Source organism: Phaenicophaeus curvirostris, chromosome 8 (genome assembly GCF_032191515.1).
Source record: "Phaenicophaeus curvirostris isolate KB17595 chromosome 8, BPBGC_Pcur_1.0, whole genome shotgun sequence".
In the NCBI taxonomy this organism is placed as follows: Eukaryota; Metazoa; Chordata; class Aves; order Cuculiformes; family Cuculidae; genus Phaenicophaeus; species Phaenicophaeus curvirostris.
Window position 1 is genome coordinate 14,413,076 of NC_091399.1, and position 288,358 is coordinate 14,701,433.

General features: G+C 39.2%; 9 protein-coding genes across 16 annotated transcripts; 4 read left to right on the plus strand and 5 right to left on the minus strand.

Annotated features, from left to right (window-relative positions):
• Positions 1–740: 740 nt before the first annotated feature.
• KIF14 (kinesin family member 14) lies at positions 741–28,625 on the minus strand. Its single transcript, XM_069862033.1, has 29 exons — positions 27,432–28,625; positions 26,811–27,065; positions 25,301–25,391; positions 23,069–23,167; positions 21,441–21,493; positions 21,054–21,084; positions 20,589–20,696; positions 19,387–19,503; positions 18,926–19,044; positions 18,442–18,614; positions 17,905–18,052; positions 17,737–17,800; positions 17,355–17,539; positions 16,777–16,879; positions 16,391–16,551; positions 15,410–15,557; positions 14,537–14,689; positions 13,794–13,920; positions 13,097–13,190; positions 11,827–11,962; positions 8,975–9,075; positions 8,013–8,107; positions 7,052–7,279; positions 6,722–6,906; positions 5,984–6,142; positions 5,311–5,430; positions 2,685–2,759; positions 1,912–2,050; positions 741–1,773 (listed from the first exon to the last, which is right to left on the minus strand). The coding sequence occupies exons 1-29, from the start codon at positions 28,541–28,543 to the stop codon at positions 1,388–1,390; spliced, it is 4,965 nt and encodes a 1,654-aa protein (XP_069718134.1). The 5' UTR covers positions 28,544–28,625; the 3' UTR covers positions 741–1,387.
• A 3,964-nt stretch (positions 28,626–32,589) lies between these two features.
• DDX59 (DEAD-box helicase 59) lies at positions 32,590–40,793 on the minus strand. Its single transcript, XM_069862536.1, has 8 exons — positions 40,775–40,793; positions 38,915–39,729; positions 37,150–37,317; positions 36,506–36,595; positions 35,896–36,147; positions 34,872–35,024; positions 34,269–34,397; positions 32,590–32,925 (listed from the first exon to the last, which is right to left on the minus strand). Exons 2-8 carry the CDS (start codon positions 39,716–39,718, stop codon positions 32,662–32,664), a joined length of 1,860 nt encoding a protein of 619 aa, XP_069718637.1. The 5' UTR covers positions 39,719–39,729; positions 40,775–40,793; the 3' UTR covers positions 32,590–32,661.
• An 18,252-nt stretch (positions 40,794–59,045) lies between these two features.
• On the plus strand, positions 59,046–147,743 carry CAMSAP2 (calmodulin regulated spectrin associated protein family member 2). Of its 4 annotated transcripts, none has more exons than XM_069862492.1 (18): positions 59,046–59,324; positions 70,895–71,154; positions 104,044–104,205; positions 104,868–104,951; positions 111,130–111,162; positions 115,020–115,161; positions 118,110–118,249; positions 127,532–127,625; positions 128,714–128,807; positions 133,523–133,593; positions 134,083–134,152; positions 134,291–136,499; positions 137,595–137,731; positions 138,286–138,506; positions 139,520–139,619; positions 141,565–141,680; positions 143,243–143,361; positions 144,872–147,743. In XM_069862492.1, the coding sequence occupies exons 1-18, from the start codon at positions 59,186–59,188 to the stop codon at positions 145,175–145,177; spliced, it is 4,497 nt and encodes a 1,498-aa protein (XP_069718593.1). In that variant the 5' UTR covers positions 59,046–59,185; the 3' UTR covers positions 145,178–147,743. The 4 variants fall into 4 exon arrangements, with proteins under 4 accessions (XP_069718593.1, XP_069718594.1, XP_069718595.1 ...); XM_069862493.1 differs by having other exon boundaries at positions 139,547–139,619; XM_069862494.1 differs by lacking the exon at positions 111,130–111,162.
• A 7,066-nt stretch (positions 147,744–154,809) lies between these two features.
• Positions 154,810–180,725, plus strand: WDR47 (WD repeat domain 47). 2 transcript variants are annotated; one of them, XM_069862523.1, is made up of 15 exons: positions 154,810–154,912; positions 160,655–160,821; positions 161,872–161,955; positions 162,475–162,559; positions 164,136–164,938; positions 167,048–167,174; positions 169,959–170,137; positions 170,231–170,473; positions 171,148–171,223; positions 172,435–172,592; positions 175,923–176,092; positions 176,976–177,146; positions 177,524–177,655; positions 178,393–178,611; positions 179,311–180,725. In XM_069862523.1, the coding sequence occupies exons 2-15, from the start codon at positions 160,664–160,666 to the stop codon at positions 179,451–179,453; spliced, it is 2,748 nt and encodes a 915-aa protein (XP_069718624.1). In that variant the 5' UTR covers positions 154,810–154,912; positions 160,655–160,663; the 3' UTR covers positions 179,454–180,725. The 2 variants fall into 2 exon arrangements, with proteins under 2 accessions (XP_069718624.1, XP_069718625.1); XM_069862524.1 differs by having other exon boundaries at positions 167,051–167,174.
• A 585-nt stretch (positions 180,726–181,310) lies between these two features.
• On the plus strand, positions 181,311–198,706 carry CLCC1 (chloride channel CLIC like 1). Its single transcript, XM_069862560.1, has 12 exons — positions 181,311–181,399; positions 181,488–181,619; positions 183,937–184,032; positions 184,937–185,044; positions 186,527–186,748; positions 188,117–188,257; positions 189,300–189,393; positions 190,505–190,602; positions 190,686–190,832; positions 191,281–191,535; positions 192,049–192,289; positions 195,343–198,706. The coding sequence occupies exons 1-11, from the start codon at positions 181,388–181,390 to the stop codon at positions 192,268–192,270; spliced, it is 1,527 nt and encodes a 508-aa protein (XP_069718661.1). The 5' UTR covers positions 181,311–181,387; the 3' UTR covers positions 192,271–192,289; positions 195,343–198,706.
• Positions 193,828–211,157, minus strand: GPSM2 (G protein signaling modulator 2). 3 transcript variants are annotated; one of them, XM_069862556.1, is made up of 14 exons: positions 210,845–211,157; positions 204,498–204,719; positions 203,319–203,454; positions 202,689–202,831; positions 202,008–202,131; positions 201,748–201,863; positions 200,571–200,726; positions 199,658–199,766; positions 199,116–199,245; positions 198,461–198,528; positions 196,247–196,423; positions 195,325–195,487; positions 195,002–195,219; positions 193,828–194,393 (listed from the first exon to the last, which is right to left on the minus strand). In XM_069862556.1, the coding sequence occupies exons 1-14, from the start codon at positions 210,904–210,906 to the stop codon at positions 194,229–194,231; spliced, it is 1,989 nt and encodes a 662-aa protein (XP_069718657.1). In that variant the 5' UTR covers positions 210,907–211,157; the 3' UTR covers positions 193,828–194,228. The 3 variants fall into 3 exon arrangements, with proteins under 3 accessions (XP_069718657.1, XP_069718658.1, XP_069718659.1); XM_069862557.1 differs by lacking the exon at positions 210,845–211,157 and adding an exon at positions 206,283–207,623; XM_069862558.1 differs by lacking the exon at positions 196,247–196,423.
• A 14,661-nt stretch (positions 211,158–225,818) lies between these two features.
• Positions 225,819–236,239, plus strand: AKNAD1 (AKNA domain containing 1). The gene is made up of 14 exons (XM_069862565.1): positions 225,819–226,581; positions 227,233–227,292; positions 227,621–227,741; positions 227,857–228,008; positions 228,119–228,178; positions 228,659–228,792; positions 229,130–229,259; positions 230,287–230,390; positions 231,546–231,631; positions 233,056–233,178; positions 233,268–233,378; positions 234,302–234,383; positions 235,211–235,358; positions 235,981–236,239. Exons 1-14 carry the CDS (start codon positions 225,820–225,822, stop codon positions 236,098–236,100), a joined length of 2,193 nt encoding a protein of 730 aa, XP_069718666.1. The 5' UTR covers position 225,819; the 3' UTR covers positions 236,101–236,239.
• Positions 236,240–238,441: 2,202 nt separating this feature from the next.
• On the minus strand, positions 238,442–261,436 carry STXBP3 (syntaxin binding protein 3). 2 transcript variants are annotated; one of them, XM_069862567.1, is made up of 19 exons: positions 261,375–261,436; positions 258,097–258,146; positions 257,306–257,387; positions 255,064–255,140; positions 254,348–254,426; positions 252,958–253,058; positions 250,853–251,007; positions 250,256–250,346; positions 249,196–249,320; positions 247,683–247,787; positions 247,101–247,158; positions 246,848–246,913; positions 246,256–246,336; positions 245,513–245,651; positions 244,815–244,921; positions 244,284–244,382; positions 243,345–243,430; positions 241,641–241,789; positions 238,442–239,503 (listed from the first exon to the last, which is right to left on the minus strand). In XM_069862567.1, exons 1-19 carry the CDS (start codon positions 261,415–261,417, stop codon positions 239,412–239,414), a joined length of 1,785 nt encoding a protein of 594 aa, XP_069718668.1. In that variant the 5' UTR covers positions 261,418–261,436; the 3' UTR covers positions 238,442–239,411. The 2 variants fall into 2 exon arrangements, with proteins under 2 accessions (XP_069718668.1, XP_069718669.1); XM_069862568.1 differs by lacking the exons at positions 254,348–254,426; positions 255,064–255,140.
• Positions 261,437–272,163: 10,727 nt separating this feature from the next.
• On the minus strand, positions 272,164–282,426 carry PRPF38B (pre-mRNA processing factor 38B). The gene is made up of 6 exons (XM_069862561.1): positions 282,096–282,426; positions 277,852–277,920; positions 277,403–277,554; positions 277,258–277,318; positions 274,501–274,724; positions 272,164–274,235 (listed from the first exon to the last, which is right to left on the minus strand). Exons 1-6 carry the CDS (start codon positions 282,372–282,374, stop codon positions 273,383–273,385), a joined length of 1,638 nt encoding a protein of 545 aa, XP_069718662.1. The 5' UTR covers positions 282,375–282,426; the 3' UTR covers positions 272,164–273,382.
• Between the last annotated feature and the right edge of the window lie 5,932 nt (positions 282,427–288,358).

Sequence of the window (288,358 nt, forward strand, 5' to 3'; positions counted from 1 at the left end):
CGCATATGAGAAGGAAACTCTTAGCTGCAATAAAAACTACTGACTATTTTTGATGGTAGGTCTGCACTGCAAGGTTGTTTCATTTTGACAAAGTATTAAGGTATACCACTCTTAGGAAAAACTTATGTGGGTTATTAGTTCAGCATAATTACTTTTCCCCGTTTCCTCCACATCAGCAAAGCACAAAATTGCTGAATACAGCATCGTTAACCACTGTGTGAAAGTTTTCAAAGGAAAAGAATGATTGACTCTCTTTACTGTAGTCTTTTCACAGACATGTTCTTAAGACTGAAATTCTAAGATGTTGAGCATCTTCCATCAGAAGGAAAGACGATAGCTATGAATATCTGGCTTGGAAGTTTTAACACATAAGAAAAACTTTAAGTTTAGCTTATGAATTTCTTAGCGCTGTTCTGAGAAAGATGTGATAGGTCTAGGCCTCCTAGAACCCAGTATTAAAAAAATAAAAATTCAAATTAATTTTCATCCAATTTTCACTGGCTTCAGCCAGCAGACTATAGGCAAGAGGTTAAATGATGACTACAGTAAAAAGCACAAGGAAGTAGTTGATCCGCAAAGTTTTCTACAACCTCGTGGGATGGTGTACTTATTTAGGAACATCTATGTTTCTAAGCTGCTATGAATAGTACTGGAAGTGATTTGAGCAATCCAAATTACTCCGAATTGCTCACAATTCGTGAGCAATAGTCGACATGAATTTACTTCAGACCGAGTTGAAGAGCACCCTCACTTATGCTTCAAGCCTAGATTTTTCAATGGACTACAAAATCACTGAAAAAGCATTCCTCAAATAAGCTTGGAAAGTACTTTTACTATCTGTCATAGTTTTCCCCTACAGAAATAAACACAAAGTTTTTTCTTTGAATTTTTGTGAGTTTTTGGGGTCTGGCAGTCATCTTATCCAACTTTATGCAACATAAATGCATGTTACAAATGCCCCCCAAAGGAGTCTCCTCCTACTGTTGTACAAGAATCCCACGTTAAAGATTTAAGATGAAGAGATGCAAATGTCCCACCAAGTACTTACAGAGTTTCCTACTTAATCCCTAACAGCTTTTAGTTTCTCCATTCATATTACCCCCAATAGTTTCTTTAACTTACTGTATTAAATTATTTCTTATAGGCTTAGGTAATAATAGCTTTAATAAAAACAAAAGGCACTATATTTTAGGTACTAATAGCCCCTTAAGGAATTCCATCTTTTCTTGTGAAATTCAGGGTACTTATCCTCATGCAATCATGCCTTTTACTTTCATACTACTTACTAATAACATTAGCAATAAATTTTAGCGCTTTTTTTTTTTTGATATATTGCTTTCCCTTCATGTGAAGGGAGAGTTTCCCTGAATTTCTTGATAACAGCATTTCATACCCACTGTATCCTACCCGGTGAAAGCTCTTCACGAAATGGAGGTGAAGACTGGTGTTCATTTGTGTGTTTTGCAATCTCTTTCCTCTTCCAAGCAATTTCAACTGCACCTGTTTCAACCTGTACTCCTTGAGCCTCAGAAGTTTCATTATAAAGAGTTTGAGATTTCAGCGACCGTTGTCCTTGTTCAAGTTCAAAATTTATAATAAGGGAATCAACCAGAGAGTCCAGTTCATCCAGGTTCATAAAAGGCATGGGTACATTCTGCATAGGATTGTTCGCAAAAGTAGCAGACAATAAACTGAAATAGTTGTTAAAATATCCAGCTATGATACAAATCTTATCTGCAAAGCTTCTGAGAGGGCTTGTGTTCTTGTACGACCCTATGAAAAACAAAAGCAAGAAATACCAAATGCGGCGTTTTGCGAAGAGTGACAAGGTCATCCTCCCTTCCTCTTGCTTTACAGGTCTCCTGCAGTCCACAGGTTACTATCAAGACAGGTAATAACCCAGCTAAATACCTTGTAACGTAGAAGAAACGATTTGACAGACTTCAGCTAGGCACTGCTCCAATTCCAAATATTTTTCAGCAATGTTAGTGCTCTTCTTTATTTCCCAATACAGAGATTCTTCTTCTGGTAGCTGAGATCCAGTTTCTTTCTGTATTAATAAAGATCAGTTTAAGAAGAACCACATATATGACAGCATATTAACAATTAAACATGTCTATTATGCATTCAGTCACATAACACAGGCCGATGCTGCAACACAAAATGAAAGTGATGCCAAGTCACAAAACGTAAGATTGTTCCAAAAAAAAGTGCAGATTGTTGACAGGAGGCGAAACAAAGAACAAATCCAGAAAAGGTTTATCTCTTGGTAGATTAAATTATCTATCCTGGCTTTTAATTTAAAATACCAATAATTATGGCCAAGAACCATTGCAGCAAGTTATAACACAATTACTATGGCATTACTGAATATGAAGCTTTCACATTTAAAGAAAACAAAACAGGTTGTTAGGCGGGTCATGATGAGCACGAAGAAGATAAGAGAACAGGAACCTCCAGAAATTATTTAAGTAAAATTAATATAAAATATTAATAGTCTTGAGTGGAGATACAGTAGCCAGAGAAGTTAGCATTCCAATCACAAGACAGCACTTAGACAGGACATGTAATCATACACTTGTACATATACAGAAGGAAGTTTCAATTCCTCTTCTTTGTTAAACACATCCTTTAAATATAAAACCCAGGCTCAAAGCACTCATTTTGTGAAACATCTCTCTTACCTTTCTGCAGTAAGACATGTTATTTTCAAGGAATCTGGCTAATGCCAAAACATTATCCTTTATTCGATTTTGAATCTACAAAGAAACTTGTCATTAGAATGTACACTTGATTCAAGACAAAGTAAAAGGTATGTTACTATTTTATAAGGATAACAATGAACACTGTCATACTAATAAGAAAAATATTCAAAAGCAGAAGCAATGTTTCCTGCAACACAACACACAATATTTCAAATGGTAGCAAACACTTAACTGTATGTGCAAGGGATACATCATACATGGGATGAGCGAACGAGCCAATTTAAGCATTTGCTGAAGAAAGCTTGTCCTGTAATTTTTGTCTCAGTGTCTTTCTAGAGTAGCAGGTGAAAGCTCTTAGTTAATATTCTGTTTTTCTCCCCCCGACCTCACATCGGTTCCACCAGCAACAAGTACATACAAGAATCCTACAGATTCATGGGAATCTGCTGCAAGTGAACAGCATCATCTGGAAAGCAGACCATTCAGTTCTTTTTGGTGGAAACAGGAAACTTTTGGGACTTAAGCAAGCAGATAGGAACATAAAAGACTATAGACAGTTTCACGATTACTTGTAGGATTAGAAATGACAATACTGATAATAAGTGAGTAGGAAGAAATTCTTGCTTTCCTTGAGACAAGCAATTTATTTCTCCTCTCCAACCAATTTGAACCTTTTATCCAAAATATTACAGATTTTGAGTAGTAACAAATTCTTTGTAAATAAGTATTTTATATATCCCAACTCCTTATTGATATTTTCTTATTGGCCACAATTCTGCAAATTTCTCAACTTAGAAGAAAAAGAACAAAAATTAAAACACATGAGGCATAAGACATGACTGCTCAGACACAGCTGAACTGCCACCTTTGGCCTTGCATGCTGTCTGTACAAAACATGTTTAGTCAGAGGAAAAAAGGCAGAACAAGCCTTTATCTCTCAGCCCTGAAAGGAGGCACATACACTATATACACCTAGTACCTTGCTGAAGAACATTTCATTAGTTCCAAAGTATTTCCTTGTAATTCAGGCAGGCTTTTCTACCCAAATGGCTCGCCCACTAAGACAGTAGCATATTTCCAAGGAGTGCTCTAACTTGCCTATTGAAATTTTCACACAGTTACCAAAATATTTAAGTGCAGTGCTTATTCCTTATACTTTATTCTCTACTTTGCGTAACTCCCTAGAATACCATCTTCCTCACTATTTGCCACCTAACCAAAATATAAGCACAAAACAGGCTGTAGCTTAAAAAAAATTCTCTCCAGGCAAAATAAACCCCAACCCACTACTAAATGCAGCATGTAATGAGGTCTTCTCTGCTTTAAATGTCAAAATACACTAGAGCTGCACCAATAACAGTGTTTGTTTCATGAAAAAGCAACTCCTCCCCAGGAGATACTGAGTTCGGAATACTAAAAAAAAACAAAACCTGAATCTATTCTATTTGATAGAACATAACTGCTAAACTGCTATCTGTGGGATGGAGGAAACAAAAGTATGCACACATTTGTTTATTTTGAGGCAGTAGGAACTTATTGAATATATTCAATATATATTGAATATATTGAATGGTTGGACTCGATGATCCGGTGGGTCTCTTCCAACCTGGTTGTTCTATGATTCTATATTTTCTTAAAATTACAAGATTCGTAATTGAGGCGTTATTACGAGAGATAAAAGGTTCCTATTGATGTAATTCCCTTTCATATTACAATAAATTTAGAAGGTGACAAACAACTCAATAGTAGATAAATAATTTGCTTTAAATTTCCTATAAAGTGTTATTAAGAAGTTGCTCAAATTAAAATACCACTGCTGGTAATAAGCCTGGAAAGTGTTTGAAGGTCAGCCGCAATTTCAGTGAATGACACCAAATCAAGTAGGAAATTTCTAGTTTCTGTGTTATAAAATAGTTCCTTTAGTCAACTAGCTTCCCTCTAAAGTGCTAACTTTATTAAAATGCTTCAGCATACCCCAAGCATTAAGCACATAAGACTCACCTCTTATGAGATAACACTGAATTATTTTAATATTTAGATAGCATGCTGTTTGGGATGAGGACTGGAAGAATCATGTATACCAAAGTGAAGTCTTCAAACTTTCTAATAATCTTCCTGACAATAACAGCGAGTGTAGTAATAGCAGAAGTGATTACCATTATCAATATAAAATAATAATTTCCATGATCATGAAGTGATCACAAAAATATTTTTACACAAAATATTTTTTTTTTTTTTTTACAAATCAAAATAAATAGCATACAAAATACAAGGTCTGCTTGCTCCTTTGTGCCAGTTTTCATATTCTCCCTCTTTTTAATGGTTACACTATTAAATTTTACATAAAATGCCCTCCAATGCAGGGATGTTGTTCTAAATAAAATAGATTTGAATGTTCAGTCTACATGTGGGCAAAATGATAAATGCTGTAAAAATTTCTGCAAGGTTGTAATCAGTATTACCACTCGTCCATCTCAAACCTCTGTTGCTAATCATAACTCCATTCCTACTATAAGACTTCTGGACAGAATCACTGAAAAGTTACAGGAAATTAGAAAGTGTCTCTAAGATAGAGTTGTAATTTTTAATCTTACTTGCATCTCACCTCATTTTGTGGATATTGTTGTGCGAGTTCTTTCTGCACCATTCTTGCTTTTTCCTGTACAGTACCAACAAGCAACTCCAGCCCTGAGCCTACTCCGTCATAAATGGCAAGTACAAATTCCTTTTAAAATAAAGGTTCAAAACACAATGATTAAAGGAATTGATATGGCCTTGACTTAAATCAGATTTTCCATGATGGGCTAGAAACATAATTTTGTTTTGAGCAAGTCGTTCAGTGCTGGTCTATTCAGTCACATGTCATTTTTGGACCACAAAGGCTCAGAAATTTAAACTCCTTTTCCTAACTTTCCTCAGATTTCAGAAAATTCTGTGTGGTACTTAATCACAGATTACTGAAATAATTATTGCATTTCAGTGAAATAGGTAGACATACACAGTGCAGACACAATCCTAAAAGCACAATATTTCTTTCTCTTTGTAGGTGGAAGCTAGATTTGAAGGGTGAGGTTTGTTTCTTTTTTTAAGAAAAAAATTCAAGGGTCCATTTTCACCATAAAAATGAAGTATTAGATAAACTCTGAAAATACTTAATTCAGTAGATCAAATTGTTACATGTAACAATTCTTTTCTGACCCTAGTTACTGAAAACAAATGTGATGTCAACATTAAAGCTACTATTTCTGATCACTATTTCTAATAAACATTTTTTTCACCTGTAGAATAGTCGCAGGAATATTGTTCTCTTCAGAAAAGGAAATATCAGCTCTTGTGACAACTGCCAAGTGTCCTATGTATTTCATTGCTTGTTTTACTGTCTGGTTTACTTTGCTGCATGCTTCTGTTACCATTGAGGATATGTCTGAAGAACATCCCTGAGAAATAAAAGCATATAATTCACTGAAGCCAGAAAGCATCTGTGGCCAAAGGGCTCTCTTAACACAGGAGTTCGCAGCACAAAATAGCTTGAGGCATTTTCAGCTTTAGATATTCCTATTTCCAGTGGCTTATCTAGCCCACCTAGTAGACCATACCTTGCAAGCACAGAGAAGAACGGTATCATTATACCTACACGAGTAAAAAAACCTACCCTTCACAAGGCTGTAGCATAAACAAAAGTTATATTTACTGGCCGTTGTTTTATAAATGTATGAAGAGTAGCACTTCACAATCTAAACTTGTATTTGCTCTTGTCAGTACGGGTTTTATTTTCCCCTTTTATTTTTAAGAACCTATGCTATGAGCATAGAAAGATCTGCATTACTCTGAACTAGCATACAGAAGTACTGGTTTAGCCAGTAAAAATGCAGCCTTTGGTGTTCATCTTCCTCAGGTGCCTTCATTTGTCATTGCATATGTTGAACATTTAAATGTTTCTAACAAGTTTGTAGTAAACATTGTATTAAAGCATTAGAACGCCTCTACGCACAGATGAATTCTTTAATATACTGTACCTGCAACAGTAATTGTAAATAACTTCCCAAGTTCTTTACTTCCTGTTTTATTTCTTCATCAGCTTTTATAGATCCAGGGCACTTTTGGACATTGTTAAGCCAGAGCTTGGTTAGAACCACAAGCTGTTCAAAAGCAGAAATAATTCTGATGCTGTAGGACTGAGCAGCACGATCAAGAGAGAAAACTACAAGAAAAAGAGATGAGAAAGTTTCCTTTGCATGTGAAAGTAGGAATGCTAATTCTGATACACAAACATATAAATGTTTGTGCATCTGAAAAAGAAGTCATTAATAATGTTTACTTTAAACTGTTAGGAAAATGAGACTTACAGTTTTCTTGACATTCTTCACCTTGCTGTTCATAGGCTTTTGAAATGGCAGAAACTCCAGAGAAAATTATAAACAAATTGGTTAGGAGGCTATCTGCTATGCTCTTTCCTCCTTCATGATTCTGTTCCAGGAAATCTAAAGATGAACTTATAGATTCCTTGCAAATTCCAGGAAGAAACGATTCAGAAAAGCTTGGACTTGGGCATACACTGGACTTATTCTGTGAACCTATATGATGTAAAAGCAAAACATATGCAAGAAACTTTTTAGAGTGTGTCTTTGTAATGACTATTTTACACCACTTCTTGACCAATCCTCCCCTACTCAATATAGTAAGTCAGAAAAAACATTCATACTACTTTCTACATATTTCCTATATTCGATTAGTACAAACACAAATTCCATAGTTCAATTCTTTAATATGAATCCATCTTTTTCAACAATCAAACCTACAGAGAGACAGAAAATAACAAATCCAGCCAGACTAAAATAACTGAATGCATAAAAATATTTGAAAGACTGAAGCGCCTAGGATTTTAGAAAGAAAAGTTTATAAAACCTGACAAAACCTTGGGGCTTCCCAAGCCTCAGTACGTGAATGAATAGCAGTAACCCAAATAAAGTCTCCAAGTTATCAAACTAGGATTCAGCCCCTGGTAATTTGTTACATGAACTATTATCTTTCTCCAGTCAACTCACATAGTTAAGCTGAGTAATGTAAATTTCTTATTCAAGAGTCAGAAGTGCTGCTCAGGAAGTTTTTGCCCCAATAACCAAAAATTTAAAAAACCCTACTGCTATGACTTCGATATCATAAACTTAAAAACATAAACAGGATATTTTTCATTTTGTTTTCCAACACACACTGTCTTTTCAAAGACTCTTAGCAGTGCATGTTTTACACGTATGCTAGTTCAAAGTTTTCAGTGTGAAATGAAAGATGTTCTGCCATAGAAAGTACCTGACACACAGGAAGTCCGTATATTCTGAATTGGTTGTAATCTTATCTCAGACAAACATCCAGAAATTCTCTTGCTCTTCATGAAACTTCTGCTTCTAGAAAAGGATAAGAGAGGGAAAACATGACAAAAAAAATTAAAGAAATCTCTCCCTATACCCACTGAAACCTCAGTGAATATTAAAAGACATAAGGCAAAAAAAACCAAACCTCTGCTTTTAATTAATGGGTGACAAAACCTAAACTAGAGTGAAAGCAAGACAGTACATACGATAGGATAGATCTTTCTTACTTTCCTCAGGCACCTGCTACTATAGCAGGATCTTCATTCCACATTCCTATCTTTAAGCTACCAGTTTATTACCGGATTATTATCTAGAATTTGAGATTAAAAAAACCCACGTTTCTTTACTGCTTACTGGGACCACAGAAAGCAGAAACGTTAGATTTTTTTTTTTTGTCTTGCTTGCCGGACAGAATGAATCACTTTTGGAAAGCCAGGTAGGATGGCTTTTCTTCTTGGTAGAAGGCAGATGACCTGTAAAGTGCCCCACTGCCAGTTAGACAAGGTAACTTATCTGGTCTGGCTGTGGGTGCTTCGGTGTCAATGCGCAAGGCCAGCATTGGTAAGAAAGTTGTTTGAGAAGCCCTAGCCGGTCTCGTAGCTGTTAAAGAAACAGCTGGGAGATTCAACAGGAGCTACTCAACTTTCCCTGATGCTGTGTTTAAGATGAGTCTGCCACCCTTAGTCTTGGCTGACTTACACTGCAGTGGTGTTGTAGCCACCTCTGTGCCTGGCCATGCACTACTTTGATCTGGACCCAAAGAACTGACTTCCCAGTTTGACCTGGAACCTTGCCCTGATGGTCATGACAAGCAATCTCTGGACTGCAGGCTGACCCTGCTGTCCCTGGACTTAATTCTGACTCACTAAGTCCATGTTGCAGCTTACAAATTAGTATCACCTTCTTCTGGAAAGAGAAGAAACCGAGGCATCTGAAAGGTCAGGTTCCCACTCATCGGCAGGGTCATAAAATACATCAGCAGCTTTATCACTATCCTTACTCTGAAAAAATGAAGAGAAAACAGAGAAGGAGGAGGGTTAAAATAATTAAATTAAAGAAATAGTGTGATAATAAAGCATACAACATATGGATGAAGACAACATGTTCTGCTAACAGTAGGACGGTGGTTTTATAATGCAGAAAACTGACTGCCAGGCAACTTGGGCTGTAAGTGAGAACAAACAAGATGGACATTTAGTAAAGACACCAAGATACACAGCATGAGATACAGAACACCAAGTACAAAACTTCAAGAGCTCTCTCCACATGCCAGATTTATTAAAAACCTGTACATAAAATTTACAATTTTTACTTATTTTTATATCTGAAACGTGTAGCAGTTTTAGCAATAGTTTTCCACAGGAAATAGAATCCAGTCTCTGCTGTTGCCAAGATCTAAACAAGTTTTAGCCATAAGCATGGCAATGTTATTATGTCCCTGGAAATACTTGCATATTAGAGTTATGTAAAAAAAGGAATGTTTCCTCATTTTTTTCTGGCTTTTCTTTGATGCATTTTCCTTTTTTAATAAAATTTTGAAATATTTTTATTTCAGATATGTACTAATTCAAGGTCTGACACAAAAAAAAACCAGACTAACCCTATAGCTCAGGAACCAAGAGTGGGAGTGGAGAGACAAAGAGATGATTGAGGAACATGTTCTAACCTGGCACAGTGAGACAAGGCTCAATTCAATCATTTCACTTAGTACACGTGGATGAGAATTCAAATACAGATGTTTTCTTACCCTCAGTCAGAAAAGATTGGTGTGCAATAGCGAACAGCAAGTTAACATCAAGTTTCTTGTCAAACTGAAAAAATCCGCAACAGAAACTTTTCAATTATTGACTGAGGCTTACAGTGAATAGATCCTGAAGATCACATCAGTGCTCAAAAGAATCCATTTCCTGTCAGTAGGAGATGTGAATGCAAAAAAGGTGGAGATCCTCAACTGCCTTTCAGAAAATTATGTGTGGAATTGCTTTGAACACTGGCAGCATCATCTGCAGTTGTGTCAGCCCAGAAGCAACTATTCTGAAGGCAACTGTAGTTGATTTTCTTAATTTGTTAAATAAAAAGTTATAGACACAGTCTTTTTTTTTTTTGTGCCGAACCTCATATATGAGGAAGTTATTCTTTCAAATAAAACAAATTTTTATGAGATGCAATTATTTTCTAAGGTAGAAAAAATAGGAGCATTCTGAAATGTAAAGAGTCTTCGTATTTCTCCCTACCAGCACTTTCAGTGCTCCAACAGCTGAGAGTTCTTCCTCTGCAAACTAGTATGTTATGCATGCCAGAATGTGATTTGCATTCGGAAACAGCAAGTATCTAAATATTTATTTATATATTATTTGAAGCAATTTCTACCTTTTTCAATAATGCTCCAGGTTAAACATAATACGGATAGTGGAATGCAAAGAATTTATATGATCAAGAGAATCACATATTCAAGCACAGGACAAATTTAGACAAACTGTTCTCTTAATCTGAAACCTGGTATTAAATTTAATTTTTTCTTTTGTGTATTAATAAAAAAACTCCAAACTAATATAGCATAGTATACAAGATCATTACATGTCTACTGGATTGCTTTGGATTCTTCCTTTAGACTAACCAATTCTTTCTCATCTCCCAGAACTTTCCTTCCTTTACCGTTCATTATTTCTTCACAGTCTAAAACAGCCTTCAATTCATACCGCAGAAACTAAAACACAAATAAACTGTGATGGTCGGCCCTGGAGAACTGAAAATCCCTGAATATTCTACCACCACTGAAAAAAAACCAAAAAAACCCACAAATAATTTTAAGGGCCTCCAGACCCAACTGGTATTTTTAAGTCCTTAAGTCTCTCAAGCCAGAGAGAAATAAAAAAAAAAAAAACAACCAAAAAAAACCAAAACCTGTCTATTCACAAGGAGTCAATAAAGATAAACTTATTTCTTATGACAATTCTCTCTTTAGGAGATGAAAAAAATACCATCCGCCCAGAAAATAAGAGCTGACACTGTAATCTTGTCTGCATTCAGTAATTTGGAACCACTATCTACCTTTATGTAATTACAAAGATTTTAGCCCATGGCTGTGGCATTTTTGTGGATACAGAAGCAAGCGCAGGCACTGGTTCCACTTCTCCCTTTCTTCTATTTTGTGTTCTCCTCATCGATACAAAAGATAGTATGATACACTCCAAAATGCGGTACTGCACATTTAGAGAGGTGCAGTACCCAGTTTGTCTAATTAAAAGCAAGAGAATTCGAACAAAGGATTAATATGCATCTTAATTGTCAGTCTATTAAACAAAAAATTATGAATACTTTGAAAAGCACTCCCATTGAAGAATCTAAAGCACACACAGACAAAAGCAATCAGTAGCAAATTAACTTACCAGAACCAATGAAAAATAGATAAGCATAGTAATGAAAATTCAACTGATATCTTTAAGAAGTCACGTTTTCCTCTAGAACACAAACAATTGAACAGCCAGAACCACAAAATGGTTCTAGTTGTACTGCTTCACACACTGTACACAATATGACCTCAATAAAGTCATTGATTTCTACTGTCCTTTCTCTGTGTGATGGACAAATGTGTGTACATGTGTTTCATTAAAAAAAAAAATCACATTCTTGTTGTTTAAGATAACATAAACAAAAAGATTGCAAGACTGCCCACCTGTATGATTATCAAAATTTTATCTTTGACAAAATAGTACTGAATGTTAGTGGTTTTTTCTTCAGTTGTTACTGACCTCATAGAGTTCTTTCATTGCTGCTAGTTTGCTTTCAAATTTCTCTAGGCTCCAGAAAGTTGCTATTCCCAGTTTGATGTTACGAACCTGCACCTGAACAGAAGACACTGCTCCCGTTTTATCAATTTTGTCGTGCCTAAGAATTTGAGGATTTTATTTTTTAAAAAGAAAAATAAAGAAAAATCATTATTCATATTGCGGTACATGTAAATAGGATTATACAGAGCATAAGTTTCTCATTTCAAACACAGAAACTGCTTGAGAGAGTTATCTCACAAAGCATATATTAGCATAGCCCTTACGATTATTTTTACGTAAAGGAAAAAAGGAATTCCTGCATTCAGAAATAGCAGTAGATACTAGCATACAAACTCTTGGCTCTCAAGAAACTTGGGACCAAATATATGCTACAGAATTCTACTGTCAGAGTTCTTGTTGAAGGATGGAAAAAGACAACATCTGAAAAACACAGCAACACATACATCTGCTAGCTTACCTGCATTTACTGTCGCTTTTTTAAAAATGCTAGAGTTTCCTCTGCACTAAAATATATCTCCGCTCATACTAAGAACCCCTGAGTAATAAACAGGTCCAAACACCCTTCAGCTACTACTAGCAAGTAGCATGGCATAGCAACAGAGACGTGGAGTGAAAAAACTGGTCCCAAGCACTCAATTTCCAATCTATGAATGTCCTGAGGTTTTTACTATTAACTAATTCTGTTGTGGTCCTGTGAGCTGAATACCTCCCAGCAGCTAGCTCATATTCCTCAGTTTAGTTTGGTCCAAAAGGAAGGCAGTTAGTGTGCTTTAGGAGCACCTTAATGTGTGACTAAAGCACGGTATAGCCCACTGGGTCCAAAATTGTCTGTAGATATACCTTTAAAGTCTTGATCTAAAATTCAAATTTGAAATACAAATTAATACGGCTAAACTACACACTTAATTCTAGCTAGTTGGGAAAACTGATTTGTCACGTTCTATTTAACAAATCTGTGGGAAGAAAAGCAAACAGCTTACTGCACATCCAGACCACCCCCCAATTTTTCTATATATAGATATTTTATATCTATAGCATAGAATCATAGAACAGTTAGGGTTGGAAGGGACCTTAAAGATCATCTAGTTCCAATCCCCCTGCCATGGGCAGGGACATCTCACTAGATCAGCTTACTCAAGGCCCCATCCAACCTGGCCTTAAAGACCTCCAGGGTTTTATATATATATAAAAATTCAATATATACCCCCTTATAATTAACTCAGCTACTCACCTGTAGAAAACAGTGTTTTTCCCTAATTCATTACTAATGGTGTTTGCCTCTTTGATCATCACAGATAGCTTCAGAGAATTCCAGTTAAGTGGAACTAATAAAGAACATAGCACAAAATAAGTAAGTGGATCAAACAATGTGATGCAACAGTTTCAGGTGAAGAAAAAAAAAAAAAAGAAATCCACCCAAAAAACTTGAATGGAATTTAGCCAACAATAGTTTTGTGGATTCCCTGTACATTGAGGAAACAAAAAAGACCTTCCCAGCCAAGATAACCTGTTATAAAATGTCAGCTAAAGGTCATTTCAGAAAGAGGCATAGCACCAGACACTACGTATTAGACTAATTGCATAGAAAACTAAACAGAATTAATTATGTTACTATAGTCTCCCCAATGAGTTAATGTCGAAAAAGTTCATCTGGACTGGAGAAGAACTATGGAATCGGAATAGATACAGATTACACATATACCCAGCTAACCACACCGACCGTGATTGAAATAGAGCTTTTAGCACTGTCTGGTATATATAGCTTCTGAATGGAAACAATTGTAGCAGCCAATAGGCTCCCATTCAGAATCATCAGAGAAGTGTTAGAAGAGAGAAGCATCATCTTATGGATCCATATCCAATAAATCCAAACCCACTAAGCAAAATAGAAGTTAGCATTGCCCTTGCAACATCATGTATATACATACTAGTCATAGTTTTATTTCCACTTCCACGATTCTTCTGAAGGTTGTGTATTTCTTCAGCAATCTTCTGCTTCTCAGCTTCCAGAGCTTCAAGTATCTTCGCATGACGAATAGTATGATCTGCAAGAGCCTGGAGGAAGGATAAAAAAAAAGAAAAAAAAAGAAAATAATCCAAAACAATTAATGCAAATTTTTTTGTTGCTGTCATTATAGACTCTCAGAACAGAATGAAGTTTATATTGGACCTCTGCCATTTCCATACGAAACCCTTCATCTTCAAACTCTGACAGTTTTCTGGTTTTGCTTAGATATTGACAAACTTAAAAAAATACTGAAATTATAAAGAAACAACTTTTTAAAAAAATAAAGTCACATCTGTTGCAGCAGTCAAACATCTGAACACCAGCGAAAGAACAGTCGTTACTTACATTAATGCTTGGAATTATGATAGCTGGCTTAGGCAACAGTCACTAAGGTTTGATACGTGAACAAAACAGCCTATATTACATAAGAAATAAGGTCAGCATTAGTTTATCCCCAAATTTAATACAATATCATATTCAGATTGTAATATGATATGTTACTGCTCTGATCTTTGCATAAGGTCACACAGAAGAAAAAAATTCAGACACATTTTACTTACAACTATTTTAAAAATAAAAACCCAAAACAAAAAAATACACAAACCAAAAAAGCTGGAGTTTTGGTTTGGTTTGGGGTTTTGTTGGTATTTTTTTTTTAATTACCTGCTTGGTAGCCAAGGTCTCCATTTCTATACGCTTCTTATTGAAGTGCAGTTCTAGCTCTAGATCTTGTTTCACCTTCTCCAGCTCCTGTATTTTACTTGCAGCTTTTTGGTTATTCAGCTCTTGGATTTGCTTCTTACGAGATTCTTCTCTCTAATGTGGAAAGGACAGAGGAGCAGAGTTACTCCACTTCTACAGCATTCTTTATCACTTAGGCAGATATTAAGGTTTTTTTTTTCATTTCAGTAACTTTAAAACATGTGGCCCTGGTGGACTACTCAGCCCAGTGCCAGCAATGAAATTGTACATCCCTGTTCACAAACATCACATTATGTCTTCTGTAGCACATTTAAGAAATAAGATACTCTGTCATTATTATTACTTTTACTACTATTCTATGTAGACCTACATACGTTGTAAAAGTACTTAGAGGACTAACAACAAAGCAGCATACAAATTTGGAATTAAAAAAAAACACATTAACTAAAACACTGTAGTAACTTAAAAGTCTCAGAGGAAGTTATTATTTGTAGGGATTTTTCTTCACATAAAGTTACCCCCTCATCAAAATCACACTGGATTAACATTTAGTTCTTGCCTAATTCTATGAACCAAACCCCTAGAATAATTCTGAAGGGGATACCTACTTAATAACTTCTTGGGCTAGTAAGGCTGATTTCTTTTTAAAATGAATGAGGCCTAGGATTCCCCAAGACACTGTTCTAATATGCAAGACCAAAAAAAAAAAAAAAACCACCACAAAACAAACAAAAAACCAAAGAAAACCAGCACACAAACAAGTAGAAACCCCATATTACAGCATCCATCTTATTCCACTGATAGTTTTGATCTAACAATGCAATGGCAACTCACCACCTCTGCTTCTAGTGATTTTATCTTGCTTTCATAAGCTTCCTTTTGTGAAGTCAGTTCTTGTTGAACCATCTCTTTTGCAATCTGGACACTTTGCATCATTTCTTCTTTCACTTTGAGTCGTGCCTCTTCAATTTCTGATTCGAGCCTACAAGTTGAAGTATAATACATTTAGAATGCTGGCATTAATCTCTTACTGGCAGCACAGAGGTTATAATCTTATCATCTATCATGACAGGAGCCTCTAGTTTTAACAGTAAAAATATGAGGATATGTTGTGGGTTTTTTTAAATAACTTTTATACTTTACCTAGATGGTTCAGATTTCATAGGGAAATGCAGACACCAGTAAAGGCAGAAGATACGGCAGAATTTTAGAATCTATTCATTTTATTATGCACCTTTCACAAAATGAAGAATTGCAATATAAACTCACTAAATCCCATTAAGATGAAGAAAAGTAAATTTTACGTCATTGAGTCTTGCAGTTTAGTAACTCCCAAGAATGACTCAAGTACAAATAACTCTTTACTGTCTCAAATTCTCCCCCATCACAGGTTATGACCAAGGTTATAACTTCGGTTTCTTCTCATTTTCCTAAGGCATTTGTTTTTTGGGGTTTCAATCTCTCTACAACATCAAAAGCCAATTTCAAACTCATTATGTGCTCAGAAAGAAATATAACACAAGAGATACACTACTTTGAGAACCTCTCGAGCTCAGTGTTTCTTTAACAGTAGCCTACATTCATGGCAACCGGTCTAGACAGTGGTGATCATCTCTTAGAGGTAACATTCACTTCAGCTAAGTACAGGACTTCCATTTCCACTATAATTGGAGTCAACAATGCCTTTGCTGTTTTCCAACTTCCCTTTATTTAGGAAAAAATTCCTTTATTTCCTTAAGTTATTGATTTCTTAAACTTACTGCAAGGTCACATTAACAATAATTTATTTCTAGAACAAGAATATATAATACTTACTGTGTTCTCTGTGCAATAAGCAATTCATTCTTTGCAAATTCAAAATCTTTTGGACCATCATGCAAAAACGTAGTCCCACAAGATGGCCCTTTAACTTTCTGAACTTCTACTGGATGATTAAACCTGAAATAATGGTCTCCCCCAAGGATCACTCGATCACCCTGTTGGGAAAGGGAACAAAAAGAAGTGTGCTCTATAACTTTTAGGTTTATAAGTAAATGTACTGGGCTTAAAACATAACTTGTAGGGCTAGAAATCAAAGAGTAAGAGACAAATATTTACCATTACAGAGCCTTCTAAGAAAACCTGCAGTCTGAAGCTGAAATGTTAATAAAGCTAAGAAAGCCACACATGCACATATTACTCCTACCAGATCAATTACTTACATGGTGCAGAACTGTTGGCTCTAAAATGCATTTCCCATTTACGTATGTCTTTGCTTCTTTCAGTGGAATAATACTCACTTTGCCAACACTATTTTTTATAATACTGAAAACAAGAAACATTTGCAATATCAGTAACTCATATTAATTGCAAATTATATTTCTTGATAGACTAAAATTCATGATTTAGACAGGGTTGTGTCATTGTTTTCCCAGATACTGATTGCCTTCATACAATTTAGTTTAAACACACATAATTAATGAACATCAACCTATATTTTGGAAACGAATCCAGACACATCCCTGTATGCATCATTTAATCAGGTCTTTTTCCAGCATTTCTGCACAAATAGAAAATTTTGCTACATGAATGAAATAAAGAAATTAAACTACCCCAGTTAATGAATTTCTAGAGGGAACAGAATCAAAGAACAGTACAAAAATTACCCCATAGTAGTATTTTCCTGGTTAGAAGACCATATTTTGTTACTGGCGGAAGAAAGAGTGACTCCAAAAGAAAGGGAAAGATTAGAAGAAATGTTTCCTGATCTCAATTCAAGTACAAAAAGAACTCTACGTACCAATGGTCATCAGCAATTAGCACTCCAGAAAGCTGGATATCATGTTTCGAATTTGGCGTATGCCTTCCAACTGTAGTTTCTCCTTCTTTGATCATATACAAGAGGACCTCAGAAAGCTGAGGATCTTCATTGAGATTGACAAGGTTTGGTAAGTGGTTGTCCATTTTGAACGCAATTCCTGCTTTCTAGATAAAAGAGAGTTCGGCATAAAAAGCAATTTACTTTATACATTCAAATATCTCTAGTGAATTCTTCTAAGACATCACAGTAGTCTGTTAAAAGCATAGCATTACGGAAACTAGATCTTACAACTACTCTAATTCTTATATAAGGGTTGCTGTATTACCTCCTATAGACAGAGAAGTGAAGAAAGAAAACATACCTGCAATTCTTTTATATCTTCTAATTTCCTTTTTTCTGCTTGTTCAAATTTTTCTTTCCAAGCACTTAACATATTAAGGGGAAAATAACACAACATATAAGGAGAAAAATTACAGCATATAAATTTTACCATTTCTATTTCAAAGTAAGTCATTAAGAACTGCCCAACCTTTGCATTTCTGCCATGTCCCTCTCCTGTTGGTGCAGCTTTACCCTCAGAGATGTTATTTCCTGCAAATAACGTCTGTATTTTTCAGGATCAGTGTTCAGAGCATTCCTCTGAGCTGCCTTCAGTTTTTCAATTTCAGCTTTCAATTCTACAGTAGACAAACCAGACAAAAAGCACACATAAGAAAGTGAAGACAAAATAAGGGTTAGATATTTCATTACAATACCAGAAAATGTAACTTCATATTTAATTAAAAATGAAACACCTTTCCCCATTCCAGGTTCTCAAGTGCAGCTTAAGATACCATCTGAACTTCGGGGGGAAAAAAAAACAAAAAAAAACCCACATCAAACAAAAAAAAACCAAACAAACTCAAAAACCTCAGAAAAAAAATGGAAGATATCCTAGACTGTACTATCCTAGTTGACAAGCGGTCAGTCAACACAATAGATTAGCAGTAGTAACAACTCTTATAGAGTAATAAGTTAAAGCTACAGGCAAATAAAAACTGTAAAAGACAGAAGGTATCAGCCTCACCTTTGATGAGTTTGGCATTCATGTCTTCATTTACTTTAGCAATGTTGATAATTGAACAAGCTTGCTTTGCATAGCGAAGAGTGCTGAGTGTTTCTTCTGTACAGCTGGCAGATGGACTTACTGTAGCAATCATAGCAGTCTGCGAATTCCCACCAAGACTTTCCTTTAACAACCTTCATTTGACAGGACAGTAGAAGTCAATCCCCAGCTCCCACAATGCAAGAAAAACTTCTCAGTTTGAACAGATTAAATACAAAATACCTAAGGTCTTGCTACTTATTTGAAGGTGATTGTTAGCTGCTTAAATTACAAATCACTGTCCTGTTCATTCTTTACCTGATGCAACAGGCTAATTTTTTCCCTCCATAGGTCATTTGAAAGAAAGGGAGAGAAAGAAGGAAGGCAATGTCTCCTGAATAGAAGGCGAATCCTTAAGATGAGAAAGCCTTTACTTCTATATAACAAAACTCTGAAGTATACATACCAAGTAAGGACAGATTCCCGGTAAGGAATGAAAATTTTCTTTCCATTTTGAGATTGTCTAGAGAGTGCAGAAATAACCTTTCCAAGGGTTAGCAGTGATTTATTGATACTCACACCCTCCTACACAAAGCAAAAATAAAAATTACTAATATACAGTAGTATTTACTTTTATGATTTTACTGACTGTACTGTTGATTTATTATTATTGTTGTTGCTTATTCAATGTATGGCACAGGTATACAATATTAAATGCCATCACTGATTAAAAAACAACAATAAGAAGCAAGAATGTCATAGAAGACAATACTGATAAGCAATGGGCAATACTAATAAGCAAAAGGACTCTATATCCCTTTATAACTACAGCTCCTGCCCAAGAGTCCTAGTAGGTGAGGATGCTCTGGAGTTTAGGAGTATCCTTTGGAGTCTATCTTTTTCCACACATTTCCAATCTTTATTTACCTTCAGCCTTTCTCCAGTGGTCTGAGCTTTTGAGCAGCATTCACTACCAGCTAAATCAATTAGATTTATGTGACTGGTAAGCCTACGATCACATTGTTCTTCATCCACAAATTCCACCTGGAAAAAAAGGGAGATGTTTGCATTTGAACCAAAATGAAAAGCCCGAAATCAAGCAGAAATTTAACAAGCTGTTCACTTAAAATTGACACTTCTATTTACTTTTTGACAGGTACCTTCATGTACATCCCTTGAAGATAAATTAACTTAGTCTTTTAACTACAGTATTATTTGTTGGTGAATAACTCTATAAGCTACAAACACAACAGATTAGCTAACTATGGAGTTGGGTCTGAAGTTTGACTATTGCAGCTATCCAATAACCATGGAAATCGGTAAGCTGTTACTGACTTAGCTCAATGAAGATCAGCTAAGCAGTCAGTGGAAAAGTCTCACGAGTAGTTCTGGTAGAGAAAATAATCTAGTGGTGTGAACATTGAGAGGAAGAAGGAAGGAGAAAATCAGGAAATTGGGCCAAAAAGTTAAACCAGCCAAGAACAATCAAAAAAAAAAAAACACCCCAAACAAACAAGTTATTTGTGAATGGAGAAGATTGCCAGTCTGTAATCTTCTGAGGAGCTCTATCTGTTTCACTTATGTTTTTGTACTCATCTCACTAAGGCAAGTTTTCTTTTATGCGCATCCGTAAATAAGATGAGAAGTTTTAATCCCTGTATCGTGGAGGCACACGGAAGGGAAGGGCATTCTGAAGCAGGGAAACATTTAAGTGAACTGTGTTGAAACTGAAGAGAAACTGCTTCTCCTACTATTGTCCCAGCTCATCACCTGCAGGAACTCAGCACAGTTATCCTTCTCGCACAGCCTAACCTTCTTAGAAGCCAAAATGTGTCAGCAGCAGTGTGAAATTGGGTCTGGTCTCAATTTGGCTTATAGTTACATCTCAAAACTCATACTCAGAAGCTTGGAAATATTACTAGATATTTACATTGCTTCTATAAACATATGTAGCATAGAGTCATGAGAATCTACTCAAAGCATGTAAAAGAAAATAAGTTTGCTCTGTAGAAAGCCATGTTAAAATCCGCCGTGATTTACTCATCTTCAAGTATATCCTCACAACAACTTCCTAGGCAGCACAAAGAACAACTACCTGATTTGAACTGACATAAAACTCCCAGCAATACCTTGGTTTGTGTCATGACAAGGGTGAAGACAGAATGAGATCTAGAGCTCTTGTCATTCATTACTGTAGCAGCTGTTGCTCTCTGCTTATTTCCTAGCTCAAGCCAACTCTGTAAGAGATAAAAGTCAGTACACGAAACCAAAACCTACTTTGGGTAGTTAACTGAAGATTGAAAAGTTCACAAATAAAGTTTCTAACACAAACAATGACTGTATAAGGGAGGAATTAAAGCTTAAACATAAGAGATGACCATGTGAAGAGAGTGACACTTCCCTGTATGCATCTAATTAACTCCTTTATATAGGACTCATCTTCATTATCCTTTTACAAATCAGCTGAAAAACCATAGACTACTGGGTAGTCTGTAAAGCATTTTCTTCCCACCCATGGACTTTAGTTTTCAGTAGTGAAGAAAGGAGCAAGTAGAAATACTCGTGTTTCCTTTTAGTAACCAAATATCTCTTACCTGGATATCAGAATGAGAAGTAACAACATTCCTAAGGTGGGAAAAAAAGAGTTCAGGTTCAGACTGCTTTCTTTCTACAGTTTTCCCTGCTGCCCGAGTTCTGAAATGCCTTCCCAGTTACAGACAAAATACAATTATACCATTAAAGCTCCAGTTGTCTGGAGACTTCCACCTTCCACATACTTAATTCACTAAAGCAATACACTAAAGGAAATACGTCAAGTCAAGCTAGACATGCGTACACATTTTTATAAACTATGTGATACTAAGATCTTGCTTAATTTCCTGGGGAGCCCGCAAGCTTTCACAGAGCCTTGAAACAACAATTAGCACACTCTTCCAGGATTACATGATACATCCATTAAAATGAAACCAGTTAAGACTTACACAGTCAGGCCTTCCACGTATGGTCCTATCACTGGATGTTCTCTTACACGAAGCTGGTAAGAATTATTTTAAAAGAGAGATTATTAAGAGTGAATTAGTTAGATCTAGAACCTAGGAATATCTTAAAACTAAGAGAAAGTCTGTCTGCATCCCTAATATGACATTTATCATAAACAAAATTTAGCATGAATCATCAAAGATAATATTTTTAGGAAAATACCTACAACTGAATTTTTCCAGCTGCCCGACAAATCACAGCAGACTGCACCCAGCCATTGCTCACAGAACTAACTGCAAGTACCTGTATAGGATATTTACATAACACACAAACAAAATCTGGTCTGCAACAGAAATCTATTCTGTTTCCAAGTTAAATAGCTCAGCTTAGAATCATTGACAAAACTCACATGAAAGCACTCCTACTATAAACAAGGGTATAGTCTGTACTTCTGTATAACTAGACCACGTAAGTCCCAAGTTTAGGATAAAGGACTTATTTCAACAGCAAGTCAAACACTGTGCATCTTCTTTATCATGAACTAACATTCATGGCTTGCACACAAGTGGCCAGGACAGTGTTTAAGATGTCAATGTACAGAAAATACTTTTTTTAAATGAATCAAACACAATAGATTCCTTCCCTACAGCCTCTACTTAACACAAATTTCTTCAATTTATTGTTTCATATCTTCTAGCACACAAGCATTAAAAGCTAGCTAAACTAGTTCAACTAGTGAACTTTAACTAGTTCATCAGGCCACTGATTTTTTTTCCCCTCCACCCTCCAGCTTCTTGGGAAACAACTAACAGAAAAAAAGGCACCTCAGGACAGTCCCATAGCTGTAAGTGGTAAACAATCCAAGGCAAAGAACCTGAAAGGTATTATCTACCTTGGTGCTAAACTCTTATACAATAGCAGTTTTCTGTAGCTGGGCAATGTAAATACACAGAGTATTTCCCCATAAAGTGGGGAAAAATTCCCCCTTTGCAAATATTAACATTTTTTCATGAAGATACTATGGACTGCAATGAGATACAGAGCCCATGGCAAACAGACATCCCAGTAGAGAAACAATACAGATATTCTCAGAAAGGGAATGGACATTTCAGTAGCGCTAAGAACTGACGAGACCAATGGATCAAATACAGTTAGGCAAATACTTACCACCCACCCCCTAAACACCATTGGAAGCCTTCCAACTTAGTCATCCTTTTTAGAACTCCATCTAAATCACAAGATAATAACTCAAACTATGCCGCATAAAAGACTCTCAATAATTATCTGGAGATTTAGATAAGTAAGACTCTAAGAGACTTGTTATGAAGGGTGGCAAGAACATCATTTTGCAGAAAAAGAGATATATTAACAACAGTTTTGAAAGAGTCTGCTGAATCATTTTATTTCTATTTCAGCAAGATTTTTTTATTGCTTAGCATTTCTGAAGCACCAAGCATTTTGCTTGAACTCATATAGTGAGATTATTTTTTCCTTGAATCCCATTATTCACAGCAATCTGTGGTACCTAGATAACAAAACAATGATCACTTATCATCCATGCATTTGTGTTTACAGAACAGATGCTGCCACTTTGAGATTATGTGTACACTTGTTTCTGTGAGCAACTTACTGGTTGTTTCTTCTGTTCGCTTTCAGCTTTGAAGACAAGCAAATCATGAATTTTCTCATTATATACTTCAAAAAAGCTCATTTCAAGATGATACAAAACCTAATAAAATGAATAATAAGAGTTATTAAGAAATCAGCCACAAAACGATTTCACCATTCTTTGTTTCAAAAATCAACGTAGATTACCAGATCCCGCTGTTCAATGTTATAAGCATTTGTACTAAATGGACTTTCCAAGAGAAATTATATCCTAAGCTAGCGATCTGCTATTGCAAAGAGCACAATTTACTGCAATTCCATCCTTCCATCCACAGCCATTCCCTGATGACAGCTATCAAGCTTAAACAAAACAAAACAAAACACAAAAAAAAGAGGATTTCAGTGTTTGGGTTTTAGTACCCAAAAACCATAGTTTTGTTTGTATAGTACCTGCACTACTATCTTTTGCTTTGGGATTGGACTTCCATGGCATGATATATGTAACAAGGAAGTCATGGATTGATGTCGTCAATATACCAACATGGGAAAGAATGACCCAACGGAAAAATAAACCTTGGTCCTACCTACATCAAATTTTAAAAAAAACAAGCTTTCATGAAAATGAATCTCTTTCCTCTGAAGGCATTCAGGTCTTTTTTCTTTTCTTTTTCCATAAATAAAATGGAATTTTCTTTAAGAGACACCGAAGGGAGAAATACAAGATCCAAGACAATTCACAGCACCAAAATTACTTATTCACAACGCAAAAGCAAAAGAATAACCAAACATACCTAGTAACTCTGCATTTTTTAGAAGTTACTCTCTCTAGCAAAACTCAGTAATAAAAGACCTTGGATTTCTCAGTGTCTATCGAATCTACTATAGGATCAGAATATTACCTGTTCACTGGAATTAGGATTCAAAGTCAAGAATTCAAGCATTCAAAGCAATAAAGAAAATACACATAGTTAAAACTAAAAAGTTTGTCTGCATGAGCTTAACTGAACATTAAGGTCTACTGACCTGCAAGTCAGTTCTAACAGGCATGGACAAGCACACTGAGAAAAAAATACATAATCCAGCCTTTGTCACCAGCGTGTTTTGCATCAAATATTCCTTATCCAAGAAAGAGCATAAACATGCATTTTTAATCCTTTTCACAATTTTAAAAGACATTCAGAGTTTCCAGCCACAAATTATGATTTGTGTTATTGCTGTAGAAAGCTTTAGATGCACAATTGAAATCCCAGGTGCCGTACTGTAGGCAAGGTGGTTCCTCAGAAGTGATTCAGTACCAGAAATTCAGTGTTCAAAAAGCCTTAACAGCAGTCAGAAAAATAAATATAACCAGAGAATGCACACTAACCAACCCCCTGCCTACTTGCATTCTCAGTTCGGGTCTTTTCTTCTCAAGATATTAAAGCAGAAGTTTAAAAATGGGTTTTTCAGAGTTGATGTTAATTGTGACTCCAGTTACAGTTATCATTATTACACAAATTCACTGGGACAGAAACAGAATTGCAAACCTTCATTAAAATACTCTGGAAAGGATTACCACTTAGTTGGTTTTAAGTCCATTTACCCTAGGTACAGAATAGGAATTCACATTAAAATCCATATATCCCCACCCCCAGACCATCCCCACTCAGACCACTCCTTTACAGAGTTATGTATGAATAAAGATTTAGTCTCAAAACAGAAGCAGTTTTTTGTAAACCTTGTTTACAAAAAAAATTTGAAAGCCTTAAAAAAATCCAGGTGGAGATAGTAGATTTTTTTCTTTCAAAAAGAACACTGAGCTGAAATACTGGAAATGTAGTACTACTAAAGCATATTTGGCTTTGATATGTGACAATATTTAATGATAAATTCATATTTTTCGAGTTCTATTTTATATGCCTCCATTGAGAGCATGGAAAACACTAGGATTTCTTTTTACCTTTCCTTACGTAAATTTTATCTTGCAAAACATGCTATACAGAGACAGGATTCCTAGTTTACTGACACATCAAAAATATATTTCTTCTTTACATTACTGTCATTAAAGAAGCAAAACAATGTTGATTTTGACTCTTCAGGAAACCCTGTTCATCAGAACTACTAGCAGAAATAAGATTTGAATTGGCAAAAGAATACAGACGTCAATAAACCAACCAGCACCGAGTAATAAAATGAAAGAAGGAAGCAGGTATTAAAATACCCAATTGCATCAGTTGTCTCATAATTCAATGTAAACTCAATAGCATAAGCATACCGCCTGTTGTTTGTCCATTTGTGCTATTCGCGTGAAAAGATCTTCACAAAGTCTTGGAATTATTCCTCTGTCTTCATCAAATCCCATCATCCTGTATTTACAAAGAAACTGCTAGGTCAATTTGGTAACCCTCCACAACAAGTTTCATATTAATTGTATAGCTCCAAAGTTGAAATGGCATATGCTTCTAAGTTATACAAGTACTAAGCAACAGAAATAAACCTGATCTATGTCAGTGCAGAGAGCTGGACAAGATGATGTCCAGAGGTCTTTCCAATTCATCCATTGAGAAATGGGTTGAAAACCCAAGTAAAATGAAAACTCCGCAGCAACTAAGGAGTAAGTTGTGCTATAAACAGTAAACCTACAGACTTTTGATACCCTAACATGCATGCATGTTATATTCTCCACACCCTGCCAGTGCACTAACGCAAGTCCCTCTTCACCCCTGGCAGTTTTTGTGTCCAGTTCTGCCACTGCAGAACGCCACTAGCTCACCTACAGTCTAGAGACCCTCACAGCTGCACAACACCGTTGTCAGCACAAATATGCATGCTTGACCTGGACACGGCTATTACTGATACTCATTTCAGCCTCTCTTAAAATACAAAGGGGGGAAAGGTAAGTAGTTTCTTATCTGAAGGTGGAGGAAAAGTAAAAAAAAAAAAAACAAAAAAACCCAAATCCAGCAAACAACAAATGTACAAATAGAGTAACAGTCACAATACTGAGTGTATCTTTCTTCTAGGCTAAGGTAAATGAACATCATAAGCAAAAAACGAGTTTCCACTTAAAACGGAAAATCCTACCACTATCTAAGTTCTTTATCTATTATAAATTAAATAGAAACATCTCTAGTCGCCAACTATACATATAAAAGTCTATAGCACCTCATGGGAATTATATAGCTCACAGAATTGATTTTAATATGTGCATGCTTGGAAACAAAACTGTTAGCTAGACATTCTATTGAAAACTATACATAAGGTACATAAAGTTGGCTATAAACTCTCAAAATGTTATTTGTCCAAGATTATTTTGTGTAAAGATTAGATTTCAATAAGCAGTGCCACAAACATCCAGAATTGTTTATTTAAAGTTCTGAAACAGTCAGGATCATAATTAGAATTATTATCCCATAAAGGTCTTATCCAAAAAACATAATGTACTTCAGAACATGTCACTTCATGCACAAGATAAGCAGTGTTGAACAACACCGTTGGGAGAGTCTGAGAAGCTCTCAGTGTTAATAAGGGGTTTTCTTCACTAAAATCTCTGAAAAGAGCTTTTATTTTCTTCACTAGATATAGAAAGAGGTCAGTGTAAAATACATAAAAGTATTTTACAGCTAACTTTGCCTTATTATTTTATTTTTGTTTTAAAACACACAACAATTTTTTAACACAAATGAGTAACTGTGAAATCTATTCCATACAACCTCCTTTCAAAACTTTGCATTGCATAACAATCGGCTCCTACAGAATTCTAGCAACTATTATTAGGAACTTACGTGTATGATTTTCCAGAACCAGTCTGTCCATAGGCAAAAAGACAAGTGTTATAGCCCTCAAAAGCTCTTTCTAGGAGCGGCACTGCCAAAGTTTTATAAATCATTGCTTGGCTTGCAAAAGTAGGATGACATTTGTCGAAAGACCAGAAAGAGAAGTCATAACTGAAGCTGTAAACTTGCTTTGTGGCTGGATTTCGCACAGTTGTCTCTGAACCACTCATGGAAACCACAGGGACTGAATTATCATTTTTCTCTCTGAATGGAAGGGGAGGGGGGAATAAAAAAAATATATTTAGAATTTTTAGTCATTTCAATCAATTGCCTTATAGAAAATAAAGAGCTTAGTAATCATTGTTTAAAAAAAATATTTGATGAACACACAAGTATCCACGCTCAAAATATCTCAGCTAAAGAATATGTGAAAAATAGCCCCAAATCCCTTAAAATGGAATTCAACTTCTTGACAAAATCTGTATTTTGATGTTGCATGAAATGACGGCTAACTTCAAAGTACATATTCTTATGGGGTCAATGATTAAACAGTTCAAAAAATACAGAGCAGGAATTAGCATACACTATAGACGCTACTATTGGCATCAGAAATAAGCCCAGAGTACAAACCTGTTATTGAAAGGCCGTACGCGCACAGCTACAATCACTTTGCTGTTTTCCACTCTAAAGCAGTCTTTCTGAGTGCTATTGCTCTCAGCTAAAGTTGCTGTGTTCTCATTTGGTTTTGAGCTTCCAGTCACAGAAGGAGAGCTGGAGACGCTAATTTTCTTTTTGCCTAAAATTTGAAGATGAGGCATTTGCTTAGTTGAAGCAGACAGAGGTGGTTGATCCTGAGAAGTGCTGTTCTTTGGTGTATGCTTAAATCCTTCTCTTGAACCTTTTGCTGGTGTACTTGGCCTTTCCAGACTATTATGTTTTATAATCAAGTGTTGTAACCTTTGCTTTCCAGCTGTCTTATTTATATTGCCTTTTTCATTCAGTTGTTCACCTGATATCCTATTCGTATATTTTGAGGCAACTAATTGTTTTGAATTAGGAACTTCGTTTTTAAATTTTGTGTCAGCAGCATCTGTCCTATATTTTAAACGCGCACAGGTATCAGTTTCACGCAAACCATCAACAAAGCCAGAAGAATCTTTGCTGTTCAGGTTACACTGCAACTTTGCGCTTGACTGACCCTCAGCGAACTTAAAGCTTGGTTTAACATCACAGGTATCATTACTATTATTATTTGGAGGAAGTGCAATACTGTAATTTCTTTGTGCAGCAGAGTCATTATTCTCAATTCCAGGCACAGTATTCTGATTAATTCTACTCGTTTCTGTGGAGCCAGTCCTCTCACGCCTCTGCAGAGTAAAACTTTTCTTCGTTTGTGTATTTTCCATGCGCTGTGCTGTGTTTGTAGGCAATACTTCGCTACTGGACACTGATTTGTTGCTTGCTCTATTTCTCCTCTGGAGTGTTAATCTGCCTTCGGGTTTCAGTGGAGTTGATATGTCACCCGCTTTTTTACAGGCTGAAATCACATAGGTCGTATTTATTTCCTCAGGTTTATTCTGAGAACATGAAAGTAGACTATCCTTCTCTTCTCCTGACACCTGTGATTTCCATTGCTGCCCAGATGTTTTGCTGCTGGTAACAATATTCTGTGAAGTCTTTTGCAAAGCAGTAGCACATTGTGCCTCAGTGACGCTTCTTGCGGGAACCTTGTAAATAGGCATTTTGCCGCCCAGCAATTTAACATTAGGGTTGTAATAGAGTATTACACTTTTCCTAAAAGATTATTTGTAGTTACTTCTTCTTAAGAAACCTGCGGAAACAAAGCAAAAGTTTTCATGAAGCTCATGTCCAGTGTGAGTTTGAGTTAGGTTTCAGTATATCTCTACAGATATAGTAAATACATGTTCCAAAAATATTAATAACAATTAGTATCCTCTCTCAATTCCAGTACCTTAAAAAAAAAGTTATTATTTTATATTTGAATGACTACTTCCACCAATAATAAACTATTTGTCTCCACTTATTGAGCTCTATGATTTGTTTCAGAAAGTAAACCAAAAATCACAAAGCAGCACCAGTTGGTGCAAAGAACAATCTAACTGTTTAGCAAAGAACACCATAGATATTTCTTCCTAATCCACCACAAAAGAAAGGGAATTCAAGACTGTGCCTCCATTCACCCACAACTATTTGGGAAGCATAAATAAGACTCCAGCAGAACAGGAAAATTATTAAGTTTGAGTAGGAAATTTGTGACAACAGGTAGGGTATTTTTTTCAGGATTATTATACAGAATATAAAACTCATTGTCAGGATATGACAGTTAGTAAAGATGGCTGTTACAATACATTGTAGGTCACTATAGTACATACACATGCAGCAAAACTAAGAGACACCTGGCTGAGGGGACAGAAGGAAAACTGTAAAACATCTTCCACGCCCTTTCTACAGTTAAATATTTAGAAAGTTGCATATACCCAGCTGCATAGAAAAGCACAGTTTCACTGTTGGATATACATCACCATTACAGGGTCGTTACAGCCTTGACATTGCATCCCACTTCAGACTTGCCAGCTGCAACTATTTTGCTATGAAAAGTCAACAAGGAGTCACCTGCCTCGGAACCTTCAAATATTGCATTTATCATTAGCAAGAGCAGCAGCCGGTTCAGTGGGAGAAAGGAGAGCAAGGGATGTAGAAGCGGCCAAAAACCAGTGCTCCAGCAGGAGTCCCTTGTAATGCTGCATTTTTAAGTCACAGCTTTTGGGGAGCTCTCAGAATTGACACCTCTGCCTCCCCTCACGAGCTGCAAAATACACAACCTGTAAACAAAATGCGGTTGTAAGCCCTGAGTTGCTTCAGTGTTTTCTGCCAATCCCACCTTTCCCGTTCAGACCCCAGACACCGGAGCAGGAGCTGCCTTCCCTCCCGCCCAGCCTTTGCTGAGGAAATGCACAGAATCACAGAGTCGTTAGGTTGGAAAAGACCCCCAGGATCATCGAGTCCAACCACTCCCATCAACCACTAAACCATGTTCCTGAGCACCTCATCCACCTGCCTTTTAAACACCTCCAGGGAAGGCGACTCAACTTGAGGCCATTCCCTCTCGTCCTGTCCCCTGTCACTTGGGAGAAGAGCCCAGCTCCCTCCTCTCTACAACCTCCTTTCAGGGAGTTGTAGAGAGCAATGAGGTCTCCCCTCAGCCTCCCCTTCTCCAGGCTAAACAACCCCAGCTCTCTCAGCCGCTCCTCATAAGACCTGCTCTCCAGCCCCTTCAACAGCTTCGTTGCTCTTCTCTGGACTCGCTCCAGAGCCTCAACATCCTTCTTGTGGTGAGGGGCCCAGAACTGAACACAGGATTCGAGGAGCGGTCTCACCAGTGCCGAGTACAGAGGGAGAATAACAAGCCAAGATGCCACTGGCCTTCTCGGCCACCTGGGCCACTGCTGGCCCATGTTCAGCTGGCAAACCTCCCCGTTAAAACTGGGCACCAAACACCGGCAGGAGGGAGCCGCGGCCGGGCAGGGGGAGGCTCTCTCCCCAGAGCCTGGGGCAGAGCGCCGGCACACGGAGGGAGCCGGGGCTACCCTCGCCCAGCTCGCTGTGACAGGCTCCTTCGTCCCCCAGCAAGGAGCGGGGTTCGCCGAGAAGCGCGCTCGTCCCCCCGCAGCGCCCGAGCCGGCGCCTCTCCGGGCGGCAGCACCGGCGGCCGCGACCCCCCGGCCCCGCGACGCCCCCCGGCCCCTCACCCTGCGGCGCTGCCTCCGCGGCATCCACTGCGCGCGCCCCGCCGGTTCGAACGCGGCGCCGCGCGGGGATTGGCGGGAGAGAACGGGGCGAGGCGGGCGGGGCGGTGCTCGCTCGGGGCCGGGGGGCGGCTCCCTCCCGCTCGGGGCGGTTCCCTCTCTCTCACATGAGCCAGCAGGGACCTAGGTGGCCGAGAAGGCCAATGGCATCTTGGCTTGTATCAGAAACGGCGTGACCAGCAGGTCCAGGGAGGTTATTCTCCCTCTGTACTCGGCACTGGTGAGACCGCTCCTCGAATCCTGTGTTCAGTTCTGGGCCCCTCACCACAAGAAGGATGTTGAGGCTCTGGAGCGCCCGCCGAGGGAGGCGCGGACAGGACGGGGCAGAGCTGCCAGTTCGAGGTATTCTCGTTATCGGATTACGGTAAAGCATTAGCAACGGTGCGTTAAAAAATAGCAGAGATCATAGAATCATAGAATAACCAGGTTGGAAGAGACCCACCGGATCATCGAGTCCAACCATTCCTATCAAACACTAAACCATGCCCCTTAGCACCTCATCCACCCATGCCTTAAACTCCTCCAGGGAAGGTGAATCAACCACCTCCCTGGGCAGCCTGTTCCAGTGCCCAATGACCCTTTCTGTGAAGATTTTTTTCCTAATGTCCAGCCTAAGTCTCCCCTGGTGGAGCTTGAGGCCATTCCCTCTCGTCCTGTCCCCCGTCACTTGGGAGAAGTGGCCAGCACCCTCCTCTCTACAACGTCCTTTCAGGTAGTTGTAGAGAGCAATGAGGTCTCCCCTCAGCCTCCTCTTCTCCAGGCTAAACAACACCAGCTCTCTCAGACGTTCCTCGTAAGACCTGTTCTCCAGCCCCTTCACCAACTTTGTTGCTCTTCTCTGGACTCAATCCAGAGCCTCAACATCCTTCTTGTGGTGAGGGGCCCAATCGTATTTCGGGTTATCCGAATTGACAGCGGGAGTTTGTCTTTATGGATGCCTGTTCCTGGGCCTCTGTCCCGCAGCAGGTGAGACCCCCTCTGTTGTTTCTTTTTGGGGGGGAAAAATAATCAGCTACTAAGCTGTTAAAATCCGGTTTGCTGTCAAACAAAGTCAGTCTGCGATAGTGCTGCCCTCTGGCCCAAGAGCTGCTCACGCCGAACTGCCCGGGACACCTCGGGCTGCCGGGGCAATGACACCGATGTTCCAAGCCTCAGGCTGAAGGAAAACTGCAGATCGAAGTTTTGATCTCAGATTTTAGATAGCAGTCATACAACACTATCTCAACCAGGCTTGAGTCTCGTTTCCCGAAAGTAACAAAACCACCTCTGCTGTCAGAGCAGGGCAAGTTACTCTTCAGTGAGTAGTGACAAGGTATGATCAGTTATACATTGAAACATTATACCTGAAAACACAATTTCTTATTTATGTGGTTTATCCTATTTCATCGTAACAAAGTTGTTACTTGTAACAGAGTATTTCTGCTATCGTGAAGCACTCAAGCAGGACTTCAACCTGGTCCATAGGCAGTAAAGGAGAAACCAAGCTTTCAGTACCATTTACAAACAAAGCTTGCACCTATGTTCACAAGAAACCACCTGAGAGCATCCCCAGGAGTTGGAGAAATGTTTCCCCTAGAAGCTTTAATGTGAACTACCGGGAAGACATGGAGGCTTGTTCTCAGAGACCTATCTGCCACTGATTTTTTTAGGGGAAGGGAGGGTGTCTTTTGCAAAGACCTTACCTCCACGTAGGGACATAAAAATTACCAGAACAGTGTGTTTCGTAAGAAGTCTGAAATGATTATTCAAAAATATTAAAACAAAATAAAGAGTATCTTCTCAGTTTACGTTGCAAGGAAGACCAAACACTACTGGTTTTGAAAAAGGGTTACATAAAGTATTTTTACTAGACAATACTGTGACTCAAACACAGTCTGTGTAAAATGAAGATGAGAGAAAATAAGACTCCTTAAGAAACGGTGTATATAAACTTGTTTAAAAAAAAGGCACTATACAAGGTGTCACAATTCCATGTTTATTTTTAATTACACTTTCATTACAATTACATAAAATAACTAAAAAATAAATCTTTGTCACCTCTGAGAATTACTTTTGTCATGTTTTCTAATAATGTCCATAATGTTATCTCCTGTTACAAGCCCATTCTGCAGTTGTTTAAGTCTCTGTTGTTCCCTTCTCTTTTGGTCATGAAGATAGGGAGAATTAAGCAGCTGTGGGGGAAGAATGGTGCCCGTTGGTTTTACTCTCTTCACAACATCCCAAAAAAGCTTCTTGCTGTTGTTATTGATAAATGTAATTGCAGTTCCATTGTGACCCAACCTCCCTGCTCTTCCAACCTGAAAACACAAAAACTCACATTATTATCAATATTAAATGGAAATCCTTCATATAGCCTTAAAGTTTATTTTCCCTTATAAAACAGCAACTAACCTCAGCGACAAGGCCAAGTTTCCTTATCTCATCCTCTAAGCACAAAGTTGTAATAAACTTCCTGAATTAGGGTTATGCAGAGCTGAAGCTTTAGCTTGAACACATCCAAAATGACCACTTGCTTATGGGATGAACCACAAGTCCAACAATGATGCTATGATCTATGATACAGCCTATGGGCAATGGCTTGCAGAGAGTCTGATCCAAACAAAATGTTTTGAAGAATGAAAGAATCGTTATTATAGCAATGCCAAATAGATGTATCTTGTATCAAGCATGTATCTTGTATAAGCATAGCCACCAAAAAGCCCTTTACTTTCAATGTTCTGGTAACTTATTTGCCACTGCTACGCAAAGTGCTTGAAAAGTTGTTATAAATCAGTTTGCTCAGGACTATAAGTTGTCCTATGGATTTTCAAACATCTCTAAGGAGAAAGGTCCCACCCCTCTGGACAGCCTGTTCCACAGCCTGACTACTCTGGCTGTCAAGAACGGGCCAGAATTTCCCTTGCAGAAGTTAGTGACTGTAGGCTCTTGTCCCTTCACTGTGCTCCAGCCCAAACAGGCCCGGTTCCCTCTTCCTCTCTTCACCTGTCACTTGTGCCAAGCCTCTAGCTTTGTTTGGACTCTCTCTGGTTTGCTGGCTTGTCATGTAGTTGTGGTCTCAAAATTAGACACAGTTCCTAAGTGCCAGCAAGCAGGTAACAGTTCTCTTGCTCTGCTAGCCAGACGGGGGTTGGGGTGCACATACATATACACACCCACACATGCACAGCCCACACACCATCTCTTTTGAAACAAGAAATACTTCGCAAAAAACACTGAGAATGAATTGAGGGAATGAAAAGAAAGTTCACAACTGTTTTCTTGATGGTACGCCATGTGTATCTGCAGATAAGCTGCAGCTGAAAGGGGGTATTACTTCACACAGATAGAAAAAACCCACAGTAAACTTTGTTTTATATGGGCGTAAAATGATATGAGAGTACAAAACAGGAAGAATGCTGCACACACAACTGATAAAGAACACTGTTCTAGGTTTAACTTATATATGAGGTACAAGAACAGTGTTCTACACTTCAGTAGTTTACACAAGAAACTTGTGGAGAGATATTCAGCACTTTTCTTCCTTTCCTACAAAAACAATATTCTGAAGAGGAAAATAATCTGTTTACATTTAAATTTCCATCGGTGGATATCATATTTCAGTATGCTTGTCAAAGAACGTTTCAGCAATTTACTTATTTACCTGATGTACATATTCATCCATACTTGAAGGCATATCAAAATTTACTACCAGTTTAACGTTGACAAGGTCAAGCCCTCGTCCAAGGACTCCAGTACTTACTATGACTTCGTACTTGTCTTGAAGTAATCCCTGGCAAGGGGGGAATAAAGAACAATTAATTTTTTCCTCCTTATTTATATTCTGAACCTTTCCAAGCATATTCTAGGGTTAGTTATACAGCGTTAAGAACTCACCCACTGGCATTTCTCTGTTGCAGAACAGAGAATGCGCCCTCTGTATTGATTTAAGTAGGACTATAATTCACAAAGCTAATCAAAGGGAGAAAAAACCCGATTTTAATTAAAAAATTGTCAATTAAAATTAAATGCGTATTTAAATTCCCATCTGAAAGCAAATAATCCAGGAAATAGTCTCCTGTATTTATCTGCATTTAAAATGGCTTTACCATCTATGGTTTTGCTTGGCTCCATCTGTCTCTCCCCAGCAATACTCCAGGTTTTACTGCATAAAAGCAGTAAATTAGGACTTAACTCATTCAAATTAAGCCACCTTTAAAAAAAAGGGCCATTTTTAATCTATCAAAATCCCCATAATCTCACAAACCTGTAATATGTCTGTTCTTTCCACCTGAGATTTTTCAGAATGCATTGATGTGCATTGCAATCCTGTAATCTTATGAACAGCATCACTCAACAGATCTGCTCCCAACTTACAGTCCACAAAGACCAACACTGGAGGCTTGAAGAGTTTCTTATCCTGTAAAATTAAAGAGTTTATGTAAGAAGGCACTGCAATAGTTTGCTGCACATCGTTGGCAACTTGGATTCAAATTCTTCTGCTCGTTTTCTCTAATATTAACTACACTTTCAGATGAATAAATATTACTTAGATTCTAGATGAGAAGGAATAAGATACCAGCCACAAAACTATACCAATCTCTACATCATAAACCTATAATGATTTGTAGACTCTGAACCCAAGTTTATATCAACACATGCTTTTAAAAAAGTCAGCAGCTTTCTTTTATGTTTCTGTCAATGTTACATAGTAATTCTAATTTCTTCGCGTTCTGATGTTCAGTTAAAGATTCTTATTTACTTCTTAGATATCTTCAGACAAGACTCCAACATTCCACCCCATATTCCTCATAAAAGATAGATTATTATTGTTCATATAAAGAAAACTCAAGGTAGAACTAAAATTAGCTTTCTCACTAGTTTCTTTAATGACTTTTAAAGTGACAAACCACTCTCAGGCCACAAAGCATTTCTTGACAGTTCAAGAAAGTCCTGTTCCTCTACGACTCACATATAATCAGTACAAATCTTTGGGATGCCATACAAAAAAATTATCAAAATCAATAGTTTTTAACTTGGATCCCAGTACAGGATCTAGTTTGCTGCTACACAGAGGGAAGCGTGAGTGACAGAAGTGGAGCAATCCCTGAAATTGCCATTGAAGTTCCTACATGGCAGAACTGCTGCACCAGCAAGTGCAGTTATATGCTCAACCTCACCCCATCTCTTCACTACATACAAATCAGAATTAAAGAGGAGAACTTGGCAGAGATGTGTAAAGACATGAATAATTTTATAAGTTGTTCTTAAGAGAAACATATTACACTTACATTTAGTATTTCAAACAGCTTTTTCTTTTTAGATGGTTCTTCTACCCACAAGATAATTTGGCGAACGTTGGAACACGGCAGATTCTTTTCTCCAATTGTTATTCTTACAAAACTGTGCAGAAGCTGATTTGCTAAATGTTCAATGCCCACTGGAATTGTGGCTGAAACCAGTATGGTTTGATGATCATGAGACATACCTTCCAAAATATCCAACACTTGCTCCTGGAAACCCATTTTTAACATGGTATCCACCTGAGTGAAAAATATTAGATATGTCACAGATTTTTCCATAAACAGCAGAACCCTGAACTTGAATTTACAGAACCACAATGTGTATGACTGGCATGTAATAAATCAAATGTAGCAGTATTTTCAGTCAGAAGAAAAGCTAAGAGAGAAAATGAACAATTAATAGTTCACACTGGTTTAGCAGTATTACTCTGTCAACAGAACACTCATTGCTTGAATTGTGTTAATAAATGATTCTTCCCCTTAAGAAATATATTTTATAACGAACACTCTGTACATTTAATCAGTTGGACTGGGCACCCGCATTGGCTCTTCAAGGTTGTCTGTATAGGTAATAGATCTCTGATAACTAAAAACTTACTTCATCCACCACTACAATTTTTATGCCATGCAGCTGAACAGAACTTTGCTTTAAAATCTCCATCAGTCTTCCAGGTGTTGCTATTATAACCTAGCAAAAGACAAAAACAAACAAACAAATGAAAACAAAAATCATTAGAAATTCCATGAAAGTACTGATGTCTGTCCAGGAAAAACTGCAAAGTCACTGCACATGGGTGAGAAGGGCACTCATTACTGAAACCACTTACATTCAAATAAGTCTTAAAACCTTTATAGATAACTTAATAGATTATGAAGCCTCAAAAAGAAATGGACCTTCTAGAACTCTCATGAAGTGTCTAAATTCAAGCAATGTAAGCTGCATTAAAAATGAAATTTTTGCTGTAAACACCTTGCCTAATGAAATGGCACATTACATATTCTGAAAGTAGGAACATCACACATGAAACTTTTTCAAAACAAATAGTGTTTATATTTTTAAGCAGAAACCAAAACGTTAATAACTTACTGCAAAATTTTCAAGAGCTGACAATTATTTTATTAGCTTAGACTTTGGAAAAACACATCTTTGTGTGTCCCTATGTCAACAGTTACATTTTTCTTCTATGTGCATGTCATGAAAACATAAGTTTCCCCACGATCCTTTTGCATTGTAGTCCTTACCTTAACACTTTGCTTGAGACGGTGAAGCTGTGGTGGCAGCGGTAAACCTCCTACCAGGAGAACTGTTCTCATGTTTGGTAAACCAGCCATCAGTTCTTTCGCTTGTCTCTCTATCTGAATTGCTAACTCCCTTGTTGGTGCCAAAATAAGAGCAGATGGAGTTTCTGTCTAGAAAGAAGGAAGTGGGGAAATCTTGTTGAACATGGAATTGCTTCATTATTTAGAAAAAAAGCTTTCAAGATTGAATCTCCCAATACTTACATACAAAGCATTTAGCAAGCTACTGTGGATACAATTAAACTGCTACAAACCCTTTCCATTCGAAGGTAGAAAGGGATTATATACCTTTCACAATGCAGACAAGTGTATCCCTCATTTGCTCAACTTCTGAAAAGAAAAAAATCAATGCATGTGGAATTACCCTGTTAGGATAGCTTCCTGACAACCGAAAAAGGCCCAGAAAGCCAGTAGTCATTTGTAAAGATAGTTTTTCTTGGGTTTAGTTATTGCACTGAATCTGTAACAGCAACTCAGAATAAATTCCACTTGAACTCAAAATACAGGATGCTACTTGAATCTAGAGATCATAAAAAACAGTTTTTAGAAGTTTTGATATTACAGAACAGACTATGTCCCCTCTACCATCTTGCATACCACTAAGTAAAAACACTAAGTATTAGCCAGAAAAGATAACTAGTTATAGGAACTTGCACAGCAAAAACACGTCTCTGAAATTTAAAAACGAAATCAATAACCCATCTGACCCACTAATAGCCAGCCAGGTAGAGATGAATCACATGAATCACAGTCTCGATATCTTTTTTTGTTCCTTATATAAGGATCTTCAACCGAATTAACACCTGTCTGATACTTCTGCAACCCACAGAACACAAAATTACAGGTACTAATTCCTCTCAAATGAATAGTTTCAGAACTCCAGTTAACACATACTAACAAAGTAAAAAGAACATAAGATAAAAAGGGGAAGGGGAGGAAAGCCAGAATAATCATCCAGCTACAACACGCATTATTTCAGTAATACTGATCACCTCTTCAGACAATAAACAAAGCTCCTGTACTGATGCTATACTCACAAATTCACATAACTGGTCTGAGGTTAGTGTGTGTTTCTGGTCTTCAACCAGAATACTTTTAAGTGACCAACAGCACAAGGCTGCTCCCTTTGCACAGTGTTAAAATCTTGTGCCAAGAAAAGCTTTCTTAGTCATTTTCAATAGGATAACTTGCCTTTTTACCCAGGATAACTTGCTTTTTCCCTACACCATCCATGGGAAGACTGTATAACCACAGGATTTCATAAAGTACATAACCCCGAATTTCTGTCCAGTTGAACATAAGCCAATAGAAATTACTCTGAAATAATGCAAATGCAAAAATAAACTCTTCAAGGCAGCTGATGTATCAAGATACAGCAACAGCTACCTGCAGAGGGCTTGGAATTACTTTCACTCCATACTTTTAAGTAATTTAGGATGTTCACCTCAACTTAGTTCCCTTCCCTAACAAGGAAAAACTAATATAAGTAACAGAGTTGCCTTATGTCCTGACCAATGTCAAAAACCATTCAAAGTCATTGAAAATAATGAGCAACCTCTCCCCTGCAAGAACCGACGCTCCATCAATCTGATGTAAAATAAACCATCGAATGTCGATAAAACACGCTGCAATTACATTCTGAGTTACATGGGGAATCCATGCAACAAAGCAGAGAACCGTTTTCTCTAAACAGACAAAGTTTCATTACCTCTTTCAAAACCTTCATAATAACAGGGAGCAGGAAGGCTGCTGTTTTTCCAGAGCCTGTGTCTGCACTAGCCACGATATCTCTCCCTAACAATCCAACAGGGATCATTTGCATTTGGATGGGAGTTGGGACTTCATAACCACAATTCTTTAAATTATGGTTTAAAGTTTCAGGAAAACCACAGTGTTCAAACTCTACAATGGGTCTTGGAACTTGCTGGCCCTGGACAGCAATACCTAGCTGCAGTTTAAGGTTCTCAATCTGCTCATCTCGCAGACCTAAAATAAAGGAATGATCTTTATAGAAATACGGTGTATTAAGTGGGTGAGATTCTGCCGGAGATTCTGATTGTGTAAGTTGATTGGATTTTATCTTGTTTTCCTTTTCTTGAGATCGCAGAAGGTGTTTGGCTTTACATTCCAAGCTGCAAACATCTTCATCTGTTTTATCACAGATATACTCTCCATAGCGGCCACACACAACACATACAGGTTCTCCAGGTTCAGGCCAACGCTGAGATTTGCTGAAGGATTTTATGGGTTCTTCATCAGTATTTTGGTCATCCTTTCCCAAAATTGTATTAGCAACACCAAGATCCCCAGCTACAGGTTCTGTGAGTTCCTGTACAACTTCATTCGAATTGCATCTTGAAGGAATAGTTTCTGGTTTAACTGACTTAAAGTCTTGGAACTCAGTGGTCTCCTCTAGCAAAGGTCCGCCAGAAGATAATTTATTTTTCTTAGCTGTACAACTTTTGTCATCATCAGCAGTCCTCTTGACTTTAACCGATCTTGGTAAAAACATGCTTCAGTACACTAGAGAGAACATAAGTTACAGCTCAGAAAGGTGCATTTTACTGTTAAAATAAAAAAATTAAGTGTAGGAAATATATTTGCAAGCCTAGAAACCAACCGCCAATCCCTGAAAAGATCTAGAAACTGCCTTGTTCAAAAATTATCTTGGTCTCAACAGCGTTGACACAATGTAAAGAAGTATTTTAAATTAACAGTGGAAACATGGAACAATACAGATAGATCCACCTACAGTTAGTTTTCAGTGTTAGACATTTGGAGCCGAATTAAAACTTTAGTTTTCACTATCTGTCTAGAAATCTATCCATTTTGAGAGTCAGTTGTATTTAAATCCTTGGAGAGTTTCAAAGATCCGATGCAGAAGCTATAAAAAAACCCAAACAAAATAATCAGTTTTGAAGAGGATGTGAAATTCAGCCCAGGACCCACCCAAAACCACTCCTTTTGTTGTCCTGTTTGAAGTTCACCCCAATTTTAAAAGGCTGTAAGCTCTGACCACTGTTTGGAGTCCCTCCGCTTGCTCAGGGTGTCAGCCCAAGAGCAAACCTCCCTGTGGTCAATTTGCGAGTCTCTGCTATAACACAAGGAAGCCAAACCAAGTGTCCATAAACAACCTTAACTTTTATGTTCTGAAACTTCTAGCAGCTGAGTCCGAAAATCATAGAATCATAGAGTGGTTTGGGTTGGAAGGGACCGTAGAGATCGTCCAGTCCCACCCCTGCCCTGGGCAGGGACACCCCCCACAGCCCAGGCTGCCCCAGGCCCATCCAGCCTGGCCCTGAACACCTCCAGGGATGGGGCAGCCACAGCTTCCCTGGGCAGCCTGGGCCAGGGCCTCACCGCCCTCATGGTGAAGAAATTCCTCCTTATGTCTAGCCTAAATCTGCCCCTCTCCAGTTCACGCCCATTGCCCCTAGTCCTATCACTCCACGCCCTTACGAACAGCCCCTCTCCTGCTTTCCCGTAGCCCCTTCAGGTACTGGAAGGTCGCTATGTCAATGTCCTCACCCATCACTTATAATCAAGTGCACACAACGCGGAGACTCACTCCGACTGGCCGCGCCCACGGGGCTGCCCGCGTCCTCTCCCCGCGGCTCCCTGAGCCCGCAGCCCGCAGCCCGCAGCCCGAGCCGCTGCAGCAGGAACCGCACCGCCCGCCCCGAGCACAAAATGGCGGCGGGGCGGGGCCGGGGAACACGCGCTGTCGCTGCGCGCGATGGAGGCGGGAGCGATGGCAGAGAAACGCCCCGCTTCCCTCTAGTCGCGTGTGAGGTTAATAAAGGAGGGAGAGAGGAGGGAGCTGGTCTTCTCCCAAGTGACAGGATGAGAGGAAATGGCCTCAAGCTCCGTCAAGGGAGGTTCAGGCTGGACATAAGAAAAAAATTTCTCACGGAAAGGGTCATTGGGCACTGGCAGAGGCTGCCCAGGGAGGTGCTGGAGTCACCTTCCCTGGAGGGATTTAAAGGAGGCGTGGATGAGGTGCTGAGGGACATGGTTAGTGATTGATAGGAATGGTTGCACTCGATGATCCTGGGGGTCTTTTCCAGCCTAGTGATTCTGTGTAAGAAACACTCATTCACTGTTAAAGTATCGAAAAGGACAAAGTCTTCAAAGCAAGGCCAGTAATATTTTTATTTTACAATTCAGCGCTGAATAGGATGCCCTTCTAAAGAAGGCATCCCATCTTACAAAAGCAGTGGGTAGATGTACTGGTTTTAGACAAAGAACCATGTAAATCTTCCAAAAATGTTTATTTTTTTAGGTTCATAGAATCATAGAATAACCAGGTTGGAAGAGACCCACCGGGTCATCGAGTCCAACCATTCCTATCAAACACTAAACCATGCCCCTCAGCACCTCGTCCACCTGTGCCTTAAACACCTTCAGGGAAGGTGACTCAACCACCTCCCTGGGCAGCCTGTTCCAGTGCTTGATAACCCTTTCTGTGAAGAATTTTTTCCTAATGTCCAGCCTAAACCTCCCCTGGTGGAGCTTGAGGCCGTTCCCTCTTGTCCTGTTCCCTGTCACTTGGGAGAAGAGACCAGCTCCCTCCTTTCCACAACCTCCTTTCAGGTAGTTGTAGAGAGCAGTGAGGTCTCCCCTCAGCCTCCTCTTCTCCAGGCTAAACAACCCCAGCTCTCTCAGCCGTTCCTCATAAGACCTGTTCTCCAGCCCCTTCACCAACTTTGTTGCTCTTCTCTGGACTCAATCCAGAGCCTCAACATCCTTCTTGTGGTGAGGGGCCCAGAACTGAACACAGTACTCGAGGAGCGGTCTCACCAGTGCCGAGTACAGAGGGAGAATAACCTCCCTGGACCTGCTGGTCACGCCGTTTCTGATACAAGCCAAGATGCCATTGGCCTTCTTGGCCACCTGGGCACACCGCCGGCTCATATTCAGTCGGCTGTCAACCAACATCCCCAGGTCCTTCTCCTCCAGGCAGCTTTCCATCCAGACTTCTCCTGGTCTGTAGCTGCATAGGGTTGTTGTGCCCCAAGTGCACAAGTGCCCCAAGGACCCGGCATTTGGCCTTGTTAAACCTCATGCCATTGGACTCTGCCCAGCAGTCCAGCCTGTTCAGATCCCTTTGCAGAGCCTCCCGACCCTCCAGCAGATCGACACTTCCACCCAGCTTAGTGTCGTCCGCAAACTTGCTAAGGGTGCACTCGATGCCTTCATCCAGGTCATTGATAAAGACATTGAACAGGGCTGGACCCAGCACTGAGCCCTGGTTATCTAACCACATCTGGAGACTCCTTTCAGGTTCTCTCCTGACCTAAGACAACTACATCTCACAAGACCATTAAGCACATCAATAAATTCTCACAGCCCTAAGGCAGGTTATGTCTTGACCCAAGACAGCTACATCTTACAAGACAATTAAGCATATCAATAAATTCTTCTAACTCTAGGAGAGTATTTATTCTTTCAGGCTATTCATCCATGTCTGGAGACAGTCTGCATATTATTTCTTGATACAAGGCAGATTTCTATAACAAGATAATTATATAAACCAGATGCAGCAAAACTTACCAATTAATTCTCACACATGTAAAACAGCTCGGAAGGCATGAGGAGAGAGCAGTTCATGCAGTTCATACAGCACACACTGAGCTACTGCTAGTGTTTCCAATAATAAATAAGCACACCTGCTTTACACCACATCGCGGCGCATGAGAACACCAGTTTATTGCATTTCCCTGCAGAGCAGAAGAGACTCAGCCTGAACTCCAGCCAGGACTCTGCAAGAGCCTGGGTGTGAGCACAGTGCCAGCGCCACTGCCCAGGCAGAACTGCTGGTGGCAACAAGCCCTAGCGCTGGGCTGCACACCCACGGAGAGGGCTGACGGGTTTGGCTGCTTGGCCATTGTGAACTGGGTGCTCACTGCTACGCCCTTTCTTTCCAAGGACTTGTAACACCAGAAGGAGGCAAGTAGACCTGCCCCAGATATGCCCTTGCACCACCAGGACCCTGAGGTGGTGTCACTGTCTCCGCGCTATTTGCAGGAGGTTCTGGGTTTGAGCCTATATATACCCTAGTCATAAATACCTTAGATTGTAAATGATGTGGTGCATGGAAAAGATATCTTGCTGGGAGCGATCCAGGCTGATGTACTACTCCCAGCCACTCCAGATACTCCAAATCAGATTGTACTTACCTCCCCTCCTCCTCCACCATTGATCTCATTAGGCTGAAAGCATCCACTTTGATGGGGAGTTCCATTTTCTTTCTGGCTCATTGCTTTTGTTGGTGACCACCACCATTTCCTGCTCAAAGAGGGAATCCATAAATACTAGCAGCCCCTTTGGAAACAGATTAATGGCAGTGCAGAGGAACAGTCAGAGGAGCCAGTGGGAATGGGGTTAAAACACAGACACAAAGCTGGAGGCTTTGGAGACCTGGCTGTAGCATTCTTTAACATTCAAGTCCATTCACACTTGAAACGTGGTCTGCCTTAAAGTATGCTGGTTTTCTCGGCAGCAGATCACCACAGCAGCAAGACAAAGTTAGCGCCTTTGATTGGTGGGGGATTTTTAGTTAAATGGTACAATTGGAAGAGACTATTGAGCTGCTGGAAAGATTAAGTGGGCATTTCTAGACCTGAAAAACCATCAGGCACCTTTCACCCAAACTCCATGCATTCCTCACTCTCTCTGAAAATCCCCGCACCTTTCTCTGACTCAGCCTCTATCATTCCTCTTTGCCCTGCCTTTCTTTTCTTCATTTTCCCTCCTAGAGAGTTTCTAACATAGCCTAATTTCCTTCTCTTATTCCCATTTTTACAGGCTGTTTCCTGGAGTTCAAACCATCAGTTGCTAAATGAAGGCCAGTATTTCAACAATATGTAATATGATAAGAGATGCTTCATACTCAATAAAGTCCACATAGCAAACTGCAAACATCCTATATGTATCAGCTTTTTCTACTTTTTGCTCACAGTAGGTTATTGTGACAGGAATATCTAATGGAAACGTTTGCAGACAAGATGCTCTCAAATATCCTACACACGTTCCATCTTTGTATTCTTCCTTCTAAAAACTAGTTAGTTCAAGCACTGGTTGAATGAAGTTGGGTTTAAGATCTACTACAAAACCATGAACAATTCAATGAACAGTCATTTTTGTGTATTCTGGACAATTTATTTAGGGATGTCATCATGGAAAATCTTAAGGTTTCCAGATGGTGTTATTTAATTGGTAAAACACTGAGAATTTACAATTTTCTCATCTTCTCTACAAGCCATGTGTGCCAGTACAACAGCTGCCTAGGAAAGTATCATACTGTTATCAGAAACCCCTACTCAAGTATAGATACACAGCAAGAGATTACTTCAACATTATGCAAATTTCTGTTATAATAACAAAAATAGTACTTCTTGGTTAAAAGTCTCAATAAATAATGAAATCAATAAATCAAGCACAAATCATTAACACTAAGATACTTCACTTTATGGCCTATTTTAAATTATATGAAGAAGATTTTTCCATATTCACTCATGGTTTCTATATCAAATATACAGAAAGCAGCCCAGCACATTGGATGTCTGCCCTCAATTTAAGTAGAGGCACTTTTGTCCTGTAACATCTCAGCCATTCTTTAGAAGCATGAACCAACCCTTCCTATCACTTGCAAATAATAAATAATTCGGCAAAACATGATTGGATTAAAGCAAGAGACTGAAATCCCTCTACTCCCAGGCACAATGAATTCATAAGAAACAGGTATTCTCCATGCTGATTCAGAGACAGCATCGCAAGCATTTCAAAGAGCTGCTTGACTGTAGCATATGGCTTGGCTGCTACAGCGATACCTGCCACAGTAACCCCTGCTAATTACAACCTCTACTGGAACACAACCTGTAGTCACCTCTCCATGAATTTGGCAAGCAGGGTGTTCTCCACACAACAAACTGATTAACAGATAAACACATCCCAAAGGGTAAGTATCCAAAACATTTTAAGTTTCCTTTGTAGCCACAATATCCTCATGTAATGTTTGAATTTTCCACTTACAGTGAGCTCCCAGAATACGCTAAACTACTGAGAACGGACTCAAATAAACTAGATCCCAAACACTGCCTAGCGCATCACTCCCCTGAGTGGCAAGCATCCATACTAACAAATCTGAAAATTAAAACATGACTCAAAAGAATTTTTTTCTCATCAAGAGCAACAGTTTTGGTTTTTCTTCAGGCTGTTTATTATTTTAGATATCTTCGTATGTATCACTACTCTAAGGAACTAAGGAATCCCAGTGTCTTAATGTTTTCTCATGTTATAATAGATGAAGAGCATGAAGTTTATGAAAATGTCACTTAAACAATAAAAATTATTCCCTGCATTTTTGGGGTTTTTTTTAACAAAATGTGCCACAATATGTCTCACTGGAGTAAACAAAACATCCACTGCCTGGGTGAAAGGGAGGGGGAATGTCTTTCCATTTAGAAGACATGGAAGTTAAAATATGTTTACTTGAGCATTGGTGCCTGTCTCTGCCCCACATGATGCTATGAAACTAAATGTTTCCCTGTTTCTTTAACGTTTTGGGGTTTTGAAGCTTCTCAACAGATTTGTAGGTAGGTAGTCAACAGCAGCTCTAATCCAAAGTGTACTTAATGAACAGTTCTTTGATTAAAGAAATCAATGAGTCAATGACTCCACTGGTTTCTGAATTAGAGCTTATAAAGGAACCATGCAGGAAAAATACAAATAACCTAAAACCAAATACTGCTGGCTAACCATTAACTAGTCAATTCTGCTAATATTAATACAAAACGTTCTGATGTAGCACAGATATTGCACGCACTACACTTACTCTGAGACCTAGTTTTTCTAATTTTGTTTAATCCAAACAGGCAACTGTTTTATTTTTTGAAAGTAAATAATAATTAGTGAAAGAAGTCCGAGACTAAGATTTGCACGCTTCCTGGGAATTCTCTTTGTTTGAAGAGCAACATTCTAAGGGAACTTCGGTCAATATTAGACTCCACAGAAGCCTGTGGTAAAATTGGATTTTAAAAAAAAAAAAAAATCTAATACTGAGTTCTTAAAGATATGACTGAGGTGTTTGTATTTAAAAAAAAAAATAACAGTCCAGCCCTGAAACTCTGGCATGAAATGCCACCAGTCTATAAGGAAATAACTGTACAGGGCAAATCACACAAAAATTATGAACAGAATTAGTGTATGTGATTACATGCTCAAATACTCTGTATAATATTTACTTTGAGAGTCAATAGACTATCTGATTTAGTATCACCAGAGCCTTAGCACAGCTGTAAAAACTAGCGTTAATAAAATTGCCAGCTTCTTTGTTCACAAGCTACAGAGTAGCTTTTTTCTAATTAAAATGAATAATTTTAGGATATAAGATATTTAAATCAACTCACAAATCTTTCTTAGAGATCTAAGACTTAAGGATTTGATCAAAAGATTGCAAAGACAACTGGAAATTTCCAGGGACTTAAGTAAGCAGTAAAGCAGAAGCCAGATTCTGAGAGAATTCAGTGGAAGTAGAAATTGAAATATAACTTAGCAGTGGAAAATTAAGAATTAAAAGTTCTCTCCTTTCCTGTTAAATCTATTTTGCTTTGTGAGACAGCATAAAACATTGTATTTGAAAACTTCTAATCAGTTTGCCATTAGATTTGTGTTCCAATTAATAAGGTCATTTGGAGGCAAATGAGATTGGCATCTATTCTAAAAACAAGATAACACTCCCTCAACATGCACTTACTGAAATTAAACCCCTTCTTTCCCTCCCTCTGGGGTCCCAGACAAAAGGATGGGAGTGAAGGAAAGCAAATTCACAAGAGACTACAGAAAACATTAAGTGCCAGCTTGCCAGATGACCTGTGTTTGACGTGCATTACCACCTGCCCCCTCAATAAATCGCCCTTCCAATCAGATCACTTCTGAAGAGATTAAGACCTTTCTAATTAATTAGAAAGTATAATAAATGTAACAGTTTATGCTCTGGTACGCTGCATTTGCATTACAAGGAGACAGGTGGAAGAAGCACAGTTATAATCCATTAGCATAGCAGACTGAAGGAAAAATTTACATCGGAAACCTTTTGAGTAAATGGACAACAAATTTCTCTTTCTGCTTCCAAAGCTCCTATCAGCACTGCTAGTTTTAAAAGCAGAAACCGCTCCACAAAGAACAGTCTGGAAAACATGAGAGCTGCTAGAAACCAGACTTTTTACCAGTTGTCTAGTCAAAATCTGTGCCAATACTAGTCATTTGGTTTAAGCACTGTACTTCCTTACATTACATTTGGTCCCTATTCCGACTCTGCATGAAGTCTTAAATTGGCCAAGCTGAATCCCTCACATAAAAATTATTAAAGGACATTGAAAGGCTATAACTGCATTACGAAAAAACAACTCGCTGCTGCCAGAGTAAGAGCCACATTCAGGATGTGCTCACTACAGAGTGACTGCCAGCTCAGACTGTTGCCTTTGGAAGCCATTGGCAGATGTTACAAAACAGAAGATCCTTCCAGCTCCTGTTCTGTCTGCTAGTGTTAGATGTGGTGGCTACGCAGCTCCAGGACTCAGGTCTCAATAGGTTCCTTTATGTCAGTCTTCACCACTGCTCTAAGGGACTGTTACTGTTGGGCTCAAGCCTACCTATTTTTAAATTTCTCAAATGTCACCCTGTGTACAGTGTTCAAGGCAGGATTAATAGCTGAATAAAAAAATACACCTTGTGGATATTATTTTCCACTGATTCATACTGCAGGTCTCCAATATTAATTTTGCAGGCTTGAGTGTACTTAGCATTAATTTCACTAGCAGGGATCTTTGTCACATGCTGAAAAAGACATTGTACATGACTGCTAAGCAAAACAGAGGATAAAAGAATTGTGACTTGTTTACCAAATGTTACACCTTCAGCTAAAATCTCTTCCAAAAGGACTGTAATGGAATACAAATGCTTGGTGATCAAGTGGGTCATTTGTCCATGACTTTAACAGTAGAGTACACCAGATGGCTTTAATTTCACAGCATCATAGAATAGTTTGGGTTGGAAGGGACCTTAAAGCCCACCTAGTTCCATGGGCAGGGACATCTCACTAGGTCACGTTACCCAAGGCCCCATCCAACCTGTCCTTGAACACTTCCAGGGATGGGGCAGCCACGGCTTCCTTCGGCAACCTGTGCCAGGGCCTCACCACCCTCATGGTGGAGAAATTCTTCCTGATGCCTAATCTAAATCTGCCCTTCTCCAGTTTATACCCGTTCCCCCTAGTCCTGTCACCACAAGCCTTTATGAATAGTCCCTCTCCAGCTTTCTTGCAGGCCCGTTTCAGGCAATGGAAGGTCACTGTAAGATATCCCAGAGCCTTCTCTTCTCCAGGCTGAACAACCCCAACTCTTTCAGCCTGTTCTCATAGGGAAGGTGCTCCAGCCCTCGGATCATCCTTGTAGCCCTCCTCTGGACCCGTTCAAACAGCTCTACATCCTTCTTACATTGAGGATTCCAGAACAGGACCCAGTACTCCAGATGAGGTCTCACAAGAGAGGAACAGAGGGGCAGAATCACTTCCCTCAACCTGCTGGCTACACTTCTTTTGATGCAGCCCAGGATACAGTTGGCTTTCTGGGCTGCGAGCACACGTTGCTGGCTCATATCAAGTTTCTCATTGACCAGCAACTACATCACTCAGCCTGGTGTCATCTGCAAACTTGCTGAGGGTGCACTCAATCTCGCTGTCAATATCATTCACAAAGATATTAAACAGTACCCGACCCAATACAGATCCCTGAGGGACATAACTTGTCACAGATCTCCATCTGGACTTCAAGCCATTGACCACTACTCTCTGAACATGACTATCCAATCAGTTTCCTATCCACCGTACTGCCCATCCATCAAATACATATCTCTCCAATTTACAGAGAAGGATGTTGTGGGGGACCATGTCAAAGGCTTTACAGAAGTCTAGAGAGATCACATCCTTCAGTTTACCTGTATCCACTGCTGCGGTTATCCCATCATAGAAAGACACTAAGTTGGTCATACAGGATTTGCCACTGGTGAAGCCGTGCTGGCTGCCATTAATCACCTCCATGTCCTCCATGTGCTTTAGCAGAGCTTCTAGGAGGATCTGTTCTAGGATCTTCCCAGGCATGGAGGTGAGGCTGACAGGTTGGTAGTTCTCAGGGTTGACTTTTCTACCTTTTTTAAAAATGGGCACAATGATAGCCTTCTTCCAGTCACCAGGGACTTCTCCTGATTGCCATGACTTTTCAAATATCATGGAGAGTGGCTTGGCAACCACATCTGCGAATTCCCTCAGGATTCTGAGATGCATCTCATCAGGTCCCATAGACTTACACCTCAGGTGGTCACGAGCATGATCCTCCTCTATAGTGGGAGCGGGTTTATCCGCCTAGTCACCATCTTGCTGTCCCCATGATCCAGGAGGGGTGAGGAGAGCAGTTATCAACGAAGACTGAGGCAAAAAAGTTGCTAAGTACCTCAGCCTTCTCCTCATCTGTTGATACATGATCACCATTTCCAACCATCAGTGGGGGTACGTTCTCTTTAACCTTCCTCTTTTGATTGATGTAGCTGTAGAAGCCCTTTTTGTTAGTCTTTATTTCCCTTGCCAAGATCAGCTCCAGCTGCACCTTGGCCTTCCTGACTTCATCCCTACACAACCAGGCAATGTCCCTATACACATACCAGGTTCCTTGTCCCTGCTTGCACTGCCTGTGCAGTTCCCTCTTCTTTAGTTTAACCAGCAGGTCTCAACTTGGCCACGCTGGTCTCTTCCCTTCCCTGCCTGATTTTCTACATACAGGGACTGAGTGCTCTTGCGCTTTATGGAAAGCATCTGTGAATATTTTCCATCTCTGTTCTGTTCCCTTGTCTTGGAGGACCATGTCCCAGGGGACCCTACTGAGTAACTCCCTGAAGAGGTGGAAGTCTGCTTTCCTGAAATTTAGTGTCCTGACTATACTCCTCACCTGCCTCATATCCCTCTGGACCTTGAACTCCACCAGTGCATGATCACTGCAGCCCAGGCTGCCTCCAATCCTAATATCACTGATGAGTTCTCTTGTCTTGGTGACCATAAGGTCCAGTATTGCATCCTCTTGAGCTTTTGCTTTTGTGAATCATCTGCAGTATTTATCAATGAGTTGTTACAAACACCAAGCAGACAAACCTCAATTTCTCATGACACAGTGGCACTAAGTTGTCCATCTGTAGTTTATTCAGGACCACAGACCAATGAAGTTAATCCAACAGATTTGTCCTTCTGAAATTCAGTTAGTTTCCTAAGCTTTGTTTGCTGTAAGAATAGGCAGATGATGCATTAGCTCAGCTTGGTAAAGCACAATAGATATGAAAAAAGCAAGCAAGCCCAAGAAATGCAACATATCCCTCACTACTACCCTTGAATGAAGGCTCCCTATGCTTTTTATTAGAAAGATTCAAAGATGCTAGTAACCTTACAGCTGGTGAGACTGTAATAACAGAGGGTAACATGGCAGAAATAATGAATGCCTCCTTGTTAAGCACTTGTGTTCATGCTGTTCTAAGACAGATCTGCCAAGAACTTCCCATGCAAACCTTATTTTTCTGGGATTTGTAACTTGGCTGCAAAAAAAGTCCGGCATGATTCAAAAGAACTGAGGTTACAAGTTTTAAAATATATTACAAAATTTTAGAATAAATTAAATTTACACTAAATGAGGTAAACTTGCACTTCATATATATATTTAGATGTTTTATTGAAAAAACCTCCAGTTAGCAAGTTTGCACCCTAGATCACTGTATGTTTTCTAACTCGCTGGCATTAAATACGTCTGAAGTATTGCAGTATGAAAGAAGACCTTCGTGCTCAATGGCCAAGACTCCACCGATTCGTATTTTCTTTTTAAGACTGTATGAAATGCATATGAAGTACTCATGGGATTCCATCTGCTAAACAATTCAGTGGATTATATCTGTGCTAATTCTTAATACAACTCGGCTGATTCGACTAAAAGGCCAGGTTGCGAAAAAATTGGCTAAGTTTAACACATCATTCCTACAAAACATAAGCCTAGCATTTCCATGATAAATTACGTGGGCATGTTTATGTTTTGTTTTGTTTATAACCAAACGATTCAAAGCTTTGAGCTATGAAAGCTGAAGCAGTGCTTCAGTCTTATACCCAAGAGGAAGAAACCTCCTAGGAATTCAAAACTGAAAGTGACAAACAAAATACACCAATACATTGTAACACTGTTCTGAATGTATCTGGTGAGATCATTTCAAAGGAAAGACTGGAAGAAAAAGGGCCAGAAAATATCATGAGACACAGTAGCTTAGAAACATTTCTCCTCATTTTCTTGAGTAACTTGGATTTTCCCTCAGGAGAATTTGCCTAGAGCACATTATCCCCTAGTATATCTCCACTTACCTTACAGTTCGATGCAAATTAAAACTAAGTAATCCTATGAAACAACAGTTCCTCTGACATTATTTGTAATTCAGCCAAATATTCTGGGTATTGTATAACCAGCAGGGCCTGAGACTCTCACGTACCCAGTTGCCCTGTGCATAGCAAACACTCAGCTGAACCAGCTGAACCTATATCTACAGACTTCTATTACTGTACATTCTTCAGTCAGGCAACAGCTTCTTTTCTGTTAAGAACAAATTGAAAAGGAGGAAAAAACTTGACACAGACTGAGACTTGGCAGATCAGAGGGAAAGTTATAGGTAGAGCAAGTCCCTGTTCTTTTCCATCATCTCCAGGGGTTACTTCTGTTGTTTCATATAAGGAGTCCCTTGATTCAACACAGTGCTTATTACCATACTCTTCCCAGGCCAATTCCCACCCTTTTAGTAAATTAACATCCTTAAGGACTGTACTGTGGTTGTTAAAACAAACCCGGGGTTATGAAGTACTGTGAAGTACTGTGAACTTTGCCTGTCTCAGACTGCAGTGGCCATCTCAACTAGGGCTCAAACATTTCCTTGACAGCAAGTTTCAGCCTGCTTACCCCCATCCTTCATCTGTATTCAACTACGCTGGCTAACACAACAAGAGTACTCTACTTCTGACACCCATGATTATGATGGATATTTCTATTCTTTGTGTCAACAACTGGAACCATGACTGCTTCCTGCCCAGGTGAGATGTCAGCGATATCACCTTATGCTTGAACAGATCCGTGCATAGTATATGGCAAGAATACCACAGGAGGACAGAATAATCAGAGAGATGTATAAACTTTTCATAGGTAACTTCTCTCTTGAGAATTTCTAGAAGAAAGATATTCAGGATACTTCTTAAAAAAAAAAAAACAACAAAAACCCAACAAAAACCCAAAACAAACATTCTGCATGACACTCTTAATCCAGAAGCAAAATTACACATACATTTAAATTTAATCCTGTCTGTAGACACAGTGACTTCAAATGGAATCTACACAAAGGATTAACCTAAAGCTTAAAATCTCCTTGTTGGAGTCAAGTTTTTATTGCTAAATACATATATGCATACATTTAGTTTAAGGCAACTATTAAAATAATTGTTGCTCTTTCCATGTTTCTAATATATATTGAAATATAGCAGTATTAAAATCAAATTGTTCTACAGGAGGCTTAAGCATCCTAAGCATTTCTGTATATTGAAAAAGTTTTCAAATGAACTGTAAGGCATACATCTTGTAAAGCTACTCAGAAAATATAATGAACAAATTATGTTATGCCAAAAGAGAATTAAAAGTATCAGAGTTCTGTGCGCTTAGGTTGTGATGACCTGGCCATGCATTCATAATCAAAATCTCCAACAACATCAAGGGTCACTATGTGTGAGTGGTTACAATAAAAATCTTTGATACATGCTTTCCACAGCCACCTTCTAAACACTGTACCAGCTATTTACACCTACTGCCTCAAGTAATTATCAAAAACTCCTCAATAACATGCAATTTCTCAGTAAGTTAAGAGAAAATAGAGGAACTATCTAAAAAAAAAAGTGAAAAAAATGGATTATGATGTTTCAAAGATAATATACAGGGGAAAAAAAAAAGCTTCATTAGGCAGTCTCCTATGCTGTTCCCTTGCTTTCCTCTCCTCGTCCACCTTCACCACCCACCCCTTCCAAAAAGTAATTCAGCTGTGATTAAATGACAGCAAAATTTTACTGTTCTAACAGCACTCCCTGCTCTTTATTGCTGATCTCACTCAGACAGACGTGGGCTTCAGTGGAAAATGAAAGCGGGGCCAAAAGATGGGAAACTGAAGTCTATTCATGCTCCACTAATAAATCGTGTGTATGCGCAAAACAAAAGACCTTTTATGAACATTCAGAACTTTTTTCACACGTAGAAGCAGAAAGAAAAAAAAAACAGCCAGTCATTTCAATGAAGTATAGTTCAACAGGAAAAAGTGCACAATCTGGTACTCACTCTCAGTCAGACTCAGTAAAAAAAAAGTCTTGCTAAAAGTCTTGATTTAAACTTCTTATGTTTGCATGCACAATTTAAGACTAGAGCCATTTTCCTCTGAACTGGAAAGCAAATAAAGCACCTAACAGCTACCACAATGGTAATAACATTGCGTCTTATTTTTGTATAAAGTGCTTTTTTGAATGTGTATTTTCCACCGTACATTTATTTGACAGTGCAGCTAAGTTAGGTCTAGTATTTGAAGGTTATATTCATAAAATCACTCTTAGGATTTTCCTTAGAACATGTCTGGCAGTAGGTGACCATAAAAGAAATAGCAGAAAGATTTCATATAGTGAAAGAGAGTAGGATTTATTCCATATATTTAAAAAGTTATAATAAAAAATAGCAGTCACAGCAGGATATTTGCTCTCTTCACACACAATCTGACAACAGTGGAACATCAAGCAGAAAGCACTGGAATTAGGGAGAATTACACAGCACACCAGGGAAGAAAAGTCATCTAAAAATACCCTAGTGTGAGTGCAGTTGCAGGACATGGGCAGAAGACAAAAGTAGCCTGTGTGAAAACCATATTAAAAAATTAAAAATCCATTTTAAAAACTCAGAAAAGATGACACCAAAGTATCCAGAGGAAAAAAAAAACAAAACCAAACCAATCAGCCATGAGTGCTGAGGGAGCCAATAGGTTTTGCCTCTCACAGACCACAGGAAAGCACCAGATCTGTTGCTTGGTTGGCACCCCAGTGGAACTGGTTGGGGAAGATGTAGATTTTTTTTTTTCTCCCTCCCTTCACAGAGCTATGTTAGATCAAAGCCAAGCTCAAGAAATGGAACCAGCAGCATCCCAGTATGAAGAGAAGTGACTGTTAGGTACCACACTTGATTTTTATTGGGCTGCTTTTTGATTGTGTAGATTTCAGTAGTAAATGAGCTAATGTAGGTACTGTTCTACCTTTTTCCTTTTTGAATTTTTAACAATTTCAGAAAATCACAGCCAATCCAAGTAAAAGTCACACAAAGCCTTATATTCCCTTTGACTCATACCTCTACTGGAATCTATAAAGTTCGTAAACTGTTTTCTTCCCTTTTAAATGCCTCAGCACTTTTGGATTGCAAATTAACAGAAGAATTTGAAAGACAATAATTATGTAACTGTTCTGGTACCTTTGTATCATCCTGAAACGGGAACAAAGTATCCCCCTCCAAAATCACGCTCTGAGAAACCTCCTAGCTTGCAGAAATTACATACACGTATTTCAGTAATAATGCCAAAGAACTTTAATAAGTCAAACAATTACTTCATAAAACCAAAGCATAATTTCTTAACTCTTACAGTTTTACTTTTCTTACAGTTACCAAGTTTATTTAATATAATATTGTAAGTTTAAGAAGCTGGAGTATCAGTAATTCCATTTCACAATTCATCCCTAGGCTACTGCAACCTCACAGAATCACTTATAAATTATCTGTTCAGCCTCACATACCCAACACAAAACCTGCTGAAGTCAACAAGCACATTCCTTAAGGATCACATTGGAGCACGTCTGGTTCCTGGAATGTATGTTGGCAGTCTGACAGCACCACATCAGGCTGTACATGCTGCCTCTTTGCCAGAGGTTACAGGCCACAGGGTACACCCCTCCTCTCAGCCACTACTATTTCTATTACGATTAATATCCTCTAAGTCAAGGGAAACAGATGGGATCACCTTAAACAGGCAAATTTGATAGCAGTAACTGAAAACAATTTCGCCATAGTTTTATTCCTAGCCTTTTTCTAATATGGCAGAATAGTTGCTGTGAACTGCTGTCTTTGTGGATTTGCCCTAAGACAACCAGCTAATCTGAAATGGGAATGGTTTTACTGCCCTTTGTAGGTACCCTGGTAAGCCGTCTGTTCACTAGGACTGAGCCTGGCTATAGACAGTGCCAGAGCAAAATAAGTAATGCTATAACTAATTTAAAACATTTCACTTTACCTTTACAATCAGGTACTGTAAAGGAATAAATTACACATGAAATCTTACTCAGGTTTGAACATTCTCTGTAATCTAGCACTAGCCTAAATCTAGTCTAAGGGCACCTACTTTACACACAGCCTCTTCAAAAGCCAAGTGATTTCATAGCTTCATGGTTATATTTATTCCTGTTGCCTGACACTGACTGCAAGTCTGGTACAGCCACTGTGTAGTGACACACAACAGTGAAGAATCAGGCCTATGATGAAATTACAGGATAAAACTAGTCAAAAGAGTTTCTAATTTGGAGTAGAAGGAGGGAGGGGAAGAGGGCAAGAAAATTAAAAAACATGTATCTGTGATATGGTTGTTTTAATCCTTAATACTTTGTCTTTCTGTTTGAATGAACTTTGAAGTATAAAGTGCTTTGCAGCACAAAGACTGTACAGAAGAGACTATGACTACTTAAAATATTTTAAAATGGATAAACAGGAGCAGAAGGGAATGATTCCTCATTTTTCTTTTTTTTCTGTTTATCTACTCAGAACAATTAGAGCAAATTTCAATAACATCCCATGTTGACTGTTGATATCTTTGACAGAGCAATAAACAAGATTATGTTTTGGCATGTCTGCAAAAGTAGAAGAACTGGCACAGGAATTCCAGCAACTGATGGCAATGTCTTATTTTTCACTTACGCATATTAAATTTTATATTAATGCATTCACTTCTAAGAGCTCTGAGCAAATTAAAAAACACTTTGATTGCAGTTACCACAACACAGCTTTTCTTACATTCTGTTCTGTGACTCTGAACAGGTTTCATGAGCACAAAGCCTGCACCCACAAAAATTCATGCATTTTAAATTAGACTGGTAGCAATATTTATATCAGTACCTACCTATAATTGTATCTACTGCCATTTTTGAGATGCATTCTCTAAAACAATATTCACCATTTTGGTTTTTTTTTCAAGGAAGAAGGAACTCACAATTGCAAGAATTTTGGAAGATCAGACCACATTTTTTGTTTGCTTCAGTTCAGTGTCACCACAGTACACACATACATGGGAAGTTTTGCAAGTACATAAAAAGATGGTAAATACAGGGGTACATTAGGTATAACCGGTAACTCCTTATTTGGATTATGCCACATTTCTATAAGAAAGGTGTTTCTGAAAGTTTTATAATATTTCATAGGGATTACTTTGAAATCTTTTGACCCCTCTCAAAGTAGATGCTATATCCACCATACCTAAAAAATGGCTTTATAGTTTTCCTAACATGCTTTCCTGTACATTGATCTAAATTTTTGGTATTTTCTTAGTCATAAAAGAAACAAATCAGTTAGGATTGGTATCACATGTATTTTTTTCTAGCTCTAATCATTTGAGCTTTTAAAGCTTAAGGTGTTTGTTGTTAAATATATTGGAAGAATTAATATAACTTATTTCCAAAGACTACATAAAAAATAATTCAGGAAAAATGTGCAAATACAGGTTTTACTTTAACTGTTGAAAACTAAGCCTATATTCTTCTTGAATTAAGACTATTTTCCCATGTCACACCTGTATGATAATCTGGTATTATTCCTTTTTCTGCTGTAGAGGATCTGGGAATTTCAGTCATAAGTGCGCTAAAGTAAGGATTTTTAAACTTTCCTTCTCCCCTCCCTTCTGCTGAATATTGCCAACAGCAGCTCCTAGTTTGTAGCTAGCTATGAGCTGCTTACGCGTGGTATACCTGACAGTTTGGGAATCCCATCCCAGAGAGCATACGGGGAGGCAGTCAGCAACACTCTCTTCAAGTGTTCACAACCCTTTCATTTATTCGTCACTAGTAAATATAGAGTCACGCTAGTAAAACTATAAAGCACACAATGGCCTCATAATCATGACACTTGCATCATTGCGCACATGAAGTACTGGAAACATGTAAAAATGGAAAAAACTCCGTCCAGATCAATTCACAGTCCACGTTACACACAAAGAAATAACACTCAGGATAAAACGTTAAACCGTGCAGTGCCAGCTAATAATTACTGTAAGTCAGGAGCGATCCTTTAGCGACCCAACAAAACTTAGACGGACAAAATAAAAAAAAAAATAACTACAAACATAAACTACTCCTTTTTTTTAATCAGCTTTCCGAAGCGGCTCCCCGCAGAGCTGCCGGAGCACCCAGGCTACGTTTCATCGCTCCAATAACGATTCGTTACCGAAAAGCACCCCCGCCGGGGCTGCCGAGCGCCGGTGCGAGGCCGGGGCAGGGGCAGAGCCCCCCCAGCAGCAGCCAGTGCCGGCCCCGCTCCACAGCGCTGCCTGAGCGCCAGCCCCGCACCACCCAGTCCAGGCTGTGAGCAACGCTTCTTCCCGCACAGAATCCCAGAACAACCGGAGCTGGAAGGGACCCACAAGGACCAGCGAGCCCAGTTCGTTCCCTGCATAGGACAACCCCATAGTTACACCGGGCGGCTGAGGGAGGGGTCCAAACGCTGCTGGAACGCGGCCGGGCTCGGCGCCGCGGCTGCGGCCCCGGGAGCCGTCCCAGCGCTCCGCCGCCCTCTGGCTGGAGAACCTCCCAGCACCCAACCGCCCCGGCACGTCTTCCCGCCCCTCCCGGGACGCCGTCACCGGCCACCAGCGCCCGCTCCTCCTCCTCCCCTCGTGAGGAACCACAGGACGGTTTGGGCTGGAAAGGACCGTGAAGCCCATCCAGTTCCGACCCCCTGCGAGGGGCCCGTCCCGCAGGCCAGGCCGCCCCGGGCCTTGAAGCGGAGGCCGCGGCGCGGTCCCTCCCCGCCTCCCGCCGGCCCAGCGCCCGCGGTCACTCCTCGCACCCCCCGCTCTGCCCCCGCACCCCCCGCGGCCCGGGAGGCTCCGCAGCGGCTCGGGCCCCTCTCCGCGCGGCCGGGCCCCGGCGCGGCACTGTCACGGCTCGGCGCGGTACAGACACGCGACGCGAAGCAGGAGGAGCGGGAGGAGCGGCCTCGGCGGCAGCCGCCCCTTACCGGCGAGAGACGCCGCGCTCCCGCTGGGGCGGGACGGGGCTGCCCGGGCGGGACCCGCCTCGGGCGCCGGGACCGCCCGCGGGGAGCCGCGGCCACGTGACCGCCCCGCCCTCCCCGCCCCGCGCCCCGCCCCTCCCGGCGCGCGGCCCAACCCGCGCGCGCCCCGCCGCGCCCCGCCCCGCCCCTCCCGGCGCGCGCCCCGCCCGGTCCGGGAGGCGGCGGCGCGTGCGCAGCCGCGCTTCGCCCGTCCGGTGCGGCAGGCGCGGGCGGGAGCCGCAGCGGCTGCGGGGGCCGCGCGCGCGCCTGGCTCGGGGGCGGCGGGGCCGCTCAGCGCCTCGGGGCCGGCGCCGCGGCCGGTTGACGTCTCGGCCGGGCCCGGCCGCCGGGTGTCCTCCGGGGCGGCGGCGCGGGGGAGCCGAGACACAAAGGGCGAGAAGGAGGAGGAGGAGGCCGGGCCGCATTCCTGCGCGGAGGAGCGGCGCTGGCCCGGGCGGACAGCTGGGCTCGGCGCTGCCCGCAGCTGCCGCCGGCACCGGGGCCATGTGAGCGCCCGGCGGCCCCGCGGCAGGATGGGGGACGGCGCGGGCGGCCGGGAGATGCGGAGGACGTTCATTGTTCCTGCCATCAAACCCTTCGACCATTACGATTTCTCCCGAGCGAAAATCGCCTGTAATCTCGCCTGGCTGGTGGCCAAAGCCTTCGGGACAGGTAGGTGGCGTCGCTCCCCGCTTTGATCCCGGTTCCTGCTCGGCGGCTCCGCTCCCTCCCCCCGCGGGCTCGCTCCTCGGTACCGGGGGGGCTCTGCCTTTTCTCTCGTCGCCCCCGCTCTCCCTGCGGCGGCGCCGCTCCCCGGTAGCGCTCGTGTGTCGAGCCGATGCGGCTTTGCTGGAGGAGCCCGGCTCTGCGGTTTATGGCCCGGGTCTCGCTTCCAGAGTGCGGAAAAACCGCAGCCCGGAGCCGTTCGAGGGGCGAAGCAGCCGGGAGAATTTCGGGGGAAAAGAGCGTTTCGTGCCGGGGTGCCGTGAGCCTGAGCCGTGAGCGTGCAGGGAATTGGCTGTAGTGCCCCGAAAGGCGTAGCTGCTCTGCCTAGGGAAAGCCGGGCCTTGAGGAATACCAGACCTATTATTCTGTGCCTGAAATATCGTTGGGCCTTGAGGGAATCCAGGCTTGCAGAGGTCTTCTGAGGGGAGCGTTCGGGAAATTTACCCAGCTGAGTTTTTTTTTTTAATCTAGCTGTGGTACGTTAATGGCTTAATTTTCTGCGGATTCCAAGGAAGGAGTTTGTTTGAAAGGCTAATTAGATGTTAGCAGTCAATATTTTTCTCCCGGTCCTTTGTTGAAAGCAGGAAAAGGTTCCTCCTTTTGTAATTCTACAACTTTTACGTTGAGCCAGATTATGTTATGTGTTTGAGTAGGGTTAAAGGTGTATCTTTATGATGCCCTTGGGAGGGGGTGATATTTGACTTGGTGCTTCCAGAAAGCTGCTTTCAAAGTGATTGAACCTAGTGGAACTTCAGTAAAGTCAATGGCTACTGAAATAAAGTACACGTACATTGCTTTAGAAAGAAAAAAGATCAAAATACCATTTCCCTTTGAAGAACTGTCAATAAACTCTCCTTACTTTTGTGGGATATGGGCAAGTATATACTATTTTTAGATACAGCTTTATTAGTGATACAGGCAGAAGAGGTAAAATAGTAGGAGTGAAAATTCTCGGAGGTATTTGCTGCCACGATTTCAGACATTGTTATCTTTTTAGGTAACTTGGTTCTATAGGTTCTACTCATGGGATTCTGGTTGTGCAGTGCTTCTGCAATTGTATAACCCAGCAATATAACCTGAAAACTTTTTTCAACTGGAGTTTGACAGGTTCTCAGCCTGTGGTTGAAATGGCCAAGTTGCTGTTGGATGTGTAAAGCGACTTGCGGGGTACTTTTCTGCTACTTCTCTATAGAAAGTGTCATTCCTTTGCTTTTTTTCTTCATTTCTGTGGTTGTACTGAAGTGCACAGATGAAACATGATTAGAGGAGATAACAGCTCCGTTTGCCCTCTAAATACTGCCATAATGTAATGTGGGAAGAGAGGTAAACGTATACAATTGCAGTGTTTCTGTTCTTGCAGTTCTTCCACTGGATTAATATCCCTGGTAGCCTCAAAGACGAGTTTGTGGCTGAAGTAGGAAAAAGCAGTATACAGGACTTGCATGTCTGCAATAGAAACGCTTCCTTTATACTTGGAGCAAAACAGAAGAACTGACCTTCAACTATTCCAACAAGGAAGGAAGTTTGGGTTTGTTAAATTATTTGGTTTAGTGCTTAAGAGGAGATCACAGACTCAATCATGTCTGCTACCTAGTGCTGTGTGCATTTGTACAAAGGATGAATTAGTGTTTTTATGGATCCCACATTTTATTTCTTGGTTTTATCCCTGAAGTGTTGGAATTCCTTAGGTGGGCAGGGGAAGTGAAGGATTTTTCCCCACTCTCTTTGGAGTTAGTTAATGCCATTTGTTTTGGTTAATGAAAAAATTGTAACTTGGCACAATCTTGTATCCACTGAAGAAATTTAAATCTTTATCAAATGGGTGTGTCTTTCTGTGGATGTATTTCACTTTCTTAAAACCCTGTTTTAATATAATCAGTATTATGAGTACAGCTTGGGTAGGTGTTGTGAGGAGAATTCTCTTGAAAAAAGACTTTGAAATAGGTAGTGTTCCCCAGCATCCAGCAGTGGCTTTTGGTGTTTGTTATCTGTATCTAAAAACTGAGAGACAAATTGCATATTGCTGTTGCCCTCAGTGAAACTCCAAGGACAGAATCTTGCCCACAACACAGACAAGTCGGAGTAAGTTATCTTATTAATAAATGTCTTATGAGAGTAGAAGACTGAATAGTCATGTTGAAGGCATCTCATATGCAGAACTCTTTAAGAAATGCTAATTGAGGACAGTGTTCTTGTTGAAATGTTGGGGAGCGTAGGGTTTTGTGTCTTGATGTTTTGCTGCAAGAAAACGTATCGCTGTTAGGACAGGTCAGGTTAGATGTTCTGTAGTAACCAGGTGGTTTAAGACACACAACTTACAGTAACAGGAGAACAAAATTAACACAAAGTGTGAAGTATGAAAGTGGGAGTGTTTGAGCTTGGAAATAAAATCTGTGAACACTAAATTTTCGGCATTAACTCCCAATGCTGGGAGTTAACCCCTTCAGTAAAGAAAAACTGCTTGCCGAAGAAGTGATTGAACTGTGTTGATATTATATGTTTTGACTTAAAAGTATATCAGGACCTACTTCATAGGAATAATTCAAAGGTCTTGATGTTGTGTTTCTCTGTCATTTTTATTTCTAAAACAACAGAAGTGGATTTCATTATTTTGAAGCGTGAAGTTTTTATGTACTCACTCCATTACAGTCATAGAAATTGTAGCTGGAAAATTTGTTATGCATCCGCCATCCTAAAGCCAGGCTGAGCTAAATATACATTGTTCTCGACAGATGTTTGTCCAGCCTGTTTTTTTGAAAATCTGTAATTATAGAGATCCCACGGTATGTCTGCTAGTCAATTTGAATCCTTATTTATCTCTAGACGTTAGAACAGCATAATCATCTTGATGTCTTTTGCTACGCTGTAAACCAATTACTCGTCCTGTTCGCAGTGGATGTGAGAATGGGGGTTGCCTTACCCCTTTATAAGACCTTCCACATAAAAGCAGTGTCTCCTCTCTGTTCGGTTGTTTAGACAAGCCAGGATTTTTTTTTTTCAACTTAATTTTTGTAAGTCAAGCTTTTTATGACACTGTTTTGGGTTTTTGTCCTCCCCTGTACTTTTTCTGTGGTCAGCTTTGAATGGATTCTGTACTTAAATCTAGATCTAATGGTCCAGCTAAAACTTTAGCAGTACAGGGTAGATTTGAAAAATTACTTCATCTTTCCAACCTGTAATACTCTAATTTATTCAGTAGAATATGATGTTTGTCATTTTTGCATCAGCCTAGAATTGTTGACTCATTCAGCCTGTGATTCACTGTAGCTCCATATCTTTCTCTGCAGAACTGCTGCCTACTCAGTTGTTCCCACCTTCTTTCTAATTGTGCAGTTGTGGGTTACTGCTTTGCAGCTCTACTTATATAACCGCATCCTATTTTCAAACCACTTCTTCCACTTATCAGAGTAATCTTGAATTAGAATTTTGTCCTCGAAAATGCTTTCTATCTTTTTGTAGCTTGGAATCACCTCTCTGGGACCTTAGCTAGTATGAATGAAAATACTAGTTCTTGAACCATAAAGTAAGTATGTATTCTTCCCAATTGATAATGGGTGTCTGAGAGGTCTTTGAAAATTGTTTTTCAGATAGCTTTGTATCCAGTTTTTAGTTACTAGGTTAAGCCTGACTGTTGTGTACAATTCTCAGAAAATTATGGGAACAATTTTAAAAGTCAGGTGAAATCTTTTGCTCTTCTGCTGTCCGTACAACCTATTATCCTGCTGCAGTAATAAATTTCAGTGGTTTAATGTGAGGGATTTTTGACAGGAGAAAACGAAATGAAAGCTACACAAATATGAGTGCTTTATTGTGTTTTCTACAGTCAAAATAGTAGTCCATCCACCTTTTAACATTAAATTTATCCTTTATAGATGTCTGAAGCAATAGATCAAATTGCATCATCTGCAACTAAGCATTAACCAAGAGACATAAAATAGCTTTCTCCTGATGAATAATATTGTCAGAATTCATATGCAGATACTTACTACTGTTTGTAGATGTTGCCAGTAGAGCCATGAAGGGAGGAAATTAACATTGTGTATCTGACAGAAACAAGTTTTAACTCAATACTCTCATCTGTTATGTTGGGTGTTGCAGGCCAGAATGTCTTTTAATCTCTTCCTAACAGACCCAACTTAATTACTTTTAGTCAGTATGTCAGCTAGCAAAAACTTGCACAAGAGTTTTGAGAATAACAGCAAATGTTTGAGATTCTGGTAAGAATTTTTTCTGTTTTTAATAGATTCTTCTCCATCACTTCTCTAAAATAGTTGCTGATGATACTTAATTCAGTCTGTTTGGACTAGTCATCAACTGAGATGGTCTGCTTTGAAGTTGATGGTATCACTCAGTTCTGTGGAACACATTTAAAACCTGGTGTGACTGTATATCACTTTCATTTAAGTAAACAAAATTGTCTAAACTTATTGTTCTTTTATGTTTGGCAGAGTCATCTGAGGTTGTTGACTCTGCAGTACAAAAGTGCAGGAAGGTAAATTAGTTAAGTTGTCAGGATTCTTACTATGCGATAGCCCTCAGGTGGGTAGTTGGTAACCTTTCCGTGATGCCATGTCATGAAACCTGTTCTGAGACTATTTGTCATTACAACTGAAGTGCCTGTCTGCCGGTATGTAGTGGATTTGACAAAGAGACTGTAGCCAAATGCTCACCTGTGTCAGGTGAGGAGGTGAAATGTATTCCTTCTACTTGTACTTGGTTTCTCTAATGTTTCTTGACTATTATTGCAGTTACTACTGCAGATGTATTGTAATTACCTCCCTCTCGCCCACATTGATTTAGGGTAATCTGTTGGGTTACCTTAGTGACTCCACGTTTAAAGGTGGCTGTCATTGGAACTTCGGTATTTATATGCTGTTAATCAGGAACTCGCCACCTTTTCAACATGAGATGTTATGTAGTTTCATGTGTATAACTAGCTGGTGGATATTAACGACCAAACTGGGATACAATTCCCCTTCTGGCATTAATAACTTTTAACTACTTGCTTTTGTAAACCCAGGGCTCTGAATGAATGTTTTTACTGATCATTCTGGAAAATGGAGCTGAGAGTGAAAACCTTCAAGACTTTTCAAGAAAAATAGTGAGTTTTCTCCCCCTGTCAGACAGTACATTATTACTGGATCAGGTGGTCCTAATAAACCTTTTTGCTACAGAGTTGAAGTGCAGCATTTGAAATTCTTTTGCCTAATGTAAGGATTTTATAGTTCTAGCTGTTTTCTGTGTTTTGGTTTTTTTTTTTCAGTTGGAAGCAGTTTTAAGCTGAGAGAATGTGTAAGCCAGAGAGCAAAGCGGATGTGTCTGTTGTGCTCATGTCTATTTAGTTGTGGCTGGCAATAAGTTGTTTTTTTTTGTTTAATAGTCGTGTTCAAGAAGAAAGTGTTAATCTCTATAGATATGAAACAATCTTTTGCCCTGTTCTACAGGCTATTTAAATCTTGACTGTGACAGTCATTAGGGTGCTAGCTGAGTAAAATGGGATTATAACTATAGTACTATCTTTATATTTCTCATATCTTACCTTTCCCACAAATTAAGTTCTGAATGCTTTTATGCTAATAAGAAATGATTTGCCAGGGTTAATTCTGTGTCATTCTTTTGCTTATCAAAACCTGAATCAATACACAGGCTTTAGTAAAATAGATGTCAAACTTCCCCATTGTAATAGAAAATGTCCCTCCCAGACAAATTCTGTGTGCTTTGTGAGTTGCGCTTCCTGGTGCCTTATTGAAGACATAATATTGGGTGGGATAGACAATTAGCATGACCCAGTAGAGCGTTTCTTATGTCATTCTTGGTGTACAAAAAATAACTGAGATCTGGGTGGGCTATGAAGGTCAAGCCTGTGCATATCTCTTTCCTTGGATTTTTTTTTTGAGGGGTGGATTTTTGTTTTGTTTGTTTTTAACAAACAATCCCTTATAAGTGCAGAATTGCTGTTAAATCGGTGGATCTTGGTCTGCTTTTATGACATGTAGAGGCAGGGTTTGTTTATACGTAGTACTTCTGTGATGGTAAATCCAAGAATCTCTCAAGTTCAGTTCAGTTAGATGGTAAAAGATAAGAATTGTGATACTGAAATTGCCTGCCTTTAATTTATAGAGGTTGACCTCTTAGGTACTTGCCCCTAGGCAGGAGTACGCCTACTGCCTGCTAGCCAAGAACAGTGTAAGTGGCAGACTGATTCCACAAACCAAAAGTTAAAATTCTTTTTTAATACAACTGTCTCATTTCATTTTCTGCTTCCTGATTAAAAGGTCTGCTATATGGTTTTCCTTTTTTCAGTAGCATCAGTTTGATCCGTGGATTACTAACTTTCTGTAAATCTTAGAACTGGAGTACTTGGCAGAGCTGCTAAAGGTGTCTCCAAAATAAAATGCAAATTGAAATGTCTCCATCTTTTACTGAGGCAGCTACAGAAATTCATCAAAAGCAAAATAATATAGATCACGCTTCTCTGACCTGTTCTTCAGACTCTTGACTTCTATGCAAGTTCCACTCTTTTCACCCAAATGGCAAACGTGGCACCAGAATCCTTGTTGGCAAGTGGGAGGCTGAACGAGGTAACTTAATTGCTGTTACCTTCCTGTAAAGGCACAGCTTTGGTGTCCCACAGAAAGCTGTTGAGTAATCGAGTCCATGGCGATTTGGCATGAAATAATCTACTGATTTGCACTAGGCAGTGGTTAAAGGTATTAGTCAGAATTTTCATGAGATAATTCTGCATTAAATCTCAGTCTTCTAAAAATTGTTTTGTTGTTCTTAATGTTTCAGTTGACTGTTGTCAGTAACCTGTAGAGACAGAAGTTTTCTAGCTTTAATGTAGCCTTGTGGCTCCCAAGAATTGTGTATATTTTAATTAGAAAGCCCATGGTAAAATATTTTAACTTGTTTATATTATCCTCAGGAATGAAAAAAAAAAAGGGCAGGGGGGCGACGACACTTTGGTGATAAAGACTTCTAAGCTTTTGGACTTAGTTAAAGCAAACATTAGATCTGGATTTGTTCACAGTTATACATGTGAAAACCTTAATAGTTGTGTAACTCAAAGGTTTGTATTCATCTGTGTAGAAATCTGGAAACTTTACAAAAAAAGGGTTTGTTTTTAAAGAAAGTACAGACTTTTCACATTAGGGCAAGTAATTTTTTCCAAAGGAGGAATTCACCTGAGCAGAGGGTTTTACTTATAAAACAGCTTTTAAAGGTAAATGCCAGGGTGGTACCCATAGATTATTTTTAGATGATTCATTCCTGTTAAAATGGTCTGTTGGAATAAGTCCCTTCATTTTTATTCTATTTCTTCTCTAAAAAGAGCATCTGTAGGACTTTTGAGTCCATTTTAATTTATGGAAAAACTAGCTGAAGATCTGTTGAATACTGTTTTAAAGGTAGCCTGATTCTTAAATTCACGTTATTGTTTTGGACATAAGTCGTATTTCTTTTTCTTTTCCATGTGTGTTGAACTTGTACATTAGCATCATTTGTTCTCTTCACAGTTCAATATTTACAAAAAATCCAAATGTCAAACTTTTTTTTTTGAAACCTATTCCAGGTAAAGATTTCCAAAATTGAAGCCTGTGGGCTCATTGACAACTTTACGGGGTTAGTCAATTAACTTCGTTATTATTCATTATAATAATAATAATTCATTATTATGGACATTATAATTAACTTCCTGCTCTAAGAAGAGCTGGCCTCAAAGTTAGAAGAGGTAGGTTTCTTGGGGCCTTGTCCACTTAAGTTCTGAAAGTCCCTGCAGAGGATGGTTTTGCATCCAGGTTCCCAGGTAGCCTGTGCTCTCCTGCTCTCTGTGAAGAGTGTTTTTACTTATATCCAGTTGAAATTTCCTTTGCGGCAGCTCATGGCTGCTGCCTTTTGTCACTTCAGTGCACAGTCCATGTTTCTGAAATGTCTGTTGAGTGTTGGAAGAGAGTGGTTAGTTACATCCTCCCTCTGCCTCTCCACCGTTCCCTTGGTGTCATCGGTATTTCTTGTGCTCAGCTCCCTGAACTCAGTGTCCCCAGTGTATTCTCTCTCACATTGTTGCTGTACTTTACCAGAAATTTCAAGGTCCAGTGGTACTCTGGGTGTATGTGCAACAAGGTATTTATTTAATACTTTTTGTTTACTTGGATTTACTCTTAAAAGACTCCTTTTCAGCTGAGCAAAGGAAGGGGACTGGTAAAATGCACATATTGGGAATTAGTGTTAAGATTCTTCTCTGCTTAACAGAACCATTTAACAATCTCCAATCCTGCCAGAATTGTTAGTAAAGGCTTTTGGCTCTGATGGTTGTTCTGGTAATCTGCTGAGAACTGGATGTAGCCTTGAAATTCCCCTCTGCAGGTCTGCAGAGGTGAAGCATGTCAATTCTGGAAGGGCTATTACCTGGGGATCAGTAACAGGAAGAGTTTCCTCTGAGTCTCACTGCTGCACTTTTTTTTTTTTTTTTTTTCTTAAAACCATAACAAAAATGAGAACACAGCTTGAGTCTACTATCAAGATCTATTCTGATATCAAACAGTTTGATACATGTTAAAAATGGGGAAAAGTGCATGTGTTTCTGCTTGTGGGAAGGGAACTCTGATGGGAATTTTTGTGAAGACTTCTGATCTTATTGCAGCAGGGAGTACTTATTTGTATGCTTTCACATGTTTTGGTTTTATTAATTCAGAATGCATCTGTAGTAACAGTTTCTCATCCTAATGCCTTGTTGATGTATTCTATTTCTCTAATAAATTTCTTTTCTGTTTTTATTTTTATGAGCACCAGTAAGTTCATGTTCCAGATTTATGTGAACACCAATGAAACAAAAGAAATAGCTTATAAATTATTTTGTCTTTTGCTGTTTTTTTCAGAAGCATAAATGTCCTTTATAAATAATTTTGTTTGCCTTTGATAGTTATCTTGTTGTTGTTTTTTGGGTTTTTTTTAGTGTATTGAGGTTTTTTATTATTAAATCCCAGTAGAGGATATAGTTGTTTCATGATAGATGCATTTATTGTGTCTTACCTTGTCACTCTGGGGTCTATGTCAGTGATACAGAAGATCAGAAATTACTCCGTAACAGGCTATGGGTTTGTTATTTCCAGTCTTTAGATTTCTCTTGTGGCTCAAATTTTCAGATTTGAAATCTGTCATTCTTCAGTGAGTAGGAAACGCAGAGTTTGTGGCTTCTGTTTGTGCACAGCTAACAGCTCCTGTCTCAAGGCATTTTCTCGTATGGGAATAAGGCTTTTCTTATGTCTTCTACAAAATTACAGTTAGCTTTATGTCTTTTTCCCTCTTGCCCCCTGCCTCACCTAACTCCCCATGTGAATAAAAAAAAGGATGTTGTTGGGGTTTTCTGTTTATTTGGGGGTTGGTTTAGATTTTTTCTTGTTTTGGTTTCTTCTTTTCAAAAAAGGCAAAATCTGCGTGTATGTTTAGTCATTACAAAAAATGTTTTCTAGTGCTCTCTGAAATAGCATGAAGATGCCTTAAAGGTTGGCGTTTGAAATTATAGAGCATGAAGTCATGAGGAGGACTGAGGTATACTCTTCCTGATGCTAGAGATGAATAATGAGGGACTTGGAAATAATGATCTTAATATTTTAATAGACAGTGTATGGACAACCAGGGAAAAGAAAGAAAGACGGGTAGAATTGAGATAGGTGGAAGTAATACCTAGGGAAGCAGGTACATAGCAGCTCATGGAGTTAATTAATTAGAACTGCTTTTTATAGTTCTGGATGACCATAGGTCATACACAGTCAGTGAGTAAGGCTGGGAAATGGCAAGGGAAGATTGCAGTATCGTTGCATGACGTGGGTAGATTTTTTTGTTAGCAGTTTTGTTAGGGTAAAAAAAAGTTATTAGGCTTTTATTTTAAAGGGCAAACTAGTTTTGCTGACAGTATATGTTTATATATATATTAAAGCAAAGCTGTCAGCTTTCTGGCCAAATTTAGGCTTCTGGTTTAAGAAAATGATAAACTATACCTCTCTTCTCCTTGATATTCTGAATTGGCAAATAAGAAACAATGCCTTATGCTTTATTACCATCCTTGTGACATATAAGAAAGTATGTATTAATATTTCTTTTCCCTTTTCGCACTCTATAATGCGTATCTCCTCTCACAGCTAGAAGGCAGCTAGCTCTTCTTCCAAAGCCCATAATGGAAGCACGTGAACTGCAATAGAATATGTATGAGGAAGAAGATAGCCTGTCATTATCTTGTGATGGCATATTCTGTTTTTCTCTCTGTCCTGCTCCACCTGTATTGGGCTGTTTGCTCCACCCTCTGCTTCAAACCTTGTCTGTTCAGTCACTTATCCAGCTGAAGGCAGAGGGGATAGGAACCTAGAGTTGCACCACCATTTTCCTGCGTGCTTTTTTCTTTGTAGTGATTAAATAAGCTTTACCATTTGTGCACAGGAAAAGAATCACATGCTCTTTATCCAATAAATGCCGTTGCCTTAACTAATTCTACCACAACTGGGGAGTGATGTTGCTACGTGGGGAAAATGGAGCACCTTGCCATGCATGTATCTAGAAATATGAGGTTTGATAGCATGTCTAAGTTATTTTCCACTTCACTAGTGACTTAATTTCGTGTGATCTAGTATCATTTGATCTGTAGCTATTACTTTTGTGGTAGACAATTAGAAATGTAATCTGCCTGTATTGTGTTGTGTAAAGCATTTGGAAAAAATGTTAGGTTGTCTTGGAATGCTAATTTTGGGGTTCAAATCTCAGCATAAACTTGACAGAATCTTGCATAGATTTCTGTGGGTGCTAGGCCAGTTCACTGAAAAAGGAGGAAAGCCACAATTTTAAGGGAAGTCAGTAACATAAATAGGCAAAATAAGCATTCAAAATTTCATCAGAAGGAAACATACTATTTCCACCACCAGCCCCTTTTCCCATTCTGTTAATTCCAGTAAAACATCTATGTATGTATGATTAATTGCTGGAATGCCATCATTCTTTGATGCACGGCCTTTGAAATAGGTAGTGTAGTCATCAAATTTCTCTTGCATATGTGAAACCTAGACAGCTGCTGAGTGGAAATGTCTCATCTTAAATTATTCTGTGATAAAATATAATGTTCCAATTCCATTTTAATATTGTAATAGAGACAATGTTTTAAATGGGTGTTGTTCTGTCTTTATGTATCTGATGTAATAATGTTATGCCAAAAGAAATGAAAATGTTGGGGCATGTATTTGGAGAAGCCAAGAAGTTTTAAAGTAATAGTGCTATAAACTGCAGGTTGGCCGTCTGGTTCGGCCTTTTCAGTGTGGAACTCTCTGAGTTTTCCTTATGTTTCAATTTATAGTTCAAATGTTATGTTTGTATGCACTTTTCCCCAGCGGTTTTTATCGTGATGACTGGTAAAGACTCTGGCCTTCCCTTGAACATGCTTTCTTTAACATAATTTTGTGTTCGTACATATTAAAAATCCCTGAACTGTGTCCTTTCTGATACTAATGTTTGGGGTTTTTTTGTCCTTGTAGAAAATGTTCCTGAAGAACTACGAGAACCGTTTTACACAGACCAGTATGACCAAGAGCACATTAAACCACCTGTTGTTAACTTGCTGCTGTCTGCAGAACTCTACTGTCGTGCTGGGAGCCTTATTCTCAAGAGTGATGCTGCAAAACCACTTCTAGGTCATGATGCTGTTATACAAGCCCTGGCACAAAAAGGCCTTTATGTCACTGACCAAGAAAAGCTGGTGACTGAACGAGACCTTCACAAAAAACCAATTCAAATGGTGAGTGTTTAAAGCTTGTATGTTGTTTGTTCTGTGTACTCCCAATAGCTGCATAACTATCTTTTAATATGCATTGTTATGCTGACGTATTTTTCTCAAGAGTTCAGTGTGATTCATTACTGAGAGACTAATTATTGGTTTTGTTTGCTTTGTCCGTCTCCTCATACCTATCGACGCAGGTGTATTTCCTCTGTACTAATGCTTCAAAGCACCTACCATTCTACTTAGTTCAGGTGTTACATTTTTCAATATAGCAGTGACAATATGGTCACTTTGATTTCAGTTTTCCAGCACTGACTGTCGGTGAATATTTCCATGTTGGAAAAGTGGTTTGGAAACAGGGTTTTTTTCCCCCCCCTCCTTATAGAAATCATTGGTTACAAGCTTAAAGAAAGGGTTTTGATGACGTAGGCAATTCAACCTAATGACATTGACTAGTGACCAGTTACATATTGAGTCACTGTAAACCAAACAACAATGGTGTATTCTTTCATAGAGTATTTTAATACTATGTCTTTGCTTTGTGCTGCTGTTAGCCAAAACATTAATTCCAGATGAGTGATTCTATTACTAAGCTCCAAAGTTGTGGGTTTTCTTCCTTGATTGGAGCTGGGTTAAAAAATAGAAGAAAAAAAAAAAATATATGGCCTATCTTTTGCTCTAGCTGGCTTGTAAAATAATGGTATGGTACAATAAGATTCAACTATATTTAAAGTGAAGTATTTAAAGTTATTTTCACTTTTTTATTATTAAATATTTTATATAGAAAATAAGTAAACAAAGTATGAGACTACAAAGGTTCACAATTTCCCGATTTTAATATAGAACTTAATCTTGGTCATTCAAAATCAGAAGCAAATTTTAATGTGATACCAGTGAAACTAATGTTCCTACTATGCTTGGAGGTTTTTATGGCAGAATCTGGTCTTCTCACATTAGATTACGTTGTATGTGTCTTATAGACGAAAGACTTCTAAATTTGCTGTCATTCATTATCAGAATCTAGACTTCGCGGTCTACTTTTCCCAGGGCCTTCTGTGTTTCAATCTACCCTCTGGAGTTGGCCAACTGTTCTTTTTTGAGTCCTTTGATACTTTCATGGTCAGTGACCTGTAGCCTTTCCTAGAATGGAGGTGAAAATTAATACAGCTATGTTTTTATTGTCAGCTTATTGGTGACTTGTGTTTACTGACATGTAAGAAGACTAACAGGTTTTTGGCAGAATGATTAGAGAGTCTCTCTTATTTGATCAGTTGGCATCAACTGATAATCTGCAGAGGCTTTGCAGGTGTGACATCAAAGTTACTTATTAGTGGTTAATGATGTATTCCATACAGCATTGCCAAGAGGTATTAGGCCTCTTAGTTCACACTAATGTTTTTTGGAAGTGGCAGTAGTCAGTTATTGTGATCTAAAGACTAAATTTTTAGCTCCACTTTGGTATTGTTTGAAAATTCTGTCCTACTCATGGAATGTTTAAGATCTGAAGATAAAAATATTTCAGCAATGGTAATAAAACTAGTGAAGGCATTTTTTCGTTATGATTAAGCTGTGATCAGTGAATGCAGATAACTTGAAATTTTGCCAACGTCTCTTTTGGATCTTTGTATCCTATTTTAAAAGGAATGCTCAGCAGAGAACAAGTGATGTTTTGGTAAAAGGAGCTGCGGGCAGCAAATAAAAGACATACTGAAGTGATAAAAAATTTGCTGGCCACTTGTAACAGTCAGGGGTGGTTTAGCAATATACATTTCTAATGTTCACAGAAGTCAAAGCATTTAAGAGGCTAAGAAACAAATTTTGTAACGGTTCGTGTTTTCCCAGGACTTAACTCTGTTCACATCTCTTCAGGAAGATAAGGTTACAGACTTGCATTTATGAGCCTACGGCTTTCCTATTTGATTTTTTCCATTTGCTCCCTTTCTAGAGCAGTTGTAAGAGACATCTCTCTTCACAGCTGTCAGTTGAGAAAATGTGTCAGTATTCTCTAGTTTGGTTTGCTTATCTTAAATTTGGTAATTAACATTGCTTAAAAATTATTTTAATAGCAATTTTATGTTTCCCCTCTGCTTGAGTGGGTGTTTGTCTGCCTTTCCTGTGTTGTTTCGGTCTAGTCCTACAAGTGGTTAGTCAAGTGTCAGTGTCATGAGTTGGCATCCCTAGGCTTGTACTCTGCCCAGCTCATTTGTCCCCACTCCAGTACAGAATGAGTGTCCTCATGCAGCCGAATTATGTCACAAGCAGTTGAGTTGTGACTATGAGACGGAACAGCGGAGTGAGAATGCAGCTGGCGTGGGTAGAAGGGCAGCCATGTCTAAAACAACTGCTACCACAGAAATGGCTGTGAAGCCTGTAGTCTTGATATTAATATTCTGAGCCTGAGAGTTTTAATTTGTCATGCCATGCTCATATCCCTATGCAAGTTCCTAACAGCAACACTACATTTTAATTGGAAAGTCTCAAGCTTTTTCCATATTATATGATTAACAAAGTTGGCAGAGAGTTTCAAATTTGGCTGTTGCAGTATTGACAGAGTCTTAATTAAATTATCCCCTTGATGTCTTCCAATACCTTTTCCTAGTGTTCTGTATGTCACAGTTTCTACAAGTCCTACAAAGTTAGAAGTATATCCTGTTTTAGAGCGTGGAATGATTTTTCTTCTTCAGTTATGTAGAACAGAAGGGTTGTATATGTAATTAACTCATACCTTCCTGTGGTAGACCAGATGGTGTTAAACCTATGTTCAATCTAATTTTTGGGTAATTTAATAGAAAATAGTATGGTAGTTCTTCTTTTTGCCAGCCCAGCTTCCCCATAAATAGGAGGAAGATATTGGTGGTTTTTAGTGGACATTTGTTGTTATCTAGTCAGATGTACTGTGTTTCTTTGGCTGAAAATGTGTGAAACTATGGAAAGATATGGAGTGTTTTAATTTTACTTGTACTTTATAATGCATTTAGCTATTATCAACAGGCTTGGTATTCCTTATGCTGTACGTCTGTAGCAATGGTGGCTGTGGTGATTAATTGTTGATTTACTTCATGTGTGATTGCTTAATAAACAGACATGTCAAATTTTGGCCATTTCTTAAATAGGTATAATTGAACCTTTTCCTTGGAAGCACCTTCTATATTAAGGTGCTTGAAAAGTCTAGGAAATGAATGTGTTTGTTTATGTGCTGGGGTCAGGATAGATGTAGTTTCCTCGTTAGTTGTGACTGATGTGTCTGCATTAGTATCTAATTTGCAGAGCTGCAAATTTTTGCTCGTGCCTGTATATCTGTACATGCATACATACATGTGGAATCTCAGTGGAATGGGATTAGGAAAGAGGCTCTTAGGAGTTTAACACACACAGTAACAGGAGCAAAGGCTTCTGTAAAGCCTCCCCTGTGAAGGAGTAGGGAACTCCATGTGGAGTCTGGTTTGGTTTAGACTTTCTTATGTATGGTTTGTTCATGTGTCTTACATTTGTTTTTCTGGTAATGTTGAAAGCTAGGTTATTTGGTAGGCTTGTTCTGATTTAAAAACTTATAATCAAAACTGTCTGTTCCTGAGAGATGGCATCTTGTAACAATACTGTAGAACTATTTGGTGGTACCTCTATTTCTGTTCTCTATGTATTGCAAGCTATTAAAACTTAAATCTATTCTTATTTTCATTAAGTCTTTTTATTTGGTAGGATGATCCTATTGCCTTTGGTTTTTTGTAGAGGAGCAAAAGAACCAAATACTATGTTATTACTCTCCAGTTTGACATTCATCTTGGCTCTGCTGCATTAGGATTTAAACAGCACAGAAATAGTCTCAACTTGGACTTGAAACAGTGTTCACCAAGAAACAGAGTGTATTTCTCCTGAAAATTATGAATATGGTCATGAATACAAAAAGAATTAATTACCTGATACTTAACACATTTATGAAAGCTAAGTTGCAAAAATATAAGCAAAGCTACTCATGTCAGATTGCAAGTTCCAATTGCATTTAAAAAACAATCTGTCTTAAGCAGGCACCATGTGTGAGATTTTGACAAGCTGCAGAAATCCGAAATAGCTTCAAGAATTCAGCATTGTTCTGATAATTCTGGAGTAATTTTGTTTTAATGCTTCCAGGTTTTGTATGTATAGATCATTGTTCAAGTCAAGATTAACTTTTATATTTCCATGTTGATTTATGTCTTTTAAATTTTACATTTATTTCATGAGCCAAGCTGACTTAAACTTCCGAATGTCAGGTGCACAAGTAGAAGGCAATTTGGATTTTCTCATATTCTTTCTCATACACGTTTTATGTCTTTATGCTTAAAAAGCTTATTTATCTGTTCTTACAAGGCAATCCGAAAGAGACTTCTAGACAAGTTTCTGCATTATTCCAATAATTTTATATCAATTGAATCGTGTATTTGACAAGCCTGGTCCTTTTACGAGAATCCTGATATTTAATCAGACTGGACATTCATATGCTGGTGATCTCTTTCTGTTTTCCTCAAGTGGAGGTAAGAATAAACAGATTCAGTAAGGAGTTAAGAAACACTTTCCCTCTGTAAAGTCCCTGCAGTGCACTTCTGCCATTTGGGGAAAGGAATAAAGAATCAACAACTTTGTTCTCTGTTGCCTGATACTCTGCAGGGAAACCAAAGTTGCATAATTACCCAGAGTGGGGACATCTGTACTGCCCACTCTCAGTCTTGATGTAGAAGGGCCAAGACCAACTGAATTTCAAACTTGAGGGGTAATAATGTAAAATCTTAAGTACCTGTTTAAAACCACTGAGGGGGCGTGTGCAGATACAGTAATCATAGAATCACCAGGTTGGAAAAGACCCACTCAATCATCGATGTTACAGACTGTTACCAGATTTGTGCTAAAAATCTATTTCTCTGCCCTTATTGTTGTGTATTGTTAGAACATTTTCTTCTGACTTGCAAAAAAAAGTTACTATCTTGCAAGGTTTCTGAAAAAAAAAAAATAAAAAAAAGAGGCAGTTTCATATTCAGTTCTTAAATAAAATTTATCTACTAGAAAAAGATTGATTAGAATCTGGTATGTAAATACTATCTCGAGGAAAATACACCATACTTTCAAATATTTCTTTGTGTCGTCTTCTCAACATGGAAAAATATAAAAATGTTACTAAGCGTAATGCAGTTAAAGTGTGACTTCTGCGTCAATTTGAAAAACACTGTAGCAGAAAAATGTCAACAGCTGAGCAGCTACCTTAAACATAAACCCAGGTATAATTATTTTTGAAAAGTAGTATCATTAATCAAGAAATGCTCAAATCCTGCTTATACTTCCACCATTGTCAAGGCAAGATACGAAGCAAATAGGAGGCTCCAGCAAAGCCCCAGCAATAAGTCCACGATAGCTGGTAGGATTGAAAATAGTTACCTCACTAATTCTGAGATGGAATTTATGTTCATGGGTTTTTAAAATGAAAAGCAGTATGCTTTCATACAATTTTTTTTATCCATTTAGCTGCAAATTACCTTCTCCCTTGAAGTCTGCTGCAAGGAAGTCTGGCAGTAATTCTTTGTAGCAGTTTGTGAGTCTGGGCTATAACTGCAGTGTAATTGGGTGTGCCTCTGTGAGCTCTCTAGCAGTGATCAGGAGCACACTTTTGAGGCAAATCTCCATATTTCTCCCAGTTACTGATCTGGTTTGTGTTGTTGAGTCATCTTGGGAGCACAAACTCAGGTTTTTCAGCATCTCTCATTTCAGACCTACAGTTGCCCACCTGTCAGGGAGGACTCATTTTGTTGGACCAAAGTAGAGCTGATAGAAGTGAATCCCCTGAGAAGGGCGAAGGGGCAGTCCCTGGGACCTTTGCACCAGTTTTGCTTTTCTGTTGGACAGTACTCAGTGCTGAGTTAGTCCCAGCCAGCGGGGCTTAGGGGAAAGAAGAAGGGTTGTCAATACTGGTTTTGTACCCATAGCCAGAATCTACATCTCTTGTCTGGATAAGACAGCAGACAGTGAGTGGTTAACTCATCCTGCAATCCAGATTTTTGGTCTCTCTGACAGACTGTGTTCATTCGAAATGACAGTCCCTCTCATCAGAGCAGTATTTATCCTTGAAGAAGGACTCGAGCAACTCACCCAGTTAGCTTGCAGCTACATGCTACAGCCTCTGCATTTTCATGCTGGAGAATTCCTTTAACTCTGTGGCAACAAAAAGCGTGCTAAACACTTCATAGAACAAAGGAATAAGTCGTGGCTTCTGCTCTGAAGAGATTTTTTTCTGATTTTAGGCATGATGTAACAGGTTTCCATTCCTGAGCTATTGTGAATTACTTGTGAGATGTGGACAAGTAGCAGGAATTTGCAGTTACTTGACTTGAGCCCATAGATACCATAATTTGTTAGTTAAAGCACCAGGTACTGATATCAACTGACTTGTGATATTTGAGCATCTTACATAGTAGTATATTTCACAGAAGATTAAAATAATAAGCAGATATAGTGGTGAAAGAGAACCTGAGTTCAGTCTAACGTGCCTCAGAAACAGTCAGCTGTTCCATAGTTTTTGCTTGATTTCTGCTGTGGACATTACATTTCAGACTTGTCTTTTCACACGCATTCTTTGTAAGGTTCTCATTTGCTTGCGAACAATGGCCCGGTATTTTTGCTGGCCCTGTTGTGTCAGGTATGCCATCACTTCAGTCCACGTCGCATAAGCATCTGTTTGACATACTGAAGTGCTGTGGATACCGAGCTCCCTCGAGAGCACAAGGTGCAAGTTTGCACTTTGGTCACGGTAACTGCTGTAACTCTTCATAAAGTTTATTCTGCTCTTACCATTTTAACTTACAACTTAGCATCCTGTTAGCTTTTTTTTTTTCATGCAGCTTATGATGACTCATATCCTAGGGATTTTGTTTTCCCTGTTGCTTGTTTTTAATTATGTTTGTCTTGTATGTAGAAAATGCTTTTTACTGCGTCATGTAAATAGCAGCAGTGACTTGGGATGTTGTTCTACAGCATGTTTGTCTAGAATTTAGCATGTGCAAAGGAAATGCAGGTTATTGATGTGAGCCATACCAGGGTCTGTTTTATTTCTGTGATTTTCTGGGACCGAAGACTGTATTTAATTTAGACCTGCTCCCGAACTCTGACTGTTTGCTGCTAATGTCATTCTTTTGCACAGTGCATGATTAGGTTGGCTGCAGTCAAATTGAGTCACATCTTATTTCTCCAAGACAGTCGAAGGAAACTGCAGATGAAATAAGATTGCATCATTAAATTGTTCTGTGCTAACTTTTATTCATATGTATCTTATCTTACAAATAGCTGAAAAGAAAAATTGCAGTGAAGGATCATTATTAGAAAGGTACCTTGTGAGAGCAAATAGATGTTTATTCTTAAACTATCATTTTTGAAATCTATTTAACAAGGACTGTCTGCAAATAAAGGTAGGCATTAACTCCCAAAGATAATGTAGGTATCTATATAAGAAACTTATGGGAGACTTAGATAATCACAAAGTCCTCTGCAACACCCTCAAGGTTTTTATGGAATGCTGCCTGCTTAGCTTTTGCACCAAGTGTTGCAACTAATGTGGAAGGTGGAGCTGCTGACACCAAAGTTACGTTGGTAAAGAATGCAAAGTAGGAGTTCTTTCATGGTCCTTTACAGCAACTCCAGTGCTAAAAAACATGATCCTGCCCACTTGCTTTCATGTTTGCAACTCTGTCCACGGAAGATAACTGAAAGCTTTCTCTATTTCTCCTGCTTTTGATTTTTATGACTGTTTTTTTTTAGTTCTTGCATCCTTAATTTCAGTACAAAAAAATCTGTATGGGGTTTTGGCCTTATTCAGGGTTCCAGCAACATAGCTGGCATTTCAGATTCGTATCACTAAGAATCCTTGCATGGAAAAGAACAAAATCTGGTTGTTCTTAAAAACTCTTGTAAGACTGATTTCAGTTGTGCAGAGCTACTGAGTAGCCTGTGCCGCTTGTATTGTGATTAAAGTACTTTCGCAGAACCACTGTGAAATCCCTGATCCATAGAGAACTGGCCTTACATTGCTTTTGCCAGATGAATGTAGCAGTTAACAAATAGTGGCACATTTGCATGGCAATAAACGTGAGATAAATTGTGACAGTCATATTTAATATTTTACTAAAATGAGGAGAGAATATTGCAGTACATTCTCCACTCAAGATGCATAATACACTAAATAAACCAAACTGCTGTAATTAGGATGATGAGAGGAAATAAAATGAACACATACTTTGAGAAGGTATCCTCCTAAAGTCAAGTCGCATGCCTTTAATGGGAAAATAAAGCAACACGTCATTCTGTCTTCCTCGTTTCTGTGCTAATTACGGAAACAGGGAGTGCTGTGAGGGCTGAGAAGTTTTGAACCGAAGAACTTCTGATTGTATTCTTAGTGTTCCTTATGCTGCTGTTAACAAGTGAAAAACAGGCCAAAGAGACTAACAAGGAAAAACAGTTAAAAGGAGCTTTAGATTATGGAAGAAAGTTGGGATGAATTAAAGTCTGTGAAGAGCGCCAGATACCATGTAGAAGATCGTTTCTTGTTTAGAAAGGAATTATTTTCCTCGAAAAATATACTAGTTTGTTAAACACAATTTAAGAACGCTTTCTTCCTGTTTCAACAGCAGTTAAGTCGCGTGGTTCAGCTTTTGGCTGTTGGTGTGCTGCTGTGAACTTTCTTTGTATCCCTTTAAATATGTGGAGACTTTATTTAAATGAATGTTTAGAAATGGTCTTACTTCTACTAGGATAAATATATTTTCGAGTATAGTAACTAAGCTTTTCAGAAAAAGAAGAATCTATGAATTATTTTACAGACTACCTAGAAGGTATTTCTTCATCGCTTAGTTTATTTAGATTATACTAAGAGGAGTCTTTCTTTATGCCCTTTTGCTGGATAGGGGCAAGCTAGAAATCCTGCATGGTTGTAGCAGGCAGTTACTTGGTTAAGAGTACTGCTTTCTTCCTATTATGGAAAATAGTGAGCTGCTTTTAGCAGGAGGTGTGGATCTGTCATGTAAACATAAGGAGAGCTTCACTACCAGCTCTGTGTAGTCCATACACACAGCAACAAGGGGACAAAACCACACTGCCTGTTGAAGAAATACAGTTTGTACTCCCCATAATGCAGCAGCGGCTCCAGTGTAGCACTGAGGAACGCTGCTAACTGGCATTTGTTAATCTGCACACACAAACCTGGCAATCTGCCTGCACTTACCAGAGAGAGCACACTCTGTCATCACGGTAGATGTATCGTAATATTAAAATTTCTATTCTTACCAACTTTGTGGAATGTAACAACTTTACTTTCTTAAGTTTAATGCTGTAGCATCTCCATGGTGTGTGTAGTCTATTTGTTTGACGCTTTGGGAAATGCAGTGAATAGCAGTGAATTGCAGCCATTTATGTAAACTGGTAGGTTTTCTGTGAATTATTAGGCTTATATAATCTAGTAGGAAATGTTACTACCTTGCAGAAATATATCTCCAAATAGCCAAAGCAAAATCCAGTAGAACTGTTCCTATGTAATAAAACAATTTAGCACTTATATTAAAACATTATCTGGTAACTTGCTAAACTGTTTTAAATTGACTGTGATAGTGCTTTTAACAAACCAACTGTCTACTATAAATGTGGGAGACTTTCAGCTTTCATCCATTACTATACATTTCTTTGCCTTCCCAAACCATGAATCTACAGCCAGGGGATAAATACTGAAGTCTACATCAGAAAGAGGTCCTACAACTTAAAAATTTTTAGAAGATTGGGAAAAGCTATCTTTGCTACAGTTTAGATAAGCATCTAGCAGACCGGTCAGTTGTCAAGACTGATGACATCTCTCAAAAGGTGAAATGGCAAGAGCTCTTTCTAAGGTTTAAGTTGGTTGCTTGGAACACAGTTTAGAAAGCCTAGCAGTCAGTATTTTTTAATTAAGTACATACTATGTGAGGTGTGTATTGAATTTTTTTTGACTGTTTGGCTTGATAAAGGAGGAGGAGGTTAAAATTTATTAGCTTTAAAAGAAAAATTGCAAGACAGTCAGTGAATGTGTATATATTTTGTAAGCATCTAATGGTGCATCAGATTGATTTTCCATCATGTAATTATTAGATCTATATAGTATGTAATATGAAATCCCTTTATATAGAGACACTTACGTTTCCTAAATATGAAATTGAGCTATCTGATACATTGTTAAGGGATACTAATGTATTTTTAAGTAAATTGCATGGTGGCATTTAGGCAGCAGACCTGCTGCAGTAGGCCAGTTAAGTGCTGTCAAAACCAGCTAGAAAGTGTGATCTGTATTATCAACAGAGGTTTGTTTGAGGGGTTTAATTACGGAAGTTGTACCAATCTTACCCTCTTTTTACTGACACTGGCCTGCTGACCTACCCTTTATAAATTAATTTATAGGGCTTAGGGGTAGCGGGAATGTGTTTTGCCATATCAGCAGTAGGAAGAACTCTACCATCAGAATTCTGCTTTTTCTTAAGCTTCTTTCTTAAATCTTCTCTGCAGTATCGGCTCCTTATTTTGTGCTGTGCCTGCTATGGATGTGAAAAATGGTTTATTCCCTTCCTCTTTGTAGCAGCGTGTTGTGTGGCAGGTATTCTCTCTCTCACACTTTGTTTCCCAAACCTTCTCCTCATTCCTTGCATCTTCCATTTGATGCCAATCTTTCTTGTGCTGCAAACTGGACCCATGATTCTAGCTTGAGGCATTGTCAAGGCTTGTAGGGCATATAAGGGGCACCGGTGCAGTTTTTGTGCTCTAGAGCCCCCAGCTGAGACACGCCTGGCTGTCAGCTGCCTTTTCTGCGCCAGTGTGACATTTGCTGTATGCTCATGTTCAGGTGGTTACATTCTCTAACTTCAGGTCGTGTCCACTCATCGGCGATTTACTTAGATGTTCTTCACCCTAATGCAAAAGGTTAACACAGACTTTTTTTCTGACTGTTTTCTCCATCATGTTATTTTGAAACTGAATCTACCACATATTAGTGACACGTGCTTTGGAAGATACCTTGTGGTTGATTTCTCTTCTTAAGGGCATCCTCTGAGGGTATAAATATGTGCAAAAGCTTTCTGGTCTACTACATAGAAAGAATTCTGTAAGTCCCAGTGGTATGTTTCTGTGGCATTGTTGTGTAAAGGCAGCCAGCTTTTCGAAGGAACTCAATTAACTTTTAAGTGTTAGGTTAGGTTAGGTAAAAAAAAAAAAGAAAAGGTTAGAGAGAAATGCAGGACTGTGTGAGGTTGCATCCTAATACCGAAAAGGGAACCAATGGGATAAAAAGGAAAATTGTTGAGGGAAAGAAAAATCAGTACAGTTTTGAACATGTTTTTACTGCTTCTGTTTCTTCTTTCTCTTACCCCTCTTCTTAACTCCCCTGTGTCAGGATATTTAGAAGTTCCTTGTAAAGACATGTTTGTGTATGTGAGGTTGAAAAAAAAGATAATTATGTGACTGCCCACAGAAAGACTGTAAGTTCATGTGACTCAGCGTATTGTCAGGGGAGCCTTGTTAAGTTCTGTGTTGCTGAATTCTTTGCGGTAAAATATATCTAATAGGTAGGTACTTGCAAAGAATGAGATTATTCCAAGTCTTGCCTTTGATTTACTTTCAGCAACAGGAAGAAATACACAGAACTTAACTTACACACTTGGCAAGTAAAATACTATGGTACTGGTGGAGCTTATGAGGAAACGTGTGGACGCTAGCAAAGAAATGCTGGAGAGAAGAAAATCCTGATGCTAAAAGTTTCCAAATAATTTACTTACTGAACTTGATCTCAATAGGAGTACAGGAACTAGACAGTAATGGCATCAGTCGGATTCCTCCAGTGTCTTCTCAGGGACTCCAGTACTGCCCCAGCTACCCTCCAGTACTTTTTTTTAATTGTTAGTTAGCATCATGAATTCTCTTTTCTCTGAGTCAGCACACGCATATGCTGAAAAATTCTTATTTTTCCAGGTCAGCGCTTTAGGGGGAAAAACAATCCTGCTAAAGTACTGTGTGCTTCCAACAACAAAAAATAATACCCATATACCTCTAGGCATTGAGGGATAATTTGTCTGAACACAGGGAAACCGAGAACTTATGTAACAGGCTACATGTGGCTTGGTATAATTGGCTTTTACTGATTATCAGGGCGGGAGAAGGGTAATACAGCCTTGCTTGTTTGAACAAGATATGATGTCTTAATGACTGAAACATAATTATGCTCTTATACATATGTCTGTAGTGTCAATTATTTTAGGTTCCTTTTCTCAAACAACTTTAAACCTTTATTAGAAACGATAATATCTTTCTCATTACTACAGCTTGCATTTTTTCAGCTAAGATGGGACCTCCTGTTTCCTTGCGGCTTATTTTGATTCTCTTACCCTTCCAAATTTAGAGGAAGAACTGATTGCTCTGCTGCTCTGATTTAGCTTCTTCCTTAGCTACCTTTCCCACACATTTTGCATTCTCTTCAAGCCTGATCAGTGATGAGTGATGAATTCCAGGCCATTGGTAAAAACAGTAAGAGACAGTGAGCTCATAGCTCATCCCTGTGGTGTTTCTTGTAAAATGCCCCTATTTATTGCTGATTCTCTGCTCAGAGTTCCATTTCCAGCTTGCTTCACTGGATTATAAATAAGTTTAATGTATCCAGCATTAAAAATTCTATTTAATCAGAATGTAAAAGTATCAAGTTAGATGTCTTGCACTCATAATGACAGCCTTACGCTTTTCGGGTACATTTATAAGTGAATTTTAGAAGTAACTTGTGTTCTATAAGTTCTTGTTTTAATTAGCTTTTTTTTTTTTAATAAATCAAGCTGCTTGTTACATGAGAAAACAAGAAGGATGTGTGGCCTTAAAATTATTGATAGTCTGACTAAGGAAACAAGAAAAGTCTGTTGTTTCATTTTTTCTGGTCATTTGGAATGTCCCCAGTGTTCTTAGTGTGACAGAAAAAATAGCTCAACATATATGGAGAGAACCTCTTTAGATACTTTTGTAAGTTTTAAAAGTCAATTTTTTTCCTTTCCTTATTTGCTTTGGACTCTGAGATGAAGATGTAGGTTGTGTAAAAAATTGGCAGATTTGCAGATAATCCAAAGACACTAAATAATTAATATACTTTTTAGAAGACTGAATTAGAATTCGCTTGAAGAAAGTGAAAGATATTCGTATCACCTAGGTGGTCGCTGTGTATACTCTGTAGGCCATTATTTCATATCCTTAAACACACCAAGTGTCCTCAGTCATGGAAGAAGTGAGCTACTCGCCAGCATCCTAAGCCTGAAACCTTGGGCAGCAGCACAAAACACCTGCTGGCATTTAGAAAGGTACTCTGTTCAGTGGGGTGGTAACTACATCTTTCCTGCCAGTTACACCACTTTTTCCTGAATGAAGCTCTTGATTCATAGTTATGTTTAGATAATATTTGTCTTAGCTACCATCTCGATGAATAAACTAGAGTTAAAATCTTGCAAGATGGTTTTCATTTTTTTTTTTTAAGATATATTATTTTTTGACCATATTATACCTTTCTTATCCAAACTGTAGTCTTCTAGATTTTTTTTTAAGCTAGTTATTTTATCTGGAAAAACATGCTTCTACCAGTTTAACCACAGACTAGATTTGCCTTTAAGTATTCCTTAAGGCATCCCCTGCTGATTCTTGTCCTGTGTATTGCTTCCGTACCTTTTGCAACCCTTCCTTGAAAAGAATTTAAAATATTTTCTGAATTTGCAAGTTTAATCCTAGTCAAATGATATTTTGGTTTTGTCTTTTGTTCCACTTGTGGATGGCCTGTATCTGTCTTCTGCTGGTTATTTATTTTACAAATTCTTTCTTGTACAAGTTCTTACAGGCATATTGGAGAAAGCTGCTGGAGTAGAGGAGAGCGAGCCAAATTTACTCCTTTGCCAAAGGAAAGGCTGAAGTGCAGACCTAACAGCTATGGACTCTCAGCTTCCTTCCTGAGCCAGCACATATTGAGAATAGTTCAAGAAGGCCCTCAAAATGTAGGTCTCAGGAAAAACAGAAGAGATTAGAGGGTTTGGGAGGGGAATTGGATCTTTTAGGAGGCTTAAAGTGATGGTTGGGTGGGAGGGGAGGTGAAGTTACTCCAAAGAACACAGTGTCATTCAATCTACAAGGCTGTGTGTACAGCAACTTCTTTACACTTTGCTCTGTTTCATGACTAAAAGATAACCAGAGCCAAGTGCCTGGGGATGCTTCTTTAAGGCACTTCCATTGTGTTATCCAAAGGGCATCATCAGTCTGTGACAACCAAAATAAAGCAGAGACCTCCAGATCTGTGTGTAGGCGTGGTGTGATAAAGCCTATTGCTAGGAGTATCTTTTTTCAGAAGAAGGATATTTTTTTTTCTCCTACAGCACAACTCCCACCTCTCCTCCTCTGCTTCTTTCAGAGGCATCAGTGTACATGTTGCTTTACAGATCAAAATAATACATAGCTAATCAGTTGGCAATTAGATGTGCCATTATCTCTTACCTTATTGTCATAATTTCTGGGAGCAAAATAATGGATTGTGATTAAAACAGGAAAATACTGCACTAAAATAATATGGATAATAATAACTGACATTTTAAAATTTCATTACTTAACGTTAGTCTGTTTTATGTTAAACCAGTAACTGATGCCAGTTACTAGCATTACATTAAGTTCAAATGGAATTTAATGATAAAATGCTTAAGTGAAGGTTAACTTTGAGAAGTAGCAAGGTGAAACTGTGGTGCACAGCTTGGGGCAACGCCTTCCTTTGACAAGTGTTGGGTTGCTGTGTGCTCTATGAGGGGGAGAAAACATTTTCTTCATTCTTAATTTTTAATCTGCAAAGTACAGGACCTACAGCACAAGGATTTGGCTGTAAAATATCTTCAGGTTTTTTTTTCATTGCCTGTCCTGCAGCATTGTAACTAAAACAGCAACAGATGAGGGTCACAGTTTGCTGTTCTCTAAGCCCTTTTCATTAGGATAGCAGGCTCATATGCAGGAAAGATTGAGTGGAAGTCTTCTATTTACAGAATAACTGACGCTTCCAAATAAGAATATTTGTTGGGAGTGTCAGAGGCTTGCAGAGAATTTAATCTTGAAGTATTGCTTAAGTATGAGAAAAAAAATTCAAGTAGGGAGTGATTTTTTTTTCACGACACTGTCTGAAACCTGCAAATGTCATGAATGTTGCCTCAGGGTCTACATTTTCCCTAAGCAAAAATAATATTGCGTAAAGAACATTAAGATATTTGAACTACTAGAAAATATAAATAAAAGTGAGTCCCATATTTTATCTGTATTTGACCTGAAATTGATATTATCTGACTTCTCAAATAGGAACAACTCATTTAAAAATAATAACAGAATTGTACTTTGGCATTTTAATGTGACAAGTATTTTAACAATTGGGCGAAGTTCTACAACGCACAGAGACTTCAAAACTGCCACTCAGTTTTCAGTTGAAAAGGCTGAACATTTTAATGTATTTTAGATGGTATTTACTAAAACAACTTACCAAGTTGTTTCTTTTTATGAGCTTCTCCAGTTTCATTCCACTGGAATTGACAGTTAAATTTTGGTTCTTGTTTATAGCATGTTTACAAACACTGACTCCATGCAAATCACTGTTTTCTACAGCGCTTTTAGCAGAAGGTGTTTCAAAGAGCTTCACCTGCAGTTCTAAGATGTTGAGACTGTTCTTCGATTATAACACCTATCCCACAGCGTCACTTATTTTCTCTTCTTTTCATACCAAACTGATGTTTTTCTTTGAAAGAACTGTTTTACCCTTAGGTGAATTTTGGTTTTTTAATCTAAAATCTATTTAAATTTAATAAAATATTTAGATAATATAAAGAAATACTGTCCAGTCAACTTGGTCTGCCGCTTCTATCTCAGTCTTTAGCTGTGGGCTGTGCGATTCAGGATGGATTTCTTTTCAATGTTGTGATAAAGCTGAGTGTGTGATAGACGCTACGAGGTATGAATTAGTGATTTGCCAAATACTTTAAGTAGGTTTCTCTTAAATTTAGAAATTTCAGAAGGTTAGTTTTATAATAGCACTGGAATGACTGTTCCATAGTGTAATGGGGGAGAAGGAGAAAAGTGACTTTAACTTTTACCTGGAATTTACATCACAATCTAATTGTACAAACAAGTTCTTTGCTTTGTATCCTTCTGTGTCACATGTAAAAATCTCACCATTTCCCTATCCATAGAAAGTTATCTAACTCACTGGAGCCATCAAGAGATACGCACTTTGAAAGGAAGTTTATTTTGTTTATTTTGTTTGTTTATTTTAAACACCAGTTTTTGGTATTAATTGTTTAACTTCTTAACTTCAAGTCCAGTATTCAGTCTCTAAGGTTAACTTTTAAACTTGCTGCTGTGGAAACGCATGTCCCAGTAGACTCTGTTACATATTTACAGAGACTGTTTTTTTGATTTATTTTTTTTTTTATGTATTTCACATGCCTTTTAGGGGATGCAGTTGGCCACATTTGCATAAGCAGTTTGAACCTAATTGTATATTGAAATATAAATGATATTTTGAGGTGAAATTTGAAAGGTTGGTGGGTCTGCTGTTTCTTCCTGGGTTAGATGGCTGTAAATTTCAATACGCAGTAGGTGATGTTTAAGGTAAGGATGCTTTCTACTCCAGTGAAATGTTAATTAAATTAATTAAAAACAGAATAAAATCTGGAGACTGAGGTAACAAGACTATAAAATTGGATGTTTATTTTATTTATTCGTTATTATTTATTTATTTTTGTGAAAGAATTGTTTGTCTATCTCATCAAGCAGCATGTTTAACCATAATTACATAGCAGTGTATTTGCAAATATTAATACATTCACTGCTATATCTTGGCAGTACATTCATTATCAGTAGTTAGGAGAGAGCTTAAAATGTTTCATCCAATGACTCGGGGAAATATCAAGGTATGACAGCACGCTTTCATGTTGGATCAGGTTAACAGTGGAATTAAAAGGTCCCAAGTTTATGAATAGCTGAACAAGACTCGTTAGGCAAATGTCTGGAAAAATAAATAAATGTTGTTTGTAGTCATTCATTGCTCTCTAAAAATAATCTATTTAAAACCAAACAATTTTTTTAATACAGGCACCAGTATCTGTAAAAACTAAATTTTCAATATTGTTTCTATATCTTGTTGTGCACTGAAGTACTCAGATTAGCGTCAATGCCAGATACTGGAAAGCCTGGAAAAAACTGAGTGACATTTTAACTGGTATTCTGGGTACTCTGGTAAAAGTGTGTTGTTAGTCTTTAAATATGACACCCTGTCTTATTCACATCCCAAAGGAATAATGCTGTTTGACTGATTCATTTGTATCGCTTAAGGCCTGCTGTAATGTTATTTGCTACGTGCATTCAAAACGACTGACATCTTATTCTTATAGATGTATTTGTGTGTGTGTAAATGTGTATATATAAACAAATAGGAAAGAGTGCTATTGGGCCAAATGTACAAACAGGGGAACAAGATGGTAAGGATGTAGAGAGCCTTAAGTTTTAGTTCATTTAGCATTAGGTAGCTCTTCTTTAAGACTGACTTCTGTTGACCTTTTACTATGGCATTGAAATGAAGTGTTACTGCTTCTGACAGACATGACCATCTGATGACCAGCATCCAGAAATTAAAGATCACAAAATAACCAAACATAGGAGTGAAGCTGTAAGCATTCAGCTGGCTACCAGGGAACTTCTGAGAAAATCATGAAATGTATAATTTTTTTTCCCTGCCCTTCCATCATAATCTTAAAACAGCAATAAAGCCAAGTTCTGGAATCCTGTTGTATTAGATGGAATTAGATGAGCATGCGCATGAGTCATCATCAGAACTTGTAGATAAACAGTGTGGATCTGTACTGTCTGATTTAATGGAGTGACTGATAGAGTAGCAGGCTGCCATATGCCGTGTACGTGATTTAATAGATGAGAGAAGCATTTGCAGATTTATATACTACATACTCTTTATGGTGAGGCTTAAAGAATCCTGGATTTCATATCTGCTTGTTCAGATTAGTATGTTATAGTGACTTCATTCTTGCCTTTCTAGGGACAAAGCCAATTTTTTTTCAGTTCACCTCCTCATCCTCTGCTAGGACCTTTTTTTTAACTGTTGTTCATCACCCAAAGAGTTAAGATAAAGACCACGTTCGAAATAACTTTTGTAGTCTGTCATTGATATACCTAGAACTGCCAACAGAATTTTTAGGTTATATAGAGGGGAATCCCAGTATAGTAAGTTAGAGATTAATTAAAAATCAGTTGTAAAGGTCATATTAATGAATGACAGAAGTCTTCTGGACAGCATCCAAGTAAGAAGTTTGAAGAATCCCTGTTATCATGCCTTTTCTTTATTTGGAACCATTGCATAGTTACTGTCAGAGCTGCCTGGTACATTGGTGTGGTCCAGATGGCAGCGAGCCAGGCTTTTCTGTACTGGATGTGGGAAATGGATATCTGAACAGCAAACTCTGTCCAAAGTGCTTCCTGCTGTGATTGTAATGTCCTGGAATACAGTCTAATTTGCTGCTCTCGTGCCTGAGCAAAGGATGGAGCTGGAAGCACGTTTCCTGTTCTGTGACTGCACATCCTGGGATGGTACAAGGAGGTTGCAGGCTGTAATGCACAGAGAAGAAAGGAGTGAGAGGTGGTGATGTTCTCTTGTCTGTGGTAGCTGGTCTGAAACTCTCTGTGCTTCTTCATTGGAAGTGAAAAACTGAGTTTGTCTTGTCTGTTTTTTTTCCCATGTGAGTAACTTGTGCTGAACAGGTACTTTCTCATCTGTAAAAGGCACTGTTGAAGTAGTGATTTGTATTTGATATTTCATTTCCAAGTACCTAAACTATAGCAGTTTTCACACCATGTGCTTTCTGATGGTCAGTATTTATTTTGTACCGAAGTGCAAAGAGGATGAACGAGAAGAGCGCCAGACACAGTAGAAAGCGTGTGTACTAATATGAATGTTCTTATCAGCTTATCATAATTGTTATCTTTGTCATTTTTCTTCGCAGAAAGAAAAAAAGAAAATTTCAAATTGTCTTTATGAAGTGAAACTTACTTTAAGTAAAGTGATAATTACAGGTGCATGAGTGATAGATCTCCATCAACAATTGTAAACTTGTAAAATAGTTCTTCAGTCATCTGAGATCCCTCATTTCTGTGCATCTACTTTTCGTCTGTTGTAGTATAATAAAAAATGCTTTAATATACCCGTGTAAGCTGCATTTTATACACTAGGTGTGCATTGCTTACTGAAAGGTACAGTATCACAGGGCCCTCTGTGCAGGGAGAAACCACATGTGAATTCTCTTAAAGGCTTGGCATTCACCTAGCCTGTGTTGTTTCTTTGGGCTCTGTGGTGGCTTTTTGCCGTGCTTGGTATGTGTACATAGTTATCAAACATATAACTTGGAAAAGACTTGTTCTCATAGTGCTTTAAGGAATATGTTTCAATGACTGTGTTGTGTTTGAGGATGAACACTGTGTGCTGTATGTCAATGTTAGGAATGATTTGAAAAATAATTATATGTATGTTCAATTTTAATGCAGGTTAATTTTATTAAAATCTGGTGTTTAAATGTTTTGGCAGGTTGCGGTTATGCCTGGATGTAAAGACTGGAAAGATGATAGCAGAAGTAGTTTCAAAAATGCCTTCGTAACAGTAGATACTGCTATGAATGATAAGGAAAAATCTTGTGCCAGAGAGGTAGCTCACTTTGTAGTCACTTTTCTTATAACGTAGAACTGATACTACTGAAAAATGTTGGAAAGTGGAAATTACCTAGAAGAATGGCAGTAAAGAAGCAATTATAATGAGTAACCTTTCTAATCTGGAGCAGTGAAGAGATGAGATGAAATAAATACGTCAAAAAGTGTCCTGTGGAGTAATGTCATCTGTTTTCTTGTTCTGCTTGGAATCGACATTTAGTAGAAATAGTGAAAAAAAAAATACAGCAACAAAACCCTCTAATTTTAACATTTTCTTGTAACATTTCCTGTAATCTTGATCACCATGAAAATGCAGCAAATGACAAATGCACCAAAAGACTGATTAGCATTAAATTCTGTACCCCTTGGTGTGCAAATATATGATGTTTGGGGAATGGGTTTGTATTACTTAATGTCTGTAAGACTGGTCAATTTTGCCATCTATGGAAAAGTACTGGAAATAAACATATACAAATCCTCATTATTTAAAGAAAAAAGAGAAAGCAACTGTGCAACAAGAGTCCAGCCTACTGTTATATTTCCTCTGTGGCTGAGTAATTAACATTATTGAGCAAACACTGAATTATTTAAACTATGTTTTAAAGTAGATTTTAAAATACTGGCAAGTTTTAATTTTTTATACTGATTAAGCTCTTCTACTCAGTCTTTCTTATCTATAATGTGTACTCTAAGAAATTAATTTGGCAAAATTGCTTACTGATTTGGAGTTATCACATGTTTTAGATGATCAAGTAGACGCTGTGAGGTATATGGCCTGTACCTGTGACCAATACATCTGCTGTGATACTTCTTCTCTAGCAATAATTATATTACTTTAATAGTGTCCATTCCATCGGTACTATCACAATATTGATTTTTACTTTTTGAAGTACTACAGATTGACCTGCCTATGCAGACAGAGACAGCTTTTTAGGTTTGATTAATGCTTTTCTTGGAGTATTCAGGTAACATAAGTTACAGATGCTGCCTTCAGTTCTTCATACTTGGAGCTGGTGATTTTAAACTGGTTGCCAGAATGTCCAGTAATACGTCTCACATGTAGGTCAGACAAGTTTCTCAATAATTGTTCTTTCCCATTTAAAGATTATGGGATTACAGAGTTTGGATGCTTGAAAAGAAAGAACAGATGTCAGTGAATTGATAGTTTTAATGGGAAGGAGTAGGTGGGAAAAAAAGCGAACAAACCACAAACATACTTAAAACAAAGCAAGGCAGTTGGAAATGAAGAAGAATTCAAGAAACAACAATTTCTACTTTCCTTTGCTTTATTTAGCTCAAATAAAAAAAAAAAATCAGTTAAGTTCTTGAGGCAGTACCTTGCTAAAGATTTTGGCCTGGCTTGATGTAATTCCTCTGTAGCCCTTACTACTTGCACCACCTTATTCTCCAGCTTTTCCAACCAAAATCTTTTTTTTTCCCTCCAAATATCCCACATCCAAACTGCCCAGAAAAGATTTTTTTGTTCTGCTATTGTACCCTTCTGAAGTGACAAAATGGTGTAGCTCCTCAGTCCAGCTGCCCGTCTCTTCCCAGGAGTCATGTGCTGATAAACATGCTACACCATTATCGATCAGTCCATGGCTGTATGTGGCACTGCCGGGAGGAGGTAATCTGTACAGCTGTTGGTCTCCGTATCCATCATTTAAGCTGTAAATTATGTTCCTTTCCTGTTCCTTCCCTCCCTTTTTCTGCCCTCCTCTTCCTAGTTAACAAGGTGATTTGGTAGATAAGGGGATCATTTCTTTTGCCAAAGTAAAAGTTTGATCACATGCAAAGGGCTTGGTTTCTGGACAGCGTGTGCTGGTGTATCGAGTGCTTGTAGCAGAGGTTTCAAATAATGCTTCTGGTATCTACTGCTCTTCTTGGAAGCACAGCACATACTTACATGCAAGTAATTGCCATCTTAAGTCATTGAAATGTGTTAAGAAAATGAGAGGATGGGAGTTTTTTCATGTTTGTGTATTGTATATTTCTGTTCAGCTGTTTTCTCTCTTTTGTTTCATTTATCATCCTGCCCTCTTGCTCAGCTTGTCTTAGTTGGGGAGGAAAGGAGGAGGGATATTTTTCCAAAGAAAATAGTTGTTTACTACAATGTGAATAGGTCATTGCTGCAACCGGGTTTACTGTTTTGAGAGCTGCTAATTATGCAACACCTCCTGGAATAACATTGTGAACGAAAAAGGCATGAGGAATGGCAACATGATTGTGTGGTTTATTGTTTTAATCTTTATAAATAGACTGGCAGTTACTTCATTACTGAAGAGAAGTGGAGGAGAGTCACTTCTACAACTCATTTTTCATGCCATACAAAAGTGTTCACAAACAGACATTCTGAAGAATGAGAACAGGCATTGTTTTACCTTGGTTGCCAGTTATCTGAGAAGTAGTCTCTAGTTCACAATGGTCTCCCATTCTGTTTTATGTCTTTGGAAAAGAACTTCCTAGTCTTTTTTTATGTGTAGGCCACAAGCAATTACCCTTTACATTCTTAAAAAGAAAGTTTTCTTGGAAAGAAAATGTGTTTACTGAAGTTGGCATCACATCTATGACTTTTTCATGCCTTTTCCAACGTAACTTTTACTAAAGGCTTTAGTTACTATTCATTGATGTTCCCATTTTTGTGAAAAACTGATAGAAAGACAATCCATTGCCTCGCTAGTACGCTGCTTAAAATCCAGATTATTTTTAAAGTCGAGAATTGGTCAACAGCAGAAGTCTGTATCCTAGGTATCCCATCCTCAGCACAACCCTTATCTGTCTACCAATCTGCTGCTGTTAATCTGCAGCAGTTCCTGACACAGGCACAGCCTGCATGACCCTGTGCTTAGCTGAAGGTTATAGTGATGGGGACTACAGCCAGATGTCCTGCAGAGATCTACAGCAGTGGATGAAATGGACATCCCTGGGCATGAGTAATCTACTAAAAAGGATTATTGTTACAGCAGGATCTCTGTGAAGACATGTAGATTGTTCTTTTTTAATTATAATTAAATACCCAGTTACAAAGTTAGTTGGGAAGATGAAAAAAAAAATCATAAAGTTTACAGTAAAATAATTGTTCTCTGCCTGTGTGTGTTTTGTACAAGTCTTTCTCTGAAGAAACCCTTCTCTACTTTAGGGGTTCAAGATCTGTTATAAAGCTTGATGTTTGGTCCAGATTAACCAAAGAAGTGGTTTATAACATGATTATCAAAACAGCCATAATGCACCTTTCCCCACTTCTGCTAGAACATCACTGTGGAGCATGTCCTCGTTTAGCAGTCCCTGCTGGGACTGGCCTGTTGCAGTCCTTTAATAAGTAGATGAAAAAACATTGGTCAGGTGTCTGATTTAGTAATGCTATTAGTCAGCAGCTTGTCTCTTACAAGGTTTTACTACATTAACAGCCATAGAGAGACAGGTTTTTCGTGATCAGTATAATTTTCTGTGTCTGTTTTAATTTCTTTAACACTGCTGATAGAGTTCTTTCAAATAGAAGACTAGAAAATCTCTCATGACCTTGGCTGTTGTTTTAGAAGAAAATTTTTTACAAGGTCAGTTGTCCTCTCATGTCTTACTGTGTGCTGTATTATGGTCTATAAATGTGATATTCATATAAACCTTTGAGGAAAAGGACAAATAACTTCTATTCTTAAAATAATTGTTGTTACAATAATGGGAGGGATGACCTTATTTCTCTGCCCTTTTTGTGCTTAATAAAGAAACAGCAATGAAATTTTCAGGAGCCTGTTCATGTGCAGATGAAGGAAGAAATATGATGTTTTCATATAAAAATTGAAGCTACTTTTCCTCTTTTTGAAGACAGTATGTTGAATTGAACAGACATAGTATTTTGATTTCTTCAGCCAATACTTTCCTAGATCAACAGAGAAAGCTAAGCCTGAGAAGGATCTCATGTTTCTGTCCTAAAAATAGGAGTTCGTACATCAGCAGTTAAACAAAACTCACAAAAACATTTCATAGATTCTTGAGCAGCATGTTTATAAATATATGGTGATATTTGCTGTGTCAGAATGAAGTTGTCTCTAAGTCTTGGATGCTTACACATCAGAGGTACGAGCTTCAACACTAATTTTTTTATTATTATTATTTAAGATGCTGAAAGATAGACATTTCCCCAACATATAAGGAAAATACAAATTTGGACCAAGGAGGATGGTCATTTCTCAAAAATGAAGATGAGTTTCACAACAAAACCCAATCTCTCATGTATAATTATAAGTTGTTCTTAAAATGCCTTGTCTGAATAATTTATGTCTTTATTTCCAATATTGTATTTTGGCAAGAATCTCACACAAGTCCCAGGTGGGGGACACAATTCCTGAGGAAATAGTGTGTAGGAATTAAGATCTTACCCTGGAAGGTCAGTCCAAGAACTGCACGGATACAGGCACCTCACTGTAATGTTAGTAAATGAAACCTTAAAAATTACCTGTAAGGGTATGCATAGAAAAAAAGCAAGAAAATTATAAGGAGCCTGTTCTGATGAAAATGTATGAATGCTTTACATTGACTCTTCATGCAAAAATTCATGCTTCTTTCCCCCTTTTGAAAGGCAGCATCCTGTTTGTTTTCAGCTGCTCATATCTCTTCCAACCTGGTGATTCTATGATTCTATATTGTCTTGTAACAACTTAGATTTTATGTGGTATGTTGAATTATGCTGGATTAAGGTCTGCATGTTTATTCTGGTTTTTATTGTCCTAGGGTAGCACGGCAGCTTGCCATGTTTGGCCGGATTGGCTTTGGGTGAGATGCAGTTTTTTAGCAACATCCCTGGCATTAGTTGGAGATTTCATTGATTCTTTTGATTCTTTTTTGATTTGAGAAAAGAGGGAACTGCAGGTGACTTTGATCTTCTACAAGAGGAAATATTGTTCTGTGCTTTCCTTTATTGAAAATAAATAAGCTTGATACAAACAGTGGTGCTGAGAGCTCAGTATTTGAAGCATGAGGGCTACATAGTCTTACTCTACATTTTAGTTCAGCCATGTATTTATCATGAGGCTGGGATTTTGTACTGAGGATACTAGTTAACTCTTAACAGCAAGGAAGATGTGGTTTTTGCCCAGGGAGGGTGAGGATTCTCCACTCTTGTTGATACTAAGAATTGCCTGAAGTCTTTGCGAAAACCTGAGCTAGTTGGACCTGCTTTGAGAAGGGGGTAGGTCTAAGTTTCTGTAGGTTTCCAAGTTCCAATTTCAAACATTATTTGAGTTCATCTCCAGCTAATTGTAGAAAATTGCAAACTTCTTGCGTTTGACCTGCAACTGAGACTCATCCTAAATTGCAATGAGTAATCAACCTTCCAATCTGTTGTGTGAAACATAGTAATTGAACAAATTGGTATATTATACTGTTCATCGCTCTGATTAGAAGTTCTTTTTTTTTACTCTAATTAGTGCTATGTGCAGAAGAGCTCATTATTAGAACTTAGGATATCAAAAATTAAGGCCACGCGGCTGTTGACAGACGTGTTAAATGTTGAGAACTATGTAAAACTTCATCCTCTGTATTACTTTAGGCAAAATCTTAATAAATTATTGTTTTAATATCAAGTTGATGGCATTCCTTGTGTCAGGTCAGTCTTTAACATTCATTCAGTGCTTTGAATTTTATAAAGATTGTGAGATAAAGCGAGAGAGTGACTAGTTTCATAGTAAGAAAAAGGCAAAACAGAAGTGCAGATTAGTCAGAAAGGATGTTGTATCAGTCATCTGAGCAACAAAACCTGCCATTCAGAATCAGCTATCACCATTTAATTGTGAAATGGATTAGCTGGAGGTCTATGGCGCAAAGTTTCAAAACCAGGCTACTCCGATAATGTTCTGAGCAGTGGCTCGGAGTGGCTGTGTCAGTGGGACTTGTAGTGTGCAGTGGCACAGTGCCAGGCTAAGTCATGCACTGGGGAAGAAGCGCCTCTTTTTCTGCCTCCACTCTCATCTCTGTTAATTTAGTACCACAGACCTATATACATTTTCAGGGGGACAACCTCAGCCTCTTTTATCTCTTTCCCTTTCTAACTTCCTCTATTGTGTACTCAGCACATCACCCAAACCTGAACTCTTCACCCCAAATATTCTAGCGACCCAGCTCATCTCATCACTGTTCTGCATCTCCATGAGGAAGTCGTAGTTCTCCAGCTCTCATAAAGCTGTGTTCCTTCAGCAGATTTTCTGATGTGAATAGGCTTGGATATTTCCTGGTGATAACTGCCTCTGGGGGTACTTTGGCTGAGCTACCAGGGAAGTTAAACTACTGCTTTTAGTGTCGTGGCTATGCAGGTATGAGTGAACCAGGAAGAAGGAAGTACTTATTATTTATATATGGATATAGTTTGTTTATAACCAAAGTCCTGTTTCTCTTTTTCCCACTCCTGTATTCTTCAAAGATTGATGGAGATTGTGATGACGTAAGAAATTCAAAAAGTGTTTCATATGATTACTGCTTCTTCTTGGTTTAAATGTTCAGAGCGTAAGAGCAAGGAGACAGTGCATATATGTAACAGAATATACATTTTTGTAAGGGATTTTTATTTCTGATTTATTTGGATGCAGGATATGAGAGGATATCCTTAATTATCTGTGAAAACAAACTGCTATGCGAAAGTTGAGGCTGTTGCTATTTATTCATCTAAATGTTTACAACTATCTTGTTATCGATTCTCCTACTTTAATTTCTTGTTTTAATTTAACCTATCCAACTACAAATGTTTTGGTTTTTGAAACATGGAGTATTTGGCACAAAAGGCACTGAAGGGCCTTCCATGAATTTTACCATCAAGTACTTGATTTTTCCAACTTCTTGTTGGAACTTCTAATGTAGTTGTGAAGTGTATTGGTTCTTGATTCCAGTGCATGTCATGGAGATATTTTATTTCACTGTGACCTGGACTGGGGCAAGTTCTCACTTGGTTATGTGATTCAGAAAGAATTAGGGATTCTCTGCTAAGTATTTAATTAGGATTGAGTTAACAGACAGAATTATTAAATTCCCTGACAGCGTAATGAGGAAACTTCAGGTAGAAGAACTTAGAAATGCAATCAAAATGCTTAACTCAGCAAGTGTCTGGACATAACAAATCCTTTTTTAGCAGTAAATTAGATTTCCCATGTCAGATGTGTACAGTCACTCAAATAATGATGGTTTTTATATACTCATATAATTGATCGATAAATTTGAAAAGCTAACTGAATAGAGAAGCTTATAATAAATATTTAAAGTAAAAGTCATTCTCTCTTCCTTGCCAAACCTGCTGCAGTGTGTTTAGCATGAGTCAGTAATGCCCATTCTTGCTGAACAAACATCTTATCAGAGTCAAGCTCTTGTTCTCATGAAAATGCAGTGAGGAGATAATTCAACGTGATCATTCCATTGCAGGTGAAGAATAACGAGACTACTGGGCTTATTCTGGAATTGTACTAGGCATCAGTGCTGCATGAGGCTAGAAAAGACTCCAGAAGCTGTGAGTTAGCGTGGTACAGGAGGAGATCCTCACAGTGCTCTTGGCAGCTTTTTCACTGCAGTTGTCCTGTATGTTCAGTCCCCTACTTGCCTGTTATTCCTATCTTTCTTTTACTAAGCATATCAGCAACTCTGTTTTTCCGTGTCTTCTCTCCTTGTCCTATAGTTGCTATTCTGTATGATCCATACCTGCTTGCAGTCATAAATTCAATGACTGTTTTTATGGGGATGACCTCTGTCTGATTTGCTGTATTCTTTCTTGCTTTGTTTGTTTCTAGTTATCTTTTGCTCTGCCTGGATAATAATCATATAAGGAAATGTAACATTAGAAACAGGTACATAGTGGCAAAACTTTGATCAGAACTTCAGTTTTACTTTAAGGAATGTTACTTACACTTTGCATTACAAATCGGTGATTTTTAAGAATACACCAAGAATTCAGTGTGTTTGTTCTCTTAGTCCTTACTTGTGTGTAATATCTTCAGAGTAAGTTTCATCAAGCCCATGGAATTTACTTTGTATTTTACTGTTAACTGAAGTAAGGGACTCAACTTGCTGCTTTTTACTGCATTGTGAGAAATATCTGTATCTGACATCTGTTCTCAGGAGGCAGGAACAGTGGGTTACCCGTGTAGCTATTACTACAAAGGTGATATAAGTGTTCTCCCAGCTAGTTGTGAAGAGCTGATCTCTTCTCTTCTTTGCTCAAGTGCCTGATCCAGTGTAGGCAAAACCTTTAGGGGAATTTGGCTAGGAATGTAAGTGTTTATTGTGTGAGAACTACAGACTTTTTGTGAAGTATTTTTTTAAATATACTTTTTAAAATATTGTTAAGTATATTTTAAAAATATTTTGAAATATTAAAAAATTTTTTAAACATTTTTTTTTAAATTCCTTCACAAAATTATTTTCAGAAAAATTATTGAAGCACGGCCACTTTCGATAAGAACAGAAATATGTATTCTTGTTTACGAAAGCCATATCCTGTCAAAGAGCAAATCTCTTCTCCAAAGCTTACTTAGACCAGGGAACTTATTCTTTCAATAAAAGACTCAAGGGAAGGTTTTTTTTATTTCTTTTAGCATGAGAATAACATAGCCTCTGTTTTCTTTCTGTTCCTTTCTTCAGTCGCTATAGTGGGAAGTGATTTTGCCTATGAGTTTCCTAAAGGGTCAAGCCAGAACATGACCTCTGACATGAATATTGTTTAATAGAATCTGAGAAGTAGCCTTGGGAGTTGGGTAACAATATAGAAGATGTCTATAAAATGCTGTATTTATCCATAAGAGTCTGTGTGTATGTTACCCTATATACCTTTTGCTTCATACACTTTTTAATAAAGTTATTTGCAACTTGGAGGTGGAGCAAGCTCTGTAGTCAAAGATTAGGCAGACAGAGAAAGCATTAGCAGTCATGCTCTGAATATTTTGTCCTCTATAGTTCAGTAAGCTTCTTACTTAACTACTCAGCAGTAGAAAATAAAGCCGTGAGATCTACATTACAGGGTAGAAACTAACAAGTAATTACATGAGATCATAAGATTACTGAGTTAAAACTCCAGTGTTCCATTCCAGTTGTAGCTGGGAAAGACAAAACCATGTTTGTGTCTTAGAAAATAAAATACCTCTAAGAATCCAGTATTTTGCATTTCTTTTAGTATTTTGCATTTCTTTTAGTATTTTGTGGTGTGCCATGTAAGACTTGAGTACTTTGCACCCTTGTAGTGAAATCATCACAGAATGAAAGATTTTTTGAATTGGCTTAAACCAAATCTCTGCATAACAAAGTTTTGTGATGGAAGTGCATTGCTGCCACTGTTACTTATTGCTGCCACGTTGATGTTATTTTTTTAAAGCTGTTTCTCTAGTGGCTTTATATGCTACTCTGCAATTTAATATGTTACCGATTTGTTTATTTCTCTAAAAAACCTTTTTTTGAAATCATGCGTCCGTATTCCAGTGTGCTTTGTTGCAGTTCTGGATTGGGAAATGTGACAGCACGAAATCCTGTCTGGGTTTTTTTATGCAATGTGTTGTAACGTGGACAACTTGCAGGAAATACCAGCATTTGGGGTACCATTCTGGTACCAGGCAGCAGCAGCTCCTGGAGGGTCCTTTCAGGCCTTGTATTACAGGCTTGTCCAGAGAAGGGAAACCTGGCTGAGCAGCTGATCCTTGGTTTTGCCCAGCTCAGAACAGTACCTGTATTTCCCCATCAGATATGAAAGGTTGCTTCCTTGTGCCATAATTCAGTCACAATTGCAGATCTGACTAACAAGTGACGTCTCCCTCACGCTCCTTTAGCAATGCCTAAAACATGCTGTTTGGTGAGAGATGCACAAAAAAAATGGAACTTTATTTACTGCCAGTATAATTTTTTTTAATTATTTTATTTTAGAGAATTTGAACAGTTATGCTGATAAACCCTGTATTTGGAACAGTAGTTCTGGTTTTGTAGTGCAGTTTTTAATTTAGTCTTTCTTGTTGAGCATAGTGAATTTAAGGTTGTAAAAGAACGCAGCTTGTCTTGCTCTTTTCAGAGTAAGTGGAAGAAAAGCATTAGACCTCTGTGTGGAATTAAAAAGTTCTGTCTTTGTTCTGTACTCCTTTTTTTAAAAAACAAACACGCAAACAACTGTTTTAGGTATAAATTATCTTATGTACTTATCCATAGATGTTAATAGTTTTAGATATCCATAAAATAAATTACTTATAAAATGAAGCTTGGTTTTACTAACTGGGAAAAATAGCATTTTTGGAGTTTGTTTCTTGGGATAATGGATGCAAGTTGACTCAAACTCTTCTTTTTGCTTGCTGTTTTTAAAAAATCTTTTCTTGAGCATCCTATCAGGTTTATAAAGCAAATAATTTTGAGTCACTTTATTTAGAGTCTGAAGATGCTTGTATTTGGTAGCTTATATGAAATAAAGAGTTGACACTTGTTTTTGATAGCAGAGAGTGTTACCTAAGGTGATCTCTTTCATTGTTCCTCCCATTTGCCTAAGTAGTTTGCAGTTCATTAATAATTTGTTAGAAATAATTTGTTAGAAACACTGAAAAATTGACTCAGCTAGTTATAAATGCATTAAGAAAATTTAATTATTTACAATATTTCGAGCATATTGGCAGTTTTAGAAGCACTTCAGTAGCTTTCTCTTGTCTTTTGGCAGTCCACTTCATAGGTGCGATTGAGTTGTACAGGGAAACTGCTGATCCAGCATGGGTGGTGAAGGCTGCTGAGTTTCCTCAGGAAGCGTTGCCAGGGGTTGCGTTCCTTGCAGGGCTGTCTCGGAGCGCAGGCACGGTAGCCAAAGAACTGTAATAGTTGTGGATCAACAGTTGGGAAAGATGATTTGGCTCCTTTAGAGCTTCCTTGGTTGTCAAACCTGAACTGGAAGGCTGTGTCCCAAAGGCAGCAGACGAAAACAATCACCTTGTGCAGCAGGCGGTCCGAGTGCTTCTGGGTCAGCACAGATGACTCAGCTCTCCCCTGCCAGCACTGCTCTGTATGAGGCCTCTCTTACGTCTGGCTGGGAAACACTGCCTCCTCTTAAAAAGCAAATCTAGCATTTTCTTCCTATTTTAATATCTGCATTTCACTTTCCAGGGAGGTTCTGGAAATGGCACAAGTTTTTAAGCCAGGTGCTGTTCAGACTAGGTAACAAAGATATAGCAAGGAAATACCGTTAAAGCCACACCTCAAGACGTCAGAGACAATCCAAGTCGTCTTTATTCCTGTTTTGCACTCGCTAAACGACCCTTCTGCAATCTGAGCTGGAAACTCCTGCAGGCCTGCAGGGATTTGTGTGGCTGACCCAGGCTCTGCCATCCCTCATACGCTGTGGGACTTCTCCTCTAGTTCATGTGGGACTCTGTCTAGACTCTTTCTCTACATCGTTGGGCTAACAAAGGAGTGACTTTTCTGTATTTATGCATAGAATTGCTGTATTTCACACTAGAGTGCAGGTTCCTCAGGAGACTGGCAATGAGCAACACACTTGTCTTTTCCTTCTTAAATACTCTGAAGAATTCAGCTTCTCAGCTCTTTCCCTTGTTCATATGAAGAGCTTGTATCAGTAGCTGGCCACTAAAAATCTGTAAATAAATTCATAAGGAAGGTGAATGCGGTGAAAAGAGTTTATTTGGAGTAAGTCAGTCTGGTGGCAGGAGGGAAGAGGCGCTGGTTCCTAGCTTATTCACACTACTCGCGCTACGGCACAAATGGAGTGTGTGACAGGCAGGGGCTCTCGGTTTCACATCCAGGGTCTGATGAGAGCAAGCCCATCCCAGGAAGGTTGGCTGAAAGGAGCAGTTCTGTGAAGGCCTTTAGTAGGTAAAGTATGCACTGTTTGTTTCTTTTGTCAAACAAAGCAACTAAACTGCAGAAAAAATGGGTATGCGCTGCTGCCTGCTTCCGAGGCCAACATCATCACCTTCGTTGGTGATGCAAACACTAAGGGCAGCACAAAGTCCTGTACTGTTCATCTTTTTCCAGCTGGGAATTCTGGAATAAATGATAAGCATGTGCTACCTTAACTACAGCGTTAGATAGTGTATTGCTGTGTGACTCACGTTGTTCATTGTTGTTGCCATGGCTGTTAATAGCTACCTTGTGAGACTTTTATATGGATATTTTTTATAGAATTGAATTGATGGCATTAACAAGTGTTTGGGATCTTGCTTGCATCGTGAGCTGTGTCTGAAGGCAACATTATAAAAAACAATACTGTCTTTGGAATTGTTCTCGTTCATGAGAAATGTTGCTTAATACTTAGAAAGCTGTTGTTCTTAGCACGAAGCAGACACAAATCTGTTTAGCCGTAGGCACTGCTGCTACAAACCGCCCTCATTTTCTTTTTCAGTCACAAGAGTCTAATGTAAATCCTGGTTGACAGCCTCTATTTTGTTGTGTTTGGTTTGGTTGTTTTTTAGTTATTACAAACTGTGAAACGACCATTGTCTTTAAATACATAACACCAGGAGAAATATGCCTTCTCTTTTAACAGAAGCTATATTTTATTTATCATTGTATACTTATTTTATACCTAGGTACGCATATATAGCTGCATCTTCATACGATAATAAATTTATTGGACAAAAAAATTGTTTTAATCATGTTTTTATTTACTTAAGATTAGTATAATTGTGTCTTCTCCCTGGATTATGATTTAAAAACAGATAAATTGCTTCTTATTAATGAGGTATTTTCATGATGATGAAGGCTGTTCACCACACAGTCTCAGCTTTTATTTCCAGTACAAATAAAACTGATTAGGCACAAGTTTTTGTTTTCACTAAGGTGACAAATTTAGAAGATCTTCTTAGCACTATTAAAAGTGATGCAATGTTTGAATCATTTGAATTGCTTATTATTTCCATATCCAGTTCTTTATTTTTAATTTTGTTGCACAAGTTACTTTAATTGGCAATAAGTATTTTTTAAGTAATGCCCCTGTGCTTTGTTTTGCATTCTTGAATCTATTAAATGTGTTTGTCTTCATTTTTCTTTCATTCAAAAACCAAGGACTGGACAGACTTGCAGCATTTGCAGTGTTGGTTTTGCGTGTATGTTGCTGTGTTCAGAAACAATACATACAAAGGTGATCTTTTGATTTGTAAACTAATTAGGTATTGACACTTCTCTTTGTAGAGCGCTCACTTGGCCATGATCGATACTCTCATGATGGCATATACTGTAGAGATGGTCAGCGTTGAGAAAGTGATTGCGTGCACACAGCAGTATTCATCCTTCTTCCAAGCTACAGATCTTCCTTATGACATTGAGGATGCTATCATGTACTGGATAAACAAGGTACGAGTACTGGAAAAGCAAGCTGTCATTTTCTTTGTAGTTTTTGTGATTCTATTAGAGATGAGTGGGTAGGATATGTATGTACGTAGGTAGGTATATAAAGACTGTGTCTGCTACAGAATGTTTCTTCATCTCTGTGTATGGATAATGAAAAGCAAATTTTACAGGAACAAGTTAAACATGTTATGAGAACCAAATAAATGGTAGTCTAAATGAAATACTAGAACATGCATTACATGTGACGTCATAGCAGTCACTGTCATGTTAAGATGCTATGGTGTCTGCTCGAGGGTCTCTTTTTGGCTTTTTAAGAATTGTTGTCTTATTGTCTAATTTATCGTGATTTAGATCAAAGATATTCTGTTCGTATTTGAAAATATCTTGCTTGAAGTGACCTAACTTCACTGCATGATCAAATCAAGTAACAAGGATGCACTGTTAATCAAATGTCATCCACCATAATATGAGGCAGGTTAGTTTGCACAATGTAAAGCAGGCAGCTGGTGACTCCAAACTGCATCCGAAACTGGCATTTGCTGATTATGCTTCAGGGCTGTAGTCTGAAATATTTATTTAAACTTTTTAGTTTCATAGACCTTTTGAAAACTTAGAATTTCTATGACTTGTTTCTTAGATCACCGAATAAACTGTTTTGTCTCTAGGTAAATGATCATTTGAAAGACATAATGGAACAGGAACAAAAACTAAAAGAGCATCACAGCACAGAATCTGCAGGAGGTCAAAAGGTAGGTGTCCGAGCTAAAATGCTTCTTGTTTAAAATATTTATCTGTAAACAAAGCCCACTTGTGTATAGTATGTATAGATAAATACGTACTTGTTGACATTAAACTTCTAACTGCTTGTTAAAGAAAGCAAACTTTTAGTATTCAGTCAATTTGTTGTTAATTTTCTTGTTTCCATTAAAATATCTATTTAAATGTAACACTGATAGAGTTGTACTTTTTATTCCCAGTTGTCCTTTTCGACAAATAAATCTTGGAAGACAGGGAAACATCTGTTATTGTAGTCCTAGGGAATTTATAAGGATGAATGAATTAAAAGCACAGTCAGATCTGATATGAGGAAGACCACCACATTTTTTAATCATGATTTTTAAGGTATTTTTTCTTCATGAACTGCATGCATCTCGAAGGAGAAATCTGTATGTGGCATCATAGGGACCATTGCTTTGGTTGTGATCCAAAATACTGGTTGATTACAGATTTTATAACGTATACAACAAGAACAGACTATATTTGATTCTCTTTCCTAACAGGTTTTTTTTTACTCTTCTTTGCGGAGCTCAGTTAAATGAATAGCATTATACCCGCCAACATGCAGAAGGCTAGCATACAATTCCAGAGTATGTTAAATTGCTTGCTTCAGAATAAGCAATAATTTATTCTATTGCAATTTCACCTTCCCCGAAGGTGTTTAAGGCACGGGTGGACGAGGTGCTAAGGGGCGTGGTTTAGTGTTTGATAGGAATGGTTGGACTCAATGATCCGGTGGGTCTCTTCCAACCTGGTTATTCTATGATTCTATGATTCCGTAATTGTTATTGGGGAATTGGCTATCAGTTGGAGCACCCTTTTGTATTACCCCTGCACTGGAATGCAGAGCAGATTTCATAGCTACTGCGAGGTTTTAATCCTATAGTTCCCCTCCTGGTCTGTTTTCGTGTAAACGTCTGTCTCCGTTTCAGTGCTAGTCTGAAGGAGTTGTGGGTTATCAGGCTGGATTAGAAATTTGGCTTCAAAAAGCGTATATGCAATGAATGCCCCTGCACATATGGATTTTTTTTAAATATAATGAAACTTGAAGGCTAATTACTAAGTATGTGACTTGGCAAAGGAAAACGGGTTTTTTAATAGTAGTAGTGTTACCCTGATGCATATATCCTGATGTGGAAAATTTAATCTGTGTTCAGTAGTGATGATGGCATAGAAATCTGGAGAACAAGATGTCCTTGACAAGTTCATTTCTCAAATTTAAATAAAACAAAGTAAACAGGTTGCAGGGAGATAACCTATGACCCTGTGTCCTCTAGAGATTTTTCTTCTTTGTGAAAGTAAGAATAGGAAGTTTTGTGTGGTTTTTAGGTCACTTTGAAAGATGAGAATAATTTTTAAAATCCAGAGTGCATAAGAGTCTTAATATGGTAAACAAAGATCTATCAAAGAGAACACTCTTATCAGAGCAATACCATAAAATTATCTATTTGTAAAAATTAAGTGATGGTTATTGTCACTTGTGTTATACTTCACATTTTATATTAGGAATAGCAAGATAAAATTTTAGTTTATGATTTATCTTCAATACCAGCATTCTTGAATTAACTGTTGAAAGACTTGCATAGTCCATAACTGATCCCATAAATTGACCCAGTGGAGTAAAGCTTTTACATAAAAATGATATATGCATTTGTGGTGGTTTTCGTATGAATTCTGAAACTATAACACAACCAGAGCCCTCTTCTGTTGGCCATTGTACAAAGGCACTTGCAAAATAGCAAAATCATGCTACAGTTGCCATATCATGGGAAAAGTTGTAATTAAGGCCTTCTTTCTGTACATTGAATTTTAGGTTCTGTTAACCCAGGTACATTATGTTAGTTGCCTCAATGTGGGATTTGGCGGCATAAATTACCTTGTCAAGTGAGGTATTCCATATTAAGGGGTTGTATTAGCATAGCTTTATTAGCTAAAATCTCAACAGGAGCAAAACCTCAGGCTCCAGTTGACCCCCAGATGTCTCTTCCAACAGGAAATTTATTGCAGATTATGGTTTACAGAAAAAACAAGGTTATTAGAAAGTTAGCTATCCTTCAAATTTAAGTATGTGAGAAAAATGAGGGTAAAATTACTGAGATGGTGAGTCAAAATATCATTTACACTTTAAAGTTTCAGTCGATACGATGATAAAATGGAGTCTGCTTCTAGAAAATAATTCAACTCTATTTTCAAGTATTTAAGGAATTTGAATTAATAAACTTTTTATCTTTGCGTGCGGAAAGACAGCAGCATATTTTTAACAACTTCAGGTTATTTAACTCCAGGATTTCTTTGAGAAACACTGGTCTATTAACCTGATAGCTAATTACTGTGAAATCTCAGCCATTCTTTTTGTCATGTGCCTCACTTTTGCTGAAGCTAATGGTGATTGCACACATGAAAGCATCTCAGATTTAGAAACGCATTAAACACCATAACTAAAATCTATATTTCTTAACCACGTATCATATTGTATGGTAGCTTTCCAAAAAAAAACTATGGTGCAGATCCATAGGATGGATCAGTTGAATCAAATCAAATTGGTCAGAGTTTCTAACAGGAGTTTCTGTTAAATTATGACATAGCTCCTGTCAAGCATCCCTTAGTATTTATTCCCAGATACCCAGGTATTTTAACCTGATTATCTGTCTTCATATTGCATCAGGCTGTGTATTCCTCTTTTTATAACACCAAATCAGTGACACATCCTGTTACTTCATGGCCATGACCCTACCTCATAGACCCCAATGCTGTGGAATAACTGGAGCTGGGCTTGAGTTAGGGCGTGGGTTCTATCTCATATTACAGTTGCAGCTTAATTCTCAGCATCTGAATTCAATTTTTATTTTCTTTGACGTTTTTAAATTCCTAACTGATGCTTTTATTTGTATTTTAAAACATAGCATGAAGGGGAACTGGGATGTTTTATTGTGCCTCTGTCTTCCACCATCCATTTGAGGTTGGGGCTCTGCTTTGTAGTTTAGATTCTCCGTGTTACCATCACAGTTGGCAGTTCTAAAGGTCAATTTTTCCATTCCAAAACTTAAGAAACTTGGCAATTTCTCTTTTGCTTTAACTAAACACCGTTGAATATTTAATCTGCAGAATTTCTAAGGTGAGGTCCGGTTTTGAACTTGAACTGAATTTAAATTAAGAATGCCTCTTCTTCTGATTTATAGAGATGGCCAAATAAGCATGGGAGGGATAGATCATTCTAGGCCTTGGGGAAAACTTTTTTTTAGTTTTAATTTCTGGCCAAGAAGCAGCAAAGTTATGTACCTAGCAGGCGAAACAAAGTTAATGAGTAGCCTTTTCAATTATTTTATAATTTCCCATTGTGATAAATTCATAAATCTATAAATTGTGAAAAATAATTTCAGCGTAAACCTCAAGCCTACCAAACCAATGCCTTGCTGTCCTGTTACAAATCTGTGGAGAACCTTTTAGCAATAAATAGTAAATCTTTACACTTCTATAAGTTCTAAGGGTCATGTACACAGATGAATAAATGATGCAGCTGATATTTTCTATTTCTGAATAGACGATAACTGTTAACAGTTTATGAGATTGCTTTTCTTTTCCTTCACTTTCTTCTGCTGCTAGCTTCCTGTAGAAGATAAGAGAGGAAGGAGTATGTATGACTTTTAGTTCCAGGTAGTCCTCTGTGGATCTTGATCAGCCGGTGATTTGTGGTAACCTCATCTTTTTCTGGTAGAGCCTCTGCACCTTCTTTCAGAATTAGGATTTCAAGTTTTGTAGTGAATAGCTTTGGTTTTCAGGCTTCCATTGAATAATATGTCGTGAATGCATGGTTGCACTCGTTAAACTACTGATGTTCGAGGTAGTCAAAGCTTTCTCAAAAACATTTTATTGTCCCATCTGGTTTTGTGATTTAAACTCAATCAGTCTTAACAGATTTAAGCCAAACCAGTGCAAATCCTCTGAGAGAAACGAATATGAGAGCATTCATCCAAAGGCCTGAGCTCTTTAAACAATTTTTTTTAAAAAAACTAGTTTAAACAGTGCAACTTCTTGTGTGAAGGTAAAACACTAACGTCGTAGTTCCACTTTTGGTTTAATGTGACATAAATCCACACTGCTAGCAAAAGCTAACCTGTCAAGGAGAAAATTCTGCAGCAGGATCAGCTTCTTGATGCAATTAATACAATTAATGCACAGCTGCATGAACAAATGATTGTGCAAGGAAGACACCAGAAACAAGTATTTAATGCAGGGCACGACTACCATTTTTCGGCACCATAGGATGAATTTATGCAGAGTTAAAATTATCATATTCCCCTTTTTCTTACAGGGATTAAACAATATTCTTGTAAAACTGTAAGCCCTCAACCTGAGGGACTGTTTTCTTCTTTTGTAGTTTTTTGGTTTGGGTTGGGTTTTTTTTGGTTGGATTATTTTTAAAAAACAACACTGGGAGAAGTCAGTCAGGATTTGTTCCTGGGGAAAATGATTTATTCCTGTTGATAGAAAATGCCAGTTGAACAGGCATTGAATTCCCATTATGTTCAGCTTTTCTTTTTTCTTTATGTGCCTTTACAAAGTGTATATTTATAAATCTTATAGTGTGTTTGAATTTAAACTTGTTCTTCTTCGATCTTTGAGCCTCTTGAAGCATTTTCACAGTCCTCTCAACTGTAGTTTCAGCCAAGTCAGCAAATAAAAATGTACCTTGAATTGCTAGTATTGCGTTCCGTTTGTACTATTACAGAGAGATGGTCTTTAGAATTGAAATAAATGTGTGCTTTTTTTCTTTAGCTTATCATTAAATAGACATTATGGACCTTTCCAGTCCAAGTCTGAAACACACTTCACCTTGATAACTCAAAGAAGGTTCCGGTTAGTGTTAAGTAGAATGTCAGGAAGTCGAGGTTGATCAGTCCATTTACTTAAAACCTTGCTTTATGATACGGTTCACAGTTTCTGATTGCAGTCACACATTGATATAATTTGTTTTCAAATTAGACTTTTCCATCCATTGGCCATACTTCAGTGAAAGGAAGAGAAACTGAACCTTGTGGGAAGTGCTGTAGTTGCTTGTGACAGAAATGTCTAGAGCCACACATGAACATGCATCTTATAGTTCAGTTCTTCTAATTGGCTTTTTTTTCCCAGAGTAATTTTAAAACTGTTTCCAGAAAATATTTATCCTCCTTTAAAAACAAAAAAATTTAAAAAATCCAACTTTCCTTCACTTCGTTAATTGGTTTGAATTTTTTTTTAATTCTACAGTTCATGCAATAGGGTGGTGAAGCCTTTGTGTGTATAAGAATGCTACATGTTCTTTTTTCTTAATAGCAGAATATTATGTTAGCCTAGTATATAGAGTTACAGAAAAATTCACCGACTTCAAGGTGCTTAGGATTAAACTTTTAGGTCACATTTCCTATCTGTACGACTTTTTCTTTGTCACTTAGTGTTGTGTTTTTTTCATCACGTGTGAATTCAGAATTGTACGTAGCAGTTGTGATCATTTACCTGCTGGTAGCCCCAACTCCATCCACATTTCAGGTCATTGCACATCATGCAGCTGATGCTGATGTGGTTTGTCATGGCAAAATATAGCTGCCTGCATCTCTTCTTGTTCTGAAAACTGTCATGTGATTGTTTAAAAATATTGTTAAATGTTATAAACATAACTGTTTGGCTTGAAGTAACTAATGCAAGCTTCACTGCAGTTGGTTGTACTGTACTACAGCGTGTTTATACCTTTTTTTATTGCTTTAGCTCCCCTGCTTCCCATGTGTGCTGCTGGAGTTCATTTTGATACTTGTGATATCATGATTTCAAGTCTCAAATGAATTCTTCAGTCGGATTGCATATGTAGGGTACAATTAGATGTGTGCAAGCATTACATAAAACTGCATTGATCTGGCAATCTTATCTGTTCATGTGGGAAAATTGCAATGTTGATCTCCAAAGACTGCAGACGTATTACTCCAGTGTTATTTCTGCTAATTAGTCAAATACAGTGCACTAATGCTTAGCATTAAATTACAATTCACTGTTATACATAACTGAGAATGTTAAAGAAAATTGCTTTGTAAAAGTAACTTATGAAATCTGATAAATTGTTCCTTTTTTTTCTTCGCTTTTTGCTTTTATTCTTTTTTCCTACTGCTTCCTCTGAAGTCTCCTACCAAATGGTTTTGGAAACTGGTTCCTGTAAGTTTGCCCAACTGCTTCACTTTGATGAAATAACTTATTTTGGGAATGGCTTTGTCCATGTCATGCTTGTCTAGTCTTTCATTTCACATATCTCTACAAGATAATATTATATGAGATTGCTCTGCGAAGGTGTGCATAGTACAGAAGCTTATTTTGCAAGGTAATCTGTGCAAAATAAATCCAAGATAGGATGCTGGATAAGGAATAACTTTTCAAGCAGTCAAGTTCTGTATGGGTTTGTATAAGGCAGTGGTACCTGTTATTAACTAGTGTCAGGTGATGAGGTTTTTGCCAGCTACTTTTTCATAAGTTTTTGGCAGATATATACTATTTGATGCTGACATTTATTACAACATTTATCTAGAATTCCAGTTTTTCAGCTGTTTTAAGGCTGCTATTAATCCCTCCCCACACAAAATAACCCAAAGCAGTCTCCTATTAATGAGACTATAACTTCACTAAAAGTGATGAAAATTAACTGTTCAGATCTCTAAATAATAAAGTTGGTTTTTTTTGTGCCATGTCACCTTGGGATTATCATTACTTTCCTCGATTATATAGCTCTTCGCCCCTGAAATGGATTCATATAGTTTATTCTGCAACAGGTTTGACTGGTAGCAAAGTAGTCAGCTGTTTAGGTATATGCAGAATTTCATATTTCTGGTCTGAATTCCAGATAACTAAATCTGATCTGTCTTTGAGCTAAGGATTACCAAACAACTGATGTAGCAGTCCCTCAGATATTTGTTATAACTAGTAAAAGATTATTTACACATTGCAAAGAGAATCAAAAATAACAAGGCAGTAACACATATGCAGCAACAGAAATCATTTGTTGCTTGGAAAACCAGTTTACAAGTGCTGTCTTCAGCAGATTAATTAGTATTCAAGTGCATAGCAGTTTGTACTGGTCAGTCAGTTTCTCTATAATGCTGTGTGTTATGGTTGTGACACTCAAATGCACCGCTCTTCACCATGTAGTCCTTTCATTTTGTTTTGGAATTAAGATAGTGTAATTAAATGGAAGGAATAATGCAAAAAAAATGGACTGTGTGATAATAAATCTATGGACATATATTTATTTATACAAAATAAGGTGGCTACTTCAAAGCAGTTTCAGACTGTTTTTGTTCTATTTTAAGCTGTTAGTTTGCTACTGATTTTCTTCCGTAGCATAAAAATCGTATTAAAATATAAAATATTCTGTTTATTGAAAAGCTAACTCCAGTTTGCCTGCCAGTTGTCCATAAGCAACTTGAAGTAGTGGTACTTATATAATTTATGTTACTTTGAGCTTGCTAGTTTAGTAGCCGTACAGTTGAAACCCAAGTGCTGTTGATAATATAGTAGGAAGGTTGTGAGACAAGCAGCTCTAACAGTTCAACTGGTCTTTTGATCTCTTCCCTTTACGTAGAGCAAGTGTTTCATACTGAGGCAGATAATGCAAAGCAGTTGAAAAGTTACTCTGAGAAGTAAATTTAGAACATGTTGTCTGCTATATGGTAAATGCGTAAGAGGGTTCATTATTAATGATTAACTTGGAATACACATGAGTTCTTATGAGTGTAGCTGGTGTGCTGTTGGTTCATCTTTAGCTTACATGGAAGTTTACATTGAAATGTCTCAACTATACATAGACTTATTTAAGAGGAATTAGCTCAAAGGTGCTAAATTAGGCTGATTTAGGATCTCAGAAACAAGATGCTTATATTAGCATTTATGTTTAAGTTATCACTAAAGCTTTATAATAAATGTAGACCTTCATCTTTTGCACTATTATTGTATCCATATTTAATAGCAAGCATTGCAAGTGATAAGAAGAGTTTCTTCAAATGGAAGTTTATTAAAAATGCAGTGCAATTACCAGTGTCTTTTACTTTTCAGTATAGTTTCTTTTATCTTTTCAACCAAATTGAAACACGATGCCTGTTATTCCCAAATGAATCTAGCATATCAGGTTATGTAAGTTTATTTTTCCTGAAGTAACATGCCTGGCATACCCTTTAAAACAAATTAAGTCTTCTTTCTAGGTCCACTTTGATGATATGACACGGTTTCCAGCATCTGCGGGCACTGTTCATAAGGCCAGTGATGGCATCAGTAAAGTGACAGCAGGCTTTTTAACAGGATTTACTGTGCAATACCGCTCTTACCAATTTGAAATGTTTTTGAACACTCTATTAAAATGGTGCTGTTTAAAAGAATACATAAATTACACAGGGCTTGTGGGACCATGATGTTAGAGCCCATCTGTATCCTGTATCTTTAATCATTATTTTGTAATTAGATTTTGATATTTCATAGACTTAATTTCAGTCATTTTGAGGTGGAAGTGTATGGATATATTAACATGGTATTTGAAATGTACCAGATTTTCATCCTAGTGTGGGTTATTGGACTCCCATAGAGTGAAAAAATAACGAACTTTCACTGCAAGCCTAATTGGCCTGTCTCGTTAGAAATAGTAGGGAGTATAACTAACACAGGGAAAAGAATATTAATAATGCATGCAACACGAACATGATTTTGTTTAGTGTTAGTGAATATTTCCCATAGCATGCAAAAACAGTATTCTCATTTTCATACAGAATACTTGACATACAAATTCCAGTTCATTTCAAGTATGAAATACAGAACTAACTCTCAGGGCTTTTTTAATATCAATTGGTTAAAGTGTGAGTTCTCTGGGACAAATACAAGCCCTTAATTTTTCAAGAACTGATGTGTCTCTTGTTGCCAGTTTAGACTCGTACTTCTTGGGCCAGTTAGAGGAGACTGACATTCATTAAAGATAATCCCATGTGATCCTTGACAGAAATCCAGTGACAGTAAGTATAGCCTTCAGGGTTAGTCTGTGGTTCCACAGACTTTGCCAGCAAAGCTAGCCTGAACAATTCCCACCCCACCCATAAAACCTCCAGCCCTGCCCACTCGTTCCCTGCAGAGACAAAGGAAGAGAGAAATGTTGTAGCTGAATCAATGGTCTTAGCCCCATCAGCAATTGCTCCAGCACAGCCAGAATGTGGAGAGCAGGAGAAACAAACTGTCAGGTTCAGCTTTGCTGGGAAGAGCAGCATCCACAAAGACTTCTCAGAGTTGCTACAGGGAGTCTGCCAGTTTAGTGTGTATCGATGAATGAAAGTGGTGTAAAACTAACTCAGAAACACTCTTGGCATCATAAGTAGTTCTGCAGTATGAATAGAAATGTAATCTATCAGTAGTGTTTTAAAAATAAGTCTCAGTAAATAATATTAACAAATTGAAATCTGTGTCACTTTCTTCCACCTCCATTTGTTTTTCCAAGAAGAAGTGAAAAGAAACTAAGAATGATGAATACGTTCTTTTTAAGGCAGCCCTTCCCTCTCCCCACAAAGAAAAGAAACTCATGAAAAACAGCATTTATCTGCAGATGTCTTGGTGCTCTGGACTAACGATGTCTCTATACACAGAGTTGTTTTTCAGAATGTTTCCTTTTTTAACTAGTTCGCTGCATGGTCTCAACACTTGACCATTAATGCCTCTGACTGCCTATTGTGACACATGCTAGTAATAAAAATGCAGTTGATCAAATGGAAATTTCCTTGTTTCTGATTTGTCATTAAGTCAGTTCTATGAATGAGATTTGGGACAAGATATTAACTTCAGAGTCATCTGACTTGGCAGCAAACTGGAGTTACACAAGCTGAGGATTTGTCTCATTGTGTTTACACACAGATCATTTCTGATTATATAATAGTGAGTGTTGAACGTTAGTTAAGGTACATGATGTTATTTAATTCAGCAATTTCACTAACAGTGTTCTTCATGTGTTTCAGAGCCTTTGTCTCTCTAAATTTCTTCATTCTATACTGTAGGCTCGTTATAGGAAGGAGCAGACATTGCTTAAACAGATGCCCTGCATTCCACTGGTGGAGAATCTGCTGAAAGATGGTACAGATGGTTGTGCTTTAGCTGCTCTGATCCACTTCTACTGTCCAGATATCGTTAAACTGGAGGGTATGTCTAATGTGTCTCTCCACTTGTAAACCTGGTTCATAATTTAAATGTCTGTGTTTGGTAACTGTGTGAAGGAAGGTACTTAAATATTATGTACAAGAGGCATAATTTGAGTACAGTGGGTTTAATATTAACTTTGTGCTTATTTATTTTTGCATTTAAGTAGAAGGAACCAAGGTGTCCTTCCATGTCCTGCTTGCTTTTTTATTATCACACTAATATAAACATACTAAGATATAATATAACAGCTGTGGCAACACATTTGCCTTTGTGCTAAGAAATGTGAAGCCACCTGGAAAACTCTTATTCTTGAAGCTGCATAAATGCTTTCTTATGAATCTGAGCAGTTATAGATATAAAACGTGGAAGAGGTTGGAGTTAGTCAAGCTCTTCATAGCTGCACTGCATGACAAATAGTTACTCTGTGTTCTGGGCTTTTTATTCACCTGATCACCTATATCATTTATAAACAAAAATATATAGTGTGGAGTGTATTGATGACGTGCTGTTCTATAATAACAGTTTTCTGTCATGGTGAGCAGTTTCATCTTGTTCTTTTGCTCAGTGGCTTGGTTAAAGTCATATCTTCCTCCTGGCAACTAAAAGCCTCATATAGTTGTAAAATGTCTTGGCAGCTAATGCCCATCATTTTCTGCCTATGTTCTATCTGTGATACCTTTGATGTCGTGGGAACACTTAGAGAAAAGCACCCTGAGAAATCCAGGAATGTGAACAAGGTTATAAAGCTTGCTAATGACTGAAATCTGGAATTCACAGACACAACCACTATATAGGAAACCTCCAGCCCAGTAGGCATTGGAGATGAAAGAGAAAGATGTATGCATTCACCATTCTTCTTCAGCTTGTGAATTTTGAAACATAAAACTTTTCAATTTACATAAATGTTGCAACCAAATATATACCGTTTTATGTGATTAGGGAAGAGTTGAAACTTGAGTAGTGTAGAATGCAGGTAATACACCTCTTACTGCTTTAGTGTGGCTGAAAATACAGACAGTCCAAAAGATCTTGTGTACCTTGCCTGACCGTATCCATACTTAGCAGGAGATTCTTCCAGCATCCAACTTTAAACAAGACAAGGCACATGTCAGCTTTGGAGCTTTAGTTCTAATGTTCTTGTTAGATGTCTTGACATTACCTTCCCTAAAGATATATAAATGAGCGTGTCATTGTCTCAGAAGTAAATTCAAAGATACTCTGAAGTGACCAGAAGCACTTTAAAAAGACTTTACCCCCTGTATTTAAATAATATATATTTTTATGCATGTTATGTTTCAGTGAGATTTGGTTCTATATTGCAAGTGAGGAAGGCAGATAGCAAAAACGCATGTGCAGAAATGCTTAAAAAGGCATTAACAGAATAGAAAAAAATACTAATCTAGAGTTCTCTGTAGTCTGAAGTAGATTATTTCTGCTTCTTAAGACTTTATTTAACTTTCAAATCTAGGTTTCCTTCAAGGAACACAGGACTAGAAAGCGCTCCTTATGTCAGTGAGACAAGAAATTGGCTATTGTACAAAATTATATAACTACTTTCATTCATTTATCATGTTCTATCTTAAAGCTGTCTAGCTCTTTAAAATGTGTGGTGTTGTTACCCTCTGTTGCAGAACTCCATTTTTTACATGATTTTAAATGCTATTTTTGCTTTTACCTAAAAGTGCTTGTAGCCGGTCTACAGGCCTTTGTTGTTCTTCCAACAGTGCCCTTTGGCTTGAATACCTTCTCCTAATCTGATGTCTACCTTTTTGATATATTTTCTTTCTCTTGTTTTGCCCAGGCTACTGAACCAAGGTTTTTTTACAGTCTGCCCTTCTGAAGTGGATTTCCTTTCTCATTATTATCCCCTCCTCTGCAACTAGTCCAGTTTCAGTTCATCTTTCTTGAATGTGGATGATCCTAATTGTACACAGAAATCCAAACTGGCATCTCATTACTGCTTTGTACAGTGCTTCTCTGTCACTACTGGTGATAAAATTTCTGATACTTTTTAGCTTCATGTTTGCTTTATTTCATAGCTACGTGATGCTGAAAGCTCATAAACATTTTTACATTGACTAATACATAAAACCTTCCTACTCTGTATCACTTTCAACCAGTAAATCACATTGGAATTTTATTAGATCCAAATCATGACTTCACACTTTGCATTATTAAGTCTAATCCCATTTCAGTCAATTTAGTCAAACGTTTTCTCCTCTTGATCATCAGCTGTGAGGTTGGGATGATGGAAAACATCTTATTCCCTCAGGGTGGGAATCCTTGTCCTGGTAGCATCAAAGCAGACTCCTTGTCTGATTATCCTAAACAATTTAAAACTGTTACGTGGAGCTCTGTCATGCATCCTTGCTTTAGGAAGAAGATCTGATGCATGTTCTGGAAGCATATTTAATTTTATTTTATTCAATCCTTCTTATTATAAGGACTGCCTTTTTTTTTCTTGAAGTTACTATTGCTACTTTGTTTTCCAAGAAGTGCAGTCATAAAAAGAGAATAGGAAGTTAGCTCAGAAAATACTGGGTAACTGCACTAGTGTACTCAGTGCTACTATTTCTTCGTCTTTCCTGCTGCTGTTCTGTATAGAAAAATCTATTTGAAAAAATATTTATTAGTGATTAAGTATGGGTTTTCATTATATGGAAATAACAAGTTAGTGTATAACCTCTATTTTCACAAAAGAAAGCAAAAAAAAAAACTTGTCAACAGTAAAAAATGAAGTTGGGTATAGAAAAATGTCTGGCGATATAAAGCTGCAAAGAGAAAATATAGAGTAGTTGTTCTTAAATAGAAAAATAAAAGCCTCCTAAAAAAAAAAAAGGTCAAGTTTGAATTTGTCAAAAAAATGCTCTAGAATCCAATAAGGCAAAAAGCCCTTTTTTGGAAATATGTAACTATTTCTAATCTCTGTTTCTGTTCTTCCTTTTTAGATATTTGTTTGAAAGAGACAATGTCTTTGGCGGACAGCCTGTATAATCTACAATTGATTCAAGAATTTTGTCAGGAATACCTTAACCAGTGTTGCCATTTCAGCCTTGAGGACATGCTGTATGCAGCTTCTTCAATAAAGGTAAAAAAAAATTGAATAAATAAAAATCCAAGTGGCATCCACAGGACTGTTTTGCTAAGGGTGCATGTAGTATTTTTTGGTCTGCTGCTGTGTGAAAGAGCATGTTGCATCTCTTGCAATACAGCATGCAGCACGTAAAACTACCTTCTTTTGGTAGTTATGATGTTCTGGTAATTCAAAATATTTAAAAAAAACACGAAAGTATTTATTAAAACTTTGATTGTGCAAAACTATTATGCACTTTGTCTTTCTATTAATCAATGGTTATAGCATGTAATCTGTGATATTTCTGTTGAAATAGAATAGTGCTCTGCATTAGTTTTTTTAATGCTTTCACAAAAGGACAAGAAACTGAAGAGTTGTTTATGGAATTATTACTCAACCTTCTTACTCATTTCTGTGTACACAATAATTTTATAGTTTTTAACCTTTAAGCTTTTTCACTTTTGGAGAAGTGTAAACTTGTGAGTTAATTTCATTGAAAACTGTAATGTCTTTATGCAGAGAACACAGGCAGGACCACAATTCCAACGAATACACTTGTTTGAATAAGCAATTAACTGTTTTCAGTCATTCTAAGATTCTGCTCTTTAATAAGAGAGAAAAAAAAGTTTTACTTATCCTATAGTTTTTTTAAGCATGTGGAAAACCAAGGAGTATTCGAATTATTTCTTGCCTAATTGTAACTTAAATTTTTCATTCTTGTTTCTCTAAGACTTTCTTCTAAAACCTTCATTTGCTTACTTGGCCTGCCTTTAGGGAATGAAATATTATTTTTATGGAGTCAGCTCATCTGTTGCAGTCGAGATGTAATTGGTTTCTAAATATCTGGGTCATTTCACTCCTTTTATGATCTTTACAGCAATCTCCCAAGCTGAGTCACAGAGGCCAGAGCCTGAATACAGCTTTGTTGTCTCCTTTAGGGTTGAACCCAATCCTTTTCAAATAAGTAATGAGCTGCCAGGGTGAGTAAGGACAGGAGGGTCAGGCCTCGTAAGTCTAGACTACTTAGCTGTTGCTGGTTTATTCTGTGTATGTCAAGTTGCAGAGTGACTGCTTTCAGTCAGCTTTTGGTGTTTTCAAAGTTCAGGTACAGTAATCTGCCTACCAGTTTGTAAGAGCCTGTGGCACTGCAGTGTGTCTTGCCTGTACTTTCCCAGTGTATGGTCTTGCAAGCATATTCAGTGATCTCGAGCAGGACTCATTCGTTGCATTTTGGTTCTTCCTCTCTACTTAGGTACATGGAATAAATCAAATTCATTATTCTTTGGTTTCGTTCATGGCAACAATATCATTTTTTATAGTACTAGTTTGAATTATTTCTCAAGGCAATATGCACTATGAGGCTTCCATTTTTAAAATATAACTATATTAAATATTTTGTCAGTATGCCAGTGTATCAGACTTCGCACTTCTAAAATGCTACAAACTCAGTAGTTTTGCTGATTTTGAACACCATTTTTAGAGGGATTTTAGGTTTCTTTCAAAGATGTAGAGTATTTCTGGAACTGAGAAGACCCTTCTGTGATCATGTTTTTACAAGTTTGTGCTGTGGATATTTATTTAGATGTAAATGCTACAAAGAAATGCTGCCAAATTTTTCTTCTAAAACCTGGCATGGAAACTTTGGCTAGTGCTATAAACTCTGTTTTTCCAGGGGTAAGAATTAATTTGCTTTCAAAATAAATTCACAATTAAAGGAGCTCTTTCTTAGTTTTCCAGTGCATCTAATTAAAGTAAGACTTAAAAATGTGTATATTCTCCAAAGAATTCTGTCACTTTGAAGAAGTTTGTATTGTAACTGGATATTTTAAATATTATACATTGAATTAAACTGGTTAGTAGAAATACCTTTATCACAGTCTACAAAATTGATACAGTGACAAGTTTTAGGATTTATAGAAGTGTGTTTCTTTGTTCTAGGTGTGTTAATTAGCAAAAATTTCTATTTGATTTCAGGGTGACTCACTGCAGAGTATGTGCCACTGTGCTTTTGGTTAAAAGTCCGCTATGTTCATAGTGGTGACAGAAAGAATAAAGAACCAAACTACTGAAAGGCAGTAACCTGTCAGTTACTACTTATCTTTGAGGAAAAAGCCTCAAGAAAATAATTACAGCTGAGTTTGTGGAATGACTGTGCTGTGCCTTGTGCAGTCCTAGAAATTACACTGGGTATCTTGACTTTATGCTAGTCCTTGAGAAGGAAGGGAGCAGAGCCTCTTTCTTTTCAATTGATCAAGCATAAAGTGCATACCTTGTGTTTTTTACTGAGCACGCTACAGTGCCCTGTTACATTAAATCAATGTAGATTGTAGATAATATATGATACAGCAATTTAGCGCTCAACTTGACCAAGGTGATTGTGCCCACTTTTGGCTTTCCATCAAAATGCACAGAAAAAAAGTTGGGTTAATTTAAAACTTCACTTAAAATCATCCACAGTATTTGATATCAACACTCAGATTTTGCAGTAGGTGAAGCTGTTGGCTTAGTTCTGTTTTAGCACAAAGAAAAGTTTTGTCTGACTTCCTAGACAGCTTTAGTGTGTCATAATCAAATGAAGCAGAAAGTAAGTCTTGCTGCTTCTCACTTGGCCCTTTCTTCTCCTCTTATAAAAATATGTTTCTGAAGTTCTTCATAAGATGTTTACAAAGGCAGGGCTGAAGGAAAAAATATCTGAAAACATTCCATGGATGCTTGAGGCACCACCAAGGGACCATACTCATTCGTAGTTGTTTTCCTTTGAGACAAGCAAACACAAGTAGAGAGAGATTACATAGAAATAGTCACAATGTTTTCTGAATCCTCCCTACATATTTAGCAAGAGGAAAGAATAGAAAATCTTGGATCTCTCTTTAGTTGCATGGATTGCTTTTTGTCCTGGTCCTCCCTCTTCATTTTTTCTATAAACAGTTTTATCCCAATGCACAATTTTTTAAAATATTTTGTTCTTCACCAATATCTGGGAAATTACGTAGAACTGAAAGACATGTTTTATTTTGTCTTGACACACACACATTCTGCTTATCCAAAGAACAAGTCTGTAGAAATAGAACGTACATGATGTGCTGTCGCAGGAAGCATGAACCACCCTGCCGAATAATAAAGACTTATTTATTGCTTTGGCCGAAGTGTTGATTAGCACTACAGTGTAATAGTTGGTATGTAGCATTTGTGGCTTGAATAAAGGTCTTATGGAATGTATAATTCCTGAAAGGATGATTTAAGGGACATATATGGCACCTGAATAGACAGAAAAAAAATGCATTTCACGTTCCATTTGTCTCATGAGATATATGTTGAAAGTATTTCTAAAAGAGGAAAAACACACGTTTGGTTCTATTTTGTTATATTCTTGATATTTTTAGATTGTTCTCTGCCAGATTTTTCTAGTAGGGCCATAGGGTTCAGACCTAAGAACAAGTTATTTGTGAGGTTAACTGTCCAAGAGGGCAATGACACACAACTTGAATCATTTGATGTTTGCCATCATTTGAGAGTTCACATAGGAATTTAGCATTGAATCAATTGACAAACAGTTTATTATTGTCTTCTGTAAGTGTTCCTTTATCTGAACCTTCTTAAATGCACGAGTTGTTTGGTTTTTTTAAATATAGTGATCCTAAACTTGTGCTACTAATTTAACCAACATGCGTTGCTGTACATCCCTTTTTCATTAATAGAGGATTGAGTCATGGTGAGACATAGATCACAACCGATGTTGTAACACCTTTTGTTAATTCAACTTGTTAACAGAATTAATCCAATGTTAATAAGATAATGTATTAATTTGCTGATGTAATTCACATGCACAGAGGCTCACTCTGTCACTTTTGCTGGGTTGCAGGCCAACCCAGTGGCTTCCCAGAAGTAGGAGATCACACTGGATGAGGAGTGGCTTCTGGGAAAGTGTCCAGAAAGTCTCTCATGGGGCCGCTTGTCTCTTCAGGTGTATTTACGTATAAGTATAATCATGTGCTCTTTGTCTGCATACAACAGCTGCTGCCCTCGTGGGGGTGGTTAGGGTGATACAGGCTGTCATTGACACTGGCACGCGCTGGTGGCCACGTACAGGTGTGTCCAAGCCCTGCTCTTCTGAGAGCATGGGTTCTTGGGGATTCAACAGGGACACAAGTCTCTGCAGCCTTTCAGGTCTTGACTTCACGAGCTGCCCCTCAGCACAGATGCTTCCTCTCTGTGGCTGCTGTCTTCTGATAGCTGCAGAGTCTGTTCATGCAGAGGGTATGTTTATTCAGAATGAAAGCTTTCTGAATGTGAACTGAAGTAAATTTGAGAGGCGATTGTTGCCTCTTGTCTGTGAAGGGTGTTCCTCTGCCCTAAATGTGGGCCAGGCTCTGAACTGTGCAGAACCGCACCTAAGCACATTGAATGGGTACCTTATTTTTGCACATAGTTACACAGCAGAAAGAACAAACATTGGCACTGGCAAAGCCAGATGAAGTGGCTGGTTGCAGAACTGCCTTTTTTGTTTTTTTTTTTACTGCTGAATTGAGCAGGAGGCTATAGTAATTAAAGGTTTGGGTTATGCTGAATACATTTATTGTATTTAACATTTTGAATGCTTGCACTTTGTGATGTAATGTTGATGGTGGCTTTGCAACCAATGTAAGCTGAAGCTATGGTCAGCACCGTGTTCTCAGAGATGTGAAAAATAGTGCTCAATACATCACATCAATAAACCCTGGATATTAAGGACTACACTAAGTGTCATACAGCTTTCTGTCCAGTCTCAACCACTGCCAGTCTGGCTGCTAACCCAATCCTGGGTTCGCAGTTGAAGCCCCTGTATGTGTGCATGTGGCTCCATCAGGAGCTGGGAGAGCAGCTGGCTGTGCTTGTTGAGGCCATTCAGTTGGTATGGTGGGAGGCAGTTCAGGGATTTGATTCCCATCTGGCTGGTTTGAAAGGATTCAGGATCAGGAATGTAAAGGAAGACCCAACCAGGGAGCAGTTCTTTTAAGAGATTTCCCTCCTGAGAGAGACCAAATGTTCCTGACTCATTATTTAAAGGGAAGCAGCATGGTTTGCTTTCACTGATGTGCATTAGATGGTTTTCCCACTTTTGTTCTGGTCTGGAAAAGAACAAACTGGAGTTTTCAGCTTGAATTATTGTGGCATTTATTAACCTGTGGCAGGAGATGTGACAAACTGGTAATGCATGGATCACATGCAGAACTGTAACTTGGCCTTCTTCAGAGAGTTCGAGCCACTCCCATTTTCTTCTGTCTTGACACATTCATGTTGGTACTTCTGTAAAACACAAACTGTGGATTTGCATTTGAGGTAACTTGCTTTCCTGGCCTGTTGTACAGAAATTTTAATATACGTCATGATATAAATTTTTACAATGTATTTTTTTCATTTGAGAAAATTCCTCAAGGCATCTGTGACTGCTATTACATTCAATTTTAGTGGATTCAAGCCTGATTACAAATTATTCATATAATTTATATGTGTGACCTTGTAGTTGTTATGCTATAAATATACTGGTCTAAAAACTCTAAGTATTGAAAGGATGTAACTGAAGTGCTAAGATTGGATGTACTATTTCTGTTAGCTAACTTGATTTTTAGAATGAATTGTGATTTTAATACTGTGGAGGGGGAATAGAGATATTAAAGAGAATAATTTATCTTTTCTGAATAAAATTTTTTGAAACAAGCTAGCTTGTATCTGCCTTTGATACAGAAGCAAGTAATAACTTCAGATTTTATACTCAGAATATGGGAATATTTTTTATCAAAAGATTATCTTTCCTAATCTGTTAAACAGAAGGATTTTTATTTTACAGTACCAGAAGATACAACAGATGAAATGTAACCAGTAGTACAGCTGACTACATACAGCTAATTAACAGTCTGAAGATATCAAACTGGAAAAAATTAAATCAGAATATTTAGCAAATAAAAGCATGTGTGAAGCTTCAAGTCTGCCATCTGCTGTTCAGCGGTTTTGAGCTAGTCTGAGCTGCTCAGAGCTTAGCTGCTTTTTAGTACTATTAAAATACCCTTATGCTGCTGAATATTTTTGTAAGTGCATGTGATAATCATGTGACAACTGTTAGAACTTTTGTTAACCTAATCAAGGCAAAGTCTGTGGAAATAACTACTTTTTTTTTCTAGCCCTGGATAGCAGGATTACCACAGACCCAGATACTTTTCAGAAAAATTAAGTTACTGATCATCAGTTTTCCCCATTGATCATTGTTATTGACATCTCTTTCTGGCTAAAAGTAACTTCTGAGAGAATGCTGTTTCAATCATGATGTTTTACCATCAAATTAGCCTCAGTTCTAAGCAGGCTGTGCAGCCAACAGTTTCATTTTCACTTAAGTAAATACTGCTTTGATGATTTTGGAAGAACAAACTGTCTCACAGTAGCTCAGCACTGCATAGGAGACGTTCTCAAAAGGAATATCCAAGTCCTCCACAAAATAGTCACACTACTAAATGCAGCGGTTCAACATAAATGTAAGAATTTGGAGTATTTAAATACAATCTTTGAGACAGGGAAAAAGCTATGATTAGAACATTTTACAATTCATTTTTTGTAGGAAAAAATTTCAAGTTTAAAATGTAAAAGTTTGAGGGGAGATGGGGGAATTAGGAGAAAAATCATAGAAATTGTAATATTTAGGAACTGTAGTATTAAACATCATATATAGTCTGAGAAGTAAATCTGGTTTTTTTTCTCATTGCTTCCTAATGAAATCACTGTGTGATACCAAAATGCTGTGCTTAACATTTTCTTCGAGTGGAAAAGATTTTGCTGTGAACTTTTCCTCATTCAGATCTGCTGAGCTGAATAAGCAGAGACAAGGTTTTTCCTAGTGTATTTGTAGCTTGTGTGTAATAACTATGGCAACCTCTGGCGGATCCCGTCACCATCTCCTGACGTGTATGAGCAGCTTTCAGGCTGAGTGTCTCTTTGCTGGAGTAAAGACTTATCTACACTAGAAATATTCATTAAAAGTAAATCTAAATCAAAAGTGTCAAACAAAAATTTAAAATAATATTCTTAATTCTTAAAATAATATTCTCAAATTTGCCGATACAAAACTGGGGCAACCTAGACAAAAATTCTAGACAATGTCGATCTATTGTGGAAACAAACCACAGATGCCCTAATAGCGAAGTACATGCTGAAGATCATTTTCAGTAATATAGAAAATGTAGAAGCTGACTACGTCCAAAAAACCAAAATAAGAGCTGTCCTTGGTCAAACCAAAGGTCCACTTGGCACCATACCCAGTGTCCCACGGCTGTTTGGAAATGGCAGAAGCCAGAGCAGATAGAAGTGACCAGGGCAAGCCATGGGTTTTACTCTGAGTAGGTTTAAGAATTCTGTCCTATACCATATAGCATTGTGTACTCTACTAAGATCCTTTATTTATCTTTGTCTAAAGGAAATAAAAAACAAAATCAGGCAATTGCTTACTTTTTTCCTAAGTGCTCTTGATGTTGCTGATAGTTTGTAAAAACTAACACACTTATTTGCTTAATTTATATTTTCCCATTCATGCTGAGTGGAATGTTAAATGAAAATACCGTAAAGGGGAGAAAATAAACCAGATATTTGAAGTTATTTGGTGGACGTGAAAAAAGTGACTAAGGACACTTGTTTTTGCAAGTATGGCTGACTTGACATTGAGCTTTACTGCGGAAAGACTGTATTAAGCAAACTCTTTTCAAAAGTTGTTTAAATACAATTTCCCAGTTGAATGGGACTGTTGAATGTTACTGTGTTCAGTTCTGGGCCCCTCACCATAAGAAGGATGTTGAGGCTCTGGAGCGAGTCCAGAGAAGGGCAACAAAGCTGGTGAAGGGGCTGGAGAACAGGCCTTATGAGGAGCGGCTGAGAGAGCTGGGGTTGTTTAGCCTGGAGAAGAGGAGGCTGAGGGGAGACCTCATTGCTCTCTACAACTACCTGAAAGGAGGTTGTGGAGAGGAGGGAGCTGGTCTCTTCTCCCAAGTGACAGGGGACAGGACAAGAGGGAATGGCCTCGAGCTCTGCCAGGGTAAGTTTAGGCTGAACATTAGGAAAACATTTTTCACAGAAAGGGTCATTGGGCACTGGAACAGGCTGCCCAGGGAGGTGGTTGATTCACCTTCCCTGGAGGTGTTTATGGGATGGGTGGACGAGGTGCTGAGGGATGTGGTTTAGTGTTTGATAGGAATGGTTGGACTCGATGATCCGGTGGGTCTCTTGCAACCTGGTTATTCTATGATTCTATGAAAGCATAAGTAGAGGTTTGTATTGTTTATATCTCAGACTTGGTTAAGACAGGTGATGCGAGTCTCTGTGACTGCTTGAGTCAGCTTAAACCTGGATGCTCAATGATCTCATTCAGTTGATATTTCTAGATATGAAGTAGCACTGAACCATATGGACGTAGCAGCCTAGAACTGATCATTTGACCTCTGAATGCTTTAGCATCCACAGTCAACAAACCTCATGCTCTTTTTGCTGTCTGTGTTATGTATTCTTGGAGCAGAAACTGCTGCTGGTTTTGTTTGGTTTTTCATTTTCTTGACTTTTTTTTTTTTTTGCTGCACTTCATGTCACCAGTTCTTTATTCCTTTTCACTTCTGTTTTTCCCCTTGTGTTACATCTGATGGCTCCCATACTTCTGTGTTTCATAGCTGTGTAATGGGAGTGTACAGCAGGGAGATCAGTCAACAATGTGTTAAGTGTGCCTAAATCTTTGGACCTAAAAGCTTGTTCTAACCTGCATTGAACAGACACCGCTGTTAATTTTTGTTTTGCATTAAAGACTTGTGAATTTGGGTCAGTCTTCACCAGTGTGGCAGAAAGCACATACTTGACACAAAAGCCTAAATCGGATTCTGAATTCTAACAGTAAAACTGAGGGCTACCAGAGTTTTTCATGTTGAAAAGCTCTGAAAATTTTATTGCCTAGCTTTGCAAAACAATGGGCTTTTCGCTACTGTTTCTTTATGGAAATGGCTAATCTGCCTGACAGGCATCTTCTTCCACCCATCGTGTACCTCACTACCCTGCCTGCAAGACATCAGGCCTGAGCATATGCTTATTATGAAACATTTCACCCCAAATAGTTACAATCTGGTCCAGTTCTGTGTGTTAGTGCTACAGATCACTCTTAGTCATCTCCATTCCAACAAATCAATAGAGAAAAGATTGCGAACCGGATGAAATGCAGGCATATCCTGAATGTTGCTTAATCTGTTTATTTGCAGATCTGTGTTTTAACATAAATTTCACTTTATTTTATTTTTGTAGAGCAACTACATGGTGTTCATGGCAGAATTATTCTGGTGGTTTGAAGTGGTGAAGCCATCATTTGTACAACCTCGTGTTGTTGTGCATCCCCAAGGTAATTATATTAACAATTGGTTTTCATGTGTATGTTTTTAATATGTATGGGTACAGATTGCCATTGTGTTCACAAATACAGTGAGTATTTTAGTTAACAGGATTTAGCAGTATACAGGCCCCCTAAAGAAGGAGGAAAGTAGTCTTTCCTTGTGTTAATCTTCATCTTGTCTCATAAATCATAATTAGATTTTGTTGCCTGTTACCAAAAACATTTAAATTGTTATGGTATAATCACTTGCAAATTTTCCTGGCCTAAACGAGCTTAGAATCCATTTATGCCCATGCAGGGATTACAAACATAATAAGGAGCCAAGAACAGAATGTAGCCTGAAGAGCTTTTATTGCTGACAGAAGATACCACGAGAAAGCAACATAAATCTGAGGAAAGTGGACAGTTAGTTAGTTGTAAATTTGCATTTTGTACCTGGGTGCAAAGGCACAATCTTCCATCAGTAAATTCTCAAATTTAAATATCCACCTCTCGGGTAGATCTTCAGATCTGTTAGAGCTTACAGAGTCACAGTAACTTAAACATTCACACAGCAGTGCTGTGATTGGCTCTCTTAAGAGCTAGGAAGAGATTTTAATTGTGTGGCTTTTATACTTTTTTTTCTTTCATTTATATGCTTTATGGTACATACAAATCTGATTAAAATCTTTTAAATATCGCTAACTAATCTAGGATATGACCCAATTACTATTTTCTAGCTGAAAAGTTAGTCTGAGCATTTGGAGGGAAAAAAATTCTATCACAAAAATTTCTTCCAGAAGATTTACTTTTGCTACAAGGATTGCTTGCTTTTAATTTTTTGCCTGTTTTCAGTGCTTTTTTTTTTTATTTCTTCTCTTGCCTTTTCTAGTAATTTTTGTCATTCTCTGTTCCCTTAATTAGTGTCAATATGAGAACCTGGAAGGCAGTTGAGCTGAAAGGAAGTGATTGGTGTTCAATCTAAGTAATACAACCATTGAAAATTCTTTAAATCTTTGGAAATCATTACTTCAGATTATTTCAGGCAGCTTTTCTACTATGCATTTTCACTGAATACTTTTTCACTATAATAACTTGAGCTTTGTTCTTCTGGGCAGCTGAACCTGCAAAAGACGCAGCTTCTGCTCACAGCTTGAATGCTAACAGAAGAAATTATGTGGATGGCCCATCTGGTTCCGACTTCGTAGGCAGGTAATGTCAGAGAATCACTCATACGGTTTCACAACCTTCTCCTTTCTGTTCAAAATCACACATAGTTTTTTATTTATTTTGTTGCCATTTTGCAGTGCTCAAAGATTGAGTTACTAAATACCATCTGTAGAATTTTGTGGATGATCCTGTTGTTCAGCTGTTTCCCCCAGTGCCTCATTGCATGACAGGCAACGTTCATGTCAGTTCAGTTCATGTTTGCCACTTGGACAGCATGCTCTTGTCTCAACGGTTTCCAAAACAGCCTTTGCCATTCAGCAGAGAAGTGTCACAGGGGGTCTCCTTATCCACTTCAATTTCATGTGGGGCTGCTGACCACATATGCTCAGAAAGAGCAATTTTTCCAGAATTCACAGGAAATTATCCAAAAATGGCAAAGAAAGTAAAGTAAGAAAACAGCAAGAAAACCTTTGAGTATTGGTTTCAGTTTGGTGTGATTCTGTTACTTAAGTACCATGAAGGTCAAATAGGTAAAAATTAATTCTTATACTATGATGAACTTTCTCAGGCTTGTGAGCATCAAGAGTGGGAAGTAAACTGCTTCATTAAATGTGCTTTACATAATTTATATCTTTGTAGATATATATGAAACATGATTTTTAGTGTTAACATTACAGGTTTGGAAGCAATATAAAAGCATCCCATTTCCCCTGTGTTCCAGCTAATTTGGCATTTGATGAGAGGCAGAAATTGCATGTTAACCTGTTAATCTTTCTTTCAATATGATAAAGCCTTCCAGTGACCTGATCTGAACATAGTGGATGTGGGGTTGAATTGCACTGTATTTATAATTTGGAGGCAAATATTTATTAATTGTGCCTGATCTAACACAGACGAGGAGGATAAAATTGGTATTTTAATTGGATATTTGGCAAATTGTTGGTTACCAACCCAGCTAACCCTGTTCAGCCTTTTCTGGTTTTGAATGGGATTTTTGGAGGGTTGAGGTGCCGGCAGGAACTTGGTTGGTTTGGGGATTTGCTGGTTTAGGTGGGGGTTTTTTCAGTTCTTAGGAGTGTATACCAACTTTAATCAGGGAGTAGTATTTCTTATTATCATTAAATGCTGTCATTCTGAATCTCTCTTTTCTGTGTGTATCTGAAGCGTTTCCCTTCTGGACAATGGCATTATTTTAGTGTAAACTGAGCATGTAAGCCAGGAGAACCAGAAACAGTAGTTCTTTACATATCTTTTGGAACAGGCATTCCCAGGGCCATTCACAACTTGCAAAGCTACTGAAAGCAGCCCAACAAAGGGCTTGTAACTGTTACTGTCCTACAGAATGAAGAAAAGTTTGCAGTAAGAATCACAATGTATATGGTTTCCAACCTGGTGTCCCCCTTATAGAGCCCTTCATGGACAAAGCCTCAGTGTTCAGAAGTTCTAGGAAGGTAGTACCTCATATGTCCATTTACTCTTAAAACCAAATTAAACTAAAGAAACACAAGAGTTCTGTGGTGTGCTTATGCTGTAGTGATTGCTGTGGAGAAGATTTTCTTTAAATGTAAAGAAAGTTAGTAGATGAACACTGGACAACACCACAAGAAAAGTCATAATGTAGCCTTGACAGCATTAAAAAATCCCACAGCTGAAGCCAGAAACGATGCATTTATCCCTGCTGTCAGTAACATCCTCTTTCATCCCAATAAATCTGCCTTTTGCCTACATGTGTGCGTTTTCTCTGGGCAGATGGTTTTGGTGTATACACTGAAGAGAACTGATTGGAAGTTTTACAGTAAGCATCTGAATTCAATTAATAAATGCGTACAAAAGACTTTAGGTTTCTTAGTGCCATTACCATTCCAATATTAAATGTCAAATCTATTAAGTTGCTACCAACGTGTTTTGTACTATTGCTCATGTTTTGTGCGATATATTCAGAGATCACTGTGAGCCCCTTGTGGGTGTGGGTTATGTATTGTACTAGCTCATCACAGAGCTGTTGTAGCATCTCTACAGTGATGGATATGGTTTTGTGTTGGAGTAGGATGAAAACAATCCATGAGTAACAGAAAGAGCTGTATCTTCCCTCATAAACTAGTGTACTTCATCCAGCTTGATGATACTTCATTGTGTTGTAGGACAAAGGAGGGGCAAAGAAGTTATCTCAGATGATAGGAGTCTGACGCATTGGCTGCAGGTTCTCTGGCAGAACTGACCTGCCTGTGGGATGTCATGGTCCTGGCCTTCCCTTCTTGTCCTGACTGCACGTTTCTGCCCCCTTGGGTGTTTGACGTCGTCATTACAGTGCACAAAAATAGAAAAAAAACAGACCCAGTCGGAAATAGTGAATGTTTTTCTGTTGGCTTAGTTCGTTGAAATGACTCAGAGGATCGGAGAGCCAGCACAGAGGAGGGAGTGGGACTGTGTCAGCGAGCAGTTACGATGTCTGAAGGTTGCCATGGAACCACAGTCACGGTGCCAAAATCAGTCTTTTCTTGAGGGAAAATGAAGTGTATAGATTTCCTTTGTGGTAGTGATTTTTCACAGGCTGCTGAATGAAATTTTGCAAGCATATTTCTCTTCTAAGATAACTTATAGACATTATATCTGTGACTTTTAAATTTTCACATAACTCTCAAATGCCATTTAAAACAGCTATTTAGCTAGTGTGTAGTGTTATTAAGACAAAAAATCAGGAATTTGAGAACTTACTTTGAATAGTTTAATATTTTCTTATGAAAGATGTTTTTGTAGATTGTAAAACAACAATATTTTTCTTGAATTAATGCGAATATCCTTCTGAAATATTACCTAGAAACATTTCTACAGCATACTGTCTATAAACTATAAAAGTGCTTCAGCAAGCATTTTGAAAATTACTGATTGGAAAAAGGGAGTTTGGGAGTGTGCTCCTCAACTCTGTGAACAAATTCAAAACCTGAAAGGATTTTAATCCGGCTTATTCTTGAAGTCTGGCTTCTTTAGAAGTGTTTTACATAGAAATGCATGTGTCTTTCTTTATGCATGTGTCTTTGTTCTGATCCTGAATAAGCACCTTGATCAAAACATTGAGCTGTGTTAATCCTGTTCTGGACTAGCACAGCGAGTCTGCTACAGACGGTCTCTGTGAACCAAAAAAAAAAGCATCTGTTTTAAATTGAAATAGAGGAAATCTTGATAATTACTGTTTTAGCATAGAATATATTTTTTGTATTTATAAAATCATGTCTATCAATTCCTTTATGTACTTCTAGTGCATATTGCAGTCCAGACACAAAGTTCGAGTTTCAGATTAAGCAACCAAAAAGAGAGATGCATGAGGAGTAGATGATATTACACAGAATCACTAGGTCAGAAAAGACCCACAGGATCATCAAGTCCAACCATTCCTATCAACCACTAAACCATGCCCCTTAGCACCTCATCCACCCATCTTTTAAAGGCCTCCTCCTTTTAAGCCACCTACCTGGGCAGCCTGTTCCAATGTCCAGTGACCCTTTCTGTGAAAATTTTTTTTCCGATCTCCAGCCTGAACCTCCCCTGGTGGAGCTTGAGGCCATTCCCTCTCATCCTGTCCCCTGTCACTTGGGAGAAGAGGCCAGCTCCCGCCTCTCTACAACCTCCTTTCAGGTAGTTGTAGAGAGCAATGAAGTCTCCCTTCAGCCTCCTCTTCTCCAGGCTAAACAACCCCAGTTCTCTCAGCCGTTCCACATAAGACTTGTTCTCTGGCCCCTTCACCAGCTTCATTGCTCTTCTCTGGACTCGCTCCAGAGCCTCAACATCTTTCTTGTGGTGAGGGGCCCAGAAATGAACACAGTACTCGAGGAGCGGTCTCGGCAGTGCCGAGTACAGAGGGAGAATAACCTCCCTGGACCTGCTAGTCACACTGTTTCTGATACAAGCCAAGACCTGGGCCACTGCCGGCTCATGTTCAGTCGGCTGTCAACCAACACCCCCAGGTCCTTCTCCTCTGGGCAGCTTTCTAGCCACTCTTCCCCTAGTCTGTAGCACTGCACAGGGTTGTTGTGCCCCAAGTGCAGGACCTGGCACTTGGCCTTGTTAAACCTCATGCCATTGGACTCTGCCCAGCGGTCCAGCCTGTTCAGATCCCTTTGGAGCCTCCCTACCCTCCAGCAGATCCACGCTTCCACCCAGCTTAGCATCATCTGCAAACTTACTTAGGGTGCATTCGATCCCCTCATCCAGGTCATTGATAAAGACATTGAACCAGGGCTGGACCCAGCACTGAGGCCTGGGGACACCACTTGTCACTGGCCTCCAGCTGGAGTTAACTCCATATCCCACCACTCTCTGGGCCCGGCCAGCCAACCAGTTTTCCAGTTAGCTGCAGTCACTCAGTTTTGAGGCTGCTAGGACCTGTGTTAATTTGTTCGTGTTTGTTTGGAGTTTTTGCTAAAATCAAACCTAAAACCAAGCACGTTCTAATCAAGATGTTTGCATGAAATAAATCGGGAGACAAGTATGTTATCAAAATTAATGCTGCTCTGTGGCTGTTCGTGTAGGAGAAATACCATTTTGACTTTTCAGTTTATCTGCATTAGGTCCAGTCCAAGGTAGTCACATGTTATCTTTTTAGTTAATAAATTAATATTTCAAGAAGATAATTGCACCTCACTTTCTTCCCTGTCACAAAAAGCAAATCTGTTTTTGTGTCGGCCCAAGACATGAAGTCTGCCCTTTTGTAATGTAGCTTTTGATGTAGTACTTCTAAGTCAATGTCTCTTGCTTTATAGATTGGGAAGTCCAACTTATGCACCATCTCACCAGCTGCATACACCCCAGCAGCCTTATTCATCTGTTCCAGGTAACAATTTACAAATGGGTAGAAGAGGCAATGAGACAAGGTGTCATCTTCTCAGTGAATTGCTGTCTTGCTTATATTTAATCAAACATTATTTATGCAGAAATGAGTAGAAGAGCTTTACATGAAAGGCTAATGAGTGAGTTGTATAGTTTATAAAATGTACCAACAGAGGGTTTGTGTTTGTACCTTTTCTGTTGTGTATATTTTTTAGATTTTACTTTTATTTTGATTATGTGGAATGTGGCTCCCAGAAGTATTTGTAGTGTATTTTACTCGATAGTAAATGCTTTGAGGGATGAGGGGGTATAGTACGTATTCAGAATGAAATGGACTCAGTACTTGTATTCTTAAAATGAAAAGACTTTTTTTTTTTTTTTACATTGAAGTGTTCTAAGTAGTGAAACGAACTAATTTGATAAAGCAACGTAAGATGATCTTAAAATCATTTTTCATAGCAGTTACCTTGGGTTCTATTTTAATTTCACTTAGGAGTCATCAGAAGGTCCACGTCAATGTCTTATGTAGATGGGCATGTAGGGACATGGCCCAAAGAAAAAAGGTAAGTAGCCCTACTGTAATAAATATGCACATGTACTTTGATACTACAAAGATAAAATAATTTAAGAACTAATGTGAATATTTCATTATTATTAATTATGAGTTGCTCGGTTACTACTTTTATTCTGATCTCTATTAGGTCATCGTTACATGGAGTTTCGTTTGACATTTCCTTTGACAAAGAAAAAAGCATTCCAGTATCTGCTCCAAACAGAGGAATGACTAGATCTGTGAGCAATGAAGGCCTTGCAGTAAACATCAACCGTATGCCAAAACATATTAGAAAAAATCTGTCCTTAAAACCAGTAAATGGAGAAGAGGAAAATCAAGATATTGAAGAGGAAAAGGACGTGATAGCTTATAAAGACACAAAGGCCAGTCAGTCTCACACAAATCAAAAGAATGCCAATGAGAGCAGCCGTTACCGGTTTCCAAACGGAGCTCTGCAAAACAGGGCAGTTCTGGATGATTTTGGCAATCAGATTGAGACACCAAGCATTGAAGAGGCTTTGCAGATAATTCATGACACTGATAAATCTCCCAGAGTCATCCAAACAGACCAAATTACAAATGGCTTTTTTCTTCACAATCAGGAAATGAGCATTTTGAATTCGAACATCAAACCAAATCAGTCTACCCCTGATATAATTACAGACACAAAAGGCGCTCTAAGTCCTGTGACTGACAATACAGAAGTAGATACTGGAATACATGTCCCTTCAGAAGATATTCCAGAGACGATGGATGAGGATTCGTCTTTGAGAGATTATACCGTAAGCATGGACTCTGACATGGAAGAACCATCCAAATTTCTCCAGGATTATGACATGCGAGCTAGCAATCACAGAGATCAATTAAGTCCCTGTCCCAGCTCAGTAAGTACTAAATCACAAGCAGGCAGCAGTGCTTCTTCAAGTTCAGGCGTTAAAATGACTAGCTTTGCAGAGCAGAAATTCAGGAAGTTGAATCACACAGATAGTAGAAGCAGTGGAAGCAGTTCTCAGAAAACCACACCAGAAGGTTCCGAGCTGAACATTCCTCATGTGGTTGCTTGGACTCATATTCCTGAGGAGGCAGCTGTTCCTCAAGGAAGAGACACTACGCAGTTACTGGCTTCTGAAATGGTACATCTTAGGATGAAGCTAGAGGAAAGGAGGCGAGCTATTGAAGCACAGAAGAAGAAAGTTGAAGCCGAATTCACAAAGCAGCGGCAGAAAATGGGAAGAACAGCATTTCTTAATGTTGTGAAAAAGAAAGGTGATGGGGTATCGCCTCTCCGAGAAGAGGCAGCAGGAGCTGAAGATGAGAAGGTATTCGCTGACAGTAATCGATTGAAAGAAAAAGAAACTCAAAAATCAGATGACCAAACTAGTAAGACTTCAGAATTAATGAAGGAAACCCCTGAAAATTCTCATAGCAAATGGTTAAAATCTCCTGCTACTCCTATGGACGCTGAAAAGCAATGCAATTTAGCAAGCCCCTCGGAAGAAAATTTGAATGAAGGAGATCTCTTAGAATATACAAAATCTATTGAAAAACTAAACTCTTCCCTACACTTTCTACAACAAGAAATGCAACGTTTATCCCTTCAACAGGAGATGTTGATGCAGATGAGAGAGCAACAGGCTTGGGTTATTTCTCCTCCTCAGCCGTCTCCTCAGAAGCAGATTAGGGACTTTAAGTCTTCATCAAGGCAAGTGGGAGCTCCATCTCCCATTCCACCTTTCTCACAGGAATCTCCTCGTTCTACACATCAATCTCCACAGTCTTCTAACAGGAAGAATGCCTCTTTTCACATTAAAATGCAAAGGACTCCTAGGCCAAATGAACTGAAAATAACACCTCTAAATCGTACCTTAACTGCCCCCCGATCTGTGGATAGTCTTCCCCGACTGAGGAGATTTTCCCCAAGTCAAGTTCCTATTCAGACTAGATCATTTGTTTGCTTTGGAGATGATGGTGAACATACAAGTGAACCTTCATTAAAGGGAAATGTTTTGAAGGAAGCCAAGCCTACAGAAGAGGTAGCAAAAGAAGAAGGACCAAAATCACTGAAACAGAGTGAACAGAAGTTGGAGGAAAAGGAGATTAAGCCTATTGAATCTACTGTTTCTGAAGTATTATCTCAACCTATCACAGAAACTGTCTGTCTCACCCCAAATGAAGATCAGCTAAGACAAGCAGTTTTACCAACACCGACTCCCAAAACAGCCAACTTAATTGAAGTGTCCCTATCAGATTTGAAGCCACCAGACAAAACTGAAGTATCAGTTGAGAAATACGACGGTGAGAGTGATAGAGAACAACTTGAGGATGACCAGAAAGTGTGTTGTGGATTCTTTTTTAAGGTAAGAGGACTAGTGGATGTGGATGTCTGCTTTTAAGCTTCCTTGGAAAGGGAACTTCTTAATTCACATACAGATTTCAGTGGAGACTTTCCACTGAAGTCAAAGCAGTGTGTTCTGCAACTTTAAATGTACAGGCTTATCTTTTGCACTTGATGATAAATTTGGCATCATAAGAATGGTGAGATTCTACCATACTGCAGATCCTGAGAATGCCAGAGTATACCTTATAGTCGTGGAAAAGTGTTTGGAGGTTTTGGTGAGGAAGATGTTTACTGAATGTAGATTTATTTTTAACATAAGCTTTGGTGACCTTAAACATGCATACATCTCATCCTCACTTCCCCATCCCACTCCAAAATTTAAGTAAAAGATTTTGAAGTACATAACAGCCTGCAATTTTTTAAATGTTGTATGTCGGAGTTGCACTTTGGAAAGCCCTTTTCTTGTCTGGCTAAATAAGTACAGTCTCTGAGATATTCTTTTGAAGTTGGTATTTGGAGTGCTCCATGTTGTTTTATTAAAGAGTTATATTCAGACAGGCTTTTAACTATAATCCACATTGTAAGAGAGTGGTCTAGACACTGAAGCCGTCAAGATTATGAATTTTCATCTTGGAATACTCTAAAATCTTGTGTCATGTATCTAAGAAGCACCTTGCTTCTCTGGAAGCATTCCTCGGTTCTAACAAAACACCTGGCTTGATCGGCAGAAGTTACTTCTATGTGCTGCATAATTAATCACTTTTTGTGATAAATTGCCTTTGTCGTTATACACAGTGGATCTTCCAAAGCTGAACACAGAATTTTATGCAGTGTGGAGTCTGACTCCAAACTACAATATTTCACTTAGCCAGTTTTCTCATATCAGTGTTGAATTTTGTTTGACTTATGAAGGACAGTGTCCTTTTATGAAAAGTTTTTACTAGTAGTTTTAAGAAAACTTTTAAAATAAATGTTTCTCAAATACTACAAAAGTATGTTAGGAAATTGCAACCCTTTGTACAGAATTAGGTGTAATGACTTGGCAAAATCAGTTGCTGAATTCAGAGATCTTAGTAATTTTTGATCCTTTTCCTTCAAATACTGATGTTGCTAGGATGACCAAAAGGCAGAAAACGATATGGCAATGAAACGAGCAGCATTATTGGAGAAGCGTTTGAGAAGGGAAAGAGAGACTCTGCTTCGAAAGCAGCAGCTGGAAGCAGAACTAGAACATAAGAAGGAAGAGACAAGGTAAAACTACATGTCCTTATCTAAGTGATCAGTAACGGTGAAGATAAAAATGTCTGCTTTAATTAAGTGTAACTTTGGTGTAAAAAAATTGCATCTTAATGTCCAGGATATTTAATCCTAGAGCCAGATATGCTGAGGAGCCCGGCTGAAGAGACGTGCCAGCTGGCCCTGCAAAATCAGCAGGTGGCATCAGTCTGTAGCTCAGACTCGACATCTGAGCCCTGCTGGCCTGAGTGAAGTCCCTCAGAGCACTACCTTGCCCTGCATTTAATATTATGAGGGAGAGCACATCACTTTTGGCTTCATTCTGCACGAACGTACAAGCTTACTCAGTTGCAGCGGTCAGGCTAACAAACATGGTTTTGATTTTACTAGAAACAGTATCCTAAAAAGTTAAAACTATCTGAAAATTGGGGGAAAAAAAAAAGCAAATTCCTCTTACTGATGTCAGAGAACTCTAAATTTCCAAAAAGCTGGTGCCTGTGTTGTCCTCACTGTGTAAGGTAAAACCGCTTGCTTGGTCTACTGCTGAACTTATTTGATAACTTTTTTAGACGTAAAACAGAAGAGGAACGTCAGAAGAAGGAGGATGAGCGAGCACGGCGAGAGTTTATTAAGCAGGAATATATGAGAAGGAAACAACTGAAACTTATGGAAGAAATGGACACTGTCATAAAACCACGGTCCCTCTCAATCAAACAAAAAAAGCCACGTCCCAAATCTATTCATAGAGATCATATTGAATCACCTAAGACACCAGTCAAAGGTCCACCAGGTAACAATTCTTCATATGGAAAAGAGTCTGTTCATGCTAAAACACCAGCTTGTTTTCTGGTACTAGCAAGCACGTGCATTTATTAGTGTCTTATGTTAAAATGGAAGCTGCACGTGACCAAACTGGAAAGCAGTATTTACCAATAGAAATGAAAAGATGAATGTCACTTACCTGCTATGCATGCATGCATATATCAACAAACAAAAAGGTTTAACTGTATGAAAATCAAGTAGAAGAACCAACGTCTGTTGCAATTTCCATACACAACCATGTATTCTTTATTAATCTTACTGTAGAGCTAAAATGATTTAAAGTTGGGAGTTAAGAGATCAATAAATAAAATAACAATTATTAAGAGTACTTAAACTCCTGCTTAATACAGACAAAAGTAAAGTTTAAAAGTTACTTCTATATTTCATGTTTTTTTCTTTTCCACTCACCCACTGCATGTATATTTGTGAATACAGCAACACTAATCACATGGGGCAATTTAGCACTCTTTAGGTTTCACAAAATTGGAGTAAGAGTTGGAAGTAGGATGGCCAATTTACAGTTAGAAGAAAGTAACCAGACTGCTCAGTGATCCTTTTTGTTACCACACTGTAGAGACTCATTATTTTGCTGCATTTTCTAATAGCTGCTTCCTTCCATTTTCCAGTGTAATTTCAAGTATTCCCTTAACACCTTCCAAGAATCCATCCGAAGCTTTAAGTTAAATCTCTTAAGCTCTCTTTTATGAGAATTTACTAACTTTTTATTGCATTCTTTGATTTGCACGTGTCCATTCTTCACGTTAACGCTTAGTATGAGAGCATCCCAGCTGGATGTAAATGGCTGGGTGTCAGCAAGAGTTTAGATGAAGTGCTCCCCATATGCATGCAGGTATATCATGTATGGGCGTAAGAGGCTCTTACATGAAAGCCCTTACTGACTCTCTGATGCTGGTGTTGGGTCTAATGAACAGACTCTAGTACTTGTATAGGTTTATAAGCCTTAACTTTGTTTTTATCCAGGTTCACAGCTTTATCGTGTTTTTTCAGTATCTAGTCTTTCATTGGCATCGCTGAATACAGGGGACAATGAGAGTGTGCAGTCAGGCAAGAGAACACCAAGGTAAAGCAAAAATAACCATTTCATTTAATAAAATTTTATAAGCTGCTGTGTAAAACTAGCAGGAGTTTTAAAGAGGTCATATATATATTGTGTGCTTCATAAACAGGTATGTTCTCCTGATTTGCAACATTGATTCTTTAAGCTGTCAGACATTAGGGAACCAAGCCATGATCATTTGTTTCACAAATTTTACTGGGTAACCAGTTTGGCTGCTGTTAATGAGGTCAAAATAAAATGCTATTCACACAGCTTCTTTAATTCACCTGCTTGTATTTAGGTCTCAACTTGTTGATATTTTATTAAACCTGTGTGCTACGTGCAGCTACACAGTGTCTTTTGGTTTTTTAACATAGATGCTTCTTTTCTTCCCCACCCCACCAAGGAGTCTTACATGTTCACTAGTACTTCAGACTTTTCTGAAGTCTGCTTTCAGGTGATTTTTAATGTGAAATAAAATAAGAAGAGATAAAAATAGCAGAAAATTATATTACATACAAAATCTGTATTATAATGCAGAGGAAAATTGTTAGTTCTGTGTAATTGCTAATTACATTCTGAGAAATAGTAATGTTTTTATTTGAAAAGAAGTAGGCAAAAAGGAAGGCAAGCTAGGAGAAAGGGTTTGCTAAGGATTACTACATGTTAAAATACCACATCATGTTTTCATGGCCAGTATATATCCCTCATCAGCTCTGACATGGCTGCAGCTGGTTTCAGTTGACTTTTCAATTTCCTTTATGTTTTGAGGACTGACTTTCTGCTCATTACATACAAAACTTTAATAAAATGATCCAAGTATTCTAACATCCCTTGCCATCTCTTAAAAACGATAGGTTTCAATTGAGAGGGGGATTTCTTCCAGCTATTAGAAAGGGCTTGATGTTGCACGGGAGACAACCCCATCTATGTAGTTGTAGTTGTACAGTGCTGTACTGTGCTTGTAATGAACAGTACATCTTCCTCTGGCTTTGGATTTCGTTTAGTGGGTTGAGAATTTTAAAATATGATAAAATTCAGTACAAATTGCTGAAAGGAAGAGTTGCAAGCATTTTCTAGACCTATATTTTCACCTTTTCCTCGCATCAGAATTGTCTTTTGATGGTCATACAGTAAATTTCAGTGGTACCTTTGAAGTATTCTTCATGGAGGTCTTAATCACTTAAGCTGTAGGATATATTATAAATTGAATTTTCATCTATTCCTGGTTTTACTGGAAGTTAGTGTGCAGATAGATGTTCTTATAGTACTACTTTTTTCCTTATTCTCTGCTAGTAGTTCCTTTCTTCTCACTTAGAAAAACTTTTATTCCAAGCTGAAAATTTGGCTGACTTTTGCTGGAGCCACAATCAAAAAAACTTGAAATACCTTGTAATAATGCAAGAAAGCCTTGCCTAGACCTTTAAACACAAAACTACTGGCATGTGAGTGCAGACACAGCTGGAAGAATTACAGCACCAGAAGCTCCTGCTTGTGAAAACAAAAAGTAGAAAGGACCTTGTTTTGCTCTCTTAAATGCAACAGTTCTCTCTGCCCATTGTTGGAATAAATATAAATGAACTAAATTTTTACTTTACATTGATCATTCTATCAAGAACTGGTTTGTTTGCTGCATGAGATAACATTGTTTTGCTAGCACCAGTGTAGAAGTAATTCGAATTCCCACTTAGCAGTAATATTCCAGAGCCTGGAATATCTCTTAGGTTTTTGTCTCTCAGATGTAACTTACTAGTATCCTCCTCACCTAAAACCAATTTGTTGCATTGCTCAAAATACTTTATGCAAAACATGAACTCAGTTATCTGTTAATTTCTTCTCTGAATATTGTGCATTTAGGTTTACAGTCTACAATTCAAATCATTGTGTTCTACCTTAATACAGTTTGTCTTCCTTTGGTATTAGAAGGCTTCTCCGCTGAACACTGTAATTTTTTTTAATTAATGTTTAGATCTGAGTCTGTGGAAGGATTCTTATCTCCAAGTCGCTGTGGTAGTCGTAATGGAGAAAGAGATTGGGAAAATGCATCTACAACTTCTTCAGTCGCCTCTGCCACAGAATATACAGGTCGGTGACAACAATATTCAGAAAAATACTTGGCTATTAGTGGTTCTATACATGAAAAGTTTTCAGTTATCTTTGTTTGGATGCTTTCACAGAAATGTCACTTTGACTTTCTTTAAAATAGATGTTAATAATATAGGATTAGTGTTTTAAATCTAAAATAAAAGTACTGACTCAGTAGCATTTGTGATAAAACAATCTGTTTAAGAATTTGAATTTAAATACTTGTCTCCCTTTGTTTCCAAACAGATCCTTAGTTGTTTATTAGAAACTTTACAGTCTGGCTTGTAATTCTTTAATAGGAATCAAATAATGGTATTTTCATCCCTTTTCTCCAAATACGCAGCACGTGATATTGCAAGGACCTTGCGTCATCAGGATTATGGAAGCTCCATGTGTGCCCACCTAATATCACTTTGCTTAGTGAAGAGTAAAATAAGGTTAGGTATTTTCCACAAACTTTTAGGACATCAGGTTTGCTCGGTGGGCTTGCATAGATGTGTCTGTGCTGGCAAATGTTTGTTTTGAAAATAATCTTACCTTCTTTCCACTGAAATTACTAAAGTGTTCGTTCTGAAAATCAGCAAGTACTTGCCCACTTTTAAACCATGAAACTTAAGTCAGTTTGTGCCACATGCACATCAGATTAAAATACAGGAGGAAAAGCGACAATTTGCTAGGTGGTCTTCCCAAGTTTTGTCATGAAGACCCAGAGTGCTGAAGATCATCTTTTAATAATTATTTTGTAGAGCTTATTTTGAAATGGAGCAATATGCAGATCCTAGGAATTGAAGAGAAGGACTTTTTTCAGATGTTTTAGGATCTTCACTCTGTCAGTTATGTTTCATACAGCTTTTTTTGTGTTGATTCTAGGCTTTTTATCTCAAAGCACAGACAAACTGAGATTAATCTTAAATTTAATTGATAATTGCTTGTATATTGCATTCTTTTCTAAGAATCAGAATAGCTGTTTACATGATTTTTTCAAATGGTCTGGACACGTATATTTCCAAAATTAAAACAGAGGAGATTGCTATTGCAACCAGAGGGATCAAGTCTTTTTACAAACAGAACAACCTGTCAAGTGTTAGGTCAGATCTTTCATTCCTGATTTGGGGTAGAACATCTCTGGAATCCCAAGGTGCGAAGGCTACAGTACTTTAAGGAATTTCTGCTTAACTACTTTAATGACCTTCCTTGTTTTAACTTTCACCCTTGAAATCGCGGGTGGAGCTGAAGGAAAAGGAGGAATTTGCTCCCTCCTGGATGATTGAAATTTTAATTAGAAAATGCCAAGTTTTTTTTGTTCACAGAGAAGGTCCTCTGAGAGAAAATATACTTACCGAGACTGCCAATAATAATGATTTAATAATTGAAGACACATTTGTAAGCAAATTCAGTAACAGCTGAAAGAGTATTTTGTTTGGTTTTGAAATTTGTAGTCTCTGGCCTAATTGTATTTTGTTCTTGGATTTGTATTTTTATGCACGCAAAAGATCCATACAAGTAGTGCTTTACCGTATTCAAAGTAACTCTTTGTTGCCGTATTGATTCTTCTTCCATAGGACCAAAGCTCTTCAAAGAACCCAGTGCTAAATCAAATAAGTATATAATTCAGAACGCGCTGGCACATTGCTGCTTGGCTGGGAAAGTAAATGAAGGTCAAAAGAAAAAGATACTAGAGGTAAGGGTATTTTTTTCCCTAGAAGCATAAATGCCTAAGTCAAACCACGGTCAGGCATTAGTAAGACACTCAAGTATAAATGCAAATACCAGAAGCATTCTTCTGAGGATGTGCCAGCTGTCAGCTTGAGTAACTTCTGTGACTTGTTTGCTGTGTAGACAGAAAGGTTCTCTAGCACTGTAGAAACTGTGGCTGTTGCATTGTACATGCAGCACAGGAAGCTGAATTAATTGACATGCTAATTCGTAGTTGCTGCTTGTTTAATGTGGGAACTTCAGTATGTAGACTTGTATAATTTGCTCGCAAAGTTATTTTCCGTAACATGAAAAATATCCCCTCTTGTACATACAGATCCTCTGACTGGGACCCTTAGAACTAAAGCACAGCTCATACATGAGCAGAAAGAACTGAAATACATCCCTGCTAGCTTTTCTCCAGTTTCCAAGCAGTAGGGCAAATTCAGGACTTTCTACTACAGGAAGGTGCCTTCCAGCCCTTTCTCATATGGTGCCATAAGCCTTTCTGAAGATGCACAAACATTGTTAGGGTGAGAACTCGGGGACCACTGAGTTTCCTCGCAAAAGGAGTAACACGGAGTCTGAGGGCTGAGAGAAATAGGACTGTTCCTTTTACCATCTGTGATGAATTTGAACAGATTAAATAGATCCAAGAACACAGGTACTAGGAATATGTATTTAATTCCTTTTCTGGAGTAGATTTCATGACAGTATTTCTTGCCCTTTCTTCTCTTTGTAATTCTTCTGCATTTGTGTCTAGATGCTGCCATCTCTGTCTTTCCAGCTGCTTTTTGGAAATAACAAGTGAGAAATCAAGACAGCCTCTTTCAGTTCAAGTAACTGAGAGCATAACAACCCCTAAAAGTCCCAGGAAAGAACAGCTGTAAAAAAGTCACATTTAACTCTAGGGTGTGCCATATGTCATTTGGTAGAAGCTGAACATGGTCGGGGCATGTGGCCCTTAGAAGTTGTGTTGGGTAGAATAGGAACCTGAAGATTTCAGGTAATAAAGAACTTTTGCCTAATATAATTCAACGGACTTCATTATTTGACCAAACTTGAATACTTTTAGGGATGACTGAAACCCCACTTTAGCTCTGGAGGATCTTTCAGGCACATCTAGGCATATCTAAAATTGCTGTTCCCAAACTTGCAACTATTACACCTGCTTCTTGAAATGGATCACAGAATTTTTATTTGGTCTACACAGAATTTGTTAGGATGTGTATTCTTGAGGTACAACTAAACAAGTATAGCTGAAATTGTCTGTATAACTATGGTTTTGCTTGAGAGAGGTAGCTACCTTATCAAAATTCAGATAGGTGAAGCTTAGCAAATTGTAATGATTAAAAATAAGGTCTTTTAGTGAAAAGAGTTAGATGTGAGTTTGAGCTCTGATAGAAAACAAAGTGACAGTCCAATGATTTTGAATGTTTTCTAACCACAATGCAAAATTCATGTTGTGAATCTTATTCTTTTTCTTTCTTTTAAAGGAAATGGAAAAATCCGACGCCAATAATTTCTTAATCTTGTTCCGGGATTCAGGCTGCCAGTTCAGATCTCTGTATACGTACTGCCCTGACACCGAAGAAATCAATAAATTAACGGGAATAGGTCCCAAATCTATCACAAAGAAGATGATAGAAGGACTGTATAAATACAACTCTGACAGGAAGCAGTTTAGCCACATACCTGCTAAAACTTTGTCTGCCAGTGTTGATGCAATTACCATTCACAGCCATTTGTGGCAAACCAAGAGACCAGTAACTCCTAAGAAACTTTTACCCACCAAGGCATAGTAGATGGGAAAAAATTCGCTTCAGACAATTATGATAAACTTGCACTTCATGTTTACTGCCTATAGAAATAGATTTCTAGTTGCCAACAAGACTCTTAGAACTTAAAACTGGACACCAAGTTCTGTTATCATGTCCAACTGGAATGTAAACACAGTGTTTAGGAGGGCAGAAGATTACCGCTTAGGTGAATTATTATGAGTGGTTACAGAAATGTTTGACTTGTGTGGAGATTTGTATGTGCTAAATACAATATATAGAGTATATTTGCTCTGTATTTTGATTAGATACACTGAAGCACTGAATGTTCATCTTTAGTGACTCAAACTACATTTTTTACATCTGTTGCCTTATATGTTTGTATTTGTGCTTGTCTTGAAATATTTTTTTCTTTCACTAAAGAAATACTTAATATTCTCAATACCATTGAACTTTGCATACTGACTTACTGTAAAGACTAAATAAGTTGTATGTCACTGAAGAACAGCTGAATGGGTCTGTTCTGCAAGATCCTTATTGCATGCTGTAACGAAATCAAGATTCATTCCCCTGAGTATTTATAATTCTATTTCAATTAAATAATACTGATTTGCTTACAGACTGAACAGTAAAAGAAAAACATTTGAACTCCTTGAAGTTTCCTTTAAATGAATTATTTAACAGCTCAGGGTATGCAATTATTCCTGTTTCAGAAAGTTACAGTCTGGGGTGTAATGACTGACAATGTGCATGTTCATAGTAACCTTCAAAGGCAAAGCAAAAAGATCTAGTAGACCTCTAAACCAGTCCAAGCAAATGTGCACTATTTTGCATTGTTCCGAATGAGAACAAGCACACGGTCAGCTGCTGCTTCTCCAAGGAAGGAACGGGAATTTGTGAAACAGTCAGAACTAGGTCCCTGACGTTTGCCTGACAGAACACTAAAAATATTTAGAAGAATCACAGTATTCACTAAGTCACAGATCTTTCAGAAGTCCTGTATCTAATTCCCATTGATTTCAAGATCCAGGCTGCTGTCAGTTTGTGCTGCCTAGGATCTGCCAGCTCAGAATTAAATTAATTTTCTAGGGAATAGACATCTGCTAAGAATTTTCAGTATGTCTTAGTAAATTTTATTCATGACACAATCTAATACATGATGTCTTGTGGCACGTTGAGTTTAAATACATATGGCAAAAAAGCCTAAATGGTATTTCTATAAATTTATAACATGACCATTTACAAAAGCAAACTCTTTTTCAGTATTATTTATAAAGGGCTGCATTTTATTTCAAAACAGTGTTTGATTATTTTATGGATCATTATTGCGTTTCAGTGTTTGTTTCTCATATAATTTGCTTTTCACATAGCACTGTTCTGAAAAAAAAGAAACTACAAACTTGAAGCCTCCCCTCAATCTGTGGCTATTTCGACAGTGTACACCAGAGGATTTGTTGGGGGAAAAAAAAACTCATTCTCAGGAAAAGACTTGAATGATTTGTGATTCTGTTCTGTTTCAGTGTTGTGACAACTACATTAACATAAGACAGTATTGTGCTCTAAGTATGTAGTCCATTCTGTTTCATGGGGAGACTAAAACTATGTTCGTATTTCTCTCATTAAACTGTTTTGAGAGAAACTTCGCCTCACTACTATGATGTGCTCATTTACTTACGTAAAAGATGCACAGGAATGAGATGTCATTAAGCAGTTTAAAACAGTACTTTTTTTTTGTTTTAAATTATTATAAGGCCTTAGGCATCAATGCATCTGGGTTACAAACATCTTCTCAAAAATGCTGTCAGTTTTACTGTAATTTATGTTCTTATATTTATGTATATTTGTTAAAACTGTAAAAAAAGGAAAAAACACTTTAAAATACATGTTTAATATGTATGTGGCTCAAAACTATTTGTGGTTAGCGGATTCCTACTGTTTGCATGTATATCACCAGGGTATGTAACTCTTCTATTTCAAGTGTATACATATTGTGTATATAGGATATAAATAATATTAAAAAGGGGGAAGGAGGGTTTGCACATTCTGCCTGTTAGACGGTTCCTACAAACACCGTCGTAGGAACATCTTGAGTAACAGTATGAAGCTGTGTATAATACACAGCGATTCAAGAAACCAGGAGGTTGGGATCAACTGATACACATTGGTTAATAACTTCAAAAGAAATTTTACCATGGGAGGCTTTTTATTTCTAAAATCTGTGCTACAATTTAACTGAAGATTTGCAACACCATGAAGACACATGCATCAATCTCATTGAAATGAGCTTAAATATATGACAGGAATTCCTTGAGTCATTTTAAATATATCTGAATGTATTATAAAATTTACTCTTGTCAACAGGTTAAAGGTTTGTGCAGTGTCTAAAAGTAGAATGTGAATAATGCAGTTGAAAATTTCATTGCTTGCAGTATAAAGTTTTACTTAATTACAGGAAAAGTAAAGCTTGATACGCTTTTCCTTTTTAAGCCTGCAAATTTTCTAAATACAGTGGATCTTTGGTTGGGATCATGTTTAAAAAAAAGAAAAGAGAAAAAAAAAAAAGGAAGCTTTCCATGAAGGCCAGTATTTATCACTGACCTTTTCAGAACACACTGGTGCTTTCATCAGGGGTATTATTCTTGTTGCTACGACTGAATTGCCAAACTCTCGTCTTAGTTTTTGGAGCAAAATTTCATATTCTAACAGTCATAATAGCTACTGATTTTTTTTTTAATGTTAGTATGACTGTTATTTTTTATTATTTGGCTGTTTAAAGCCAAATTCAGCTATTTAATTATGATTTAATGGGCACTGTTGAAAAAGTGTACAGTGTATTGTGTGCTTACTTGTCCACTTCTATGGAGCATAGCTTCCATATTTTTTCAAATGCTGTGCTGTAAAATATTGTCATTGCTACTTATGTGGTACAGTGTAGTTTTTTCCTTTCATTTAAATAAAAGCATGGCACCAAAAGTACATTTTTTTTGTTTTCTTGCTTACATCTAAATATGAACTGAAACTATAAAAAGTTCTCATTAATGTTTAAATCTTGTTTATTCTCCATTTCAGCCACATAGAAGTTGTAGGAAATATGACCCATTTTTATTTCTCCTTTTATTCCCCATTGCTTGTCTTACTTTCACATATAATTTAGCTTTCTGAGAGGGAGGCAGTTGGAGAGCTAGGCTTCTCATTTCCATCTTGAGGACAATGTGGTATTACCCTGTTCTCTTCAGAAGCAAGTTTCACAAGTGCGAGTCAACTGATAAACCCCTGTACTCCGTTTGGCTTCCATTGTTCCCCACCACAGAAACCTGCTGCTGGTGTAATGGGATTGCTGCAGATGGGAAGGTTTTCAAGTTGAATGGAAGTCTTACCTTGGTACAGCTAATAATGAATGACTTTTAATGAAATAACTTCTACTTGTTAGTGGTGCAATCTCTAATAGAAACAGTACCCAAAAAATGAGGCACCTCTTCCAGATTTGTAAATTAGCCATTTTTTCCAGTCCAAATCATGCCTTTTTGGGTGTTTTGTGTTGTCCCTCTGGGCTGCAGAGCAAGAGCAAGGACTTGCTGGCGGGGGACATCACTGCAATGTCAACAGGCAGACTGAACTGTTGGGCTAACGTATGCAGATAACGAAGCTCTAAATTTCAGAGCTATTCAGAGGGCAGCTGCAAGAATACAGGAAACCTGCTCGTAATTCTTTAAATACTGAACTGAAAACTAATGCAGATGAAAATGAACAGCCTCCCCTCCTCCCCCCCAGACTGGTTCTTTTTCAGGCAGCTCAATTGGTTCCCTTTACAGCATCACAAACAAGCTGACACAAGCAAGGAATTATGTTGGAACACAAACACGCAGTCGCACCCAGTAAAGCAATTTTTTTCAGGGGCAAGCCCAGCACAAAATGTTCATCTAAAACCAGCCTTTGTACAGGCAGGCTTTACAACACGCTTGTTTTTCTTTGCCCTACTACAAGCAACACTGTGCTCGGGAAACTTCAGAACACGCCCTGGTTAATTTGACAGAATATGACTGTTCTGTGTGCCTGTATTCGCACAGAATTTGTACCGCTGTGGGACCCAGCACAGGGATTTGCTGTCACCAGCTGCAGGACAATCATCTCGGTTACACTTGGAACCTGAGCTTTTGGATCGGTCACCACACAAAGGCGATGTAAAAAAATAGCTGTGTTTCTCAAATCCATCTGTACTGATCAGGGGTATATGAGTGAGGTTTTTTTCTCTAACAGCATAATTAATACACAGCTTTGTAAGGGCTGAACCTTTTAACTGCTTACCTATTTTCAAATAGCAAATTAGCATTTCTTTGCTGCCTTATTACTAAATTAATTAGCTGAGTAAGCAGTTTGAGGAATTGTGGCTATAAATGTCTATCTGGAGAGCCACCGCCCTTTACATCTGCTTTTCCATTTTCTAATTAATTGCAAAAAATAAACCCAACAACAAAAAACCCACACAAATTATCTTATTCCAGGTCTAGGAGGCAGGGGGGAAAACAGTATTTTTAATTTTTAACATGCACTGCATCTTTGTTCAATTATAAGCAATTCGTTTTTAAAGGCAAACTATTCCATTTAGGGAAAAAAAGATGTGAAGTGTGTTCCTGTTTGTATACATGCAAGCGCACAGATAAAAGCAAATACATTTTCAGAGTTACTTGCTTCCACACAGATGTGAAGAGCAATACACTTTATCTAGACAACCACAGCAAAGAGTTATATACGGTAGTTAAGTTACTCTGGGTTCTTCTAGCAAGGAAGAGAAGGAGCTACTTTGTCTGTTTTACACTTGGTAATACTGTCTTTATAAGAGGCAGGGAAGGAATAAGCAACATACGTTTAACAGCTCAGTACAAACTCTTTGGGAGATGGGCTTCTTACCACCAAGCTTTTTATCCAGTTTCTGAATTGAACGATAACACTGATGGCTGGAACTGCCTCTGACCAGAAAAGCTGGCAGCGACTGGGACTGGACAACAGCGTAAGAAAGAGTTAAGCATTCCACTGCCAAGTGTTATTTAAACCCTTGTTCAGACTCTTATTGAACATTACAAACAACTGGATGCATAAAATACTTAAGAGAAAGTAATTCATTATCCTTTGACAAATTTGTCAAGCAAGACAATGAAAGAATATTTTTCACACAGGATACATTTAAGTTTCCAGTTTCTGGTGTGTGAGCTCTCCAGAGACACACCGAGCAATGTCTATGGGCATTTGAATGTCACTGTTATTGGAGCTTTGCAGAATATCTAAAAGACGACATGAAGCTTTCAGTTAAGACAGTCTTATCCTTTCTACATCACCATTGGTCTAAGTGTCTGTGTTACAAGACCTGGCAAAGCTCCACAAGCCTACAATTATTTAAATTAACTGAAACCAAATTATGCTTTGGCTCAGTATTTTTTGTGTTTAAGCTACCTGAAACTGGAGCTGTCATGCTGACGTAAACAATTCTACAGATTATGCAAGGATTTTGCTGATTTGTCACCCCAACGTTCTGGAAAACCTGTCAGGAAATAAGTGAAAACTGTCTCCAGAAGTTAAGTTTTACACAGGATTTTTTTATTTTTTTTTGCAACTTTTTACAAGATCACGTAAGCATAATATACAATGTAAAGAGTTGGATGATTCTTTTATAATCACTAAAAATCAAGGCATTGGCCCATTTTTATGATGATACTGCAAAGATGCTTTGCACGAACTACTGGACTCTGCTGGCAGATCTTGTGCAGGATCAGCACTGGGGAACAGTTCTACGATGCGTCCATCCCTGCTGACGAGGCCTGTGGCCACCTCCATCAACAGAAGAAATAACAAAAACATAATAAATAATAAAAAATAGTAGAACAGTCACACAATTACTGTTTTCTTTCTGGAACCATTCCAAGAACAGACTGCAGTGCCCTGTCTTGTCACTAGGCAATGCAGAACTCCTCCTCTACTAATCCTGATTTTCAGGCTCTCGAAAACCCACACCCAGCAGCTTTTGCTGTTCATGGGAATTACCTTCTCTGCAATTATGGCTACAGAGCTCAAAGCAAACTGAGACCATCCTAAAGACATTTTTTTATACCTGAGTGAAGCATTATGAACAGCTAGACACCAGTCTTCCATTTGCCCTTTTCCAACAGGATGCTGCCACGTATTCTCTCCAAGTCTTTAAGAGTAGTCCAATTGCCTTCCAAAGGAGGTGCATCAATACTGCTGCATTGATACTGCTGCATCTATAGTGCTGCCTGCACAGATTTTGGTTCTTAAAATCTCTTTTTTAGGCCACAGATATTTGCCACTTCCTTGTGAAATTCGGAGCAGGAAAGAGAACAATTTTAAATTCAGAATTCACTCTCCCTTCCAGGTCTATAACCAGGGAGAAGCTTTACCTTTCTTTCATCCCGAAACCCTTGCCCTCCTTGATCTCCAGACCTACAATGAAAATTAAGCCATTGCACAAACAACAGGTGAACCACAGCAACAGTGCCATGAAACCGAGATTAAACTGAGACACACGTGTGAGCTCACCTATTGTTTCGTAGGTTGATCAAATTTTGAAGCATTCTTATCTAAGTGGATGTTGAGCAAAGCCGTGCATACCGCCTCGTTTAGACAATTGAATTAAAACCACCTTGTTTTGCACACTCCCTGTGATTTATCGTCCCTATTGTTTGTACTGGGAAATTCTTTCATTTTTAGAATTACGTTATCTGTTAATCAGTGCCCACAAAAGCAACCAAGCAATGAATGGCAGCTTTCCACGTAAACAGAAGGATTTGGTGGGTTACGTGCACATCGTTCTTCCTAGGATGCAGCGCCAGGGCCTGAGCATCGCAGGAGGAACCGTCGAGCAACGCGTTCCTCGCTCGTCCCTGGCAGAGACACGGCTGGGCAGCCAGGTGGCACCTCCTGCTGCACGGCCTTCAAGACACTTCTCTGTGATCCTTTTCAGAAAGAAGAGAGAGAAAAGAGCGCCTGGATCCCCCTCTGTCCTCCAGCTGATCCTTCGTGACATTTTTGACCATCAGCGTATCGGAGAATCCATCTGAGCTTCAGTCCAGCCCTGGGCAGCCTTCCCTGCATCACTGGCATGTGTCACACACACTATTAAAGAAAATGTAAAAGATCAGGCCTTCTCTGCATCCTTTGTCAGAACGTGGTTGCTGTCTGTGTTGACGGGGCTGCTGGTGTGCCGCTGCACACACAGGGGGGTGTCTCTTGTCATGGGGTTCCTGTGTCTCCCCCCTCGGCTGTTTCAGCACAGAGAGAGCTCGGGAACCCTCCACCGGGATTGTTTTTAGGTGCCAGAGTCATAGTATCATGGAATGGTCTGGGTTGGAAGGGACCATGAAGGTCATCCAGTGCAACCCCCTGCAGCGAGCAGGGGCATCTTCAACTCGATCAGGTTGCTCCATCCAGCCTGACCTTGAATGTTTCCAGGGATGGGGCATCCACCACCTCTCTGGGCAACCTGGGACAGTGTCCCACCACGCTCAGCATAAAAAAATTTCTTCCTAACACCTAGTCCAAACCTCTCCTCTTCTAGTCCAAAGCTGTTATCCCTTGTTCTACCACTACAGACCCTGCTAAAAAGTTTTTCCCTGTCTTCCTATGAGCCTTCTTTAAGAACTGGAAGGCTGCAATAAGGCCTCCTTGGAGCTGAGTCCTCTCCAAGCCGGAAAGCCCCAGCTCTCAGCCTCTCTCCACAGCAGAGGTGCTCCAGCCTTTGACCATTGTGTCCTCCTCTGGACAACAGGTCCCTGCCCCCCTGCACTGAGGGCTCCGGAGCTGGATGCAGGACTGCAGGAGTGGCTCCTCCAGAGCAGAGCGGAGGGTCAGCATCCCCTCCCTTGCCCTGCCGGCCACGCTTCCTTTGACAAAGCCCAGGACACGATGCGTCGGGATGCGATTGAGCCTCCATCGGTGGCAGCGCAGTAACGCCGGACGGACGAGGTGCTCGGGGACACGGTTCAGGCGTGGGTGGCTGCGGTTGGACTTGATGATCTCAAAGGCCTTTGTCCCAACCAAACGATTCTCTGGGTCCATGATTGCTGGCTCATGTCCGGCTCCTCACCCACCGCACTTCCAGGTCCTCCTCAGTCCCACCAACCCCAGCCCGTGCGCAGCCCAGAGAGAACGGGGTCCTGCTGGGTCATTTGGGTTCTGTGTTCAGTTCTGGGCCCCTCACCACAAGAAGGATGTTGAGGCTCTGGAGCGAGTCCAGAGAAGAGCAACAAAGCTGGTGAAGGGGCTGGAGAACAGGCCTTATGAGGAGCGGCTGAGAGAGCTGGGGTTGTTTAGCCTGGAGAAGAGGAGGCTGAGGGGAGACCTCATTGCTCTCTACAACTCCCTGAAAGGAGGTTGTGGAGAGGAGGGTGCTGGCCTCTTCTCCCAAGTGACAGGGGACAGGACAAGAGGGAATGGCCTCAAGCTCTGCCAGAGGAGGTTTAGGCTGGACATTAGGAAAAAATTCTTCACAGAAAGGGTCATTGGGCACTGGAACAGGCTGCCCAGGGAGGGGGTTGAGTCCCCTTCCCTGGAGGTGTTTAAGGCACGGGTGGACGAGGTGCTGAGGGACATGGTTTAGTGTTTGATAGGAATGGTTGGACTCGATGATCCGGTGGGTCTCTTCCAACCTGGTGATTCTATGATTCTATGATTTTTGGTAAATTATGTGATTTTTTGTGAACTATGTGATTTTTTGGCAGTTATGAGATTTTGGGGAATTACATCATTTTTGATAAATGATGTTATTTTTTGCTAAGTGGGTGACTTTTGGTGAATTGTGATTTTTTGTGAATAACAGGATTTTGGGGAATTATGTGATTTTTCTGTGAATTATGGGATTTTTGGGGCAATTGTGTGATTTCAGTGAATTATGTGACTGAGTAATATTAAGCTGTTTTTACAAACTGTGTGGCTTACAGTGAACTGTGACTTTTTGCGAACTGTGGGATTTTTTTGAAATCACATATTTTTTGGGAATTACAGGATTTTGTTGGAATTACAGGATTTTGTTGGAATTACGGGATTTTGGTGCAATTGTGTGATTTTGTGGAATTACGTGATCTTGCAGGACGTTGTGATTTTTTTATCAATTACAGGGTTCATTATAAATTATGTGACTTTTTCGCGAACTATGACATTTGAGGGGAATAACATGATTTTTAATAAACGATGAGCTTTTGGGGGAATTACAGGACTTTATAGATAAACTATGTGACTCCAGGGAAAAACGTGATTTTGGAGAATAGTGAGATTGTTGGTGACTCGTGTGATTTCGGGGATATATGGGATTTGGGGGCGTGATGTGATTTTCGGTGACTTGTGTGATTTTTTGCGTATTACGGGATTTGAGGGGAACGACGGGATCGCTGACAAGCAGTGGGATTTCTCGGGAACGACGGAGTTCGGGGATCGAGGTACCTTGGAGGACGCGTGGGCTCCGCGGGACCCTGAGGCCGCAGCCCCCACCCAGCCCGGCCAGCCCCACGCGGGGCCGCGCGCGCGCGCCCTCCCGCCCCGCCCCTCCCGCGCGCTCCCGCTCCCGCCCCTCCCGCGCGCCCCCGCCCCGCCCCTCCCCGCGCGCCGCTCCCGCCGGCGCGAACAAAGCGCCCCCGCCCCGCCCCGCCCCTCGCGCCCCGCGCTGCCGCCGGCTCGGGCCCCGCCGCGGGTGGCGCGTCCTCGGCGAGCGGAACGAGACCCGCGCCCGCCGCCATCTTCCCGCGCGCCCCGCAGGTGGGTGAGGCGGCGGCGGCGATCGGGGCGGGGGGGGGGGGGCGGGCCGGGCCGCGGGCCTTCGCGGCCCCTCGTGTTCGCGCTGGGGTTCTCGTCCCTCCCGCGTCGGGGCGGCGGGCGGATGCCCCGCCGGGCCCGCACCCCGGGGCCGCGGTTCTCCGGCGGCGTTCGGACCCTCGAGGTGTGGCAGCCGGCCGGCCGCTCGGGGCTGGGCCGTAGGCTCCGGTCTATAAACCCTTTAGTAGGCGGTAACCGGGGGGTGACTGCGGGAGCTGCCGCGTCCCGAAGCCTCGTCCCGCTCCGCGGAGCGGGGTCTGGGCAGGCCCAGGGGGCGTCTGCGAGCGGCTCGGATCGAAAGGGCCGATCGCTTATGCCGGGCGGCCGGCTCTTTAAATACGTCTCGCTCCTTCAGGGTCGGATTTTCTGTGCCGGAGCCTCTCCGCGGGGCAGCTGGAGTCGGCGATCCGGCATCGGCTCTGCCTTGGAGCGTGTCCCCGCTCTCGGGATGGCGCTTAGGATTCCAACTGTATCTCGTTCTTGTATTTCTGAGTAGTTGGAGGCTTTGTATTCCTTGCCTGGTCTCGTGAATGCGCATCGCGCGCTGTCGGGGAGGGATCTGCTTCAGGTGATGAATAACTGGCCATAGTCTTATTTTGGAATGTCACTCTTTTACCTGTTTTCTAGAATATTAAACATTCTGACTTCCTGCCATGTAAATGCGTATCCGTTTAAAATTTTTTTTCTAAGGGAGATAACTTAAAGACTATTTAAAATTCACTTATAGTATATAAGAAGTCTAGTCTTTAGATCCTTGTTTTCCTAAGATGGTGTATTTGTATGCAAGTAATTGTGTGTACGTATATATTTTTTAACAATTATTTTCTCCTCTCATAACACCATGAGACGATTCTTGTTGCAATGTTCTTAGAACATGACTAAGGACAGAACAAGAAGGTAACCTCTCCCTGGAAAAATTAATAGGTAGTCTGTTCCAAAGAGCTTGGTTAAAGGACACCTTGTCCATTGATGCCACAGAGGAAAGATGTTCTAGGTATGCAGCAAGAATTTGGTGGCTTTTCTTTCTTGATGTGGTTTATAAGGAGGAAAACCAGTTTAAATACAGAACTAAGGGGAGATGACAAGAGGGAGGAGACAGGAGAATGAAGAAAGGAGGATAGGTGTGGAAAAGTGTCATCCTCAAAAGAACGAGTAAGATACAAGGGCTGTAGCAAAAAAAAGGTTGGTAGAAGGCACCTGAAATGTTAAGCTCTAGGACTCATTTACTTTCATTTATACCTACAGCTAATGCTGTGCTTCAGTCATCCTTGAGTATTAGCGCTTGAGCTGATCAGATTGTGACGTGCTGTGCCATATGTGCTGGCTGAAAGCTGTATAGTGGGGTGGACCGAAGATGCAGCTTGAGCTCTAATCTTGAGTTTCCCTGCTGTTCTTTGCTTTTTAATTATTATTTTATTTTTATTCATAAGCACACACGTACCACTGCATGTCAGAAACACACACCACCCCCCATGAAATACATCAGTAAGCCTATGTATATTTATGATTTTTTAATAGTGTTACAGTGCTGCTTATTATTTTGACAGCATAAGGCTGGTAAGTCTGAGCTCATCAGCCTGAAAAGCCCATCAATTAAGTGAAAAATCTTCTCTAGCAGATTTACTGTTCTTTTCTAGCTATTTGCCCAATGGGAATGTTGCTCTGACAGCAAGTGCATACTAGGTATTTTCATAATATTGTTTGTGTGTGAACTTATACTTCAAATCTTCTTCAGAAGCTCAGTATCCAAGCTGTGCTTGAATATTACATTTTTCTAATAGGACCCCAAAAGTGTCGTTCCTAGTCCCATATGAAACATGGAAGGGTGCCAATCATCCTTCATCCTAATTTACATGGGCAATATAAATAAAGCAATAAATAAAGCAATTGAAGTTCGGTGTTGAGAGTTGACAAAGGTTTTATGTTCAGGATGAACCTTCTTTCAAAAATCCAGTGGAAAGTGGAAGATGACTTCTTGCAGGCAGTAGATCTTACTTAATGTAGTTGTACTTGTAAGCAAAGTGCCAAGTATTACGCTCAGTTTTCCAATAACAAAATATATAAACAATTAATTTTGATACAGTCTTGAAGCTGTGCTGGGTGGCTTCCTGTTTAGACTTGATCCAATTGAAAAGGAAGCTGGACCTAATATTCCTTTTTTCAAAGGGAGTCTTGGTCTGAGTTATTTCAGTAGTTTTCTAATGAGGAGTCTCAATATGACTTTGCTGAAGTTTTGCTTTATCTGTTGGCTAGAAAATTAAATTGATGCAAAATCACCAGTGCCATAAAGCATACTAAAAGATAAATGCAAATGCTTTAGGTGAGGTTGGGAATTAGGATGTTAATACTTAAACTGCTGGTTACATTTGTGTTGATTTTTTTTTCCCTTAGTGTATAAGGACAGGGCTCAGTTTTTCTCTGGGACCAAAAATCCATATCTGGTTTCCAAAAGGGGAAGTTGAAACAGTGCTGGTACATATGGAAAAAGCATCTTCCTACAAATTCTGGCTTTGGATTTGTGCGTCTGCTGTCTTTCCTGCAGCAAAGCTTTCTGCAAGCCAGATTTTATTTTTTCTTTGACCTTCCTAGCTGCCGGTGGGCACTTGGTCTCTGGGTGTGTCCTCTATGGGACCCATCAAAGTACTGGTGTTTGGAGTCTTCTGTGACTAAAGTGAGAATTGAAAACAGCCGTTTAAAAAAAAAATTAGGCCATTTCATCTGGCACAATTAGGTCTCTGTTGTTCCAAAATAAACTGTGCTGCTATAATCGAATGCTTTCCTAGCCAAATGTTTTGGCAAAAACTATGAGGAAGATGGAAAACTTGGGGATTTGGGTGGCGTAGCACAAAACCCCCTCTCTTAGTACTGCCTAATTTTGTATCCCTTCAAGTTCATTAGCTTTGGTTTATGATGAGCAGTCAGGAGTTTCATGGGCATATTTGTCTCTTTGCCTCTTCTGCAGTAAATATTTAATTTCTATTTAATACTTACTGTCTTATATGGATTGTTCAAACTCATTATACTTGTTCTTTTAGTTCTTAGTACCAGTTTCTGTAAATCTTCCCTAAAGCGAGATAGATAATTAGCTGATGGATTCTGGTTTTCCAAGGCCAAGTTATCTGGAGGGTGCATCATCTCTTCAGCTTGTCTCAGGAGCCGTGTTACCAGCAGGTGATTGTCTTTCAGCGTTGTGGTTGCTGCATTTCCACATAAGTAAATGGTTGTGAGAGGGAATTAAGTGTTATTATTTCCCTTTTCGAATGAAAAGGGGCAGCTGCTGGAGTGACTGTAACTTATTGCTGTGGACAATCATTGCTTGCTCTGTGTGGTTATCTCCCTTTATTTGTTTTTTTTTCTGATCACTGTTATTCTACTGTCTCCCCTTGTTCCTGGGGACTTTGCCTCCTGTTAATGGTCCATCATTGGTACTGGCTGCTTCTCTCTTCTTTGGTGCACTCTAATAACCAATTTAAGTGAGGTTAAGGCTTGGCTACCGCCGGAAAGCACAGCTCTGTCAGTTCCTTATGTCTGTGGGGTGAATAAGTGCTGAGCTCTTGCCTTGATCAGAGTTGCAGTCTGGCTAAGCATACAGCCCCATTGCGGGTGCTGTGAAGTGGCTGGGATGCGTGGCTGTGCGGTGGGGGTGGGTGAGAGGAGGGACCACCCCTTTCTGCAGTAACGTGGGTTTAAACTGTATTTTACCTCTTGGGAAGCTGCACACTTGTTGCCTTTTTGTGAAGAGTTCACAGGGTTTCTCCCCACATCTCCAGTTATTTTTCAGCAGATCAATTTGGGAGCTTCAGCTGTGAAATATTTTTAAGGTGTTTTGATTTTATGAAGTTGAAAAACTTCTGCTTGAAGTCAGATATAAGGAACTGTGCAAGACAGCCAGAAGCGGAATTTATTTTAGGTTTCTTAAGAGAAGTAAATGCTACAGCTTTCATATCCTTGGAAGAATTGGGTTGCAAGGGAGCTTGGACATTGCATCCATGGGAGCTTTTTTTTTGCGGACGACACTAAGCTGGGTGGAAGTGTCGATCTGCTGGAGGGTAGGGAGGCTCTGCAAAGGGATCTGAACAGGCTGGACCGCTGGGCTGAGTCCAATGGGATGAGGTTTAACAAGGCCAAGTGCCAGGGCCTGCACTTGGGGCACAACAACCCTATGCAGTGCTACAGACTAGGAGAAGTCTGTCTAGAAAGCTGCCTGGAGGAGAGGGACCTGGGGGTGTTGGTTGACAGCTGACTGAATGTGAGCCAGCAGTGTGCCCAGGTGGCCAAGAAGGCCAATGGCATCTTGGCTTGTATCAGAAACAGCGTGACCAGCAGGTCCAGGGAGGTTATTCTCCCTCTGTACTCGGCACTGGGGAGACCACTCCTCGAGTACTGTGTTCATTTCTGGGCCCCTCACCACAAGAAGGATGTTGAGGCTCTGGAGCAAGTCCAGAGAGGAGCAACAAAGCTGGTGAAGGGGCTGGAGAACAGGCCTTATGAGGAATGGCTGAGAGGGCTGGGGTTGTTTAGCCTGGAGAAGAGGAGGCTGAGGGGAGACCTCATTGCTCTCTACAACTACCTGAAAGGAGGTTGTAGAGAGGAGGGTGCTGGCCTCTTCTCCCAAGTGACAGGGGACAGGACAAGAGGCAATGGCCTCAAGCTCTGCCAGAGGAGGTTTAGGCTGGACATTAGGAAAAAATTCTTCACAGAAAGGGTCATTGGGCACTGGAGCAGGCTGCCCAGGGAGGTGGTTGAGTCACCTTCCCTGGAGGTGTTTAAGGCACGGGTGGACGAGGTGCTGAGGGGCATGGTTTAGTGTTTGATAGGAATGGTTGGACTCGATGATCCAGTGGGTCTCTTCCAACCTGGTTATTCTATGATTCTATGATTCTAAGCTGACTGCTTGCAGCCCAGCCCTTGGCCTGTCTCTGCCCCAGCTGCATCTTCCCACCTTTCCTTTCTGCTGGCTGGAGAGCTTATGAGACCATCCAGCCACTTCAGCACGTGAGCTGGCGGAAAAGCAAACCCAGTGATGAAAGTGAGGAGTGCTGAGGAAGAGCTGAGAACATGCAGCTGGAGGCCGGGGAGTGAATGTGTCTCTGGCAGCCAGCAGTCAAACGGACTTGGGCCACCTTGCGCTGGCAGCTTAGATTCTTTGTGAGCACAGAGACAGAAGCGGGTGTCCTGATGAGGGAAGAACCTCCTGGCTTAATTGTCATGCTTGAAGGAGGAGGAGTGCATTTTTAGTGTGCTGTGCTTTTTGTATGTGCTAGGAACATTGAGGTTTACGTGTAAGATCTCTAGGTAATGACACAGTGACTGGCTTGTTTTACGCTCTTTGAACTTCACTGTTTGCATTTCAGAGAGGAAAATTTTACATATTGCAGAGGTGGTAATCACAACATTTTCACACCGCAGGAAGATTGATTCCTTGGCAGATTTGTTTATTTGGGCCCCTGTATTTGCATAGGACAGGAATAAAAAAGGTGCAGATGCTTTTTTAGGCCTTACTTGTGGCTTCATAATCTACCTCTTAAAATCAGTTCCCTAATCCTGTCTTATGCACTTTTGGTGATGCTACGATATTATGTCCTATATTTTTTATTTTTTTTTTTTTAGTATCTAGCATTTGTTAACCAAGAATAAATTAAGATATTGATCATAGCTAAAATGCTCTGTTCTTTTTCCTTTTAGGCCGCCATCATGACAGCTGAAGAAACAGTGAATGTTAAGGAAGCTGAAATAATTAAACTAATACTAGATTTTCTGAACTCAAGGAGACTTCATATCAGTATGCTGGCACTTGAGAAAGAAAGTGGGGTCATTAATGGCTTGTTTTCAGATGACATGCTTTTTCTAAGGTAGGACTTCTTTCTATGGTGTTTAAATACCACAGATATGTAAACATACAGCTGGACTGTGATTCAGCGGGCAGTCCATACTGCTAAGCAGGAGGTCTTATGTCCTGGTCTTATTCTCTTCCTTCCTGGTCCTAATTCTGTGGTTCAGCTCAGAATTTAGTTATCACGTCTTATGAGCCACATGAAGTAACTCACTGTGCGTCATCAGCATTGGTTTAGAGTTAGATTTTTTTTGTTTGCTTGTTCATTCATTTTAACTTGGTTATTTTTCCGATGTGCTAATGAATTAAGGAGTGGAAAGGAGTTTTAACAAGTGCCAGTGTCAGTGCAGGTTAAGCTGGGGAAAACACATGACCAGGAATAGAACAGGAGCGTGAGATCATCTCTTGTCAGCAATGATCTGTTGTTTGCTTACCATGTCATGTGGAACTGAATGTGTAGACTTCTAAAATAAAATATTTAGAAAATATTCTATTCTACCTGCATTTCAAAGTAATGCCTAGATTTATCATTCATGTAATAATATGAAAGGGGTCTCTGCTGTCTTTAAGGCATGAAAGTTGTTGTTATATACCTTTTCTGGTATTGCCCTCGAAATAATTCAGAGGAGTTACTGTAGTTGCGTACCAGGTTTTTAGCATTGGTTTGTTTTTTTAAGTTTGCTTTCATTTTTCAGAATGTATACATTGAATCTATTAATATGTTTATTTGAACTCTTGAAATAAGATTTTTTTTTTAAGTAAGAATTACAGATGAAGCAGGAGGAAGGTCCATTTTGTCCTTTTTGATGCTTCTTTAGAAGTAATAAATATTAGTCCTTCTTGGATGGAGTTATTTTTACAAAATATCAAAGAAAGGGCTTGGATTTTGCTCTTATCAGTCACATCAGACAGTCATCTTGGCATCTGTGCAAAGCATTAACTTTTCAAAGTGGGCTGATCACCTGTTATATTTGAATGACTCTTCTGTATTTAAATGAGCTGCTCATTTAGAAGGAAGAAGGTTGTTCCTGTCCAGTGAAGTTAAAAGTGTGACCATTTCTTTTTCTAGGCAGTTGATTCTTGATGGTCAGTGGGATGAAGTGCTTCAATTTATTCAGCCTCTTGAATGTATGGAAAAATTCGACAAGAAAAGGTAAAGTAGAATGTATGTCAGAATTCAGGTTTTTGAGTTGTGGAAAACACATGAATTCAATTGTGTATGAAAGCAGTAGTTCTAAGTTTTCCACCTTAGTTTTGGGTTTTTTTCTAATGTATATGCGCTTCATGAAGTGTGTGCATGTGGTTTTTAACTTAAGGTACGAAAAATGTGTACAGAAAATATGTTCATTTGTCGTACAGTTTAGGAATACAGTACATATTGTACTGTCATTTTATAGTTAGCTGCTCTGTCGTGTTTCTGTTTAAGAAATGAGTATGATTGATGTACTTTTCTTATTAACCTTCTGATATTTTAAGGTAGTGTTTCTGAAAGCAACAATTGAAAAAAACATTTTTTTGTGTAAAAAATAGTTTGTTAAAATTTGAGGTCGGTTCCTTGTCATTGCGATTTCTATGCCTGACTCAAAAATTAGCTGTAAAATACCCTGTGTGTCTCTAAAAGAATGTTTAGCTACTGGATCAACATGTATGGTGTTTCACTTCTCACCTGCAGATTTCGTTACATTATAATGAAGCAGAAGTTCTTGGAAGCCTTGTGTGTAAACAATGCAATGTCAGCAGAAGATGAGCCTCAGCATGTAAGAGTTGTCTCTGTTTGGGGAATTTCTGTTGTTGTCAAGATTTCTCTTTAGATATTTGGATTAAAGGCAATGCGGAAGCTCCTAGCACCCAATATACGCATTTTAGCTTTTTCCAAATGGTTTCATAAACAATGGAAAAATGGTCACTTAGCAGCATAGATCAGTGACTGTTTGCTGTTTTTGTGATCCTGATCCTCAGATGTTATGCTGTTATGCTTTTATTTTTTTTTTTTTCCTCCCCCTTTCCTCCCTTGCTCTGAAGCAAGTCTTGGAATCATGGAAAGGTATTGTCATAATCAGGACCAGGTCAAAGATTCCATTTTGGATTAATCTTAGTCTCTTGCTTTTAGAGAGGAAAGGACATAGTTGATTCTTTGGAGGGAATAGATATGTACACAAAGGACTGATTCAGTTAAATCTGTGAAGAGCAGGGGTTGTGAACTTAGATATTCAATATGGAAAGAGACAAGAGCTCAAGCTGGTGAAGAAAGTGTGTGGATTTTGAAATTAATTAGTGTTTCATTTATGTTAGCAGTAAAGGAACACTAAATTTCTACCACAAAAATGTTATGAAATGAAAAATTAAGAATGCTAGTAGTTCTAAGACAGTTGATTTTGTTTTTAAAATGGGACTGGTTTTATTTCTCTGTTCCGTTACACGTTTGTTGTTTTGCAGGGTCTTCTTTTGACAGCGTAGAGAAAGCTGTAAGTTAGTCTGTATTTATAGTTGTAAACAGAAGCTGTGCTATTCCTCTAATCACTCAATCTATTGTTACTAGATAGCAGTAGAGAAACAGAAAATGTTATTTATATCCTTTTTTTTTTTTTTTATTTTGAATGTTACCAAATGTGTTGGCGTGCTGTGGGGAAAAGGCTGCTCTACTGAGCAGGTACTAGCTAACATGGGCAAGCAGGGTTTTTTTATATTTTTTTAATCTTTTTAACTAAAAATAGCAAGTTACATGTATTTAATGTGGTTCTTGGCTTTTAGCTCCCTACAGGCTTTGTACTAAAGCCCTCTATTCATTCGGAGGTCTTATCTTCTGAGACCTTTTTGATCTTTTCTAACATTTTTGATTGAAGAACAGAAGATCTCAATGTAAAAGCCAACTCAAAGTTGCTAATCGCTGGAATCTAGAAAAATCTACAAGCCTTTTATTACTTATACCAATAGCTGTTCTCTCACACCAAAAAAAGGGGAAAAAAATCAGTTGGCTTTGAGAACAGAAGTAACCTTCTGTGCTGCAGTAGATTTGATGCTGTTCAGCTATGGATTTAAAATTTTAAGCCTATCAAACCTGCAGCGACATGAAAAAGTTCCATAGATCCGTAGGAGACGGGGGGAGGATTGCAGGAAGTCAAAGTACCCAGAAGGTTGGCTCTGTTGCAAGTACATCTCCATCAGCAATTTAAGACTACATATATTGTATCCTGTTTTAGTTAATATAAGCAGTAGTAGCAATAAAGGAGTGGTAGCAGAAAAATTCTGCTACTGCCTGTTTTTCTTCAACTAACTGTTCTTGTAGAAACACGTGTACTACAAACCACTCTGTTAATGTTCTTATTTCTGTAGCTGGAGTTCACAATGCGTGAGGCTGTGCAGTGCCTACACGCGCTAGAAGAATACTGTCCCTCGAAGGAAGATTACAGTAAACTCTGCTTGCTGTTGACGCTGCCTCGCTTGACCAACCACGCCGAATTCAAGGACTGGAATCCCAGCACTGCACGGGTTCACTGCTTCGAAGAAGCCTGTGTCATGGTGGCAGAGTTTATTCCTGCTGATAGGAAACTGAGTGAGGCTGGCTTCAAAGCAAGTAACAATCGTTTATTTCAGCTTGTAATGAAGGGATTGCTTTATGAATGTTGTGTGGAATTCTGTCAGAGTAAAGCAACAGGAGAAGAAATCACAGAAAGTGAAGTGTTGCTGGGCATTGATCTCTTGTGTGGTAATGGGTGTGATGACTTGGACCTTAGTTTATTATCATGGCTGCAGAATCTGCCAGCTACTGTTTTCTCTTGTGCTTTTGAACAAAAGATGCTTAATATTCATGTTGATAAACTCCTCAAGCCTACAAAAGCTGCATATGCAGATCTTTTGACGCCTCTTATCAGCAAACTTTCTCCTTACCCATCGTCCCCAATGAGACGGCCTCAGTCAGCAGATGCTTACATGACCCGCTCCTTAAACCCTGCCTTAGATGGGCTGTCGTGTGGATTAACAAATCACGATAAGCGAGTCACAGACCTTGGGACCAAAACTTCTCCGATGTCGCACTCCTTTGCTAACTTCCATTACCCAGGAGTACAGAACCTCAGCCGAAGTCTCATGCTTGAGAACACAGAGTGTCACAGCATCTTTGAAGAGTCACCAGAGCGGTAAGTGCAACTGTAGCTTTATTTTCCCCTTGGCTTAAGCAGCACTTAATCTTACTGAAGAGTTCTTACCTGCACTGTAACTTTGAACATAATTATAACATGGAAACATAATGAGATTGTTTAAATTCTGTTGTAATTAAAACTCTGCATACAAGGGATTTTCTTCCTCACACTTTTATGATCAAATTTTCATATTTGGGCTTGAGCCTTACGGATTCAGTCTGGACTTTCTTAAAGCTGAAATCCTAGCACAGAGTTCAAATACCCTCTGATAGTGTAAGGGAGTCTAGCTAAGATTTATGTCCAGTATTACTGAATTCTTTCATTCCAGATAAATAAATGAAGGCTGTGGAATAGTTGTAACTCCACCTTCTTTCCCCATCGTGTTCTGTCCTCAAGTGTCTGTAAATTTTGGTTCTGACGCTGTAAATGATTTAAGCGTACTTCAAAAACTTACATACAGAAATAGTCCCAGTGAAGCTGGTGGAAATTACTGTATGCCATCCTTGTGGCATTCCTCAGTCTCTTAACAACAGATATTCAGCTTAAATATTCACTTGCCATCTTCCAAACTGAATCTGAATAAGGCTGATAAACATGTTGGGTTTTTTAAATATTGAACTTGAAGGTAGATGGGTTATGATAGTGCTGGTATGCTGTTGATAACTATTTTTAATGCAGTGTAGGCTGTAAAATGGCTTCTCTCCTACCGTAAGACCTAAGGCTGCATCAAAACTGTGGTTTTTATCTTCTGAGAAAAAAGTCCTGGTAGCAAGGAGAAATGATACTTGTCAGTTAAGAGCATCATGATATTTTTGCTTGGCCTTTATTTTGACCAGCAGTTCTGACCCTCTCTAAATGTTGTAGCCATGCCTCTCTAGAAAGTAGCTGCCAGCTTTTTTGGCTTTTGGAGAACCAGATGGGTAGCTAGCACTTGGGTGCACTGGCCAGCAGAGGATATTTCTAGAGCTGTGATGTTCAATCCTGGCCACAGTTGGTGCCATTGTCTGTTAGATTTGCTTTACAGCAATTTTCTGTATCTTGTGTTAAGATAAAGACCAGCTGTAACTAAGCTGAATGGAAAGGAAGCTGATGTCAGTTCACCAATAATAATCAAAACTTTTGCTCTAATGTATGTCTTAATACATTCTCTTAATGCTTATCTGGAAAAGAGCTATTTTGTTGGATTCTAAAATGATACCAGCCACTTCACAACTGGGATGTTTGTAGATATCTCAAGTCTTAAAGAAGTACTACTTGAGTTGCATTTTTAAAAATTTTATCTCCTGAAGATGTGAATGAATTGTGAATCCTCTAATTCTATTCATCTTACAAACCTTAACATTTGTGCGTGTAGCCCAGGGACTAATGTTAAAACTGATTCTCAAGTGTTCCGTTTCCTTTTTCAGTTTTAGTCTACTGGGACAATTCTGCACAAGTGGAGCTACCTTGTGGGCCAAATAAAATAGTAAATTGCTGCAGTTGTTTTCCTTTGTGTAGGCATTTGTATGTTAAGTGAAGCCGACAGAACTTAACATGTTGTTTTCATTAATTAATGCATCCATTGAAGGTTAGAATTAAGTGAAGAGGACAGATCCATAAATTTCAAAAAATTTTCAAGAAAAATCCAATTTCAGATGAAGTGTTCAGTTTGAAAGGGAACGTTTGCAAGGGTGGAAGCTGAGAAGCTGGGTTTTATGTAGATCTGGGCCTTTCTTCCTTTTGCATGTGACAGGAATGTGGTATTTCTTTCATAAGTTCATAAACTGAAGATGGGAATCAAACTTATTAGTTAAGGGGTATATAATTTGAGTGCAGGGATAGAAAATACGGAGACTGGGTATCCTTTGGCTTTTTGGAAAATGTGGGGGCAAAGCATTCTTGAATGTCTGTGCTTTTTTTTGTTGGGGGTTATTTTATTTAGTGTAACTCATTGCAAGTGGCATTTTTTTCTTCTAAGCAATATCTTCAGTTTTATGTGACTTGAGTAGTTTGCATACTTGTGTTATCAGAATTTATTCTAGAATGTTATTTTTCTCTACTAACAGGGGATTGTCTGCTCTTAGTTTTTCTCAATTAAGCCTCTCTTCTTTTCTATGTTGCTACAAGAAGTGATACTCCTGTGGAGACACAACATCCCATCAGCAGTGAGACTTTGTGCCAGAGCTCAACATCAGAAAATGAACCAGTTAATGGAGCGCAAAGTCAAGGATCGGCCAAACAAGAGAAAAATGAGGTAGTGCTTGGTTGTTTAAAAATAATGAGGCCCTTTGAGCTGTATTCTGATCACTTCATAATGATTTGCCTTTGCGTTGGGAACTTCATGCATGACAATGGGTTGCTTTCAATGTTGTTTTTACTATAGTCGAAATAGCTATTACATCCTGTTGGATAAACAAATTTTTTTTCCCATTGTATAAAGTTCTGCTGTCATTTGAGTCAGTAATGCAGCTGATTAGCATGCCTTCTTGCATCAGCAGTGTTGCTAAACTGTTGTGTCTATTTACAAAACATAAAAAGAGAGATTTTGCAGTACTCCAAGTCAGCAATGTTAAATTAAACAATGCTTAAGGATCCTTAGTGTTTTAGCAAGGAATCTCGTATGCAGCCTGCAATTTTTGATGCTAATACACCGAGTTTCATAGGTCATCCTAGATCATTTTCTGTCTAGAACACAAAGTAAAATTGGAAGATGCCCTAGTAAATCTGTCTTTGCTATTCAGAATCCAATAGCAGTGTCTTATTTTGGATTCATCTTTGAAGGCTTGCACTTTAGCTATCCCTTTTTTCTTTTTTTTTTCTTTTAGCAGAAAGTGAAATAATAGTTCAGTAGGAAACTTATTCTACAGTTTTAAATACCTGTGTCTTAATTCAGTAATAATGAATACATTGAGTATGTGGTCTGTTTTGTTTGCAGACTCCAGTTTGATTTCCTTAAGCAAACTTTGTCTTGGCTTATGACACCTATATGGTGATATGGTGAAAACCAATCTGGTCTCAGAAGGCCTGTATTCTTGTAGGCTCGGGTGAGACAGTGAGGCCTACTGGAAGATTAACGAGTCCTACAGACTTGAGGACTTTGCTGCCCTCTAGGATTTTGCTGAGTGACTTCTCTGCTGCAAGTGTTGTGTATGCGCATTGGGAATAATGGGAGGGAGTAAAGAGCTTCGCTAGGCTTACAACAGAACAGGCTTTGAAAGGCAAAAAACTGGACATGGAATTTATAGGAGAGAATGAAGACAGGAGATGCTGTGCTGTGGGTGAAGATGTTGGCCAGACTATTATACAAAAGTAGAAAAAAAATCACCTAGTACAATTTCACCTTGTTTTGTTTTCCACATTATAGTGGTATTTGTGTATGCCTGTAGCGTAAGAAATGAATTTACATTTCTTTTCATAGCTTTATTTTTTTGCATTGTTCCTGGAGGGACTGACTTGGGATCCAGAGCTTATAGAATAGAGTATCTGGGCAATATATTTTAGTTTTCAGTGTTCGTTTGGGTAATAATGACACAGAACCAAAGGATCATAGAATATTTTGGGTTGGAAGGAACATTAACGCTCACCCAGCTCCAACCCCCCTCCATGGGCAGGGACACCTCCCACTAGCTCAGGCTGCTCAAGGCCCATCTGACCTGGCCTTGAACACCACCAGGGACGGGGCAGCCACAGCTTCCCTGGGCAACCCGTGCCAGTGCTTCATCACTCTCATCGTGAAGCAATTCCTCCTTATGTCTTTGATTGGATTGAATCCAATTGCAACAAACAAGTATCAGTCATGGAAAGAAATATAGCGGAGAATATACCTGTTGCTTAGAAGGATTATAAGCCAGTGACTGGGGAATAGTTGATGTGTTTGAAATATAGAGAACAAACTTTCTAGACTTCTGAAGGTAAATTCAGAGTCTCTAAATTGCAGGTGTTCATCTCAGGGAAACCAAGGGTCTTAAACTTACTCCAAATACAACAGCATTATAAAATACGTTATAAACAAAAAAAATATTGTATCAGAGAATACAATATCGTAATGGAAGTATTTTTGTTTAGAAGAATTCCAAAGGCTCATAGTTACAAAGAAGGATCCTCTGCATGAATTGTCTGAATTAATGCAAATTTCTCAGGATGTTCTTATATAGATTACAATCATTAGATGACAAATACGTCACTTTTGAAAACAAATTAAAAAAAACTCATCAGAGTATTTATTCTTTTACTGCTTTTTTTTCCTACTTGTCAATGCATATACAGTTCAGGGGTTTTCTTTAGAAAATGCTTTGCACTTCAGTGCTGTTATTTTGGCCTTCAACTAAAGTGCTTTGGTGTTTTGTAGGGCGTTTTTGTTTGTTCACTTCTAACTTGTTCTCAACTGTTTTATGATGGTAGCATTTGGAACTAGTGGCACAGAGGGAGTGAGGATTGAGGAATGCAGAAGGCAGTGAGTCCTGGGGAGCTAAAAATAGTATGCGAAAGGCAAGAGACTGAGAAAGGAAGCTCAAGTATGTGTGTTTGGTCCAGAAAGTAATGAATTTTAAAGTTAGAACAAGGCACCAGTTTCAAAGGTAGGATGTTACACTTGGATAGACCACTTCAAAGTTGGCTACTGGGAGAGTTAAATTGGCTCTGCAGGCCGGCAGGGAGGTGTCAATGTGGCAGAGAATACTAGATTTGTAGTGAAAATATGACTTGGAATTTGGAACGTAGTTAACATTGTTTACTGATTTTTAGTTTCAGTTTTCAGTCACCTATTTGTTTTGATCTTAAGTGATAGTTGGTAAGTTTTGTAGGAAGGAGGAGTCTCCTGAATTTTGGCAGGACTACTTCAACACAGACTGGCAGTGATTTCCTTTTTTTTAATACATGAACTATATCTGGCTCCAGGGAAGAATGGAAGTATTTCTTAGGAGAATCTGCTGGCCTTTTGATGCCTGTATTGAAATAATGAACCAGAAAATTAACATTTAGGTTAAATACTGCAATTAAATAGTTATTTTTCTTCATGAGGCATTGTTTCTGTTTCTAGCTTCGCGATTCAACAGAGCAGTTCCAGGAATATTACAGACAAAGACTACGTTACCAGCAACACTTAGAACAGAAAGAGCAACAACGACAGTTATACCAGCAAATGTTGTTGGAAGGAGGTGTGAATCAGGAAGATGGAGCTGACCAGCAACAGAATCTTACTGAACAGTTTCTCAACAGGTTGGGAGATTTTGTTGCTTCTGCCTCCACCCATTTCAGTCCCTCTTCAAGTTCTCATAATAACTTGGTTTGGTCTCTTTTGTTTTTTATTAGATCTATCCAGAAGCTGGGAGAATTAAATATAGGTATGGACAGTCTTGGAAATGATGTACAGACGCTCAGCCAGCAATGTAATGGGAGCAAAGGGAACATATCTACCAATCCAGCACCACCCTCAGACAGCAGTCAGAGGATAACAGCTGATAGCCAGAATGTTAGTACAAGCACTCCTCGAAAGCGTGGATCAGCTAATCAGATACCCTTTCCTGAAGAGTCGCCTATCCAGGGGAATCAAATGTAAGTTGTGTGAGACAGTCCAGAATTAGGAATGTCCTTCTGATAGTACTGGGAGAGGAGCTGCTTGTATTTATTTTTAGCCAACAAGGGTTATTTAGCTCATTGTCAGTGTTTTCTGTATAACTTTACAGGCATTATAATTTTTTTTTTCTTTTTTTTGACAGCACACATGAAAAATTGTGGTTATTTGTTATGGTTTACATTTTATGCTTATTTTTAATATCAGAGATTTTATTCCCATATGTATAGGTCTTGCTTATTTTGTGTTCTGTTAACTTTCTGAAAGCTTTTTTATAAAATAGAAAGTAGATTGAGAAAGACGCAGGGCAGAATGGGAACTGGGTTTCCTCTGTTAACTAAATGTAATGCTGACCTGAAAGCAACAACTATTTTTCAATGGTTGTGTATACATGTGCATGTTATGGAATGAAACCAAATATTTCTAACTTCCATCCACTTGTTCACTGCCTGGAGTTGCTGCAGAAACAGCAACCCCTTTTAAAATAATAGTTTAATGATAAAGAATCAGACATGCATAACACTTGACCACACTAAGTAGGCAGTCCTGAGAATGACTGAAACTGTTAGTATGAAAAAATACTTAACAAATCTGTCCCTGCTCTTGTTTTTTAACGACTTGTTGTGAATTGAAACTCTTCACAAAATCATACCAGTGTATCAGAACATGCTGTCCCTCAGCCACAGCTGGAAGATTCTTCAGGGAATTCAACTAGGACAAGAGGAGATGAGGTGAATTTTCTTATTGTGCTTTACAGTTTGTGTTTTCACAAGATTCAGTGTTTAATCCTGAGTATGTGACATCCTGTTATTGTTAGTAAACATTTAGAAATGAGATTTGGTTGGTACAGTACCTACAGAATCATAGAACCATTGAAATGGAAGGGACATCTGGAGACTGAATCCAAACCCTCCTCAAAGAGGAGTCAATGAGAGCAAGTTGCTTTGTGCTGGGTCCAATGAGGTGATTAGAGTATCTCCAAGGATGGAGACTCTACAACCTCTGTGGACAACCTGTTCCTGTGTCTGACCACCCTCACGTTGTTCTTAAAGCAACAAAAATATTTTAATGGAATTTCCTATATTTCAATTCATGTCCTCTGCCTCTTGTCCTTTCACTGGGTACCACTGGTAAGAGTTTTGCTCATTCTTCTTTACCGCTCCTGTCAGGTATTTGTATACACTGAGAATTAAATGCACACACCCCCTGAAAAGCCCTTCTGATCTTGAGACTGAACAGTCCAGCTCTCAGCTTCTCCTTGTACAACAGAGGTTCCAATGGGACATCTTTAACAGCCATTGTTTTGTCTTTTCCTGGTTGAAACTTTTAATTGTTGGACTCCAGTCAGTATGGTCTGACTTCAGGGAGATAACTTTGCAGTAAAGTACATCCCAAAGTTTCTGCATCAGGTAAATAAAAATCAAAACTTTTGAAAGATGGTGATGAGGTTGTCTGGATATAATAAATCTTAGCATAATTTAATAACTGTCTACAGGGTGAAAAGCTGGTTCTTATTTTTGATATTTTATTTGTTTTATAAACTGTTTTTATCAGTTGGACTGTTTTCATTAAAAGTGCAGCTGTGCTCCCCTTGCAAGTCTCGCACAGATCAAATGTGTTTACATTGAAGTCAACTGTAATATCATGCTCTTGAGATGGGCTGTTTAGAAGCTGTTGGAAGCCTGAAGGGTGTATAAGCAATGTTAATCTGATGTTAGCTGTATGAGTTGAGTTGAAGAAAGCAACTTAGTGAAGTATGCTTTTCCTTGACCTAGATTAGACATCATTTTATGAATCCGTAATCTGAACAGTTTTGCCTGGTGTGACTGCTTATTAATACTGTGGTACAGTAGTTATACGTTATTCTGAGAAAGTCATGTCAGCTTTTAAACATCCAGTTTTATGCTGGAGAACTTAATTTGGCTGTTCTCCTTCTACACAGGATGACAAATCAAAAAAGCAGTTCATTTGTATTAATACTCTAGAAGACACACAAGCTGTCAGAGCTGTAGCCTTTCATCCCAGTGGGAGTTTATATGCTGTTGGCTCCAACTCCAAAACACTGAGAGTGTGTGCCTATCCAGAAATAATTGACCTAAGGTAAGAAAGCTTGTAATTTCTTTTTCTGTATTGTAGCACTCTTCTTCTGTAGCTACTGATATCTGTGTATTTCATAACTGTATTTTGTTGTCATAAATAGTGCAGTGCTTTCCTTAAAAACCTGGACTGCCAAGCAAAAATCAGAAGATCTGCTGAAGAATTTTTTTATCTTTGGGCTATGTTTATCTCTTCATTACTGCCACCATGCATTGCCACAATACCACATCTTTCCTTGTAAAAGTATTTTTGTCTCAGCAGGTGGGCTTTTCTGTGTTTACTGTGATAGCTTCTGGGTTTGATATTCCAGCTGTACAAGTGGGAGAAGGCAGGTGTCGGTTCCCAAGCCAGCACAAGTTGGGCTTCACAAGGTGCAGTTTCTGGCAGGAGTAGGGGACAGACTGAACAGCAGAGAAAGCAGTACCTGCTCCAGTATTTACAGCAAAATTTGCCAGAGCATGTCTACTGGCCCTTTGTTGTTACAGACATTTTTTCCTGATATTTTGGTTTCTTGATGGGGACAGCACTGTTTGTGGTTTACTGTGCACCTAGGCTTTTCTTTATCACCTATTTTTTTTAATAGAAGGAGTAAAAATATTTTTTTCACTTGGAAAGAAGTGTTGCCATCTCAATAACTATCTCTTTGTCTCTGCTTCAGTTATGTTTTTTGCTTGGAGTAGGGGGAAGCACAGGCATCTAAAACGTCACAATTTCAGAAGGAGCTACAGGAATGCACAGTGACTTTACATGGGACCTAGCTTAGGACTCCTATTCAGGCTTCCGAAGTGTTCAAAAAAGTAATCTGGTTGGGCTTTTTTCCCCTTTTTCCTCCTTAAATATCATCAGTAAGGTAGCCATTGAAGTTTAATTCCAAATATTTATTGGCAATGTATGAACCAAAAAGGAAAGGTTGTCTTTTTGGTACTGTGTGCAAGCTGACTTGCTGGCCATGAAGCCTAGAAAACCTCCTCTTGATTGGTCAACAGTGCAAAACATCTTCAGTGAAACAACCCCTCCTTATCGACTGACTCTGCTCCCACACAGCTTGTTATTCTAACTGTTGGCAAAGGTTATATTGGCTCTGCAGCCTTAGTCTCCAATTACAAAGCACAGTCTGATGTGGCAAGTGACATAGTGCATCTGGGTAGGAAAGGGATACTGAGATTTCCTTAATTCTAAACTTGTACTTCTTATTATTACTTTTTTTTCATTGTGCTTAGTCTGCCAAAAGCATTTCATCATGGGAGTTACGAGTCAGCAGAGAGATTACAGTATTGTAAAACTATTCTGGTGTTGGTAACAACCTGAGTCCAGGCACACATTCAGAATTTTTGATGGGTTTCAGAAAGCTGTAGTTGTGCAGCATATCTGGTAAACAGCAGTTGTTTGTTGTACACCAAAACTCTGTTGTTTGTCTTTTTTTAATGTCTTTAAAATTGTCCTTCAAACCCATGTGTGATTCAGGACAGGGTGGGTTTGTGGGGTTTTATTTGTTTTCTCTAAAGGTATAATACAAGGTGTTGTTTTTCTCACTTTTGATATTTAACACTGACAGACATTAGAGTCCTCCGGATGTTGCCTAAATAATCCGAGGGCTCCCAGGCAGCTGACTGGCAGCGTGTGGTCTGTGCTGGGCAGGTGCTCCCATGTCCTGACAAAGTCCCTGATGCTCGGCTGCTGCCTCCACCTCTTAACAAATGCTGTGAATCCAAACTGAGTGCCATCTTAGGCTATTTAGGAAGCTCCATAGTGCGTGTTGAATGGTGATCCGGTTTTAGATTAGCCGGTTTTAGGCTAATCTGTCATGGATTTCCCCTCTGGCAACAAAATAACATTAGCGTCCATGTAGATTTATTTTAGTGTGCTTTACTAAAGCCATGTTTATAGCAAAAGCTTTTAGACAGACATAGATGTGTCTTCTGTTTTTTCTCTATGCCTCTTCTATTCTGTTCAAGTATCTGTAGTATGGTTTCTGGATTTTTCAGTAGCAGTTTATTTTGTTGAATTTCTATTGTTGACATTCCTGGAGTGTGTCACGATGGTGGTGGATAAGGCAGTACTTAACAGGAAGCAGTCAAGTGCTTAAGATTATGGGAAGAGAGGAATAACGCTGTAGGAAATCGATCCATTAAAACAGGAAAAATACACATCAGTGGGACTGTGCCTTTTATTTCAGCCATGTGTGAAGCTGATCTGGTTTCAGAATTGAATGTATTAACACATAATGGTGAATGGTCTGTCTTTCCAGTGGGAAGTGTTGTTACCCACAGCAGGGAGGTTGGAACTGGATGTTCTTTAAAATCCTTTCCAACCCAGCCCATTCTAAGGTTCTTGCACAGGCTGCTGTATTTGTTTTTTTCTAGTAGATGAGTGAAGCTGAGAGTCATGTTATTCAGCAAATAAAGTACAATGCAAAGCTCATAGTAATGAGCATGTATTGTTTTTTTCTTTTGTTGCATGTTTTTGATACTTAATTTAATGGCCACTCAGGAGGCAGTACTTGACTTAGAGTGGCATTTTTCTGTCTTCCCAGGTGGGGTTAATACAGACGCATTTTTCTTGATTCTTTAACCCCTTTAAGTGCTTGATAAGTCCCACTCATTCTGACAGCAAGATAGCACAGACAACTTTCTGGATAAAACTACAGGCCTGAGTTTTTGTTACAGTCCTGCTAGGCACAGCAATGGCCCCAAACACAAGGATATGGAGCCCAGTCATACAATTACGCTGTCGTACCAAACACAGTCCCCAGTTGGGGATTATGTCTGTTGGGTGGGAAATTGGAAGATGTGCAGATTACGCAAGCTTCCGCTTTCTTCTCTCAGGAATGGGTTTTCCAATATGCAGCCCAGTAGCTTAGTCCCAGCCTCCAGCTGTGCTGGGTGCTGCCATATACAGTGTGTGCCTTACAAGCTTTCTTGTCCTACTGGTGCTTAACTGAAGTCAAGCCCATTCAAAAGTGGCCACAGGATCAAGATGTTAAAGCATGAAGGTTGTAGAGAAAAATACCACCTATTTAGGTCTCTGGGGATAAGGTTTCATTCTGTTACTATTAGTTGCTATGTTTTACCTCTATCAGCCATTTATAGATGAAGGGACTCTGTAAAATTGCCTGTCTGATCACAAATAAAATAGGAAGATGCGGAAAAACTGAGAAAATTGGATGGAGAAAGTTGTTTTGTTTTGTCTTAAATAACACATGCATGTTTCGCTTCAAACAGTTATATGTAATTTATGTTGCCTAAAATAATAGAAAAGCAGTATTTTCATTTTAGAATACATAGTTTTCCTTACAAGTAAAAGGGAATTGGATGTTTTTCTTTTTTTTTCCAGTGCTTATAATACTCCTAAACAACCTGTAGTTCGCTTCAAAAGGAACAAGCATCATAAAGGATCAATCTACTGTGTAGCCTGGAGTCCCTGTGGACAGCTGTTAGCAACTGGTTCCAATGATAAATATGTGAAAGTACTGCCTTTTAATGCAGAAACTTGTAATGCAACAGGTAGTGTTTGTGTATTTAGTTTAAAGACTTTATTTGTCCAATATTTGACAAAACTGTTTGAATTACATTGTGTAGTTAACAGGTTTTGTTATTTTGATCTAATGCTTTGGTTAGCTTGGTTTCTCTTCCCTGTCACCGTCCCTGTAGTCTCTGTACAGCAGAGAGCTACTGAAGGGCTGGGGTTGTCATTTGGGTTTTGATTGGGTCGAGTTTTTTGTTTGCTTTTTGGTTTTGTTTTGCAAGACTTTCTGATGTTGTGCTGTCTTTGGTATTTTTTTTTCAGATATAATAAAAAAACAGGTGTTCTTACCCAGCTCGAGTTCTTGACTGTCAGTAGGAATTTATTTCCAGTTCCCTTTTTTCTTGCCTAGTTCTTCACCTTCTCAGAAGTTTACAGCTTCTCTCCCAGCAAATACTATTTTTCATGCCCACCCCTCCTAATCAATACACTGAATAGGGGTCTTGTCTTCTCTGTTTTGAACTTAAAATGCCTTCTCCTATGTGATGCAATATTCTCGCATCATCCTACCATTCTGGCAGAGAAAGCTTTTTTATTTACCATAGTTTACAAAAAGAAATAACTGTTTATTATAGACCTTGGCTGGAATTGGCTGTGGAGATGGTCCACGTCCCTTTTGCAAAGTTTTAGGAACTGTAGGAAGCTCAGGCAACACTCAACAGAAATAAAACTCATAGAGATGTTATTTTAATTCTAGTAATTAGAATAGCGTGTTCTGTGGGAAGTGGGCAATATATGCTTGATAGAGTATCTGCCCTTTCTTAAAATATTCTGTGTTATTGCTGTAGCTGTTTTAAAGATTGCAAGGCTAAATGATAAACAAGGTATGTCTCATTTTGTTCCTTGACTTTGAAATTATTTTAGGCCCAGATTTGGAGTTCAGCATGCACGATGGGACAATCAGAGACCTGGCTTTTATGGAAGGCCCAGAGAGCGGTGGTGCTATTTTAATAAGTGCTGGAGCGGGGGACTGTAATATTTATACAACAGATTGTCAGCGAGGACAAGGCCTGCACGCTCTAAGCGGTCACACTGGTATGCATGTTGTTGTTTCTCTTGCACTTTTTAAGTCTGTATTATAGTCTAATAAAACTGTTGGTTTAGAGTTTTTTTTAATGTCTTTGTTTTTCTTTCCATCAAGATTTATCTTTTCAAATGGCTCGAGTTATGTGGGCATGCTGTGTTTGTTTTTCAATGTATCAGTGGTTCGTTTAGTGGGGAGAGTGCATGCTTCAGTCCAGAGAAGATGCAAAGCTGGATATTGCCTTATGCTGTTGGCATTTTAGATTGTGCAACGTGCAGGTTTTCCATAAGCTGTTAAATCTCTGAAGGCAAAAATATGATCAGAACTGTAATATTTCATTGTTTGATTAATGATGTTTCATCAAATAAAGCAGCCGTCTGGTTCACAGGTCATATTTTAGCACTTTATACGTGGAGCGGCTGGATGATTGCATCTGGATCTCAAGACAAGACTGTAAGATTCTGGGATCTGAGAGTGCCAAGTTGTGTTCGTGTTGTGGGAACAACGTTTCATGGAACAGGTGAGACTTCCTATTGTGCTTCTGAGCGTTTCTGCATAATAATAGATTTTAAAGATGTCTAGTATAGACTGAATGTGAGGGGTTTTGGCATCACAGAATGGAGGCTCAGCTTTAAAACCAAGTTGTGAGGATGTCTTTACCAGCGTGTTTTGTTGGTTGTTTCTTTTAAAGTAACATCTCCATTCAAAAGTTGGGTAGCGTTTTGTTTTGTGACTTTCAAACAGGCAATTCCATGTACATTAAAACAAACCAAGGCAGAAGGTAATTGTTTCAGAATCAAAGGAAGGGGTGGGAAGGAGCAGCTGTTGCTGCAAGTCATCAACATACTCTTTAGAAATCTGCAGGGTTCCTAAGAACCACTTGGGTTCAGATTTGTTTCTGGAAGCCTTTTGAGGGGGGAATAGATTAGAACTGCGAGGGGGGATTCCTTGAATTACTGTATATTATTTCATAAAGAGTGAGTGACTTTCCCATGATGAAACATGTTTTTTTCTCATGCAGCTTTAATAGTGGCTTGGCTGCTCTTCCAGTGTGACCTCTGGCTTCAGTCCCCCAAGTGCTAGAGCATAAAATTTTTCTTATTCTAAGCTAACAGTAACTACATCTGTTCACCTTAAATTTAAGGCCAGCATTTGGTATTCTTATAGGATGTATATTCTTGTTTTAAAAAAAATTGGCTATTTGCACAACTGTCCATAAATATAATGTGTGCTGAGTTGTTTTTTTCTCTCTTGTAGGAAGTGCTGTAGCCTCAGTAGCTGTTGATCCTAGCGGTCGTCTCCTGGCTACAGGACAAGAGGACTCAAGCTGTATGTTGTATGATATTCGAGGAGGACGAATGGTGCAGAGCTACCATCCTCATACCAGCGATGTTCGTTCTGTTCGCTTCTCTCCAGGGGCACACTACTTGCTCACAGGATCGTATGATATGAAAATAAAGGTGACAGACTTGCAAGGTAATGCACTACAAAGGATGCTAGGTTAACCTTCAGTTTGGTGCTTTAAATATTGAAGTCATAAAAGAACTTGGTTCAAAGGTCAGGCTTTAGTTTAAAAGGGGAAAACAACAGTAGAGCTTTGAAGAGTTTGAAATGTATCTAAATGCAATTGTGTCTGCTCACTGTTGGCTGGCTGTCTTGCTAAGAGTATAGGCTGTGAACAGAGTCTTATTTGGGGCAAGGGCATCTGATTATGATAGAAGAACTAATACTGCCTGATCAGATGGCCATTGCTTTCAGGCAGCATTCGCAAAATTGACCCTTCATTATAGTTTTTTTGTTTTGTAATAATAATGCTTGTTTTTATTGGGAAGAGTTCAGAAGAGAGAAAATACCAGGTATATCTAACTGACGCTATTTTCCTGAACCGTTAAATTTTAATCATGTTCAAAAACTGAATACCTGTGTTCTAAAGTGGTGCTGCATCCGTTAATGCCTAAAACCTAGAACACTGGGGCCTTGTGTTATCTTTTGTGTGTGAGTGGGAGGGAGGGGAGTTAAGTGTTCATAAGGTGAAATACAGATGGAAGTTTTTACTAAAAAAAAAGCAAAACCAAAACAAAAAAAAAATGCAAAACAAAACACCACCCCAAAAAAGCAAACAGCTGGGATATGAATTCATGGAATAACTAATGATTTTCGGTTTCTCTGCTGTAGGAGACCTCACGAAGCAGCTTCCTCTTATGGTGGTAGGAGAGCACAAGGACAAAGTTATTCAGTGCAGATGGCATACACAAGATCTTTCCTTCTTATCGTCTTCTGCAGACAGAACTGTAACCCTTTGGACCTACAATGGCTAGAGTGCAAACAAAGGCAACCTATGCAGCTAAAGCACAGAGACCTGAGACTACGGAACTGAAAAAACAAAGTAATAATAATAGTAATTAGGCATTGAGAGAGCAACGGTTGAGCAGGAGACTGTCTTGTCAAGAGGAAGGGCACCCGTCACAGGCTTATTCTGGTTTCTAGGAGGTCTTGGTGTTTCTAGTATATTCTTTTGCAGTGCTTTCAGTCTTCCATGTGAACTCATGCTGCTGTGACCTATTGTAGTCTTGTTGCCAAAATCTTTGAGAAGAACTGTTGTTGATGTGCACTCAAGTAACATGAATGACGTGTTTACAGTTTGGTATTAATTGCATTCCTTGGTCTTTGCCTCAGTGAGAATTTTATATAGAAACTTAAGTTGAACATCACTGCAGTCAAGTCTGTGTAACTGATTCCACACACACAAAAGCTAAACTACTTCCACTGTTTTTTCAGACTTATTTTATTCATCGTGCCTCTAAAAGAGGTGAAACTTTGTAACACTTGCACAATTGCAACTTTTTTAGTAATAAATGCTGACTTAACAGGTGACTAGGCAGTAACCAACCACATCTTGATTATGGGCCATTATGTAGTGTGGGGTTTTTTCTTTCTTTTCATCTAAACTGGGGGAAATGTTGCTGGTTTTACTATGTGACATGGTTTTGAACAAGCTAACCTGTTGGAGGGAGGAAAAAGTAAAATATTGATTTTTTTGGTGGGCTTTCCTTTTGCTGTAGAAACATTAAAATATTTTACTTTTTGAATGCAACAGAATACCTCTGTGTATTATGTACTGTAGAAAGAGTGGATTGGCAGCAGTTGTCACAGTGAGCTTAATGGCTATCAAGTTTTTAAAGTAAAAGAGATACCATTAATGCTATAATAGAAACCAGCATGGCTTAAAACGCTATGTCTGCATGATAATTTAAGAATGAAATTGTTTAAATTCCCAGTTCAGAAGCTTCTCTGAATTTTATTTCTTGCACTGTTTACGTATGGAAAATTGCAGTTTTATTTCTACGAAACTTTAGATTCTAATGTTTATGTATTGTTATATTTTCATATTGTACAGTTCCTTTTACTTTTTAAAGTAATAAACCTTAAATGTTAGTTTATTTATTTATTTGAGCGACGGTTAAGTTTTGGATTCTGTTGGTTACTAAACTCTATGTGCACTGTAGCATCTTCAACTATTGTATCAAAGTGGAAAGGTGACTCTAGAAGTGTATCTGTGCTATAATCTCAATAAAGGCCTCCCCCCCGCAGCGCCCTCGCCTCTCCCTTGGATCCGGGGTTACGGCTCCGAAAACCGTGCGGAACCCCTGCTCGGCCTGGGGCGGGAGGAGACTTCAAGGGGCGAGGGGTGTGAACGGGAGAGGGGCACATTTAAGCAGATAAGGAGGAATTTCTTCACTTTGAGAGGGGTGAGGCCCAGGGAAGCTGCGGCTGCCCCACCCCCGGGGCTGTTCAGGGCCGGGCTCGCTGGGCGCGGGGCAGCCCGGGCTCCGGGCGGCGGGGAGGGGTGGGACTGGACGGGCTCTAAGGTCCCTTCCCCCTCGCGCCGCCGCGGACTCCGGGGGGGCGGTTCTGCCCGCGGGGATGGGCGGTGGCAGCGCGGACCCGCCCCGCGCTCCCCTTGCTGCCCGGGGGCCGCTCGGGGCTCTCGCCGCTCACCCGCGGGTCCCGGGGCTGGCGCCGCGCACCCCCCGCCGCTTTTCCGCAGGGAGTCCCGGGGCTCTCGCGGGCTCCGGGGCGGCGGCTCCGCGCCCGCCTCTGTCCGGGCCGCCGCCGCGGGGCGCTGGGGCCGAGGGAGGCGGGGCCGGGGCGGGAGGCGGATCCGCGGGCCCCGGGCCGCGCTCCGTGCCGGGAGCTGGGCCCGCAGCGCGGGGCGACGGCCGCTGTACAGGAGCGAAGCTCGAGCTGCTTCATGGAGAGCCGGGTATCTGAGCGCTGTTCGTGTGTCGCGAGATCGCGTCGGGGCCTGCGCGGCGCGTCCCCGGCTAAAGGTGTGGCTGTTGTTCCCGCAGCGCCGGGTGCTGCTCCCGCTGGTGCTGAGCGCGGCGCTGGCGGCGGCCGCAGCGCGGGACGACGAGTGGATCGACCCCACGGACATGCTGAACTACGACGCGGCGTCGGGAAAGATGAGGAGACCCTACACGGTACAGAGAGTCCGCGGATACGGGTCTCTCCCAAACAGCCCGACAGGCACGGGCTGCTGGATAGAATCACAGAATAGTTTGGGTTGGAAGGGACCTTAAAGCCCATCCAGTCCCACCCCTGCCCTGGGCAGGGACACCCCCCACAGCACAGGCCGCCCCAGGCCCATCCAGCCTGGCCCTGAACACCCCCAGGGATGGGGCAGCCACAGCTTCCCTGGGCAGCCTGGGCCAGGGCCTCACCGCCCTCATGGTGAAGAAATTCCTCCTTATGTCTAGCCTAAATCTGCCCCTCTCCAGTTTGTAGTCATTGCCCTTAGTCCTATCACCACAAACCTTTGTGAACAGCCCCTCCCCAGCTTTCCTGTAGCCCCTCCACCTACTGGAAGGTCGCTATAAGGTCTCCTTGGAGCCTTCTCCAGGCCGAACAAGCCCAACTCTCTCAGCCTGTCCTCATACAGAAGCTGCTGCAGCCCTCTGACCATCCTTGTAGCCTCCTCTGGACCCATTCCAACAGCTCCATGTCCTTCTTACACTGGGGATTCCAGAACTGGACACAGTGCTCCGGATGAGGATGGTTGCTCTTGAATTGTGATATTAGACAAAGGTAGAATTATGGCCTTTCTAAACTCTTACAAGGTTGTGTGTGGATCTGTACACAGAAAAGGGCTGTGTGTCCATTGTTGGAACTGCAAGGAAACAATGTCAGTCTGTACTATTGTAGGTAATTGACTCAGGGCCTTTCACTGCCAAGTTCCCATCCCACAGCCACCTCATCCCAGGAGCCGCACTGCTTGTCTTTCCCTGGACAGGGGCTGAGGTTGATGCCACTGGGGCTCCCTGGGTCATTTCTCCAGTAAATACTGAGTTGAGAAGCTTTTGCTCATTTTTGAAGTGTAGTGTTAAGTACCCTGAAATTTAAGTTCCTAGCTGAGGAAAGCTGGGGGAGTTAAGCTCAAGAACCATAGTCTGCTGGAATTACCCAGTTCCCCAGCAATATGAGAATAAAGCTCATTTATTGTGAGAGAATATTATGGAAGTCAGTGGTGTTTTGCAAGGCTGGGCATCAGAGTTTTCAGAAGGGGGATCAGGATACGGATCGAGTGCTGCACCGTTAATAGTTTTTGAATGTTGGGGAGAAGATGAAATATGAAATGATAGTTTTAACAAGGTCAGTCATACTTTGTTGTCTTGTATGAGGGATGGACTCTACATGTACCATGAGAAGCATATTGTTTAGCCAGTTTAGGTGCACACGTGGCTCTGTAAACTGTGGTTCGCTGCATGGGCACCCTTGATTTTTGTCATTCTTCAGCTTTCAAGTTTGGTCTCAGTCCTAAATAATACCACTTTAATGCCTCAGAACATAATACTCTGAAAATTTTCTTAAAACACCACGAACTGTGTTATTTCTCTCTGCAGAGCTCCTTCGCAGCCCCCACCTGCCCCAAGTCCACCCAATAGCCATCAGCATCCTCAAAATTCAGCAGCAAGCTGTGAATTTTAAATTTTAAATTTGGTGCCCTTAAATTTGGTGCCCAACTGCTTCAGCTCTTATAAAAAATATTAGGAGTTTTACTGTTGTCTCCTGTGAAAATAGAACCATGTCATAAAGGAGAAGAATGGCTGCTTTGGGTTAATCATTCATTTCAGAATTTCTTCTCTGCTCTGGAGTGAGAGGTTTTAGGTTTGCAGGCTGTGTGGGCCAGCCGAGCTCGCAGATCCTCTCGTCAGCATGAGTTCACCGATCCGTGTGACACCGAGCTTCCTTTTGGAGTCTTTCCTCCATGTGCACGCCTGGCTGTGTCAGAGCAGCGCTGCTAGCACCGAGTCTGAGCAATTAACGGAAAAAGTTAAAAGAGGTGTTGTTTCAGGGTGAAGAGGGACTGGGAAAGGAAAGGCACGTAACCCAGAATGGGGTTGTGTGTTTACTTTCAGTCTGGCTGCGTGGCCAGCTGCACTGGGGATGTGGCAGGCTGGAAGCTGCCCCTTTGCTTCCCGAGTCGGTCTTTAGCCAGTCCCATTATCTAATCTGCTGCCCTGGGTGGCTCAGCAGCACTGGAGGAGGGGAAAGGGCAGGTGGGGGAGGACAGGGCAGCACCGCTCCTGTTGGAGGCAATGTGCATTTATTTAAACTTAAAGCAGTTGTCGGTTTGGAGCCTAAAGTAACAGCAGAGAGGCAATGCTGAAGCGGTTCTAGCAGGAAAGACCAGCATTTAGGTTTTCACTACTTTGCTCCTTTTAAAGTGGTCTGACCACAGAAGCATAGCATACAATCAAATTCTTTGATTATAAAAATCTTTTTCTTATGTAATTTTAGGCAAACTATCACGACTCTGAGGATAAGACGGTGGATACAGTCGGCTCTGAAATGTTACTGAGTTGTTCCAGGGAAGTAGATTCCTTGCAACAGAAGGTTTGTCATGGAACTTCGGAGTATTTTCCAGCATTTTAAAGTTTGTGCTTCCTGACGGTGCCTTTCTGGATAGCATTGAACAGGGGAATTCCTGGCGTAATTGATGAGAGACCGTGGATCGTGCAGGGGGAAACTCTTTATTCAGAGCAGAGACTGGAAGTGGTTTCAGCTCGGTTCCAAATTACTGCTCTGCTTCCCGTGGTTGGTTTCCCAAGCTGTTTACCGTGTAACAGAGGTTGATAGGAGCTGCCTGCTTCTCTCTGGTGTCAACAGGTTAAACACCTGGTGTTGACGTCGCCCCGTGCTGCCAAATGCTGGAAAACCTGACCTTTCATTTTCAAGCTGTTGATTTCTGTGGGATTTTAAGGGGTGCATTGTGGGCACAGAGAACACGTTTGTGGCTGTGATGTGCAGTGCTGCGGCTCAGAAGCTGCTGTAGGACCCCTTGCTGCAGCTTCCCCCGAGATGAAGAGGGTGCTGTGATGTTTCTCTAGCTGCTGGGGCTCTTGCCTCCCTCAGCCATTTGAAGAGCCAATAGGATATGGAATATTAATGCTGTTTTAGTTCGTTACTAGTTTTTACAGGTGGCTGAGGTTTTGGGGGGGGGTGTTTGAGTTTTTTTTTTAAATTCTAAGGAGATCCAGATCTTCTGTTTTTTCTAGGTTTACTGAGGGTAGTAGTCAAACCATGTTATTAGCAGATCTGACACCTCCAGTACGGCCCAGTCCCATGGAACGTACCATCTCCAGGAACTGCCTGCGCTTTCTGTCTGGTGCACTGATCACAGAATTGTGGCTAAACTAGAGAAACGTGCCTGAGTTCAACATGTTGCTAGGGTTTTTTTTTCACTCCTGTGAGCAAACTGGTTTGAGCAAGAAGTGAATAAAATGTCTTTGTGTTGCAGATTGCAGAGTGTGAGAAGAGGAATGCCAAATCACGTGAAAGCCGTAGCTTTTATATTTTTAAGCGATACTTGAATAAGATTTTAAATGAAGCTGGAAAACTTGGCCTTGTAAGTATTTGAACAGTCCTTAAAAATTAATTAAAATTCATATTATTACATGTTTTTCACTGTTATCAAGTATTGATTAATTATTTTTAAATTAAAATGAGGGGAACTGAATTGCAAAGGAAAAAGTGATAGAATTGTAGAATCATTAAGGTTGGAAAAGACCTCTAAGGTCATCAAGCCATCAGCCCACCACCACCGCGCCTACTAAACTACTTCCCAAAGTGCCACGTCTACATGTGTTTTTTGAACTCCACCACCTCCCTGGGCAGCCTGTGTCAGTGCCTCTTCTCCCAAGTAACAGGGGACAGGACGAGAGGGAATGGCCTCAAGCTCTGCCAGGGGAGGTTCAGGCTGGACATTAGGAAAAAAATATTTCATGGAAAGGGTCATTGGGCACTGGAACAGGCTGCCCAGGGAGGTGGTTGATTCACCTTCCCTGGAGGTGTTTAAGGCACGGGTGGACGAGGTGCTGAGGGACATGGTTTAGTGACTGATAGGAATGGTTGGACTGGATGATCCAGTGGGTCTTTTCCAACTTAGTGATTCTATGATTCACCACTTTTTTGGTAAAGAAATTTTTCCTAATAGCCCATCTAAACCTTCCTTGGCGTGACGTGAGGCCATTTCCTCTTGTCCTATTGCTTATTACTTGGGAGCAGCCCACCACGGTGTGACCTCCTTTCAGGTAGTTGCAGAGAGTGATGAGGTCTCCCCTCTGCAGAGCTTTGTGCATCCTGTGTCGCTGTTAGCGAGCAGCGTTTGCTCAGGAGAGACCAGTGCTGTTTGTCTGTAGAGCACCCAAAGGAAGACTGTGTGAATGCAACGTGTGTCGTTATTGCTGGGATGCAGCTGTAGGAATACCCTGTTCAGTTCACCTTAATGGTTGTAAACCTTAAAGAAACTGATTTTGTTAGTTTGTCTCCAAGGCCTTTATTTTAACTGTATCAAATTGGTAGTCTAGGAATAGCAGCCAGTTAGCGCTTACATGTAAGAATCTCCTTACTACTTTCTACATTATATTGTCTTTGGCAATATTTTTTTGTCTATTCGGAGGCAGAGGAATAAAAGTAAAGAATATTGTACTTATCCATGTAAAATTTCTTATTTCTGTAGGTAGTGGCTTCTGTCTGCATTCCCCAGCCATGACTGGGGAAATAATTCTCATTGTTAATGAGAAGTGGTTCTAAAATTTTAATAAGGGGAGAAATAATCCTCTTCATTTTTTAAGTTTTTCCTGTAGAATCGAAAGAGTACACATGAGTTGAATTAGTGTTTTATATAGTTCAGAAGAAGGAACAAAAGGGTTATAGAATCATAGTCTGCTCCTGGTCCCATGTCTTCATCCTGCACTCTGCTTCAAAAAGGTGCTGGTGCATAACGTGGTACATACCAGTTTTTTGCACAGGGATACGATTTCCAGTGTGTACTTCTATTTCCAAATAAGCAGCTTTTAACCGTTGTTTTGCTTTGCTTTTAATTCAGCCTGAGGAGAACGTGGACCAAGTCCATTATGATGCTGAGATCATCCTTACAAAACAGACCTATTTGCAGATCCTACGGTTTCTCAATGAGGAAACTTGGCAGTCGGGTGCTGTGGATGATGCACTTAGTGATATTTTGATCAATTTTAAGCACCATGATCACAAAGCTTGGCACTGGAGATTTGAAGACACTTTTGGAATTGAGCTATATAATGTGTTTCTGGTAAGAGACGAAGAAAAGTTTTCTGCTTTGTTTCATTGCTGTTTTCTCTGTTTCTTTGTGCAAGCCTAGCCAATGAATGTGACCATATGAACTCCAAACGTAAAGCAGTTCTCTCCATTGAACTTAGTGTGAGTAAGTTTCATGTTTCGTGTTGCTGAAGGTAGAGATGACGTATTCATTGAATTAAGAACTGAACAGCATTTTGGCTTGTATCAGAAATGGTGCTGCCAACAGGACCAGGGGGGTGATTCTCCCTCTTTACTCTGTGCTGGTGATGTCACACCTCGAGTGCTGTGTGTAGTTCTGGGGCCCTCAGTACAAGACAGACATTGAGGCTCTGGAGCGAGTCCAGAGAGGAACAACGACACTGGTGAAGGGGCTGGAGAACAAGTCTCATGATGAGCAGCTAAGAGAGCTGGGGTTGTTTAGCCTGGAGATGAGAAGGCTGAGGGGAGACCTTATTGCTCTCCACAACTACCTGAAAGGAGGTTGTGGAGGGGAGGGAGTTGGCAGGGGACAGGAGGGAATGGCCTCAAGCTCCACTAGGGGAGGTTCAGACTGGACATTAGGAAAAATTTCTTCACAGAAAGGGTTATCAAGCACTGGAACAGGCTCCCCAGGGAGGTGGTTGAGTCACCATCCCTGGAGGTGTTTAAAAGGTGAGTAGATGAGGTGCTGAGGGGCATGGTTTAGTGATTGATAGGAATGGTTGGACTCAATGATCCAATGGGTCTTTTCCAACCTAGTGATTCTATGATTCACTAGTGGACAGATACGGTTGGAGTCAATGATATCCAAGGTCTTTTCCTTGGATTCTGATTGTAGCATTTTATGCTGACACAGTCTTGTAAGTTGCCGAGTTTTGAGGGGGTCCATGGAAGCCAAATGAAAGAAGGTAGCTGTCAGTAGCGTAACCTTGCTATTTGGGGTCCTCAGATGGAAAGAGACTGTGAAGTGCTTCTCCGAGTCTCACTGCTGTTACCCAACTGTACTGTTGCCTTAACCAAACTGCAGGAATTAGCAGTGGTGGCTCTGTGGTTCATAGCAGGCACATACTGCTCAGGCACTGAATTATGTCAGCTTGGTAAGGTGATAAGTATGGTAAGGAAGAAATAACTAAGTATCATAGCAGAGAAGTGAGCAACTGCAAGGCAAGGCTGTGATAGGAATGACTGTTCATGATACCATGGAACTCTTCTGCCTTGTAACAGCTGCAGATATGTTGTGAAAGCAAGGAAAAAATATCTCAACTCTTCTGTGTAAATGAGGCAGGTAAAAACAAAAGTTGCAATTTCCTTCATGTGTACGAGCAGTAAGCTTGGAAAACTCCAAGTCTGGATCACACTTTTTTCCTGTTTTCTTTTTCAGATACTGTTGTGCTTAGCGTGCGTTGTCACTGTAATAGCTACAGAGCTCTGGACACGCATTCATTGGTTTGTCCAGCTAAAACGTATTTTGCTAATAAGTTTTCTCATCAGTTTTGCATGGAATTGGCTTTACTTGTATAAGGTAAGCTCTTCTGAAATCCTGATGGCTTTTAGGCTTAAAATTTTAGTTATGAGGGAGTTAAAGGTTATTTAGTTCTTTCAGTTTGTTTATTGAAAACAGCAATTCACTGCAAAATAAGTAAAGGGATGAATGTTTTATTTTTATTTTGCACATTGATGGATGTATTAGACTTAAAGAACAAAAGAAACCCTGGCAGCTTTTATCCTGCTGCAGAGGTGCATGAAATTCATAAAGCAGTAGAACTGATTTCACAATCACAGTGAATTCTTGTCTAAAGCAGCTTGGTAGAAAAAGATTCCCTGGCTAAAATTGTATTTAAGATGTGACAGACCAGACAGAAATGCTTCCTTAATCAAGACAAAGTAGCTGACTGTTAATGATACTGGTTTTGCTGAGGAGGAATTTATGCTGCCCAGCCAGAAAATGTCAGTCCTCGCATCTTGTCATCAGAATTTGACTGCACTGGTGAGACCCCGAACAGCAGAGAGCCAGATGGTCCTTAACCATGAGGTGATGGCCCCGCCGAGGGCTTAGACTGAGTTCAACACAGGATTTGACTTAATTTTTTCTATTTTATTATTACTTGCAAAGCGTAAGGCAAAATTATACTGAATACAGGTATTTGTTAATGGGAATGATTTAAAAAAATAGAAGCGATTGTCCTGATGTTTTAATTAGTAATTATGTGGCAGCTGTCTCTGGTTTTAATCTGGAAACATTGTAAGGAAACAAGATACCATTTGCCCTGAACCTTTATCTTTGAATATTGAAGTTTACTTCTTTGATGATTCAGTCTGTTTGGAGAATAACTTTGAGGTGGCTGTCTTGGAAGCCTTTATCCATTCCCAGGAAGTACTTAGAATCTAGCTCTGTTGAATTGTTCGGGTAGCAAACTTTTCTTATACAGATTTACCTGGATAAGTATCCCAAACGTGAAAGAGCAAACCCCATCAGCTGAGGTGCAGTGCTGCGTGGATGCAGGTGTTCTGTGCCCAGCACCATCGCGGTTTGTGTTTCACACGTCCTCCTTGTTGCCCTGCAGGTGTCCTTCGCACAGCATCAAGCAGAAATTGCAAAAATGGGGCAGTTTGATAACGTCTGCGCTGAGAAGTTGGACTGGAGGGGGAGTCTTATTGGTAAATACTTACTTCATTATTTTGTAATAGCATTTTAAGATCACAAACTACTTCAGTAACAGAATCCAAGAATACTCTCATTTCTTCATGATGTCGCACGCTGATTCTTCTTCAGCAATTCTGCAGTTATACCATTTTTTGCATTCCACAAGACTTTCTTTACCAGGCATTTGAAGGAAAGCTGATCACAAAACAGCATGTCATGCTTGGTCTTCTTTTTCTTGCAACTTACCCTGCAAGTATTTTACCAGCTCCCCTCCCCAGTCCCGTTCAGTGTGGGTTACTGGAGATAGGAGGGCAGAATTCAAGAAACAGACTTTTTCATCTTGCAGGCCTGTGAGTACAAAGGACTCCAGAAACTGGATCTGTAACTGGTTACTCTCATTTTGTTATTTTTATAGAGAAAGCTGATTTGGTTTTAATTAGCCATTATTTATTATCCAGTGCAGTAGCAGGCAGGTCATTGATGGCAGCTCTTAACAAGTACTTGTTATGGTTTTCCCTTCAGAATTCATTGGTTGATTGTTCTGTTTATGTCAAATTTCAATCGTTTATGTTCTGACTGCACTAAAATCAAACTACATAAACACTGATGTCATAAATCACTTGTTTGTAACTCGAAGCTCCCTTAAGGAGTTAGGCTTTCTGCTTATAACTAAAATAGTCTCTTGAAATCTCTCAAGCAGAATATGCATTTTTAATCTTTCAGCCTGGCAATGAGTAGCAACACTCAGAATTACTTTTGTTTCAGCAGCTGTGGATAAAATGTGCTAATAAGTAGTGCTGAAAACAGTTCCCACAGACAAGACTTATTTTTCTTCTCAGGCTTCTAATGGAGTAAGTTGTTCTAATAAAGAGAATTACCTTGACTAAACATGGGAGAACTTCAGCTGCTTCTCTTTTCCAGCCTTCCTTCTCCTTCATGCACCCCTCTGACTAGATAAACAGTATGGCCAAGCTCATCTTAGACTTAAAAATAACTCTTGAGTTTTGAACCATGTCTAGAAGAGCTCTCTTCCACGTAGAACTGAAATGCTACTTTCTGCATTACTGCTGTGTCACAAACCACATTTTTAAAAGTGGTAAGAATTTGTCTCTGCTCTGCCCGCAGAATGGCTCCGAAGTAAATGGACGTTTCAGGATGACCCCTGCCAGAAGTACTATGAAACCCTGCTAGTAAACCCCGTTTTGCTCGTTCCACCAACAAAGGTAGCGCCAGCCCTGAGGAGACCATTCATGCTTCTTTGCAGTCAGTCAGTGACTACACTATTTTTCTATTTGTATTTTTCTAGGCATTGGCAATTACTTTCACCAACTTTGTAACAGAGCCTTTGAAGCATGTAGGACAAGGGATTGGGGAATTCATCAAAGCACTAATGAAGGAGATACCATTTGTCCTGCAGATTCCAGTGCTGATTATGATGGCTCTGGCTGTTGTGGTTTGTATACATTTATGGTGTTTGTGTTTTTTTAATATATTAAGCTTACTTATATTTAAGCATTATTATTTATTATATTATTTATTTCCTATCTGTACTACTGAGCAGATTGCTTAGCACACATGAAATTATTTCTACAAGGGAATTATTTCTTGACAAAATCTTTACAGTACAGTTGGTTCAGCAATTAAAACAGATAAATTTGTATATTTAAACCGCATTTCAACCCCACTCCCCCAGGGGGGTAAAATAGTATGAAACTGCTTAAGATCTTGGACTCTGTGACAGTTTCTTTCAGCTTAGTTCCCATTTCTTCCTTGTGTCATTATACAATGACACATTTTGTACCCTAAAGCATTGTTAGAGCCCTCAGCATCTGTGCTGTAGCACCAAAGAAATCTGTAGGCTGCAAATATTTGGTGTTTTGTTCTTTCCCCACTATCCCCAGGCCTTCTGCTACGGTGCAGGATCATCGGTGTCTGTGTTGAGATACTTAACATCTTCTCAGAAGAAAAGTCTTCCTCCTGAGAGTCACCAGGAGAAAATAGACTTTGGGCAGCAGAAGCTTCCGTATGTTTGTAGAGGACCTTACGACAGAGGAGATGCTCCTGTGAGACCAGGAAACGGCAGCAGAAGCCCTGACGTGCATGCAAGCGATGACCTAGACACTCAAGTAGAAGAGCCTCCCAAACCAGAACCTGGTGTACGTTAGCCCTTGTGCTCTTTGAGCTGGGATTACATTTAACAGAGTTCCACATCATCTGCTAGAACGTGCAATCCTGGGGAGAGAGGAGTTAAGGAAGTACCTGTTCTCCTACAGAGCAGTTTGGTAGAGGTATCTTGGGCATGTTTTGCTCCAGAAAAAAATACTGTGCACTGGCTGTCTGGCAGAAACTACTGAATTTAAACTCCACTTTTATAGTAATAACTTAAATAATGTCTGTTTTGAGAGATCAGTACTTTTGTCAGCCTGGGCAATAATGATCACACACAGACAAAGCGGGGGAAACAAAGCACAGCTGACTTTCCTGTAAACTGTAGAAAATTAAAACCAGACTTATAGCTCAGATTGTGTTTATTTACTTGTTTCCCCAGGAGAAAAAGATACCAGTCGTGCTTTGGGGGAGTTCTGCCCCTTGAGCTGAGGATGCACCTGAAACAATAGATGCCAGTGCTTTGGTTTGATTGCTTAATAGCTTATTATTAATTTTTACAGAATAGATTGCACCCTGAGTCTGAAGTTTGTAGACTAGGAAGCATCACAGCTGAAAACCTTACTGAAGAACACACATTAGAGCAGCAGAAGCAGGAGACAGGCAAAGCAGAGCAAGAGATGGCTGAAAATTGTGATCCTCATAAAAACCTTGAAGGGAAAAGTTCTGCAATGGAACCGTGTGAAGAGAAGAGCAGCGCGTGTGACTCACAGGAAGGAGACTGAGGAAGCCCCACGCCCTGCTGTAAGTTTTCTCTTTTTCTCTAATCTCTAGTTGTCACATACTTGCTAGTTCTGCTCTAGTTCTCAAACCTAGAAAACAGGCTCAGTAAGGTGATGGGAACTCCTCTTCAGTCAGAGCTTCAGTCAGCACAGCTGACAGGTAGGTAGAGTTTTAAGAACTGAGACACCAAGTATCCGCACTACTTCTGGAATTTGACGTGAAGTGGCAAAGAAAACAGGCTTGTGGGGTGTCTGAAATAAGTTTGTGTAGTAAGTTTTAAGTAAAACTGGATACTCGGTGGCAGGAGAGCACTGGTACTCTGTGATGTAGCAAACACACACACGATCGGGTAAGTGCCCAACAAACAGCCCAAAGAAAGTTGCTGATATTCATGTAAGACTGATCGCAGCTCTGATTGATGTCTCAGGACTATCTTTAGTTTCATGGTCTTTAAAATCAGTTTGCTGCGGGACAGCTTGATGATATTAATAATTTGCAGAGGACAAAGAAACTGATGTTGTATCAGATTTTTTTCTAGGGCAGTTCAAAGTTAAACAGGGAACAAGAAGCATTAAGTCAAAGTACCAAAAATCAGCACCATAAACTGATAGTAACACATGGTTTTTGGAAAAATATTCTGGCATTTCTTCTTAAAAGCAGAAGGAGGGCAGTTTCAGTCTCAGTAGGATTCAATTTCAGTGCTAGAAAAGCTGCAGGAGAATGCTTGTAAAACTGAATAATCATAAAATAGTTCGAATTATGTAGAGGCTGTGCTTGTTTATTCTTACAATGCCATTTTACTCTGAAGCTAAAATTAACTGTACATTCTTCTCTAGGGATATAATACGTCAATTAAAAAAAGATATCATTTATAAATAGCTGAAGGGAACAGTTTGCTGCCCCAGTGTTAAAATCCGTGGCTTCTAACTAAAGATACATACATTTAAAACAAAATACAGCCCTCAGGGTTCCCAAGAACAACGTCAGGACAGGTCTCTTCTGCTGAAGGGAAGACCAAGTTAAAACTGTTGTTCCCAGGATCTACCCTAACACCTCCTTCCTGAGAGGAGGAGGAGAAATTAAGGCCAGGTAATCACCAGCATCCATCCGTTTTGTACCTTCTTAAATTCACTTACAAAAGGTAACTTTGTACATTTTGGTTTTACCTTCTTAAATTCACTTAGGGCAGGAATTACCTGAGGTCTGTGGTAGCTTATGCCAAGTACCTGCACCCCCTGCGATTCCCCAGTGCGTGGACGGCTGCTGGGGGTGGACGTGACCACGCAAACTGCAGAACAGCATGGGCAGCTGCTCCTTAAAAACAAGTTATCTTCGTAAAACTGTGCTGAGTGACACAGGCAACGCTTAACTAAATATTAACCAAGAAACCCTACTGTATTTTGAAAAGTTTAGTTTTTGTATTAAACAGAATTAAAACTAGGGCTTGTTGTTTGTTTGTTTGTTCTAATAAGAATTATTTTCTCCCAAACTGTGTTTCTGCACAGACAGACTCAGCACTGAAGCGATTGTTCAATAATTCTTTTTTTAATTTTTAAAAAATGTATAAAAGAAAACAAATTGGGAGGGAGGAACATCAAGTTTTCTTTACAAAGAACATACAAATTTAGGTCTTACACTAGACTGAGACGGATTGAGACAGCAGTGAGTACCCCGACAGGCAAAAAAATCATGACTGTTCATAGACTGGAAGCAGTTGGGAGGGAGATCCGGTAACTGGTGCCTCAGACACTGCCAGAAGCAGCTGCCAGTGGCAAAGAGCAGCAGCAACTCTAACTACTGGTCACAAGTGTGATGCTGCTGCTATTTATACAAAAATGATTGGAAAGGGGACAAAACTATACATCGCCATCTTCTGCAAAAAGGCAGGTTTGTTTTTCCAGCAAAAAAAAAAAAAATACTACCTAGGATGCTACTGTACCGTACACATCTGTTTCTTTCTTCAGGTAGAAGGTGGTCCCTTTATAGCTGAGGGTAAATGGACTCTTTGTTCATCCATTCTCTTAGCTTGTGATCGCAAAATCAGGCTGAAAAAATCCTCATCTGGTACAGTTGGTCCTTTTGCAGATGATGGAGGAGCACATCGTTGATCGTCCAGCCTGGAACCCTGCAGACAGAACAAGCAATACAGCTGCATCTTTGCACAAATAGATAGAATAAAAAAAGTGAATGATATGAGTGAAAAACTGTTGTATATCTACACTATGCTGTAATGGACAATCCGAGCCCTCACTTATACATTGCTGTGAACTTTTATTTAAATGTAACATACTTAGAATGAGGATAATTCTCACTCCTAAAACTGCGATACTGAATTCTGGTATTCGCTAAGTTAGGATTCCTGGTACATCAAATGCCCCCCTAACAAGCCAGATCTAACCACTTTTTCTTCAAAGGAATATGTCAAATGGTTTTAATAGCCTCTTGTTTTCCTTCAACTTTCTTAGCACTTGTTACTTTAAATGGTTAACATGGTATAAATACCACAATTATACTTACAAGACACTCAGTAACTTGGGAAAAACCCCAAAACCAAAATAAGGAAGAACTGTTAAAAAACCCATTTTTTCATTTATGTTCTACCTCATCCACCAAATCAATTTGTCTTAAACCACATGATAAACAAGGTGGCTTACTTGAAGAAATCAAAGAGCAGAATGCACAAATCAAATCCCCAAGGGCTTAGATTCTGCAGGATTCCTGTACAAAGCGTACCTGGCATTTTATCAATATATCGAAGAAGTCGTCATCAAGTTCCCTGTTGTTACTTGCCATGAGGTGCCCCAGGACTGACTGACTGTTGTGTTGATTGAGGCGAAGCCCAGGCAGATTACTAAAGCTCGCACGCTGGTCATCGAGCCGGCGGCTCTGCGAGCTAGCAAGGAGGTCAAGAAACTCATCTGTGTGGGGTGAGACTACAGAAGTAGAAAAAGCTGAGGAGGAGAAAGAAAACAAGTTAGCCCAGAAATAGGCTCCTTTCCAGAGTAAGTCTTGTGTCTGACTGATGTCAGATACTGATTTTATGTCTAAAAAATTACATTTTCTCATTGTTTTAGGTGGAGTAGAGGATGTTGCCACTGAAGCAGCTGGGAATCTGTTCTTCTCCTGGAAGTAGCATCTCTGGTCATCCATCCTGTTACTCTGGAATCGACTCAGCAGATCAAAGAACCCTTCATCTGCCATTGTCTCTCGACTGTTTTTCTGAAGAGGAGAGAAGAGTTAGGGGTATTTTGAACTCAAGGGTACCTAAGACTAGGCCAACTGTATCTCAGTGTCAATCCAGTCATATGTCTGATATTTGCATATCTGAAATCCATGAGATGAATTTTTGTACTCATCCATTTTCATAGAAAAAGATTTATTGTGAGAGGAAATGTGAATAATATGGCAAGCATTTTTGGAAGGCAAAATGTATTAGAAAGGTTTCATTCTCCAAAACAGTACTCTCATCAGTACTGCTGGAGTTACTCCTCCTCAGCCACCAGAAACCCAAATGCCCGTGAAAAGAGAAAAACCAAGAGCAGCAACAAACAATCTCTGTTGTTTCCTAAGGTCTGTGGTTTAGAGCACTCATCTTGATCAAACGGTGCAGTTCTTTTACCTTTAACTGACTTCTGTCAAGAGTGCAATTACCTAAAAAATACATCAAAAATACCCCCAAGTGTCTGAATCTAAGATTTTGTTAAGTTGGGAGAAGCAGGGTCCAGAAGAGACTTGGAAATAAAACCATAAGCACAAGCTGAGCTGTAACGTTAGAAAATCCACCAGGGAAGAAATATTCCAGTAGTAGGTAAAGCTTAGAGCTGGCGCCACTCCTGGGACAGCTGTAGAATGGCAGACTCATCGTTTTACAGAGCCACAATCAAAATTGACAGGGACAGTTGCAGGAATGTGTTCTCCATAACTTTGACCAGGCAGCGATCAGTGAAGGCTCTGACCTCCACAGCTCGCCAAACCTACCCTCTGGGAGTTTGGAAGTCGATGATCAATAGAATTACTGGCATCCTGCAAAACTTTGGAAGCGGAACCGTTTTTGTACTTTTTGCCTTTTAGTCGATTTACAAAATGCAGTTTTGCTGAAGGTTTGGCAACCAGTGGTTTCTGTTTAGCAAGAATTTCACTGTTCCAGTTCTGAACCTAAGAAAACAAGAGTCATGAAATTAAGCTTTCTGATTTTAATTTCCTATACCATTATCTTTTATTTGTTGCTTCTTCTCCTCCTCAAAATGAAATGGCTTTACATTATTTAGTGTATTTCAACCACAAGGATGTGAAAACTTAGGTTCTGGTTTTACCACTTGACCTGGGATTGTGCCGCGCGTTACGTGGGGCGGGTTAGTACTGTTAGGGATCAGTCTTACAGCTGAACTGCAGCGTGACACCTGATTGATTAAATGAGGTCAAATAGGATACTTAATCAAGCAAGCTGAAGTTTTCTTTGAGAATGACAGTGCAGGAAGTGTAGCTACTGTAAAATGCTAAAATGCAGACTCAGATGGTGTTTCCCACCTGCCATTCTTATAATGGCAAAGGTAGAAAAAAACCCCATAGTTTTACAAACTGTTAGAGCAAAATGAACCCTTGTACAAACCCAGATACTCAGCCAGCTTTCTATGAAGTCTTTGGTACATGCAAAATTCCCAGTGATGATTGAAAAGGAAGAGACAATGCCAGCACGGGAGCTGGTTTCAATGAACAGATGGGACCACTTCATCAACCTGACAGATTTTCCCTAATTCTTTTCTAAAAATCAACAAAGTTGTTCTCAGAAGTGACAGCTTTATCTGTAGCTGACAAACTCTTGTAGTTGCTGACTAAAACCCACTTTTTCTTGATTCAAAACCAGAAATTGTGAACAGTCACAGATCTGTCAGCAACGCTGCCTACCCAAGGGTCTGCCTTTTAAAGGCTTATTTAAGATCAGCACAGATTCCAACAAGATGGTATCTATTCTGTACAAACAAACCATAGTGCTCGTGTCCTACATTTTTATATATATCTCAAAGGTATTTATGGAATGAATTTTCAGAATCTACTCAATGAGCATCTTGAAAAAAAAGCCCTCTGGAAGAGCTAAGCTGCAGTACTAGGTTAATACTTTCTTAAAAAAAAAATTCACATGGAACGTTTCGGTGTATTTAGGGCACAGACTATCACAGGCTACACATTTAGAAAGACATCACAGATAAATAGATTAACACACTTAAGAAAACACAGCTGACTGTGGCCAAAAGCTCAGGGGTTGCCTGCAGGGTACTTGCCCTGGGCTAAACACACCATCTTCTTAAATCGATACACAAAGAGGCTGGTGAGCATCACTGCACCAGCTGTCTAGATGTAGGCTGTGACATTTAATTTTCTATTTGATAAGCACCATGGCAGCCTTTGCATTGCTCGAAGAGATGGGAATTGGATATCCCAGTATGGAGGCAAAACCAGCAATTTCAGTCTACCACTGGCATCCTCTGTGTAGCACTGCCAAGCCAGTGCTTACAGGCAGAGAGAATTTGAAGGAAATCTCTTGAAGACCGACACAGATTTTCATCATGATCTCCCAGCTCCAAGAGATTTCTCTGGAGGAGGTTACTTCACCTATCTGTGACTGTGAATCTGTGACTCAGCATCTCTGAAATAGCATCCTTACTCATGCTGGATGTTGAAACTCCTAATGGCTTGCAAGTTGGTTGAAATCCCAAAGTGAAAAACACAACATGTATTTTAAGTGCCTATACAATGAATGTAACCAAAATGCTTAGAACAGATGAGCTAAAGCTTAGGAATTTTACTCTGAATCACTTCCATGCTGCAATCTCAAACCACTTTTAGAGAGGAGATGAGAGGAATTGTTGGAAACACACAGCAGGACCCCATTCTTTCTTACTGGGAGGGGAACGATGCAAGCTTTCCCCAAGCCATTCCAACCGCTATATGTAGGATGCTGGCTGTTACCTACACGACAAAAGTATTGTATGTTAGAATTGTTAGACCTGCTTTTACCTAACTCCTAAGATAACCGAATTAAAAAGGGATGCAACTAACACATCAACATTCTGCCGAGTTCTCTCAAAGTTGTCAAGCATAAAACTTCTGACTATTCATAGCTGTTGAATATAAACCCACAGAAACATTTCAATGCAATCTCACCAGCAGAACAGAAAGAAGGAAAGTGCCAACCTTTTCTGGTGTTAATTTCATAAGTTCCATGTTCTCCATACTGTGGCGGCGTCCTCTCGGTCTGGTACCTTCAAGAAAGAATCAAGTTCTTCTTTTTATCAACTAAGATTTACGGTGTCACCTTCAAAGCTGTAGCTGTATTCACTAAGGTCCACAATACAGCAATTCCAAGTTCCAAAACAGCGCAGTTAAATATATCAGCAGATAATAAATACCCAATAAATAAAAAAGTAGCTTTCAAAACGACATTGATCTGAGCTATGCATGTTGCCTTTGTGAGACACAAGGGAGACCATGGATCTTTAAGGAGAGGAACATCAAATGAACTGGGTTCTGCTGTGACTCCCAATGTTGCTATGACAGTAGGAAGAAAAAGAAGAAAGATATAACATGGCAGTATCTCCCACATTAAGAAAGAAAAAAAGAAAGAAATGATGGGGAACAATTACAAATATAATGTGAAGAGAGTAAGTAATGATTCACAATGTAAATCCTTCAGAAAAGGAGGAGCTTAAGGGATCCAATACTGCAAAACCAATTTTTTTTTTCTGGGGGTAGAGGGTACGAAGAACCCCGCATATTCGACCATCTGTAGTCAGAAAACAACAGATTCTTTTTGAAGTTCACTGTCAGTACTGCTGAAATAGGGACGTACCATTCAAACTGTTCTCCATTACATGGCTTTCTGACATCATGGAGGTGTTTGTGCTATAGCTTAATCCAAGAACCATTTGAAGATCTGAGAGATTAAGTCTAGCAGTGAGTTCTCCACTTCTATCTCCTACCTGCAAGCAAATAAAATAGGCAGTTCTACTACTGTAACAAAGTATACACAGATGTAAATATAAAGTAAACTTTGCCCCTAGATTTCTGAGATAAAAAGGCTGAAAACTTTTTCCTGGTTGAAAACTGAATCACCTTTTTAATGAAGTATGTAACAAAAGATATATAACAAAACCTAAAATAATCTGGGCTATTAACTTGAATTCCCTGATGACATTTTCGGAGGTGGCACTGGAACTAAGGAGCTGACTGCAGGGAGACACGGCTGAAATAATTTGGAATCAACTATCTCAGAAATCATTCAAAATCCATTCCATTATTCAAAATCACATGCATGGACGCATGTCCATAAAATCACTGTGTGACTGAGAGCAAAAATCAACAGCCAGCGTGCATGGAGTGTGAAAATCATACCTCTTTTGAAATCTCCAAGTGCCTTTCTGCAAAATGCATAGCTTGGTCATGATTTCCCAGAGCAGTGTAGGCGTTCCCTAAGCTCCAGCATGCTCTTCCTTCACCAATTCTGAAAAAAACACATTTCCAATTATACCTTTAGCCGCTGAACACTAGGGGTCAGGTTTTCATAATACTGCCACAGTAAGATCGCTGTGGGAGAAAAAAGAATGGCATCATCAGAAACCATTCCAACACCAACATGTTAAATAGTGTTTTAAAGGAGTGTGCTATAGGCATAACTATAAATACAAGCAAATCTAATGAAAATTTTAATTTGTAAGCTCACAACATACATAAATCACTCGGTTTTGGAAGCATGGAACATTTTAAAATATACTTTGCTTTTCCTCAGATTGTGTGCCTTGTTATTATCCATATATTCTGCTTATTGAGGTAGAAGTGATGCATTTAGAAGTTGTAAAACTTTTTAGTTGTACCCAATGTCATAAAAGAAGGCCTTAGAAATCAAGATTATAAAATAAGCATTACTTGCTACTGTATTATTCTCCTTTCCCCATCCCTTCCTATATACTTAGTTTGTGGAAAAGTAGGAGACGTATTCTGGTGAAGGTATGCAAAAATATTATCATGAAGTCATGAAAACAAAAATCTTGTCTTTTCTTTAATTTACAAAGGAGGTGCTGACAGAAGAAGTTGTAGAGACAGTCATTCATCAATTTCTCTTTCATCTCACACTCCTTTGGCTGCAATACCTTCATGAGCAATATTTTCTTCCCTATGAAAACAGGCCCAGCATTGCAGGGAATTCACAGGAATTCAGCTGTTCATACAGAACAATGATGGCAGAGTTAGAGGGAACAGGATTTGGTGTAAATGTCATACATACATTACACAGCATCTTAGGGCTTACTTATCATTTAATTCCTGAGCAATCACAAGGTGTTTCAAATGATAATCAATGGCTTTTTCATAGTCCTGAAGCAAAGTGTATGTGTTCCCAAGGCTGTAGCAGGCCTGTGCTTCCACAGCTCTGTCTTTAAGCTGTCGAGCCAGCTGTAACGTCCTCCTAAAAGAAAGGGTGGGTCACTGCAAGGAAAAGTTTTTAGGCGTGTACTTGCACAACTAAAAATCAGTTATACAAATTAAACAAATTAGGACACTGGGCTGGCAAATTAGCTGCTAATAAATTACTATCTTGTGAGCTCTAGTATGTAAGTGTTTGTCTTCCATTCCCCTCTGCTGCAACCTATTTCCATTTACTTTATTAGAGAGCAGACTGATCCCTCAAACGCTACCTTCTAATTTACTGCTTCATTACTAATTTATAGCGGTTTTCCTGACAGGATGCATCTGAAACCAGCATTACAATTAATACTGTATACTCTCCACCAACATGAGCAAGCCAGACCTATAACCACCAAGGCAGCCTGCCCCTGCCGGGTAACAATAAGTGCTAAAAGGAATCTTGCTCAGTACTGAGGCTTTTTTTCCCTTTTCAAAAAGAACAGGTAAGCTCTGAAATCCACTTAATATGCCAATATCACCTATGCTGTATCTTTGCTGAGTTTGTATTTTCCCAAGTTACAGCAGCAACTGCCTAGTGGTGCAGAAATCAAGAAAAAAAAAGTCTTGATAAGAAAATACAGACTAAATACATAAAATCAGGTTGACATGCATCATCCATCAAGTCATCTCATGAGTACACCTGAGACAGCTACCTATCTCAGGTGTACTGAAGTTATCCAGATCATGGATATGGTCTACGCTAAGAGCCAAGACCATAATGCTTGGTTCTAGGATACAGGGGAATAAATGCCAGTCAGCGGGAAGATGCCAACAGTGCTGAGAAGAATCTATTTGAAGTAATAAGAAAGTTGAAAAAATAAAGATTAATGCTGCTCCTTCCTTAAAAGAAGTTAAATAGTTAAAAAACTAGAGAAAAATGTTGATTTTGCTGAACAAATGCAGCTCTTTTCTAAGTATATGCTGAAGAGATGGCTATTCCATAGTGAGCTGAAGTACCAGGCACAACAGAAGTAAACTGTACAAGAAGAGGTATAAATTATATTTATAAGCAGTTAACTAACTTGTAGTATTCAGAAGCAGTTTCAAATTCACCCAGGAATATGTATGCATTTCCAAGATTGCTGTATGCTCTTCTTTCCGCTGATCTATCACCAAATTCTTTTGCAATTAGGAGACGCTTAAAAACATGAAATAATTGCATTATTTACTCAACGTTGTACTTGTAACACACACATAAGCACACAGAGATGCGTGCTCATAGTTTTCCAACATGCATCTGTATCAGTTCTTTAGGCCAACAATGAAAGGGACATTGCAGTACCTGTTCATGGGCTAAAACCGCACTCCTGAAGTTGCCCAGAAGGTAGTGTGTGTTTCCCAGATTTCCAAAGGCACGGCCTTGTGCTGCTCTATCACCCAGCTCTGTCACTATTGTCAGGTTTTCCCTGTTTTGGGTAAGTGAGAGGGGAAAGAAGAGACTTCTAGGAGGTTCTTTTTCTCACAGTCATCTAAATAATAAACTTTTAAAAAATCCATTTATATAAAGGAAAAGGTAGAGGGATTCAACTTTAATCTATTTTAATGGCCTTTATGCGACCACAAATCTTCCACTGAGTAGAAAACACTTCCTGTGAGATGCCAAACTTTAAGCATTCTTACACAAGCTGGTGTGCTCACTTTCAGTAACGGAGCTACATTATATAAATGTCCTACTGTTATTATATATGAGGTCCTACTGTTGTCTCAGTCTGCTTTGGAGAGTCCTACTGGATTCTAACATGAGAAAAGGACTTACCAGGTAATGAGAGGTACAATAAAAATGAGAGCATTACAAAACAAAATAGGGCACACCCCTGTTTAAAAGGCAGAATTAATCACAGGTCCTGCTGTTCCAAATAGAAGCGCGCTACATGCGAGTTCATGACACCACAAATCTCCCAACAGTCTAACGAACAGGGTAACCATATCCTCTCAATCCCCAACATTTAATGCTGCTACTTACTCATAATAATCTGCAGCTTTTTGTAAAGCATTTTTCACATCATCTGGAAGTTCCCCCGGATCGTGAGTCCCAGCACTAGCTACATTTTTCCCTTTAGAGTGATATACATTTCCCAGATTATATAGTGCTCTTGCTTCTCCAACCTAGATAAAGAATAAAACAAGGCATTAACATTTTATCCTTCAAAGTCCTGGTGTCACAAAAACTATTAGTACAAACCACTGAGAGGAAAAAAGTTTGCTAACTAGTTGTCAACACATGTTCTGTCTCTTCTGAACACATTCTCACCATGCACCTCACTCCCACCCAGTCACACCCCTCAATCAAATTGTTTTGCATACCACTACCTTTTGAGGGGCAAGGTACATAATAATTCTTGAGGCCAACTATCACTAAAAAGTAAAATTTAAAATAGCCAATACAAACCAGGACAATATTTATTAATCTGGATCTATAGCCTTCCGGGTGCAAGCAGCTGCCCTACAACTAACAGGTTCTTACTGTCTAGGAAAAATAACTGAATATTCAGCGTTTACCTCCCTCTGAAATGTGGCGCACATATTACCAATACAACAGGGGTCAGTAATACGTATTAGCAGGCTCACTTCCAGACTCCTAAGCAATTCTTACCTTATCATTAAGCTCTCTGGAAATATCCAGATGTCTTTGACAACAAACAATAGCTTCTTCAAAATTCCCAAGTACTTTTAAGGTGTTACCCAGATTCCCACTAGCTTTGGCTTCTCCCAGTAGATCTCCAATTGTCCTAAAATTACAGAAACAAAGCACCTAGTAAACAGTGTGTGGTCTGAAACTAAGCAGATGATCAATGCGGGGTAGACAATTAGAATTTATGAGAAGAGATTACAACCATGTAAGTGCGTACATATTGAGTTCATTTTACTTCTAAAATGCACTCAGAAACATTGTTCCATCTGTGGTTACAGACATTTAGTTTTGTTGGTGCTGTTTCTGCAGCTGCTGGTATTCATGGAATTGACTTATTTAAAAAAAAAAAAAACACAACCAAAACCAATTCCTTCTTTCAGGAAGAGACTACAGAGAAAATTCTTAATGATTACATAGAAAGACAGTCCCAGCATTAGAAAAAGAAGTTCAGCTGTCTCTGCATTTTACTTGACTATCATAGTCTTATATTATTTTCAAAACATACTGCTTTCCCAGAAAACTCAGGGGCAATGCTACATTTCTAGATTCTAAATGAGACTAAGACAAGAGACTGACACGGAACCACTCAAACTGCAATATTTGGGGAATAACACAAAAAAAATCACAAGGTTACAGCACTTGAGCAGTTTAAGGCAGGCAGAAGAACAGTTTTGTGCCTAAACTGAGGTGGGGACATTTGTGTCTTTTATTGCGTCTACGTCAAAAGATTAAAAGACAGACGCAAAGGTAGCATATGAAATGCACAGGGTTTATAGTTCTTTCTAATAAATGAGTTCTTTCTAATAAACAAGAGAGCCAGCTTGACATTCTCGAGAACCAGAAAGACTTGAGTTTTAGAAACAGGAAAGGGTAAAGAAAGGGTGGATTTAAAGAAGCCACTTAATTATCCACAAACCTGGTGAGGCCTCAGTCAGTACTAGGATTACGGTGCTAGGTCAAGTATTAGCTCCCAGGTAAAAGGGCAACCCAGTTACCTGCCAGAACCCCCAGCCCTCTGCCTTCACCACATTCACTCATTATCCAGTATTAATAGCAGGGTTTAGTCGGAAAAGCAACAGTCAACTGCTTGTCTCTACAAGAACAGGATGAAATAGAGAACTGTTAAAGATAGAAGATTACCTTGCAAGAGTTAAATCATGGTGATGGTACTCCAAGGCCTTCGCATATTCGTGCAAGTAGAAATAGGCATTGCCTAACTGGCTGTAAATAGCACTGAGCGTCTTTAAATCTTCAGTTCCAACCTGCACAGCTGCTTCAAAGAAAGATACACCAGCTCGGCAATCTCCTGCCTTACACAGGCGCTCCCCTTCCAAAGCCAGCTCTAGGCAGGAAGCCTCCATCCTGCACGAGTTAAGTGAAGAGAAAAACAGTGACTGTAAATGTAGGCCTTTGTCCAACAGCCCAAGTTCCAAACACGTTATTCTACTCAGAGGGTCTCTATCTGTTTAGGATAGGAGTCAGCACCTTAGTCCCAGCAACGAGCTTGGTACAGTAACATTACAGAAACTAATGCTGAAATGGAAATGGCAACTTCAACGGTCATGAGCAAACATAACATTAGAACAAACAGTTTCACATTTAATTTATTCTTTCTTTAAGTCTAGGGAGGAAATCCAAACATTGCTTTGTCCATATATAGCACCTGTAGGATTCAAAAATGCAGTTTTCACCATCTCAGTAACTTCAGAAAACTGACCTAGAAAAGAAGCTATTATTGGCAAATACAGACTTTGACAAAAGTAAGCACTTTTATTTTTAGCCTGATACCATAGTTACCTGCAAAATGTCTTAAGGAAAAAACATTAAAATTCAAATATTCCAAGACTACTTCTCCCAAAGCTGTTTCCTACGCAATTCAATATTCATCAGCACGTCGCCATTTCCCATAGTGGCACTGCGATGGAAATTCTCAGACTGTACTGAAAAAAACCCACCTAGATTGAATTAACAACAAAACGTCTGTCAATTCCAGTTACACACCTGAGATGCCATCACTCCAGAACCCACTGGAATAGTTTTTACTATTATGAGCAATAATGGTGTAATTATAAAGGTACAAAGCACAGTAAGGTGTGAGGAAGATACTCATGAACGAATTTATAGCAGATATTTTGAAGATTATGTTTTGAATGATGAATAAAGAAGCCGTTGGAGAACTGCAGCTGTCAAATATGTATTTTTGCTACTGTGAATTCAGGTGTTATTGACTGTACACAAACAATTCCTAATTTCTAGTTACGAGATGTGAAGGAGGCGGGGGAGAGAGGGATGAGAAAGGAAGATGACTTCAGGTCTTTATCTTGAACCAATGTGGTTCTCTCGTTTTTTCAAGACACCTGCAGTTTAAAAAGCTTGCGTTAATGTCATCATTCTACTTTTTAAAGATTTTTTTCAAAAACTCAGTAAGAGACATTCTGTGTTTAAAAAGCATGGGCTAATATTGCCAAAAAGTGGACATCAACTTTGTAAACTTCTATACTGTTTTTAATTTTTGCACTCCAAACCAGAATACTTAGTTTATAAAGCTAACCCCCTTGTATCATCATTCAATATTTATCTGGTTGTAAGAGTAAGCCATTTAGAATTCTGTTCTTGAACTCAATTCCCTTTATAAGCACAGCAAAGATCAGTAACAGCACAATCAAATGTTGTTTTTTTCAGAAGCTATTTTCATGGCAAGAGCAGAAGACAGCTATCTTGACATGACATAGTGATGAAGTATTTGACATACCTGCAATGTTTACATTTCTTTATTTTTCTAAATTGGAAAAAATAGATTATACAACATTCTACTAAAATCTAAGCAAAAAGGAAATATTTTTTGAAAGCTCAGTGACTTTCAAGAGAATGAGAAGAATTTGGATCATAAGTAAAACAAGTTACCAACACAGAATAGTACCGTACCTGCTGCTCTTCGACATTCCACAACTTAAGCACAAGGAGATGACAGACATATTTAACTTTTGCAATTAAAAATATTGTATGCGTGGTGGTTGGTAAAGATGCAGGCAGCAAATGACAACTCTGGCATGAAGCTCTTCCCAGGTCCAACTCCTCAGGTTGGATATCCATAACACATGCAGTATTTCTAGGTTTGGAAACTCTTCTCAGAGAAGTTGAAGTATTCCTATTTGCTAGAACACACAATCTGGTTTTGTTGCATTGTGTATGTGTTGAAAACGGCAGAAATGATTAAGTATGGTTAAGTACAAGGCAGAAACGATTACACCATCAGCAACTGGAGGTTTAAGACTTAAAACACTTCACTGGGTAATCTTAATCCTATCCAGAGAGGTTCTCTCTGGGCACCTCATGTTAACTGACAGGTCCAATTAAGGTGATGGCTAGAAAATATGGTGCTCCTTAGCGCAAAGATTTAGACCATTACGCAACAACATGCATTTCTTTAGATTTTTAGCTTGAATGGCCAAAAAGGGTAGAGCTTTCAGCAAAACATTATATGCGACATAACAGCCAAAATGTTGTAGTGGACTCCAGTTCTGTGGAAAAATAAATCCCATTTTAAAAAAACACCGTTTGATTTGCAACTGTGATGCATCAGCCACCTGATCAATGAAGAAAAGGCAGTTTAAAAAGGTACAAAGAAAACATCAGAGTATGCTACAGACAGGCAATTTTCCTGATACACTGCATTCAATTAATTTCCCACCATGCCAAAGATTCCCAAATGCCAAAGCGGCATTACCATTTCATCAAGGAACTTGAAACACAACTTTGCAGCTCCAGACTTCATGCAACTTATAAAAACAGAACATTTGGGTATTATTCCATACAGAACATAAAACATACAAACTATGAAGCTTTTACCCAGGGTGATGAAAATCAACTGTTATTACAGTGTTTCAAATCAACCAGAATTAAAGGAAGTAAATGAGAACAGGAGTTAGTAACTGAGTAAAAAAGAACCCAAAATTTAAAACTACTCTTGAGTGCAACTCTAGAAGTGTTAACAGGCTGCCAGAATCTGTACAGCAAATTAAAGCTAGAATTCCACTTGAATCCATCCTTAATGACCTTCTACAATTTCAAAGTCTAAGCAAGCTATATAAAATGAAAATAACAGAGAAAATGAAATATTTATTTCCACAGCTGCCTGCACCCAACATTAATATTTTATTCGCATTATACAAGAGCTATGAAATCATCCAGTTATTTTAAAAGTTTGCTAGGCTTACCTACCAAGTACCAAAATTGGACTCAGGTTTGGATTTGTGGGTTCTTTTTCCCCTTCATTACTTAAAGGACTATTAAGAAAACTGACATTTAAAAAAAAAACACCAACATTTGCACAGGTGATCCCCACAGTCAACCCCTCCGCCCTTGGGAATATTCTCAGAAGCTGTTTTTACTGACACTACTAATAGTTACACAGCACGTCAGCAGACTAGCCAGGACGAGGTTATCAATGTTTTAAGAAGTCATTAAATAGTAACAAGGAGTATATGAAATTACTGTCTCTGTTCCCAGGGCTGAATTGAATTACTTATTTATTCAACACCCAATGGCTAAACAAAAGGTACATTGAATCCACCGAGAGGGAAGAGAACAAGGCCCATTCATCTGTGTGCTTCTAATGAAATTCTGTTCCTGCTAAACAGGACAATGTTCTTCCAGATATTACTGTGGAAATACTCATACCGGGCTACATTTTGTTATTCTGTTTATGGCTGCCTGGTCCTGTTCTCTGAAAGGTTGGCATCTGCTGAATAATTTCTCATTTGTAAAACTACCTCAGCCTTATCTCTCTCTCTAAGCTACGCATCTGGCCTGGCTCCTTTTACTTTCTTCTTCTTTCCCCACTTTGTCTCCGACTTTCTTCACATTATCTGTTGAATCTTTATTAGAATATAAACCCTAAGCAGGTGCCTCCACCCTGGCGTCCCTGTTTTTTTTTCCTCCCATTTTAGAGTCTCCCTTCCTTCAGCTGTTCTCATTTTATGCCAGAGAACAAAAAACTTAAGAAATAAGGCAACAGAAGAAGGCAAGAAGACTCATCAACTACTACAATCTCTAAACAGAATTTAGTTTTATTCCACTGAATTCCCACTAAGAGGATTATTTTGCTATTGAGGAGGGAATGGGACTGCTATGCAAATCACCATGAAACATGTTGATACACAACACACCTGGACAGAAAACAAAACCCTTAATCTACCTCTTTAATTCAGGTGCATAAAATCTGCCACAGCATCCTATAATAAAGATCACAGGGTATTCCTGACTCCTGCCCTTATTCTCTGTTTCTATACGTAATGCACAAGCGTATCACATTGACTGCTCCAAACAAGTTAAGTATACCTCTGCTGGAACACTGTTTAGTTAAATTAAGTTTGATGGCAAACTTAGAAACAAAGCAACATACACACAAAGAAAGCACACAACATCTTCAGCAAAGATAAAAGCAGTTACATGTTTTTTGTGTATGAATTTAGCAGGTCAAGACAAGCCAGTTCTACACATATCTATTCCACAGAACACTTATTAGTCCCATTTACTAACATCAGCGTTTTGTTTTCAGTCACTAAAGTACATAAGAATGAAAAATAGTTGCCTTCCACCACTGTAAGTGTTTTTACAGCTGCTACAGTGATAATGGTCAACTACAGCAGGGAGAAAGAAACAGCTTGCACAGTGAAGAAATAGACTCATAGGAAAGCCTTTGCTTAAGAATGGGCCAGCAGCTTCTTTCTGAAGTCAGTTCTTCTGGAATACCAGCAGGAAGGAAAAAGCAGTCAGAGAGCTAAACAAGCCTGTATTGATAATATCTGTAAATAAAAAACTTTAAAAACTGATACCACCACCCCCCTAGTAGTGTATGACCTGTTCTTTCCTGCAAAGAAAGTATTTCCAAATTATGAAGAACTAAATCATTATAAAATTCCAGTTCAAATCTCCTGAATTAATTTAGTTTCTCTGAGTTTTTGAAAAGTTTAATATTTAAAAAAAATTAAAATGATTATGCCTTGACGTTTTTAAATGCTCATTAGATTACAGTTTCTACAGAAAGGCTGAATAAGGCCATTAATATTCTTATTGTTAACCAGTATCATTCAAGGCTGTACTGAAACACAGCTTAAAGCAGTAAGACACTTCCCCCTGACTGCGCTTGCCAGTACTTTTGAAGTTATTTCTGGTCTGTCAGTTTAAATGAAACTACCAGCCATGGCGCTTTCTCCATCCATTTACTCTGCAATCGTACCCTGAACAGCTCCTGCTGTTGCTAAAGAGCGAGCAGGGATCTGCTGTCAGTGTTTGGGGAGGACCAAGAGCATCAGCAACAGCGTGCGTAAACATGTTACAGGAATGCTGAGAATTAGACAAGTTCAAGAAATAGCATGCTCATACACTTAGGGATTCTTGCTGTCAAAGCCATCACATACAGATTCTGGCAAAATAAAGCAAGCAGAGAGTAAATTACAGTTTATTTGCTAACTTTCTCATTTCTAACTATGAAAAAGCACCTCCTGCTGACCTCCCTGCTAACCAGAACTAACACTGTACTCTGTGAAATGGAACTTCAGATCAATCTAACAACAACCCAACTGTCAGAACAGTTTCAGAATTAATTTTGAGCTGTAGAACGTCTGTCTCCCAAACAGAGGTAGTGCTTTCCTCATTAGCTAGCAAGGAAAAGGTCTCCAAAACAAGACTGATCAGCGACCAGGGGTGAGGGCAGGGAAAGAACACATCAAGATTCACGCTTTTTATTTGTTTTTAAAACAATCATTCCAGTGTTCCAACGTCTGTATTGAATGAGCCACAAGATCTACCCTTCCAAACACCAGCCATCCAAACGCCATGCGCTACACAATGCTTCTGTTGTTCTGGTTCATTAGAGGGAGCCTGCAATGCTAACACATTGTCCCAGGTCTGTAAAGGGGATTCCAGAATAAAAATAATAAAAGCTTTCAGAAGGAAAATCATGTATCCTCTTGGCTTGCAATAACAGTACTTTTGTGGTCCAAGGTATAGAAGCAGTTTCTCTCTGTCAATCAAACCTCTTTATTTATAGGTGACAGTACACCTGAAAAGTCATCATTCACAGAAGCAATATTTGGACAAAGAGAATTTCAGCAGACAAAACTCAATTTGTATATGCAGCCCAAAAGCTAAAAGTTGTGAGCGCATGTATTACCATGTGGAGATCATATTTCATATCATTCTGTTCATCAGAAACACAAAGAAATACAGGCAATCGTGTACTATTCTGCAACTGCATAAAGTTCCAATAGTATACAATCATCTAGGTATACTAATACAACCTATGATGCAACAAAAATGTATTTTCATAGTACAAAAATGGAGAAAAGAAAATAAATACAGTGATTTTAACTTTCAGTTTCAGTAACATGTGTAACAGAAATACCAAACTATTTGTTGCAACTTGTTTATTTTTCTGTTGTTAACAAGACTTATTCACCCATACTAAAAATTAGTAGTCTTACCTGTATCGCACATGAAAGGAACGATCTTCACGCATGCTTATCAAAACATTACTTTCCTCCATTGAGTTGCATTATCAGTAGAGAAAATAATAGTGTTCTGTAGTAGGGTAAGTATTTTGCTATGGAGAATTGTTGTCAGAACAGCATTCAGTTAGTATATTAATAAGTTGGAGTAAAGGTATCCTAAGCTCCTGTTGAAAACCTCTTCTGTATTACTAAGGTTAGGAGGTCACAGTCAGACACATCTGAAACCTTCAGAAACGTGTTCAAGTTCTTTCATCTGTGGCCCTTTAAGCTCCATTCAGCTGCGTTTCTGCAAAGGGAACACAAGATGCTTGGCTTGAAGTCTCATAGTCAGTTAATAACTCATAACCACTTGCAGCTGATGTAAAAGCAAAACATTACTCCTACCGCGCAGGAAGCGCCAATCAAGAACTTAAAGCAAGAGCCACAGCCTTTTTACACATGCACGGCAATTCCTGAAGGCAAGCGAGAAAGAAAACAAGGTTTAACAAAAAACAACACTCTTTTCTGTTGGAAACTCTGAGTAATTTATCCTTGTTAGTATTCTTTGGTCTCATGAAGTTCCATGCAAAAAGCTTAAAGGATGAAAGCTACAAAATGAAAGATGTAATATAAAACAGTTCGCAAATGGCTTTACATGTTAACAGCAAGGGCTGAAACCCTGCTCATTAGCTGAAGTCCCACAGTAGCGAGAACTGGCTGACACAATCCCACCTGGAGATCATCCATTCTGGAGACCATCCGACCCAGAACATCACGAGCACATAAGTGAGCAGAGATTTAAGCTCTCTTCTGCTTTCCTCTCCCCACTTCCAAAAGAAAAGGGGGGAGGCATGGGCGGGAGGCAAGTAGGGGTTGGTTGGTTTATTTTTTTACACTGGCTTCACATTGCTGCATGAGCTCCAAACTCTGCTTCAAAGGGATTGCAGCAGCCAGCACTTAGACATAAGACATGTTTAGGCTGGCAGGGAAATGATTAACAGAAAAGAAACTTTGTATTCAAAAGTTTACCCACTTTTAAGTATATTTTTAGTAAAGGAGTTGACATGATTTATTGCGCAGTGCTAATATTACCTTCCTTTGCAAGTTAACATATAGTTGCGTATTTCACAAATGTGTATTTCATCAAAAGACTGCAGAGATGTCCAAAGACAAGAGCAGAGCTCAGATTTAAAGCTGTCACTGGAAGAAAACACAACCCCTCTATTTTTAATTGTTGACACAGACGATGCCTCTTGCACTCAGCTGCGAAGATTCACACTTCCCATCTCATACGGTACCTTGACAGCACCCCTCAAACACATCATTCTTTCAAACCACCATCTTGGCCTTGTACGCTCATCATTAGAATTATTTGGCATCAACAACTGGGTGCGGGTATATTTTTTTACAATTACAAAGCGTGACACATGCTGTTTACAATCCCATTGCAACCCACACACCGGGAAGGCTGTGTTACAGGTATTTACTTTCCGGAAGTTTGTCTGAACCTCAAATCAGATAACACGCAGAAGCAGATGGCTGTAAGCCACCCAGGCTACAGCAATCATCCATGAGCATTCCCTGCTGCTCAGCAAAGGCAAGGGAATTAAAAAGTCTCTTCCACAGATGGATACACGCAAATTACTATATGCCATAAGCTAAAAAGCATTCACTTTGGCAACCGTCATGGATCATGAAATAATATCTGTGGTAATTTGTTTGTATATTTTATAATTGTAATTAACTGAATAATTTACTTCAAGAACCTTTTTTAAAGATAAAAAGCTAAATTAAATAAAAACAGTTACATTTAAAAGTACAGCAGAATGACTGCATTTATTTAAATATCAGTTATTTTTAGCAGTACCTCTCACATGGGTTGTTTATAACTTCATTTTTTAGTGAAACACAATTCCATCCTCATATGTAACCTCATCCTGACTGATGCCAGCATCTCCAACCAGCTGGAACCCCTGTTTCTGCTTCCTTCCCTCCTTACCAGCCATATGGTGCATTCCTGGTCTTGGGAGGGTGATACAGACACACCCGAGTTGGCTGACACACGATCACAGACGCAACAAAAATTACTGGGTCTGGTTTTCGTACCTCATTTCTTTCACCTCTAACACATTAGGATATCAGCCATGCCAACACGCAATCAGTAAGCAAATTTAAAGCGTCTTAATTAGAGTGATAGATTAAAAATTTAGGAGGTGCAAGTCAATGAACCTCTGCCACTGACATTATCTCGCAACGTGTAAACTGGCCCTGGGAGCATTACACTACAGCAAAGCAAGCTGTGCTTTTTCAGCTGATGCACCTTATCTATTCAGAATATCTCTGCAGAACCAAGCCTTTCCTGAGCTGGTGATCAACATGAAACGGACTCAGCGGGCACAGTACTTTGGCAGAAAAGCCCAGTGAATTAACAGAAATCAGAAGTTCTACTTCACTGGCATATCCAACAGTAAAACAGCTTTCTCTTAAACTTGCAGTTTTAATTGAAGATTCATATAGGATGAAAAAAGCCTTTGGTGCTTACATTTATTCTCCATGCTTTTAAACAATGCAAAATCCATATCCATGTTAAAGAGCTGCCTTTCAGGGAAGCATAAATACAAAACTGAATCTGTATAAACAGCTTTAAAATGCAATTGTTTTACTATTCCAGCTGCCAAATGCAGGAAGCCCTCGCTTTTTTCTGATTTCAAAGTAGCAGAAAAAAAAACACACAGAAAAAAGATAGTGCCTCCTTCAGAAGTTGAAAATTAACTGAACTGATATTACTAATTACACAGCGATGTGATACCAAAACCACCCCATTACCCCTACCCTCAAAATTAAACAAAGCAAGGCAGAGGTTAGGCAATCAAAAGTGGCAGCCAATTTATAAACCCCACAACAGAGAAAAGATGCAATCGATCAACTGTTTACTAGGAGAAAATGGTAAGCCACAGTCAGGGCTCACCCACCCCGCATATAGACAGCTAAAGCATCTTCAATTAAGCCATCAGCAAAAAGCTAACTTTGCCTCAAATCAATACTTTATGTAAAAAATGTAATTACCACTTCAAAGAGTCACTTTTCATTCTTTTCTATTAAACCACAGATTCAAATAGAAGCTATATAGATACAGAAACTTGAGTTCTGCATGGCATGAGGCTTTAGGACTATATTCCCTACTAAAGTCTAGGAAACTACTTTTAACTTGGTTCTGTAAAATTGCACAAAATCTATTGAGTTAATGTCTACAAATATTACAATGAAATTTTTTTTAAATCATGCTGAAATATTCATGTTCCACACTGAAGAGAGTTCTGCATAACAATGCTTTACAAAGCGAGATCCTGTGAAGCTTGTGCTCACCCAGTATTTTCATAGAATTTGGATCAGTGCTTTCAGGAAGGGAACTCAGGCCTCACGGCGGACATACAGATCAACCTTACATTAACGTCACTGAACAGAATCAGCGATACACATGCTAAGGCCAAATGGGGCTCTCTTCTCTCCATAAAAACTATGGAAGAAGCCTAATGTCCCCCCTCTTCAATTCTGATCACTACACTTCAAGTCCCTGACAGCAATAGCTGCAATTTCTTTCTGTTATGCAAACTAATTGTCCCAGTTCCTACAACTTCCAGACAGGCATTTTGTCTTCTAAGGCCTTTTCCATCTCAGAAAAGACTTGATAACACACTATGAATTTTATTCATAGACAGTCACCTCAACTAGTCTGCAGTTCTGAGTTACACTGACCGTCTGTGACAGACCCCTTCATCCTAACCTTCGGTAGAATAACTTTTTTTCCACACAACTGACAATGAATCAGAAAGCAAGAGGAAACTATTTATTAGCAGTACATGGAACCGATAATTACAGTTTATGGAGAGGGAGAATGGGTTTTGCCCTGCATCTCCATCGTGGCGGGGGGAGTGGAATTAGATGATCTTTAAGGTCCCTTCCAACTCAAACTATTCTATGATTCCTTAAAGCAGTAAATTTCTGCAGCTTCACTGGCTCTTCCCCCCAACCCACGCCTTTCTTTTTGGAGTCTGTCAGATGACCAAAAGCAGTTCCTTGCTGCTCTGCAGTCAGAGGCTGACTGGCTGACATCTGCTGCCTGGTCACCTGAGGCTGGCAAACAGAACATCTAACCCTTCGAGCCTTTCTGTCTTTTCCTCCAGCAGACAACCACGTAATGCCTTCTCTGCCCATCTGCTATTTTTCACAAAGCTATAGGAAAGCAGAATCTGCCAAATGAAGTCATCACTGACTGAGGGATCCAAAAGCTACTAGAGGAAACCACAGATAGCAGCAGGCCCATGGCACAAACTATATTCCCTTAGAAAAACAAGCTACAGAAGTTTGTTGTTTCAAGCTCAAGGCAAATTTCTCAATGGTGAACTAAGTCTGAAGAGGCTACAGCATGAGTGAAACAAAATGAAAAGAAGCTTAAACTGGATAATCTACAAACAAAGCAGAGCTTTGCATATGCTATGGAGAAAGACTAAAACCAACAAAAATAAACTCACAGCTCTGTAACTGAAACACAGAGATTAGCTTGGCTGTAGACCTTGAAAATATAAACCAGCATCTAAACACAAATAGTGCAACAAGGAACACTCAGAATTAGACAAACAATTTTAGATCTTCAGCGCTGTTCCAGAATATTTTTCAAATTCACCTGAATGAACAAGTAAGACTAAGTAAAAAACCCCCAAACCCTTAAAATGCTATACCAAGTTTAATATTGTATTTACATAGTAAACAGCATCATGGTTAGCATTTCTGTAGTAACAACTATTCCCCTGTGAATGAACTTTAAAGTAACTGTGTTTCCTGTTGGGAAAAAGTTGTTTTTTCCAAACCTTAAGCACAGCACAGTAGCAGTGACGGGATGGGACGCTGGACCATCAAACACAAGAAATGCTGGACTATACCAGTGTGGTGACTTTGTGTAGCTCAATTTTCAAGTCCCCTCTGCACCCCTTTTGACAGAGGTTCAACAGCGGATTAGCTGACAGCATGTAGAAACCTCCTTCACTGGCAAAGTGAATTTGAAGTTTAATTCAGGGTCATTGACGATGTGGAGCAATCCCTCCTCTGAAACACGGCCTTTTTCTCCTTATGGATTGTGTTTGAAGCACATACCCCCAGAATAAACCACAGGGTTGCTTTTAAAGGACAGGCTTGGCAGCACACCTCTGTGTGCTGCACACCTCCTCTTGTCAGCCTCAGCTCTGTGCCTGGGAAGATCCTAGAACTGATCTTCCTAGAAGCTGTGCTAAAGCACATGGAGAACAGGGAGGCGATTAGTGGCAGCCAGCACGGCTTCATCAGGGGCAAGTCCTGCCTGACTAACCTAGTGGCTTTCAGTGTTAGGGTAACCACAGCAGTGGACATGGGAAAACCCATGGATGTGATCTATCAGGAATTCTGTAAAGCCTTTGACACGGTTCCCCACAAAATCCTTCTTCTCTGAATTGGACAGATATGGATTCGAAGGGTGGACTGTTCAGTGGATTCAGGAATTGATAAGGTTGGTTGCATTAGGAAAGTACTGCTCAACAACTCAACGTGCAGATGGAGATCCGTGACAAGTGGTGCCCCTCAGGGATGTGTACCAGGACCAGTGCCATGTCATCAATGATATGGACAAGACTGAGTGCACCCTCAGCAAGTCTGCAGATGACACCAAGCTGACTGGTGCAGTTGTCACACGAGGAGGATAAGATGTCATCCAGAGGGACCTGGACAGGCTGGAAAAGTGGTGTGAACCTCATGAGGTTCAAGAAGACCAAGTCCTACACCTGCATCAGGGCAATCCCTGATTTCAGTACAGGCTGAGGGATGATGTGATTGAGAGCAGCCCTGCAGAAAGAGACTTGGTGGTGCTCATTGATGAGAATCTTGACATGAGCCAGCAACATGCACTCATAGCCCAAAGGCCAACCATATCCTGGGCTGTATCAAAAGGATGGCCAGCACGTCAAGGGATGGGATTCTGCCCCTCTACTCTGCTCTTGTGAGATCTCATCTGGAGTATTGTGTCCAGTTCTGGAATCCTCAACAGAAGGACGTCCAGAGGAGGGCTACAAAGATGATCAGAGGGCTGGAGCACCTCCCATATGAGGACAGGCTGAGAGAATTGGGGTTCTTCAGTCTGGAGAAGAGAAAGCTCTGAGGAGATGTAATAGTGACCTTCCAGCACCTGAAGGGGGCCTACAGGAAAGCCAGGGAGGGACTTTTTACAAAGGCTTGTAGTGATAGGACTAGTGGCAATGCTTATAAACTGGAGAGGGGCAGATTTGGACTAGACATTAGGAAGAAATTCTTCGCAATGAGGGTGATGAGAAACTAGAACAGGTTGCCCTGGAGAAGTTGTGGATGCCCCATCCCTGGAGGTGTTCAAGGCCAGGTTGGATGGGGCCTTCAGCAGCCTGAACCAGTGGGAGGTGTCCCTGCCTGTGGCAGTGGGGTTGGAACTGGATGATCTTCAAGGTCCCTTCCAAACCAATCCATTCTATGATTCATTCTATCACACAATACCAGCAACATACAGGTGTACTTTCCAGCACACAATCCAAGCGTGGCTCACATCAGACACTAACAGCTTGCATCTGAAGGACAGAAGAGGAAATGTGAGGTTTGTAAATAGCTACCTCAGACACTCCTAGGTGTCAGTCTGATACAGCAGATTCTGCAGAGCTTGTCGTCATCGCTACGGATCATGGGAAAGACCCAGCCTAACACATCCTCTGCAATCATCAGACAAGCTGCAAATAAATTAATATCACTATCTGATGTTCTTGATTCGGATATTTCCTCCACCACCACAAATGTATTTACCCTGCCAACTAATAAAGATGAGCCCATATGAAAAGAAGACATTACCGAATACTGCAGACAATCCTAAAATGGGTGGAAGGAGTGGGGATTCCATCAACTTTGGGAGATATTTGACATTCATTCAACAAAATAGGAAACCTACCAACCCACTGCTCTGCAAGCACGGAACTTCAGTTACAGCACATTAATAGAAGAAGGAATATGATGGTTCCTCCCTTTATCCAAACCATACAGACAGAGCTAGTTTTTATATATGAAACCATCAGTTCCATGCTGGGAAGGGAATAACAATATTAGAACTGACAGCACACACAAGGCCAGCCAGGGATTTTACAACCAGAACTGACCAATGCGCAGCTAACTACCCAACTACCCTTACAAATCAGAAGAACAGAGTTACTCAAGTGAGGTATGGAAACTTGATTCCATCATCTATTAAATTATTTCATCCCTCTCCTTTGACAGTTAATGCCTAAGATTTAACTACTTCAGTATAGACAGCAGTCGTTCTAGAGAGTCAACAGAAGGCCAGAGGTTATAAGAGAGCAGAAATATACAGATAGTAGGAGCTGTAACACTCAAGACACCCCCTTCAAAAAATTAATATAATTGCTAAATGAAAAATTACACAAATACTGGAGAAGAGGAGGCTGAGGGGAGACCTCATTGCTCTCTACAACTACCTGAAAGGACGTTTTGGACAGGAGGGTGCTGGCCTCTTCTCCCAAGTGACAGGGGACAGGACAGGAGGGAATGGCCTCAAGCTCTGCCAGGGGAGGTTTAGGCTGGACATTAGGAAAAAAATTTTCACAGAAAGGGTTATTGGGCACTGGCACAGGCTGCCCAGGGAGGTGGTTGAGTCACCTTCCCTGGAGGTGTTTAAGGTACGGGTGGACGACGTGCTAAGGGGCATGGTTTAGTGTTTGATAGGAATGGTTGGACTCGATGATCCGGTGGGTCTCTTCCAACCTGGTTATTCTATGATTCTATGATTCTACTGTCATGACCTGTCATGAACTCTGGAGTGATCTAATGGATTCTGTTCTTCCCTTCTCTCCCCAGTTTGTTTCTAGCACTGTATTTACCCAAATGGAAGAAAAGGCTTTTTGCCCAAGTATTTTAATTTACTGGAGCAGTTGTCAACATGATTGCGGGAAGAGAACTCCCCCAGTGATAAAGGAGCATAAGCATGCCCAGAACAGTCCAAAGCAGTACTGTAAAAGAATTTTATTGAAAATATTAATAATGATATAAATAAAATAATATATTCCTTAAAAACCCACAACTACTTTGAAAAATTAAATATAGAACTATAAATCATAATAGTTTATGACTTTATATTTTTAAATAAGTTTTTAAAAGGTTCTAGTAATGCATACCTTCTAAATCTTGAGATGTTAAAAAACCCTAAAATTAACAGGTGGCAATCATTTCCGAGACAAATTTTGTTCACTATAAAGCAAGGATATCACCATATCCATAGCTGAAAATGAAAGCATGGACTTGAGCTCAACCCTGGAGGCACACAGCTCTAGAGCAGAGTCCAACATTTATTCTCTAAATGCTAATACCTGCCTGCACTATGACAGACATGCTTACAGCACAGATACTTATTTTATCATCCTAGGATGGCTGATTATGGGTTTCTTTAAAAATGTACCTCTTTGGTTACCTATACACAAGTGACCTTGCTGCATGGTGGGTTCTCAGTACAGTAAGAGAAGGTTCATTTCCTCTGTGCCCTTTCATCTATGCTAATTCCTCAATTCTTCCTCCGCCCACGCCTCTGGCACAGTGGACCAGATCTCCTGGCTTATACAACATTCTGTTACAGGCAAACAAAAGCCTAGGAGGATTTCTACATGTCCTCTAGCATTACCTGTATACACTTTCCACTTATTCTGCAGATTAGGAGGAGGTTTTTTCCTTTCTGTTTGTGGAGTACCTAGTTTAACAGACCGTTTAGGGCTTAAAGTAACGCTAAAGATCTAAAACATGGCAAGACTTTTAAAACTCTGTGTATCCTTTTTGTTCATTTTTCCCTTCTGTTGTTAAAGGGTTATGCAAACACCTCCTTTAACAAGTAAGCATTGCCTGGCATTAATTTCAATATTACTCACAATTACCAATCTTTATGACACAAGTTATTTGTGCCAGATCATAAAAAAACTATTCCAAACTGCCATGATAACTGAATCCAGAAGCATCTTCCTTCTCCGAGTCAGAAAGAAGCTTGCCTGCATTCCTACAGGTTATTTTCTCTTCCTTTAATATGAAATACCCAAGCAGAGGATAAAAACTGCATACACACAAGGCAACAAGAGGAATGGGCATCCTACCAAAAACTAAACAAAAATGTGAAACCTATTTTCACCCAGCAATCAGACTGAAATGGAAATAAATTCCTTAAAATGGAATAATTGATTAAGAGCAGGAAGAGATGTCAGACACTGAGGACAATCTGTAAGAAACAAAAAAATCATACATCCTCATTGCTAGTGCATTCAGGGTATTATCACAGTTCCAGGCCAATTCTGTTCACTTCAACAAATGCAAAGGTGCCCTGTTAGGCAGAGTTCAGATTTGTAAACAGAAATACATAAGGCACCTTGCAATAATGCAGGCCATAAAGTGACTTACAGTTTTAGAATGTATTGCAGACAAAACCAAACAGCTGGTACACATAGTTCCACTAAGCAGAGTTACACAGGCAATTACTAGACTGATCACTGAACTTATTAACTACCAATGTTCAATGACAAAGGTGACTTCTCAGTGCCTCTGTCACAGAGTATCATTCTGGAATAGAACACCCTTTTTCTAAGAGAAGCATTATTTAGCTTACTACTCAATGTATGTAATTACTCTCTAGATTGCAAGTTAAAGAACTGGGTGTAGCTCACACAAGTAACCACAAGCATTTTTATTACATGGATATTCCTGCAGATAGTTTATGTAAGCTGTCTATTTAAATCCTGAAGTAAGGCAATCCCACACTACGACAAAATAAGAAAAGAAGCAAACATTAACTGCCAGCAGAATATAACCAATATCTCCATAAGAAAACTAATCAGGCAACTGGAAACTAATTCGAAATGCAACAATTGCATTAAGATTTTAGATACAAGAAGACAGTAGAATTGCATCCTCTCTTTGGCTTAAAAAAAGAGCAATAACCAATATCTTGAGACTGAGAACAATGTTGAGAACAGCTAAATATTTTTTCACATATTCGGATTCCTTCATTTTTATTTTTTTATCAGAATGAGTCCCAAGTTTTTCCACATTGTCATTCACAAACTGAAAACAAATACCGTGTTGCCTTTTTTCCAGGCATCCCATAACTGGAGATGAGATTTGCAGTTTTTAAGTCCTTAAATACCACAATAGACTTCAATGACCGTTCAAAACAAAACGATTACTTTCAATCCTTTTATACTTAGCATAAGTTTAAATCTTATCACCACAAAATCAATAAGAGTTTTGTTATCAAGTTCTGAACGCAGATTTGAACATTGCTCCTTCTGCTTATTAAGGACAATCTCATCATGCAAATTAACACACACCAGATCCCAGGGCTCTCTCCGGCTCAAGTATCTTCAGTTTGGGCAACGGAGCATGTTATACAATGTGAAAGAACATCAGATGGGAAAAGTTGACTCTCTGTACTTAAGATGATAGAGCAAGTTGATCACAAATCTCTGCAATAAAATGTTCCATTTAGCTCAGCTCCTTCTTGGCCTGTAACATCTCTTAAAAAGAGATCCAAATAAGTAAATGAAAGAAGACAGATAGCACAAACATCTGAGAGAGAGGGGAAAACGAATCTTAGGATTTCAGCAATTTTTAAAGAAATAAAAGCCTTTAGAATCACAGGCAGTAAAACACAACAGCAATTTCAGTGGAAGCAATACAGCTTCTGTCAAATTCCCTATTTCACACTGTTCATTTTCACTGTTATGTTCATTTGGAAATGAACATAAGAACTCCTTCAGCGTAAAGCACTCATTACCACTCCAGCAAGTTTCCACCCTGCAAGAAGCAGATGCAGCTAGCTCTCACAGAGCCCAAAACGGCACCAGCATTGCTTGGTGCATCACCTGTGCCCTCAGCCCTCGAGCATTAATGAGCAAGTATTAACTGTTTTCTCAGTTCTGAGTCTACAGCTGAACAACGCACAGCTGCAACCTGTGGAAACTAAAAAACGCAGGATGAACACACACTACAGTGAGAAGAACACATGCTGTTTTTCCTTACTGTTCATTTCCCAGAGACGCAGGTACAAGTTATTTATGGCACGTCACTTATGTAGATTTAAGGACAAAAATATCTGTTGAGATGTTAAGTTGTAAACTGCTTGGCATATTTGTTCTAACATTTGGGATGCAGGTGTAACTATTCTGAAGCTAATCAAAGCATCTGTTTCAGTCTGTGTGATGAATACTGAGCTGGATTCCATTTCCCACAATTTATCCACTGTATTTACAGATTATCACACAAATACGACTGGTCACAATAGCGTATCCTGTTCTCTAACAAAGCAATGATTGCCAGGTAAGGTACTGGCTCTGAAGTGCTGCATGCAAGGAACAAAATTCCTGACAGCACGCTCGCAGGCAGATGGTAGAAAAAAACGTAGTGAATAGAAAGAGTAAAGAAATAAAAAAGATTTAGAAAAGCTTCTTTGTAGCTCTTGTATGGTTTACAGTCCCTGTAACTCAGCTGCATGAAAGTTTTTCCTTCCTACTAGTAGAAGGTTCATAATACACAAGTTTTATTATGTGAACAAGAATCACGTTCTTCAAACACAGCCAAATCTGAGTCTCAAGAGGCAGCCTGACATAAGCATCTGTTCAAGACTACACACGTTTAAGATTCTCTCTTGTCAGTTTTTCCACTTCTATTTTTCCTGCATTTTACATTCCTAATATTGTGGTCTTCCACAAAATTATTTTCATGATACGATCATCTGTATAGCTGACTTGCTATTCAACAGCTAAATAAAAGGGTATTTACTTCACCTGGTATCTGTCTATGACTTCATCTAGAGGCATAGTAATAGAAGTAACAGGTTAATCTTCCAGAAAGTCGTACGAGCAATACATACTCCTTGAACTTAAACATCATTAACACATTAACCTTAAAAACTACTAAAACCAAGATCATAGTTACCAGTTCTGGGCAGGAATGACTAAGTTATGGGAAGTGAACCTGACTGCAAAACTGCTACCAAAAACTGAATGACAAAAAGAGAAAAGTACAAGTATCTTGGCTATTAAATCACAGAAGTGGAAAATCAGATGGAACTAAAAACTATCCTGTATTAAGCAAAACAGAAGAAACCAGATAAACTGTGCAAAACAAGAAGCCCCCCCATGTTCAACAGTTAAAACAATGGACAGATAGCATTTATTCTTATAAAATCCCATCAATTTCTTGATAAAACTTTTCCTTCCTAACTAGTAGGGAGCTAAGCTCCTCTCCAAAACATATTGTTTTGAGACCTGAAGAATACTGGTTTAGAAAACCAGTCTGCTGATATTTATTGACAAGAAAAGGCTGAGAATTGATATTAGAAACAGTTCTAGCAAAATAAGAAAAAAATCTCCATCCTGACAGGGTAGTAAGAGGTAAAGCTAATATTTAAAACTGTAGTGTTATCCACTACAACATGCCAAAAGAAAAGGGTTTTCTATGTTTTTGCAACTCTCTTACTCAACATACAAAGTAGAAATTACTAGCTTGCTGACTACCAAAAGATTTAAGTAAAGAAGTAATTATTGTCCCAAATTATCTCAGTAAGAAAGGGAAAAAAAAAATCATTTAAAGCCAAGTGACAATGAGAGTACAAGAACAAACAGTAGTAAGTCTATCAATAAATTACTCTTAAAAAATTACTTCAATCTTTAAACCACCAAGTTCTGAAGTAATTCTCCAGCAGGAGCAGCAGGAATGTACAATCCCAAGTAGTTTTAAGGTACTTGAAAGTGTTACAAGAGCATTTAAAAATGCAAAGATAAGCCAAATAAAGCTGTCTTAAGCTTCAGGTAAGTTTTGTCTCAGCATTATACTGGAGTAACTGAAGGTATAAAGTCCTTCCCTCTGAAGAAGGAAGTGTAACCACAGTTCAGAAGTCTAGGTAACCATTAACTGGTAAGAATGAACATGGGTAGAGACCTACAAATTATTTTAAGCACACAGCAAGTATATATAAGTAAAACATTCAGTAGGATTGTAAGGATGACTTTTTCCCTAATGTTTTCAGTACTAATAAATTATAACTTAAACAAAGGATGTAAAGTCCCGAAACTAATTGTAAGGAGGGGCTGGAATCCCTTAAGTGATCTGTTTGAGATGCAAGACTCAGCATGCACCTCGAAATTCCAAGATGGTAGCGCAGCTCCCCATGGCAACCCAGGATGCAGGCGCCCGCACCGGCTGCAGGAACCGAACAGGAACGCCACATCCAGCTGAAAGAGCTGCTGAAGCAGAAGAAAGGCCGCAGGGTGAAGGTGGGATACCGTTTGTGCCTTCGCAGTCAGGTTAACAGAGGGAGAAAGATGCGTGGTTAGCTACAGCTCCTCTTCAAAACGCAAACAAGCAGAAGAAGGGAAGGAACTAGACTAGAAGAAGCACCGTCTAGGGGATCAGCAAGGCCAGGTGAGGTATAATTCAGCTCAGTTATGCCCCATGAACTCGAGCTTTGGCTCCTGCTGCATTCGGGGCTGTTTCATTCCCCCTCCGAGAGCTGCATTTACTATTTTCCATCCCTACCCGCCCGGTCAGGCACAACAGACCCATCAAAGCCACGGGGAGCGCTGCCTTTTTGCCACCGACCCAGCGGAGCCGGGGCGATCCCGGGGGGACCCGCAGCGCCCGGGAGCCGGGTCCGAACCTTCCCGGTACCGAAACGCCGGCAAACAACCCCTCCAAGACTCGCGTGGGACAGCGAGCAGCCTCCGTCAGGGCTGGCCGGCAGCAGGGAGCGAGCTCACCGATGGCGTGAGGGCAGCAAACCCGGGACGGGGCGCTTCGCCCACTTAGATATGCGGATAAATCTTCCCAGAAGCGCGATGCACGTTCTGTTACTTTACAAGGACTGATCTGAATGTTGTTATGAACTTCACAGCGCTCAAACTAATTGCTAATTTGGAGCTTTGGCTGCAGCCGTGCCTGACCTCGCCTTAGAGACGGGGAGGCTGCACGTACAGGGACAGCAGAGGGACGTCCCGCCTGACCGCCCAACCCCGCAATGACTCAGATGAAGGCCTCACTCTAGCTGACATCCAGACTATCCCGGTCTCCGTAACCCCTCGCCCGCCCGCCCGCCCCAGGCCGGGCCTCACCTGGGCTCCGCCGCGATCCCGCCGGCAGACGGGGGCGCAGCCGCGCTTCGAACCCGCCAACCGCCGCGCGCCCCGCCCCCGGAAGCGCCCGCCCCCGCCCCCGGAAGGGCCGCGCCGCTCACACCGGCCAATGGGGAGCGGCGGTGGGCGGGGCGTCACCCCCAGCACCGGGGGCCGCGACCCGCCCGCATCGTTCACACTGACCAATGGGAAGAGCGGGTGGGTCTAGCCCCGCCCACATCTTTCACATCGACCAATGGGAAGCGGCGTTAGGTCTGGCCCCACCCACATTGCTCGCAGTGGCCAATGGGGAAGAGGGAGGGCGGGGCATCGCACTAGGGGGCCACGACATGCCGGCGTCGTTCACACTGGCCAATGAGGAGCGACGGTGCGATCAGCCCCGCCCACATCGTCCATGCTGACCAATGAGGAGCGACAGTGCGGTTAGCCCCGCCCACACCGCCCAATGGGAGACGCGGGAGCGCCGCGCCCCGCCGGCCCGGATAGCAGAGGCCAGAGCGGGGCGGGGTTTGTGTGAGGGAGGGAGAGCTCGCTCCGGGCAAGGAGCCGGGAGAGCAGCTGGCTCCGTGCGAGGGACAGGGAGGAGTAACCCGCACAGGCCGTGACGACTCGGAGAAGGTTCACGGATGTGCTTGTACAAACGCTCTTTCAGATATTTTAAATTGAGCCTGTTCTGAAGATAACAAAACCATAAAAGCAACGGCAAATGGTGCAGCTCGGCCTGAGGAACTGTCCAGTCGCCACAGAGACGCAATGGGAACTTCAGTTGAAAGGGCTGGAAGCGAAGCTTCCTTTGAGAAGGAATTACCCACCGATGGTGTTAGTAAACTAGGTAGCAAAGAACATCTAACTAACTCAAAAATGTCTGATGTCCTTCTGCGTCATTTTTCTAAAGGAGAGTTAATAAGCACATGCCCATTAATTGAATGCGAGACCATCCCAGAGACGTCCCTTACTGAAAGTACCGATGATGCCGTGAGCAGACCCTGGCCTTCAGAATATGCCGAAGGCCCTGGAGCGTGTGAACCATGGGCAACTAACTTTGAGGAGTACCACCTGGAAAAGCAGGAGGAAGTAAGCACTGCTGATAAAAATAAATATTTGCTCAATCAAAGTTGTATTTCAAAGAAACCTGTTTCTTCTGCTGCCAAGTGTGGGTGCAGACAAGACCACTCACCACCAATTAATGAGGATGAAGATACACGTATCTTTCAAAACATGAAAGAAGAGACGCACCTGTATAAGAAAACAGTTTCACCTCATGAGCTCAAATATGGCCAAGCTGAAACTCACTATTGCCTTCCCGACTTCTCTAAAGTTGCTTTGGAAGTTGAAGTACCAAAAAGAAATGACAGTATAAAGCCAGTTCCTACAACTGAAAGAGCAGAATCCTTCCCTGTTTCACTAAGGAATTCAGTAATTGCAAATGTATCTGGAAATAAGAACTGTTTCCATTCTGCTGAAACAGAGAATCGAGAAGAAATGAGCATTCCAGAACTTTGGCAACAGCTAGAGGTAATTAAGATGCTTTAAGAAACTGTTAGAACTTGGTAGATAGTGGTTTACCGTAAGGTGTTCTATGTCCACAACATCTAAAATGACCAGTTCCCAGGGGCAGTCTGTAGGGATCAGTAAGTGTGTCACTTCAGTCAACAGCTGCTTTCACCAATGAAATTTTGTGGGACTGAATTAATATGGAACTTTCATTACAAAATACTTAATGATGCCATGGAGCATTCTATCAAATCATTAGGAAATTCACTGTAAATTGTTGTTTCTAGTATTGTATACAAATGCTCAAATTACCCAGAGTAATTTAAAGTTTTTCTTAAAAATATATTTTTATACTGTGCCTGTGTTGATGTTAAGGACAGCGTTGCCTTTTTTCAAATCTTAACACTGTTCAACTATTTATACTGCTATTTATTAGCAGTCAATTATTTTTAAAGGATTTGTTTGACAGCTGTATTTGTTTTATTGTAGTAATTTTCTTTTGAAGTTCATTAGTAATTAAATAATCCCTTCTCAATTTCCTGCCCTGCCATGGAGTTTACTCACAGAGCTAAACAGATGCTTAAGTCCATTCCTAGACTTATATCTTAGTAAAGTGTTCAAGATATAACAATTTTTAATAGTTTTCACTATTATGTCCTGGCTGCAAACAAGATGCTGACACAGCAGGCTGTCACCCAGAATCACCCTGACCATCCAAGACTGAATCCTAAGGTAAAAATCTCAAAATATATTTTTTTTTTAAAAACTGATTCTTATTTATCTCTAGGACGATAAATATTCCCCAAAAATGTTTTGTCACTTTGGTATTGTACAAGTCCTCTTTAGCTTTTCAAAACATAGCGTTCAAGTGTTTAAGTATTTATGCACTGAGATGCCACACATATACCAAACTATAAATACAGAAAATTATATGGTATTGTTATAAACATTTCAATAGTAATAACATGCCCCATGTATTTTGAGTTACTTCTGAATTTTATGTTTCTGTCCACAAGTGTTCTCTACGCTGTTTCTATAACCAAAGTTCTTATTTTAACAGATGCTTCCTCAGTCAGATTTTCCAAATGCCATTTACTCAGGAGGCAGCGGAACATCCTCTGAAGCCTTGGCATTACACGTTTCTATCCCTAAACAATCTACAAATGGTTTGCCTAAAGCAAGTAATTAAAATTACAATAACGATATAAATGACTGTTTTATGTAATTTGATAGCACTTTGGGGCAGACATTTAGGGCGGAAATTCCAATTGACTGATCTTATCTTGTATTATGTAGGATTGCACTGCGGAACAACAGGATCAGCATTACCAGTGGCTGGTCCAGTAGAAGCAGGCTGTCTAAATCATTCTAATTTCCTGCCAGAACTAACAGTAGGAGAAAAGATGTCTCAAATACTGAAGGATCAGACAGCCCAACTGATAAAGAAAGTAAAGAGTTCAGTTTCAATATTTACTTTGCAGTGATGCTCAAATTCTATATTTGTTTGGCTTATTAATTTTCAAAATCCTAAGTAAGTGCTTAATATTTTGCCTTGAAGGTGGAAGACTTCTCTAAGTACATGATCCTAGAGACATTCCCTTTACAAGACAACTATCTGGTAAATTAATTTATGTATTTTCAGTCCTCTGAAATGCATTTTAAACAGCTGTAAACTCATAATTGACTGGCAAGATACTCCATGTTTTACTCAGACATTCAAACATACTCTTTTTCTCAACCTCAGACTGAAATTATGAGTTTAAGAGGCAAAAATGAAGACATTCAAGTAGGTGGCTGAGTTCATACATCTGTTTTAAAGATTACAATTCAAAACTATTAGTGAAAGGCCTTAAGCTGCCATATAAGTTATTGACGGGTAGGGTTCAGAAGTCATGTTTTTATATTTCCTTGTACATAATACAGCAGCATAGTACCAGCTGGACAAACAAGATGCAGTCCTGTTCCAATTTGGAGCACTGCGCAGATTCTTATCAACATCACTGCAAACAGCATCTGGCTTACATAGCATAGGTAGCTATCGCTATGGCTTGCTAAATCATAATGACATTTGCTATTGAATTATTTCTTATTGATGAAGGCATTAAGTCAATTGAAAAGCCACCTTGATACCTTGGAAAAGAATTACTTAACAGCTAGAGAACAGCACCGTTACTTACAGCTGCAGAACTACAAGGACAAGTCTATCAACGTTGGAGAGTTTGATCCTGAAAGGTTAGAAGATAAGTGCCAAGTAGTATATTTTCCGTATTTTGAGTATCTTACAACCCTTACTTCTTTTATCTGTTGCATTTTTTTCTGAAATGAAAACATTGTATTAATTGTAAGCAAGTCAGAAATGAGATGTCCAAAATTCATCTTGGGCTTTACATATCCTGGTTTTAATTAGGATATCTAATTGATCTATTCAAGTACTTAAAAAGGGACTGTGAATTCCATTATTAATTTTCCTGTGGGAAGCGTACACTAATGGACAATACTGCTATCATAGTAAAAAACAAAATACCAGTTTATACAGGTCTCATTAACTGTGTATTGCAATTGGGTTTAGAAAGGTTGAAGGGGAAATATTTAGACTTGGCATGCTCCTTGAAGACATCCAAGAACAAACTGATGACAGCAAATGCAACTCTTTGCTTACTTCCTACAAATCTGCCTGTTCATCACCTTCTCCTTGTGAGGTAACTCAGTTTCATTATTTGAAGATTACAATTACTCTGCTTCACTGATGCAAGTCTCAAGAACCTCACATGTGGTTGTACTATTGTATGTTCTCTTCCAATAAGAGCATGGCACTTTTAGATAGCACATTACATCTAGGAAGATGGTTTTTTTTCATTAAATATCAACTCCATACTATTTCATTAATTATAACAGAAATCTACACAGCTACACTGATTATTCTTAATCCCAGCCTCAAAGCTTTTACTTCAGAGTAAGAAAATGTGAGAAGCATTTTACAAAGCTGTTTTTGCTTTGGGGCATTAATCACTCTCATTTAGTTGGAAGAAATATTACTTAATTTGTCCAAGATTCTTAAACTACAGAACTACTAGGCGGCCAACATTATTGTGCTATAGAAAATTGATTTTACTCTGAAATATGGTAATATTTTGTCCTGGATCACAAATGCACATAATAGTATGAGATCTGTTTCCATCCTCACTTCTTTTTTTAACTTGGATTATCTTATTCAACTTTGAGATCACACAATATTTTTGTCTTCAGTTTTTGAACAGCATGATGGCTCAGCTTTTGAGATATCATAACATTGCTTAATTGGTTTCCGAGGGGGATATTTAAGGATTGTCAAACATGTTTGAATATGTGATAAGGTTTGCTTCTCTCAGGAAAGACTTACTGTGTTTACTAGCCTGCCTTTATTATTTGTTCAAAGAACAAAAGCCTACAAGCAATTGCTTGCCTACAAAAGTATTTAACTTTAAGGCACTTATATATATGTATCTCTCCTAATCTTCCTCAAGACAACATGAAAATCTGTCTTGATCACAGAAGAGAAAAAGTCCTTGTATTTCGTCCAGTCTGCTCTACAGTTAGAACTGTAAATAGATAAATCAAATTGTAAGAGACAGAAGAGATGCAAATGATGATGCTGTTTGCACTATCCTGTCTGATATGCAGTACAGTTACAGATAAACAGTAATATCAACATTCATATAAATTTGTTTTGCCTTCTGGGTGCAACAGAGATTCCTTTCACCCGAGGAGCAATATGCTGCTGAAGGTCTTGCACCCCACAGTCAGGGTACATTAAGTCAAATCTTCAATGTTGATGAAGAAAGCATGAACGGGTAAGTATTCTGGCTAGTCATAGATGTGGCTTCCACAGCTAAGTGAACAGACAAGTGCACGTACACTGATATGTCTCTATACTGGACTCTGCGTGAAACACTGAATAATGTCTTTAATACGTATGAATGAGAGAATGATCTATTTTCACGTTTAATACCAGTTAATCACATAAGGTGTGTGATATACCACATGACTGGAGAAATGGCAAAACTCCCATCAATTGTATTAAAAAGGTGATTATATTCCTATTACAAAGTAGCTCATCTTAGTGGACCAGTATAAGGTCTATGGTGCTTAAATGGCACAGGGTTATTTTAATAGTACACTATTAACACATAGACTATTAAAATATTACACTATTAAGAGAAGAGGCTTAGTCTTCCAGCAATACACATTAGCATCTAAATTGGGATGACTGCAAAGTATTCAGCAATTAAAAATACTTGAAATTACCATTGTCGTGAACTAATCCGGTAGGCATATTGATATATCTACATACATATCATGAGTAAGCATCAATCTGTAAAGATTCACTTACAGAAATGTCACTGTGATAAAATTAATTATTTTGGATTAAAATTAATCATTTTGGGGTTATTTTGAAGTTTGAAGTTTCAGCAAATAATACTTCTATCCAAAGCTAGATCTTGTAATGCATGCAGTGTACAACACAATAATATTAATCTAAATATGCTCTCAGACTATTTTACAGAGTAGATCTTAATATTTATCTAGTAAAACTCATCTAGCCTCTGAAAGTTGCTAAATTAATAAGAAACCGCATCATCCTTTGATAATATTTTGATGCAACATATGTGAACACATATATAAATACACAGGATTTCATACTACTTAGCTATTCAAAGATGTGATTAGCAAGATCACTGCCTTTTAAGCATTTTTAACAGCTTCCAGTAAGTCCTCATCACAATGTGTCCTTTAAAAGGGTCATTATTTTGCAACTGGTTAATTTTTAATGTAAGCTTCTACTTACCACCTTCTCAGATAATTAACAAAGGTAAAGTTCTTTCTGTGACTAAATATGATTTCTCCTCAACTAAGACTTGGTCAAACATTAATATAATATGCTCTTAAGGCTTGTCATAAAAGTATTAAGATACAGTTAAAATATCATTCTGTTTTCATGCTCAAAGAAATTCAAACATCCATAAAAGGAAAACTGGAACACGGTCACCCTTCATTCAGAGAAAACCAACTGATTTATCAGATACCAACCTGAGTAAGTAGTGATGGCATACAAAGGTCAGAATTGTGCTTATATCTGCTATTGAATCTTGCTAAGAAATACATTCCTGTCATGTCTCAGCAGTTTGAAAACAGAAAACAGACAAGCTGCAACAGAATTTTCAGTTAGATATGAGTAGAAGCGTTTTAGCTCTGAGGCTAGTTAAATGCTGGAACTATTTTCCCTAGGAAGGCTGTGGCATCTCCATCCTCAGAGAGAATCAAAACCCAACTGGAAAAGGTCCTAAGCAACTTCACCTAAGTAACTTCACCTAAGTTGGTCCTGCTTTGAGAGGGGATTGGGCCAGATAATCTCCAGAAGTCCTAGCTAACCCGAATTACTATAATTCTCATTCACCTTTTTAGATTGGTTTCCAAATATTACCACTAATAACATTTTCAAAAGCCTAACAGCAGTGTGCACACAGTGCTTTGATTTTGCCTTTTATCCTTATTATATGCATTTATTTCATGTCCTAGAAGGAGATTCCCAACTTGGTGACTGTAACATCTCCTATCAGTACTTCCTCTTTTAGTTTTTGGATCCAGCTTTCTTACTCTGCATGAATACAAAAGGAAAAAAGTTTTCATAAGTCTTTGATCCATTTAGGGTTCACACAGGTTGGAAATATTCTTCTTCCTTGGTCCAGCTCTCAACAATATAGTTACACTGAATCCAAACTAGAGCCCACACAGGCTGCTGTGAGCTGGCTAAGTCAGCTGTCAAGTCATCCAGGACTCCAGCTCTCAGAGGTTCACTAAGAATCTGTCAGCATCTCTGGCATCCCAATTTCATCTTCCCGCTGCAGAATACTTTGAAGCTGTTAGTACCCAACAACTAAAAGTGAATAGCATGAGCTGCCCTAAATTCAGTTTTAGATCTGAATATGTAGGCAAGTCTTACCTTTGGTCTACCTTTCGCTCTTGGCTTCTCTGTAAAAAATACCCTTTTGCTTCAACATAATACACTGGGACATTACTGTTAGTACTGGCTTGTGCAGTAGCTGACGCAGTGCTGCACTCGGATCCTCCCAGATTCTCTTGTCACATTCCTATTTGGAATGTTTTCATAACACTTCAACTTGCAGGAATTTTAACCTTCAAAACAAAAACCTAAGGACAGGGAGATTTTTTTTTTTCCTTTTATTTAAACAGCTCTGGGACTGGAAACAACCACCACCCAAAGAAAGAAAACAAACCATCTACAGCTGAGGCTCCCAGTCAGGGCTGGAAGCCACGTTTTAAAGTTCAATCTCTACCTGTAAAATAGAGAAAGAATTACTTTCAAATTGCAGTAGTATTAATGGCAGCAAAGGGCTCAGAAGTTACAGTCCCAAAAGCCAAATAATTACCTAGGTACATACACAGGTCAAAAATTATATTATTTCAGACCTTTTAAATGTATTTTTTGGATTTTAGGCAGCGATTCAGAAGACACCTCAGCCTATGATTCTTACAATGATTCATTAAGTGAGGAACTTGTGAACTGTGAGACTGAAAGTTACAGAACATTCAATACAAGATTATGTGGAGAGAGAAAAGGTATAACACTTGCAAAAATATTAAAATCTACACAAAAATATTGTTGTTTATAGTGCTTATTTTTCTAAACAACATGTCTTGGTTTTCAGGACTTAGATGCAGATGCCCTACAGAAAGCAGAGATCAATTTAAACTCAGGAATTACAAAGACACTCTTCAGTCTTGTGCCCTATGTAGAAATAGAAGTTCTGGTTCATCCTGTAAGTATTAAGTGTTACTTTAATTACCAATCACAGGCTAGATTTTCTGTGGCAGAAAGCCACACTGCACATATATCAGGCCAGTTTTAATTTGTTATAGGCCACCAGTGGCACTGTAGCCAAAAAGAGGCTCTGTACAGGTCTTGTAGAGCAAGATCAGCAAATCTAACTCTTACACACCTAGCCAAGTTTAATTACTATGCACGAGAGCTTTAACCTTCTCTGCTTCTTTATGAGAAAAGTCCCTTTCCTATTTCATTTATGACAGGAATGGACTCGGTGATCCGGTGGATCTTTTCCAGCCCAGTGATTCTATGATCTTGCAGTGCCAAGTGGAAAAATATTAAAAGTTGGGCATTCCTGTGCCACCTTTTTCAGCACTAGCTGTTACCTCACGTAGTGTAAACGAGTACTAAAGAAAATTCCAGCTCTGCCCTCAAATTGTGTGACATGCAGCAAAAGGAGAACCTAGTTTAAACACAAAGAAAAATGTTAAACTTCTAGCTTTAAAGTCACCTACTTCAGACTCCTCCCCTCTCTACAGCAGGAAGAAATCGCACACAGAAAAATACAAATTTTCGGCAGTGGGAAGGAAGTATGAATTAGCTACTTCCCTATATAAATACTCTATAAATCAAAGTAGTCATCATGTAATTATTAGGATTGTGAGAGTCTGATTATTCTACACTTCCCCCTGCAGTCTTCGACTGTATGAAAATGGATATAAATCTGCATACCATTGTCACAGAACTAAATTCAAAAGCTCATCTGTCCTATTTACAAAAATCTTAAAAACATTCAAGCTTTATTCAGCAGGGGCAGTTACTTTTTTTTTTTATTTATGCTAAAAAGAGAAAAATGTTAAATATACAGGAAATTACATTTTTTTGCTTTTGTTTTAAACATGGCTTCAACGAGTCTAGCTTTTTCACAGAAACGAATCTCCATTCATAAGCCTCAAAAAAATAAACAGCGACATGAACTTGCAAACCAACTTTCTGAAAGGTAAGCTGTAGCAATAACTATACCTGTAGTACCAAACAAAATGCCATTGTTGAAGGTTCATCATGGAAAAAGCTCAGCAGTATCATAAGCAGGAGGGATGTTTTCTCTTTTGCTGTGCATGCTGCATATTAGAATTTTATTCAATAATGAAATAAAAAATAGTTACCCTAAAAGGAAGTGTAAATAATTTAGGGTAGTTCTCCAATCCTCCTAGTTTAATGAAAGGTCAAGATCTGATGACTTTAGTTGACATATTTAGTTAAAAAAAAAACCCACTATTAAGAGGATATTTCCACTCACAAGATTCAAAGACAGGTCTGTATTACTGAAAATGCATTTGTTTGCTACCAACTACTCTTTTTTAATTAACAGTCACACTTTTAACTGTTGTTAACATTAAGTTACACTGGGAGTCTGAAGTAAAATAGATCCTTAATAAAAGCAGAGACTAGATTGAAACTCAGACAAGTTTTGTTACCATAGTTTTCAACAGGGTTACTCCGTAGCAGCCATTGTCTCCAAGTCCAGTAGCTGCACTTGAGAATCAGAGGTGTAGACCACGTGAGAGAAGGCTAGAGCACCACAAACTGTGATGCTGTCATGAGAGATTTCCTGACTCAAGATCCTGGAATGCTCACTGTCTTACTGCAATACAGATGTGACACAAATTCTGAGGGACTGTTTTACAATTAAATGAAGAATTCTTCTCACTGCAAAATTAAGTTGCAACTAAGTAGCTATCAAGGTGTATATATTTAAATCCTAATTTAGAAATTCTTTTGCCTACTAAAATTGCTTGTATTTTATTCTGCATATCTTATGTTTAGGCAAAATATCGAGGCTGCCAAAACCTGCTATTCAAGCACATATGACAAAATTATCTTTTCACGTCAGTACTTACCAAGCAAGAAGTCTACCCGAAGCAAATCCGCAGTCAACATCAGAAACAGAAACACCAATGGCTCCAATGCAAATGTAAGGCTTTGGAGTGAAAATGAAAAGCCATACAACTATCTCAGGAAGAGTACATCCCTTCATCATGGCACTGTTGAACATCCCCATTCTTAGCAAGTTGATTATTACAATCTAAGCATGTCTAGTCTATTTGAGGATAAGACAGTAGGGAGTTAAAAAAATCAAGTATTTTAACATATATTAGCATATTACTGCATATCTTACAGACTTTTTATCCAACTTAGTCCCCATATAAATAGTAAAAGTGACAGAAAAGGAACACTGGAACTTAACTCTGGAATTATAATTCATATGCCAAAACAAGGAATGTCATCCTAGCCATACAAACCACTATCAAAACGAAAAGAAAACCCTCTCAATACAACTAACACACACCACTGAAGTGACTACTTCAGAAAGGTGTAAATATCCCTCAGTTCAAAGGTTTACACAATGAAAGAGGGAAATAAACAACAGATACTTTCAGCTTGAATCCTAGAGTAGTATACCACATGGCTCAGAATTTTTACTTCTTAACACATAGTCAGAGTGAAGATACTACATAGAACCTTAATTAAACATCACATCTATGTAAATATTTGCATTCAGTATTAACAAGGCTGTGTTTCATTATTCCCCACAGATTTTAAGTTCTACTCTGGATCATGCCATACAGACAGCAAACAGCTTGAAGAAAACTACAGAACAAATGGTACGAGCAGTTTCAGAAGATCTAGCTAAAGTGAAAAGAAAACAGCTTTAGTGACCCAGTTGCAAAAGCTACATTGTTTTGCTCATTGATACTGAAGTGTCAGTATCTCTGTAAATACAAAACAATAAATACCCACATCAGAAAGTCGGTTAGCTGACTTTGCCAGCTGTTCTGTAGCTTGTTAGTACTAAACTAAACCAGAGCATACTGGTATTCCACATTTACACTCAGTCTCTGAAATAGAAACCAAATAACTAATTACTATTGAAAGTATGTGGGTAACCCCTGCTACTGTGTACAGCTGCCTTCTCCAAGCATTCACTTAAGACAGCTTAATAAAAATAGGGTTAAACAAGCCAGGTTAACTTTTTTTACTTTTGATTTCTCCCCACTCCCAAGCAGAAGAATAAATCTCAGTCATTACTACATATCTTTTCTTCCCACACCGTAGCAGCAGCAGTTAATCAACAAAGGGAAACAGCCCCTCCACCCAAGACATGTGTAAGCATCATGCTAACATACCAAGTCATATTCACAGTTAACATATATAATTATTTTGTTTTCAGAGTGCCCTACATGGAGAGTTGTTTGTTTTTAAGATACTTCCTGACTGAGTAATACTACTTCTTGTCTCTACATTCCTAACAATTAAATTGTTTGTTTCTTCAGTGTGTTGTCTTACCTTGTCAGTTTTATCTGGCCTGGAGATTTTACCTGATGAGAATTGGGTTGTAAGATTTTAGAATACTGTAGAAACACAATAAGCCAAGAAGAGTCATCTATTATTTTCCTTCTGAAATCCATTTAACTGCAGTGATTAAAAGCAAGCAGTTAACAGCCTTGTATTATGAGGGATGCTACTCACTGAACCCATTCCAAAGTATATAGGGACTAATGGAAATCATGACTGCAACTGAGAAGTGACAGTGCATTGCTCTAAAAGGACTGTCTGTAAGGCAAACTCGAGTCATTCCATCAACTAATGGACACAAAAATAACTCAAACTCTGTTCATGCAAGTAGCAAGAGCCGAACTCACTGCCATGTACCACTGATTTACTAGCTTGAGTCAATGGCTTTTTTCAGTGCTTCTTCCACACTTCATAGCCAACAATACCATCAACCTTTCTTTTCTCCTTTAGGCCCTTACTGCGTATCTTTATAACTCAATCTGCCTCTGCTTATTATCCATGGTTTTGCTTTACTTAGTTTAAGATAATAGGACAGGATAGCAAAAGACCCACTTTCCCATGTCCCCATTATAACTTTGCAAGGGAAATTAACAGTTGAAGTAATTACTAAAGGCTTCCTAGGCCCAATAAAAAAGATTGATCTCTTCCATAGAAACCTTTCTACACCGCAGGAACAGCTAGACTTTTTATTCTGTTTCACTGTCTGAACCTGCTGTCCTGGGCCTGACAGCAAATGCCTAAGACAGAACGCACTTAAGAAGACAAGCACATAGTGACATTCCCTCAGAACATTCTCTGGCAAACTGAACGCTCAGACACCTTCCAAACCAGCGGTAATACTTTTATTATACTTATTAGCCCTACAAATATTTTTCTCTCACGTAAGTAGAGGTTTTTTCCCCTTATACAACAATTTAAAGCACGTCATTACTGCACGGTCTCTCAGATGCCTGAAGTCCTTTTGCTCTGAATTTGACAACTGCCAAGTTTCATGTGTTCCTTCACACACTGAATATAGGAAGGTAACGTGTCCATCTCTTCAGCCTGCACACTAACATGAGGTATAATATGAAAACGGGAACTTTCAAAGTTCTAATAAACCTTGCACGTGTACTCTAAAATATGAGGTTGTGGGAGGAGACAAATCTTGATGTAACTCTTTTCCATACTTGATCTTGATAAAATAGTTCTTGATCTTGAAAAAAAAAAGTAGCCAAGAAGATACTTGGGACAAAAATAAATGTAATTTACAATAATTTTTTCCCCCCTCCCTCCTTAAACTCCTGTAAGAAACTCCTTTATCCTCATCATGTCCCACGTCATGCGACATTTTAGAATCATTATATTACGTTCTCCCATTTTATTCCTCTGTTGTAGGGAGTGAATGTAACCTTTTTCTACCTTCTAATTAACTGAATGAACTTACTTGGCAAAGGTGTTCTCTTAACCTATTAGTTAACATGAAGACAAAATGAAGAAACAAAACCACCTTTCTGTGAAACAAAAAATTAATACTCTTGCAGTTGGGTAAAATGTAAATTAAAAGCCATGAGTAATCTATTCATTTTCATTATTACATTTGTCTCTGATTCTACATGCAACGAACTAATATTTCAAGAGACATCAATACAACACCCCTTTAAAAGGTTCACAAGTTTACACTTTACTAATTTTCTAAGGCAAATCTGAACATTACCAGTATAATGAAACAGAATTTAGAATTTATTTGATCGCCTTTAACACAACTTCATTTATTTCTTGGTATGCAACAAAGTAGAAAATAGTAAATTCTCTTGAATACATCAGGTTTTGGTATTATGTTTGCTTTTTTTGCTTTTCTTTAAGTCACCAAGTCATTTGAAAGATTCAACTGCTTCATTTCTTTTCCTCTTTTTCCCCTGCCCCCACTTCCTCAAAAAGAATTTACAGGCAATTCAACTTATAAAAAAGACAGACCATGGAGACACATTCATAAGGAAGCTAGCAAGATCTTTTTTTCCCCAAGAGCTGTAGTAATAATCCCTGAACATATATGAGTATAAAGTGTACTTCAGTGCACAATTGACAGCATTTCTCCAGAGTTATTTAATGAAATTAGAACTTTTGCGATTAACTTTCTACCTTACCCATCACCACCTAAAACAATCTTTAGATTTTTCACTTACATATATTCAGAGAATTTTCACCATGTTATTTTACAGAAAATATTACAGTTTGAGACATTGCACTTGTGTGAAATATTTTTACCATAAACTCATATTTACAAATTTTCTTCTGAAGCTTCTACCCAAGAACCTTGTCCCTTTTTAATTCAGTCATTTTTAGAAATAAAATCTGTTATAGAAAGGTTTCACAGTTCTAAAACCAACTCCAGTGTATATATATAATCACAATAACTTTCAGCATAATTTGTTAGGAATGCACACGTCCTTTTAGAAAAAACACAGGAAGTGTAACACTCAGTACCAAATACTACCTAAGAAACATACGTGTTGATTTTTTTTCCTCTCTTTTTCTACTCCCCTAGAAAAGCAGCAAATTGAAATTATAAAGTGACATTCCATTAGTCAGAACCATGCAATGGCCTGGTACAGCGTATAGAAAAATCACTTCTGCAAGAATATGTACATACTGTCTGTATTTTCATGATGTATCATGAGCATCACCATTTCTATTCATCCTTAATGCAGACCACATCCTTCGGTTTACTAAGGCTCTTTATGTCATCCAGTAGTCTTTTAGGTGTCAAAATATGAGTAGAACCTGACAAAAGAAGGTAGGTATTAACTGTATCAGTCTCAAATTGATTTTCACACATTCCCTCTTTAAAAAAAGTAAAGAAAAACCAGTTATTATACATGCCAAGGTTTTCTTAACTGCACCTGGAAAACTGGAAAACTACGACAGTTCAAAGCATTTTCATGTGTTGTCATATAAAGTGTCATCATGTACACCCTAAGTGTCACTAAAAGCTAGTCAGTGTCCCTCTCCCAGACACAGAGACATTCAGACCAGGACTCTTACTTTGGATACAAGTTTCAAATCCCTGCTCTGCCCAGTTTGCAAGGTAGGCTTGAACCTGGGCCACCTTCCCTGTATGCGACTGGCCCAGCCTGCAAGAAATCTGCCCATTCCATGAAAGGGCTTTATTGTAGAATCAAGAAACCATCTGGATTAAAGATTATCAAACAGCAGTTTTCCACAGAAATACCAGTTACAGAAAAATGGCTTTTATTAACATTTCCCCAAATAATTTGCAACAAATTTCAAAGCCTGGAGGAGCAAAGAAAATCCTTATTCTTCAGGAGTGGACAATTACCTGTCTTGTTCCGTAGACAGGGATTATAATTTCTGCCGGGAAGGGTCACCCTACATTTATAAAGGGAACTCTAAACTGTTTCAGATTAACGCTGTTTTGAAGCTTGAGGTTTTTGTAGTGTCAAGCTGAATGGGCTGATATTCCTTATGGTCTGAATTACAAATATAGGAAGGTTATCATCTTGCATTAAGCAGCATAGAAATTTGGCAGTGATGACCTTCGCTCAGAAATCAGGATTACAAACAGAACTGTAAGAATCATGTCTAACCAAAATGGAAGATGGTGCTGGGGTTTGTGCCAGCTATTACAGTGAAAGAGTGACCTACACTGTTTAGTAAACAAGTCTCAGATGAAAAAACAGTCTTGTTAAACTACATTCCTGTTGTCCTGGTCCTTCTATTGCAGTTCAAAACTAGGGCCAGCGTTAAACCAAACTCAACCACCACCACTGACACCAGCAAACAACACGCAACCAATGAAAACAACAGCCACACATACTAACACACCTGTAACACCCCCACTACTTTGAGGCAACAGACTCCAGCTCTCAGGATCAAGGTTGTTGGGTTGTTGTTGCTTTAGGCAAGAGTATTATTTATTTAAAATCACAGGGGATGAGATTCAAAAAGTATTAAATCTGAGACTAGATTTAATTGCCAGAGGCAGGCACCTCAAGCAATTTAGAATGCTTTGGATGACCCTGCACCTAGACATCAACTGTCACTCCAGACAGATGCAAGTCTCTGGTAGGTTCTAAATCTAGGAGCTCTGTTTTGATATAACATACACATAAATGTTTTAGTACTTAACAACACTGCACGAGGCAATTACATGAAACACAGCAGCTAATGGAACAAGCATTTGCTGCCTCTAAAGCGTTAACTGAGGGATTACTACCCCAGCTGATAATTCATGCAGTTACTGCTGAATTTTAAGAAGATTAAAAGAGATTACTCCAGTTTTTAGGGCAAAAGCTAAAAAACATGGTGTGGTTTGTGTAAAGCCTCTGAAGAAACCAAGACAAGAACTAGAACTTGAGGCAAAGTCAACGGAGCTACAATATAAAAGCCATTTGGGATTGGTTTGAGTTTGGTTTTTTGTTTTGGGGTTTGTTGTGTTTTCGCTTAAGAAAAACAATAGTTATCTACCCTTCCTCCCAAGGTGAGTAATTTTACACTAGTCTGCCAGCTTTCCTACTACTTCCAAAAGCAATAACAGTAACAAGCATAGCTAGAGGTAAAGTAATAGCAGATGCAAAAGTTTGTCACAGAACAATAATGAAAGGAAATATAGGTCTGTTCAAATCATTTTTGCTGTACATCAGGTTACTTTAATATATTTCTCTGACATGATTCATGATGATTCTCCTGTAGAGAATAACTGGTTTTTGTCCTTAATATCTTGTTGCAAAAAAACCCCAAACATCAAGCAATCTGGATAAACTGAAAAGATCTAAGCACACGGTTTAAAAAAAAATACATATATTAGTTTCCTGAACCAATTTAGTGAATATAAGAAAAAAACATCCTTATGTTTTCCAGAAACACACATAGACACCACCTTTTCCCACAACAAGCTTACCAATAATGACTTCACAAGACTTGTAGGCTTCAGAAACCTCATAAGCACTGCGCATCTCAGAATATGTAATTCCTCCAATCACAAATATAATCAGTCTTGCACTGCTCTTTCGTTCTTCTTTATAACTAGCTCTAGGTTTCTGTCGTGCACTGTAAAAGATTTTATAAGGTAGCATTTACATAGCTTTACTGATTAATTTTAGTAAAAACCGTGCACTTAAGTAGTAACCATTTATGTCATGCAGTTCACAGTTTGATTATAATTTCACCAAAAGAAGCAAGCAAACTGATGAAAGAATTTCAAAACAAGTCAACACATTACTCAAACTATTCTGTTATCAGAAGGGTGAAAAGAAATACAAAGCAAAAACCTTGTTTTCCACACAGCTCACACAAAATATCAAGCAGCTTAATTATGCATGCTAGCAATTGCACTGGCATTTTTTTATGAGAGGTTCATTTGAAAAAGCTGGAGTCTTAAGTTTCTCAGTCTCCAAATGTGAACAGAATCACCAAGATAAATACCTGGCTGTTATCAAGCAAGATTCAGACAGCTAGGGAAAAAAAAAATGAAGCTCTTAAAATATACTTTCTAATGCACACACAGTAATTGCAGATTTAGATTAAATCATCTGCAGTCCTGACGACCTCTTTCTGCTAGGGTCCTAAAAGATTCCCAAATTTCACCAGCCTATAAAGACAGAGATCCAGCTACAACATACAGACACTTGCCCAGGTGCTTACCTGCACTGATCACTACAGTGCTCATCCAGGAACACAAGGACACACCAATAGTCTGGTTGGCAGTGCAAGTAACAGAACTGTTTTCTCAAGGCTGCACATCTGTATCTTTTGTCTTTTAATTAATAATGCACAAATTTCAGTTCAGGTGTGTCCACATTTTGGACAAATATAATGTTTCCCTCCCCATGAATTCCAGCATTTGATTAACACAAGGAGCATTCCTGCAATAGAAACACTTTTGTCTCTGTTCAGCTGTCTCAGCATCTAAATAACTCTATCAAAAGTGATAAGGCTGTCAATTGGGCTGGTATTGGCCATGCAGTTCTAGAGTTTGTGGGATTAAAAAGGGGAAAGAAGGGACGGGATAAGCGACCTATACAATATTTCCAAAATCACCTCTCAGTGTTACTTAGTAAATCTGCAAGGACATGGAACACACTATTTCACATTCACAGCAGAGAACTCATCTCAAAACCTCCAGCTTCACTGGACTTCTCTAAAGCGTCTTCTGACAGCAGGGGTCAAATATTCCCCAATGAAAGCATCTATAGAAACTGAATTTAACTTACTGAAGTATCTAACTTCAAGAATGACACCACCACTACCACAGCAAAAATAAAACTTTCTGAAGAAATTTAAACATTTTTGCTTAAATCCATTTCTGAAACTGCTACACACTAAATATCTCAATGGATAAACTTCTTCTGGAAATACAGAAGTGTTATTTCTAACTTTGAATCAAATGGGAGATAATCCAAATAAAAAGCTATAGAAGAGTTATTAAGCTAGCAACCAAGTTCAGCATGTTTTAGATGAAATAAAAATACAGGTTTTACATATTTACGTTTCCTTATATAAATTATTTCACTGCTTAGTAGGTGCACTTTTATACCACTTTAGAATGTACATGACAAACACTGAGAAATGGGTAAATTACGTTTCAAGAAATCGAACCATTTACCTTACTGCTCCTGAACCATTCCAGGTAGGAGGACACTGGGAACAATAAGGCCAGTCTTTTGAATTCAGTTTGTTTTCTATAGCATCCTGAAAAACAAAACAAAGACCCACTTTAAAACAGGCACGCAGACCTAAAACTCCTCAAGTTTCAATTTCCAATAAGGAATTCCGACTGGAATTTAATGCCAGCACATGCAATTTCTTAGAACAGCCAGGTCACGAGCAGCATCTCATGAACAGCACTCTGTAACAAAATGCTAGACCACATAACACTAAACCAGGGACTGGGAGCGTCTATGCTTTCTTTACAAACACAGCAGTGATTTAACTGTTTTCACTAGTAGCTTTTCATTTGTAACTACCCTAGCATATTTAAATGTCTCTATAGCAGAATATGAGAGAAGTTGAAGCCCCCTGGAGAGTCAAATGAACGTGTCAAAGTCACCAAGAATCTATGAATGACAGCACTGGGTCAACTAAAGGTCTGGAGAACTCACTGTTCTATATGACATCAGTCCCTAAATGAAGGTTTAAGAACAGAGCAACACACTTCTCACAAGTAACATCTTCCAGCCTCTACCAATCTACAGTTTAGATTTGAATTGCAGTTTAAGGACTTGCTGAAGAAAAAAAAAAATCAAAAAATCCAGATCTTGAAGTTACGCTAAACACCACCAATCATGGGACAAGCTCTTCAGAAAGGCTTTTTGCTTTCACCTTCATTTGTTTCACTTTTAAAATTACCTCCAATAAGAAGCAGTGCAAACACGTAGCAGTCTAATGTTCTATATAATGAACAGGCTAGAAGTGATCACTTTGCTCAGACGTACTTAACAAAACAAACTCAAGATATTATGGAACTTCAAAAGATTGGCTATAACTGCTCACTTGAGTCAATTTCTGCACTGCACCCATGAGTTGACTAATTGGTAAAGCTTACCTCCATAACATCTTTGATAACAGGTGTCCATCTAGAAAGCTGGTACGTTTCTTCTGAAGAACGGTCCCTCCTTGGGTGTTTATGCTGTGGAGCAGTGGGCTGAGAAGATTTTCAAAAAATGGGTGTATTATAAACTGTATTTGGAGTTTCGAAGCTTATTCTCAGTTAGTAGCAGGTGAGGGAGATCAGTAGGAAATTTTAAAGAAATAAAGAACAACTTATATCTTCAGAATTCAGGATACCCTAGAAATACTAACTTTAGAGACAAGGAAGTACGTAAGTTGGCACTTTCCAAAACCAGGTAGCTCAAGTCATCATCTGATGATTTTAGAGGGAATGTTACAGGTATCTTACTTTGAAAATGATTCATGCTAATTGTTTAAAGGATTTACCATTTAGACGCATCATAAAACCAAGAATTCCTAGTAATTGTCCACTTCCAAAAAGAAGACCTGAATAATACTGTAAGAGTCAACCAAAGAGCTCTAAAAAAGTGCTTGGGTGGTAGGAAATTACAAAATACATTCTTACTGAAGATATAACAGGAACATCAAGGTATTTCCAATTTCTTATCATATCACTGTCCCTTTCTATTTGTACATTCTGGATCAGCTTGTCCAAGTTCTCCTCTGTAGTTCCTTCAATACAAAGAAAACACACAATTACTATGTGGACTGTCAGTAAGGCCAATTTTGTCTGACATGTTCCACATTGTTATTTAGGCCAGGATTATTTGTTTTGTTTGATCAGTCTACTCCGAGTTCAATATAATACTACATTATAGATAAAATTGTTTAATATTCCATTTTTGAGACCAAAACTCAATACTGTTATGGATTCATCAGACTAATATTCTAACAAGCTCCTCCTTCTCTACTACAAATTCTTCTCCACTGACTTCATTTTCAGGTCATAATGGACATGGAGCTCCCCCTTTACTGTGTGAGAAGAAGAAAATTTAAACTCTTGCACATATCCAAGCACAGGAATGATGCAAAATGCTGAATGGATCTGCACTCGTATTGCATTTCATCTCCATACCCAAAGTCTATTTTCTACTAACTTGAACGAAGAGGGCCTACCCAGGATGGACAGTATTTCTTTCAAACTCGGCCATCAACTCCAGATGCTTAAAGTAATAAAAAAATACTGGACTACCCCAAAACCCAAGATGAACTCCACAGCACTGAGAAAAACAAAAAAAAACAAAACAGGGTAGCTTATCATACCATTTGTGCTAAAGATATACAGGAGAATTGCTCTAATTTTGTCATAGGTCTCATGACTTTTGTTGAGCAGAACTGGAAGGAGGACTCTCATTGAGTCTTTCACTTTTTGACCTTCTGCATCAGTTCCAAGAGCCAAGTCCTAAATTAAAAAGGGGTCTTAGTTAGTAATAATTTAAAAAATGTTTTTTGTTGTGTTGAAATGCATTTTAACTAAACTGTACATTTCAAGAAACAAACACACTGCATCAATTTAAACTCAGTATAAGTCTTTGACAATTATTTCCAGTTACAGCATTATAATAACAATACATAACACTACTGAACATTTAAAACCTTTGATATTTAGAATGCATGTAAATTTATAGTTTTCAACTGGAGATTAGTATTACAATGTAACACACACCCCCCCCAGATGCTTTTCCTAGATGTTTAAAAAGGGCTTCTGACTGCAGGACATAGTGAGGCAACTTCATAGTTGTTATAATCAAAGAAAACACAAAGATGATCCTTACACGAATCAGCCAGATTCAAAGATGAAAAACCAATTCTAAAAGCACCTCCTTTACCAGAAGAGCAAGCACCTTGCATATTGCACTTAGCTTTAATACTACTACCTCAAAATGCGATCGCAAAAAAGGCAAGAGACACACTACTTTGTCAGTTAAAAATAAGCACCTATTCTGACAAACAAAAAAAAGTTACATTTGAGTAATTTGTTTAGTTTGTGATTTTTTAAAACATACCTGTTCAGCTTTACAGAGCCTTTCTATGTTAGATTTGAACTTGTTCATGCAATCTTCTGCTAAGTTAAGATGAACAACTTGCTAGAAGACACAAAAAAAAAAAAAAAACACACAAGCTGCTGTAACTTGCATTTTTTTAATAAATCAAGCAATCATTTTTAGTCGTTGCAAGAGTCAATCCTTCAACTATCCTTCAATACCACCACATGCTTTCTGTGGTTTACTTTTCACTTAGAGATCAACTCCCATAGTACCTTTTCAAACGCTAAAGTCCTATGCTACCTTCAATCCTCAATGTTGGGTGTTTAAGTGTTAATTTTTGGGTGGTTTCGTTTTATTTGTTGTTGGGTTTGGTTTGTTGGTTGTTTTTTTTGGTTTTGGGGTTTTTTTTACATACTATAATGAAACATCTGGAAACATCTGGGAAGTTTTCTTCCCAAAATTTTACAGTAGGTGAACATATTAATTTCACAAAAAGTTATATAGGGCACTTAACAGACAAATGACAAAAAAAGCTAGACTTCAATAACAAAGAAAATTACAATGTACAAAATGATTTATTGAGAAGTTGTAGTTACAAAAAAACCCTTACCCTACTAAGCTCTTTACGATAGTGTGGCATCTTTTTCATGAGCTGGGTCAGAGCAGATATTGATAACTGTGAAGAAATAACAGAAGCTGAGAATTTCCCCCCTTGAATATTTAACATCCTTATTTCCCTTCCTTTTGCAGCCTAGCTTCCTTCCCCTTCCCACCCCCAGCAGGTCTGTGAATTACATAGATCTCATTAGCTAAAAATAAGTTAACAGGACAAAAAAAAAAAAAAATCAACATAAACAACTCACTTTTCCTTCTGTTGCTTTTCTTTTTGCTGAAACTTCTTTCAAAAGTTTTGATATTTCCCTGAAAAAAAAAAAGAAATAAAGGCAAAGGAAAGTAATCAAATGCAACAGCTCCACTGTTCTTAAAGCTTTTCTTAAGATTTCTCCCTAAAATCTTAAAAGAACCATGCAACAACAACTTCTGAATGAAATCAAAAGCTTCAAATATAGGTTGCCTTCAGAGATGAACGTTTTTTGACAGAGTAAACAAATTAAACATTGTTTCTAATATCTGCATAAGGTAATCTACTGTAATAACTTGCTAGTACTTCATGAAAAATAATCCCTTCAGATTTTAAAGGCCTGAAAATACTTCCCAAGAAATAATTTTATTTCCATTTTCCTCAAGAACTGTAATTGTTATTAGTAAAATAGCATACCTCTGTATATTTTCCTCCTGGCATAGATTATTTAACAGGATGCAGTCTATACTGAAACCCATCTTCACTACTGCCTGTATTTCTACTTTTACAGCACAAATACATGCCCTCTCCAAGAAACTTTTAACTTGCATTTTTAACTAGGTTTTGTTATTTATTTACATACTCTATCACATCTGCGATATGCTTGTGCCGAATCTTCACCCAGAGCTCATCATCTTCCTCTAGAATTGCTTCCCGTTCCTTCCCAGTAGATCCTTCTGTTTTGTATCTTTCAAGAGAAGATTCAGAGAGCTTTTTGGTTTTTTCGGGCTTTTTTTGCCCTCCCCCCCCCCGCATTGTTCTCATGACTTAATTGTTATGGTTTATACAACACACGAGGTCATTGCGATAACATACACAAATTTTCACTTATAGTCTAAGTTACTCAGTGGCACAATATAAATTACATAAGGATTTTATAGATTACATCTGTGAACAAAGGAGAAACAGATGAATTTTAGAATGATTCTTTGGGGAAACAGCTGTTAAACATTGTTTTCAACCAACAATAACTAGAGTTTACATCATACATTTACATGCACCTCATTTTCCCTTCAGTTTCCAACATCAACTTCCCTTTGGCTCCAAATGCAAATGGTGTGCAAAGTAACACACAGACTGCAAAGTGCAGCTTTCTGTATCCACTGTAAGACACTAACTCTGAAGGAAAATGAATATTCACCCACATAATAGACTTCAGTAGGACAGATTACTCCACATATACAAGAAACATGCCTCACAGCATTAAAAGACCAGCTATTACTTTTCTGCAAACAGAAATAAAGCTATAAAGCAAGATAACAATCACACAACATAACATTGTCACATTTACTGAAACTCACAGTGTGTACAGAGCCAGAAAGCAGAAAAATTTAAAAAAAAAAAAATTGTGAGAGTCAGATCATGACTACCTAGAAAATATACTCTGCTACGTTTTCATAAGCACATTTCAGATTGACAGAAATCTACTTTCGCTATGAAAACATTCGCTCAGTGTTTCTGACAGAAAAGGTACCTATTCCTGTTTGCTTCGCTAAACCATGAGGCAGTTAAGTCTCATTTGCTGCAGTGGGTCATCAGAAAGCAAAGTCTTACCAAAATGGTGTTGGAACAATCCAACAGCAAAGTACATCCATTAGGAAAAAAAAATATCACACTACTCCAAATAGCGTTTAGGATAGAAACACATAAATTTTAACATCTACATAAACTAAATGTCTGGAGCTATAAAAGTGAGGGTTCTTGAAAAATAACTAAACTTTTCCAAGTACTCCATTACTGCTCATTTGCCTTGTTAGGCCAAGAAGGTGGAGAATATGAAAGAAAAAGTAAAGAACCTGAACGAGCACTACCAAGGGTTTGCTTCAAGTCTAGTAAAACTTCCTTAACAAAAATGAAGTTTTTTTAGACTAAAAACGTCACAAAACCACTAAATATATCCTACCTAATCTCAACTACATGAAGATGTTAACAAAAATAGGAAGTTACAAACCCAAGAAGAAAGACTAATAATAAATGAAGCAACCCTTACAGAATATAAGCAGCTAATATTGCTATGGTGAAATTCAGCTAAACAACTCCATTGATTTTATAATCAAGAATAAAGTGTTTAGATTTTTTTTTTTAAATGTACTTGCTTGTAAGTATCATTTTCAATTGGTAGCAGATCATATGCCATTGCCTGGAAGGTGAGTTCATGAAGTACAGTTGATACGGGGTCAAAGCCACGATCAATTATTATTAGTTGGGAGTGGGTTTTAGCCTAGAAAGCCATCAAATAAATGCAAAGTTCAGACATACAGTACAAAGTTAATGGATGTTACATCTCTTTACAGTAGGTTACAGCACTGCAGATGTACTTGGAAAAAAAAAGGAAAAATATCTAAAGAGCACGGTCCAAGAGTTTATCAACACAAATAGAAACAAACATTTAAATTATAATCAGAACATAGTAGTTTTAAATGCTAATTTTAAGGTAATACTCTTAGTTCATTGCAATGCATTCAGTAACCTCACCCAAAGAACAAAAAAAATAAAGAAAAAACACACTGAAAAATGTCTCCCGGTGTCAAGATGTCAAATAAGTGTCTTGTTCATATTTCAGAGCAGATTTATACTGTTTTCAATACAGAAAAAAAATCACCTTCAAACATTCAACTGAATGCTTTTTTTTTGGAGGGGGGAGGTTAGTAAAGTAGCAGGTACCTATATTTCCATAGCAGACTGCAATATCACTAAACAAGAATGGTTCACCCCACACTTCTATGTTTAGGCAGCTGCCCCAATATGCCCCAATCTGTAGTGACAGGTGAAAAACATGTGAAAAGCTGTATCTTTGTGGATAATAAACTCCCTAAGGGGAGACATTTCAATGCTGCAGGGAAGTCCCCTGCACACATACTCTGTTGAAGGTGATGTTAAAACAAGTTATTCACTTTTCTTCAGGTTTGTATCATCCCCTGCGTGATGACAGGGTCAGTTTCTCAAGTACAATTACTTTGATCCCACTCATTGTGTTTGCTTACATACAGATTTACTCTATCAGTTACTACTTCCAAGTGGCTTTCAACAACTAAATAGCAACTAGTTGCCTTCATTAATAAATAAAAACTGGTTTTGTAGAACCTATTGACAAAATATAGTCTAAAAATTTCTCAGGCTTACAAGACAAAAAAAAAAAATTAGTTCACTTTCTACCTTTATTTGGCTGCTCTCATCAGTTTTGTAGTAGTCTTCAAGTTTTTTTTCAACAAGCTGTGCAAGTTTGCTGGCTCTGTCAGATGGTCCACTGGGGGAAAGAAGGAAACATGCAGAAATAAATTTCTTCATCAAAACACTAAAATGCTACCCTCAAAACCCCATACTCTCAAAGCTCAGAAAAGGTATTCTCCTCAATACCTCTACTACAAAGAAACCCTGACAACATCTGCCTCAGAAGTCCGAGTTCCTTGATGCCAAGCAGAGCTGCAAAACTACCAACAGCACCAGTTCAGTTACAGGATTACACGGTACATAAGAAAGCAGCATATTAGAGTGTCATCCTATCAATCAAACATGGAACAAGCAGCTCACCACAAAACAGGGTATAGCAAGTCCTGCTACACAAGACACAGAAATAATTCACTGCTCTGCATACACTTCACAAATTCCCAGAATTCCGTATTTCAGAATCGTGGATTAAAATCAATTAATCCACAATAAAAGGAACCGCTGCAGCATCAAGCTATTACTAAACAATGTAGGAAGTCCTAGAAGTGAACGAAAGCAAACTATACAACATTATTTCTGCCTCACCTTTTATATCGTACTCCTGGATTCTCATCTAGTGTGGCACATAAGGTAACAATTTGTTCAGCCATTACTTGCATTAGAGCATCTTTATCCTTTGTCTTTTCCAGAGTTGGACTGTAACAGCGGTAGAATGCATCTGGGACATTGAGCGTAAATACCTATGTGAAGCACAACCAAGAAAAAAAGGCTTAAATCCTGTCTTTCTAAAATACCTGGTAAAAGATGTGCTAATACTTTTAAACAACACACTGTAATAAAAAGTCATACATAATATACTTTTAAAAAAATAAAGCAAAATCCACTTTCAGTCCTCTTTGTCTGTCCCATGGAGCTCATCTGCTTCTTGTTCTCACACTTCCTCTATTACTCCCTTCCCATAAATAAATTACTTTATTTTTCAAATTGCTTACTATCTGTACAGAGGGAGGGAACAGAGACAGGCAGAAATAAATACCATCCAGTGTCTTATACAGAGCTATACAGTGCAATGCCAGAACAATCACAGAAACAAGTTAAATTTGTTCAAAATAGAATTTTATGTTTTGTGTTTATTATATGAAGGCTTTACCCCCAAGAACTAGCATTCTTTAAATGCATTAAACCTTGCCAGAAGATGTTTAGTACTACACAGGAAAAAAACTTTTTCAACAGTTTACCATAAGAACTGCAAAAAATAGAAACAATCCCATTGTCAGTAAATGGGTTTTCTCCAGCTCTAGACAAGACTCTCTAACTACAAAGCCAAAGAAGATCGTCCATCCAGATAAAGATGTTTGTTTCATTCAAGTACATAAACACTTGGACTTTGCCCAGAGCTCAGTCCGATTATTTACTCTCATCATTCCAGAAAGAAGGCCCAGGGATTTTAAGTCAGGGAAACTAGTTAACATTCTCTGTTCCTCTGCTAAGGACTGAAAATGTAGTCACAACCAAAAATAATGAAAATACAAAACTAAACAAAACACAAGAGGAGACTAAGTGCTGCTTGTTATCAACTTTAGAAAAGCAGTCCCTATTTCTACTTTCATGGCAAGTCCTCCAGAGAACCAGGACAAAAAAAATTTTTGTATGCCTTCTTTAGCAGGGGAAGCTACAAACTTCTTCTCAAGAGCAGCTTTAGTGGAACTCCCAAAACCAGTTTGAAACAAAGCCTGAGAACAACAGCAGCACTGGAAAATAACCAAATCAACCACCACACTAATTATTCTGATAGCTTCTCAATCTAAATAACAAAAACCCTTCTTAAAATAAAGGGGTGACTCTTTAAACCCAGAAACTGCATCACTGGGATAGCAGCAACCTCTCCTATATTCAACTACCACTTTGTATACATAACAGTCCTGACCCTTGATATGCTCATACGGTTTGAAGAACACAGGAAAGACTTGTGGGAAACATTCACAGCGAATTCTGTAACTCCCAATAGTGGACAAGGTTCTGGTTTTCTCTGCATTAGTGAGTATCACAGTTCACTTCAGCGTTCAGTATCTGACAAAGCGCATGATTAACAAATTATTTCTCACTGCAATATCCACTGCATTTTCACATGGAAAGCACTCATTGCTTTCCACTGGTGGTCTTGAATTTTTAATTGAGAAAACATGGTTTTCTGCACTCTCTTCTCAGTAAATGTTTGTGCTAAGTTGTTACAGTTTTCATTTCCCTTTTTTGTGAGGCTTTGGTTTTGCTCCCCTCTGCTTCAGTTCTCTTCATCCTCTTGCCTTCCTTTTCTGAGATTTACCAAGTAATCAGTTCTACTTATTCATATCCCTCCCTATCAACTCACCCAGTCTGTCAAAATAACTGCTTAAAGACAACTCCGAATACTTTCCTTCTCTTAAGGAATAGATTCCTTCTCTAAACTCTTTACTGCAATTGACTCAAAGTTCTGCCAAGAAGTCAAGTGCAAAACTGTTAAACTCTGAGTACAAAAGCATCTGGTTTTATCTGAAAAAATATAGGCAACAATTGGAAATATGCCAAAATGGCAACAGGTCTCACGTATGGCTTGGCAGTTTAAAAAAATTAGATTCTCTGTTTTCTAGCAGGTCAACACTCAAAAGTCCTCCAGATTATTTTCTGCTGTAGAGATAAAGAATGAAACTTACCCGAGACTCATACGGGAAGAAGGAAATGTTGATCTCCTTGCACTTCCTTATTGATCTGGCACAGGAAGATTTAATTTTATTGAAAAGGTTGTCAGGACAAACTAGGGGGAGAAAAAAAAATAGGAAAAAAAAGGTTTCTAAGTACAAGTAATTCCTGCTCATTCCAGCTGTTAAACTCCTACAAGCTTACAGTATTCAAGACAGACAGACAATTCTAAATAAAGAATCAACTAACAGTAACATACAAAAAAGTTGCCAAATCTTCCTAAAGTGAAAGAAAATTGATTATCAATATTTTGTGTTTGACATCTGTTCTTCAAGAAGTATCACTGGCCATTTTTTACTAGCTTTTGGCAAGTGAAATCATTGAACACCCATTAGCAGTCTGCAGCAGAGAAGGATATTGATTTTCAGAAAAAAACAAGTTTCCACCATTTTTTCTCACAGTGGAGAGAAAAAACATTCCCCAAGCTATAAAAAGGTAAAAGGAGAAATGATGTGTACATAAATACCAAAACACAGAAATGTGGAATTTATAGATCTCAAATGCGTTCCAGTGCACTTACAGGCCACATTGTATCCCAGTCTAGAAACCAAATTTGAGGAATATTTGGATAACACCAATACTACAGGCTTGGAACTCACACAGCTATTTCTCCAACTCCTTTCAACACAAAAACCTTCAGCAAGTATTTAAATTTAAAGCTTGCACACTTGCAACATAGGAATATACAGCAAGATCGTGATATTTTTTCCAAACAAGAAATGCATCAGCATAAAAAGAAACATGAAACCAAGCAATTCTGATAGCAATTTGATAAACTGCTTTGAGAACATCCAGTAGCAGATGTGCACCACCTGTGAACAACCACAGAGATGGCTACAACTCAGTCTCTGCCTTGAGCAGCATGTTTGGCTTTATTGTTTTCCCTTCTTTACACACCATCTTAGTCACACTGACTGACTCCAGAGAAACATACAGTTACCCCATAACTAATTATGGTAAAATAACCAATGACAAAACATTGTTCTTGCAGCAAATTCTCATGCATTTATATTTTTTGAGTGATATTTTGTTTATACGAGATACATAGTTTTAATTGAATTGTCTTCCTCCACATCCTTCAACATAGGAGAGGACTAGAATACTTCAAAAATAAAGCTAGCTTGCCTAAATTAAAAGCTGGGGTACAACCCACATTGCTTGGTAACAGTGAAAGTAATTACTATTGCCACACAGCATGGCAACTGCGTTCTGGCAACCCAAATATAGGTAATGACTTGAGTCTCAAATCTTCCCTCTAAGTTTTCATGTGCTGAACTGCAGAAAAGAAAGTTGAGAAACTTATTTACATAAACTTATCAAACTGCAACACGTAAGCTTACTTACAGTCAGTGAAATACACATATGCTGCTTTGTATCTGCTGGATGATTTAGTGATGAAGTCATCAATAAGTCCATCTACAGACTTACAGGGGTAGGAAGAGAAAAATAGAAAATAAATCATTATAGTGTTTTGCCTTTCCTCAGATGCCAGACAAAGCTTCTCCCTCCTTTCCTCCTGCCCTCTTCATTTCCCAGTCCTACTTCAGAATATTGCAAATCAACATATAAGAAAACACTTCAGTAGAAGAGTTTTAATTCCAGACCAAGAATAATAAACAATTACAGAAGGTCATTCATGCACCAAGATCACTTCAGGAAGCAAACAAAGCAGGATACTTGCATCACTTTCCACCTATAACAGTGCTGAGATTTATTTTCTCAAGGATTTTTAGGAAGCAACAGTAATCTCCTATTAGAGCCACTACTTTAAAGCCCATTGTTCAAAGTATTGCATCATTATTTGCTACATCTCTTTCAGCAAGGTTCCTAATACCTAAGCAATGAAACAGTGCCTCCGTTTATCATAAGATCCACACTTGCAACATACTCTGTGGTGACACCGCATTGTCCTTTCATTATGGAAAGCTGAGCATCACACAGAGGAGCATCACGCAAGATCCAAAACGTAAGAACTGCATAGTTGTACACAGTAGATATTTTAAAGTAAGATTGCTTTTTCAGTCCAAAAGATCTTGCTAACCTTTCTTTAAAATACTCACCTTTTTGGTGGGAGTTATGAAATATATTGCTTTCATGTGTGGGACAGGCTCACGGGTTTTATATACATTCTCCACCACTATAAAGTAAGAAATATTGCATCTTTATGACTTTTATGCATCTGTACGGAAAGCATCCTACATATTTCATAACAGAGGTGATAAAAATAAGATACCAATCAAGTTGCCCACAAAATGAATGACAAGTACCTATCTTCTGCTATGAGAGCCCTGAGTTTTTATTTATTTATTATTTTCAATACAGCAAGTTACCACAAGACTGGTGTCAACAATTTGTAGGACTAAATTCTTCCTGGCTATCCTACACAAGCACAGTTTTGCCTTCGCACAAAGGTATGGCAATACAGATATGCACAAACTATGGGGCCCAGTACTAACTAGCATTTAAGAGAACTGTCCTAGCAAGACTCTTCTTTTTTTCCAGCACATTATAGGGTAAGGATAGTGAAACCATGCAAGGCATTATTTTGGACCAGAGCCCCTTCTCTCCTTTGTTTGCCTACTTTCTGTGTACTTATTCTGTTTCAACATAATTGCAGGCACAAATTGGTTATTTTCAGCAAATAAACTTCACTCAACTCTGCCTTCTCTCTTTATTAGTCATCACTATATAGTGTTGCAGTACACCAGCTTTATAATGCAGAGAGGTTTGTGTTGCTCAGTAATTTTGAGGGGGAGGAACAAGGAATATAATTAACATCAGGCATTTGGATGTGGAAAGACTGGTTCTTCTCAGTTGTGTACTCACTAAAAATAAAAGGTTTCCTAGTGATGAATGGGATACATACTCACTGGAAGTGTCTCACAAGAAAAACTTATATTACTTTTATGATTAAAAATACACTCCAAAAAGTGAAAAGTATACAGCTTTTCTATTAAACTTCAAAAGAATCGTGTTATAGCAAATAGTCAGAATAAGAAAAGTCTTGCTACTCGTAGAAAAATAACCAAGTCTCAATACTTCCCTCTTACAAAAATTGTTGTTGAAACAATAAATCTAAAGCTAATTAAAAACTAGAAAATTTACATTTTGTGTATTCAATTTCAAAAGGAGGCAAGAAAAACATCTGGCAGGATGATATATTAATAAATATTACAGAAAGGTCAATCATAAAAATCAACTTTGAAAAGTATTTTACGATAGGAACTCAAAATTTCTTTTAAGCTGTAAGGAAGAAAAACCCAGAAAATTTACTAGGGAGAAAATACTTTTATAAAATACACACAATAAAACAAAGTCCTATCTAAACAGTCACGCTGCATAACTGACATCTATCACAACCCACCTATTATTCACTTTTTTGACAGCAGCCAACATCAAGGGGCAGGAGATGCATTCCAGCAGATGAGAAACTCCTTTCCAGTAAAAAATACTCCCAAACTGTTTGGGGGAGTGACTATCTTGTCACTGTTAACATTGATTATGGCTTTATTTCAGTGAAAGTAATCACTGATATAATCCAGTTTCAAACATTTTTTTCCTTAAATTACAGAAAGCTGTCTTGTTTTGACATGAGACTACAATGCATCTGCACAAAATATCACTGAAACTTAAATTCTTGCCTCTATCACATCTCCCTTCTTGCAAACAGCCCTCATTCGTTTGTCTATAATTGTCTCCTGCTTTCATTTTGTTTTCAGTATTCTTGTATCCTAATCTACTGTTTATGAACATAACTTATTCAAAGAAGCAGGTATTACTGAACACACTGGGAAAAAATGTGGAGAGCAATTTGCCTATTCTTGTATGATTTAATAACATTCGCTTAATCTTTCATGTAGCTCTTGTTTTCAACTTCAACTGACATAGCCTTAAAATTACTCTGTGACAGGTAACTTCCTCATTCACCCCATCCTGGACATTAGCAGATGAACACCTACCTCCCCCAACACACACAAAACACCAGAAAAAAAAAAAAAACACCCTCAAAAACCCAACTAGAAAACCAACAACAAACAAACAAAAAACTTGCAGTGCTCTTTAGCAGAAAGATTCAAAAAGTGGCGTTTAACTTCTAGGCAAATAAACACTTAATTTTTCATTTAAAAAAACCCCAAACAATTGGGTAATAATTGTACAAGACTGCCTGCTAGACTAATATCAACAGCTACTCGTCTTCATCAACCAAATTAAGATAACTCCAAGGGGAAGTTATCAGTTTTGTTCTTTACCTTTTTGTTACCAGGATACCGTCATCTGTATATGGAAAAGAATTATGCTTACCTGTGATACCCTGTGCCAGTAGGTCAGTCATTTTGCAGCACATTGACAGTAATTTAGTAGTGTAGTCATCTAAAAGAATTACCTATATTTATTAAAACACAAGTATTTAGATAAATTAATCAGCATAATACCATGGGGGTTTTTTTAACTTGCCACAGAAGCTGCAAACTATTTTATTACCCTCTTTCTTTTCATCACCTGCACACAGCAAATTTGAAGTAGGAAATTAATCTCAAACTGCATCCAAAGGCAGCACCCTATGCACAGGATTTCAAAAGATGAGCTCCATCTTAAAAACGTGGCTTATCCCCACTACTCCCCCTAGAATATATTTCACTTTGGCACAAGTGTTTTGAATTACCTCACAGCCTGCCTAAATGTACCTGTTCTTATTCTAAAACTGTGCTACAGCTTAAGCAGTCTAACACGCTTTGTACTGCTGAACTCTGCTCCACATGTATCACACAGCACTACAATTTCCAAAACCAAGCGCAAGTCTTTCAAAAGTGAAGTGACAATAAACAGAAACAGTGCCTAAGTCTTCTTCAAAACTTAGAAGAATCAAGACAACCACTTGTTCTTCCTGCACTAGCCTTTCTCTACATAGACTTTTTCTATGTATTCTACTGATAGCCAAGTTAACAGAACCATAATCCATTACTTGGATGGAAAACAACTTCACATGAAAAGTGCCAGCCAACAAACAATATTTATTTTTTGTGTACTCGCTGATACAGATTAGTCATCTAAGTTATTCTAACGTTCTTAGAAAAAATATAGCAAAAATGTACCTTCCATTCTTCCTCCTTCCTGCAGTCATCAAATACTAATGATTTTAGCTCTGTAAGAAGAAACAGAGATAGGTAGTTTACCAGTTACAGGAATCAGATTGTTCTTTAAAAAAAAAAAAAAATCACTCATACATTTAGAGAGCTAAAAAGGGAAGATAAAAAAACTCAACCACACACTAAACTGCTAAATATGTCCATGGAATTCTTGACCACAAACTATCCCTGTCTGTTTAAAAAAGGCACACCTGGATTTCTCATCTTTGCTAGTATTAAACAGCTCCATAAAATTCAGTATGAACAACCACTTGTAAATATTTCACTTTGTTTCTGATTTTTTAGTGATCTCTTCCACTAAACGGATCACACAGATGCAAAAAACTTAAGCTATTCTTTAAGAAAAGCCAGCTGGACCAATACATTCACAAACAGACCTATTTTAAAATACACGCTACCTTCAGATGTCCTTGTTCTTTCTCTATAATTTCAAAGTCACTGTTACACTGTGTATTTTATTGCTTACATGTCTATACACGAGGTGTAAGAACAAGTCTTTAGCCTCATGAAAACTTCACTAACCTTCATATTTTCTAAGAATACTCTCACCAAGGAATTAGTCACTAGCATTACAAAGAAAATGCACTTTAATAAATCAGGTGCCTAAGAGCCTTGTCCAAAATCTCAGGAAAACTTTAACACTTCAACTTACTTGCTTATAAAACAAACCAGAACACACAAACACATGATCCAGTTGTGTCTTGACCTTCACTTCTGTAATCAAAAATACCAGTCAGCTTTCTCCCATAACGAAAAGAGAATTTAATCCAAGCTATCGGTGTACCAGATACAGTGTACTTGCTCCTGCAACATTCCAAATGCTGTCTGTTTTATCTTCAACTTGCAGCCACTTTTGCCAAATGACTGACCTGCGCTGGTTTACAGTCTCTCAAAATCATCTGTCTCCAGTAAGCATTCTGAATGCATAAAAACCAATCATAAAGCCAGATATGAACCTAAATTTCAAACAACCACCATACATCCTACCATACATCCTAACTGCCTTCTCTAACTTTGTCTTTGTTTAATTATTTAAGGCATTTTTCTTTTACTTCCTGATCCTGATAAGAACCACACGCAACCCTGCCGGAACAGCAGGCTGCTAAATCCCTGAGGTAAGAGCAAACCACACCTTGGCAAAGTTAATGACCCATTTATAAGGTACTTCCTGAAAAAAGGACTAAACCAGCTTCCACTGCAAGCAACTGTTCTGGAAAATAAAGTTGCACAAACACTGAATCACTAGAAGAAATAATACAGATGCCTATGCCTAGGCTAGAATCTTATTATACAAGCCTAGAACGATTTTTAAACTTTTAAAACATTTAAAGACATAATTCCTCACAGATATAACTTTATTTACACAGACATGGATACAATGGGCAACTTTATAATTTTATCCACAGGGATTAGTGCCTCCTAAATACAAGTCATAGAATAGAATCATAGAATAACCAGGTTGGAAGAGACCCACCAGATCATCGAGTCCAACTGTCATTCAAGTCATTCCAACTGTCTTCATTACTGTGCATTTAACTGACAATGAGCTTTAGTGAATTAAACTTTTCACACACTTCTGCTTAGCTTGGACCTAAAATTGTGCTTTGCAGAAAGGGTTATCAAGATGCAAACAAGATTTTTCAACAGCACCATTTGATAGCACAGGTACAACACTCAAACTCTGCCCACTCACAAAACAGGAATAATATACATATCGACAACAAGCTGTTACATGAGCATCAACATTACTGACACAGCATTTTCAGAAAAAAAAAGCTGAAAAAACACATTTACTGAAATATTAGAGAGTAGCAGTTGATGGCCTTGAATTATCCATAAACAAAGTGACAGACCATTTATTACAGACAGCTAAAACACAGTTCATCAGTTTCCATAGCTGTCATAGACATGGAAAGACAAGAGTAACTAGTCATCTGAAAAAGTAGTCTTGTCAGAAGCAGCTTCATTTGTACAGGATTTGCAGTATAAATGTTTTATTATTTGTACTGCTTCACTGTCCCTCTAACCTTTCCTCCTTATGGTCTTGCCCGCACCTACAGTACTGCTCTGAAAGGTTGTTCCACACCCTGATGATGCACCAGCGCTTGGATTCGACTCCCTCCTCTTAAGGTCCAAGCCTTCTACCGAACACCTTAGGGCAAATCAATCAGTTTGGGAAGGCACAAACGACTTAACAAAGTGAGCAAAGCAGCAGAAGCAGGGATTTCTGAAGTTCAAGTTTTGAATAAAGATCTCCAAGTCAGGCGAGCAGGTACAGGAGCTGCAGACCGAACACAGAACAGCCCTGCTTCCCTCTTTGTCCCCTTCTCCCACTCTCTCCCAGGGACACAGCACTCACAGCCCAGAAGGCCAACCGTATCCTAGGCTGCATCAACAGAAGCATGGCCAGAATGGCGAGGGAGGTGATTCAGCCCCTCTATTTCTCTCTTGTGAGACCTCATCTGGAGTACTGGGTCCAGTTCTGGAATCTTCAACGTAAGAAGGATATGGGGCTGTTGGAACGGGTCCAGAGGAGGGCTACAAAGATGATCAGAGGGCTGGAGCACCTCCCATATGAGGACAGGCTGAGAGAGTTGGGGTTCTTCAGCCTGGAGAAGAGGAGGCTCAGAGATGTTGTAGCAACCTTCCAGTACCTGAAGGGGCTACAAGAAAGCTGGGGAGGGACTGTTCACGAAGGCTTGTGGTGACAGGATGAGGAGGAATGGGTATGAACTGGAGAGGGGCAGATTTAGACTAGGCATACAGAGGAATTTCTTCACCATGAGGGCGGTGAGGCCCTGGCCCAGGCTGCCCAGGGAAGCTGTGGCTGCCCCATCCCTGGAGATGTTCAGGGCCAGGCTGGATGGGCCTGGGGCAGCCTGGGCTGTAGGAGGTGTCCCTGCCCACAGCAGGGGTGGGACTGGATGGGCTTTAAGGTCCCTTCCAACCCAAACTATTGGTTCTATGAGACAATGCCGGGGCCGGCGGGGGGAGCAGGGGGCAGCAGGGCTGCCCGAGCCGCTCCCGGAGCCGGGGCTCCTCCGCCGCCCCGCTCCCCGCCCCGTGCCCAACACCGGCAGAACCCGCCCCAGAACGCTTAATTTACGGAGTTCACCAGGGACGCCCGTAGCCCCTTCTGCGGAGAAGCGCGAGTCCCGGCCCCGGGAGCCCCGGGGGAGCCGCGACCAGTCCCGGCTCGCCCGCCGCCCGAGCCCCCCACTCACTGTGCCACACGGCGCCCTTCAGCCCCCCCGCCGCCGGCGCCATCTTGCCGCGCGCCCCGCCTCGCACCGCCCACAGAGGCCGGGGGCGGGGCTCTAATGAGACACGCCCGTTCCCGCCGCCACGCCCATCGCGCCAGTCCCCGCCCCTGCGTGACCAGCGCGGGGCCCGCTCTCTCTGGCCCCGCCCCCCGAGGCCTCGGCCCCGCCCCCGTGAGCCCAATTAAGCTCCGCCCGCCAATGGCTCCGCGCACCGGTGGGCTCCTGCCCTGAGCCCCGCCCACTCCCCTCTCTAGCACCGCCCCATTTTGAAGCCCCACCCTCCACCGGAAGCACCGCCCATCGGCAATCTCGCCCATCGGCAATCTCGCCCATCGGCAATCTCGCCCACCGCAAGCCCCGCCCCTCCGGCCCCGCCCAGGGAAGGGTCATTGCGGGTCTGGGGAGGCCGCTCTTCCAATTGTCATCCCGAAGTACTAACTGTGGGGACAGACCGTGACAGTTCCTTTTGAAGCACTGCCTTGTGCCAGTGTTCCTGTTCGCAGGGACTCCTTAAGCACCTGGGGGTGTTGGTTGACAGCCGACTGAATATGAGCCAGCAGTGTGCCCAGGTGGCCAAGAAGGCCAATGGCATCTTGGCTTGTATCAGAAACGGCGTGACCAGCAGGTCCAGGGAGGTTGTTCTCCCTCTGTACTCAGCACTGGTGAGACCGCTCCTCGAATACTGTGTTCATTTCTGGGCCTCTCACCACAAGAAGGATGTTGAGGCTCTGGAGCGAGTCCAGAGAAAAGCAATGAAGCTGGTGAAGGGGCTGGAGAACAGGCCTTATGAGGAACGGCTGAGAGAGCTGGGGTTGTTTAGCCTTGAGAAGAGGAGGCTGAGGGGAGACCTCATTGCTCTCTATAACTACCTGAAAGGAGGTTGTGGAGAGGAGGGAGCTGGCCTCTTCTCCCAAGTGACAGGGGACAGGACAAGAGGGAATGGCCTCAAGCTCCGCCAGGGGAGGTTTAGGCTGGACATTAGGAAAAAATTCTTCACAGAAAGGGTCATTGGGCACTGGCACAGGCTGCCCAGGGAGGTGGTTGAGTCACCTTCCCTGGAGGTGTTTAAGGCACGGGTGGACGAGGTGCTGAGGGGCATGGTTTAGTGTTTGATAGGAATGGTTGGACTCGATGATCTGGTGAGTCTCTTCCAACCTGGTTATTCTATGATTCTATGATTCTTTAACACGTGGAAGTAGCATCTCTTTTGGTCTGTAAAAATCTTACTTGCTCTTCGTTTAAATGTAAGTAATATCCTCTGCAAAGGCAGATAAGCTGCTGCTTCTTGAACAAGACAGAACCTGTTCACCCCAAGCAGAATAATTCTGTGTATTCCTGATTTTCCTTTATTCCTCAAAAGTGTAATTTCAATGAAAACATTCTGATTACAGTTATTTTTTAAAATGTTTTTTCAGTCCCTTGCAATTTGGGGGGCAAAACACACAAAGGCTGGCAGAGAAAAAGAACCACTTCACAACATGCTTAAAAACTTGAAAATAGTTTAACTATCCAGAGTTGTCAGGCAAGGATGGAAGAGTAACATGCAGTCACAGAATCATCAAATGGTTTGGGTTAGAAGGGATCTTAAAGATAATCCATTTCCAACCCCCCTGCCATGGGCAGGGACACCTCCCACCAGACCAGGCTGCCGAGAGCCCCATCCAGCCTGGCCTTGAACACCTCCAGGGATGGGGCAGCCACAGTTTCCCTGGGCAACCTCTCCTGGTGTAACATTTGTATTCTAATCCTGCTTTTTTTTCTGTCGCCTGAGGGAGGGTGTACCAAAGTCTTAAGCTTCCCCATAGACAGTTGGTATATTTGCAAAGTGAAAAGATAACAGGTTCAATGGGAAATTGTGAAGAACATTGTGGTGTGTTAACATGCACGGACTCAGCTTTTGTTTCAAGCTAAGACATTATTTATTGTTGCAAGCTCATATTTATACCTTACTAAAACACCACTCCCACAATCCCCTCATAAAAATTTCTACAGTATTTTTTTTCTCATTCCAACCTCCTTGTGACCACTGTTATTGTTTTGATGCCTTCTTGTTTCTGCCACCAATGTTTATTCTTCTTGGGCCCATGGCTTGCTGGATATTAAATGCTCTGTACTCCTGCTCCAGAGGCTTAACAACACTCGTGGCCGTTTCTCACTCAACATCTCTTCCAACAAACATCGTTAGAGTTATTTAACATTCAGATGGTTTGAAATTCTAAATCAAGGAGGTAGGTGATTCCTCTGCCCTACTCGTAGGTTGGAGCGCCCTCTGTTGGTTTGGAAGGAGGTGTACGGAAAGGGTCACTGGGCTCTGGCACACGCTGCCCAGGGAGGGGTTTGAGGGACGGGTGGGTGAGGTGCTGAGGGACGTGGTTTAGTGATTGATGGGAATGGCCCTGAGGGTCCTTTCCAAACTAATGATTCTGTGATTCTGTGACTTGAGAAGGGCGGTGTGGGACGAGGGGGACCGCGCGTCCCCGCCGGGGCTGCGGGGGGGCAGCGGGCGGACACCGAGGCCGCGCTCCCACCGCCCCCGCGCGGCCGCTGTCCGAGGTGCTGAAGCGGGGGCGGCGCCGTGCGCTCCGGGGTCCGCGCCTGCGGGGCGCCCCTCTTCTCCTTCGGCAGAGCAAGTAACGAGAGAGACACTGCAGCGATTCCGGGGTGGAAGGCATGACTGCAATGCTGAGTTACTGCAAATGGGAAGAAAGAACTAAAAGAAGTACTGGGAGTCTTTAAAATAGACTGTAAACAGGGACCTAAACCAAGCTTGGATTGAAGGCTTCTGATAACTCCGAGTTTTTCAAAATCAGACTTATAATTCATCCTTTATTTTGTCTGCAAAATCCTCGTGATGCCAGTTCTGTCACACACTCTAAATTCCCACCAGGAGTGAACATTTAAGGACCATGTAGTTTTCCAAGCTAGCCTGTCAGTTCCGACTGAAACTTAATTTTCATGCGTAGCTTAGATGTTACGCATAAGCAATCTGTTTAAATAGAACCATTTCAGCTCCCTGCAGTCCTGAAATTAAAACTATCTCAGAAGAGGCTCGTTCTGTAATCAGTGTACACTGGCAGCCTAACAATAAAGAAGCTACAGGTATTGTCACTACCAGAGGAGAGGCTGGACTCTGGTGTTGTGTAAGCTCTGGAAATTCCTGTACCTTGATTAATTTTCCCTTTGAATCTGCCTTCTCTGTCAGAGCTATAGCAAGATCACCAGCAGGACAGAGATTCCCTGCTTACAGCATCCCTTTAGAGACAGGTACACAGGAATTTTATATAGTGGAAAATACTTAGCAGCATAACACTGACATAGTTCTATGTCTCTTGATGGTTTTTACTTTTTTTTTTTTAATAGACTGTGTGCATATTACACTGTCTGTTGTTGGACATCTTCTGCTTCAACACATATCTATATCTGTGTGAGAAGGAAGGGTCACTTGGTAGTTGCCTCATACTGGGAAGCCTTAGTGCAACCAATTATCGTCCAGCACAGCTAACTAAAACATAGTAACATAATCCACTAACGTAAAGCATAACTTCCTTGCTGGTATTTTGACTTTAACGTTACTGTGAGAGGCAATGAATTTATGTCTTTATGAACAAATAAACAGTGTGAAGTCTAGCACATCCTACCCAATTTGCTAGCAGAGTTGGGTCCTGTACCAGCTCCCCAGACAATCCCAAGGCAGAATTCAAACATTAATGTACACCAGGATCTATTTTTAACAGTCATTTTGTGTTGTAAGGGAAGAGATTTTAAATAGAGACAGAGCAGGACTGAGCTGTATGGCTTGAAGAGTTGAGATAGACCCTGCTTAATTAAACTACAGATGTACCCCAATATTCTGATGACAAATTTTAGTAATTTTTAGTATTTTGGTGAAAAATCATCTTATAATAATTCCAGGGTTATAACTCACTCTTGTAGATGAATTGATGCTATGTTGACATTCTGTGTATTAGAACCATGCCAAGATATGAGGTGTCCCTGGAGCCTTCTCCAGGCTGAACAAGCCAAACTCTCTCAGACCATCCTTGTACCGGAGGTGCTCCAGCCCTCTGATCATCTTCGTAGCCCTCCTCTGGACCTGTTCTAACAGTTCCATATCCTTCTTATGTTGAGGATTCCAGAACCGGACACAGTACTCCACATGGTCTCACAAGAGATATTCTAGTATGTAAATTGTGAATGCAATTGGGAAAGGAAAGGCTCAATATGCAACTTACGTTGCATAGTGTTCCTCTCACACTAATAGCGCAGCTGAAATTCAATACATAGTTAATACACTTGTAGTTCTTTTAAATAAATGCACTTTGGATTACTTTCACATATTTTAAGCCCTGGTCTTATAAGTTCTATCAGGTAGCAATAGTTTTAACAACATCACTCCAGAACCAACCAATTTTTTATTTTTAATTAAATTTGTGGCAAAATTGAGTTGTAGAGACCACAAAAGGTCTGTGCAGCCCTGGTGCCTCCATAGGCAGGGGAGAGCAACAATATTCCAACATCTGAAACAACAGCTGAATCCCAGCTCCGTATTACGAGTCTGATGAATGTTTCCTTCCCTCATTCTTTACAAGGATTATTTTGGCATTCTGTGAAAGAATAATTTCTTATTAAAATTGTGGCAGTATCTAGTACAATAGTAACCGTAGCCTCTGGTTTAAAATGCATTACAGGAATTTATAATGTATTGTGGGTTCACAAAATTTGCTTATTAATGTTTCTCACTTTATCAGGTGCTTGTTGCCCTTCTGGGGTGAAGCTCAGCACTAATGGCATCAGGGTATATTGGCAAGTTTCCAAAGAAACAATGAGCTACAATACTGATGTATGTGGCTCAAAAGGCAATTTCGCCTGTAGCCCTAGCTCAGGTCTAAGCCACTGGGATAGCACCGAGATACCTTGTGGAGGTATCCACACAGTGGTAGTGTCTCCAGTTACTGATATGGGGATGAAGCTTATGTTCCATCCTAAAAAAATATATTCAGGTAAAACTTAAATTTGAGTTATGTGGTTTTGTCCATGCTCGCTAGATGGTTAAAATGGAATCCAAAGTTAGGGGAGTAAAGGTGGCACAGAATAGAACTTTTCTATTCTAATGTTGACTCTAGAGTGAACTTCACAGGTGCTATTTGGCAATATCACAGGAACATTCTGGCACTGGGCATACTCATGGACACAGGTGTCTCTAACATATCACCCAAAACCTGGTGAATTCTAAGGAGTCAATTTTCAGTTGGGAGGTTGTAGTGGTTAGAATACAGAAACAAATTAGTGCAGATTTTAAATGGTTTTTTTGATTGCTTTCTATAATTATTGTTTTTTAATAAAGAAACAAATGAAGAATTTCCATGAACCACTCCTATGTGCTTATTTTAAGTAAACTTTATATAAAGTACTAATTTCCTTCAGATTCTTTCCTGGGGCACAAATTTAATCCATTGTAAAACTACTGCTATCTGATGGGATTGCACCGTTGTGTCGCATGGACTAGATTCTACAGATGACTTAACATTTTCCAGTTTACAACCTGACACCTAACATTAATCCTACCATTTCATTTTATTTCAGTAACCTGTTCTGGAAGCTGTTGGAATGGGTAAGAGCACACAGTGAATTCATTCCAAATCCATGATGACATTAGCAGCATGTAACTCCAAATAATGGTGACTAATACATATATTGGATAGCCAAGGCTTGTGTTAGTGCTATGCAGGGTTATTGCACTCCCTAATTTATAAATAAAACCCCAGATCTTACCTACATACCTGTGTACCATTGTGCATTCTGCACTGTCATGTTTACTGTCTACCTGCTGGCACAGCATAGAAGGGAGGCTGATCTTTTACAGCCTTGCTATATCCTGTTACAGTTTAAACCGAGTCACACTTCTGATTATTATTAACAGATTTGAAAAAGAAGCTTGGTTTCCCTCAGTCCCTTTCACCTTATTTCTTCTGCATTTTCAGCAGGATAGTCTTGTGCTTTATTTGGCCCCATAAACTGCTAGAAAACTTCAAAAGCAGCCACTGAAACAAGCATTTCTCATGATTATGAGTCATAACTCAGACTAGGATTTATTAATTAGACTTTCCCTGCTGCACAAATCTTTGGGATTGGAGGGATAAACTTGACCAATCCTGTATATCCTAAATCATAGAATCATAGAATAACCAGGTTGGAAGAGACCAACCGGATCACCAAGTCCAACCATTGTTAAAATCCATCATATTTACCTCAGAAACCCCATGTTTACTTCTACTATCAATACTGATTTGTCCTCTCCTCCATTTACAAAACCCCCTTTCACTTCATTAGTGCTTTTCTAACTATCCTATAGCTCTGTGGAAAAGCCCTTAAAACGTAAACAGACCCACGCACTCTTCAGCACTCATTTACTTTCTCTCTGCTAGCTAAAATCGCTCTTTCTCCAACACAAGTACTGCTGTTCTGGACAGTTTGCTGCCCTTTTATCAAAAGAATGGCAAGAAATCACTGCTGGTTTTTCCTCCCCAAGGCTGATCAGCTCCTCCTTGCTGCTGTTCTCCTACAGTGAGCTTGGATGTTCAGGTAGTTGTTAACACCTAAATGGTCTTTTCTTTCCATGAAGCAGGAAAGATGACATCTGTGCTTAACTGCAACAGTCACAGGTGCTTCGGAACTGGGAGGAGGAAAGCTGAGCAGCTGACAGTACCTGCTAAATGAATAGCTGAGATCTAATCCAGGACATACAATATGAGCCCCAGCTCAAGAGAGAACTCTTAGAATGCAGATTAACCCGACAGATCTCCTGATCTTGAACTGTAATTTCCCCTGCAGAGCAATCAGTTTTAAAAGCTCTACTAAGTTATTAATCAAGAGGTGTGTTCTAGACATAATGTGTCAATGAAATAGTAAAGGGAGTGAAATTTAAGTCCTCAAAGAAAAAAGTGCAGCAGTTTAGGTGCAATTAAGAGTAGCTTGAGGCTTAATCAAGTATTCTAAGGTTACTATATTTTAATTTAAATTTAAGAAAAAAGTGCCTTCCTTCACAATTTCGAGAGGTGACCCCTGCAGGTAAACATATTACCCTCTTCATATCAACTGACTTGTTCTGCTTTATAGCTAATCATGAACAGAAAGATAATAAATTTTAGTTTCCTTTTTTTCCAAAAAGGCAGAACCTTTTCTCATACTCCACCGTGGTTGCTTTTCCAGCCAACACAAAATTCAACTTCAGAGTTCTACCCACACATAAAAAAATAAAACAAATACTCACAAAAACAGCCTTCAGAAGATTATATGTAAAGGTTACCAAATGCAACAGGGTTTTAACACTATTTTCAGCTTATAGAATAGACATCACGCCTTCTGAAAATGTTTCTTCAGCCAACACAGTTGTGCTGGTATCTCAGCCACTGCTTCTGATCGCTTACTCAAAATAATCTTACAGGAATCTCATACTTCAATAAATTGATTGTAGATGCCCCAAGTTACACAATGCTTTGTAGGGAATGATCCACACTTATTCACTGTCAAACAAGTCTTTCTTTATAAAAGATTACTCAGAACTGCCCTGCATTACCTAATAAAAACTTATATTTCTTTTGGTTTGGAAAAAAATATGTAAAAAAAATGTATTGTTCACAACTTTTCTTCCTCAAAATGTTTATTTAATTATTTTTCTCTTCACAGTCATCATTGTCAAACACTGTCACCAAAGCCCAAGTGTTTAACCAAGTGGCTATTAACTGGATTTTCAGAGGTCTAAAGCAATCGTTTCATTTGGGATCAAATTCAGGCCACAGCTCTCTTCATTTCATATAAAGATTTCTGTTATTTCCATGCTCTAAAAATAACTCCAATGTATTTTAAGCAATTATAATCTGTTGGTGTATTTTTTTCTCCATTCTTCCTGGTATACAGACATTGATATCTCAAAATGAGACCTTACAATCCTAGAAATGCTGTAGTACTGTTTTCATCAGCTCCTCTCATTTTCATGATTGAGATGATAAATGTAATTGTAAGAGAACATATTATTTGTGTGTCTGGTAAATAAAAAGCAAAAAAATCAAAGAGGAGTAAAGATGCCAAGAAAAAACACAGGGATTCAGCTCAAAAAAGTAGGTAAGAGATGTAAGTGATTTATCAAAACAGGGAGGAAAAGCAACGCAACCAAACTGAGCCAGATCTGCATCTCCTACCATGGCAGTTCACGTATGTTGTAGGCGTTGCTACTTCAGCATTAGACATTGTCTAATAATCATTAACACTGCTGATATGTGAAACGTCACTGGCACTCACTGAGACGATTAACAGAATTTTAGTTACAGATTCCCTCCACATTGAGGAAAATGGTTTTATTTTATGTATCTCACTGACTTGTTTGAAGACAACAGGGAAGGACAATTAGAGGTCATTTTTTCATAGATGTGGTTTCTATATTATTTACTAGTACAAAGCTCTGAGCTTCAGGAAGCCAAAAAACTCAGCCAACCAAAAAACCCCAAATCAACCCCAAAATAACAAGCCACAAGCAACCCAACCCCACAAACCCACTCATTAAAAGAAATAAAACTTGAGAACCGAGAAAATTCCTGTTGAAGACTCAGAGGTAGGTGGCATATTGGTATGCCAAGTAAAATGATGCTTTCAAAATAGCATCTATGAAATCACTTATATGAACAAGTAAGATGATTAAACCATTAAGGTTATTTCACGATGGATGCCTTCATTAATGCTTACTTAATAAAAACATCAATTAAGTAACCTGATTAATTGCCCTGCCACTCAAGTTACCATTTTCAATAAAATCAAACTACCACACCTAATACATTCAAAAGTCAGATACACATGTACTGACTCATTATCTGCAGTTATGTGGCAGTAGGCAGCAGTGAAAGTCTGGGGCCTTAGTGCTGCTTTAAAAATCGAAGAGTGCCAGTTTGCTGTATCTTAATAGCTGAAATACCGTTCAGTTAATTGAGTGGTATCTTCCAAAGAAAAAAGTAAAGCCAAAGTAGAGGCGTCTTTCTCGAGTTCGTATTTTAGTACAAGCGAGAACAAACCTCTGGAGGCCCAGGATGTTTCACAGACGGACTGGGCTTTGAGAGGAAGGACTGTCCAGCCATGCCAACACGGACACGGGGCACACTGGGGAAGTGTCTGCTTCATAGTGCTTGGTTTGTTGCACTTTCAGTCTGGGAAGTGAAGAGTAACTCTATCAAACAGCAGCTCTGCAACCATGCCACCTGGGAAATCTCTCACAATACCACAAATTAAACTTGGCAGGGATATTCTTCCGCTGACCAGGAGCCAGATGCCCGTGGCAGCTGTTGCATCAGCAACTGCATCAGAGCAGTCTGCACTGGAGACTCGTTGCCCTCACCAATTCTGAGCAAAGCTGCTTCCTAGTTCTGTGCATCTTCTCCCTTTGGTTTCAAGGAAGGTCCTATGACATAAAATGGCATCAGAAAGACAAAAAGGAATTAGGGTCCCTGGATCCAGACCCCAGAGCTGCAGGATACAAAATCCCAATGATAACTTAAAGACAGGCATCTTGGTTTAAATTATTTCACTGGGTCTTGGTCAGTCACGCATATTGTGCTACCCATCACACTGCTAGCTCAAGCACCTAATTCCAATGAAATGAAATCCAGAAGTCAGGAAGGACTATTTACCGAAAAATGCAAGTCCTCAAAATACTCCTCTTGTAAGGGATACTGGCATGAGCCATTCTGCACAAATCTGTTATCAAAATGTCTACAACCTTCATTGCAGTAAGGGAACTCTCTCCACTTAAATGTCAACAATTGCACGCAAAATCTAGGTATGTGAGAAACAAATAACCCCTTCTTTCATTGTGTTTCCCAACAGCAGCAACAGAGGAGCACTGAAGAACAGTAATCAGTAATCCATTTCCCCTGACACAACACTCCCTGCCCCTTTGCCCAAGAACGTACTTGCTTCAGGAACTCATAGGCTGAAGGTTAAGCACTAAGAAGACCAAATGAAGCCTTTTAGTGGCAAATAACGTAAACTGAAGTTGTCTTTCTAGTTTTGACAGAATGCTGGCAGACCGCAAAGACAGTGCCAATTACCCACTAGTCAGTGTATCTCTTAAATGGCCCATAGAGTCACTCTCCTTCCACATTAGATGAGCACTCAGTATTTCAGTTTTACTCTGCAACAGAAAGAACCTGAAGTGTAAGCTTTGTTTCAAGCGCAGATTTAAAAATCACATAATAAAACTGTAAGCACACAATACCCGAACAACCTTCATATTAAAAGACTTCTAATATAAGGGATCCCAATGCCAAAGGAAAGGCTTAATTCAGGAAACAACAAGAGCAGGAGGAAGAAAAAACTGGGTTTGTTATTTTTGCTTCTTTGAATACTATGGAATGAAGTGTATTATTAAAAATTCAAGGGTTGTTTTCTCCTGGAGATATTAAAAAAAATCCCAGTATTTAAATATCATACCTAGATGCCTTGAGTTTTGCAGAAGCAAAAAAGGCAAAATTATTAATTTATTTTTACCTTCAGATCACTTCATGGTCAGAAATCAGTCACATTTAACCTTCTTCCTATTCTCAGGCTGCTCCATTTCTCCGTTAGCTACAGCTCCCTTCTAAGGTACTTGCTACACAAACCCCTCATTCATGCCAAGCATCACTTAGTCTGAAAACAAAATGTGGAGGAACCCAAGCACTCTTCAACTGGCGAGGAGCATGCAGGGAAAAGCTGACACCCAATACAAAGGAATTAATTGAGAGTTTATTCCAGATGGTTCTCCTCACTCAGTACACAAGTCATCAGAATCATCTATCAAATAGACTTGGACTTTAATGATATGATTTTGTTTATAATGCGTTTTGGTTTTTGCTTTTAACAACCTGTTTAAAAAAAAACTCTGCCAGATGACATGTTCAGCACAAACTGCAATCCTTACTATTTGTAGAAAATATGACTTAAAAAAGGACACTATTAGGTAATTCTTATTTTAAATGTTTACACTTACAAAAATGCTTTGGAAGCTTGAAACTGAAATCCTTTGTAACAATTTTCTTCTTCCTACCTCCCTCTTCCCACCTTAAATGCCTTTATTAGCCCAGGATTATCATAAACAAGAGACTGCAGCTGTTGATTAAAAACACTAAAAGACCACAAATGGATAAATTGTGTTTTTTTAAAAAATGGAAGCTTACATGGATTTTTTTCAAACAAATAGAATGCATAGATGGCTACGGTACTCATCTATTGAACTTTACAGTGCCTGCTTGAGGTAGCCTTTCTGAAGGCCTACTAAACAAGCCCAAACAATCTAAATGTTCGCATCACACCCAGTATCTCCTCTAAAGTCCACTCTCAATTTAACGCTAGTGGTGATCAACAACATAATGCATTTTAAAAGCCTCTGAAAAAAACAGCAGGTACAGTGGACATAAATGCTCGCTCTTAGTCTGCAGCCCTCAATGCACATCATATGCACATAAATATCTCTGCTATCATACACTTCCAGGATCCAACCCTAAAAGCCATACTATTATGTAAAGCACAGCCATGCTAACTTCAGGATACAAACCATAATTCCACGTCTACAAAATGAAAGTAGAATTAGTGGCAGTTTATTGCCTCATACAAATTTAACCAACGTGGCAACCATGCCAAAGGAATTAAAACATTTCCAGGACGTATGTACAGACTGTACATTTCAGAAACATCTGAACAATAAAAATGCAAGAACAATCTCTGCATTACAAATTAAACTAAACAAATGGTTGGAAACCGTCAATGCATCGAATGGGTTTACAAAGGCACTTCCCTACCCAAAAATAGGAAATGACAATCTGCAGCCTAAAGGGAGGTTGGAGAAGAGTGCTCATCAACTACTGCACAATCTCAACTGTAAGAAAAAATAAGCAGGATTTAATCAAACATTTATAGGATTCAATGTGATCCACTTCTGAAAGAGTTCACACAGTCTCATCTTTGATTTTATGTTGCTTTTCCTGGCTCTCTCGTTCTGTACTTTGGCTCCTTTGACGATCGTGTTTGTCTGAATGGTCCTTGCTATCAGTGGGATCATGTTTGTGGGAACGTTCTTTGCTTCTGCTACGCTTTCTAGATTTTTCTTTGCTGGGACTCTGGTCTCGCTTTCGGGACTTCTCAACACTATCTGTTCTTCCTCTGCTTCTGCTTCTACTTCGTTTATTTGACTTCTCTTTATTTTCATTTTTATGTTTACTTGATTTCTCTTTGCTCCTGCTTCTGCTGCGCTTACCTGTGTTCCTACTTCGGCTCCTACTTCTATGCTTTCTATCCCGGCTTCGACTTCTACTATGTCTTCTCTCTTTTTTGGAATCCCTCTTGTCATCCCGGTGTTTCTTGTCATCCTTGTCATCCTTGTGTCTTCTCTCTTCTAGATCACCTTTACTTTTCCTCTCTTTTGATCTTTCTCTAGATCTATCCCTTTCCCTCTCGCTACCTCTTTCCTTATCATAATCTCTCTCTTTTTTCCGGCTCCGCTCATTTTCTTTCTCTCGCTCCCTATCCCTGTCTCTCCTATCTCCTTTCCTGTCACGACTTCTACTACGGCTTCTGTATCTGTCCCTGCTTCTGCTTCGCCTCCGTTCTAGTGCGCGATCCGTACTTCGAGATCGCCGCCTTTCTTTTTCCCTCTCCTTAGCCTCCCGTTCCAATCTCTGCCTTTCTCTTTCTCTTTCTAGCTCTCTATCAAAACTAGATGATCCGTGAGCTTCCCGATGATGACTTCTGCTTCTGGATCTTCTGGGAGACCTCCTGGGACTGATGGATCGTCTTGGAGACCTTTTAAAATAAAAGATATTCGATATGAAATGTAACCTTTTGAAATTAAGGGATCCTCTTTACTTTCCAATTTCTTCTTTACATACAGAGTCTACATTTAACCTTAAACACCCCATCTGACCATTTTAATCCATTAGCATCCATAAACTGTTTTGCCTCTTGCCTTAAAACTCATCTATCTTGGTGAAAAGACATCATGCTACTGGCAATAAGCAATTCAATAATAAACTTTTAACACTCATTTTCAAATTAATGCGTGTATGACCTTGAACGTCTACGTTCCACATGCCGGTCTATTTCTTCCATTCCCTCCTTGCTATCTTTCTTGATTTTTCTAGGTCTGCTTTTGATTTGCTGGTCAATGGTTTTCTGGACTGGCACAGGAATTCTTGGGAACAACGTGGAAAACCATTCAAGCTTAGTGAGGAAGGAACGAAGCATCTCCCCGATGGTCATAACACAACCCCCACCTGCCTTCACATCCAGGTCCTACAAAATACAAGCAAAAAGAAATCCTGATGGTCAAAAATATTTTTTACTGGTTCTCAAAAAAAATGCTGCTACATTACTGCCCTCTTGAAGTCTCATGATTATGAAAGTTTACTTGTCTCATTCTAATACATTTCCTTAGAGAAATTTGAACTCTGCACCCTCTAGCTTTGGCAGTACTTTACAGACAGGGAATGGGACTTCATATATACACATGCAGGCACAGACTAATCCTGCAGCCATCTGGATGGTAAGGGATTGTCGATGAAGAGATTAACTGAAATCCCTTATGCAGCCTGGTTATATGGTACAATCTTGTACTGCATTTAAATGCGACAAAGTCAAGAAGTCCTCTCAAACTACATTTAATACTCCATTTTGTGGATGTACAACTGCATACCATCATTCCCAACCCTGTGGCCTAAATCATTTAAGAACTACATCATTGCCTCTCTGAAAATGATCATAGAAAAACCTCTAGTACAAAATGGCATCCTAACAGAATTGGAAGCAATAGCAAACCAACTGCCATGAAGCAGTGAGGTTTCTAATTTAGAAATATGTAAAAAAATAAATAAATGAACAAATAATTGGAAACGCATAATCCATGATGACCATTGTCTCTGAAAAGGGTCATTACCGCATGAAGGCCTTCTTGCTATGCCCTCTCACAGCTCAGGACATGTTAGTCAGCTATTGTCAGTCCCAAACCTATAGTGCAAGCACACAAGGAAAGTGAGATTTGTTATCTAAACAGGAAGAGAAAATCTAAATGTAAAACTGCTTGCACTCACACACATTTAAGTGTTCAGATAAACAGTTTTTCCAAATATAATCGCTGCAGAGATCTAAAGAAGAAAAACAGGAGTTAAACGTAGCACCTGGAGAGTAAGTACAATTAAACAAAATAAACATAAGAAGCATTTTGAAAAGTAACTCTGTATCCTGGGAAGTTTTTCTTTTTCACAGTAGCATGACAAAAGATGAACTGCTTCCACGTCTTTAAGAACTGAAGAAAAAAAAATATCCTGTAGGTTTAAGTAATTCCATATATAAAAATTTGCTTTACCCTATTGGGCTTGACCAGGACTCATAAGAAACTTGAGCAGGCCTGAGCACTATTTCCTACATAACATACAGCTACTGAAAGCAGCTGGGAAAGAAATACAATTCCAAAAATATGCTGAGATATTTCAAGCAATAAACAAACATATGCTGACAACCAATACCTGCAAGAACTGAAATGTATAAATGAAAAAAGGTGCTTTCAATAATGAACCAATTAAGAACTGCACAATGAATCACACTTGCAATCACTTTATTGTCCTGGGAATCAAGCTGTTTGTGGGACCCTGAAAGTGAAGCTACCCTAATCTTGTTACAATGCAACCTCACAGAGAGGATTTCCTATCAACTAGCACCACCTGGGGGAGGAGGAGGAGAGCAACACAATGCAACTGAGATTTAAATTTGGTTTGACTTTTGTTACAAACATAGAATAACACAGGTTTACCTGAAGTAACAGCTGTTTCCTTTGCACAGAGTTTTTGATACTTAGCATGAGAGAAGCTGTTTAAAATAAATACACTGCATTGCAGTCAGATACACATACAATCAGCACTACTTTTAATACAAGTATTCAGACATCATTTGCAACTACAATGTTTGAAATTTCTTGAAGTAGATGCCTACTGTCACACTTGAGAGCAAGTGATCCTTCCTGTTCCAATCTTACATGTACATGTAATTTAAAACCTGCTCAATAAATACAAATTGCAACACTAAGTAACAGACTGTATCTTCACAGACTGAGAAACCTCACCCCCCCAGCTCCTGATCCATTTCTCCAGACAGTGACTCAGGAATATGGTACCAAAGGCATTCTCTTGTCTGATTGCATAATAATGCAGCCTCTTCACTGAACTTCTTCAGTAAGCAACTCATTTTTTTTCCTGTTAGCAAAGCCATCAAGATTACCAGAAACAATGACACACTATGCAGTCATTACACTGTTTGTCGCTCCTCTGAAGAAATTGTAGGGTTAGTTTATACCAGGATTTGAATAATAACCACAGAGATTTTTGGTAATATTTTTCAAGGTGAACATTGGTTTCTACTACGTACTTTCCACTGTTCTATGGAATACAGATTCCCCCTGTCCCAGTAATAAATGCAAACCACAAATTTGATGCTTGCAGGAGTGACTATACCTTGCTTAAAAAGCTTTTTCCAAAAACCACAAAGAAGCTGCACACGCACTGCCTGCTGCCTGCATTTCAATTTAATAAACGTTTCACATAGCCTTGCAATATTTGACATCCTAACCAATGGAAAATTCTGTTATATCTTTGAAACCTAAGAAAAACAACCGGGGCCCCAGCTCAGACCTGCTTTCTGTACTAAATAGTGAAATTACAAGACCAAAACATTGCAACATTCGATCTACAGAAAACCTTATCAAACAGTGTTTAAACCTGAAGAAGTAATATGAAAAGAAACAAAAGAAAGCAAATTATTACCCTCGCCGACATACCTCTTCGTCATCAAGAAAGGATTCAAACCAGTCCCACAGATCTGTAGGTGGCTGTGTGTACCTTTAAGTATAAAAAGAATGTAAAATTTTAATAGAGCTTTCCTTATATTAAATGAAGTCATTAGTTGATTATATTGATACTTACCTAATATACATAAATCCAAGAGCCCTAATATATGGAGAGTCTGTATGAGTTATAAGGCCCATCACTTGCTTACGAGTGAGTTTCAGCGTAAATAATTTGTAGAGCAGACAAAAGGCAGTAGACACAATTCCTCCAGTTCCAACACCACGCACCTGTCAGAAGAAAAACAAAGTTAGATGACAATGCAGAAAGTCACAAAGACATTATCCCAAATCTACAAAAGCTTATGAAAACTAATACAGGATAAAATCTAAATCTACTAACAAAGCTATGTGGAAGAAGTAACAGTACTTGCAACCACAGCTCTGGAAGCAAGAGGAATATATCAGCTCTTTGTAATAAATACTTTTACTTCTCAGGACTGAGCCAGCATGCAAACAATTTCAGCTGTGCTTAGAAAATATATTTACCATACAGAAAAATTTAAGAAGGCACGTACTTCTACTTACCCCTCCACACATCCCTGTCTGGCCTGCTGTTTTTCTGCTCCCCTTTTCCCATGGTTCAACGTGTGTAACCTAAAGGGGTGGAGGGGAGGAAAGAGGAGAAGAAAGAGAATGACTATTACAACCTCTATAATGTTTAGCTGCTTATACAAACCTAATTTAAACAATACATATCCTAAATCTATGTCAAATAGCTTGTCTTCTCCTACCAAATTAAAAATCAAGTCTGCTTATTCATTAAAGCAAAACATTCAGCTTTTCTAATTACGACATTAAGAAATTAGAGCCAACATCATGGACGAAGTTTAAAAAAACCCAAACACTAAAGCAAGCATCTGTGCTTATTCTTCACTCCATGTACTCTCACATACTTTAAGGCTAAGCCTCATCATTATTATTTTATTTGACAACCAGAAAGTTACCTTTCCTTAAACTTTCCTTTAACACATTTAGTGATACCTGCTGCTGCTAATTTAAGCACTGAGCTTACCTAGAGATACTGGTATCACCTACAGTTAGGAGAAAAGGAAGATGTCTAGGAAGTGTAGTGTTGAATGTAAAAAGCCAGTGTGTTTTCCTGCAGACTGCAGTGGCATTCTTAAATAAAATGGTTCCTAGTACTAATGAGTAAAACTTGCCTAATTCAAAACATTTTAAGATGCATTTAGAGGTTAACAAACACAGTTAACCAACATCATTCCTTAAATTTGACAGAAAAGATCATAAACAAATTAAGAACCATAAAATTGTGTAAGCTACATTTGAAATTGTGGAATTCAGAGAAGTAATGTCTGGCTCAATAAACAAGTACATTGCATAAACACTTCAACTTTAAAAAGTAAAATCAAGATAAAAAAGATAACATAGTGTTATACTGAACTGGGGCTAAGAGTTTGTGGCCAAGCTGTACTGTAGTTCACAAACTGAAATTCTTGAACAATATACAAAACAAAATTAATTATAAACACAATCACATGAATCAGAGACACTCGACAAACAGCTGAAGTTGCTGAGCTGTTTGAGTTTTTTTTTCCCCACAGTTGCTGTCTCATCTGAATAAGAAACGAGATGCCAAGACCATAGAACACGACATCCATGGCATGGCTTCCTGTATTATTAGCATCACATAAGAAGTTCACAAATATTACATAAGTAATAGTGCACATCCTTCTGACTGTTTACACCTTTGCCTCTCACAGGAAATTAACTATTCTTCAGTTAAAGGAGCAATATGGTGCTATTGCAACAGTAGGCTTCAATGTTTTTAAATACATTTATCGTTCACGATCAATATAAATGTGCCGTTTTTGACAGGTATCAATGAAAAAGCCCAAATCTCTGAAAACAACACTCATTTCAGGAAAGAGTATTGGAAGTTTTTATCCTACAGAGTGCCGCACATGCTTAACTTGTTGAAAGCATGCAGGTTAAATGAAGTTGAGCACATGCCCACGGTGCTACGATCAGGAATAGCAGAAGAGGAAGTCATTCACTTTGCAGATACAGAACCAAAACAGGAGACCAGAACTACAAATGAATTAATTCAAATATCTAGACAAAACCCACACACTCAAAGATGGTCTCCACCACTAGCTAACTGTGTGACTGAGGATCATCTTTTCTTTCTTAGATTTCGTTAAAATAAGCCACTGATCTTGGTTCCCAAACAAAGACAAATATACATGACAATACACCTGGTGGATATAGTGCTCATAAAAACCCCAGCAATTTCTCAAGAATCTTCAAACATGAACAGAATTCAAATCTTCTGAATATCAATGAAGTACCTTAACCATCTGGTTATCTTCTCCCTCACACCCATTGCTTATGAGTAAGGGGCTGACTTTTCTCTTTATTTAGCATGCAGTTTTGAGTCAGAACAACTGCCAAATCCAGTAAACAAATACTATTTAGGTTGGATTAACAAGTGGATATTTAATGGTATGCCAAAACTCTTCCCCAGTTTAAGATTAAGCCACTTATGGAATGAAACACCGAGACGAGCAAATGAACTATTTCACCTACTGCAGTTCAATTCTACCAATGCTAAGACTAATCACAACAAATATTTTTTACTACATCTGAAAGGGTCCACATAAAAGTCAGTAAGCTCTAAGATATTCTGAAAAATGTTTCTTTCATAAGTGTTCCAGCTCTTACCATCATTTGCAAAAATAAACTTTGCTGCTTAACATTGAGTCAGAATGAATTACTTCTATCTGGTATGTATGTAGTAAGTGCTAAATCAACGGAAAATAAAACTTTGTTGACCATCTATATTACTCTAAAGTACCGAGAGAATTGAGTAGCTCCCTTCAAGTGACAGGAGTACGAGCAGATAAATGCTGTCATTAAGAGGAAAAACAATACCACTATCTTCTGAAAGAAGTGCAAACAATGCTAAAAATCTCAAAATACTTCAGTGGAGCAATTTTTCACAATTATAGTGCCCCAATTAACTTGCCTCGCCCTGGTTAAGTAAGACAAAAAGACTACCTTTTATTGATTTCAAAGTATACAGAAACCTGCTAAGTGACACATACAGTAACATTATCAGGCAGAATCGATCCACCTAAGAAAAACGTCTCAATAACCACCAAAGTACAGCTGACTGAAGACAGCAGCCTGAATTAGGTAAGTTTTGCTCTCATTATCAGAACAAAACCCGTGGTTGTGTTGATGAGCACTAATTATGCATACCTCTACCTGGGAGACTGGATTTGATGGAAGCCTCGCTGCAAAACCGATTCAATCCTGCTAACAAAACAAGAACGGAGACACGGGTGCACTCATACAGTTCAGTTACCTCCCCCGCACATCCAGCCTGGCGCCAGCAGCAGCGCTACAACCAACCAGTTCTGACTGGGCGGGGGGGATCCTAACGGCTGCCTGAGCGAGGAGGCCACAGGCGAACTCCTGCTGAAACCAGCGCCTCGGGCGCTGCTATTGCAGCTCCGGGCAGCGGGGAGGGCTCGTCCCCAGGCCCGCGGACCGCGACCCCGCGCTGCCCGGGCAGAGCTCGGCCCCCGGCCGGCTATTTCCTCGCACTTCACAACCGCCCCACAACTCCTCAACTCCACAGCCACAGCGGAACACGTTTCTTTCCATAAAGCCATAGAATAGTTTGGGTTGGAAGGGACCTTAAAGCTCATGCAGTTCCAATGGACGCATCCTGGCCTTGGACACCTCCAGGGACCGGGCAGCCACAGCTCCCCTGGGCTCTTCCGTGAGAGAGCAGGCAGCCCCATGGATTTGGGAAAAGATGGAGTTACTATGAGAAAGAGTGGAATAATTTTGATTTAAGCTAAAGTAGAGTCAAGTTTCAGCTAAGTAACTGTAGTTTTTGAAAGTCAGACAGACTGTCCCTCTGACAGCACGGTTTTCTTTCAAACTGTTTTTCCAGACATTGTTCATTCCAACGTCTAGTGTTCAGAATGATCCGTGCTGAACAGATGCATTTCATAGGATCATAGAATCACCAGATTGGAAGAGACCCACCGGATCATCGAGTCCAACCATTCCTATCAAACACTAAACCATGCCCCTCAGCACCTCGTCCACCCGTGCTTTAAACACCTCCAGGGAAGGTGACTCAACCACCTCCCTGGGCAGCCTGTTCCAGGGCCCAATGACCCGTTCTGTGAAAATTTTTTTCCTAATGTTCAGCCTAAACCTCCCCTGGTTTCTTCTATCATCAACTCTGTTCGCAGCCTTTCCCTATCACAAATGCAAAGTCAGGCTGAGTTGTCTCTAAAGCTCCAAATTATCAAGAGATCTCACTGTTGTTAAGTTCATAATAACATTCAAAGCAGTCCTTGGGAAATTACAGAATACGCATAAAATTTCTGGGAAAATTTATGCATATGCATGAAAGTGGGCAATACACGCTGTCCGTGGCTCTCGTCTGGCCGCACACGACGACAGAGACGGTTCCCTCCTGTTGCCCAGCCCTGACAAAGGGTGCTCGCTTTCTAAAACTCCAAAATGAGTCTTAAAAGAGTTTATTTGCCAGTATTTTCGATATCACAGCCCTATGCAGCGCTACAGGCTTGGGTAAGCGTGGCTCCCTCCTGCTGCCCAGTCCTGACGGAGAGGTGCTTGGTTTCTAACATTCCCAAACGAGTCTGGGCGAGTTTATCCGCCGGCATTTCAGTACCAGATTCCCCCTACAAAGAGGATGCGCCCCCGGCCCTCGGGGCAGGGCAGGAAGGCAGGGGCGGGCGGCCCAGCGCGGCCCGCGGGCTCACCTTGAAATAGATCTCGTCCACCACTTCGTGGTAGGTCTTGAGCTCGTAGAGCTGCACCTTGAAGTAGGGCGACGAGAGGATGTTGGTGAGGATCATGGGGTTCAGGTTCATGGTCTTCTCGTTGCCCCAGAGGGGCAGCACGTTGCCCTGCTTGCCCGAGGCCGCCGGCTTGGGCCCCGCGCCCTGCAGCTGCTGCTGCCCCGGCGGGCCGGCGCCGGGCGGGTGCTGTGCCGCCTGCTGCCCCTGGCAGTTCCCGCCCGCGGGGCTGTTGTTGGCCATGGCGGCGGGCGGCCTGCAGGCCCCGCCACACAGCGCGCTGCGGCCCGAACGCTGCCTCCGCCGACCGCCGACAAGATGGCGGCCCGCCGGAAGTGACGGCAGCGCCTTCCGGGGCGGGGCGCCCGACGGGGGTGGGTGTCCCTACCGGAACCGGAAGGGCGGGGCGGTAGCGGGAGTGTCGTTGTTCATCGTGTGCGGCCGGAGGAGGTGGGAGAGGGTGCCTTGCCCGCTTACTGCTTATGGATAAGATAGAACAGTAATCTTATGCGTATCCTGTTACTTTCCAAGGACTGATTTGAATGTTGTTATGAATTTCACAACAGTCACAACAGTCTCGCTAATTTGGAGTTTTGGCTCCAGCTCTGCCCGACCTTGTATTTAAGACAGGGAGAGGCTCCAGAAAGAGGTCCTCACAGACGGAGACACATCTATTCATCACAGATCGTAGACTCATAGAATACTTCGGGTTGGAAGGGACCTTAAAGCCCATCCAGTCCCACACCTCCCACAGACCAGGCTGCCTAAGACACATCCAACCTGGCCTTGAACACCTCCAGGGATGGGGCAGCCACAGCTTCCCTGGGCAACCCACTCCAATGCCTCAGCACTCTCGTTGTGAAGAAATTCCTCCTTACGCCTAGTCTAAATCTGCCTCTCTCCAGTTCACACCCATTACCTCTAGTCCTATCACCACAAGCCTTTGTGAACAGTCCTTCCCCAGCTTTCTTGTAGCCCCCTTCAGGTACTGGAAGGTCGCAATAAGGTCTCCTTGGTCGCTATAAGGTCTGTCTTCTCTTCTTCAGGATGAACAAGTCCAACCCTCTCAAACCAAAAAAAAAAAAAACTCCTTCTAAGTGAACAGAAATGGCGATAAGCAATAAGTTGACAGCAAATTTCAGCTCTCAATCACATCATCCCCCATCCTGCATATAATTCACACTTACTCAGACTTCACATAAGACCTTTTCATCTCCAAAGAATGAACAGTGTCTGGGAAAACACTGTTTGAAAGAAAACATGCTATCAGAGGGACATTCTGCCTAATTTTCAAAACCTACAACTACTTAGATGAAACTTAACTCTACTTTAGCTTAAATAAAAAATTATTCCACTGCTTGTAATAATGACTCCTTTTATCACCCTTTCCACCATCCTACGGAGCCAGGGAGGTGAGGGCCACCCTGTCATCCCCTCCTCAGCCAGGGCTTCCCTCTAGCACGGGGACCCTGCAGCCACGTACTTGGGTGCCAGGCTGCAGTAGAGAGGGGGACTGAATGCACAGTTTAGCAGAATTGCTAAGAGATCTCAAGTGACACATAGCTACGCAAAAAAAAAAAAAAAAACACATTAATCCCTGGAAACCCACTGAAATGACCACAAACTGGCATAGTGGGACAAAGCACATTTGGGTGCCTCTGGGAACAAGGCTCCACATCGCTCCACGCATCAGGGGGCAAGCGTGGGGGACTTGGCTGTGGAGGTGCTCATGGAAAAATAGCATAGAGTCATAGAATGGCTTAAAGATCATCCAGTTCCAACCCCCTGCCATGGTCAAGGACATCTCCCACAGGATCAGGGTGCTCAAGGCCCCATCCATCCTGGCCTTGAACACCTCCAGGGACGGGCCATCCAGGACTTCTCTGGGCAACCTGTGCCAGTGTCTCACCACCCTCACAGTAAAAAATTTCTTCCTAATATCTAATGTAAATCTCCCCTCTTTTAGCTTAAACCCCCTCCCCCTTATCCTATCGTTGCACTCCCTAAAACAGAGTCCCTCCTTAGCTTTCCTGTAGCCCCCTTTAAGTCCTGGAAGGTGGCTATAAGGTCTCCTTGGAGCCTTCTCCAGGCTGAACAACCCCAACTCTCTCAGCCTGTCCTCATATGGGGGGTACATCGTAGGGGACATAGCATCTCTATATCTGTGATATTTCAAACTAATTTAGACGGCTAATTTACAAATAAGGAGGCAAATACTGCTGGAAGCAACATTAAGGGTATCTTTGCTCCTCATCACACACTGAAAACCCGAGTAATGGTAACTCATCCTCATTACTCCAGCCCTGGAATGTACCCTAGGGCTTGACCCAGCATGGAAAATCACCCTTACCGGGACCCTGGCAGTTCACAGGGTCTCTGTGCTGCACACTCCACTATCTGGGCTCCTCACTCCCCTTTCTAGGAATAAACCCAGCCTCCTTTTGGCTTCCTTTTCTCATTTCAGCTGATTTCCAAAGATGCTCACAAAACCTTCACTGCCTATCAAAGGCCTCTACCCTCAATGCTTTAAATTTCCATTTAATAACCTCCTATCAATTAAAGAATTAATCACAAAATTCTTTCTAATTGTCCTTATGGCAGTGAAGCACTTGTGTTCTGGAAACAATTAGCCAAGGGGTGGTTGTTGCTGTTTAGGGTATCCTTGACTCCTTGAGAACCTCTTCAATTTTTCTTGCATACCCACTTCAAGACAGCCTGCATTTCTCTTACATTACCCACATTGTGTTTTTCATGCATATATCTTTTCCTGTTGGAATATTTAGCCAACTTCAGTGTTCCTCCGTAAAAGATAACTTTTTGTACTTATTATGCAGTCCTTCTTTGGTGGTGATGCGCAAACCTTTGATGTAGCTGCAACACATAAATCCATTTGCTCCAAATTAGATTTTCTTCCCTCAGGCATCCCAGCTGGTCTTCATACAGAATAGAGCCAAAACAAAAAAATAAAAAAAGAAAGCAGACTGCAAGGAACTATGTAATTATAAAGAAGTAAGACTAAGGTGATCTGTATCTAAGAGCCTTTCCTCATCTCTCCCTCACACAGATTAACTCTGAGTTTTCTCAGGCAGGCCTCATCTGAGGAAAAGGACACTGGTACTGAGTCACTAAATGTCCTCCAGGTCTGATTTGAGAGGAACTGTTGTTAGCTCTTGAATTATAGATGAAGCCTGGATCTTCTTGTCAAGTATCAATGGGGACTAGTGTCTTCTGGCGGTAGTGCTGCAGTAGATTTCTTTTGCTTTAATTATATATCCTGCAAATTTAGAGGGAAAGTACAGGAATCGCATACTATTGTCTTTCTCATCCCAGTTACTGAAGGATAAAGCAAGTTTCAGTGCTTTAGGATTTCTTGATTCCTAACTTTCTACAGTCATATAATTTGTTGCTCTCTGTATAGTACAAAAGTAACATGCTTCTCTAAAAATAACCTGCTTAATTTGTGGGCATACTGAACTGAAGAAACCTTGAATATTTATTTTGAAGTAACAGAGTGTAATGGGAAAAATACCACAGTTTCTGAGGAATCTCATCAATTTGGACCTCCTTTGAGCAGGGGGTTGCACTAGATAACCTCTGAAGGTCTCTTCCAACGTAAATTGTTCCTTGAGACTCTTTAAGGGGATGTACTACTGCATAAGGGAAAAAAAGGCAAAACTTCAGGCAGACTAAATAAAACAATTTTTTTTGCAGTGAGATAATAGTAATAGTAATAGGGACTAATCAGAAGAATTTTTCAAAACTCTTTTCTAGCAAGAAAAAGATCAGACACCTTGGAGTCGAAGCATCTTAAAACTGCTAATAGCACTCTCCATCTTTTTCATGTTGCCAGTCTTCAAAAGATTGGATCTCCATTCCAGTTTCATCACGTAACATGGAACAATTGAAGATATTTCTGTAATTATATTGTTTGATAATGGAGAATTAAACATCTGGTAAGTCTGAAGGTTTAACTGACAGTGGTAAATTTCAGGATGAAGTCTTACAAACTATGAGGAAATTGTGTGAATGCACACTGTGTTAGGAATTTGCTTTTACTGTGTACTTTAACTTTACTACTGTTCTTCCCTTCTTTATTTCTTAACAATGTCATACTATTAGTAAACTTTGCAATTTCTCTTCATGTTATAAAGAAATCATGTTATGCACAGTTTATACACTGACTAGTTAAGACAGAGGTACTAAGTGATAGCTCAGGGTTAACTAATGACTCAAGAGCCAAAAAAGTGCAACTGCTTTTTTTTTTTAAAAAGCCTCCAACTTATCTTTTTGTTTTTCCTTGCACAGGGTACTCATACCCTTATTTCAATTACAGTGTATTTTCTTTTCTAAAAAGCAAAAACCTAATTAAAAAGTAAAAATCAATTTACCTGACTAGTCAAAGTGATGTAATTGGAATTATTCAATTATTCTTTATACAAACATGGTTTCTGTGCATGGCCAAATTGGGTTATGCAGGTCCTTACATCTTGCTGGGGAAAAAAAATTTACAAAAATAATTGACAAGGTCCTATATACACTTCAAAATAAATTTCCCATATAAATAAAGATTGGTAGTACTACAACACTTATTTAAAAACAGTTTGCAATCCAAACTCTGAACTAGCAGCTCTCAGGCTGCCTTACTTGCATACACCAGTGTTAGCTTTTCAACTCTTAGAATGGAAGAAAAACTATTGTAAAATTTTACAGACAGCTCCCTCTTTCTGCTGCTCCTAAACCAAAATGAACATTATTCTGGTTTGAGCTACAGTAGAATCAGTTTTCTAACTTCAGCTCCGCCGTCTAAGTAACTTTATTTTCTGAAAGTGAACTGCATGTTTTTTTAGACAATGTTTCTCTCTAGAGGTGATAATGTGGGGCATTGGTATGTAGAAAGGCCAATGCTTATACTTACTCCTATAGTTAGCCAAGGCATTCTCAAGCTAGCAGATTGCTGTAAGTAAAAGAGGTGAAAAAGGGTCGCACCTGCAGGGAGGGATAGACAGGCCAGGTGACACCAAACTGACCAACTGGGTATTCCATCCCATGTACGTCATACTTGGTATAAAACTGAGAAATCACAAGGGTCACTCTCTCCTTTTCAACAGCTGACATCCAGTGGGACCTAGTCTGTCTGTTTGTCCCTAATTCCAGATCCATGTGTTCCTGAATCCAATTCCTGAGCCCAGCTCTGTCCTGCCACTTACCTTCTTCCCCATGCTTACTCTGCAGTATTTGTGGTGATGTATAGTCACTGAGGGGTGAGAATGCAATTTTGTATATTTGTATATTATTATTATTACTATTTCATTAAGGCTGTTGTATTTTTATTTTCCAACTCGCAAGTCTTTTCCTCTCATCTGCTTTTAACCTCTCCCTGCGAGTGGCAGGGTAAGGGAACTGGGAGTCTAGCTGCTCAGTTTTAGCTGCCAAAATTGGCCAGGTTGGGGCTAAACCATGACAAATGTCAATTAAAGCTAATTGCTATTGCATTCCAAAACCTGGAAAAGAAAGCATCTCAAACAGAACAGAAGTGAACCATTTTAATAACTTGAAATAACTGAAGAAACGCCTGGATTGCCAGTTTGCAAGCGCACATGCACACACAATGACTGGGCAGAGGCCATGGCTATCCTGTTAACCACATGTGCCCTGCCTAGGCTGCATCCTGCAGACCTTCAAATGCCAGCCAAGGTGCAAGGTTAAGCCATCACAGGCAGACAGCAGCATGGAGATTTTCAGTATTTTCTGAGAACCAAACCAAAAAGCAGTGAGTTGGGATGTAATTCAGAAAACAAATCTTTCCTGCCCTCGCTGCCCCCTTCCCTCCTGCAGGTCCCAGGCACCCCCTGTGTTGTCTGAAATGGGGATCCATTGCCCGATGTGCAGGAAGCCGATTTCTACATCACCAGGACAGACAGTGTTTATTCAGAGTTTGCAGTAATTCTGGACATTTGGTGGGACAGATCCTCCAAACTTGAGTGTAAAGCCCCCAACATAGACCCCACAATTTTATACACTACAGATAGATAAATATTCATAACTAATCATACTATCTTGATCTGCATGTGCTCCTGAAATCCTAAATGTATTATTCTACAATCTTTATGCAACCTCTAGTGGCTATTCCACAGTCCCTGATCAACTTCTCCTAGTTTCTTGCTGGTATTAAAGTTAAATCATTAGCCCTTGCATTTCTCAGTTCGCTACACCCTGCTTTCAGATAA

Bases quoted from the DNA above. Each gene is read 5' to 3' on its own strand.
- KIF14 (XM_069862033.1), bottom strand. From the start codon at position 28,543: ATGCCTATTTACAAGGTTCCCGCAAGAAGCGTCACTGAGGCACAATGT. The intron at 21,085-21,440 runs GTAAGTCTTAAC...TTCCCACCTTAG, and splicing joins TACGTGGAAGGCCTGACTGT to GAATGTTGTTACTTCTCATT. The intron at 19,504-20,588 runs GTATTGCTGGGA...CTTTTTTTCCAG, and splicing joins TTGTCATGACACAAACCAAG to GTGGAATTTGTGGATGAAGA.
- DDX59 (XM_069862536.1), bottom strand. From the start codon at position 39,718: ATGTTTTTACCAAGATCGGTTAAAGTCAAGAGGACTGCTGATGATGAC. The intron at 36,596-37,149 runs GTAAGGACTACA...GTCTTTTGCTAG, and splicing joins GTCTCAAGCAAAGTGTTAAG to GTTATAATAGCAACACCTGG. The intron at 34,398-34,871 runs GTTTGTGAGATT...CCCCCTTGCCAG, and splicing joins AAAGAACAGACATATTACAG to GGATTACTTCAAGACAAGTA.
- CAMSAP2 (XM_069862492.1), top strand. From the start codon at position 59,186: ATGGGGGACGGCGCGGGCGGCCGGGAGATGCGGAGGACGTTCATTGTT. The intron at 104,206-104,867 runs GTACGAGTACTG...TTTTGTCTCTAG, and splicing joins TCATGTACTGGATAAACAAG to GTAAATGATCATTTGAAAGA. The intron at 143,362-144,871 runs GTAAGGGTATTT...TTTCTTTTAAAG, and splicing joins AAAAGAAAAAGATACTAGAG to GAAATGGAAAAATCCGACGC.
- WDR47 (XM_069862523.1), top strand. From the start codon at position 160,664: ATGACAGCTGAAGAAACAGTGAATGTTAAGGAAGCTGAAATAATTAAA. The intron at 171,224-172,434 runs GTGAATTTTCTT...CCTTCTACACAG, and splicing joins CTAGGACAAGAGGAGATGAG to GATGACAAATCAAAAAAGCA. The intron at 172,593-175,922 runs GTAAGAAAGCTT...TTTTTTTTCCAG, and splicing joins CCAGAAATAATTGACCTAAG to TGCTTATAATACTCCTAAAC.
- CLCC1 (XM_069862560.1), top strand. The intron at 181,620-183,936 runs GTACAGAGAGTC...ATGTAATTTTAG, and splicing joins AGATGAGGAGACCCTACACG to GCAAACTATCACGACTCTGA. The intron at 188,258-189,299 runs GTAAGCTCTTCT...GTTGCCCTGCAG, and splicing joins ATTGGCTTTACTTGTATAAG to GTGTCCTTCGCACAGCATCA.
- GPSM2 (XM_069862556.1), bottom strand. From the start codon at position 210,906: ATGGAGGAAAGTAATGTTTTGATAAGCATGCGTGAAGATCGTTCCTTT. The intron at 200,727-201,747 runs GTTAGTTAACTG...CCTTTCTTTTAG, and splicing joins ACTGCTTCTGAATACTACAA to GAGGACGTTACAGCTGGCTC. The intron at 194,394-195,001 runs GTACGCTTTGTA...TTCTGTCTGCAG, and splicing joins ATATATTGATAAAATGCCAG to GGTTCCAGGCTGGACGATCA.
- AKNAD1 (XM_069862565.1), top strand. From the start codon at position 225,820: ATGGGAACTTCAGTTGAAAGGGCTGGAAGCGAAGCTTCCTTTGAGAAG. The intron at 227,293-227,620 runs GTAAAAATCTCA...TTATTTTAACAG, and splicing joins ATCCAAGACTGAATCCTAAG to ATGCTTCCTCAGTCAGATTT. The intron at 235,359-235,980 runs GTAAGGCTTTGG...TATTCCCCACAG, and splicing joins CCAATGGCTCCAATGCAAAT to ATTTTAAGTTCTACTCTGGA.
- STXBP3 (XM_069862567.1), bottom strand. From the start codon at position 261,417: ATGGCGCCGGCGGCGGGGGGGCTGAAGGGCGCCGTGTGGCACA. The intron at 246,914-247,100 runs GTGAGTTGTTTA...ATTTCTTCACAG, and splicing joins GAAAAGCAACAGAAGGAAAA to TTATCAATATCTGCTCTGAC. The intron at 244,383-244,814 runs GTAAGAATGTAT...AAATCTTCTCAG, and splicing joins ATGTTCCTGTTATATCTTCA to CCCACTGCTCCACAGCATAA.
- PRPF38B (XM_069862561.1), bottom strand. From the start codon at position 282,374: ATGGCCAACAACAGCCCCGCGGGCGGGAACTGCCAGGGGCAGCAGGCG. The intron at 277,921-282,095 runs GTGAGCCCGCGG...CCACCCCTTTAG, and splicing joins TGGACGAGATCTATTTCAAG to GTTACACACGTTGAACCATG. The intron at 274,725-277,257 runs GTATGTCGGCGA...TGTATTTTGTAG, and splicing joins CCTTTCTTGATGACGAAGAG to GACCTGGATGTGAAGGCAGG.